The sequence below is a fragment of the Sceloporus undulatus genome, chromosome 5 (assembly GCF_019175285.1).
Source record: "Sceloporus undulatus isolate JIND9_A2432 ecotype Alabama chromosome 5, SceUnd_v1.1, whole genome shotgun sequence".
In the NCBI taxonomy this organism is placed as follows: domain Eukaryota; kingdom Metazoa; phylum Chordata; class Lepidosauria; order Squamata; family Phrynosomatidae; genus Sceloporus; species Sceloporus undulatus.
The window spans coordinates 48,979,105-49,234,789 of NC_056526.1; the positions used below are offsets into that span (position 1 = coordinate 48,979,105).

At 38.8% G+C, this 255,685-nt stretch overlaps 3 protein-coding genes across 8 annotated transcripts in view; 1 reads left to right on the forward strand and 2 right to left on the reverse strand.

Moving 5' to 3' along the window:
- Positions 1 to 17,408, reverse strand: part of ALX1 (ALX homeobox 1) — a 39,308-nt gene extending 21,900 nt beyond the window's left edge. For both annotated transcript variants that reach the window (XM_042470678.1, XM_042470677.1), the window contains exons 1-2: positions 17,143 to 17,408; positions 8,450 to 8,754 (exon numbers count right to left, since the gene is read on the reverse strand). In XM_042470678.1, coding sequence (XP_042326612.1) covers positions 8,450 to 8,754; positions 17,143 to 17,386 — 549 coding nt within the window. In that variant the 5' untranslated portion in view covers positions 17,387 to 17,408. The remainder of the gene's footprint in view (positions 1 to 8,449; positions 8,755 to 17,142) is intronic.
- Positions 17,409 to 40,798: 23,390 nt separating this feature from the next.
- LRRIQ1 (leucine rich repeats and IQ motif containing 1) lies at positions 40,799 to 171,868 on the reverse strand. 5 transcript variants are annotated; one of them, XR_006104252.1, is made up of 29 exons: positions 171,818 to 171,868; positions 170,059 to 170,186; positions 169,723 to 169,863; positions 166,726 to 166,837; positions 164,330 to 164,424; positions 162,315 to 162,435; positions 159,288 to 159,517; positions 157,682 to 157,756; positions 152,096 to 153,460; positions 150,933 to 151,085; positions 148,700 to 148,850; positions 138,948 to 139,141; positions 137,140 to 137,267; positions 130,399 to 130,472; positions 128,981 to 129,074; positions 122,569 to 122,751; positions 115,476 to 115,949; positions 112,242 to 112,440; positions 107,911 to 108,030; positions 97,004 to 97,093; positions 94,900 to 95,021; positions 94,262 to 94,357; positions 93,270 to 93,355; positions 81,730 to 81,831; positions 61,885 to 62,011; positions 58,248 to 58,308; positions 52,666 to 52,786; positions 45,137 to 45,238; positions 41,853 to 41,945 (listed from the first exon to the last, which is right to left on the reverse strand). XR_006104252.1 is itself a non-coding variant. In XM_042470285.1 (28 exons), exons 3-28 carry the CDS (start codon positions 169,858 to 169,860, stop codon positions 41,812 to 41,814), a joined length of 4,845 nt encoding a protein of 1,614 aa, XP_042326219.1. In that variant the 5' UTR covers positions 169,861 to 169,863; positions 170,059 to 170,186; positions 171,818 to 171,868; the 3' UTR covers positions 40,799 to 41,811. The 5 variants fall into 5 exon arrangements, 4 of the variants coding, with proteins under 4 accessions (XP_042326219.1, XP_042326220.1, XP_042326222.1 ...); XM_042470285.1 differs by lacking the exon at positions 45,137 to 45,238 and having other exon boundaries at positions 40,799 to 41,945; XM_042470286.1 differs by lacking the exons at positions 45,137 to 45,238; positions 171,818 to 171,868 and adding an exon at positions 171,445 to 171,573 and having other exon boundaries at positions 40,799 to 41,945.
- Positions 171,869 to 218,480: 46,612 nt separating this feature from the next.
- Positions 218,481 to 255,685, forward strand: part of SLC6A15 (solute carrier family 6 member 15) — a 53,432-nt gene continuing 16,227 nt past the window's right edge. Inside the window, exons 1-6 of the mRNA XM_042470601.1 lie at positions 218,481 to 218,611; positions 244,736 to 245,211; positions 247,586 to 247,743; positions 248,606 to 248,732; positions 249,925 to 250,106; positions 253,214 to 253,324. Coding sequence (XP_042326535.1) covers positions 244,923 to 245,211; positions 247,586 to 247,743; positions 248,606 to 248,732; positions 249,925 to 250,106; positions 253,214 to 253,324 — 867 coding nt within the window. The 5' untranslated portion in view covers positions 218,481 to 218,611; positions 244,736 to 244,922. The remainder of the gene's footprint in view (positions 218,612 to 244,735; positions 245,212 to 247,585; positions 247,744 to 248,605; positions 248,733 to 249,924; positions 250,107 to 253,213; positions 253,325 to 255,685) is intronic.

Here is a 255,685-nt window from a genome sequence, read left to right on the forward strand (position 1 = left end):
GTTTTCAGGAAGGTAATTTGAACCCAGTTACTCTTAAAAAAGAAATACACATTTAACAGCTGTCGATTTAATAGAAAGGTGTGTGTGTGTGTGTGTGTGTGTGTGTGTGTGTGTGTGTGTGTGTGTGTGTCATAGCTTTCAACATTTCACGGATGACAACTGGGATGCATGTGGCCAAGCAATATCTAAACGTACTTAAGATGGCAAAAGTTATTACTGAGGAGGAACAAACCAGCTGGAGATGCTGTAGCAGTTTGTATTTGCCTGAGTCTACAGGGAAAGGCAAGTTTTCATTCCTCTAGTTCTTTCTCTCAGCTGAGTTAATTGAGTATAAACTATGTTTGCACTTTAAACTCAGTTTACCCCAATAGAAATAAGCATGGATAAGGAGGAGAGAGAAGCTGGGACATTTTAAAAGCAGCTGAAAAAGTGGGACAACAGAACATTAATTGGTACTGCCCCTGCCAAATCAGAAGGTATGCCATATCTTTCTTTATGTATATTGCATTAATTCATATATCCAGTAAGTCTACTTATTAGTCTGTCTGCTCTTATTTTGGTTTCTCAACATAAGCCAATGTAGTACAATAAGAGCACCTAGAAAACATACGATTAAACATCAGATATGAAGGAAATGCACTGGATAGCTAGCATCCCATGTGTGTGTGTGTGGTGTGTATCTTCCAGGCATTTCTGATTTATGGTAACCCTAAAGCTAAAAGGTTTTCTTGGCAAGGTTTGTTCAGGGGGTTGCCATTGTCGTCTTCTGAGGCTGAGAGGGTGTGACATGCCCAAGGCCACCTAGTGGGCTTTCATGGCCGAATGGGAATCTGCCTTTACCTTGTAGAACACTGTAAGAGGAAGAGGTACAGAAAGAGAAAGAAGGGGCAGAAAGGGATGGATAGAGGGAGAGAGCCCCTTCTCATTCCACATACAGAAGCAAACTTGATTGACAGTTTTACTTAAGCAATGGAATGGGACAGTATTCTCTACTGGACTCAAAGGCAGCAGGCTAGTTTACAGTAGGCAGAAAGTCATATGTGGTACATACAGTCCTGTCCTCCAACAGAATGATCAAGAGCTCAGGAGATAGAGTAGGGGAGTGCTACTGTTGCCCCACAGCATCTGCCACTACGGTGGTTGCCTCACTCTGTCTAATAGTAGGGTTGGTCCTGCACAGCAGAACTCCTAAAAGCAAAGGTGCATTTGTTGCACTACATCATGAACATGGGGTTAGTAAGAGAGCCCTGGTTATTTCAGTGGACCTTATAGGGGAATTCTGATGTTAGGTTATTGGGTGTGGGGGAAGCAACAGATGTCCACCAGATGTGCTTAGTGGATTGCATCCTTCTACGTATTACTTATGTGTTTGTTTATTAAATTTATCTTCTTCTGGGACAGGAAGCAGCTTCCAATATATTTTTAAAACCACCACCTATAACAATACATATTAAAATACAAATCAAATGGGTTGCAGTATTAAAACACAACTTTCAAATGGTTTCAAACTTCTCACTGAAAACAAATACAATTAAAATATTAATAAGACCATCCCATCATTGAAAACCTCTGCCTGTTTCAATGTCAGAGAGAGTTACCAAAAGCCTGAAAGCATATAATGGTCTTTGTATACCAGCAGAAGGAAAAGGGAAAGGGTCCAGCCTACCTTTCCCTGGAAGGGAGCTGTTGAACTTCCTTCCAGATGAAGTTAGGCTGGACTGTTTCTCTTTTCCTTCTAGTGGTATACAAAGACCATTTTATGCTTTCAGGCTTTTGGTAATTTTCTGACAGTCTCAGAGGAGCCACCAAGAAGGTCTTTGCTCATGGTTGGAAGGCCTGGAGTTGGGGAGAAGAGCCTCTCCAATAGGTCTCAAATTCCAAGTAGGTATGTATGCTAGAATATGTTTTTTCAGATGGTCTGTATGTACCCCAAGTGGTATCTCGGCATCTTGTAACTTTTTATTTTTAATTCCAGTGTTTTTAGATATTGTTTGACTACAACACCCATCATCATCAATGTAGTCCACTTCAAAACATGGATTTTTAAATTAAAGACTGCCTTGTTTAATTCCCATAACATGTTCTCTGTGGACAGAGTAGGAAAAAAAGAGATGGGGGATTGCGTGGTTGAGGCTAAATAAAGTACATACACTAGGCAGGATTTTCTTCTCTTCAGTCTCATTTGTGATAATCTCTGTGCAGATTTTTTTTAAAAAAAATCATTTGTATGTCACCTTTCTCCCAGAGTGATGGCTTGCATCTCCTTGCATTTCATGGGTTACATGGAGAAGGGTGTCAACTGCATTTGATTTCTAAGATACCCTAATCCTAAACAGTGGAAATCTTTAAAAGTCAAAACCACCATTTTGAACTAGAACTGAATTAAACTATTTAGTAATGGACATAGTATAAGTACAGGAGACACCCCCTCTTTACACCATACTGGGAGACAAAACAGAGCTGCTATGAAACTAGAGAGAGCTAAATACATACTTTGGACAATCCAAATTCCAAAGAGATTTGTTTTGTTTTTAACTTCCAGGAGGGGTTTTAAAAATAGCCCAGTGAGGACTGAGGATACTTAGCAGTTGTAGAAGTAAAGAAACTATTGGAAAAAAATAAAATATATACTGGGATGAAATATCCTACTTGTATGGAATGGCTGGTGGAGATATGATCTAGCACACCATTTTGTTACAGAGCCCACTTATATGGTGCAGTACGTAGAGCCTAATTAATAATTAATTAGCCAATATATCATTGAATCAATCCAAGTGACTTCAAAGAGTGGGTCTATACTGGCCAAAATATTCCAGACTACTACAAAGTATTCTGGACCCAAAGGTGCCCAACTTTCCCTGCTACCTGCATGTTCTGGAGCAACAATGGTTGGCTGTGCTGCCCACCACTGCCAGTATGAATTGGTCCTTCTGAGGCCAGAAATGAGGTATCCAGCATCATGTGCTAGTGGTAGAAGTCAACACTGTGGGGTGCTATGTAAACAGCATCACTGTAGAGTGCTCTGGACTTTCTGGAACAATTCGGTGCAAAGGGTAGGATTGTTTGTTCCAGGTTAAGACAGGGATGGCCCAGATTCACTACAGGACTGCCCTTCACAACTATAGACAATTCACAGTCATGTCAGGCCATTATTATTATTATTATTATTATTATTATTATTATTTATTTCTAAAGCGCTGTAAATGTACACAGCGCTGTACATACAAATGAACAAATCAATAAAAATAAAAATAAAACCTGCCAATGGCATACAATCTACAAAATACGTAAAAAACAATCGGTAATAATATAAAATAGAATTGGTTAAAATAAGGAAGCAACAATTAATAACGTCAACATAAACTATCCAATCAAAAATCAGATAGATAATCACATAGTGCCTGGGAACACCTTTGGCTCTGCATTGACTGGACAAGGTGACATGTGGGAGGAGGGAAATCACTGCATATGGCCCATGTAGACATGTCCAAAGGCAACCCTCTGCAGAATATGTTACAGCAGTCTAGAGTAATCATCTCACACTCCTGATCTTATAATATGACCTTTTTCACTTCAGTGGAAAGGAAGTTCTACACAGAGAGGCCATACATGAGTCTGGGCCCTACACTGCACTGAATGAGGCAGCAGTTGGTGTCAGTGAAGCCTGAGATCTTGCAGTCATATCACTACAATGTGACAGATGGGTTTGGGAATGGGTACTCAGCCAAAGCAATCACCACATTGTTCTGTAAACTGTTTTTCAGGAGTTTATTCAGGACGGTTATATATTGTCACCTACTTCGGTTGCTCAAGCTAGTCTTTCACTTAATTATCTTATGAATATGTGGCTCCTGATTTTTTAAAAATAAATAAATAAATAAATAGGTTAGTTCAAGTCATCTTGGGGTCCATATTGGGAGAAAGGTGGGATATAACTCAGATAAGTTATATTCATAGTGTACATACAGATATGTATAAAACAAATGTCAAACTATACCACAATGATGACAAACGACTAGAGATTAGTTCTAACTGCCACATCATTAAAAATGAATTTATACAGCATTAAATCCAATGCAAAAATAATGTTCTCCACAAGCTGAGATTTAAAGGCTAACAAATGAGGAAATAGCTAAAGTCTCTAAAGCTTTTCAAATCTAATATCAGAGCAGGAACCTAATAAAAAAAAGTGTCTGAAACCGATTTGGGTGTTAATCATTTGTGGAGGTTATTACTTTCATCCTTTCTTACTCAACCACATGCGTATTCTAAAATTGCCTGAAGCAGTGGGGATAGATTTTAATTTCCAAAGAACTGCTGCACATTTAATATGACAGTTTTGAAAAATGTGCCCTAAACTATCAAAGCACTGTCACATAGTTGTCCAGCATATTTTTAAACACTTGCCCCTCCCTAATCATGCCTAGATCCCACTGAAGTCAATGAGACTTAACCAAACCATAATGGATTGCAATACTGCACTCTTCATTGGCAAATTCATATTATCTATTGTGCCAAAAGCTAAAAGAAACCATTTTCCCCTCCTGCAGTCTCCACAGGAGGTGCAGAGAACACAGTTATGGGAATTTAGTAATGAGGTCCTTTCATTGAAAAAGGTCCTTGACAACCTCCATAAGCTGGGTGCCAATTACTCCACTGACATGAGGCAGGAAAAGAGAACAACTCCGATAAATTAGGTTCAGGCCAGTTCTCTCTCGGCATGTATGAAGGACGAAAAATTGGATCTTGATGAAATGTGGGGAAAGATGTGTGGGGCGTATCCAGCCAACCACTGCACTAAAATAAGTCAAACAAATTGCTTGAATTTAAAAGAACTGATGAGGAAGAAAACCCACATTTTTTTAATACTGACACTTCACCCCTTCCCTTTAAAAAATGATGTTTACATCAATTTACTTAAAACCAACTCTTGGAAAAGATAAAGTAACCATTTGCCTATACAAAAAGAGGGGGGTAGAGGTAACAATCTGTGGCTTGTTATCCTTGCCTAGCCAGATGCCGGTCTCTAATGATGTCAGGCCTTTGAAAATTGCTTAATACAGTGATGGAATCCTGTTGCCACTCAGCAGAAGAATGAGCCCCGTTTTTTTCATGCCTTGGCTTTTCTCAGTGAACTGATCAGAAATTTAAAAATCCAAGACATTTTGTTCAACGAGCGCGGAAATCGCTGTGTACATAAAATGCATAAAATAAACATGCTCAAGGGAGAGAGGGAAAATGAAACCAGCAATTTGGTTCCAAGGAGCGTACATAACATACACAAATTGAATGCTTCTCCCCCCCCCCCCCTCCACCTTATTGTGCATCCCACAAATTGGATTGATTATACCACCTTTACCTATCCTGAGCCATAATGCCACTCCAAGTAGTATAGAAGAGGCCCCAAAGCAACATCAGTCTGGAAGATCCAATGGCAGCAGCCTCTATTATGGTTGGGCTTTGTTCTTCTTTGCAGGCAGTGCAAAATGGAGTTTGCATGGGTGGGTGGATCATTAATATCAGTGTCAAAGAACAAATGCAAAGACAAAACAAACAAAAAAAATCCTAACCATGAAAATTTGAAATTCATACTCAGTGAACTAGATGAGATATTTTTAAGTAACACCTTGTTCAGAGCTTACTTTTTTTTTGGGGGGGGGGGTCCCAGAATAGCCCAGTCAGTGTGAGACCCACAGTCCAAAAATTAACTTTTCTGAGCTCTGGTTTTAATGTTTAGACTGTTGCTTTTCCAAAAAATAATCTAAGTGTAAAAAAGTTAACAGATATTCTACATTTGATAAACTGGATTTAGCTTTCTTAGAGTAGTCAAACTTGATGTTTGTTTGCTATGTACAAATCAGTGTAAGAAAGATCCTATCATGTAAATTTAAATTTAGAGAAGAGTCATTAACTGATGCCTCAGTTCAATGCCTGGTGTCCGGATATCTGTTTCCAGTTACACTTTTATTTTTTAAAAGACCATTGCTTTACTGGACTTCAAAAACCTACCTGTCAGTAATGAAGGGGCATTTAATTGTAATTTATGATTTGTGAATGAAAATCATCACCATTATAATCTGTGACATTTCTTATTGTACTTTATCACTTTTAACTTCTCTGATTCAGAAAACTATTTCAGCTCAGCAACCTGAATTTCCCCCCCCCCCACACACACACACACACACACACAACATGGCATTTGTCCAGTTTAGTCCCAGAAAGCTTCACTGTGTTATACATATACATTTAGAAGTAAACCCACTAAGTTCAATAAGATTTACTCACAGGTAAGTAGATATAAGAGGGCAGCCTCAGATTTGGTTAAAGCTTGGAAAAGTTTGGATGGCAACTCCCAGTATCTCCCAATGTCTGCTAACTCTGATGCTGATGCTTAAGATGTAAACTTGGAAATGAATCATGTATATATTTATTTAAGTTTCACTGCAATTAAAGGTCTTGGTTTGTAAGGAAAACCATTTTAGCCTTGGCATATAAAGTCTAGTCCATTTGTTTATTCATTTCAAAAACAGTGTTCCATGGAGTCTCTTCTCTTTCACTAATGCATCCCACACTTGTTGCAAAGGTTTATTGTGCATAGGTATTAAAGAAAACTTCTGCCTTGAATAGCTATTTAATACACTAGCAATGCCCATTGGTGGCTTTCATGTCACTAGGGCACTAAATCCTCTCTGGGCTTTAATCTGAACTTTAAAGGAAATATGAAAGGTGTTGAATACCTGGTCTTCAAAATGGGTTCAGTATGCCAAACAGCTCCTTTAACATTTGGACTACAACCCAGCTTCCATTGTGTGATAGTATCCAAATTGTATTCTGTTTTTTGTTGTAGATGTGTCCCGTTTAAGTAATGCCATCAAGACATTTGAAATTTTCAAGTGGCATAAACATAAGCATGCCTCCTTTGATTTCAGTGGCACTTCTTTCCAAGAAAAAGTGCTGAGGACAGTTGGCAGCCCAGGGCCTGTTAAACGCAATATGCCACATTTTACCATTTGTATACACTGTGCAGTTGCAAACCTAGGAAGGTATACTTGGCAGGCTTCAGACTGCCAATGTATGATTCATGGTCCCTCAGCAAAAGCTTGTCCCATCTACTGCTCATAATTTATACATCTGTATATTTAAAATTTCATGGATCAGTACACTTTTTTAAAAGGATAGGGTGTAAAACAGCTCTAAATGGTCACTGATGCTTGCAGTCAAAGAAGTGCAAAGATATGGAACCCAATTGTTTACATGGCTTTGTTCACTAGCCGTTTAGGATCAATAATTACCCAAAACAAAATGCAAATTTACTCCTTTATATCACTGGGGAGGACTCTCCAAATATGGTTGATCTACAGTGCCCACCACTCCTGACCATTGTCCATGAAGCCAGACAGTGATAGGTGTCCACTGAGTCATGGTTTTGATGCTGTTCTACAGAGAATTTTTGCTTGCCAGTTCTTAATCATAACCACATTCTTTCACATCCTTGATATCTTTATCAGTCTTGTCATTTCAAGAATCCATGTTCTGAATATATTACATAGCAACCCAATTAGCAACTCCTTTTAAAAAAAAATTATTCCATTCTGCTCTTTGTCCCTCATGAACAATATTCATATTAGAAATGCAAATAAAAGCCATGTTTGCTGACAAATGTAAAACACAGAGGCTGTGAAACAGAAATAGTCCCGATTCATATTTGGTTAGTCCAACAATCCTTACCTCAGAATCCATGAACTGATCTTAAACGTCCTTCGCCAAGCCACTTTTCCTCATGTAGGGATAATAAATTTATCAGACCTACCGTAAGAACCTAGGAAGACCCATGCAATACCAGACCTACTGAGTTTAACATTATTTTCATACAGTGGCCAATCAGAAGCCTACCAGCAGGACATGAACATGACTATCCTTTCCAGATCGCTGTTCCCAACAAATGATATACACAAGCAAACCCTATCAGAGATGACACATAGCTATCCTGACTAGCAGCACTGGCAGCCCTCTCTTCCATGCAGTTGTCTAATCTCCTTTTAAAGCCATCCACATTGACAGCCTTCACTAGCTAAGAGTTTGTCCATCCTGAATCAGCTATCTCCCGCCATCCAGCTTCAGTGGATCATCCTCTGTTCTAGTTTTATGAGAAATCATTTATACTTTACAGGACTACAGTGAGAATCACTGAACCCCTAGATGTGAAATCTTTGAAAATGATCACAATGTCTGCTCAGTACTAGAAGACCTGACATGCCTTGGCTGCTGGACCACTAGCATAGCTACCAAAATAAATAATATGAGAGCTGGCCAAGTTGCAAGCATAAACATGACATTGACCTCTCTCTTCTTGGACAGATAATTCATGGATACTTCTGCAGCACCCCTCTGCTCATGAGTTTTCTAGAAAACAAGTAACTTTTTTTGGCAATGAAACTGAGGCTCCTACCTGAACCCTGGCTTCTGTGAGTTCTGTTCTCAGAGCCAGCTGCTCCCTTACATAAACATCAGGGTAATGGGTTTTCTGGAACACTTTTTCCAATTCTTCCAGCTGCAAACTGGTAAAAGTGGTCCTGTGTCTCCTCTTCTTGCTGCTGGAAACGTTGCTGTCGCATTTATCTCCAAGTTCATCCAGCTCTCCTTTCTCCTGCATCCCTTTCACAGGAGATAGGCGAAGGCTGCTGCAGTTGTCCAAGGGCCTGCCCAGCTCTGTGTGAAGCGCCTGACCTTCGACTTTCGTAATCCCGTAAGTCACTGTGCAGCACAGGAAAAAAAGATTGGTTACAGCTTACATTTGGAAACAAAGTGTGTGTGTGTCTCTGTGCATGTGTGCGCATGTGTATGCATTCACAGAGCTTAGAAAAATTACTTTTATAGACCACAACTCCCAGAATGCCCTGTCAAAATACTATTGTTGTTGCTGATGATGATGATGTTGCCAGAAGGAAAAGAAGAAGAAGGGAAAGGAAAATTGCATATCATTGGAGCTTTGTTGTTGCAATATCCCTTCAAGTCATTCCAGACTTACGGCAATCTTAAAGTGAGCTTGAGAGCAGTGGCATCACTAGGGTTAGTGTCATCCCCCATTGACCTCATCTCATACCACACCATACAGAATCCTTAGTAATGTTTTTTATACTCATGTTATTCATAAATCACTGAGTAATCCAATTTTATCACTGAAGGTAACGGTTGTGACACAACTAGCAAATAGTTGTGACATTAACAACTAGCAAAATTAAAATTATACTGCTAAATTACAATATTACTTGCACAACCTAAATGCATTTACATGCACATAGTTTCATGTGGTTAAATCTGGTAAGACGTGATGTTTTAAAAGAAATTTTTAAAAGAATTTTTTTAAAAAAAAATCACTAGGTGACCATGGACAAGTCACATTCTCTCAGCCTCAAAGGATGGAAATGGCAACCATCTCCTGAAGAGACTTGCCAAGAGAATCCCCTGAATGGTTTGCCCTAGGGTTGCCATAAGTCAAAAATAACTTGAAGGCACGCAGCAGCAGCAACAACAAACAATAACAACAACAAGAATAGCTCAGAGGGGGCTGCTTTTGCCTCTCTCTGAAGCTGAGAAAGAATGACTTGCCCAAGGTCCCCCTATAGATTCCCATGGCTAAGCAGGCATTCTGACTCTGGTTTCCTGAACTGTAGTCCAAACCACTAACATACAATTAAATCAGTAAATTATTTAATTTTTTAAACAAGAAAGACAATCAACAAAGACAAGAAAGGACTGTGGCCTAAGAAATGTTATTTGCATATATTTTACAGATTCACTTTTACTTGAAAAGAAATCTTATTCCGGTAGCATTGGCTTGAACATAAATCTAATTATGATCCCTGTTATACATTTTGTTTCTGCAAGCCAAATGAAGAACAGTATTGAAAATCAGGTCAAAATAATATTGTAAAATATATAGTGCAAAGCTATACCTGTATATTCAGAAGAAATTCCAACATATTCAATAGATAGTCCCCAGAAAGTCTATTTAGCATTGCAGACTCAATGCAATCCCACTTAAGTTTACCCAGAAACAAGTGCAAATGTGTTTTCTTCCAGATAAAAGTAATTACCTGGAAACTATTAAAAAGTAATTCCTAGTGAGTTCAGTGAGGCACATTTCCAAGTGTATGTGTTTAGTATTGGAGATGTATTCCTTTCAGCTACAATTCTATTCACATTTCTGGGTTTTTATGATGGGGGGAGGGTTGGGATATACAGTACTATTCCTTTTTAATCATGATTGTAATTTTAACTGTTTGATGTTTTAATACCTGTTGTAATCCGCCTTGATTCCCCATCGGGAAAAGGGAGAATAGAAATTATTATTATTATTATTATTATTATTATTATTATCCCGCCCTTCTCCCAAGACTGGGACTCAGGGCAGCTTACAACATTTTTTAAAAAACCATCATACAGTTAAAAACATACACAAACAATATGTTAAAATAGGATTAAATTACTACAATAATTAAAACAAATTCAATGCCAAAATATCAAATACTTTAAAAAGATAAAAATGTTTAAAACACATTAAAACAATATTGTACCCCAGGCCATTCTTTAAAAGCATTCTGTTTTGAATGCCTGTCTGAAGAGGGAGGTTTTCGTCTGTTGGTGGAAGGCCATCAAAGAAAAGGCCTTTCTGGTCTCCCTGGGAAGAGAGTTCCAGAGTCTAGGGGCAGCCACCGAGAAGGCCTTCTCTCATGTCCCCACCAACTGTGTTTGTGATGGTGTTGGGATGGAAAGAAGAGCTTCTTCAGAGGATCTCAGAGCCCGGGCTGGCTCATATAGGGAGATACGATCTGCCAAATAGCCTGGACCTAAGCCATATAGGGCTTTATAGGTCATCACCAGCACTTTGAATTGTCCTGGAAACAAACTGGCACTCAGTGGTGCTGTTTCAACAGAGGTGTTATGTGCTCTCTATAACTCACCCCTGTTAGTAGCCTGGCTGCAGCTCTTTGCACCAGGGAGCAGGAGTCGTTGGACACACTACCGGCCTAAATTCAGTTATTAATTTCAAGCAAAGTAAGCCTATGAATTACTAGGAACTTGGTAAATCAGTATTTATGTGAGGTCAATCTACTTAGTGGGTCTATGCTTGCCAGTAGCTGAGATCAGCTGAAGTACATGCTATTGAAATGGAGCATTAAGACTGCAGTACCATAAACACTTTCCTAGGAGTGAGTTTCATCTAATTAAATGGTAAATGATCTGAATAGACATGCATATGACTGTGCTGTTGGAAACTCCAAATTATTCCAAATTACTTCATTTTGATACTCATAAGGTATCCCAATTAAAATAATTGGACAAAATCATGTTACAAAGATACATATAAAAGGATATAATTGTCTTAGATTAAAAAGAGTACCATGAAAGAAAATCAAAATGGCCCAAAATCCTCCCCCCCACCAAAAAAAAAAAAGTATTGGTTTTGTAAAGTGGCTTCCTTTCCAGTTGGGTTTCTTGTTATTCTAAACTACAGAAGTTTGCTTCAAAATCTCAGACAAACAGATTATTTTCTATATTTGGTTACAAAGAATAATTTGTCCTTGAGAAAATATATGGTATCCAAGATAAGGATTAAAGCGTGTTTGTCCTTTGACAGGGCCGTAGCTGCAGATAGGTGAGCAAAATAAGGACATTGCCTCTCCATATAAAATTTCATCCCTGAAGTGAAATTTTCTTTCAGTCCTCAAAATTCTAAAGTTGCAATAGGTTAAAACCTCAGTTGTGCATTTATTTACCCACCTTGGGTGCCTTTTGGGAGAAAGGCGGGGCATAGAAATAAAATAAAATGACAAATAAATAAATAATAAAATGAAAATATGATCTAGGTATCAAAAAAACCTAGCCTAAGGGATGCAAACGCAGCAAATATAAGAGTCTGAGATGTGAACAATTTTCAGGATCTCATTCTCTGCAATGCTAGAAATTTGGGGAAATTTTCGTGGGTGGACAGAATTCATTTGAAAGGTTCTGTCCTTTCAGCTTCTTGCTTTTCTTAAAATATTTCACATCTCTGGGAAGACCTGCGCAACACCTTACAAGCCTGGAAAGCCTCTTCACCTTCAGGTCTTTTTCTCCTTTTGGACAGGTGTGGGCAGGGAGAGATCCCAGCCTTCCAGGGGTTGTAAAACTTTACAAAGGATGGCACCCAAGCTGCCCTTTCCAGCTTGTTTTAACAACTCTCTATCAATCCCGGTAATTTCATTACACTGCTCTCTTCATTTGGTATAATTTTAACCAGACCCAGACTGCAGGCCAGAGGAGCACACACTTTTCTTGAGGCAAATGCCTTACTGAAAGGCATTGAGGTTGGCTTCCAAATAGGCTTTGCAAGCCCACTGCTACTGGGAAGCAAGTCCTATTGACTTCAGTAAATATCTTTTGGTTGGGGGCTGTAAATTAGGATAGGAGTTGGTTAACTTTTCTCAGCAGGATGGTTAAAGAAAACAGATGGGAGGTGCATAATGTAAGCCAGCTAACTGGCAAGTTTTAAGCTCCGGAGAACAATGTTATTTTCATCTAACTGGGGGTTTACTGTTACTAAACAACCTCTAGTGTCCTATAGTATTTTCCTACCTAAAGTGAATAGAATACCAAGCATAGAAACATTACAACAAACCCTTACACTTACTGTACATAATGTTGGATATATTACATTCTGGGATGTAGCAATAAAGCATTGCCCCCTGAAATACAAGTTCTATTCCCTAAATTACTTTTTCCCCTTCAAATCTCTAACACTGCAGTGACTTAAAACTTCACTTGCGCATTCAGAAATGTAGTTTCTCCTACAAGGGGCAGATGAAGTTCCCAAATTAATGTCAACTAAGCAAATATCCAAATTCTAGGTACAAACTATTTTTTAATGCTTCACTCTTTGTGAAGCTAGAAATTTAGAGGGTGAAGGAAAAATTCATCTGATAGGGCGGGTTTCTTTATGGAGGAAGGATACCCCAATTTTGCATATTTGGTAGATACCTATTAGATTCCTAGCTCTTCTTTCACTTTTTCTGGACTTGAATCTTCCAGGAGATTTGTTCACTTCCAATCTACTCTCTTGGAAAAGGAATACCTTTTGGGTCCATGAAAAACTTTACCACCAAGCTATAAGTAAGACTACTTTTTGAGTGATTCTACTGTTTAAGAATCAGATAGATGAACTGTGCGATGCCACAACTGATCTACTCAAAATAAAAATCAATTAAATCTAATGAGACTTATTTCCCATCGAATCTACATGACATTTCTGCCTAAGGCTGCCATCTTAAGAAGGCTTATGTTGAAGATAAAACCCACTGAACATACATTTCTGATGCTTAGAATTGGAGTACATGGGCATTGCACATAATTCACGCATTACCGTTTTTTGAAGGATTATTATTCTAGACCTTTTCTTAAGAGTCTTTGAAAAATTTAGAATCAATGTAGTCATAAACCTTTGAGGGGAAACACACACATTTCTAAGACATTTCTGCTTATGCATGAAATAAGAGGAAGTCCATTTAGTATATATGCTGAAATTGTAGGCAAAAATTGAACTACAGAATTTGATTTTTAAAATTAGATTTTAAATTAAAATATTACAATCGTTGTAAACAACCAGCAGCTGTTGAATCCAAAGTTAAATATGGACAAGAATCCATTTATGCTAAGAGATCTGATTCTAAATAAATAAAAGAAATCTCTAGCATTGAAACAGTTGGAAGTAAAAAATAGAAATCCAACTTTCAAAGACATAAGCATTAAAAGATTCCAGGGTTGTTGTTGTTGTTGTTGTTGTTGTTGTTTTGGGGGGGCATTTTAGTAGATTTTTAGGTCCACTTTTTTGGAGAGGAGAAAAAAAATCTGCATGCTTTAGTATTCGCTGAACAATCTGAAAGATCTGCAACCTCGTTAAACTAAACGACGTCGCCATAAACATTTCACATTTCATTGCTTTGTCGGCTTTAAAAGGTAGCCCAGCCTAAAGGGTTTGCGGTGGAAGGAGATGGAGAATATACCCTGCTGTTTTTACATGGACGTTTTGCTAGGTTAAAAAAAGGGTTTGTCAAAGGATTTGAAAGAGAGGTGGTTTTTTGAAAGAGAGTTTTGTTGCTGGTCTATATTTTAGGTCATTTGTACCTGTCACAGATTCTAGGTACAACCAGTACAGACCTTTTCCAGCCCGATTTCAATCTTGGCTCGACTGGAGGTAAACTGGGCTGGGAATGAATGGTTTTATTTGGAGATCGTTTTATTTGGAGATATATAGGTCAGGAAGGTGCAAGGACACAAATATTGTTCAAAGAGAAAAAGAATAAATGGCCATAAATAGAAATAGCACCTATTATATAATATGCTCTGGTGCCCTACCAAACTGCCATTCCCAGAATCCCATAGCATTGAGTCGTGGCAGTTAAAGCGTTCTCAAACCGGATTATTTCTCCGGTGCGGATGCCGCCAAAGTCCATGCAACCTAGTAAGACGTTATTTCCGAATAAACGCATGATATTGCACTAAAGTGGATGTTTCCTCGTGGAATTATAATTTTAATGTAAGAGAGTAGAAAGAGACTTGCATCTTGCAAGTCCATAAAAAAGAGAATAACTTTAACAACGTGAAAAACTGGCAGGGTTTTTTAAAAGCCATTGGCTCTTATCGCTGGGCATAGGATTGTGCGTTTTCTAGTGTATTTCACATCTGGGTTAAGAGGGGATGTCTTCCATCACGATGGAAGTAGGCTCAGGTCTAGGAAAGCTCGTGCTACCAGTTTCTTTCTTTCCAGTCTCAAAGGTCCCTTTGGAAACTTGATTTTCCCAGACCAACACGGCTAAAGTCTTTGATTTCTGCTTCTGGTTAGTGTATAAAGTTAAGCCTAAAAGTGGGCAATTCCAGATGGGATTGTAGCCCTTCCCTTGTTTTTTTAGTTTATCTCAAGGTAAAGGAAACAGCAATGGAAAAATACGACTAGACAGTTTGGAATCAGATTGTATTTAAAGCGATTGACATTATACTGAGATGCATCGGCTTCGCTGGGCTCTGCGCTTTTGACAGGAAGATGGTTTTCTAGGATGCTTAAGCAAAAAGAATCCGAAAAACAGAATCAGATAAACAGCTCAGCGTTGAAATGCGAGATAAATAAAGCGTAATAATAATAATAATAATAATAACAACAACAACAACAACAACAACAACAACGATGGTGCAATCCGTCGATCAGGAAAAAGAAATTGACTTAAGGATTGGCTAACGAGTCCGGCTTCTCCTTCAGAAATAATATTAAAGGTATAAAATGCCCATTGCATGGAAGAATAGACCTTCTGGGCACATAAATTTGCTCTGTCCTATACATTTTAGTTGACCCTAATTGAAGGTATCACTGTTGTTCCTGAGCTTATTTTTAATGGACGAAAAGGATGAACCGGATCGTTTCCTCTTGTTTCTTTCAGTTCCGTAAATAGCATCGCCTGTTCTCCTGCCCTTTAAAAACATCACACACGCGTTTTATTTCTCCAGGAATGTTATATATTTTATATTCAATCAACTCAATCTCATATGATACAGACATCCTTTTAGTCCATTAAAAAATAAACTCAGAAACAACCGGAAATAAATAAATAATAAACAGGAATGCCTCCGATTAGGGCCGACTAAAATGTATAGGACAGAGCAAACATCCTCAGGGGATACCAAAAGATACATAGTATTGGTATAATATTGAATTTAGCTACCATTCAAAGCAATGGGACAGATTCAGGATGATTTAAAAAAATCCTATTTGGACTTTGAAGGGACTCTTTGGATTTTTAAAGGAGGGGGGATTCATCCAGCCCTGGATCTAAGCCATGATGCACACTCTCCAGTGGATTTTTCGACGTCTTTATTATTATTATTATTATTATTATTATTATTATTATTGGACAGATGAACTCAGAAGATGACATTGTTACCTAGCTATACGTGAGAATGCAGGCTCCCCTACACGTGTCAGCTTGTGAATGATCTCTGCTTCGTGTCCTGTTGCCTCCCCTCCCTTAAGAAAAAAAAAGAGTCCAGCATTCCTAAAATAGTTTCCCCAGACTCTTGGCTATAAATCCCCCCAATGAGTCCCTCTCCCTATAAATCCTTGTATTCCCTTTCCTTCAGGGGTTGACTTTCTCGCTCTTCTGCTGGGCTTTCTTTCTTCGGCCTTCTTTCAGGTCCGAAATCACACTGCAGAGATACTCCGCCGTGAGACCGCTTGAACTGCCCTGACTGGACGCGAGGGAATCCTAGGGACTCTCCTTTTGTGAGCCATTTCGCCTCCTCTGTCAGAGAGAGAGCTCTGGTGCCACAACAAACTACACTTCCCAAGATTCCCTAGCACTGAGCCAGGGCATTTAAAGCGGTCTCAAACTGGATTCTTTCTGCAGTGTGTTTTGGACCTTTTTCCCCTTTGAAAAGGCCAGAGCGTGGAGCAAAACAACTCCTGGACTGCATCCGAACTGCGGGAAGAACGCGCTGGAACAGAGCCGCCCGCGGCGGTTCAAGCAGGGAATTCAACCCGGATCCTTTCCTTTAGTGCGGATGCAGTCTGTGAGAGAGATCTTGCAGCACCTTTGAGACTCACGGAAAGAAAGCAATGGGCAGCATGAGCTTTCCTAAGCTTCAGTCTACTTCCTCAGATGCTTTTGGTGTTGTTGTTGTTGTTGTTGTTGTTGTTAAATATTATTTAGAGAGAGCTTGTAGCACTTTTGAGACTCACCGACAGAAAAGAAACAAGCAGCATGAGCTTCTTTAGCCTTCAGTCTCTTTCCTCAGATGCATTTGGTGGAATGGAAACCAGGCACAGACATATATATCGTGGAGGACGGGCCCCGAGCAAGAAAGAAGGGAAACCCTCCCATGGAAATACCAAGCCTGGCTTGGAGCGCTGGGCTCTGGGTTCGAATCCCTGCTTAGAGTGACACTCTCTCAGCCTGCAAGCCATCTTGCAGAGAAAATACCCCCGGAATAGGGGTGTTTTTTTTTGGGGGGGGGGTATCGGAAACAAGTGAAGGCACACAACAAGTAAACAAACAAACAAAAGAAGGCATCTCAAGGCATGCCTCTTTGAGGGAAGGGCCTGGGGCCGGGACTCACCGGCGCCCTCTCTGCCCGGGGAGGCCCTCTCGAGTCGGGGGTGAGGCGGGTATCCCCCGGGCCCCACGCATTTGCCGCCTGCTTTGCCTCCTCCATAGAAGGCCTCTCCGCCTCCGCCACCGCCGTCCAGGGCCTCCATGACGTGCTCCAAAGGGCCCCCGGAGCCCAGGTAGAAGTCCCCCGCTTTGCCCGGCGTCCCCGTCGGGGGGCTCTTCAAGGCGAACTTGTCCCCGAGGAACTCCATCCTCCTCCGGCGGCTGCGGCGGATCAGGAGCCCCGACGGCGGAAAGGGAGCGAGGAGGCCCTCTTTATAGCGGGTGGGCCTCCCTTTGGCTCCTCCCAGGAGCCCCCCCTTCTCCGATCCCCCTCCCTTGCCTTCCCAGCCCCACAGAAAGGCAGCCTCCCCCGGCTCCCTCCGACAAGGACCCCAAAGGACGGCCCCGGCTGCCTCCCTGTCCTCCTCCTCTTGCCTCCTCCTCCTTCCCCCCCAGAGACAGTCCGAGGGGGGGGGGCTTGTTTGGAGGGGGGCTTTGGGCTGGAAAGGGACTTTTTCCACCTCCCCCTCCCTCACGCTGCCCCCCAGTCCTGAAATCTGGCCACTTCCAAGCCCACGCCGTTTGTGGATCGCAGGCGTGGTTTGGTTTGTTTTTCACGCTCACGCAGCCCGAGTGGTTGGAGCGAAATAGAAGACGTTTCCTTCCGAGGAAGTGGCTGGAGAGAAAGGGAAGATGGTTTTCCCCACCTTTGGCCGACCCAGCAAAATAGCTGCCTGAGGAAAGGATGCCCAGAAAGAGCCTGGTGCCACGAGCTGGACTTGGAAGGAAAGAAGTGGCATGGATGGGGTGGCCCAACTTGTCTGGGGCCATGGTTTCCCTCTGGCCCAGAAGGCTTCCCTTGCGTCCTCTGCGATCCGGGGTGTCTTCTTCGGAAGGCTGAGGAACTCTTGGAAAGACGCTTTTTAAAATCGGGTAAGTCTGGAAGAGCCTGGAGAGCCGGGTTCGAATCCTGCCTCGGCCATGGAAACCCACCCTCTCAGAGGATGCCATGGCAAACCCTCTCTTGAACAAACCTCGCCCCAGGATAGGTTTGCCTGAGGGCCGCCATCAGTCAGAATTGAAATGACTTCAAGGCACACAACAACAACAACAACAACAACAACAACATCTGGCTGAGAGATCTTGTAGCAGCTTTCAGACTCACTGAAAGAACGAAGCTGGAAGCATGAACTTTCCTAGGCTTCAGTCTCCTTCCTCAAATGCTTTAGGTATTAATATTATTATTGTTGTCATTATTATTATTATTATTATTATTATTATTATTATTATTATTATTATTTAGAGAGATCTTGTAGCAGCTTTCAGACTCACTGAAAGAAAGAAATTGGCAGCATGAGCTTTCCTAGACTTCGGTCTCCTTCCTCAGATGCAAAGTCTGGCTGAGGAATCCTTGGGTTTTGCTTCCGAGAAAAGGTGCTTAGGCTGCGATCCCTCAACCTGTTTCCCCAGCAGTCGGATCCCATTGAGCTCAAGGGAGCTTCCTTCTGAAGAGACTGCTGCAAAGTCTCGTCGAACCGTTTCTTTCAGGTCGCGATGTGTCAAAGTAAACAAGAATTTATTTACTTATTTATTGTATTAAAGTTTGCCTGGGGTCGTTGGGAGACCAAAGAGGAGCGGGGCCCTTAAAGGCTTTATTGCTAACCTGGCAACGTTTTCTTCTTCAGTAACCTCTCACAGATGTGTCTAAAACGCCCCTGTCTGTCACAGGGTTTTCTGGGGCTGAGAGTGTGCCACTCAGTGGGTTTCCATGGCCGAGTGGGAATTCGAACCCCGAACCCCACAGTCCCATGCGGTTAAAAGCGGTCTCAAAGTGGATCATTTCTGCAGTGTGCTTTGGACCTACTGGGTTGGATTTCTACTTTGGCCATGAAACTTTCTGGATGACCTTGGGCGAGTCACACTCTCTCAGCCTCAGGGGAAGGCCATGGCAAGCCTCCTCGGGACAAATCGTGCCAAGGAAAGCCCAGGATAGGATCTGCTTTATAGGGCCGCCCTAAGTCGGAAACAACTTGAAGGCACACAGCAACAACATGTAAGAAAACCCGACCTCTTGGCTGTCTTCACCCGCATCCCAAATGCCCCCAAATTGGGCATTGCCTTGGTACCGTATGGACATTAACTATACATTCTTTCTAAGAATTAGGGATCCGTTAAAACGTCTTCTCTGCTATTAAGGACTGTGGGGTTTTTTTTCCAGAAGGGGATCGTTGGAGACCTTTCGCCCCTTCCATCCAATCTTGGTTGGGATGAGAGGTCGGTTGGAGAGATTCCGTTGTCAGTAATCCTTCCCCGCGATCTGGTCAAGACTGAGCAAAGAGAGTCATCTCTCCTGGCCTCCTTCATCGCCTCTATCCAACCATCTTGTGGTTTCTCCTCTCTTTCTCCTCCCTTCTATCTTTCCTGTCATCGTTGTCTTTTCTAAGGACCCATGCTTTCTCAGGATGAAGCCAAAGTACCACAGACAAACTCGGTTTGATCATCCTGGTTCCAGAGAGGGCTCAGGCTTGACTGTTCAAGGACCCCTTTTCTTGGCCTTTTTGACTGCCCCTGGCATCCCCAGCCCTCTTCTCCAGAGCAGCACCGCAGCTCCGTGGAGCTGGTCTCCTTTCTGTCGGCTTTCTTCCCTGCCCAGCCATTAGCATCCCTTCCTGGCGATGGGGAAGACGACGGCTTGGACCAGGCTCCTTTGGGGCTGGCTGGCTTCGGAGGCAGAGAATGCCTGCCTCCTCCCTCCTGGTGGCTCGCTGGCTGCCCTTTCGGAGGGGAAAGAATGTGCGGGAGAGACGCGGGGCAACAGCTGCCGTGCGGATGCTTCCAGGGGACAGGGAGGAAATACGGGGCCCAGGCCCAAATATAGATATGTGTGTGTGTGTGTGTGTGTGTGTGTATGCACAGCCCTCTATATCTAGCTATCTAGCTATCTAGCTATATCCTATACAGTATATGTATATGTGTGCGTATGTATAGTATGTATATAAGTGTGTGTGTGTATCAGTATATGTATGTATGTATAGTATATATGTGCGCGCGTGTGTGTGTGTGTATATATATATATATATATATATAAAATATGGATACGTGTATATGTCTGTGTGTGTGTGATTATAGTATGGGTATGTGTATGTATGCATGTGTGTGTGTAATTATAGTATGGATATGTATGTGGGTGTGTACATATATATGCATGTATATATGTATATCTATAATTATAGTATGCATATATATGTGTGTGTGTAAATATATATGTGTATATGTGTGTAAGTGCGTATATATATATATATATATATAATGGATATATATGTGTATGCATATATGATTATAATACGGATATATATGTGGGTGTGTACATATATGTGTATATATATATATTATGTGTATATATAATTATAGTATGGATATATGTGTGTATATGTGTGTGTGTATGCATATACTGTATATATATATGTCTGTGTATGTATGCATATATCATTATAGTGTGGATATATGTGTGTGTGTATGTTGCCGCCAACGCCCTTCTTCCTGGTTCTACTCAGAAGTAAATGCCATAGCGTTCAAAAGGGGACCCTCGCCTTGGCTGCAGTCCTTTGCCCTCCAGAGGGTCCAGCTCCTGAATGGGAGGCCTCCAGAGTGGTCCAATGTCTTGTAAATCCGGGGTCCTGGCTTCGCCTCCTTCTGCCTCTGGGTCTTTTCTTCCTGCCTTCCGCCAGTCCGAGCCTTAGCCTCTTTCCTCCTAGATCAGACTCCGGTGCAGAGAGGAAGGCAGCGAGCCTCCTTTTGCAAGCGTTGGCAACCCGTGTGACCCACCGTTTCCAAAGTTGCCAGCTTCCTAGGACTTTCCTTTAGGAGTTGACCTCAGAAATGGATGGAGTCTTGGACAAAAGAAAAGGGGTTCTTGTTGTGATGGTTCCTTGGACTGAGATATATCCCTAAGCAATAAGGTGAGACTCAATACAGGTTTGGCAGAAATCTCTATTGGGAGAAATCCTACATTTCCCCCACTTTTGTAGGATGGGCACAAGCCCTATACATCTTGCTCGCCCCTCTTCTAGTCCAATCACTCGGGGTCTTTCGAGGGAGCAAAAAGCCTAAACAGTCCCATGATTTAGAACACACTGTCAATCGATATGGGTTGGGGTATGTCTGGCCCCGAGATATTGACTTATTCTATGCACTTTTCAATGAAGTTGAGTGCTGTTTTTAGAAAGGAAAGATCAATAAAAGTTAAAGAGGAGAGATATTGGACTGCAGCTCCCCTAATCCCTTACCAACGGCTAGGGCTGATGGGAGTTACAGTTCAAAGCCTTCTGGAGGGGTCGATCCAGGGCTCAAGGCTGTGGGATTCTGGGAATGGTAGTCTGTTGTGGCAGCAGCCCCTTTAAGGGTGGTATGTTTTAGTGCCAGCTGAGAGTCTTGAGAAATAGGTTGGGAATCCACGAAAGCCTCTGCTAACAGAAATCTGTGTGAGCCGCCTTGGGTCCCTTTCTGGGAGAAAGGCGGCATAGAAATTAAATTATATTATTTATTATTATTATTATTATTATTATTATTATTATTATTATTAGAGATTTAAGGGGCTGCTATATTATTGTTGTTAGAGATATAGGGGATGCTATATTATTATCATTATTGTTATTGTTGTTAGAGATTTAGAGGGATGCTATAGTATTATTATTGTTGTTAGAGATTTAGGGGGTGCTAAATTATTATCATAATTGTTATTGTTAGAGATTTAGGGGTTGCTATAATATTGTTATTGTTAGAGATTTAGTGGGTACTATATTAGTACTATACTTTCCAAACCTTTTCCCACCTTGGGGTGCATCCGCATTGCAGAAATATCCCGGTTTGACACCACTTCAAACTGCCATGGCTCAGTGCTGTGGAATCCTGGGGATCGTAGTTCGTCGTGGCACCAAATTTTCCTTCATCCTCCCAATTTCTGGCATTACAGAGTGCGGGCCACTGAAAATCCTCCCAACCTAGCCCTCTTCCATTTGCTCCGCTCAGGGCCCCACAACAAACTCCAACTCCCAGAATTCCACAGCCTTCAGCCAGGGCAGTTAAAGCGGTGCCAAACCGGGTTATTTCTCCAGTGTGGGTGCAGCCTGACATCCTTGCCCCCCTCCCCGTCCTTTCCCCGATGAAGAAGCCAGTGCTTGGTGGCTTTTGGGTGTTATTGTACTTTCCTAGAGCCAGCAGCGTGGATCCCATTTATGGAAGAAAGGCCAGATCTAAATCCTTGAAATAATAATAATAATAATAATAATAATAATAATAATAATAATAATTTGTTTTATTTATATACCGCTATTCCAAAGATCATAGCGGTGAACAGCAAGTAAGCTAATTAGCAAGTAAGCTAATTTGCCCCCAACAGTCTGGGTACTCATTTTAGCGACCTCTGAAGGATGCAAGCCTGAGTCGAGCTTGGGCCCTTTTGCTGCTGGTCTTGAACTCGCAGCCTTGTGGTTTTGAGTGAATGGCTGCAGTACAGGCATTTAACCACTGCGCCACCAGGGCTCCATCATCATCACCACCACCACCACCACCACCACCACCACCACCATCATCATCATCATCATCATCATCATCATCATCATCATCATCATCATCATCTCTATTCATAGAGAGCTGAACAGTTTGCACAGCGCTTTACATCGTAGGAAATGAAATGCAATGAACCAAGTGACTATGATTCTATGATTCTATGAGTGTGGTTTGAGCTACGTGTCTCTGGAGACCGGGATTCGAGTCCTGGTTCGGCCAGGAAACCCATCGGGTGACTTTGGTCGAGTCACACTCTCTCAGCCTCGGGGGAAAGCAAAGACCAAACCTCCTCCGAACAGATCCTGCCAAGAAAAGAAGCCCAGGACAGCGTTGCCACAAACTGGCAACGACACACACACACACCTCAATGCTCAGGTTTGCAGCTACTCCAATGCTAGAAATTTTTCCCCAGCTGCTCCAGTGCTAGAAACTTTTCAGTTACTCCTATCCTACAAAGTTTCGAGCTACTCCAATGCTAGACAGTTTGCAACTACGCCAGTCCTCGAAAGTGTTCAGCTACTCCGATGTTAGAAATTTTTGAGCTACTCCAGTGCTACTTTGCAACTACGCCAGTCCTCCAAGTTTTCAGCTACTCCGTTGCTAGCAAATTTTCAGCTACTCCGGTGCTAGAAAGTGTCCAGCCAATGCCAGTCCAATGCTAGCAATGCTATAGAAATTCGGAAAGTGGAGGCAAATTACACTGGGAAGCAAAAGTCTCACTAGTCTGTGTTGGTGTGTAGAGGGGGGCTTTCCTCCATCTGTCCCACTGCTGACCCCTTCCTGCCTCCGAATTGCTTTGGCCCTGGCGATCCAAACCCCTTCCCTCGCATCTCTTCCAGGTTTGTGAGGTCCTCAAAGTCCAGAGGAGAAAGATCTGGTCAAGAAGCCCTGCTTTCCTTACCTGAAGCCTTCCAAGCTGAGACCCGAGAGAGAAGACTCTCCGACGGCTTTGCTTTCGTTTCTGGAAGGGAACCTTGGAAGGGGAAGGAAGGATCGGCTCTGGAAAAGCAGGGCCCTGCGGGAGGGATGCCTTCCCTGCCTCCCTTCCTCCAAGAGCTGAAGGCTTTAGCAGCCAGGGAGGCGCAGATGTGTGGCTGTGTTGCCAGAGAAGGAGCTCCTTTCCCACCGGCTGCCGGAGAGTGTTGCTGCGATTGCAAAGACGGGTCTCAGCCCGGGGGGGAGATGGAGGGGGACCGAGGATGGAGGAGGGAGAGAAAGTTTCAGAGCTATGGGAGAGATTAGGTCTGAAAAGGAACCCTGGCTCTCTCTTTGCCATCTCCTAGATTGCGTCCGCACCGTCGAAATAATGCGGTTTGGGCCCGCTTTAGCTGCCAGGGCTCAATGTTATGGAATTCTGGGAATGGTCGTTATGTCAGGTTGCTAAGGCTGATGGGAAATGCAAACCAGCAGCGTCTGGAGAGGGCCACAGGATTGCAGATATTCTCACAGAAACGAGCCTAGCAGTGAGTCCCATTGCATTCAGTAGGACTTCCTTCTGATCGCATGCTTCAGGCGTGGCTTATTACCTGTGAAGCAGGGGAGCCCCAAGAAACAAAAGGAGAACCGGGCCCAGGATTTAATCTCTCTCTCTGTCCAAAGGAGGTGAGTTGGAAAGGGACTGGCCTCGGGAAGGAAAGAAAGAGCACCGCTTGGGGAGGTTGGACTACAACTCCCAGCGTCCCCCCTCCTCCTCTGCCAGAGTGCGGGATTCTGGGATCAGTAACATTCCCAGGTCCTAGGAAGAAGGGATGATGGAAAGAGGATAGACAAGGGAAGGTGGGGCTGCCTTTAGAGGCTTGTATGCCCACCAAAAAGGTAAAAATCCTGTATTTGGGCCTCTTTGGCCAAATTGAGATTTCTTCCCAGGATGGGTTTGGGAATTTGTCCTCTAAAGGCTTCTCTTCTGGAACCACAAATGCATGCAGTTGTTGTTGGTGGTGATAATGATGATGATGATTTTGCACGATCCGTGCTCTCACATGCAACCTAAATAAAAGTCCTACAACACCTGTATGTATTTTTTCTTCTTATTTTCTTTCAGATAGTATCCAAAAGCCGCTTTGAGTCCCTATACTGGGAGGAAGGCGGGATATAAATAAACAGAATAATAATAATAATAAATCCAATAACACCCAAAATGATACCTTTATGAGGCCAACCAAAAGGCACAATAACATCTTGCAAGCTTTCAAAGTCACACTGACTTCTTCATCAGGCAAACCGGAGAAAGAAATTGAAGATGTTAGTCCTAGTCCTGCATTTTCTGTTTCTGGTCTTAGCACAGAAACAGAAATTAATAATAATAATAACGATAATGATAATAATGGTAGTATTATTCTACGGGGGTCTAAAGGCATCAGATTTCGTCTAATCTTGTTTTTTTTTTTTTTAAAGAGTATATCTGCACTGTAGAAATAATGCAGTTTGACGCCACTTCAACTGCCGTGCCTCCATCCCACGGAATCCTGATCCTGGGATCCGTAGTTTTGTAAAGGCCCAGCAGGATTTGGCAGAGAAGGCTAAAGCCCTTGTGAAACTACAGGTCCCAGGATTCCTTAGGCTGGAGCTACAGAGCTTAAAGTGGTGTCAAGGTGTATTATTTCTACAACCCTAAGTAGGGTCAGCCCTAGTTAGGACTTGAATGGGAGATCACTGAGGAATCCCAAGGGCTGTAGGCGATATTTCAGAAGAAGGAACTGACAAAACTACTTTCCTTGCGTAAGAAAACCTTATGCGATTCATAAGGGTCGCCGTAAGTCAACAGGCGACTTGGAGGCGCATACAAACTGAAGTTTAATTTTTAAAAATTAATTTTAATTATTCTGCTCTCTCCAGGGCTTTCTCCCCTTAAATGACGCCAGGTCAGGTTAGACAAATTTGGTTGTTTCCAAGCACTTGGCGAAATCTCCATTGGGCGGTTTTAAAAGCATCAAGATGAGGAAAGTGATCAGTTTATAATTTGTGGAGAGTTGTGTCCTTCTGTTATTAGGAGATTATTATATATATATAGAGAGTAGATAGAGAGAGAGAGGGGGGGCTTTGGAGGGGACCCAAGGCGGATTATATCTGAAAAGCCCTGTGAGATAGATAGATAGATAGATAGATAGATAGATAGATAGATAGATAGATAGATATGTCCCTTTGATTCAGTGTATCTACTCTGGTTGGCCTAGCACCTGGATTTAAACCAAACACCATTTTTAACTCTTGTATATTTTTGGCAAGAGAAACCTACAGCTCTTTTCTAGGAAAAGGGCTCCAATAAACAGACCAATAAATACGATGACTATTCCTAAAAGTTTATTTTGTTTGACTAGAGCAAGATCAAAGGGACGCGACGCTATTTGGGGATCAGCCCCCTTTCCAAGGTGACCCGATGTCCTCACCGCAAAGGAGGACGAGAAATGTAGGACATTCATGAAAATGGAGGACGTTTCCAAAGGGAAGCTAGAAACACTCCCATAAATATCAGCCTGTGCTTCTTAGTCCTGCGCCAAATGGAGGGCATTGTGGAATGCCTCCTGGACAGGAAGCTGAGATGGAGGAGGACATGTCCTGGAAAAGGAGGACGCCTGGTCACTCTGCCCAATAAGACTCCACCTCGATTGCCTGCCTCTTTCCTTTCTCTTTCTCTCTCTCCTCTTCCATGGAATATTAAATTCCAACTTAATATTTCTTAATTTACACACTTTGAGAGAGTTGGGTGGGAAATTCCTTCAGGGTTTGCACATGCCCCCCCGCCTTTCCTGGTCCTTTGCATGGACTTTTCTCTCCCTGTTGTTGTTGTTGTTGTTGTTGTTGTTGTTGTTGTTGTTACTGTGTGCCTTCAAGTCATTTCTAACTTAAGGCCGTCCTATCACGGGCTTTTCTTGGCAAGATTTGTTCAGAGGAGGATGTCTGAGAGGCTGAGAGCGTGTGACTTCCCCCAAAGTCACTCAATGGGTTTCATGGCCAACCCTGCTTTTGACTCACTAGCAAAGGACTGAGGGGAACCAGGGCATGCATATATATATGGGCTGTTTTAAACATGTTTGTTTTTCCACGGAGGCGGACGAAAAAGATGCTGAGCAAAACAGATCCCATTTGTTATCGAGCTGGAGGGAATGGTCTAAAATCCAAGGCAAATTGTCAGCAGACTCTGATGTTTTGTGTGCGGGGGGGGGGGGGATGTCTCCAAATCCAGGTAGTTTCTGGTCCAAAACTGCAGAAATAATCCAGTTTGGGACCGTTTTAAACTGCCCTGCCTCAATGCGAGGAAATTTTCGGAACCGTCCTTTTGTGAGACATTTGGCCTTCTCTGTCAGAGAGAGCTCCGGTGCCAAAATAAACTACAATTCCTGGCTTTCCCTAACACTGAGCAGTTAAAGCGGTCTCAAACTGGATTATTTCTGCAGTGTGTTTTGGACCTCTACCCTTCAAAATGCCTTCTTCAAATCCCGATGGATTTATTTTCATTTTAATTTTTTATTTTTTAAAAAAACCCTTCTTTGAATGTTAAACGAGGGAGGTGAACATAAAGGAATGAAGGCGCATCCTTGAGACATAAGGGCGATTATTATTATTATTATTATTATTATTATTGTTGTTGTTGTTGTTGTTGTTGTGTGTGTGTGTGTATGTATGTGTATGTGTATGTATGGGATCTCCTGCGGTGAATGTGTAAAAGCCGCAAGAAGAAGAGAAGGAAACATCGGAGATTATACAGACAGGAGAATTTTAAGGAAACAGACTGATAAAGATTTTCATAGGAGCTGGGTGCCATTGAACTCAATGGGATGCAGCTCTGAGGAAAGGTGTTGCATTATGAGAAAGGGACCCTTCCTAAGACTGCCAGGTTTAAGATATTACATTTTATAGTCGGCATTAAATATGCCTATATTTTAGGAAAGCGGTGAAAAGAGGTAGCAGTCCAAGTTGGATCCATCTCCTTTATAGCCAGCTGTCCGATTGCGACAATATTCGCCTCCTAAACTGCTCCGGGGGAAAAATAAGATGTTTGACACTTTGGGTGGAGAAGGCGAAAAGGAGATGGATCACACACAAACACACACACACAAACACACACGCTCGTCCAGAAAGCAGTCCAGCCCATCTATAAGAAGACTTTTTTTTTTAAAGCAAATTCTTGGGACGATCTGCTCCTAAATAGTTTTATTTGAGCGCTTGCTTCCAAGTCCTTGAATCTGGCATCCCTTCACATTTTTAAAAGTGTTTCAGAGTGACACCCGAAAAAAGCCGAAGTGGAAATGAAGGGGAAAGGAGTGCCAGCGAAAATAATTCCTTGGAAGGCGCCTTAGTTGTGCGGTTGGCTTTGCTTTAAAAATTATTATCTGGGATCCCACTCACAGAGCTAAATCCTAAATTAAATTAAATAAAAAGAAAAACACACACACACACAATAACACCGGTTCCAAAGTCAGGGGTTTATTTTGCATTAATCTGTAAGGATCGGTATCCTTCGGAAATTAAAAAAAACACCGACTTGCGCCGCACCCGCACCACAGAAATAATCCGGTTTGACACCAGTTTAATTGCTCTGGCTCAATGCTATGGGATTCTGGGAATTGTAGTTTGTTGTGGCCCCAGAGCGGAGCTGAAAAAAGGTCCCCCTTCCTCTCTCTTTCTATTCCCTACTTAAGGTTAAGGGAGCTCTGGGGCCACAACGAACTACAATTCCATACCATTGAGCCAGGGCAGTTAAAGCGGTTTTAAACTGGATTGTTTCTGCAGTGTGGCTGTAGCCTCTGAAAAGAAAGGCTCTGGAAATCCACCTGGGGGCTCCTTCAGTTGTGTAGAAACAACTTGTGTAGTTGTGATGAAAAAAAGGAAGGCTATGGAAATTTACCTGGGGGCCAGTTGTGCAAAGTGGTATCAACCTGGATTATTTCTGCAGTGTGGATGCAGCCTAAGAAACTGATATGATGATGATGAGGAGGATGATGATGATGATGGTGGTGGTGGTGGTGGTTTATAGTTCGCTATAGCTGGCCTACCTATATCTCTTAGAAAACGAATGGGCAACTTTTTTGAAGATATATATATATATATATATATATATATATATATATATATATATAAGCTTCTGGTAAACAGAGGAGACGTTTGTAAAGTAAAAATAACATTTATTTCATTGTTAGAGAGAATTCATCTAGGATCTAGGAAGGTAAGCAATCAGCGGAGAAAACTATACTATGGCAGAGGGATCCCTATAGCTTGACCCCTATAGATGCAAATAATAATAAGAAACATCCTTAGAGGGACAGCCATCTTGGAAGGAAGATCAAGGCAGAGAGGAGGAGGAGGAGGAGGAGGAGGAGGAGACCCAGAGCAAAGATTGTCAACGTCTTAACCTGCAGCAGAGAATGGGAGGAGATAGGAAGGGACCTCTTCATAGCCCCACTGACCAAGTGACTATTGAGATAATAAATTCAGTTATGAGGAAAGCACCCCTAACTCCCAGTTCTATAGACACAAACATTGATGCTCTGCTCCAACAAACACCTCCTTGAATCAGCCCCACAGGTCCATCTAGTCAGGACTATTTATTCAGAATGAGCCCAACCAGTTTACATGGGACTTACTTCCAGGAAAGGGTGCCTCTGACTAGAGCTCTCAGTCCACATTCTGCTCCCAAGAACAGCCTTCTCCACCAGATTCCCCCATAAAGTCATAGGCAAAAAGGCATGGTGAACTGTCCTCCCCATTCCTCCATCCCTAAGTTTCTAGGATCTGATCTACAAGACACTGAGATTTAATGGGACATGTTTGTGTGTATGTGCTTCCAAGTTACCTGTTGACTTAGAATGACCCCCATGAATTTCCATCCCATGAGTTTTGTAGGGCCTTCATCCTCAGAGGCGATTTGCTATTGCAATTCTCTGAAATATAGCCTATATTGTCTAGTATTTCTCCTCCTCCTTCTCCTCTTCCTCCTCCTTCTGTATTAATCGCATGCATGTTTGACTATCTTTCCAACAAATACATCAAACTGTACATTGCCTCCTACTGAGCATTACCACAGTGCTAAACTTTCATTATTTACTAATGAGATATGCCAGCTAATACTATACTGGTTGTTTGTTGCATAGAATACACGAAAATATATAGGGTCTTTTTCTAATATATACCTCTGATACCTATTCTATTTCTTCTTAGTTCTTTTATCTTATGTGCCTTGTCACATCTTTGTGTTCTCAGGCTTATCCTTCCTTTTCTCCCCACCTCCCAGTCTTTTATCCTTCTCTTACCTTTCCTATCCCTCTTCTCATCCTTCCTTTAACCTTCTACTCTACATCTCCTTCTCCCTCCCCCACCTCTTAGTATCTAGTATTCCTTGATGGAATCCCATCCATGTATTAACCAGACCTGACAGTGCTTAACTTCTTGGATCAGAAAAGATCTGGTTCCTTCAAGGCATTTAGGCTGTTTGCTTAGCCAGCTTTTTAAAAAGGCATTGCTGAAGTGAAATCTTGGGATAGGCCAAGGATTTGTTGTTGTCATCTTCAAGTCAGAGCAACAAATCTACTCCATATTCAGTGGCACTTACCTTCTGCCAAGTGAGCACAAAATGGCAGCAGAAATTTTATCCAGTAAGTAAATTGACAGAGAAGTAAATTCATTTAAGTCAATGAGGCCTACTCCCAGGTAAACCTTACACTGCGGCAGGGAGGCATTTCCAAGCTCCTTCTCTCCAGCCCATATGCTCTCCATAGGACAAGCTTTATCTCTATGGAAGCTCCCCAGCATAGTTCAAATGAGTTTCCAGATGTTGCTGGACTGCACCTCCCAGCACTCTTCAACATTGACTTTGCTAGCTAGGATTATTGGTGGGCTTCACTAACCTGGCCTAAATCCAAATGGTCCTCCTTACTGGAATAGACCCCCTGAATAAATGGTTGAATGGTTGCATAGGTAAAATTCCATTGATTCTAACAGTAGAAACCCATAGCAATATCTCCAAAGATTTAGGGCATGTTGCATAGCCCAAATTATGCAATACGTAGCCTGACTGAGTCCCCTGGACTGGAATTCAAACCTCTTGCATATTGCATCATATAGGGCCCAAAACACACTGCATTAATAATCCAATTTGAGACTGCTTTAACTGCCCTGGCTCAGGGTTAGGGAATCCTGGGAATTGTAGTTTATTGTGGCACCAGAGCTCTCTGACAGAGGAGGCTAAATGTCTAACAAAAACGACAGTTCCCAGAATTCTCTAGCATCGAGATAGGGCAGTTAAAGCGGTCTCAAACTGGATTATTTCTGTGGTGTGTTTTGGAAGGTAGATGTTTTCCCCACCATGGATTTACAAGGGACGGCAGAGGTAATCTTTTCATTAGAATCACTGTTTTTATGGCACTTTGTTTTAACTTGCGCTGTGAGGGAAAGGTCGGATAAAAATAAAATCGATCAAATCGATCAATAAATTTTAATTTTTTATTTTTAAAAAATTGATCCGTAAAGTTAAAAACGATCAATCAAGAATTATCCTATACTCTCCTCTATCTCCCCGTATCCCATCCCTTCTCCAAGGAGGAAAAATCCAGCTCATACTCAGGACTGGGATGTAGCTGCGGGAGCATTTTAGTTCGTCTAGTAGGAGTAGAAGGGATAGTAGTGTCTTCAGGTCCTTTCCGACTAATGTCGGCCCTTGTTGTTGTTGTTGTGTGAGCCTTCAAGTCTTTTCCGACCTCTGGTAACCCTATGGCTAGGTTTTCTTGGCAAGTTTCTTCAAAGCAGCCATCCACTGAGGCTGAGAGAGTGTGACTTCTTCAAAGTCACTCCATGGGTTTCAATGACCGAACCAGGATTTTCTTGGCAAACTTTGTTCCGAAGAAGGGATTTTTTTTTTTTTTTTTTTTTTTTTTTTTTTTTGCCTTTGCTCGGCCGGCTGGGTAATTTTGGGAGTTGTAGTCCCCCAAAAGAAACTTCCCCAAGTTCTCTCTCTCTCTCTCTCTCTCTCTTTTTTGTTAGGGCTAAAGGCGAGCTTCTCAGCAATAGGCCCAGACTTGTGTTAAAGACTTGTGTTAAAAAACACAAAATCGGAGCGGCTCCTGACAAGTGGCTTATTCTGAAGCGATTCCTTTTTCCAAGGAAAAAAATAAAATAAATAAATGTAAAAAGTCCTCTTTATTATTTATTTATTTTAATTTAATTTTTATCCCGCCTTTCTCCCAAAGTGGGACCCAAGGCGGCTAACAATAGATTTAAAACACAACAATTAAAAATGTGCAATTAAAACTCCAAAGGGAGTTTCTTCCAAAACCCTCTGCAGTCTCTTATGTAGAAGAGAGAGACCCGTTTTCCTTAGAGTTTCTCTCCCTACCTTTCCTTGCTCTGCTATTTTCCTTCCATCCTTCCCCAGAAAAAAGAAGGAAAGGAAAAAAAGGGCACAAAAGAGAGACGAAAGAGACCTCAAAGGCTTTTGCGGTTTCTTTTTCTGTAAGGATCTGAGAGGTCGCTTTGACCAAACCACCTTGGAAAAAGAAGGAAAGAGAGATTTGAAATAATATTTTGTCTTCTTATAGGAGACCTCTGCATCTTCTCTTGATGCAACCGTCAAGAAAGAACAGAGGGAAATGCCTTTAGAGCAAATGCTCCAAGGAAGAGAGGTTGCTTTTTTGCAGGGAGGACTACAATACCCAGTTCGCTGGCGATGAATGATGGGAATTGTCGTCCCAAAACCTAAGGGGTGCCCAAGGTCTGCTTCTAAGGAACAGCAAAGAAAGACCCATTCCTCCTCTCCAGATGTGTGCCCTCCAAGAGATTCTCATACCGTTAAATACTATAGCTCCATTATTCCACTTTTACTGCCATCCTGGGATTAGCCCTTAGAATCCTCAGCCAAGAGAGTCCTGAGGGCTCGCTAAACTACAAATCCCAGAATTCCACAGCCACATAGTAGTTAAAGTAAAATAATAGCATTCTAACTGTGCAGTGTGATATTGGCTGAAAAGCCATTCTGGCAGCCTTTTTAGTTTTGGGCTTCAGACTCCATGTTCTAAAACACCCTGCCAAAAAAATCATCCAGTTGGAGACTACTTGAACTGCCCTGGCTCAGTGCTAGAGGACCCTGGGAGTTGTAGTTTGTTGTGGCACCCAAAGACAGAGAAGGCTAGATGCCTGACAAAACTACTGTTGCCAGACTCCCCTCGCATTGAGCCAGGGCAGTTCAAGCGGTCTCATGTCTGCAGTGTGTTAGGCCAGTCCCTTGCCAAAAACCTTGGCACAAGACACCCCGAAAAGAGAGAAGACAGGCTCCCCAGTTGACCCTGGGATAGCCGAGGGTAAAACCCAAAGTTTGGGGAGTGCCACCACAAACTACACTTCCCGGGATTCCAGAGCATTTAGCCAGGGCAGTGAAAGCGGTGCCAAACCGGATTAGTTCTCCAGTGTGGATGCAGCCCAAGTGAAGGCCGTTACATCGGGATTTCCAAAATAGTCACTTCATTACTCCTATCATCGTGATTATTCACTTGATTTGTTGTTGCTGTGTTGTGTGTCTTCAAGCCGTTTCCGATTTATGGGGACCCTACTCCAGGGTTTTCAGAGGAGGTTTGCCATTGCCTTTTCCCCCTGAGGCTGAGAGAGTGTGACTTGCCCAAAGTCACCCAGTTACATGGCTTCCATGGCCACTTTATTTACAGTCGCCTTCTCTCTCTCTCCCCCCCCCCCCCAATTTTTTTGAATCAAGGCGGCTTACAATCTAAAACAAGTGCAATCTACCTAAGGGCATACAAAGATCAACATTAAAAAAATAGAAGTCAACTGTTCACAATATGAAACCAGTTTAAAACCTACACTAAAAAAAGGCTTAAGAGCAGTTTAAACAGAAATCAGCGAAAAATAGTACAACACTTTCTTAAAAGCCCATTTCTTTAGCTCTTAAAAGCCTATCAGAATAAAGTCTTTGCTTCCCCAGTCGTAAGGAGGGAAATATGTGGGCCTTCCAGGGATGGGAATTTCAGTTCTTAGGGGCAGGGCCAATCTATACTGCATAAATAATCCAGTTTGAGACAGCTTTAACTGCCCTGGCTCAATGCTAGGGAATCATGAGAATTATAGTTCATTGTGGCCCTGGAGCTCTCTCTGACAGAGAAGGCTAAATGTCTCACAAAACTACAGCTCCCAGAATTACCTAGCACTGAGTCAGGGCAGTTAAAGTGGTATCAAACTGGATTATTTCTGCAGTGTGGATGCACCCATGGCCAAAGAATCTGGTGTTCAGATAGGGGGATACTAAACGCTTTCAAACACATATTGTAGACTGCTCCCCTTCCTGGTGAGCAGGGTGACCAGAGGTCCTCCATTTCCAGGGCCTGTCCTCCATAGCAACCTTCTGCCCAGGAGGAATTCCAAAAGTTCCTCCATTTGGAGCACTGACTAAGAGAAGATTGGAGTATTTTTAGCTTTTTTCTTTATTCCTCTTTGTTCAAGAAAAGATGGACTTTTGAGGCTTCTTCCAAATATTTCAACAGGCCTCCTGCCCTTGGCTTCCGACCTCAAACTCCTGGGAAAACAAGATTTCCACCTAAAGCCTGGTGTCTTTATGTCTTTAGATCCGACTATCTTCTTTCTCATATATCCAGCAATGCTACCCCACTTACTGGCTACTACTGTTTCTTCCTGGAAAGCTTCTGAGACCCTCCAGTTGGTGGACCACCACTTTGAGTAGCAAAGGGTTTCCCCTCTTACTTGAGAGACAGGACCATCAGAGTCAATAGGACTTTATGTAAAGATTGCCTTTTTATGCCATTTCTGAACAAGGTGGTTTTTGGGTCAAGGCAAATGAATGCGACCCACCCTGGAAATCTCTTATGCCTAGATCCTGAACCCTTTGAGATCAATGGTGAGACTTCTCACTCCATACATATGGGTCAGATCTGTCTTCATGAGTGTGTGCAACTAGCAGTCCCACCATTATTTGTATTTCGATCCAATACAGGAAGAGGCGGGATACAAATAAATATTATTATTGTTATTATTTATGAATAGAAGTGGGCACACATTGACACACACTACTCTGGTCTTTTGCATAAAATCAGTTGCTGCCAACTTTGAAATTTGTTGTTGTATACCTTCAAGTCATTTGGACATAGGGCAACCCTAAGGCATAACAACAGCCGATGTTAACTGGGTTCTTGATGGTGAAAAGGTCAGATTATTATTATTATTATTATTATTATTATGTCATCTGCTTCTATTCATTTCTTTCATTGTGGGTGGCCTTCCAGTAGCTTCATAGTATCTTATGCTGGTTGCCTAGGGGAGAAAAAATAACAAGATCTACAGCCTATATTTCTTCTGGTGTTCAGTAACCCCTGCATCTGGTGTGGTCCTTGTTGACCTGTGTGATGATCAGTTCTGTTTGGGATTTGTTTTGGTTTCTGCCTCCTATTTATTGGGCACATTTAGCCTTGCAAAAATGTAGCAAAAATTCTGCATGACTTGGGAAGTAGCAATACCATCAGCACAACCTCTTGCCTCACAGGAGTGCAGGATCTCACTGCCACAGAAAGGTGGTGCCAATGGAGGTCATTGGCTGGTGTTGTGATGAGAGGCTGATGATATCTCATGGATTCCTAGGTTCTTGGATAGAATCCAAACCACTGATGGTCAGAGTGTGTGTTGTAGTGGTTACGGTGTTGGACTGAGACTCAAGAGATATCTTGGTCATGTTCCCTACTCAGCCACAAAGCTCACTAGGCGACTTCAAGCTCACTGACACCTTGGTTGCTGTTTGGTTGGGCCAATAAAGGTGTCCCTGTTGTATGGATTTGGGATGATATTGTAGGTAGCCTCAACTAAAGTAGACCCATTGAACTGGTGGGATTTGCCAAGCATTTGCTTTCCATTTGCTCTGTTTTCTGCCTGTTCCAAGGTAGCAGGCTATCCTTCATTCAGAAGTGTAGTTGTCAGATGAAATAGAAGACAGGGCTCCTTTTTATTGAAATTACTATGTGAAAAGGGATGAAGCAACACCTACTAAATTTTCTCTCTCTCTCTCACTCACACACACACACATATTTGTCCCTCCATAGTTGCTAGGGTTAGGGGCACAAGACCCCCGTGAATATGGAAAAACCACAAATAACAAAAACACCATATTTTAACCTGAGAGAACACCTCTCTCGTAACCTCTAGGTCCTCCAGTGCAACTTTGTGCTCAACGCCCGACAGACACTGACCATAGAACTCCACTGGAGGAGCTACAAATACCTAGTAGAATATTCTCTCTAGGGATCTTTAGGTCTTTCAGTGCAACTTTTAGTTAAAGTTCACCATAGAGTCGCACTGGAGGACCTAGATATTACTAGAGAGAACATATTAATCAAATTAGTGAATAATCAAATCCACAAATATCAAAGCCGCAAATACGGAGGTGTATGTGTGTATTGGCAACCATTAAAGGAAGAATAGCCTTGCCAGATAAAGCGGTATGTACCCTCTGTAAATAAGACCCATAGGGGACTTCTACAGACTCTGCACTTAATCTGCTTACAGCAGGTGGATATCGCTTTAGCTGTCAGGGCTCCATGAGTGGCTTAGGAGACCAGGAAAATAAAATGAGATTGTCAGCTGGGCAGAAGACTCAGAAAGTGCCAAGAGTCACATCAGAAAATGAAGATACCTCCCACCCAATAAGAAGACTGTTTTATTTGCAAGCGGCTGCCCAACCATTGGGTTGGTGAAAGTTGTCACACAATGGCCCCAGATTTTTATTAGAATTCAAAGATATAGCTGTGTTAGTCTTTAGAAGAAGTTGGCAGCATGAGCTCATGCTGCCAACTTCTGTCTTTCAGTTAGTCTCAAAGGTGCTGTGAGATCTCTATACCCAGACTTTTATGTATTTAACATATGGATCCAAAATTGTATATACCTTTCCTGAAGCCTGGTGCTACCTTGAGATGAGAAAAAGGCAGTGGATCCTCATCCAAAAAGAGCAACTTCTGAGTTGTTGTATATTTGCTGATCTTGTGTTTTAAGCCCCAGGGATGGGGAAGGGTACTGGAGGGATTTTCTGCCTCAGGTGTTAATACCCTGGTCGGCTTGGAGTACTATGATTTGGATCCCTGAGAGCACCCTTGGGTGCCCTGCTCCAGGTGATGAAGTGTCTTGGGGCACCTATGGATCTTGCCCTTCCTTTACAATGCTGGGGGGGGGGGCTTACCTCCGCCATACAAAGGAGGCCATTGCTCCCTTTTCCATCTCCTTCCTGCAACAGTCAGGCAACCTACAGCAGCTAGTCAGTATGATGTTTCAGCCCCCAGGGGAATTTCCCCTCTCCCCAAAACAGTGTTTTTTTAGGAGAGGTACAAATGCATGGGTTAAGATTCTTCCAACATCATACTCAACTTGCAGAGGGTGCAGTTTGGACTAGAGCAGCAGTGCATCTATAGACAGATGCTGCTGCTACATTGCAGAAATAAACTGCAGTTTAACACCACTTTAACTTTCCCTGGCTCCATGCAATGGAATTGTGAGATTTGTAGTTTGGCGAAGCACCAGATCTCTCTGACAGGAAAGGCTAAATAGCTCACAAAACTACAGATCGAGGAATTCCATCACACTGAGCCATGGCAGTTAAAAGTTATTACTCAATTAACTGCATCAAGATTGATGCCTCTTCCCCAATAGCTTAGTGCAGTGTTTGCTCTTCATGCACATGGATCCAGATTTGCTCCCTGGCTTCGCCAGTCTGAAAGGCAGGAGAACACCTGCCAGACAGTGGGCACAACGCTGAGCTAAAATGGTCTTACTTGGTAAAGCAGCTTTTCTGTCCAAATGGTTATGATTGAAGGGCCATCTTTTCTCTTGTCAGTCTCCACCTCAGTAGTACCTTTTGAACACCAACAGCCTGGTAACACACATCTGTAAATCTCAACTTCTCCTCATATCCCAGGGGAGTATTTGTTCTCATGGATTAAAAACTGATCTGCAGCATTAATCAGTGAAGGATTCAGCATGCGGATCTTCTGATATGGCCTAACAAAGCTCATAGTTCTACCTAGTATAGATATATTGGAACAGGTTGCTTATACTTTTAAGATATTTAACAGAGAAGAAGCCTGGTTTGGCATCCTTGGTGCAACCTGCTTAAAGCCTTTGACACTGTGGGGCCATTCACACTGCACCATTATAGTGCTATTATTCCACTTTAACTACCATGGTTCCATCCTATAGGAATCCTGGGGTTTCTAATTTGAAGAGGTACTGGAGTGCCCTGGCAGAGAATTCTAAATGCTCCTCCCTAATCTGTAAATCCCTGGATCCCATAGGATGCAGCCATGGCAGTTAAGGCGGAATCATAGCACTATAATGGTGCAGTGTGAAAGGGAAGGGGTTGATTTTGAGATTCCACTGTTCACTTCAAATTTCTTTGTGGGGGAAGGATGACATGCAAATGACTATATCCTTCATTGAAATCCACCATCTTGGAAAGTTACTTTCTAGAAGAATGTCTGAAAGCACATGCTGAAGCCACCCTTAAATTGGGACTCAAAGTATCATCTGACCAAAATACCCCAAATAATGGAAGACTGGATTCACCATGAGATCTGCAAGCAAATGGTCACCTGGATCTAAGGCCCATGACATCCCACTGATTTCAGGGGGCTGGAGAGAAACCAGAGAGATTCTCATCAGCTAACGAATCCCAAGGCTTCCAGCACTTTACTTTCTGTATTATTAGGCAGTGCCTTCTGCCTCACAGTACCAACAGTAGAGCTGATGTACTAAATTTAATCTTGCAAGCAAGGTGTCAGTTCGATGACAAGGGTGGGAAGAGCCTTTTGTATCCCGTGGGCATTAAATGATTTGTGGATTTTTGTGTTTTACATATAGGCTGCTGAAATCAATGTTGTCTTTCCTATGCTGTGATTTTCAGGACCCACTTCTTCATCATTATAGCAAATCACTGGTATGCACCAGTCAACTTGGTTGAGAGATTGCATGAGAGTAACAGGCAACTTCCTTGGAACCTCATTTCTTTACTCCCCAATTTAAATGATAGTTTAATGGTGTTCTGTCATCAGCCTAACTGCTTAAGGACCAAATACATAAATAAATGTTTAAAGTCAAGATTATTGAAGAGTCATCTCATTTACCAATAGCAAAAGCATTACAAAACAGGATAAATGGTTGACAACTTATTTTCCTAAATACATATAGCAAGGATGGCAGCCATGGCGTTTTCTTATTAATTCCTGCACATGCAATCTGGGTTATTAAAAAAAATATGGCAGCGAAACAGCATGATTCAGTTGTTTACTTTAGGTCAGTTCTGCAAAGTCCTTCCTAACAGAACATTACCATTAGTTTATTAGGAGTTATTTACTTTTTATAATGCTTCCTTATAATTTTCAGTTACAAGCTACCAAATAAGGATTATCCCCTTTTGGAGACAAGGTCTAGTGAAGGGGGGGGGGAATGCAAAGTAACTATTTCTCCACTTTCATCAGCAAACCTACTTTCTGGTTTGGTTCTCATTTCTGTAATACACAGTTTCAATATGCATTAAGGATTTTGCTTATGAAGACTAGAAACTTAAATAGGGGCTGAAATTCTTGATTCTTAACCATGGTCTTCAACATACATTCCTATTGTAGCCACTGACAAGAAAGAGACATTTACATATGGATACAGAAGTGATTCAAACTGTGATTCCTGACTCCTCACCCCTTTTACAATTTTAATTAAATATCTGGTTTGGACTGCACTCAATTAAATCTGGAGATCAATGCCATTCCATATATCTATAATGCACAGGCACTACATTAACTAATCAGATTTAAAACATGTATACTGAGTCACACTTAACATTCAAAAGCCAGCTTCCACGGTTGACAAATACCTTTACTTTCAAGCAAAACCCCAGGCATAGATAGATAAGACTCAGTTTTAAAATAAAAATGATTAAGCTTCTAGCCTAAATTTAACAGAGAGATTTGATAGCCAACCTCTCCTTCATGCACCCACCATTTCTACTATTTCTTCTTGCTCGATTATGCTGAATATAGAAGCCTATGATTTTTTTTAATCCAAGGAGTTCAAGGCAGCAAAGGCAGTTCTTACTTTTATCCTCACATGAACCTTGTGAAATAGATTGGACTAGATAGCTCAGTGTCATCCAGCAAGATTAGTGGCTGAGTGGAAATCTAAACCTAGCCTTTACAATTAAAGTCTAACATAGTAACTCCAGGTTAAGTATCCCTTATCTGGAATTGCAAAATGTTCCAAGTACTGTATTTGTGAGGCTGGAGGGAGACACGAGAATTTATGAAATGGCAGATGTGAATTCATGCCAATTGCTATGATTGGATTCTTGTCATTGCACAGACCTTGTCTCTCTCTCCAGCATCAGTTTGTGCAAATACAAGTATTCCAAAGTAGGAAAAATACTGGTGCCAAGCCCTTCAGATAAGGGATACTCAATCTGTACTATATTACATTGGAAGTTGGAAGTTTCTTGGAGTAGAACTGGTGCTCATCCAGCAGATACTGTACATAGTTCATATATCAGAATGTATCCTAGAAAGTCTAGTTCTGGAACTTATCAAAACAGGAGTACTTGACTATCAACTCAGGTCTTTTCCAAGAATGATTATCAATTGAAATTATTTCTAGGGGAACATGGAAAGATATTGATGTTCAGATTCTTAAATTTAAGGATTATCTAAATAGATGTTAAAGCTGAGACCATCTGTTTAACTGCATTTTCATTTTTAAAAAATGAATCATGGCATGAGACATTAAAATGCAAATTGCAATACAACATCTGCATCTCTATGCATCGTGATCAGATAACAGGACAATGATGTAGTTTTCTATACATCACAAATTCAGTCATAAAATTCCTCAGTATCTGTACTGTTATGACCTTCTCTACAGTTTGCTTGGAAGAAGGAAAACATTTTCAATGTATATTAATATGACATTAATGAATGTAGACAACATGATGGGTACTTTACTCTGTTAGGAAATGTATAACATGCTCCAAGCACAACCACAACATATAAATAGATAAAAACTTTATTTACCAACATTTTTGGGTTCTCTTAGGTTTTACATCTCAAGTTCAATAGTAGGTTGAGATTACAGTGGTTTATTATTTTAAACCAAATAACCGTTTCCCCAGATCCCATCAGCAATTTGTACCATGCTTAACAAAACACTACTTCAAGAATGGTGGCATGTATGCACTGATGTATTTCAAATAACCATTAATGCCAGTGGCACAGATGTGGTAAGCCTAACACGCGGCAGCAAATAGTAGGTTCTTATTGACACAGAGAAGCAACAGGTGAGAACAAAATTACTCCATAATGTTTAACATTCATCCTTTAATTCTGAAAAAGAGGGGAGCAGACTGTAAGGAGACTGTCACAGGATTACAAAGTGATAAACATAATTTACCATTATGAAACACATCTTAATATCACATTACAGAATTTGATGTGCTATGGACATGCACTCATTGAAGCCCATCTGGCTATGCAACTAATTCAGTAGAATTCCAAGCATTTTTACACAAAACCTATTTACATTATCAATATATTTGGAGAAAGGTGAACATTCCACATTGTATTTTTTTAAACAGAGATACATTCCAATCTATGCTAACCAAAATATCCAGGAGAATTTAATTTTGATCCTTCCCCCTCTTGTGATCAAGATTTGTACTGAGCAGTAACTGAGTTTAGTGAAAGTATCTCAGGTCAGCTATGGATTAGGCCGTCTCATCCACAGACCAGTATGAAATTAAAAATGATTATTGTATGTACACATCCAGATTTGTTCTTTTGGTTAATAATCACAGACGTACTATTGAATCTTAAATCATATTGCACAAATAAATTACAGGTACAAATAATGTTATTACTCTGACATTTATAAAACTTCTTTGCCAAGAAATGAAAAGGCAGGAAAAAAAATAGGCAGAGTAAAATACATCATATATAATTGCTTAGGAACTTTGCATTTGTGGTATCCAAAAATGAGGGCAACTCACAGGCCTCCTGAAAAGAAACAGATCTCCATATTTTTTTAAATGCTGCAAGTCCAACTACTATTTCAAAGGTTTTCCTTTCTTTTTGCCACTTCCCCATCCACCGCTGAGCTGAACCGGATGATCTCGAAATGATATCCGCTCCTTATGTGAGGGTCCCAAAAGTGATCTCTCAGGTGCAGGTGCATCCTTTTCTACACAAGCAGAAATTAATACCAGTTTCAAAATCAAAGTGCCACTCCTCAAGACTAGTCAATTGATTTTGCATTTAACAGGAATGCAGTAGCATCTCAGCATGGTCTACTTTCATTACTTAAATCCTCATTGATAAGGTTTTAGAAGAATATAAAAAATACATGGAAGCCATTAACTGATTAAGATGCTTTCATCTCTGTGATAATTTATGGAAATCTCTCTCACACACACATTCTTTTGTCTAAATGCAAACAATGCTGACTTAAAAAGTCATTGGCTGGAAAATCATATTGAACACATTTTTTTGAAAGAAGAAATCTCAAGGCTGATAAAAATTGCATGATGAGAACTGCAAGCTCTTTGACTACTTTTATTTACCAGAATATCTCCAATTAAAATATACACTTTTAGCACATCACTAAGGATTTCCATAAATTGCACCTATTATTTGTTAACATTTACATTAATTAATTAATTAATTTGTTTTATTTATATACCGCTATTCCAAAGATCATAGCGGTGAACAGCAAGTAAGCTAATTAGCAAGTAAGCTAATTTGCCCCCAACAGTCTGGGTACTCATTTTAGCAACCTCGGAAGGATGCAAGCCTGAGTCGAGCTTGGGCCCTTTTGCTGGTCTTGAACTCGCAACCTTGTGGTCTTGAGTAAATGGCTGCAGTACAGGCATTTAACCACTGCGCCACCAGGGCTACATGCTATCATTCAAGGAGAAAAGAGAAAAGGAATTTCAATGGAACCTAATTCCAAGAAAGAGTGCTCAGCATCAGTGATTGTGAGAAAGCTGGGAAAAGTATGTGTCTATACATATGGGCATGGACACATATACAACACACTTAAGTTATCACTGTTTCCTGATGTATCCAATTATTTCTTTGCAATCTGCAGAACAATACATTTCATGCATGTACATTTAAAATAATTTTAAACAAATGACACAGAAAGACATTTTCATTGGTTCTGACATCTTTTAACCACATGAAGAAAATCACAGATGAGTTATAGATCCAACTGGTTACTATTTTAACTGCTCAGCCCAACATGCGCTAGTCAGACATCCACCCAGTGAAATGCCTCTCTTTAGCTGTCATTTAATTCAATGAATAAGAAATAGGAAAAGTAAACCTAGATACAGAAATCTGTAATTTTATTCAAATGTTCAGTCTTCAAAGGTAACTATAAATATTTAGTTGTCAACAGTAGTTTATAGAAGTACCTGAGGACTGCAGACCTCTATGTATGCCTTAAAAACCTGATCCACACAAAACAGCCACTGTATGAAAGCCACTGAAAATTCCCTAGTCTGTAAGCCATTCTACACAAACAGCTTGTTTATATGGGGAGTGCTGCCAAGGAGAACAATTTAAAATAGTCTCTTTTTGAAAACTGCTTTCTCCATCTAGTACTGGAGTACTGCATGTAAACAGTTAACATACCATTTTGCACACAACTTGCCATAATGCATCTAGCAATTCAAATGCAAACATTCCATCATACTTCCACCAAGTTAAATTCAATGCTGCCTGAATGGAACTATACAGATTTCCCCACCCTTCCTTTCATTAGCCAGACAACCATTACTGTAAAATCTGGGGTGAATGATTTGTGCCTGTTGGCTGCTCCTTATTCATAGCCTCCAAAGCCAGAAGGATCCTATCCATTTTCTCCTGCAGCCTAGCTGGTCCATAGGAGAAGGCAGTTCCTTGGCTTTCAGAATCACTGGGAGATGGGAGAGGTGAAATCCTTTCCCATTCTCAGTGACCCTGCTCCCAAGATAACTGTTTTCCTGAAGCTACTAGGAACACATGTAGGTCTCCAGTCAGCATCTGATGTAATTAAAAGCTGAAATGTTGTGCATCTCTCCTCTAAATGCCCCTGAGCTAGGAAGAAGGTTCTCTCTGATAGTCTTTATCAGAAAAACAGCATCTGCTTGTTACACATTCACTGAAAGAGGGAGCACTAAAAATACCTGAGCATTTGCTTGGAAATAGATGGCATCTCTGAGACTTTGCAGGAGCCAGCATGGCAGAGTGCTTTGAACAGTGGATTCTTGACTCTAGAGGCCAGAGTTTGAATCCCTGCTCGGCCATGGAAACCCACTGGGTGACCTTGGACAAATCACACACTCTCAGCCTCAGGTTCACCTTAGACTTGTCATAAATAAGAAACAACTTGAATGTGCACAACTACAACATGGACTTTGCAACAAAATGTTGAAGTGTATTCTCTATCCTTTAAATGTTATGATCCCAGTCGGATTTCAGCCAGCCTGGGAAAACAGCCTGATAGCAATGTTTGGGGTCTGCATAGGACTATGCCTGTTTTTAGATTTTTTAGAAACAGTATTTGAATATGTTTTAAAATAACACACACTCACACACACACGCCATATGCCCTTCCTCTCTTTTCCATGGAATTCCTATTCCATGTTATATAAAGTTAATGATTTCAGGATCAAGGCTAGTAGCTAGTGCTTTGTTTTTTAACCTTGAGGCATGTGTTCCATCCAACTATAATACCCATCTCTCAATTATAATACCATAAGCTCTCAGCAGGCTTAATTTCTTCGCCCCTGCTTCCTACCCTACCAGAACCCATCAAAATCCCATGGGTCAACTGCCCTCAACCTCAGACTTGATTGCTAGGTTTACACTGTCCACCCAATGTCTGGCTCCTTTATACCTTTCCTCCCCAACGTACATGAGCATGAGAGCTATACACAGAAAACACTGCAGAAATGCAGAGTATTAATGTAGCTGGGACTGACCACCTACCCAAAATTAATAGCATAGATAGATGTTTTTTCTGTCTCTCTCTATCATTTTTATTTATTTCATTTCTATGCTGCCTTTCTCTCAGAAAGGGACTCAAGGTGGCTCACAGATAAAATGGTTTAAAAAGTTTTACAATAAAAAATTAAAAACAATTAAAATCAACTACCGTAGCTAAAAATGGTTGACATAAAAACATACAAAAGGTTTTTTTTACAACATCTAAAGCATCCCCCCCCCCCAAGCTTTATTTAGTTGTCTGCCTGAACACATGAGGAGAAAAAAAATGTACAGAGGCAAGCTTGTACCTGGAAACGCAATCCCAGTATGCCTACATGGAACATGCAATGGTCTGAAGAGCAACTCACATGGGTATTTGCAGGGTGGATGTTTTGTACATACCTCTGCCTCACTATTCACTTTTGGTTCTGGCAGCTTTAGGCAAACACTTAGATAGGGTTCCTATCTTTCATGTTTAATGTGAACCAGGCCATTCTATGTGTGCTACAAAAAAAATGAATTACTTTACATCAGTGGAGGGGGACATTTAGTCAATTGAGCACCACATTCCCTCAGGATTTGGTGTTGTATGATTGTAGGCTTCATACAAGAGATAGGCAGAGGCAAAGCTGAGGAAAAGCAGAAGTGAGCAGGATATTCCTCCCTGCCACTTCAGTTTCTTTCTCTCCTTCCCCTCCTCCTTCTCCTCCTCCACCACTTCATCTATCCATTATTTCTCTCACTCACACATTCATCCACCCCCCCCCCATTACACTCAAGCACAGATATCACCTATCCCGCATCCTGTCTTCTGTCTTTCTCTCACTCCTAATTTGTCAGTCCATCCACTTTTGTATCATTTTATCATTCCCTTATTAGTGCTCATCCATCGATTTTCTCCACCTGGGCACCATATCCTTTCATACATTTCTGTGCACATTCATTTTTTTCTAGAAGACAGACATGACCAGGAAGGAAGGATTGGGGGGATAAAGGACGACAGAGAGATGTGGCTACATCAAGCAAAACAAGGGGAAAAAAGGAGACATTCGGGTGCATGGATTAACTTAGAGGCCTGGCCATAGAATGCAGTAGTTAGCAACACTCAAGCTTCTGCATGTACCTGCCTGCCTCAAACTAGTTTTTGTTGTCCAAGTCAATAGTGGTTTCTCTTGTTCTCTTTCTGCACTTCACAGTCACCATCCTACCTGCTCAGGAAAGAGAATTCTAGCATCTTGTTTGCTCTGGCAGAGGAGAGATAGCAAGAGAGACAGGGGAGGAGCTGGGCTGGATGAAATGACGTGTGTGTATGTGTGTGTGCGCATATCTTAAAGTTGCCTGTTGATTTATGGTGATCCCATGAATTTCATAGGGTTTTTCGTAGGCAAGGAATACTCAGAGATGGTTTTGCCAGTTCGTCAGTGTGATATATGATTCAGAAGTCAGTATTTCCCATGTATGCTCTAGAACGTTGTTTTCTCTATGCAATCTTCATTCTTTGGGCTGTGGATTCACTAAGGGCTGCAAAATGCATAGGAGTTTTCTTAATTTTAAAACCTGCATATATATTCTGCATACCTAGGGAGTCCTCCAAATATATCAAAACAAATACATCTTCTTTTGAGCAGTCCCATTTTAGTGTATGTGTGTGTGTGCATGTGCGGGTGGAAGAGTAAAACGTTTCCCCCCTACATGCTATGGTCCCAAATTAAAATGAGATTAACACTGTGAACATGTAATTAACTCAATGGTCAATTTATGGCCTTCCAGTGGTGGATATGCTGGTTAGGACTGATGGGAGTTGTGGTCCTGCAACATCTTGATGGCCACACCTTCCTCAACCCTGAGATAAACTATATTTATGTCTGTAAAGTATATAAGCTATTTCCCTAACTTTGTTGTTTTTGTTGTTGCTTTCCTTCAAGTCATTTCCAACTTATGGTGACCCTAAGGTGAATCCATCATGGGGTTTACTTGGCAAGTTTCTTCAGAGGGAGTTTGCCTCTGCAATCCTCTGAGTCTGAGTCACTCTGATTTGCCCAAGGTCACCCAGTGGGTTTATATAACTGAGCTGGGATTTGAACCCTGGTCTCCAGAGTCGCAGTCCAACACTCAAGCCATTTAGAGAAATCTAATTTCTAAACTCATTACATGAAGTTGTGATTAAGATTACAACCATAATCTCAAGGAAAGAAACAAATCCATGTGCCCATCTGAGGATTCGTATTGCTACCTTTTGGGCAAACTCAGCATTAATGGGAAAATATTCAGATTACTTTAGATTACTGAATGTTTTTTTTAGTTAGGTAGCACAAAGTTATGCTGTTTGGTTAATCGGAAATAATTCTGTACTTACAGTGAACTCCTTTCATTGAAATCATAAGAACCAGATAACAAACTCCATCTAAGAGCAACACTGTTGCTAATTCAGTTATGTCTTTGGTGAGGTTTCTAATTAAGCCAAGTGAGAAAACAACATTATTGAGTTTGTCTGTTTCCTTAACTAAAGGAATAGCTTTAAGGCTGGAAAACGTTGTTAAAGAAAAAAGAAGCAACAAAAAAAGGAAGGAGGAACAGCTTAGGGTTGTTGAAGCTGCTGTTTTTGTGTGGAAGATTCAATCCTTCTTTTGTGTTTAGGCTAAAAAAAGAGCTCCAGGCTATTGTTTCTGTATGACATCCTTGATCCAATATTTATCATTACAGGTTGCTGCTATTCTAAATGTTGTAAGGGCATGAATTGTTTCTTTGTCTCTCTTTATGAAGTCCATTTTCTTTTCTTTCTTGCTTCCTACTCACTATTTCTGCCTCTGGAAATATTTAGAGTTGTTTTGATTTATCAAAAAGTATTATTCTAAAGTGGCTTGGCAGATCTGCTTTGGAAGATTCAATGTAACATGCAACAAGATAACCACTTAAACCTGAGCCACATATTGCAACCCATCTCAAGCATCTCATTGGGAAAAATGTAACTGAAAGGAATGGGAGATGAGAAAGAGCACCACTGTGCTCCCAAATCTCACTCTTTCTAATATGGTTTGCAGAGAAGAAAATCCAGCTGGGTTACATCCAGGGCTTTGTTTAGGACTGAAAGAGAATCTGAGCAGAAAACAGGATATGGAGTTACTTTTCAAAATGCAACCTTTCTTTGGTTAAAACAGTATCAAAACATTTATTTCTGTTTACTAGCACTATGAATATAGTGTGTGTGTGTGTGTGTGTGTGTGTGTATGCCAGGCACTCATGAGCTAGCCTTTTAACTTCACAAGCTTTACTTGCAACAAAGAAGCTTCTGTTATTAAAATTTACATCAAGAGCTTGTAGCTCCAAAGCTCTAGAAAGAACTGTGTTAGTCAAGCATATACAGTATTGCCTTTTCATACCTCAACAATGTTATTTAGGTTGTTGGAAATTCTCATTGTGTTATACTTTTAGAAGTTTCTACTTGATGATAAAGAGAATGGATCAGTAGTTACTACTTCCTGGAATCTTTACCTTATTCTTACTGCCAGTTAGAAGAGTCTATTAGGCACCCCAAATGTAAAATGGTTGCCAGTAGAAAAATGACTTCTAGTAATCCTTGTCCTTTCTCTGATGTACCATTGGAATAGGAAATGGAAAGACTCTGGGAAGAATCAACCCGGGAGGGCCATGGAAGCTCAATGAAAAGTACAGGAATTTTGCCAGGACAGAGCCCTATTTTTGAATATCCCCTATCCATTTTAGAAGGTTTGCAGCACCAAAGTTCTGGGCCAAAATCTGCCTACAATCTTCACATCCCTATGTTTTGCTGAAAATTGTTCATGCAAGACCTCCAGCTGCAATGAATTTGTTAGGAGGAGACAAAGGGAAGCAGAAGAGAGCAGAGTTCTCCCTTTCTTCTTTTTACCAATGGGCTAACATTCCTTTGCAAAGTTGCTAAAGCCCCATGTCTTATACGGCTTTACCAAGCACCATTCTTTTCAGACTCATGTCTTGTCATATTAGCCACAAATTATACAAAGAAACCATTTTTCTTTATATATTAAATCAGTAACACTACGATGAAAAGAAAACCTCTTAATAAAAACAATGATGAAATAAAAGAAATAGAGAACTGCTTCTTCCAAGTTAGGCCCCAAACAGACAGGCCAAAATAAAGCTGTTTCGGGTCACTTTGGAGGTATGCTGTTTAAATGATGCATGTGTCCTAAGAGGCTGGAAGCTGCGCCAAAGCCACGCTCCAGTCCTAAAGACTGGAGCACAGCTTTGGTGCAGCTTCTGGTCTCTTAAGATGCGTGTGTCATTTAAACAGCATACCTCCAAAGTGACCTGAAGCAGCTTCATTTTGGCCTGTCTGTTCGGGCCCTTAGTCTCATTCTGCCTCATTCTGTGTGCAATTCACTTCTGCCATAATTTCTAGAACTGAAGCAGAATGTACTCAGTTCATTCTAGAAATAGTAAATATGGATAGTAAATATGGCCCCTCATGGTGAGCCTCTCTGGCAGTGATTTGAAGGGATCAGTGACCCCACTAACTTCTCACTGCAACTGAGGTTTCTGGGCCTCTTATGGAGGATCTAGTGAAGTATCAGGATAACCTTGTAGAATCTTGATAGTTCAGTAGCAATGTTCCTTGATTGATATATCAAAGGCCTGAACCATAGAAGGTAGGTGGCTTCATGTTCTCATGCTGCTCTAGGTCTGCACTATATGCTACTTCCTGAGCTCTTGTACAATATTCTATTTCTGTTTCTAGAAATCCTTCCAAACAGACCAAGCTTCTAGATTTCATTTGGCCTGGAATTCTTCCAGATCTTAGCAATTTCTAACACTCTGGCAATCTGTATGAATGTTGAGTCACACTGGAATTAGAAGGATTAACTTCCAGCTTGTGTGCTTAATACTGGAGTATAAAATTGTACTGGAATATAATACTAGGATATTAAACTGTGTGAAGCCTACTGAAAAAGGCTTTTGCAAGTCATTCAACTAACTGTAGGTTGCTTTTCTTTCCAGTTATACAAAATGTTATAAATATTCTTTCAGGTGCTTGCATACACAAAACAATTACTGAATTCACCATCTGCTGAAACGACTTCTTAAAACTGGAAATGAATGCTCATTTTTCCAAGCAGTAAATTCTTTGCTTTTAAATCTGTTTTCTTTGTTAATCATTTGTTCTGGTCTCTCGCTGCCTTTTGACTAAATCTCCTGTTCCTTAACAGATGTCAAAGTTGACATATATTCTGTTTTTATAAGTAATGCCACATAGGAAATACCTGGAAATTTTTTAACAAAGAGAGAGACCAAGAGGTGGGGTGGGGGAGAGAAGACTTTGCAAATCAGTTAGTTGGACATGCAAGAAGTTTGCTAAGGCGTCATAGACTTTTCATGAGCATATAAAGCACTGCATGACTTAATTTATTATTTATATCAAAGCTCTTAGCATATTGTATTACCCAATAGCACAGACAGGGGGAAAAGCAATGTTATAAACAAAGAGTAACCAGAATAAATCCCTCTCAGCAAAATTGTTTATATCCATTTGAAATTTTATGAAATAAAATGAGTTGACTATTTTTGGACTGAAGTAATTGTTACAGCTATTTCCCCCAAATATCATTTATTTACTCCCTACTGAAATTCTTTATCCTGTATGTTGTATACACAAGTTTTAATAATTTAAACACATATATATAGTGTGATACATCTGAAATAAACTGAGTTTACTAGGCTTGGGATGAAGTAGCTGTTAAAGCTATTTTATCCCCAAATATTGTTTCTTCATTCCTTACTGAAATTCTTTATTCTAAAAGTTCTATGTAAAGTTTTAACAATTTAAACAAAATATAATAATAATTGTAAGCTGCCCTGAGAGCCATTAGGGCTGAAGGGCGGGGTATAAATAACATAAATAAATAACTAAAATAAATAAATAATGGATATAGTGATAAAGTTATTGAAAGTTTTGCCAAAGTTTCCTCAAAGCAAAGCTATGATCAACATCTGAAAATGTATTAATGCACATATACAAAATTTGGAGCAGATACTTTTCACTAGTGAGGCAGGAGGTGAAAGAGTATTTTGGTTAGAGGGAATCAACTACTTAATATTCTCTATTTACCATTAAAATAAGAAAATAAATAAATAAATAAATAAATAAAAGAATTGGAACTCAAGGGATTTCTATGTATATATTCTAATTTAATGGGTATATATGGATGATATTTGCAATCAGAGTAATTTAGCACTGCAATTATTTCATATTTGAAATTATTAAAAGTATTTATAGGAAACTATTAACATCATCATAGCAACTGTTGATATGGGGGAAAAGTGTTCTGGAAAATGACTTTTTTATGCTAAAATATCCTAGGTAGGTTTACTCAGAAATAAGTCTGTTTAATGGAGTTTTTCCAGGCAGTATGCACATGACTACAGTCTCAATCATCTCAAGCCTTTGCCAATAGCCTGGATCCAGAAAAGGAAAGGAAAGGACAGGAAAAGAGAAATTTGACATTGCTTTTTTGCACAACTCCCAATGGTACATAGCAAAACTCTTTTGAAATGGAGTTTAATTAAAGGAGTAAAATTTGGTCCAAAGTAAAAGTTAACAGAGTTGACTGGTGGCACTAAGCTCTTTGGTGCATGGAAAATAGCTATTTGGAACACAGATGATAAACCAATTGCTAAAATTATAACAGAACAGAAAAACTCCTACTAAAATTAGGCAGAAAAAAATAGAAATGAACATAGTAATATAAACAATATATTTAGCTGTAATTATTATTCAAACTATTATTAAGTAACACCTTTTTTCCTTCTAGTTGTTATTAATTCTGTAATTCCTTTTTCTAGTAAACTATTTATTTTCAGCTTTGTTCTTCCCAAACATTTTCCCCCTTAAAAGGAAACCTTCTGAATAAAGGTTCCTTGGTTTTTATATTCAACATACACCTTGATTTTAAACGTTTGTGTTGATATATTTTTCCACCAATAACATTTCTATGGTCTAAATCTACCAGGAGTCTCAATTAGAATAGGTCTACTGAATCAACTGTTGAATGGTGAGTCAAGAGTTACATATATCCATGTGATTTAATGAGTGTACTCTGGTTGGGATTTGAAACAGGATTCAGTCCTATGAAAGCAGAACTTACATTCTTTGCCATCACTTAGGTATTGCCACAGCAGGTCTTAGTATTAGAACATAAACATATGGATTAACCATGTATAACTAACTGTTCACAATTAGATTCAATCACCCCAACCCCCAAGAAGTTCAGGTCATTATTGATTAATATTTATGGGCTAACCAAGCAAATTCAGAAAGTTCTCACTTTGAAGTCTTAGTACCTAGACTACTAACAAACAAACAAAAACCCTGATCCCTTTCTGTTAATTTCAGTGAAAGCTATCAATGAGCGAGCTGTTTTAGCAGTGGAGCCTAAAAACTGGACAAATACTTCTCTTTAGAATATGAAATCTCTAAGGATTCAGTATGGCTACAGCAATGAATAATTAAATTAGCTGTTTTAATTAAACAAAATGTGGATAGCTTCACTTTTGCACCTGACAGAGTGTATAATACAAAAATGCCCTCCTCTGAACACACACAGATATGTGAATGCAGAAAGAGAATGAGTGAGCAAGAGACAGACAAACAGATACACAGACAGACAGATGGACGGAGGGACATAGATACACATTTTATGTCTTTTCCCATCATATGTGTGTGTGCATGTGGGCATGTGTGCACACGCTTGCACACACACAGTTTTATAAATCTCTACACACAATTCATATTCAAGGAAAATAACCTCTCAAGTAAGAGAAGAACCTAAGTAGAAGCTTAGCCATTAATGTCCTAGTAAGAATGTACTGTGATATTGAAACCAATCAGGTGATTTGAGATTTATTTAACTGATTATTAAAAGGAAAGCACAACTTACTTGAAGATCCTGCAGAGTGTCTGTGTGGCTGATTATTTTTTTCTCTGTTCTGAGTAAAAGTACTTGTGCTGGTCACGGAAACAAGCTCTAAATCTGTGTCTTCTCTCTTTACAGGACTTGTCTGGAAGCAGTGAGAGAGAATGTACACAATCAAGAAACAAAATATGACATTTTCTGAATGCGGCTCACATTACTCTCAAACAAACAAGCCGGCTCTGTCAAACAATCTTCTTCAGAATGATCCCACAATCCTTTATTGCTGCCCAGTCTGAACAAATGCACTATGTCAAAGCATTTTTGTAAATAGGAGTCGATCTTAAAATTGTGGTTTGTGATCAGAATCAGTGCAGCAATAAAAGACAACATTTTAGTACAGTAATTTTGAAGAAAATAAATCTTGCAGACAACTGATGAAACCTTAAACAGCTTAAGATCATTTACTGAGCAGTCTATAATTTAAAGTCAGAGATGGATGCCAGAAATGCTATATTTGATTATTTCTTGCCCTATTTGTCCTTAACCCAGAGCAAGTATCAATTCTATCCAACAATCATCCACTAAGTAATTTCATCTTTGCTACCTAACCAACCCTCCTGATAGTCTGCATAAGATAATTATATTAAAATACAACATTGATGAATTTCAAAGAACATAATACAGAAAATTTTCTTTCATGTATGAATTTATATTTAAAAGAGAGAACCAATAAATATTGAAACTAATTCATTGGCTTCATAAAATGCACATATCTAAGGAAAAATCTTAACATATTCTCTTACTCTGAATATATTGCAAATGCTCATATCTTAAATGTACACAATTTACGTTTAAGTAAGAAAAAGTAAGATTATTTCTTATGTTCAAATTTATTTGCAGGAAATGATCACAGGCTTGGAGACTGGCATGCACCTTCCAGTTTGCTTTTGCTGAGGTTGAAAGTGTTGTTTGTGAATGCAATGCTCATAACATGTAAAAATTATACATTAAATAATAATTTGAATGTGTACTACTATTTACAGTGTTGTTATCTATATTAATATTCTGAGTGCAATCAGTTGGTGCAATGGAAAGAAAGTTAAACACATTTAGATCACACTGCTGGAAACCAGACCTGGACACAAGTTAAATAGATATTTCTCAATTATTTAATCAGACTTCAGATCACTATTGTGTCTAATGTGACAGTTGTGACCATTAAGGCAACCATTAGATGTTATTGTTAACTTATCCAAGTCATCTTCTATAGAGGCTTTCTTTTTTTGTGGAAAGGGATCTTGCTGTTGGCTTGATTATGGAGTGTGCTCTGTGTGGGCTTCTCACATATTCAAAAGTTTCAATCAAAGAAGAAAAGTTACATTTAAAAAGTAATTTGTTTTTCTTACTCATTACAGTGCTTGAAGAGTAAACTGTTTCTGTTACAATGCCAGGAAACGTAATTTATGTTGCTTACTTCAATATTTTGCACTATTTTTCTTGACAAGTAAACTCTTAGAATGGATAATAGCATAGAATCTGAACAATCCCTGTCAGTAGGCCTCTAAAAATGCCCTCAAATAGTTAAAATTTGAAAATAACTAGAAAGTATTACTTCTTACATATATAAAACAACTTTCCTTCTACTTGTTTCATGACTTCATGAAGTCTTCATTCCCCAGAAATAAATAGTAACAAGCAATTATGTAATTTCTAACATTACTTCAAAGCTTTTGCCTTAAAAATCATATAGGAAGTTGCTGTCCATCTCTTAGAAAAGGTGTACATTTGGAAACATGTTTTGTAGGAAAGGGCTCTGTTTGCCAACCAGCATCTGAAACCAACTGGAAGGACTTGTTCTTACTTCAAAAGGCTTTCACAAAATAGAAGCCATACATTTCAGAGATCACTTTTAGCTATGAACCCTCATTTGTTTTGTCCTGATGCTACCAAATATACTTCTAGTTCATGTACAACGTTGATCTGGTCTTGTGACCACTTGGAGAGGGTATAAAAACCTACTTCTTCCACACATTCTATGGCTGCTGAGAGGTCATTTGAACAGATTCTATTATTCTGATTTTTTTAAAAATTGCAGTTTATACTGTAGTTTCATTCTGTTGGAAGCCATCTGGACCAGTGCTACTTGAAGTTTCTGGACCAGTGCTGGTTTCCAAGCCATCAGTTGCAGGTATGCTGTGAATTTCTAGGAAAGACCCCCCCCCCCGGTGTATCAATCATGATACACAAAAAAATTGCTGATCCCCCACATCAAATACCCTGAGAAGCACTGATCTGAAGTTTTGAAGAAATCAGGCCTAAATTTATAAAATACAATATATATATGGTGGACATGCTTGGCTGTGTGAAATAGGCCCTTAAGAAATGTCTTGGAGCAATTTTGTAGGTGTGCACAAGAAAATCATTTGGATTTCTAGTCATTCTAGCCATGGATCTCTATTGGTCTGTTATCTTCTTCTTCAATGTGGGCTATAGCAATAACAATTGGTACATCTGAGTACTGTACAGCCAGATTGCTTATTCATTATAGCAATAATTTCGCAAACAAACATCAGTGTGGTCAGGTGAGTACATGTACCTATTTGTGTCTTAAATACCATTTAATGATTTCTGGGCAGTTATTAAAACATTCATAATGGCAGATACTAGAGAAAGGGCCTTTCTATTAGTGGCTCATAAGTTGTAAAACATCCCATGCGATGTACGATTGGCCCTATCATTTTTAGCTTTTAAAAGAGCTAAGAAGACTTGTCTGTTTCAAAGTACTTTTAATGGAGATAATTTGTTGACTGGATTTTAAAACTTTTTTTTGTGTTGGCATGAACTCAGGGTGCAGTGGATTGGGTTTTGAAATATCTGACAGTTTAAAATTGTGTTTTAAATCATATTGCTGAAATTGTAATGTTATAATTTTAAATGGTTGTAAGCCACCTTTGGAGTACCTGCTCTGAAGGGAAACCTAGATTTTATTTAGGACATGCATACACACTCACTTGTATGCATGCACATGAATGTGCACATACATACATACATACATACAGAGAGACAGCTGGGTTCATCATCTATCCTACCAAACTGGGATAAGTAGAGTGTATGGTAACAATGCTGCCATTTTCTACACTGAGATAGCTTCTGTGAGTGAAAGATCCTAATACTCTTGAAGCTCCTGCACACCATAAAAAAAACATCAAAAATCTGCTCCAGGGATCTGGAAAAGTCTTTGGGACATGTTTTCAACCCCAGAAGAAGGCCACAAAGCTGAAAATCTCAATGCTACTTCTGGTATTATGTTGGATTTAGGCCTATGAGTTTAAATGATGAATTTAGAAATCCAGTGCTTAACATTCACATTATGGAACACGGACAATTCAGGTGCAAGGAAGCAAAGTCAAGTTTTAAAGGGCAGATGCTTGTATTGCAGTACGTATCATTCTATTTTCTTTCCCACTCAGAAAGCCTATTGCTGGCAGATTTGGTAAAATATGTAAATTCTTTGAAATCTGCTGATCAATCAGGGAGGGGTACCTTATTAATGAATTAGAATGTTTTAATCGATCAATTCCTCTGGTATTGCATGTTGAAGCATTATGTTATTTATTAACTGAATTTTAGAGGATTTATACAGTATACTGCTGTTTAGGCATCAAAATATACCAGAGACGTAAAATTAAAATGTTAATACAGAAGAACAATGATGACAGCAACATCAACAATCAATCAATACCAATCAATCAGTCAATTAACCATCAATTTTTAAATGCCCCAAAAGTAATTATTTTATATATTCTCTTGGTTTCCTTTAAATAAACATTTTGGCACAAGGAAAATAAAATATTTTTGCCTGATAATCAGCAAAGTGATAATACCAATAACCTTTATATAGTGATATCTCCTTTTAGCTTAATTTTTCTCTAAAGCTATAACATTATGTGGAATGAAAGGAGTTTCTCTAGCTAGCATAAACAGTAGTGTTTTGAATATATCCGAGGGACAAAAGGATGGAGGGGACTTTTAAAGTATCAAACGGCACTTCAGACAAGTATGTTCTGGATCCTAAAAGGATACTGTTAATCACTTAAGCATATGTATTTATTAGACTGACTAACAAAATATAATTAATGTTGTTCCAGCTTCCAGCTTCTTCAGCTGCTCTGAATATACAAGACTGGAGAAAGTAACACTGCAGGGAGAAAAATATTTTAGAATGCTAATATTTTGGAACTGCCAGAAGTTTTACATCTGCAATTTCTCCCCTACCAAAACCATAACACATTGTGAATGAATAATGTATCCTCTCTCTTTATTAAACCGAATGACATGCAGTGAGCTCCAGATGGCAACCTTAAAGTCATATTTTGTTGTTCCACTGCAGTTCTGCTGACCACTTGATAGGACATAGAAATAGGCAAGAAGGCATCTATAAACAGGACAAAGGAATTGACTGTCCAGGGAACTGACTATCCAAGAACCTAGTGGGAAGTGTAGAGCACCTCTTTAAATCTCCCTCCCTCCCTCCCTCCCTCCCTCTCTCTCTTTCTCAACTTTTGTGTGTACAGCCACTGCATAAAATCTAGAATTATAAAGGAAGTGATTTGTTTGTTCTCTATAGCCTTATGTCTCCACTTATAACAATTGGGATAAGCATTACTCCCCACCCCCGATCCTTGCCTTGCATTCATCATCTTAGATTTGCCACCTCTTGGGTTTTTGCAATGATTGCTTTTCCATTTTGGGGGTCCATATGGTTCATACTAAAACAAGGGGTCAAATACTACTACGAAAGAAAAAGACCTCAAACAAAAAAGATGCACAGAGTAGCAGTTCTCAATATGGGATTTGGGTTGGATGCCAGTGCTTTTTTGTTCTCTTTTTGGGAAGCTGCTGCATGAAATATTTCTGAAGGTTTTTTCTTTTTGCTATGATAGATGAGCACAAGAAAACTTCTCTGATTCATTAAGTTTTTTTAAAACACACACAGACACACACTAGAAACAACCATTGTCCTGCTGTCTTTTTGTTTTGGATCTGTACATTTCTCCCATTAGCCATATAACCAACATGGCTATTAATGGAAACAGGAGTGTTCATACACACCAAACTGAAGTAGAAAGTTACACAAGTAGAGGAATGAGAGCCAGTGTATTGTAGTGGTTTGAACTATCGGCTCTGGAATTCAGGGTTCAATTTCCAAACCCACTGGGTAACCTTGGTTAAGTCCCACTCTCTCAGCCCCAGAAAATCTCATGACAGGTTCACTTTAGGGTTGCCATATATCAGAAATGACTTGAAGGCATACAATTACAAGCAGAATAAGCCACAATTTAGGACAATACATTCCAGTAGCCTGTGTCTTATGAATGTACAGAGATTTGTTTTTATGCAGTTGTAAAGATATGGAATTTAAAAATCCACACAACTATCCCATATGGGGTTCAAAACTATGTATAGTGAGATCTTCATATATATTTACTCAGGCATTCATCATACTTTGTTCAGTGAAGCATATTCCTGCTTAACATTTAAAGAATTGTAGTGTTAATAATTCATTCAAGATTTTTTTAAAAAAAGTTGTAAGAAAAACATCTTACCACAAACTGAACTCTCCCTCCTTTGAGAACTTCTGGGTCTATCTCAGGTAAGAAGTGCTTGCTATACATTGATTAGAAAACAGCAAATATGTCAACATAATAAAGGGCACCAGAAAGGATTAAAGATGGAATCTAAATAATCACTTCAATTACTCCAAAGGCTTGAGCTTTCTAGTTGAGATGTTGGCTGTATCTTCAAGCAGCAGACCTAAACCACATCATACAGACATATGGCTTGCCCAAGTTTTCCCTGTTTTCCAAGAGAGGTGTTGCTATGCATGGTGAAAGGGTGGGGAAAAGCTGCTGTTTAAGAAACCAAAGCTTGTCTGAGCAGATATAGATAGTCTTGGACCCTGGCCTAAGACTACAAGCTCAAATGTATTTAATGGTTGTTAAGTTTAGCTTAAATCAGCGGGACTAACTTCCTGATAAACTTGTCTCCTACTTCCTGGAAACTACTGGTTATCAAATGTTTAGCTAAATATCATTAAGATTTTTGGTTCTCATTTACAGTGGATTTAAGGAACATTATTTTTAACAATTTGGTCAGAACAGATAAGGTAATCAGTTACTGCCAAGACGTTTAAGATAAAATTATCAAAATGCAAATTCTTTAATAACTAAAAATTTATCAAATTTGCCAGTTTATTGAAAGAGTATAAATTACACACATCATTATCTGATCTTGCTCAAACAGTTGACTATAGAGCAATAAACTTGGTTTATGTTAGATAAGTCTATCAGCTGTTTGACCACCAGTGTTCATACTTTTTTTCTTTCTGATGTTTTGCCATCAAGTTCAGGATAAGTAGAATTGGGCATATTATCTGAATGATCTTAACACATGCTGTTACAGTTATTAATGTTCCATACCCATCTAGAAAATTAACTCAATAAGATTTATGAACAATTAAATTACATATGTTCTTCCTTTTGAAAAACTAGTATTTTGTTTTTAAATGAAATCCTATGCATGCTTACTTAGAGGTCCCAGACCAAATGGGATTTAATTTCAGATAGGATTATAGCCCAGATTTAAAAAAACACACAAACCATAAAAAAACAAGAAACAAAACAAAACAAAACACAAAAAACACACTGATGACACAATTACAGATAAACTCCCGCAGCAATACTCAATTTATTGTTTTAATATTTTAATTAAATGTCTGATGCAGAGAAGTATGTATCATTTAAAGCATCAAAATGTTCACATGCATGCTATAAAGTCTAAAAGGGGTACCGAAAATAATTCTACTTTGAAAGGTTAATTTGCAAAAATTTACACTGTAGTGATTTTTTAAAATTATTATTTTGTATAAAGGCTCTTTGTTAAAATACAATAAACTGGGATGGATATATTTTAATTAAGTATTATTTAATACTTTAATAGTATATTGCCTAAGTATTTGTATTTTTTTCTACCTTTTCAATGACCACAGCCTTGATGATCATAGCCTTAATATATAATAGAACTGTATCTTATTTTAATGAGAGTCATACAAAGAGTTGAGAACTTCAGACTTATAAATATTTACTTGGAAGCAATGATCTTACTTCAAATAAATGTCTTTAGGGTAGTAGCCTTTGTTACTGCGTCCTACTTGAAATGGTTACTGCAAGCAGATGTTCACAATAAATATATGTGTAGGTAAACTATAATTAGATAACTTTAAAAGTGAGGAACATTATTTTGTAATTACTTCAAAAGAAATGTTTCTGCTTTAGAACCCTCCTAATTATAACAAAAACATTTTACATATCTATCTTGTTATCACTGTCCATTAATACATCAATAAAAAGTAGAAATAGACCTGTATAGATTCAATGCAATCTCACATGAATAGGGCACAGACGAGTCATAACACTGGTAACCAGAGGGAATGCTAGATTGCCATACTGTGTGCGCAGCAAGTTGTATAGTTGTACTGTATGGTATTATACTAAAATATATTGCTTTCTGGGGTGTGTGCATGTATGTGCCTTCAAGTCATCTGTTGACTTATGGTGACCCCATGAATTTCATAGGGTTTCCTAAGGCACCTCCTCAGAGATGGTTTTGCCAATTCCTTCCTCTGAAATAAAGCTTTTAACACCTGGTATTCATTGGTGGTCCCACATCCAAGTACTAACTACAGCTGATCCTACTTAGCTTCCAAGATAAAATAGGATCTGGTGACTTCTGGATATTTCATTTGTGTATATTATTAATTGCTTCAAATATTAAGTACCAGCTTTTCTGTTGTTCCATCGGTCATGGCAATGGTTGTGGGGCTTGGACCATGCAAAATGTACCTTTGAAGCTTAGCTAGTTGATGTCCATTAAAAAAACCCATCCAACAGTAAGCTGTCATGAAACCTTCTTCACAACATGGGACTGGATCTTCATGCCTTTTTAGCAGAGTTCCATTCAAGGGACACACCATCTGGCAGAAAGATTTGTGTGTGATTTTAAAAATTATTATCCTGCACTCTCTTATTCTGCTTCTGTTCCAGAGGGATGGAGAACACTGGTGAGCAACACAGGAGATGATGATGAGGAAAACAAAAGAACTTGGAAAAAAACCTGCTTCTTATTTTCCTTCTCCTCCAAAATGAGTTCCATCTAGCTAAAAGACCAAACTGTGATGATAAGGAGCCCTTATATTCAAAGATGGACAATTTAGGATACAACCTCTGGAATGGTGGTGGGGAAAATTGCCCCCAATCCCTTTTTGGTCTGCTGGGAAAACAAAACTACCACATTTGCAGTGTTTTTGATGGTTGGTAGTTATTTTTGAATGCAAAATAAACTCAAGCCCAAATTCACATTTTTTTTTAAAAAGTTTATTTTGCATTCAAAAATAACTATCAACCATCAAAAACACAATAAATGTGGTAGTTTTGTTTTCCCAGCAGGCCAAAAAATAAATGAAAAAAAAAAAAAGAAACTGGAAATGACACTACTGTACATCACTTCGGGTTTCTGTTTGGAATGCTCACCCCTACAATAACCTCATATTAATTCCTTAAGGAAAGCATTTCTTTGGCTTGTTAAAATATATCTGTACATTTATCTAGTGAGAATGCCACCAGCTAAAAAAGGGAAACAAAAAACTGAACGATTACCTGAAATTTCACTGATTTTTTTTTTAAATAAAAGCTTTGTAACATTTGATCCCACTCCTCTCTCTCATTTTCTTTTAAAATGTATGATAGATGTTATCTTTTTCTGCTTGTGTTCTTTCCCTAACTCATTCCTAGTTCAAATCTGCTATACCTTAGTTTTTCAAGGTATTATTAATTCTATCTGGTTAGCTATTGAATAACGATAACTTGAATGTACTGTCTAAGTTAAGAAATATGGGGGGGGGGAGGGTTGTGCATTTCTCATAAATAAAGCCATTTGGATTTCTGACAGAAAACAATGTTCATGGATATTATGAAGAGATATTGCATGCTGGCATGTCATAGCAATTCACTAGGGTTTGTGGCAGAATAAGATGTCAAATTTATTAAATTAATTCTCAACTGGACTATGTTTGAAACTTGGCAATGTGGCCCTTGGCAAAAAAGGCACATTTGTTTTAAGATGGGTTTCATGTTACATGATGTATTACAGCAATCCAAAAATCTAATTTAAAGACAATGATCTCACCATGTTTCATTTCTAGGGCTAGCTCCTTCATAATCCCAAACCTGTGTATGAAGCCATTGATGTGTACGTTCTTTGTTTCTATCCATCTTCTCTGATGACACATCAGTGCGAGAAGATTCTTCTTTACCTGTGGATGAGATACATTTTTTGGATTCCAGCCTTTTTGTAAAAACTATAAGAAACACACACACAAAACACAGTATCGATTTTCAATGCAATTAATGTGATCACAATTAATGTATCATCTAAACCTGGTTCAGTGGGACTTAGTACTTAGGAAATGTGCATAGGATTAGGTTGATAAATGATAAAGACAAAAGAGGATGTGCTTGAGCTTGTAATTTCCTTCTTACTTCCCTTCACCATATTTTGTACCATACTATGTAGTTGTGAAATGGGCCTCCATACACATTTCAAAAGATACATCTGATTGCAGATGGGGTGGGATTTTTTTTTTTGGGGGGGGGGGGGACGGACAGATTCAGTTTTCTGTTTCATCTGAGAAAGACACAGCTAAGTGAATAAACAAGTGTTTCCAAACACTAAATAGGGTTCTATAATAGCTTTTTTTAAAAAAAATTATAGAGGCACAAGCTTTCTACCAAATCAGTTTTAAGGACAGATCATCTCCAAAAAGTAGCACTGAATAATCAGGGATTAACCTGGTGTTCTCTCCTTCATGCAAGGGCAGGTTCCAGGTTTTAGCAGTCAGGTTTATGTTGGCAGTTTTAATTGTTCTCAAAGCATAATCAGAATTTCCAGCTGGCTTTTGGACTCTCTCTCTCTTTCACCCAACACCTATCTTGCTATATTTCTACTTGCTGCTTCCTCTTCTGTTCTTACTGGGCCTTAATCTATTTAGTTTCTCCCATTGTGTGTATTATGATTATACCACTCTAACTTTTGGCCAGACTCGACTGGTGCATTTCTGTTCTCACCCCACTACCTCTGCCAGAATTAGTGACTCCTCCATTCTCTATCCCAGAGAAATGGAAAACAGCATGCTGATGTTGTTTTGGCACCACAGATGGCTGAAACAGGAGGGGAAGAAAAATATCAAATCCATTGCTACTGGATACCAAAGAACTCTAGTGAATCTTGGCCTTTACTGTGTTCCTGGATCATGGTCAATTCAGGCAGGCTTTGCAGTGAGAGAGAGTTGGGGTACAGGAGGCAGATAATGAGTAACTGCTATGACAGTCATTTAAAAACAGCTGCAATTGCAGTTTTATTCAGTGATGCTGAAAAAAAAAATAAGGGGGAGGAAGGTGGTGAGGACTTAGGATCTCTGAAATCAAATCCTAGCCAAACTCAGTACATGTACACAACAGGATGAATCTGCAATACAGAAGGACTAGAAGAAACAGATCATCACATGTGAACATGTGTGAACCAAATACATCACCAGACAGAAGTGAGGTAATCTCCTGTACAGACATTGCTTCAGAAATGCAGGAGACACTCAAAATGTTACTTTACCAACTCACACCAGCTGGTAAGAGTCAAATGAGAATGAAGAAATTCACATTGGAATATGTGATATTATATGCTAAATATGTGTACATAAGGGACAAGTCTTTTATTTTTTTGTCCCCCAGGTCCAGAAGAGCTTGAATACTCTAGCTGATTCTGTTATGTGTAAAAACACTTAGTGTAAGGTGTTGGAATGAACTTCCAAATTCATTCCTGATTTTTTATACTGTGATCTTGGATTACTGTATATAATCAAGCACTATCTCCAGCACCTGCTTCCTAAAATCTATGTATTATCCTATAATCTATGTATTATCTATGGAAGCACTTAATCTTTGGAGCCAATTCTGTGGCATGGGAAAATACCCTTTCCTACAATGTTCATTCTCAACAGCAACAACCAATAAACCTTTTTGTACTCCCAGTTTCTCTTAATTGTCTTCTCTTGCCATCTGTACCAGCACATGTTTGTAACAAAAGTTGCTTCTTTTCTATCAAGCAGCTCTGGGAACACTGCTAGTTATTCTGTTAACAGAACAAGAAAGTACACGGACAACTAAGGATGCAGTCCCATGCATACTTACTTGGGATGAAGTCTTTCTGAACTTAGTGAGACTTACTTTTGGGCAAACATGCACAGGAGCAAGCAAATAATTAAAATAAAAGGAATGAAGAAACTTAAATATTACTCAAACAGATGTGCTAATTGTGTTCCACCAAGTGGTAGGAACTTTCAATGACATTTTGACTTGGATTCCTTTGGATGAATGAGCCCCTGGAGAGTTATGGTGTCTTTGTGAGAACTTGTTTTATGTTCAAGTTATAAGTACTGTAGATTAAAATGGAACAATTGTAGGAAACAGCAAATTTGTTAATGTACAGATCACTGAGGGCAGGGGGAGGTGGTAGCTTGCAGATGAATTCAGTCTTCAGATGAGTTCAGAAAACTTACAGTACTTTCTATTTCTACTTCTATTCCAACCTGCGATTTTTATACTTACACCTTATCCACTCACCATGCCCACATTATCTGGAATAGTTCCTATTCCTCAGCAGTATGATGGTTTCCTTGCTGAACTACAGAGATATTCTCAACTATATCTTAACCATTATCTCCTACCATCTGACCATACTGAGCAATTCAGCCTAATTAAAAAATAATCAGCTCTAACAAAACATTTTTTACAAAATATTATTTAACAATATAGTCTTTCTTCATGTTACACAGTTGTGAATAAATGCATCTAAATAACCAAATATCTTCTGATATACTTAATTTATTACAGTATTTTAAGATCTGTCCAAATTGAATAATATCACATCTAGCCCTTGAACTAAACCACAGTGACTTTGTTTTATATCTAAAAACTAAATATCAACATCAGCCTTCTTCTGGAAAACACAATATAGCAACAGGAATTGAGTATCTGGATAGAAATATAGTTAATTGGTACACTAAATTGATAATACTTTAACCACAGTCTTATGCAAGTCTACTAGAAGTTTCCATGGTGTTAAGTGGAATTTATGATTGCTTTATTTAAGACTGAAGGATAAAGCTACTTCTAATGCCAAAACTGTATCAAACAGATCGCAGTACAGTCCTTTAAAGATATTAAAAAAAAAAAATGAAACAAGAAAAATACAAAGATTGTTATGTGTATTCAAGTCATTTCCAATATATGGTGACCACATCATGGGATTTTCTGCATAAGATTTGTTCAGAGTGGGTTTGCGATTGTTTTCTTTGAAGGCTGAGAGTGTGACTTGCCCAAGGTCACCCAGTGGTTTTCCATGGCTGAGAGGGATTTGACTCATAGGCACTGTGCAGACCGGCAGTTTGGGCCGGCTTGTGGGCACGGTTGCGGTGTAGCATCTATACGATGCATGCCCCTGCTCTACCCCCAGGGTGGTGTTATACTGCGTGCTGCACCACACAACGTCACAGTGCTCCTTCGGGGCTGCGTCCACATGATTTATAATCTAAGAACAGACATGAAGGTGAGCATAAATATTATGGAAAGAGATTATGTCCTCACCAAAGTTCAGTAACATTCGATGGGGGCTGCTAAAATACTCTCTTTCCACAGGCAGCAAAATTTAGAGTTGAGACATTAATGATTTTAAAAGTTTTCTGGTGGTCACTTGTCATACTGTATGTCACACAAGTATGACCATATTATTGCCATGTTATATTCATCTGGAGACTGAATTGAATAACAAAAATTATCATACTGGAAAATTAGATGTGTCCTGTTTTAAATTAATTTAAAATAGAATAATAAATTACTATATTCCCATAAACAAAAAATTCTGCCAGCAAATCTGAATTATTCATGCATGATGTTGGCCTGCATACCTCATAGATTTTTTCCTCAATCAGTATGAGAAGTAACCACCAAAAACTTTAAAAATTATTCTAATCATAAAAAGAACCATTATGCTTGGCGGCATGAAGCAAAAGTCCTGGCTGTACATATGGACTGAAGCCTTTGGGAATAAACCACTAGGTAACATTTGCAGAAGTAGCCATTCTGTTACTAATTTAGGCAGAATCAGTTTCATTTTTTCTTTTTACAGCATATTGGTGGTGGTGGTTGTTTTTGTGTGCCTTAAACATGTTCTCAACCTATGGCAATCCTTTCATGAAGTTATCTTGGCAAGGTTTATTCAGATGAGATTTGCCTTTGCCTTCCACTGAGGCTGAGAGAGTGTGACATGCCTAAGGTCACCCAGTGAGTTTTCATGGCTGAGCAGGGATTCTCCAGAGCAGTAATACAGTGTTCAAACCACTACACCACACTGTCCCTCAGCATATAGGCAGGCCACTGGTATTTTTTGATGTTGTAATCAACACAGTTAAACGTGAACCAATGGGAGTAACTATCTTCTGGTTAACTGGTTAACAACATGATCAAATAATCTCAATGAGAGGCAGATGGCAGCTGAGTAAAAATTGAAATGCACAAAAAGCACATAAATTCCAAGATTTATGCCATTGTGTGAATTTTCCAATTTATAAATAATTTGCCTCCCACATAAAACACCAGTGCTACTGCTGCCAGAGTAAGATAAGGAAAGTAGTGATTCAGTTTGTTTCCTGGATGAATTTCAAAGCTTCGTAACACACTGCCAGCATTCAGTTCTAATGTTTATTTAATATGGGGGGGGGGGGAGAATCCTGGCTTAATGTTGCAGTTCAAAAAAAGGAAGTCAGGTGTCATAGTGGTATCAAAGTTTGTAAGCAATGCACAGAAATAAGAGACTTTTCACTTCTATGAGTAAATGTCTTATACTTTGATCATAATGATTTGTACCAGACTTCAGTCTCTGCAAACAATATTTAGATTTAGAACAACATTTAGATTTTACAAAAAAGGGAATAGGAAAATCAAAGGTACTCAATCTATTTCTTCTGTTGTACCTTTATTTTCTAAACCATTTTTTTCAATGCCAAAATTACAAATCAGGACAAAGAGAAAGAAGTTACCGATATACCTGAAAACCATCTATTTTTTATAAGAAGCGCTACTTATATCAGACTAGAATATGTTAGCACATGACTAAAGCAATAATTATTATTGCAAATACCAATCACTTGATGCAATACGTTTGCACAAGTGCAAGGTTCTGCACTTTTAGGCATCATGTATATGAACAGACTAGAACAAAGCTATTTCTCACAGAGGTCTTCTAGGGAGAGATCTTTTAAAAAAAGTTTCAGAAATCATGGATCTCAGGACAGCTGCTTCTTTTCATGTGATGGTATATTTTCTTGTTGCTTTGGCATTAGACAAAGCACAACAGTACTACTAAAAGATATTCCTAAGACTGATGAAGAATTTGGACTATTAGTGATAAACTACACCATGAATTAAGAGCCCCATGACTGAGCATCCACACTGTTATCACTAGTGACTTATTTAGAACATAATTTTAGCTATGGTGTAGGACCAGCGGAAGGGGATCAATAGCAGCACTAGGACATATGTGGCTTGTGTCCACATATAAACAGAAGCCTAGAAAACCAATACAGAAGACAATTGGGCAAAAAAGAAGCACTTTCTGATTCAAAGTTTAATGAGTGGATGCCAAAAAATATAATCTCATTTATTGTTCTGGCAGTCTGGTCAGCTGCCGTGTACTCCAGCTTTTAAATGGATGATTAACAAGGAAATTTGCCTGGCACCAGAGGGGAAGAAAAGTTGTAAAGAAGTTTGTGCTCAATGTCATTTGAGCTACATAGAAGAGTCAGGTCTTTAAGAGGTTTGCAATCTATACAGTTTTGAAAGAGAAGAAATTTAAAAAATGCCATCAAGAGAGTACATAATAAATACAAGCCTAATGGGAATGTTAGCTTGTATGTTTCATGACTGTATGACATTTTTCTACTGAAAGAGCACACTGAAGTCACAGAGCACCATGACAGCTCAAGTAAATTTTAGTGTATCTAGCTTAAACTACTGGGAAAGCCTGACAAAAATCTAAGAAAGCAGACCTGGCTAACAATCAGGAGTCATGCTTATTATATAGAAGTCCCAGGGGTAGCTTTCAATCAGAGGTCACAATCGAGGCAACAGAAGCAGTGTCACAATATCAGAGAAAGGGCCAATTCAGACCTGCTCCCTGACAGTCAGTAAGGTCAGGGCATGTGGCAAATCATTGTATTACAAGGGAATATTCCCTGTACACTTTTAGAGCTGTCATCTGAACAAACAAAGCTAGGTCATCAGTAGGTTAAATCAGAAACCTTTGCTGACAGTATACACTATATTCTCTGTAATTTTTAAAATAAATTTCTTACCTACAGGATACATTCTTATAAGCATTCTTTGTTTTCACTTAGCACAACTTGTTGATTTAAAATAATCTTGTGATATATGAATTCATTTACTTCACTAGGAAACACTCCCCCCCCATAATGGACAGCTTACCACTCTGCACCATAGGAATCTAATTAATAAACAGAGAGCTTTATTTTTGCAATTAGGTGGAATGAACAATTAAGTAGCGAATGTCATCTTTCTTCTGTAATGGGTACAATGAACAGTTGGCCTCATCAGGCATGAACAACTGAGAACCAGAAGCTCAGCTTTGTACAGAGATCTAGGTTCTTGCGATTTGGGTACCCCCACAGTACTTGCAAAAAATGTTGGAAAACAAAACAAAACCATGCACCCTGCCTTCAGCACTTATACAAATATAACAGACGATCTATATTGGGTCAGACCCATGCATCCCATAATAGGTGGGTGATATTCTTAGATGCTGATAATAGTTAACACAAGGTTTTTGGGAGTGAGGGGCAGGTGCACCCAACAGAGATCTTTTTGACTTCTCCCACCTTTGAACATTTGGCTGACAGTGTCAAAACTGAATTTACATGTTATGTTCTTTCATAAAGTACATATAAATACTTGAGGTCCAAATTTGCTCAGCTACAGAATGAGCATTATCTTTTGCCATGATTAACTAGAGATGTTTTCAAAATTCATAGGCTAGTAGTTTCAAATGTGGGAACCCTAACTGGAAACCAGTTTTAACATAACACATACCTTAACCTTTATTAGAAAAATGTCAAGGAGGTTAGGGAGCTATACAGTCCCATTATTAAACATCTTAATAATTTCAGCCATACCTACCTTTTCCCATATGTATTTCTAAATCTAGTGTACTTACCTTCTATTTGTGAAGATTATGTGGAAAATGTAAAAGCTGTATGTCTTTGTTCCTTTCATTTAAGAACACATTTTCAATATCAATTCAATTTTCAAATCTGTTCAGAATGTTTTGTTTAAAGTAATAGTTCACATCATCAAAAGAAGGCACAATATATAGCTGATCCACAACTTTATTAGTGATGAAAAGGTGTGCCGGTGGGGACATAAATATATATTCAATATTAGACACCTCATCACAATGACACATATTTTTAATACTGTGCATCTCTGATCTCATTAGAACAATTAAACCTACAGAACACTTGAGTTATCATCTGAAGTACAAAAAATAAAATAAAATTACAGAACAGTATTCATGAAAAGTTCAAGTTAATTACCTAATTATCAACAAATGTTGTTGTAAACCACTTCCATGTAGGAATCCACCCAGCTAACTATTTCAGTTGGTAAGATAAGCATTTAGAAGGCAATTAGAATCTTTCTAAGACGTATATGTATTTCAGGATATTTTTCATGTGGATCAAAAGCACAATTACCCCACCTTTGCAAATAGATATATAAAAATAATCAAAATTAGATTCTGACACACAAGACAGAAGGTAAAACATGAAATCCTGTACTCAGGGCTATACTTAACATAATGCACACAGGACTGGGTCCTGACACATATTTTCAAACTTACTGTCATGACTGAGACCTCTTCAGGCATTGTAAGATGGAGTACTTTAACATGAAAGAAGTTGGGGGGGGGGGAACTAGCCCTACTCCCTGTCATCACCTCTACAACATATAGGGGGCAACTTTCTAAAGAAGGTGGTATCTTCTATTCAAGATAGATCACCGTACACTGTGGAAAGGAAAGCCTCTATAGGCAGAGAAGATTCTGATCATTAAAAGCAGAGATGAAAGTGATGCTAAAGGAGAGTAGGTTGGTATGTTTTCCACCTTGGTGATCAGTCTAGTCCAGTTCACAGAGTTGAAGAGTGCTTTGTCCATCTGATGATCTGATATAATATGTGTTCATAGAGTAGACTCAACCTCTTTACCCTTGCTGAAGATTCCTTTCCTGCCCATGCTTAGTCACTATCAAGATATAGCAGTCCTGGCAAACGTCAATGCAAATTGAAATGCCCATTCTACACATTCGTACTTCATGCAAAGCTGATTAAAACTAGCACACATGAAAAGAGTAGCTTTAGCTTGTAACTACTTTTTAGCTTGCTACTTTCCTGGTGACAAAATAGTTAATTTGCACTGTAGGGTAACTCATCTCTGTTAACTGATCTAGAAGTTTTTTTTATGACATTATGGAAGATATATCTTTTTCTAATATACAGGGCCAAACTAGGTGTGATAACATTCAAATGATTAGCAACTGTGTGAATGGCTTCTAACAAATAAATGGCAGATGTGCTTCCATTTAAATGCAGATGTGCTGCATTTAACCGTTTCTTCCCACTTTGTCCCCGATCCAGATTGTGCTCACTATTAGAACTGGAAGAAAAACTTCCACTGGCATGAATGGAAACTTTTCTTCAGTGCACAAAAACACGTGATTCCAAGCTGGATTGAGACCACAGCAGGGCAAAGGGCTAAAGCCACCTTCCTCCCTCCCTAGACCAGGGTCATGATCTAGACTGGAGGGGGGGGGGAGAGATGGCATTCCTGCTATTTACTTTTAAAAAGCTATTTACACAGTTGCTAATTGCATGAATTACATCTTGTCTATCCTGACCCTTACTTTTTAGGTGGAATTTCCACAATTGCCCTGCATGTGTAAAAACGTTTACTAGAAATATATAAACAAGCATTTTACTTGGCTCATAATGACTATGTAGCCAGTAGAAATTGAGACAGTTAGGGAACCAAGGAAAAATAAAATGTGGCTTTGTGGCATTTCTATTGGTTTCCAGGAACAGTAATTAAGTTATATACTTACTACCCTGTCCCTCCTTATCTATCCCTCTAACTTCTTCTCTTGGCCAAACCTATTTGAATTTAAGTTGTTACTAAAATTATCTGCCGTTTGCACCCTAGGTCACAACCTTATTTGAGGGCAGGAAATAGTCAGCAGGTCACTGACTGGTCAGATAAAAAGAATTTGAAATGCTTCAGCATTCAGGGCTTCATTTCTCCAAATGACTGCCTGATGCAGTATAATATATGCTAAGATTCCTCTTTATCTTTCATCTATACTTTGTGTGTGGGATGTATATGTCTGTAATGTATAGATATAGATACATGTGTGTATATTTTACAGAGCCTCAAATCATGAGGACTGCAGGGAGGGGGAGAAGAATAGTCAAAATACTGACAATTAAATATTTTGTATTTCTTGATTTATGTTGTCTGACAAAAGTCTTTAAGTTACTCTCTGTAAGCATCTGGGGAAAATATCATTCTTGCAGATGAAGAAAAAATTGCTTACTGAAAAGTAAAAGACATTGCTCATTTTTAAAAAAATCCAAGCTTCAATTTAAGTTGTAGAATGGCTGCCATCTTAAGCATAATGGTAAAAATACATAGAAAGAGGTTCATATCCAGGTCTGCAGTTAAACTGGACCAAAACATAGAACTCAACATTTCATGGGCTGTCAATGCTAAAGGAAATCAACAACTTGTCCCCACTCAGGTTTTTTTTAAAAAACCCTTCTTGATGCAAGAAAATAATTACTTTTTCTCCTTTTTGCTAGGAAGATGAGTAGAGGTGAAAGCTATTCATAGGGTCTATCCAAGCAAGGCATCCTTGGGACTATGCATAGTAGTGAAGGGACTATTAGAAGAGTTGCAGGAGGGAAGTAGGGCAGAGCTATATGGATGCACCTCACTCTTTATAGGAGTCTGCTGTAGTTGTTGCAAATGTTTTTGTCCCTGGCAGGGTGACTATAGTGGAAGAAAATATCATGCTCCCTGTGACAGATACTCTTGGGTGTGAAATCTAAGTTTTCTTTAAAAACAAATAGAAATGTTGCATATTTTAATTCAGTGGTGGGTGGTAAAAAAGTTTAGAAGCAATTGCCAACAAAGGTAGGCAATCTTTTAATTTAAAACAGTCATTTATGAGAACTTATCACACAAATTATTTATTGCCACCAATGCCAGCTAATCAAGTATAAGACTTACATTCTGTTCTTATCTACATGTATGTAATTGTAAACTGGTCACATTGAATGCAATGGGTATCAGTTCCTTCATTAGTACACACCAGATTACAACCTTCCTCTTAATGTGAATAAGGAAGGGATAGTTAATATCCCTAGTAATATGCTAACATAATGAAGCTAAACTTAAGGTAAACTTAAGTAGTTTTCTAAATCTTGCCACCCATCTGGTACAATAAGTGGGACCAGTTTTCTTTGCTTGTCTCATATATCTAAAAACAATTCCCACATTCTGAATTAAAGGATATGAGAATGTTTTTTAAATAAAAAGTCTGAAAATGCAACGCAAGAAGAGACGTGCAAGCAATACTTTTAGCTTTCCTGATATAATCTGTAGGGTGAAATTCTATACTTGTTTAAGTAGGAGTAAGACCTAATGAGGTGGTACTCACATATCTTTACTTTTGTATACAAAATATGTGAACACATAGTTTCAAAGATATATGTATTTTTCTGCCATTAAGGTGCAACATATGAAAAATCAATACACATTAAATATAGTCCGGTGCTGAATTTAAAAGCCCAATGTCATAATACTAAAAACTAATTAATTCATCTTCCAGTTAACATCATATTTCTGCACAGCAGAGTGAATGGAAAAAATGACTTTTGTTCAGAACAGAAAGATGCAAGAAGCAGAAAGGAGAGCTAAGAAACGGGGTGTATAACAAAATATTAGTATTAGCCTTCATTAGAAAGCTAATTTAAATAATTTTACTGCAATAGCAATATAGTATTATATTATCAGCTCTAATGTTTCATCAAAACCTTTCCCAAGTTGGCTTTCAACCTGGTGCCAAAGCTACATTACAAATTTATTTTCTATCAACCTTTTTACCTTTCCAATGTCTCTACGTTTGGTTAGTCTGGGCAGATAAGAAAATCAGGCACTGTTTTATTTAAAACTTTTATTTTAAACAAGGAGAAAATGGACATTTTCAACTATGTAACTGAACCTCCAAAGTGTGTACCATAAGGACCCTGTCATTTTACAACTTTTCAGAGCACTGCTATTGTGAACTGGGTTTGCACTCTGCCAGCAAAGCAGCTCTGACCCATGGAGAGCACTCCTTCAGATCAACACTGCCTCAGGCTTTGCTGAGTTCTCCAAGTAGTCTTACATTTCAGGCATCAAGTTGAATTTCTTCTGGAGATGATTAACCCAAACCCATGACAGATTTTTTCCAAGATATCTAACTCCTTATGTTTATTTTATCCTGGCTCTTTTTGGATGTACTGGACACAAGTAACCTACTCATTTTACATGTTAAAGGACTGGTAGAGAGCCATTAATTCCTTAAAATGAGAAAATATTTCAATGTGCAGAGCTTCTCTGTGTGAGCTCACACTAGATAATAAGAAACAAAGCTACAGGATTGTGATACAGGACCAAAAGATTCCTTTCTGTCTTGAAAGTTTTTTTCTTTTCTTTTTTTGTTTTAAAAACCATTTCATTACATTTTGAAACAGAGATCCTAGGCTTTATAGAAATGCATGGTACTGTCACATTGATAAATGCATCATTATGTGGTCCAGTTACATGTAGCTTGGTCTAATGGCTTGGTGTTAAGAAAGAATGCATTTCTTGCATTTTTCAGTAGCTAATTTTGGTTTATAGGTTTAGTGAACCCTTTCTAAGTAAAACTGGTTTTTCAATATACATGGGCAAGCTGTTTTCAGAGGAAACTATAAATTTGATGGTATTATAGCTTAGGAAGTCCAGTTATTAAAGTTCACTTATGAGTAGTCATAATATCTTTATTTGCCTTTCCCATATAAATAGTCTAATATGAATAATACTCTATTTCAAAACACATGAAAATATGTTAGTGGGACCATCTCAAATATTCTCCAAAAACTTTGACTACTTTGGTCCAACAAAAATATAACAAAAAAAGAACAATAATACAACTAGTAAAACTTTCTGTCATTACACTGTGTAGAATCAACCATGACATTCTTTCATTGTTAGTAAAAATAATAATAATAATAATTAACATATTTTGTATCTATTTGCAACCCAAAATGGAACCAAAATAAACTATGCCAATGTCCATAGATTAAGATGTTAATCATATTTATTTGAATGTTTAATTTGAATGTTCTAATTCAATGGAACAAACTTAAAAATGGGACTACTTAAGTTCTTAATATGAGCCACTGTTATTACAGAAAAAGAATACAGACAGTGGCTCTAAATACAAAAATAATTCAACTGATTTCTATATGATTTTCAAAAATGAAAGGATGAATCTCCCTAATGAGATATGTGAAGACAGGTCATACTCTTTCAGTGATCACAGAAAAGCAGTATGAGCATGCTGAAGTGTATTTCCACTATTACAGTTAGTTTACAGGTTGCACAGAACTAAAAAGCCCCAGAAAGCCTTGATTCACATATAGATTTTCTGGTAAATACAGAAAACATAGAACTTTGGGTCAGGAGATGAAGACCCAAGCAGAGTAACAAGTACATAGACCATCAGTCACAGCAAGAATGGTTTACCACATTTTGTAGAGAGTGAAATAATATAGATTACCATCTAACAGATATTGTGGTTTTAGAGGATATAAGAACACACTATAGTTAGTCTAAAATTATCTAACTCTATCACAAGTAATGACGATCTAGCTCAATTGTAATTAAGTAAAAATGAGGAACCATATTTTAACAACATGAAATTTTGTAAATTCCTTCCTTTGACATAAAGATCCAAAAATAAGAGACCAGACTCTTGCAAATTTTAATAGTCTACATTTAAAAAATGGCACCATATAGGCACTAATAAATTGAACATGCAGATATTCCTGCTCTGTTTACCATACAAGGGTAAAATCTGGTGATTTCTGATAATCACAAGGATGATATTAACTCCTAGGGCTTTATCACATGGGGAAAATTGCATTTTGCATGGGATAATCAGCTGTTTAAACTCCAATTGTGCCCTATTTCCCTCATATGACAAAGTCCCTAGTCCTGGAGAAAGCCATTAGATGTCTTGTCAAAAATCACAGGACTAGATCTTAATCTCAGATCAAATATTCTATTTCAAGTTTTGGATACCCATTAAACCTAAGATCAGTGGGAAGCTGATGAACTAGTTCCATATTTTTATATTTTGGCAAATTCTTGTCATTATCAGTATGCACTGTGGATGGTGCTTTGATCTAAGGAAATAAATTCTTGCCTACCAGCAAAGGAAGATCTGGTTACATAAGAGTGGCCCTTGTTTAGTAATATAGTGATAATATTGACATTTTTAAATCCTCAGTATGAACCTAAACAGTATGAGTATGAATTCTGAGTATGAAATGAAATCACAGGAAAGCCAGCAAGCAAAATATTACACAGCAAAACCTGAAAGCAGTAAAGATCAAAATATCTGTCTAATTGATATGACACTGAAGAAATAATCATCTTAAATCAGAATACATGATTTTTCACCATATTTAATCATCCCACAGCCCTGTAAATAGGCAAAGGTTGACAGATACTGCTAAATGGTAGTAGCATTACAACAGGGCAAGCATGGTATAGTGGTTTGAGCATTGGACTACGACTATGATTCTGTTTGGCCATGGAAGCCCACTGGGCAAGTCACACATCTCAGCTCCAGAAAAATCCTGTGAGAGGGTTGCCCTAAATTGGAAACAACTTGTACACAACAACAACAACAAGTAGCACTACATTCAAGGGCATACATGAGTCACAGGCTCCTTTCCTACTTAAAGTTGCCAAAAGAAGATATTCAAAACATATTTTAAACTACAGTATCTACAAATTCACCACTATGTCTGAATTTATGGACCTCTTTACTAAAGTAGAGTTAGCAAGCAAGTCAATAAATGATGTTGTTTTTGCTTGTTTGAACTAAGCATAGTTAACCAGAGCTTCCTTGAGTTTGGAAATAATGGAACTCAGCTTAAAAGCCAAAATACAAGCCAGAGCAATGGAGGATTGAGAAAGTGTGAGAACCTATGGCTTGTGCAGCTAATACTAAATCATAATTTAGTGGGGTGGGGTTCTGCAAAGGCTTGTTGAGAGACATATGTCCCAAAATTTGTTCTGTGGCTTAAATGGGTTTAAATTAGAAACACATGATGTCACTTTATTTACTACACTGCCCTGCATTTTTGCCATTTAAATTTTAAATGTGTGTGAGGGCACATCAGATACCCACTTGGTGTAGGGAGACCAGCCTGTGTTGTGGTAAAGTGCAACATGCAGTTCTGTACCAGGTATATATACAAACTGAACAATCTACATCTCTGCAATATAAACAGACCATGTGGACCCTGCGCTGAAAATATATGGAAATAAAATACCAGATGGGCAGCAAAAGTAAAAGGGCGAACTGTGACATTTCATCATACGAAATCACTGTGCTCCCTATATTGTGTGAATGTCTGGCAAAAGCATGGTATTTCTATAATTAATATGATCTGCACAACATTTTCCACTATACCCCATATAGCAGTTTCACTAGCATATACACTGAAACAGCTTCGGCAGAATCAATGTCAGCTCAAGACTGTGGAATATGACTTGACATCTCTTTCTTTAGCTGTTACTGAGCCATAGGTACACTCTTTCAAGTTCAGCCTGTGCTCTTAGAAAAGTCTGCTGAGATTATATGAAAAGGTCTTTGCTGAGATCTTCAGAGATTTTTTAAAAAAAATATGATGGTTTTAATGTATTGTTTCATCTCCTCCTCCTCTTCCATCAGTCTAACATATGTAAAAAGCTGCACTACATGGCATATACACTGGCATCAATTTTCCATTATGTATACAGTGGAAACACATACGTAAGAGTTAAACAATTGTATCTCATATAGCATTATATACTGAATTTTTTTTTTGGGGGGGGGACTTATCTCATGTTGTTGGGATACCAACTGACCTAAATGACTATCAAAAAAATGCAAAATGTTTCCCCTTAAACTGTGACTCTTCATATTAAGGTATTCTAATCGGGGAGTCTGGGCATTTGAGAGCCACAAAAATAGCTGGGTGGGAGCGGTGGCTCCAGGATTGCACTTTGTCTAGTCCAATCTAAACAGTAGAGTTTCAGTCTCACCGCCTTGAAAGAGTTTACTTTTTATTAATTCGATGTTTTAAATATTATAGTGTGTGTTTAGTATGAAGTTCCCAGCAACATTGTAACATTAAAAAAAGTTAAGCAACATAATAGAAATGAATTTAAAAATCACAGTGAGTTATTTGGCAACTTAATGGCTTCAAGCCGTCCCTGTGAAAGCTGGGTTGGGACTGTGGCAATCTCATGCTGTCGCCCCAATATGGCTTTGCCAGCCCAAAAAGAAGCACATATCGTGGCTCTTTTTTGAGCTGGCAAAAAAACTGGCTTTCTGCACACTATGGCTTTTAGAGTACTCCTGCAGCACTGCCAGAGTGCTGTGAAACTGGCTCACATCTCAGCGGGTGAGTGGCATGACACCAGCTTCGGGAGGCTCAGACTATGCCACATCAAAACACTGCACTCTAAACTGTCCAGAAGCCGGGGTAAAGGAGCGGTCTGTTTCACCCCCTTAATTATACTTCGAGAAGAGCCACTGAAATCAATGGGGCTTAATTAGGCATTATTTCAGTGAGTCTACTCAAATATCTATTTTTGAATCCACCCCAGGAAAAAACAAAGCAGTAACACATTTTAACCATCCCCAAATAGATATGTGTTTTAGAATTCTTCATCTTTCCACCTGGCACCAAAGGAGATTAAGGATGATACCAGGCAATCCTTTCAGGAAAAAATTCTACAATCATAATGCCACAAACTTGACAATGTTCAACAAAAGTAATAATTTCAAATATCTAACTTGATTTTCCATTTTTTATAAGGGACACCATTTTGCTATGTCATATATTTAATGGGACTTGAGCACACTAGATTTGTTATATAACGGGGGATCCTGGAACCAAACCCAGCAATAACAAGGGTCCACTGTACAGTGCTGAGAGATGTAAACAATGGCCTGTTTACAGACTGCCAAAATAAAGCTGCTTTGGTCTCTTTGGAAGGTATGCCTGTTTAAATGATGCTGGGTCCTAAGAGCCAGAGCTGCAACCAAAGCTGCGCTCAGATGCTTAGGAATGGAGTGTGGCTTTGCGTGACCGTCCTGACTCTTAGGACCCATGCATCATTTAAACAGCATACCTCCAAAGAGACCAAATCAGCTTTATTTTGGCAGTCTGTAACAGGCCAATGATGAATATAATAGGTCAAAGATCTGATGGGCCTTAGCTAGGAAGAGAAACTTTTCGGATTTATCTTTTATTAGTTGGTTGTTGTTAACTGCCCTTGAGTCAACCACAACTCATGGTGACCCTGAGATGAGACCTGCAATATCCCTGTCCTCTACCTGCTCTGCAAACTCAGGCCTGTGGCCTTTCGATTGAGTCTAGCCATCTGTGTGTGTTTCCTCCGTCTCTTTCTGCTGGCCATCTAACTTTTCTAGCATTATTGTCTTTTCTAATGATTCATACTTTCTCACATGTGGCCATTGAAATACAATGGGATTCCCCAAATAGGTAAATGGTGATAACAAGCAACTGTTAAAGGAGAGGACTTAAGGAAGTCAAAATCGACAACACAGGATGAACACAGTAATTCAACAAGATGATAAGATGTTGTTTTGTTGACAAGCAATATAGGTCAGTGTTAACCATACACTTAAAAAATAATAATTTGTCACTGTAGAAACTTTAAGCTGAGTTGACTATGAGTATCAGTTCATTGTCAGACCTTGTGGAATTTAAAATTGGTTGTCATACACATGCCATATATTATCCTGTATAGCTGTATTTTTCTTCCAATTTCAATTGCTTAAATTTAGTGGAGAAAAAGACTACAATCTACTATTCCTTTTTTGTAAAAGGACAAAACTGGGATTGATTCAACAACTAATTACTAACTTTTTAAAAAAGATTATCATCATCATCATCATCATCATCATCATCATCATCATCATCATATATTATTTATATCCTCCTTCTACTGGTATAGGGACTTAAGGCAGCAAATGATTACTATGCTATGTTGAAGTATCTCATCAATAATTTTAGAAGTTTATGATATCTCTGCAAAATTAAACAGGAGATATTTTGTAGCAAACAAAATAAGTGGAATTGTATGAAAAATAGGAGTATATAATTGATTCACACGATGTGGTATAGTGGTTTGTATGATGACTAGTACTCAAGAAACCAGCATTCAAACCTCCACTTGGCCACTGAAACACCTTGTCCAATTGACATTTTCTAAGATGAGCCCCCCTGATGAAATCTTGCAAGAAAATCTGCATGATAGGTTTTCCTAGGATTGTCTATTAAGTTTGGAAATGATTTAAAGGGACACACCAATAACACAGCAGCAATGTGACTAGCATAACACTTGTCTTCAGTAAAAAACAAAAAACAAAATTATCAACAAAAACCCATCCTATATTGCATGCACTCTGAACAATTTTTAAAGGGCTGAATGAGCTATTTATATAGAACACAACTTTCAACTGTACCTAGAAAAATAGTGGATGTCATATAACAAAAATGAAAAATATTTTTCTGTCCTCTTTCTTTTTAAAATTAAAAAAGATTTTCTAAACAATTAGAGAATCAAGTCTGATCCTCAAAAAGCATGTAAAGACAATGCATTTAACTTATACCATGCTTGCTTAATATGAACAGTTTTTAAGATGGATAAACCACATAAAATGTGCCAAAAATGAGTGAAAAAATGTTCACCAGAAAAAAGATATTAAAATTTTTTATCACATAGAATATTATGTTCATATTGCAGCATTAACTTCTATTCTAATTTTATAAATTCACAATCTTAATTTGCTTATGAACCATGTGGAATTTACTCTCCTGCATTTTTTGTGTTTGTCCTACTATTACAAGAAAAATAGGTATGAAAATATACCACCATATCGTGCTTTTTGAAGATTCTCTGATAAGATGTGTGTAAATTTTATGGCCACAGTTAAGACCCTTTACATTTACCTGCTTAAATTAAAGAATACTTAGACAAACATATGCCACTATATAGATAAAGTCATTTTATTTTATTCTGTTAAGTACAAACATGAACATACACAAACCTGAACCCATACAAAAACAGGATAATAATACAAACATGTGGAAATTATCATGATTATTTATCATTAAGTCTGAGAAGACTATAGTTTTTTGTGGGTTTTTTTGGGGGGGGGGATATGTGGCCATGTTCTAGAAGAGTTTATTCCGATGTTCGCCAGCATCGGTGGCTGGCATCATTGATGCCAGCCACAGATGCTTGCGAACATCAGGAATAAACTCTTCTAGAACATAGCCACATAGCCAGAAAAACCCACAAAAAACTGTGGATGCCAGCCATGAAAGCCTTCACATCTGAGAAGACTTTTAGGCAATAATGTTTCTATTATTACATTGAAAACTTATTTGACCTGAAAGGAAATAGTGTAGCATTTATGGAAGGCAAATATATACAAACCATATTTAAACTCTGTCGAGATTAATCGGCTTGGCAGCCTATCTTTGTTCTCTTATTGTACTTTGATTTATCATCCTGCAAATTTTGAACTACTGAAAATCAAAAGAGGCCTAGAACTTGATGTCAGTTCAGGGTAGTTATTTTGAGACATTTTAAATTTCAGTTTAACATTAATTTACTTGCATCCATTCAAAGGTCTTTTCACAGTACAATACATGCACAATTTTATTTCTTCCATCTACATTATTATGTAAGTTACTAGAAGCAGACTATTTGAACCCTGAAAATCCTGAAATACAAACAGTATGTAAGATGAAAATACCTTTAACCAAACTAGTTAGTCACGTATGATTATCAATATAGCATTATAAAGTCTTGCATATATGGCTGCCAGATATCATTTTGCACATACTGTATCTTTTATACCTTTTCTAGCTTGTGCCAGAATTAATTTTAACATGGATAATTCTTTATCAGTCAAAATGTCAAAAAGCAGTCAAGAAACTTCAATGTCTTATTCCTTTTTTAACTACCTCAATACAGTCCAGTTTAACAAAAACTAAAAAACAAAACAAAAAAACCCTTCTAATTGTTTCTCTTCATAGGGCATCCCCTTTCAAAACTAGCAACCCTTTTAACAGATAACATATGTGTGCTTTCTTGCTATTGATGTTAAATTCCACCCTCACAATTCCCAACTTTCAAGAAGTAAGGGAAATATATCTTGAATTAAGATATAACTTTGGTAGGTTTTCAGAGACACTGGAGTTTAAAAGTTCCACCTGAGTGCTGAGAGTGAGCAAGCAGAGAAGAGAGAGAGAGAGAGAGAGAGAGAGAATGAGAATGAATATGAATGAATCTATCACTAGCAGATTTGGATCATCTGGATTAAAGTTTTTGTGTGACTATTAACCCAAAGCAAAGTAGTTTAAGGAAACTGATCCACACATCAGAGATCTGCAGAGTTTTGGAAGATCAGAACAAAAAGATAAGCATAAAATAAAACTCCTGTGCATACCTTCAAAGTAACCAGTTTTTGTAGTCTGTGCCTTCTTTGGTGGTTTCACAGGGGGATGTTTATTTTCATTGTTTTTGAACAACGCCAGGCGCACAGCTGGGTCTAGACGACAAGAACAAGTTAAAATCAAAAGGTCAGATCTTGCTCATTCATTCCCTAAAAGAAGCATTCGCCTTTTAGCCATTTATTAAAAGAAACAGAATATCTTCTGTAGGTTTTACATTAGGAAGGAAAAATATACTGTTTCCAACATGAAAGAGTTAAAAGGGGTTTTTTATTTAAAAAAAGCACTTTGATTTATGTGATGTATTTCAAACAATTATTCCGTAGTTCAATTATTCTATGAACTAGTTAGCAGCATAAAGCAAAATGCCCATTACAATCTGTATATTTGATTTAACATTTGAGTCTTTTACTTGGCAACTGCATTTCTTATGGAGAAAAGAAGAGGCAGACTATAAATGCTGTAACTGAACCAACAGATAAGGAATATAGAGGATGTTGAAAAAAAGGTATATTTCAAAACTGAACATTGAAGGTATTAAAGCTTGCTTTTGCCCTAACATGCTGGAATTAAAGCTAATGAAGAATTCTAAGGGATTAAATCCTTTTAAAATAATATATGCTGTACAAAGCAGATTATTTGCTCAGTCAAGCAAAGCACAAAAACAAGCAGGGCATCATTCTACATTGGGGTTTTCCCCCCTATATAAAAGGATGACAATCAATATCCCCTTGGAAAAAGAACAACTCCATTTCACGAAGTACCTGGGCTGTGAGACATACTGAATGTATGTCAGTGCTATAAGCTCCTTGTGTCATCTATAAAGAAAGGTGATCAGTGATACCAAACAAATCAGCATCAACTATATGTCTGAAAATGGGACATCCTCAAATGGCAGCACTGTACATATAGTTGACTTAGGGGTTTCACATATGGGTGAAAAGGCATGTGTTCCCCCTGGCCTGGCATCGTCCTGTCCAGACAATGCAGGCCAATACTGCTGGGCCAAGATCATGCAGGCTGGACACAGATCTGGCCCAATCACAGCCCCAAATGCCCTTAATCTGGCCTTAAAAGACTGGCTGTTTGCAGCTGAGTTTCTCTGAAACTGCCTGTGACATCAGAAGGAGATATTTGGCCATGTGGATGTAGCCAAGCACCCTGTTTCCTCCCTTACGGGCTGCAGTTGGACCTCCAAAGAGGATGTGATGGCAGTGGCAGAAAAGGGGCAAGTGATGGTGATGGCAGTGACTCCATCGTGTGGCAGGAGGCATTTGAACACCTATCTGTTTTCTCACTGGCCAAGGGACTGACCTGGCTATAAACCATGGGTAGGATACCAGGGGGTTGGCTATGATATCCTGCCTATCTGTTTAGGCCCTTAGCTTACTGTTATACAGCAAATCACTGGTATGTCTTCATGTAAGCTTATTAAGGCCCCTTTGCACATACAAAACCAGTGGCACAAAAATAGTTTCCTCATGGCTCAGTCCCACATATTTGTAAGTAAATATACAGGCGGTGCCAACTGTACCAGGTCTTTCTTACTTCATTAGTCCTCCCTGCCAACAACCCTGGTATTTAGATTAATTGAAATCAGTATAAATACCATAAATAAATAAAATAAAGTAGATTGACCTATGATATATCTACATCTCTCTTGCTGTTGCTTAGTTCTTAGTTTCATACTGCCCCGATAAGTGTGTTAAAGGTAAAATCATTTTGCTCCTGCATAGCATTAGGGTTATAAAGCCCCAACCTTAGTCAGTAGTTGAACTCATCCCATCTCTCTTCCAACAGTGAAGGGAAGCTGGGAGAGAAAGGCTCTATCAGCTTTTCATTGGCATTGGGTGTCTCTGACTTTGTTACCTAAGCAGCAGCTGTAATACTAGCCACATGATGTTTTTAGCTGAAAAGGTTGGCAGAGGAAGGGTGGGAGTCTTTGCTGTTGGCATTTGCCTTCAATTAATAGGGGACTACCTATCAACTGCAGTTTTTTTTGAGATTACATACATGTTTTATTTTATTTTGTGCTGGAAATAGAAAGATAACCAACCATATTTTACATAGACTATAATATTGAATAAGTTATTTATGCTACTGAGATCTATAGAACAGGTTTTTTTGGGGGGAGGGGTTAAATGTTGAAGATTGCCAAGTAAAGTTCGTCGAATGCTCTTGGGGCAGAGTGGACTATGAATCCTTAAAAAGAAATCACAGTAATGCTGTATCAATAACATTCATGAACATATTATTCAATAAAATAATGTCAATCTTTTGACCTCATTAGTGAATAATTTGTCTGTCTATTCATTGCAAAAGTGTCTGATGTGCATTCTATACTTGTTAAGAAACATCAAAACTTGGTAACCCAAATAATCAGGAAAGGTTATAAAGTTTGGGATTTTTCACTTTTTAAAAAGAGTTACGGGTAACATAACAGAGTTGTATAAAATTACCATGATGTGGAAAAAGCAATGGAAGATTCAGTATAGATCAAAAGAACACAGTTAAGCTTTGGAATTTGCCACTACAAGATGTGACGATGGCCAACAACTTAGATGGCTTTACAGTTATGGAGGATAATACCACCAATAGCTCAGTTGATGGGCTGATAGAGTAGTCTGTGTGTGCTGGTCTTTCTGGGATGTTGACAGAGCTGCTCTACCAGCTGAGAGAATATAAGTGGGAAACAAAATGTCTGTGCTGTACGTTTGCCTTAGTTTCCACAAGATAGCAAACGTAGAAAAGAGTTTAGGATTGCTTTACTGTAGTCCTTGGGATTTAGAAATAAAAATCAAATCATGTCTACTTAAAAATGAGAAAGTAAACTGAAGCATACATTTCCTATCTGCCAATTGTAGGTGTTTAAAACCAAAGAGACATGTTATGGACAGCTGTTTAATTAGAGTTTGGCATTCTTTATACTTGAAAATATTTTGACATTTTGCCAGTTCTCTTTGGCTGCAAAATGTTCTAGTATCATGCTCACACTTTTTTTATTATCTCCTATTAGGGCAAAGTACTTGGTGTGGACACAGCAGATGAATAAATCACAGCACAGATTTGGTATGGTTAAACTGTGGCCACAACTGCTTGAACAAACATTCATGACTGTAATGGATTAAAGCAGAACAGCCCTCTGAGCCATTACCTGACAGCACTGGTCTAGCAAGTACTCAGACAGTGGTTGTCTACAGCACGTACATGTCTGCAGCACATATGGAAAGCTAACCTGAACCCTTCTTTTTGATAAAGGCAACAGGATTTGGGCACTTGCCAAAATCTAATTTCCTCTCATGCAAACTTTCAGACCCTGTCAAAAACCAACTTGATAAAACCATGCAGCCATACAAATAATCTGGGTCACCCTTTTCCCACTTTGAGATCAGGCTTACAGTTAGTTTACTTGTATGGTCTGAACAATATTCTACTGTACCATGAAGGAACGTCTGCTTTGAAATGAAGAGGTTTTCCATGACATACTAGCCAAAGAAAAAGCTTATAGATGCCAAGCAAGCAATGAGAAATTATTCAAAAGTAATATGGTTGGATTCAGTCCAAATTCTAGCCTGATCTTTAAAATGGCTAGAACCTCCTAGTCTCTTCACACCCAACATTCTAGCTCTTTCTCAGCTTGTACCATGGATGGGTAACACCACTTCTGTTACCCTTGAGCCCACCCTCAAATAGAGGAACAACATTAATTTTATGCCTTCAAGTACCCAATAGCAGCCCAAGGCTGCCAAATGTGGCAGAATAGCCAATAGCAGCTCTCAGAGACTTGGGGATTCTATTGGCCATTTCTGGAGAGAAATATGGGTAGAGAAAAGAGGATGGGAATATAGCGATTCTTGAGAGAGAATCTGAGAGAGCTGGGTATCAAAACCACCCTGTAGGCAGAAGCTTCTATGATCAGTGGACATTATGAATGGCTTCAGAAACCCTCACCATTCTGTTCTTAAGCATGTAAGCAGAGCTTGGGTAGATCACATCAAAGGTGATCTATCACCATGACCAAACATACGATTCTAGAAAGCCACTAAGCAAGACGTGAGCATAACAGACATTTCCTGCTGTTGTTTCTCTTCTCTCTAATTGTGCTATCCTGAGAGTTGCCACTACACTTATAGTACACGTTGTCAAAAACATCAGTCAAGGTCTTAGTTGCCTGTGGCTCTGAACATTAGCAGATAATTATGAAAGGGAGGCACAGGGGAAGTCAATATGATGTTTGGTACAGAGCAACAGAGTGGTTCCATTTCTTCACCATTCCCATTACTTTAATTATGCTCCATCCATCGTGATCACGATTCCCACCCTTTTGGTATATGGACTATTTGTTATATGACAAGTTATACAAAAATACAGCAGTTATATTAAAATCAACATAACTATCATAAGTGGCAACATTAAAACTAATACAAAAATAGAAACCAGATTTTCGACAACTTCCTCCAAACTCCTATGCAAAGTAAAATAGGCAGTTATTCACTATCTAAAAGGGAAGTCAGGTAAAGCCCTCTAGATGTGACTATCAACTAGGTCCTTTTTCTGTAACTGTGCACTGTACCACAGAGAAGAAAAATGTAACATACCGTATCTACTCGACTATAAGTCGACTCATCTATAAGTCAAGGACAGATTTTGGGGCCCAAATTATGGATTTTGATATGACTCATGGATAAGTCAAAGGTAAAATTTAGGGGCATGCAACAAAGGACCTAAAGGATGAAGTAAAAGGAAAACAATGATTTACAAAAGAATATACAAAATTCAAGGCATAACAATTGGTGCTCACCCTAATGGCTGGCTGGATGAGAGAGTGGGGGGCGGTCAGTGCTTCCAGGACAGATTGTACTCTTGCCCCTTATCAGGGGATGGTTCCTTTTTTCATAAGTGTTAAAGTACAGCACTTACATTGACCCGTGGATGTTGACTCTGTTTTTTGAGGTCAATTTTTTTGACTAAAAAAGACTTATACATGAGTATATAGAGTAGATTTCTACATAAAGAAACTGCATACATTGTATTGTATACCACCAAAATTACTGTGACCTGTGTCTAGCTTTCTGTGTATGCATTCCTTAGAATATAGAATCATAGAATTGGAAGAGACTGCAAGGGCCATCCAGTCCAACCCCCTGCCATGCAGGAAATCTAAATCAAAGCATCCCCGACAGATGGTCATCCAGCCTCTGTTTAAAGACCCCTAAGGAAGGAGACTCCACTACACTCCATGTTCCACGATCAAATAGCCCTTACTGTCAGGAAGTTCCTCCTAATGTTGAGGTGGAATCTCTTTTCCTGTAGCTTGCATCCATTGCTCTGAGTCCTAGTCTCTGGAGCAGGAGAAAACAAGCTTGGTACCTCCTCAATATGACATCCCTTCAAGTATTTAAATAGGGCTAACATATCACCCCTTAACATTCTCTTCTTCAGGCTAAACATCCCCAGCTCCGTAAGTCATTCCTCATAGGACATGGTTTCCAGACCCTTCACCATTTTGGTCACCCTCCTTTGGACCCACTCCAGTTTCTCAACATCCTTTGTAAATTGTGGTGCCTGGAACTAGACACAATATTCCAGGTGGGGCCTGACCAGAGCAGAATAGAGTGGCACTCTTACTTCTCTTGATCTAGACACTATACTTCTATTGATGCAGCTTAAAATCACATTGGCCTTGTTAGCTGCTGCATCACACTGTTGACTCATGTTCAATTTTTGGTCTATTTGGACTCCTAGATCCTTTTCACATGTAGTCTCGTTCAGCCAGGTGTCACCCATCCTATATTTCTTCATTTCATTTTTCTGCCCTAGGTGCAGTACCTTACATTTCTTCATGTTGAAATTCATTTTGTTAGCTTTGGCCCAGCTTTCTAATCTATTAAGGTCATTCTGAATTTTGATTCTGTCCTCAGGGGTATTAGCTACTCCTCCTAATTTGGTGTTATCTGCAAATTTGATAAGTATACCTCTAATTCTGTCATCCAAGACATTGATAAAGATGTTGAACAGCACTGGGCCCAGGACAGAACCCTGTGGGACCTCACTGGTCACTTCTCTCCAGGATGAAAAGGAGTAATTGTTGAGCACCCTTTGGGTTTGGCCGGTCAACCAATTACAAATCCATGTAACAGTTATGTTACATTCCTTGAGGACTAGCTACCAAGTAGGAAGTCCTGGGATATGAACATGTAAACTAGATCCATTTGTGCTCTCAACAGTTGATAGCAAACATACAGAATTTATGTCGTTTCCTATACACAAATGATCATCTGTGCTGGGAAATGCTTTTGTGTAATGTGGCTCAGCTACAGGGATCTAGTCCTGAGAAATTTATTGGTGCTAAAATCTAAGGAAAATTAATGGGGCTGGATTTCAGTACATACTATGTATAGGTCAACCTCACATATATGTTGAGGGCAGGTTTTGGGACCAAAATGATTGATTTTGATATGACCTATGGATAAATTGAGGATAAAACATAGGGGCATGTAACAAAGGATATACAGAACAAAACAAATTAAAACAATGCCAAAGAATTTACACATTCTGGCAGGCACAGCTGTTTATGCTCACTCTAAAGACTGGATGGATGAGGAGGATACTATGGTAGATGACGGCTGTGCAACGTATGGGGGAAATGACCAGGCTTGAGCAGGACTAAGAAAATGCACACATGCCAAAAAGAATGTAAAGGCAAAGCAAAGAAAATGGCAATTACGTTATCAGTGATTATAGCGTTTAACCTCAGTGTGATAATTTTGCCTGCTTTTAACCCAGAAAAGCTAACAAATAAACACAAATATCTTACTTAAATTGTTCAAAGCCTGATTTCTCATTGATGGGATAACATTATTGGAATCCTCTTCTCTGAACAGAGTGACAAAGGACACTCTGAGTCCTTTCTGGCAGAACCTAAAAGAAGCACTTACTCCCTCTACTTTCTTAGAGATCCATTGAGGGGAAGTGCCAAAAAGCTGCTGCCACCATTTTCCTACCCAGGCAGTAAAAAAGGGCAGATGTGGCACTGTGAAGGAGAGAACAGACAGTGTTGGTGCTTCTTTTACGTTCTTCTGGAATGGACTAAGCTAGTAGTCCCCAAACTATTTTGGGCTACCACCCCTTTTCCTCTTTGGTGACAACCCGAGCATCCTTCCATATCTCTTGATATTATGCCTTTTTTTCTACTACAAATTCAAAACAACCAGTCTTGGTTGCTGCTCCCTTTGCCACCTGGTTACTCTGGGAGCAGCAACTGAGCAACTGGCTGTGTTCATGCTGGCCCTGTAACAAAGGCCAATGTGGGTAAGAGGCCCCTCTGCTGCTGTTCAGCCATCTGCTCAGTTGCTGCTCCCAAGGTGACCAAATGCAAAGGGAGACACTTCTTCTCAATGAGGAAAGACTCTCCATCCTTTGTTGGGATGGAGAGGGGTGCAGCCAGGACATAGGGGGTTTACAGAAGCCACATGCTCTGAACTTGAGACTGGCATGGATGAGGAAAGGGAGAGATTTTAGTTACAGGAGCCAGTCCAAGGCAAAGGACTTTCCCTAAGAATTGGCCCCAGATATTCCTCGCCCTCCTTCCCCAGAGCTGTACCTTCCCCACACAGCTTCATGTCCCCCCCCCATTGTTTCTTCGGCTATCTCTTCTCATCCTGTCTGATGAAAGAAGGCAGGAGCAACAGCGCAGCTCCAGCCTACCAGCCAAGTCCTGGCAAAGCTCATAAAGTTGAATCAGGGTCCCAAATTTGAAAGCTCTTTTTTGCCACTACTTCTTCCTCACTACTATGTACTCTTAACTTCTTGCTCCAGTCTGTCAGTCTGTCCCAAAATAACAATAACAATTGCTCATAACAACAGAAGCAATGCCCTGCAGCCAGGCCTCATGAGAATTTCCCAGCCATCACTACTAGTGAAAGACATAACTAGGAGATTAAGCTTGCATGGGGAGGTGAAGAGTAGGAGACACCACAACACAAGTGATCAGCAAGGCTGTGATATTAAGAGACCCTGAAAAGATGTTTCATACAACCCTCATCTTCATCATGGCCCTTAAGGCTGCTGATTTCCCTTGTCTTTCTTGTGGACCAATCTTTTGACTGAAGCCCCCCCCCCCCCGCCATCCCCTTTACCTGCTGCCATCCCCTTTCCTCTCAATGCCCCCTTGGATCTATCCATTGGCCTCTGGGAGGGTGAGACACACATTTTGGGAATCATTTGACTATGCTCTTGCCTTTCACCACTCTATACAGAGGAGGAGATGGTTCCTTTTTTTGATAAGAGGTAAGGTACGGTACTTACATTGATCCATGGATAAGTTGACCCAATGTTTTTGGGTCAATTTTTAAACTAAAATGTCTCAACTTATATACAAGTATATATGGTTGTTACCAATTCAAATCTATTTGATTTTAATGGGAAAAGCCTAAATGAACATATCAAAAAGTAATAAGTAACCTGTAGCATTCCAGATGTTGGACTATGGCTTCCATTGTCCTATACCAGTGGCCATGCTAGATAAGCCTGATGGGAGTTGGAGTCCCACAGTATCTTCAGGGCCAATGGGTTCCAATTCCTGGACTAAAAATAATGATGAGGATGAGAAAGTTTGATTTTTAAATCAAACAAAAAAAACCTATACTAATTCCAATAATTTCTTTATGGGTGTGTTTAAGATGTACTATATTTTAGTCACTTTCAGTAGCCAGGAATTTGGGGAGCATGCATATGTCTCCACCAGTATGGCAAAGTTTTTTTAAATAAAAAAATCAGTAATGTATAAAATAGTACTCTTAAATGTTCAAAGCATTTTATCTCACATTGTCCCAGTAATCTATCCAAACACCCCCTCATGACCAATATTGTTATTATCATAAGATGGTTGAGATTCCCAGTTTCTTGAAATTAGGGCTGAATTGAAATTTGAACCAGTGACTTGCAGCTCACAGCAGACATTCTTAACTATAAGAATTCTCTGATTATATACTGATTGTATTCTCATCCCGTTATGAAATTAGCACAGAAGAGAAATGTGAAAACACAGAAGAAAAGGTAGACCCAATCTTTTTAAAATTAGAGCATCCAGAAGTCCTTTACAGAAATAAAAACAGAATAGCTGACTTTGATATATTTTAAGAAATAATTGTCTAGTATTGGATTAATCACTAGTAACATAAAACAGTCCACATATGGATAAAAGATGATAAACTCCAATGAGTCTCATTAATTGCAAATGATATATGGGCCACCAACTTGTACACATGTGAAAGATTCAGCTGGATGCCAGATATATCCTCTTCTCAAAACAGTGTGATAGAACAGGGTGGGAGGCCATGAGAATCACTGAACTTGTATGCACTCCTTTGGGGTACCCTCTATTTTCTTTTTGTTTGTCACATTGACAAGATTTTAAATTGCATTTTTAAAAGGCACACATGATTTAGCCACAATAAATGTGTGGTGCATTTTAAATCTCACATCACTCCTCCCACAAAACCCAATTAAACCTCTCCTCTTGAACTAATTACTGTATATAGAAGACATAATGCATTAATAGTAAAGTACAAAAAGGGTCAAAAAGTGCACTATTGTCCTTCCAGTACTTAAGTTTCAAATAATATGCAAAATATCAAACTGGTGGCAGGTTGAATCCAGACTTAATTAATCTTAGAGTACCCACATTAAAATCAGGGGCAGTTGATTCCAAGGTATATGTGATAAGCATGAATACATCTGGCTCTAACTCATTGTAAATACCTGACATTAGAAGTTTATGTTATGGACACATTAACCTTTTCCAATTTAAAAATGGTAACAACCAGAAATAATGCTCTTATATATCTTCATTTTACACTAAAACTATAATGCCTAGATTAGAACAAATAGTCAATATATTTCTTCAGATTCCTTCATATAAATTAGGCTGCATCTGCACTGCAGAAATAATCTGGTTTGACCCCACTTTAGCTGCCATGGCTATGGAATTCTGGGAATTGTAGTTTGGTGGGACACTAGAACTTTGCTTTGCTCTGGTGCCACAGCCAAGTACAATTCCCAGAATTCCATAGCATGTGCCATGGCAATTAAAGTGGGGTCAAACCAGATTATTTCTGGCTGCAGCCTCCTTCTACATTATTAGTGAAACACCCTTTCCTAAATCTATAGAAAACATATGGCTTGTACATATGAAGGTCTTAGGCATCTTTTTGGTTGAAAGGCAGTGCATAAATAAGGGAACATGATTCTCTGGCACAGAACTATTCTATTCATCTCTTCTAGTAACACCGGTCTGCAGAAATATCAGATTTGTAATATATTTTAAATATCTAAGCATAAGTATTGATAAACCTTGATGACTTCTCCATGGCCATGAAACAACAAAACATCAATATTTATTTTATTTATCTTACATGGCATTTCTTAAATCAGGACAGCATATACATACCATTAACAAAATAGCTGTTTCTATGACAAAGATATATTCTGAGCAGATTTTGTTTTCCAGCAAGCAATTTTTGCTAGCATGCCAACATATTAAACACCACACTTCCTAAGAGGTATTCTAAGAAAAGCCTATGACTGGACTAAAAGAATATTTTATTTGCACTGTCTGCACTTTGGAAAGCCTGCCTTTATAAAAAATAATTAATTATTAAATAAATAAATACATTTTTAAAATTAAGAAAAATGTTTTAGGAAAATACATTTGCTTTGCATTGAAATTATGCAATCGAAAAGTTAATCCAACAGTACACAGCCACTGGCCACCTAATTAAAATAGTAACAACTGACTGCAGTGATGTATGTGGGGCTCCCTGTGTCACTGTATATAGAGATCTCTCAGAGCAACTTTGTGGACTGTGGAAGCTTTGTGATTTTTCCTTTTTTAGCTCTGTCTACATTTCTAATAGCAGCATAATCACAGATCCCATAATTTCATTTATTTATTTCACACATAGCCCACTTTTTTTCAGGACTGACTGAGAACAATTTAAAAGGCACAAAGAGGGAGGAGAAAAGAATTGCAGACCTCAAATTAAAAGAATTAAAATCCCCTTCTTCAACAACCTGTAAGTTGTCAAAATGTGCCTGCTGGTGAAAGAAGGACAACATGGAGCCCTGGTGGTGCAGTGGTTAAATGCCTGTACTGCAGTCATTCACTCAAAACCACAAGGTTGTGAGTTCAAGACCAGCAAAAGGGCCCAAGCTCGACTCAGGCTTGCATCCTTCCGAGGTCGCTAAAATGAGTACCCAGACTGTTGGGGGCAAATTAGCTTACTTGCTAATTAGCTTACTGGCTGTTCACCACTATGATCTTTGGAATAGCGGTATATAAATAAAAAAAATTATTATTAAATTAACATGTAGCCAGAATGATTAATATTGATCAACTAATGATGTGTCAATTATTTTATGAGAACTAAAGGAGAGGAGGCTTTATTTTTTGGGGGGAAAAACATAAATGTCAAGATACTGTGTCAGTTTTTGAGATTAATTTATAGCACATAATTTAACAGTACTATTTGCTCACCAGTTTTTTTAGTATTAGTTTTCTTTGCTTTCATTTTATGAGCTCTTCTCAGCATTAGCTGTGCAGTAGAAATATCTTTAAAACCCCTAAAAAAAAGAAGAGGTTTAAGTTAGTGAGTATGTGTTAAAAAAGCAACTTATGCCCACAGGACCTTTTTGTACACCTAAAGTCTTCTATTCACATATGTAAAAGCTGTTGATTTCTCTTCCAGTTATACCATTATGCCACACTGGAAATTGCTCTGGTGAGTGTTTTGTTTTTGGAGGTGACTTAGTTTCCTTGCAAACGAAAGGACAAGTGAAAAGATGAGGCTTGAAAACCTCAGATGCCAATGAAGAACCCACGTGTAACTCTTTGGAATGTATATACATGTTTGGCTACAACACTATAGATTAAGTACTGTATATATAGTGAACCTTTCCCATCTGTGGGGTTTTCGGTTCCATGTTTACCACAGATGTAAAAAGCCATAGATGGTCATGCCTGATATTATTCAATGGTGGCAACATGGATGTGACAGCTTGTCCACATTCACAAACTACCCTTGAATAATATGGGAAATGTTGATCTGTAGGTGGACAAATCTGCAGATCATCAGCTCACTGATGCTGAGGGTTCACTCTATGCAGATGCTATGTCATAGGCCACAATCCTTGATAATGTTCAACTGATATTTTCAAACTCAAATTAAGAAAGGTGTACTGTATTTCAAAAATATGCATACAGATCAATGAATCTCAAATGACTTATTACTACTGTAGCAACTGTCCTTTTGCCTTCACTATGAAGTTATGTTTAGTTATGTTGTTGCAGTCTCAGAAAACATACCATAATGCTTTCTCTAACACACTACAAGGATATCACACAGTATTACAGGGAACAGCACAAATATAGGCTAAGATGTCAACAATCAATACTACTTTTATGTAAACTTTCAACTCTGGGCAAATAAAATCATCATTAAAAATGTAACCATGAAAAGCCAAACATACCATTCTTCTGAAATTTTTTCTTCTTTTTCTGTTCTTAACGATGACTTTTCAGGTGGTTTCATGTCGCAGAGCTGTGACAGTGTTCTCTTCTCTGACCTGAGGAGAACACAGAAAAGAAGTTGAAAGCTAGCCTAGTAACAGAAGTATCTGCAGCCCATGACTTCTAAATCTCAGAAATAAAATCTATTTTAATGCTCCAGGAAGACTTTATCTTGGAGAATAATAAAAGTCAGACATATACATGAAATGTTTACACTTCAATTACTCAAAGCACATTTCAGGATTTTTCTACAAATGAATATAAAACTGTAAGAATCCCTTCTCTTATCTGTCTTAGATATCTGCATTTTAAGGCCTACTTAATTTTAAAAAAAAAACATTAGAGCTTGAGTATTTAGTACTTTTATGGGCTTTTAAAAAATAATGAGTAAACATTGGCTCATTGAAGAGCTACCATTCTGCTTTTGATTTGTACCACTTTAGTTACGATCACATGCACTTAAAACTTAATGAATCACATGAATTAAAAATAGCAAAGCAACAAGAAGTTCTAATTACTCTTCCTATGCATTTTCTGGTTCTTGTCAGTGTGCAGTTAGTGTCAGACAGAAACATTCAAAGCAGTTCATTTGACTTACCTGTTACTAATCTGGTTGTTTTCCAACAAGAATGATTCTGGTCTTTCCCTAACCTGCCAGTTTTTATGTGAAGGCCACTCTAAATGATGTGACTTGTCTTCACATCTTGCAGTTTCATTATACTTGTAAACAGAAGAAGAAAAATGTTTAATCAAATAGTTCTCTTCTGCTAGAACATGAGCACAAGTAAAAGCCAACTTGCAAGTTACTTTCATTTATTTGAAATATGTATAAACTATTTATCTTAGGTTCAGGGCAGTCTATGGGTGACTTAATAAATACTTTAACAGAATTTTTAAAAACCCACAGCAAAATGCAGTAGAAAATATTTAACCACCTTTCACAATTTGACCAGCACAATTCATAAAATGCTCACTCAGTCAAAACAGGAATCCCAATGCAGTTTCAGGGGCAACCAAAGAACTGAAACAATGCAGCTCTGGAGAAAGCCTTGCCACAATCACTGTAAAGCAGGGGCCTTCAGATATTGTTGGACCGCAACTCCCCAAATTTCTCACCACTGGCTATGTTGGCTTTGACAGATGGAAGTGGCAGTCCAACATCTAGTAGGCCTGAATTTCTAGCAACCAAACTTTCTCCTGCACTGATGGGATACAAAACTGGAACAGATTTGAGGAATATAACCAGTAAAGTGATTAATTCAGGGAAGCTTGGTCTTAATGAGACTGGAATCTCAAGTATGACAGGCTTTAAAGATTAAACCAAAATCTTTCATTCGGCCTGTAAAAACATTGGTGGCTATCACGGATGATATAACATATATGGAGGCAGTTAATTGCATTTTTTTCACTAGTTAAAAATTCCAGATTGTGTTTAAGGCAATCCCATGTTACAAGCTATTGCCATGGCAAACTTCCTTCATGACAAGCTACTTTCTTCCTCCTCTCACAACAATTTGTGTAGTTTGATATGTAGACCTTGGCAATCACAAAGCAAGCTTTTTTGGTTAAGGGATGATTCTTTCAAGAATACCTAGCACTGGTGAAGAACTTCTGCAGTTGAGCTGGTAGAACTATGTGACAAGCAACACTTGAAATTTATGGTGGGAGACAGTGTAAGACAGCAAACAAAAGCAATATGCAATTAGAGAAAGTTAATGTGTAGGTTACAGAATCTGATGACACAAGACAGCTATAAGTACACATTGGAAAGAACCCTGTGAGGTTAAAGATTGTTTCAGGTAACATGTTTTGAAGAGGAAAAAAAAACTGCCCTGTGTTATATTATAAGAAGCCTACGTAGAAATGTCAAAGAAACATGAAGCTATCTGTGCAGTTTTCCCCCACAGACATATTCCATTTTACTGGATCGTAGCAAGAATCATTTTACAATAATCTGGAATGCACTTAACCAACTCCATGTACGTAAAATGTGAACAGGTGATGATCTGGAGCAGTACAAAATTCAAAGTAAAGCTACAGTTGCAAAATCACAGGCTGGGCACCCCAATCTTAACACATATACTTGAAATCGATGAATTCATGTCGAAGGAAAACTGCTTAAGATAAGAGTGTAAGGCTTGCATTTAATTACTCCCATGAGAGAGAGAGAAAAAATAACGTACATTAAGCACTACAGTCCTCAGTTTATGACCATTCCCTATTTTACTGCTAGCACAAATATTGTTAAGGAACACATTACGTAACATAAAGAAAGCCAAAACTTCAAAGTTTCTCAAATAGCTAACAGACAGTACAGTTCAATGATCTTTAGTTGTTCTGAAAATTCTCAGCTGTTGCCATATAATGCAGGCTTCAATATTTTTAATGCACTGTGTCAACTAGCAATTTTTAATCCACTGCCAAATGTGCAGCTGAGGTACATCTTTTTTTCTTTTTTCGCTACTGTGAAGTAAAGTGTTGAAAGAAAGCCAAAATAAGGGGGTGGGGTGGGGTTGAATGAAGTTAATGAAACAAAAGCTACATGAAAAATTACATCTGGGGATGAAGAGGAAGTCCGAGGCTTCTAAAAGTAATTATGTTTTTTCAGTCAATAAATTGCTATATTAATCACACCAAGTATAGCAAGATCCTTAAAGAATGAACAAAGGCCAAAGATGAAGAAAGTTTCTTTGACATGTTACCTTTGGCAAGGGCAAATGGTTTGAGGATAGTGGTGTTTGTGAAAGGAAGTGGGTGGAATCCAAAGCTGGCCATTCTTTCTCTATGACAGCCTGAAATAAAAAAAGAAGAAGAAAGAAATGAAGTCAATAGTGCAGGAATAATATCAATTTCATTTTGCTAACTTTTGTAAGGTATGACATTTAAATGCTGTTTTCAGTGTTTCAGGACCACATGTTAAAAATGTGACTTGCAGCAATGACACTTTCAAGGAAAATATAAAGAAAATTTTGAAGTAATTGATATACTTTAATTCCCTCTAATTTACAGTAACTCCAGTAGGAGGAATCTGGATTCTAAATTACTTTTAACTGCTCTTTAGTCACTGAGATAAAGCAAGGACTGAATCCAGAGATTCAACAACTGATGAGCATGTGTAATTTCACTCTGGATTATATATTTATTTAGTGGTTTATCAAAATGTAGAACAACAGAGCTAGGAGCCAAATTCAAAGCATAGTTGTAAAGGGCTGTGATTTCACAAGCATCAGTACTACTGTAAGATATAGAGAATCCTTTTCTTACATAGTAACAAAAGCAAAAGGTCCATCTGATTGGGTTAAACTGCATAGAGAGGAGGCTTATCATTAAATGACTGAGAGAATGTCCCAAGATGACTTTGCTCCAACTTCCTTTTCCTTGGATGTTGCTTCATTCATATCTCTTCATCAATCTTTTGTTGTTTCATAGTCCTATTTCTGAGCATGCTGCTGTCTTCACACCACTTTTTTTTGGGGGGGGGGGTACTAACAGATCCAGCCCATCTCCCTTTCCTTTATATTTCCCTCTCTCCCTCCTTGAGCTCTCTATTTTCTCCTTTCTCCGCTGTCTAGCCTCTATCCACTGTTTCTTCTACCCATTCATCACATGGCCTCTGTATTTTCCCTTTTTCTTTTTCACCTGAAGTCCATCCTGTTGCCCACTATAAAGGTAAATTATCAGAAAGGATGGGTGAATGTTAGCCTCAGCTTTTCAGCAATTCAAAATCACCCTGTTCAACTCTAGAGATCATTTTATATTGTGTGATCACATTTCTCCTTTTGAAATTAGGTTTTCCTTCTCCTTCAGTCTTGACCCCATGCCCTTAAGATCTCCTTGGGAAGGCCTCCACCTTGCCAATGAAGATGGGTTGTTGGGAGGGGGGAAGATTAGAAAGGTAACATTGGCTGACAAACCCAGCTAGATACAATTCCTATTTCCCTTTCTGTCAATTATTCTGTATTAGTTTCTGAAACTCAATCTATAGGGTTGTCTACAAAAGTGGAAATAAAGACAAATTACAGCAGCTTTCATATTTCACATTTGTTCCCCTTCTTCCACCTTCTCTTTTGTCTCCTCTTGTTTGTACTGTCAAGATATTTCTTTTCCTCGCAAGTCTCTTTTACTTATCAGATAAACCAACTCCACCAACTGTTCGACATCACCTTGGACCAAACTGGGAAAGGAAGGCAATGGGAGGCTAAGGTACTACATAATCATGCTGAAGACATAGCTGAATTGAGTCGTGTCATCCAAGCAATACCTCCTGTTTCTTTTTCTGAAAGTCCTTTTAGAACCTAGGTGAGAGAATCCCAGTGCTATTAGTCAAACAACTTTGTGGAGTATTCCCCCATCTTTTTCTTATAAACTGACGCTTTTGTAAGGGGAAAAAAGTCATCAGTACAACAAAGGAGAGTTATATGTGGAACATACTGCTTTCTTTATCCCACTATACAATTAAATGAATGAGAGATCGAAGTCCCTTTCCAGAAAGAACAAACAGAATTGGCATGTAAGAATAAATATGTTTTTGTCTTCAGTTTGACTATCCTGTGCCTTAGTTGTTAGGGATTTGATTTCATCATAGAATCATAGAATAATAGAGTTGGAAGAGACTGCAAGGGCCATCCAGTCCAACCCACTGCCATGCAGGAAATCTAAATCAAAGCGTCCACGACAGATGGCCATTCAGCTTCTGTTTAAAAACCTCTAATGAAGGAGACTCCACTACACTCAGAGGGAGTTTGTTCCACTGTCAAATAGCCCTTACTGTCAGGAAGTTCCTCCTAATGTTGAGGTGGAATCTCTTTTCCTGTAGCTTGCATCCATTGCTTGGGGTCCTAGTCTCTGGAGCAGGAGAAAACAAGTATTTAAACAAGGCTATCATATCTAGGAGTCCAAGTAGACCACAAGTTGAACATGAGTGAACAGTGTGATGCGGCAGCTAAAAAGGCCAATGCAATTTTAGGCTGCATCAATAAAAGTATAGTGTCTAGATCAAGAGAAGTAATAGTGCCACTCTATTCTGCCCTGGTCAGGCCCCACCTGGGATATTGTGTCCAGTTCTGGGCGCCACAATTCAGAAAGGACATTGAGAAACTGGAGCGTGTCCAAAGGAGGGCGACAAAAATGGTGAAGGGTCTGGAAACCATGCCCTATGAGGAACGACTTAGGGAGCTGGGGATGTTTAGCCTGGAGAAAAGAAGGTTAAGAGGTGATATGATCGCCCTGTTTAAATATTTGAAGGGATTTCATATTGAAGAGGGAGCAAGCTTGTTTTCTGCTGCTCCAGAGAACAGGACCCGGAACAATGGATGCAAGCTACAGGAAAAGAGATTCCACCTCAACATTAGAAGGAACTGACAGTAAGGGCTGTTGGACAGTGGAATGCACTCCCTCAGAGGGTGATAGAGTCTCCTTCCTTGGAGGTCTTTAAACAGAGGCTGGATGGCCATCTGTCAGGGATGCTTTGATTTGGATTTCCTGCATGGCAGGGGGTTGGACTGGATGGCCCTAGTGGTCTCTTCCAACTCTACGATTCTATGATATCACCTCTTAACCTACTCTTCTCCAGGCTAAACATACCCAGCTCCCTAAGTCGTTCCTCATAGGACATGGTTTCCAGACCCTTCACCATTTTGGTCACCCTCCTATGAACATGCTCCAGGTTCTCAATGTCCTTTTTGAATTGTGGTGCCCAGAACTGGACACAATATTCCAGGTGGGGCCTGACCAGAGCAGAATAGAGTGGTACTATTACTTTCCTTGATCTAGACACTATACTCTTATTGATGCAGCCTAAAATTGCATTGGCACTGTTGACTCATGTTCAATTTGTGGTCTACTTGGACTCCCAGATCCCTTTCACATGTAGTCTTGTTCAGCCAGGTGTCCCCCATCTTATATCTGTTCATTTTATTTTTCCGCCCTAAATGCAGTACCTTACATTTCTCCGTGTTGAATTTCATTTTGTTAGCTTTGGCCTAGCTTTCTAGTCTATTCAGGTCATTTTGAATTTTGATCCTGTCCTCTGGGGTATTGGCTACTCCTCCTAATTTGGGGTCATCTGCAAATTTGGTAAGTATACCCCCAATTCTGTCATCCAAGTCATTGATAAAGATGCTGAACAACACTGGGCCCATGGCAGAACCCTGAGGGAGCCCACTGGTCACTTCTTTCCAGGATGAAAAGGAGCCATTGAGCAGCCTTTGGGTTCGGCCGATCAACCAATTACAAATCCATGTAACAGTTATGTTGTCTAACGCACATTTCACTAGCTTGTTTGCAAGAATGTCATGGAGAACCCTGTCAAAAGCCTTACTGAAATCAAGATATACTATATCCACAGCATTCCCTTCATTTAACAAGTTGGTAATTTTATCAAATTTTATCAGAATGTCTTCTATACTTTTTGTGAACAGTAGCCTTGCTAATCAACTACAATCTAAATCTAATGAAGAATCTAGTAGCACCTTAAAGACAAAAAAGGATTTATTGGCATAACCTTTCATTAATTGCATCCCACTACATAATGTTTATAAAGTGCTGCCTCACCTATGTCAGCATAGCAGGATGGTAGGTATGGAACAGAAATACATAATGTGAAAATGCATTATCTTAACAGTGATCATTAACAAAAAGTAGTAGAGTTGTAAAACAGACATCCTAGCATAGACAGGAAGATTTACAAAAGAATTGTAATGAAAAACTTTTTTCCTAGTAAATCTACAAGAGGCTTTGCTGCTTTGTACATAATGGAGTGGGCTTTAGTTTAAATAAAAATTGACACTTTTTGTTTTTGCTGTCAGACTACTATGATTACTCCTTTGGAAATCTAAATCTAAAAACACATGAAAGAAAAAAGAGGAAAAGAGAAGGAAAAGAAACAGTATAGAAGGTTTGGAGCAGCTTTGTTCCTTAAATATTTCACAGAACATCTATTATTTTTTCATCCTACTTTTACCAGAGGGTTTTCTCAAGTACACGCATAAGAAATATCACACTGCTGACCTATTTTCTCTCTCTCTTTTTTGTAGTCACACATATGGAATGTGTAGATTTAGAATGAGATGGCATCTAAAATGCCATATCAGGGTTACTTTCACCATTAAACCTAAGTTATTTTTTTTAAAAAGAGGTCTCCTTCACTTTTTGTACTTGCTGCAGGAATGGCCAGTGCACCCACATAACATGTGTATGCTCCATAAATTGTAGTGCTCTAAGCTAGCCCCTGTTTTAGTAAAATGTTGGTGTTTCATTTTAACTCCTTTTTTTACCCATATTTAAAATTCCTCAATGTGGCTACAACATCTTTCTCCCATTTGTGTAATATTGCTAGGTTGTATTTATTTCTTTGAGATGGTAATTCTAGCTTTTGGTTACCATAAGTAAGGACTATGGAAATTCTATATTGTTTGAATTAAGAACAACTTGTGTTGGTGATTTTCATTATTTACCCTTTAATGAAAAGTAGGACAAGGTTGTATTTCACCTGTTTTGAAAGAGATTTGTTTTGAAAGGGTGGATGCAGCTCAAACATTAAAGTGTTATTTAAAACTTCTTTTTACTTTAATAAAGGTTACAACATTTTGGGACAGTGCCCTTATCCACCCTAATTACTCTGAACTTTCATTTTTGGAAGTAGAATTTATTATTTAGCTTTCTTCTCAGATATTTGCAATTATGAACTATCACAATGGTTGCTTATGGAAAGTACACCATTGATTTTTACACTATGCTGTTGCCTATATTTTTCCATTAGCAAACATTTTCAACAATTTGTCCACCTCAAAGAAAGTCTCCCTGGGTTAATCACATACATACAGAGATATTTATACACTGGCATCCTCTTAACATGGATGACTTTTCCATTTGGTACATCTGAAAACTAAGTCTGAGAGTTTCCAAAAGTCAAGCACAGGCAGTACAAGTGCCAGGTTCAGTGCTCTGTCTAGCAAGCAGAAACTCACAGATTCTAAACCTGAAAGAAAATATTGTTCATATTACAGTATCTTGGCTAAAGATATTAGATATAAGGATGTGTGAGTCCAAACCCTACTCATTGATGAAGTTCAGTCTAAGACCACTTCAGATAATATGTATGTTCTTTTGAAGACTGGTAGAATTCTTGTGAATACTTTGCGATAAATACATTAAATAAAACAGTAAGATACTTGTACTGCCCTGCTGCACTTCATTTTCTTCACACTGAAAGATGTTTTTAGTCTGGTTCATAAAATCTCCTGATTGCCTCCTTACCACATTATTTTTGACCTCATGTTACCCATTTCTTTCTTTCATTTAGTCAGAGGTGCTACAAGATCTCTTTGCATACTATTTTTGATGTAGGTATACTCCTGGACTCAGTTTTGAACTTAGAGGCCCAGGTTTTTGTTGTAACCAGGAGTGCTTTTGCATATTTAAAGCATGTGTGCAAACTCTGTCCATTTCTTGAGACACCATCCTGTCTTGCTATTGCCTTTCTTTTTTAAAGTCTTGGAACGTGCTGTTGACATATGCTGTCTTGAGTTTCTCTCTAATAATCCCATTATGAACCCTTTTCAATCTGGATTTTGCCCTCTGCACTCTATGGAGACAGCTCTCACAAAAATTACAAAGATCTGTGTCAGGTCAAGTCAAAAGGCTTATACTCAGTTCTCATTCTGCTTGATATCTCTGCATATTTTGACACAGTCGACATAGTCTTTTGTTAGATTTGCTTCAGAACCTAGGATTTATTGGTTCAGACCATATCTTTCAAATTGGTCATTTGCTGTGGTAGCCAGAGGTCAGGTATCCTCTCCTTTTCCTCTGTCAGTTGGGGTTCCACAGGACTCTATTTTGTGCCCGTTGTTATTTTCATTATACACCTTATCTCTTGGTAATCTTATCAGTTCCTATGGTTTTCAATATTATCAGTATGCCGATGATACGCAGTTATATTTTTCTATTCCAGAACTTTCTTCAGATATTTAATATGTTACAACATGTCTCGCACCTATCTCATCATGGATGTTTCATCGGAGTCTAAAACGTAACACAGCTAAGACAGAAGTACTCATCTTTCCTCTAAAACCTACTTTACAATAAATTTTCTATCATGGTCAATAATGTTTCCATTCATCCTGTAAAGGAAGCACATAGCTTGGGCTTTATTTTTTATTCTTCTTTGTCCTTCGTTCCTCAGATTCAGACTGTAGCAAGGTCATGCTGATTTTTTCTTTATAATATTGCTAAAATTAGAACCTTTCTATCAGCTTCTTCTGCTAAGACTTTAGTTCAAAGCTCTAGTTATCTCCTGCCTTGACTACTGCAATTTTCTTTTGATGGGGCTCCCACTGTTCTACTTTAATCCCCTCATTGCTTTGATCATGTCACCCCACTTCTAGCATCTCTTCACTGGCTACCCATTCCTTTTAGCATTCGGTACAAGCTTCTTCTCTTAATGTTTAAAGCTTTACACAACCTAGCTCCCCTTTTGTGTCAGTCCTTATTTAACCTCACCGTCCTGTGAGATTTGGAGTCCAGGAGCTCAAAACTTCTTACCCTGCCAAAGGTTTCTTCTTCCTTGGTTCAGCTTTGTCCTTTTTCACTTGCTGCACCATACTCCTGGAATTGCCTCCTTGAACATCTGCGGACTATCTCTTCTCTTGCTAGTTTTAAATCCTAATTAAAAACTTTCTTGTTCTTTAGAGCATTTGGAACTGTACTTAATATTGTTTTATAATTTTGTATTTGATTATATGTTTTTACAGTTTGCATTTTAACTGCATAACTTGCTTAATTTTGTATAGTTTATATTTTATTATTTTTAGATTGTACACCATGGGCAGGTTATATGCTGTTTTGATGATGCCTGTAAAGTGCCATGGAAATTTATAGCGCTATATAAATAAACACTGATAATAATAATAATAATAATAATAATAACAACAACAACAACAACAACAACAACAACAGATCTGGCCAACATGGCACATGCCTTAATTACATCTGTTTTGGACTACTATAACGCGTGCTACATGGCGTTGCTTTTGAAGAGTGTTTAGAAACTTCAGTTAATAAAAAGAGCTAAAGCTAGAGTGTTAACTGGGGCAGGTTGCAGGGATCATACAACTCCTTTGTTACACTATCTCCACTGGCTGTGTGACTCATGTTATACTGACTCATCACTAGCAGTTTGTTTTTGGATACAATCCAAAGTGTTGGTTATGACTTATAAAGCTCTATACTGTATGGATCATGTTTAGGCCATATTTCACTGCATGAACTTGCCCAGTCCCTGACATCATCTGAAGATACTCTTCACTCAGTCTTACCACTGTCACTAGCATGGTTGGTGGGGATGGACTCTTGATATGGAGATGGAATTTAAATTTCCTGGACTTTGTTAAACAGAAGGAAGAGGAGCCAGCCTGCAAAAGTTACCTTCATCATACTATCTTAACTAAGGACAGAAACAACAAAATACAGGCCTCTTACTGACATCTCCAATTTTTTCTCCTGTTTGGTTTGTAACATCTTGCCTGATGAAGAAACCAGTGGAGCTTCACAAGCTTGCAACCAGTATATTCTGCATTTTGGTTGGCCAATAAAGGTATCACTGTTTGGTGGATTTTTGTCTGAATTTGCAAAATGGACAACACAACTACCCCTGCATATTTTCAAATATATACGGTATATTGATTTATTTAGCAAATGCATCAGTGATCTAATTGGGACTATTCAACTAAGCACTTATCTAACCACTATTCATCAATTCTACATGTTGACTCATCATGTATTAATTGATTCAATAAGTCTGCCTTATTTTGGACTAGCCAATTGTGTTGAGGCCAATATTTTCCTACAATTCCTACCTGCATGCCCATACCAAATAGGCCTTGTTTCTCCTTCCACATTGCTGTCCAAACAAGAATCTCACAAAGATTTGATGTTATGTTCAAAGACATAGCTTTGTTTATCTGTATCAGCATAGAAAAGAATTTTATAGTATCCTTGAGATTAACTAGGAGAAAGATGTTTGTAGTATAAGCTTTTGTAGACAACGTCTATTTCTGCATCTGATGAAATAGACTGTATGTATGAAAGCTTATGCTAGATATTTCTTTCTCCCAGTTGGTTTCAAAGATGCTACAATACAAGATTCCTTTGTATGCTGATGCTATACTGTTTGGAGGAAACAATGAGCACTTGCACTGTTATCTTTGTACCATCCCAACATCTAGAAGCACTGTTTTTCACTAATGTGAGATCTGTATTTATACATTTTCATGACAAAACTGGTTACATTTAAGTAACAGAAAAAGTGATAGAATGCACCCTTGCCTGGCCCCTTTGCCAAGTGTGAATCATTCCTTTTTCTCCATATTCTGTTCTGACCAGAACTTCTTGTCCTAAGTACAAATGTCTCACCAGGACTGTCAAATGTAGTGGCACTCCCTTGTCTTTATCTTTTTGTGATCTATGCACTACAAGGCTTTCCTGTAGTCAATAAAGCACATGCTTATTTTCTTCTGGAATTCCTTAGTGTACTCAATTATTCATCATATTATCACAGTGTGGCCACTACTGCCTTTCCTATGAGGATTGGCTTAGGGAGCTGGGTATGTTTAGCCTGGAGAAGAGAAGGTTTACAGGTGATATGACAGCCTTGTTTAAATATTTAAAGGGATGTTATACTGAAGATGGAGCAAACATGTCTTCTGCTGCTCCAGAGAACAGTACTTTGGAGCAATTAATTCAAACTAGAGGAAAAGAGATTCCACCTCAACATTAGGAAGAAATTCCTGACAGTAAGAGCTGTTTGACAATGGAACACACTCCCTCAGAGTGTGGTGGAGTCTCCTTCTTTGGATGTTTTTAAACAGAGGCTGAATGATCATCTGTTCATTGTGTATTTCTGCATGGCAAGGAGTTGGACTTAATGGCCCTTGAGGACTCTTCCAATTCTTTGAATCTATGATCTCTCTCTCCATATTTGATCAGAGTCTGTGCTGCAGAATTTTGAGCATAGTTTTGTTTCTGAGAGAATTTAATACTATAGTCCCATAGTTGTTGCAGTCATTAGTGTCTCCTTTTTCTATGTATAGAATGTACATTATTTCCTGTCTGTTGGATACCATTTTGTTTTCAATATTCTTTGGCATATATTAGTTGAAACTAGAGTTTATTCTGTTTATTCAGTTTTTCCCCACAAAAAAGTTTCTATGATCTTTGATCTAAGGTATCAAAGCTCATTATCATGTGGTTAAGTTAACTGCAAAGTTTTTTGTCATTCCATTACTGCCCTGATCTTGATGATATTAAAAAAAATGTACAGTAAGGACATACTGATTCAATATTACAACAATGTTATAGAATAAAACCATGGAATACCACCTCTCATGCTGTTGTACTATTGCCTAAAGGGGTGTTTTGATGAATGGAAAGGCCCCAAGAGATATGAACATAACCAGTGATCTTGCAACAAAACAGGCAGAGAACGCTCCCAGGTCTTGCAAATAAAATTAGTAGAATAGGTGTATAAGGACAGATTTAAATTTCAGCGACCAACATAGAAAGAACTATGGCAGAAATCAAATTGCTAGCCCAGCTAGATTATGCAAACTGAATCAACAAGAATTTAAAAAGCCAGTATTATTAATGATATAAGTTCTAATAATTCAATGCATCTACTGTAGACAGGACCAAAAACTGGATTTAGGTTCAAGTGCCCTAATACATCCAAGATCTTTCTTTTATCCTGTAGCATGATAAGGAAGGCATTTTACTTAAAAAAATGGTTACCATCTTTTTAAAAATCTAATGGAATAAGGAACATTAATGGAACACTTAAACTTGAACTTTTGATATGAACACAACTGTAATTTTGGTTGCATAAATACTCTATTTATATTAATATCTCTATTGGTATTAATATACTAACTGTATTGCTTTAACAAGCAATTCTCCTAAGAGTTTTCTTCCTTTTAAAAAAAATTAAAGATGGTTCATTTATCTTTTGCCAATTATATATAAAAAAGTTTAAAGCAATCTTACTCTGTTTTATCTAACTTTCTCAGATTACTATTGCTGTAACCACATTTTTCAATATTCAGTTACTTTTTCATTTTATGCTCTTAAGTATAATTCATTAATTTTATCATTCTTCTTTGTGAAAATCTCAGACTACTACTCCATCATAGTAAAATATATTCTTTACTAAAAGCAAATTAAATGATAAGGAATAGTATCACACTGAATAGTAACTACAATGGAGTATATTAGAGCTACCCAGCAAGAGAAATACATTTCCCCCCAAATATTGTAGTCCTGCAATATATATTTTTTAAACATACTGAATGTATAGACATAAAATGGAATAATTAACATTATGCAAATTTAGCCATTGCCAAAATAGCAGGTTTCTGAATGTACTTATTTATGGATATGACTAAGATAACATTGCACTGCTTAAAGTTGCACAAAAGGATTAAAAATGTTAGCATGAAAAAAAATGAAGCTTGAATGAAATACATGAAATACTGCTTTTTCTACTTGAAATTTGTTTTAACACCTGTACTAATTAAAGAACTTACTATTATAAATTAATATGCAGTACCCCACTTACTTCATCAAACATGAAGTCATTCATATTTACTTCTTTATACTCATCCTCAGTTTCATCTGGTTTAACTGCTGCCAGAGCAATGGCCAGTTTCTTTCGCAAATGGAAACCTCTCCAGAGTGCCTAAACAAAAATGTAAAGCATGTTATATGAGGCCATAGATCAAATCCAAATCCAGATTCTCTATGTTATCCCATTAGAAAGATAAAACAGTGTAGGCCTGGTTGTTTTTTTTTTTGTAATAGCTCAATGATCTGTTTTTTGAACTTTATGTGACATTTAAAAATACAAGACAAATTAAATATCAGCACATGTCTGCAAATCAGAATACTCTGGAGGCTTGGCTCAAGTAAGCAGAATGGAATCCTAAAACTCCCTCAACTACAAACCAAGGTCAACTAATTAATTATTTGACAATTCCTTCAGGACCTACTATAAGCTTAGGAGAAGAAGATATAAGAAAAAGAATTAAGTGTTAACCTCCACATGACTAGGAACAAAAATAAAAACACACTAAAATGAAAAATTTCACTGATAACACCTGACAACACATGCAGATATATTATCAATTAACTTATGCTAATCATTTTCACCTTTACTATCAAAAAATAAACTAAACTTTTAAAAGACAGAATTTATTTTATGGGAGAGGGTGCCAGTAACCCTCTCAATATCCTCCAAAACTTTAAATTCTATTGGAGCAAAAAAGGCATCGGAACTAAATAAATGTATTTTAAAAAAACTGTGACAATGTTTGGATTTGCAATAAAGATTACATAAATGTTGACTGATTTTATATAAGGATGCCTATTGCTAGCAGACATTATAAACTGAGTAACAGAGTAAGCTTCTTTTTCTCCAACACTCCATTTTTTAAAATTGTGCAGGTTTATTGATCTTTAATAAAATAGTTAATAATCAACCTAAGGATTTGCTTTCTGGTACAAATGGTTATTTTTTTTGCACAATATTTGTCTATTATATTATATTATATTAACAATAGAATGATAAAAGTGAGACTCTGTGCTACCTGTTGGTAACATGAGTTCCATAAGTTTGAGGATGATACATTTCAGCTGGAGCATTCTGAAACTCAGACAGCCAGCATGGTGTAGTGGTCTAAGAGTTGAACAGAATCATAGAGTTGGAAGAGACCGCAAGGGCCATCCAGTCCAACCCCCTGCCATGCAGGAAATCCAGATCAAAGCATAGCTGACAGATGGCCATCCAGCCTCCATTTGAAGACCTCCAAGGAGGGAGCCTCCACTACACTTCGAGGGAGTGTGTTCCACTGTCGAACAGCCCTTACTGTCAGGAAATTCCTCCTAATGTTGAGGTGGAATCTCTTTTCCTGCAGCTTGCATACATTGCTCCGGGTCCTAGTCTCTGGAGCAGCAGAAAACAAGCTTGCTCCCTCCTCAATATGACATCCCTTCAAGTATTTAAATAGGGCTATCATATCACCTCTTAACCTTCTCTTCTCCAGGCTAAACATCCCCAGCTCCCTGAGTCATTCCTCATAGGGCAAGGTTTCCAGACCATTCACCATTTTAGTCACCCTCCTTTGGACACGCTCCAGTTTCTCAATGTCCTTTTTGAATTGTGGTGCCCAGAACTGGACACAATATTCCAGGTGGGGCCTGACCAGAGCAGAATATAGTGGCACTATTACTTCTCTGGATCTAGATACGATACTTCTATTGATGCAGCCTAAAATCGCATTGGCCTTGTTAGCTGCCGCATCGCACTGTTGACTCATGTTCAACTTGTGGTCTACTTGGACTCTTAGATCCCTTTCACATGTTGTCTCCTTAAGCCAGGTGTCCCCCATCCTATGTCTGTGCATTTCATTTTTTCGCCCTAAGTGCAGTACCTTACATTTCTCCCTGTTGAAGTTCATTTTGTTAGCTGTGGCCCAGCTTTCTAGTCTATTCAGGTCATTTTGAATTTTGATCCTGTCCTCTGGAGTATTAGCTATTCCTCCTAATTTGGTGTCATCTGCAAATGTGATAAGTATTCCCCCAATTTTTTCCTCCAAGTCATTGATAAAGATCTTGAACAGTACTGGGCCAAGGACAGAGCCCTGTGGAACACCACTGGTTACTTCTCTCCAGGATGAAAAGGTGCCATTGTTGAGCACCCTTTGGGTTCAGCCGGTCAACCAATTACAAATCCACTTAACAGTTGCCTTGTCCATCCCACATTTTACAAGCTTGTTTGCGAGAATGTCATGGGGAACCCTGTCAAAGGCCTTACTGAAATCAAGATATACTGTACTAGCATTCCCTTCATCTACCTCTGGATACCAGGGTTCATATCCCCATTTGGCCATGGAATCTCACTAGGTGACCTTGGACAAACCACACTCTCTCAGCCTCAGAGGAAGGAGATACCAAATTTCTTCTGAAGAAATCTTGCTAAGGAAATCTTGTGATTGGTTCACCTTTGGGTTGCTATAAGTTGGAAAAAACATGAAGGGACACAACAACAAATTCTCAAAGTCAATCATAACTTTCTCAATGAGAAAATGTTTTTTCCTTCCCTCTTGTCTTGCTCTTGTAATGAACTTGAATAATAATAACCCATTTTCTGCCCATTCTCAAAAAGGATCTGAAATTATTAGAATTCAATTATTCTATTCCAGTCAATTAATGGTTTTGATCCTATGGATCTCTTTACCAAAATAAGATGAGGGCTTATTGTATTTTACCCCTGCAATCCATCTGGATGATCTTCCATACTCATCTGGAGAGTCACCCCCCCCATAGAATATATTTCCAGGATGCACAGGGGGCTATGAAAGCTAGCGTAGTGTAGTGGTTTGAGTGTTGGACTTTGACTCTAGATACAAGGATTCAAATCCCCACTCAGCCATACAAACCCACTGGGTAACTGTGGGCAAGTCACACTCTCTCAGCCTCAGAGGATAGCAATGGGAAATCTCCTTTAAAGAAACTTGCCAAGATGTTTGCCCGGGATAGGGCTGCTTTAGGGTCACCACATAGTTGGAAATGGCTTGAAGGCACAAAACACAAACAACAGGGGACTATAGTGAGGTAGAGAATAAGCAAACATTACCACCATTTCTTTCATCAGTGGAGGCACTGGCCAGATCAACAGTCAGTTTGTAAGTTGAATATTACTATTTGTTTCCACGCAAAGACTTTAAAAATTAATGTAGAAAACATTTTAGTTTACTTAGGAAGTTGGCAAGGCAAAGACAGGATGGTATTTCAGTTAGTTCATAAGGTACTAATTCACAAAAGTAGAACCCTATTTAAATCCTGCTGAAGTTCAATGGAACTACATCAGTGGAAGTTGCCCATTTTAATCATATACAGCCTGTAAACAGATACAGGTTTTCAAAGGGCCACAATACACATAACTGGATTTCCAATTACTAGTTTCCAGCAAGAAACATTATTCAGTTAGGGACTAATAGTCTCTAACTGAAGTGCAGTTGGCCCTCCATATCCATGAATTCTGAACTCACAGAATCAACCATGAATGGTTTGAAAATATTTTAAAATAATTTCAAAAAGCAAACCTTGATTTTGCCATTTAATGTAACGGAACCCATTTTACTATCCGCCGGGGGTCCCAGAATCAAACCTCAGCAGATACCGCTATATTTGGGACCTGGATACATAATTAGTGTCTGTTAAAAGACAGGATGTCTTATGTTTCCATTTGTTAACTCGGGCACCACCACCAAACAAACACTATACTATGTGTGGTAGTCCTATGGCCACACCTTTCTGAGGAACAAAAGTCCTGCTTTTCCAAATGTTCTTAAATCTGAGTGGACCAGCAGTAATTCAGGCAGTACGAAGCCATTTAGGGCTTCATACACCAGTCCTTGGGCCCAGTTATTCAAAGACAGTCAATTAACCAATTAAGTCTTTAAGGGGCCACAAGACTCTTCCTTATTTTTTTTCTGTGTTTGCACATGAGTGATGTTTGGTCTTTGGGTCTGGTTGGTTCCCATGAAGGCTTAACAGGAGGCTTTCCAAAGAGACTATGACACTGCTGGTCCACTTTTTGAGCCACTGGTGGGTTGCAGGAGATAACCCTACAAGAAACAAGGTGTATGGGCACATTACAAATGAAATTTAATTTTTCAGTTTCAAGAAGCAATCAATGTTTCCTAGGAAACAGCTGTGAATCTGTCTGTTATACCTGTTTCTGTCAAGTCAATCCAGTAACCTTACAATTTCCTCAGGTTATTTAGGGTAATCTAAGGAAACAGTGACTATGAGGACAAGCATAATCAAGTCATGCATACTGACCATTAGTTGTGAGAAGGCATGCATGAGTATAGTTTGTACACTGACCTGAAGTATAGTAGCAGCTTTATGTTTGTCCATAAAATGAAGATGTTCTTGGTTGCAACCTAAAGTCTTTTTTCTGACACAGTAGCTCCTCCAAAAAGACTGGATAACAGTTGCTGAGACATGTAGCCTTGTATAGAAACTGATTTCTTTACGAGTTCTATAGCCTCGCCAGTATGATTGGATAACTGTGGCTGCCAAGCTATATGTATATATAAGAAAAATAACATTCTTCACTTGCTGTAATATTTTTACATACTATAAACAATAGAATAGCATAAATCTAATGTTAGTCCTGCCTAGGGGAGAATTATTGAAATCACTGATACAATTATACTTGTAACTATTTTATTCCAATAAGCATTAAGATTATATTTAACCTCACATATAGTACATATAGTATACAGTGTATGCTATACTTTAGCCATATCATGAGAAGATGTGACTCACTAGAAAGGAATAATGCTTGGTAAAGTAAGAAGGCTGTAGGAAAAGAGAAAGACCACATTCCAGATAGATATACTCAATCACCTGGCAGGAACGTAGCCAAGGGGGGGGGGTTCTTGGGGTCCGCCCCCCTTCTATTAGAAAAATGAATGGTGTGTGCTGCTGCGCCACCGCACCCAAGCCCATTATAATGGTGGCACTTAGTCTGGACCCCCCCCCCTTCCCCAAAATCCTGGCTATGTCCCTGCACCTGGAGGTCTCCTATTCATGGGGTTGCCATAAACTGAAGTCAACTTGATGGCAGTTAGCAAACAACTTAGTAAACAAACCCTCTCCCTAGAAAGAGATACTTGTTAAAAAAGAATGGAGTTTCACGTTCAAACATGTATAATCACAAGTATACACATATACATATATATGTGCTGAACTACTTATACAGTATTTAGGGAAGGGCAAGGGTATGAGGAATAAATGAAAAATATTTTCTTACATTTGGAGGTTAAGGTTTTCCAAGATTATTTCATTTGACATTGTTATACTATTTGAGCAAGTGAGACCTGAACTACTATTTTTTCTCCTGTGGATGTATTACATTCAAAACAGTGTCAAGCAAGAAGGTAAAAAGAACAATATCTATTTGTCTGAAAACATCACTTTCTCAAGCAGCACTAACTCCTATACTTTTGTATAAGAAAACATGTGGAGTATATGAATATAGTTTGACCACAAAGCTCACCATAATGGTACAAGACATTACCAGAAACATAACAAAGAAGGCAGTCATAAAGACAAGCAAAGCCCTTTAGATTGTGGAGTAAGAGAATGACTAACAGCAGCACACTACAGTACTCTTATTATGTTATACTATTCAGATCTGCTCAGAAAAACTCCTTTTTCTAAAAACTGATGGGATTTGTGGTATCAGCACAGGTTTACCATATACAGCTTTCCCTTATTTATTATATACAATAATCTAAGATTTATTATATTTTTGTTAAAAATGCTTTGTATCAAATACACTAAATGCAAAATATTGTGTGTGTATGGTATTTTGTACTTTTGTATTTTCCCCCACTCCAATGGTGACAGAGTAGTAAAATTTCTCGAAACTACTTAAGCACAAATATCATGCCATGGTTGCATCGACTAGAAAGCAATGGGCATCTCTAACTTTTATGAACTTTTGACACCGAGCTCATCTGGACATATCCCTTGTAATGCAGAACAGGGCCAAATGGAAAAATTCAACACAGAATTGCTTTTCTCAGCAGAAACCGAAGGGGGCAGTTCCCTCCCTCTTTCCACATCAAAACCAGTTCTGAGTGTTGTAAAGATGTTTGGAGTTAATTCCCCCAAGAGGGAAAGGGACTCTACTATAATGGCAGGCAAGCATTATGGTGATGGATGCTGGCTGTTAAACAATAGTCTTTTGCTCAGAAATACTTAAAACTGTCATGTTTGCTTTAAACCTTTGTGTTTGGCAGATCCTATAATATAGTTTGTCATCTGTCTCTAGCATCCAGCCACAGGGTTACCAATGCATTCCCTTGCAACCTAAGGTGTGGTAATGCACTGCTCATCATGTGGTAGAGGCAGAAAGCAGAGACTCTCTAGTGTTAGTCACAAAATCTGAAGTTGAAAAGCAGCCACAACTTTAATTTTATGTTTTATATTTTTACAGTATATATTTTATGTTATATTTTAATTTTCTTGAAAATGTTGCCAGTCCTGACAGCAATATGCAATTTAACTAGCATTCGACAACTATAAAACTAACGTTGTGAAAGAACTGGAAAGAGGTTGCTTTCATGGAAATTATAAAAAAAATATGAAATAGCATATATGGAATAGCATACATGGAATAGCACAAACATATAGTTAATCATAATTCCTATTCAAAGTTTCAAAGTTTAGACTTCTGATTTATAGATAGACAGATACTATGTATATCTGTTTGCTACTATATGACACAGAAAACTACATTTAAAAGCTATGGAGATGCTTTGGTTTATCTTCGCATTTTTCTGAGATAAAGGTTAAACAACTTGGTATCATATCTCAGGTATACTGTGTGTCTATGTATAACTAGCTCTACAGTTTCTGGAAGTCCTTACAACAGCACTTGGTTGATGAGCCATCCATATAACTATCATACTCAAAGCTGGCCTTTGAAACACCATTGTGTAATGTCAATTACACAGGATACAGGATAAATAGCTGTTTCCACAGAGGAGTGAGAATGCAGAAAGGCTGACCTATTTTAAGTTCATTGTGTGTAAATCACAAAGTTGAGCTTGAAACAGGTATATGTGACATCACTTGTGCCCTGACTGCATTAAGACTCCACAGTGTTTCATAATATACCGTATATATTCATCTATAAGTCTAAAAAATTATGCCCAAAAATTGGCCCCAAAATCCCAGGTTGACTTATTTACATGCCACTATGGAAACGTGACAGCAGCTCTTTCAGATTTCCCCATGCCGTGCAGTGAGGAGTTTAGCAAGAAAGAGCCAAGCAGAAACAGTCCTGGGTGATTGATTGATCTTGCTGTTTATTTAAGAGTCCCCCTCCCGCCTGTGCATCTGGCTGAAATGAAAGCTGAAAAGATGAAGAAAAGCCTCAGTGGGAATAGCTCTTGCCATAAGCACACATACACACACTGAAAGAGCCTCCAAGTTTTACTCTCGACCTAATCATGGGTCATGACAAAACCCATAATTTTGGCCCCAAATCCTGACCTTGACTTAGAGGTTGACTTATAGTTGAGTATATACTCTGGAGCTTACTTTTGTGAGTTGCCAAAATGCTGAGGATAATTTTCTTGATTACTTGCTGTGATTTGCTTGTTGAATTTGTTTTTCTTCGGACTGATTAATGCACTCTTATCTTTGTTTTTCCCACTGTGGTTAAGGAAGTATTGAGCATTTTTATTCTTTTGCTGGTATCCTTGATTCTTTCTCATCTCAGGCAGAGTTATGAAGGAGTTAACAGATGCAGCTTGAGTGTGTCCAGACGTAATCCATCTTTCAAGAGTATCCAACGAATCCAGCTTATTTTCTTTTACACCATTGATAAAATTATTTTTTTCTATGATGTCAACAGCTTCTCGGTTCAAGTGACCTGTCTGTTCTTCTGTTTCCACTGCTTTAGTTGTGTTTAGAACTCCATACTCATGTGCAAATCGGTGTTCACTACTAAGCTTCATCAGCTTCTCAGAATACCAACACTGGAGTTGTACAGCGTCTGCAGAGAATCCTTCTCTATAGGATAATTGAGGAGGGGAGGACAATCAGTCTTAAAACAATGAGTCAAATTTTAAAAAATAATATAAGAAAAGAAATGTGTTCAGATAATAAATTTGTTAATATAACAAATATATAAAATAAGTTTCTGTTATACATCCTGTGTATATATTGCACACACATGCACACACAAACATTGTTGCATCATAAGCTACAGCGATAGGCCCATCTGCAAACTCACCTCTGTTTCTAGCTCATGGTGACTTTTAGCCATGTTGCCACAAGATGAGGCAGCAATGTGAAAGATTAGAAGTATACAAAAGAGCTGTACTGGAGCAGGCTTTGATACTTGATTACACAAAAAGCTGCAGTTACAATTCAAGATAAACTGGTCACACACCAACTAAATCATTTTTCTAACAGGATCATGTGACACATTTTTCTTTTAGTCAGAGATTACCGTTATAACCAGAAACACTAAACCTAAACCTGATAAACTTCACTGATTTGAGTTTTCTAAAGGAAATATACCGAACACTCTCTCTAATACAAATCACAGTATTGATTCTATAATACTGGTAGATAAAAGTTAATGTACTTGGATTTTCACTATGTATAAGGACTATTTTACCAAAATGATTGGAACACTGTCTCTTTCTTTCTTTTAAAAAAAAATCATGTCTAAATTTGGTTGTTTGGGGATTATCTTTTGTTCTTTGCACCCTTGGCTGGCCTTAATGATACAGTCTTACCATCTCTGTTTGCACCTCCACCATACATCTACTTCTTATTACATTGTGACTTATTTAATTTAGTATTTTTCAATTTAGAAAGAATCTTTGATGTGAACTAGATTGTTTTAAATTAAGTATTGTAATGGAGTAATGTGAACAATTTTAAATTTATGGTAAATAGAGTTGTCCCTTCCCTTCTGCGGGGGATCCAGTTTGGACCCCCTGTGTAAGGGGAAAAACGCGGATGCTCAAGCCCCATTTAAATGAATGGGGCTCGTGTCTGTGGCAGTGTGGTGGCGGCGCGCGAAGTGCACGCCACAGGAGCGCGCACCATTGTTTTCTTCCAGCAGGCGTCTCCCTTCCTTCTGGCATGGCTCCCAGCATATGCTGGAATCTGCATAAAACATGCCCACGTATAATGCGGGTGCACTGTACTATTTGCTATATTGTGTTTTTTGACTTCCAACATGTCACATGAATAGTTTTCTGAAGTAATGTTACACAGATGATAACATTTTAGAATAGCTTCTTTAAAAGTTAATATTATACCAAGAAAGGTAAAGACTGTGACAAATAAATATTATAGAAGTATTTGTAATTCTATATAAATTGATATGTGTCACAGTAGCATTGTTGCGTCACTCTTGTTTGGAAAAGGCCTTTAAACACCATAAAGAGTTTTAATGTTTATACTTCTTCAGTTATATTTCCTTTTATAAGCTTTTATGTCATTTTCATCTGTTTAAACTATGACTGTTTAAAAGGGTTTCAACATCCATTAGTGTCTTCTATTTCCAGGCATCTGTACAAGACCCTGTTGAAAGCGAAAACATTGAAACGGAAGTGCATTTTAGTGTAGCTACTTACAACTAAGTGTCAAAAGATTAACTGACAGACATTTATTAGAACTGAGTAATTAATTTTTTAAAAGCACATAATTCTTAAACATAAGTAGACACAGTGAATTTGAAAGCAAAAACAACAGACAATTTCACTGAGCAGCTCCGGTGTATGAAACATGGATTAGAAAGCCTAGCAATGATTACCTCTGGCAGCTTACATTTGAGGTCATACCTACAGGGCCTCATAATTTAGCGAGATGTCAAACAGACTAGAGGTTGACTTAGTTTTGCACTGTTCTTTAGGGATGTTAAAATTAAGATTGCAATCCTATGAGACCAAATCCCACTTTATATTGTGAGGGCTTATTCTGAGTAAATATAAAGAGAACCATTTTGTATGCCATTTCATTTGCAGACTACATGTAGAGGTTTGTGTATGACATTTAGAGAATATTCAGTGGTAGAGTTCATGCTTTGCATGTAAGATAGGAGTGTGAAACACTGTACCCTAAGACCACTGAAGCGCCAATGACTGTAAATGATACTAACTTGAATAATTTTCTGTCAAGACAGTTTTCTATATTCTTCTATGTTCATCCTAATTGAGGATTAAACCCAATGTTATGCTAGTATTGCAGCACCAATGCCATTGAACATCCTTTTTTTTCCTTCCACCCTGTGGCTACTGAAGCTACCCGTAAACTGTCTCTGTAAACTAGAATGACTCTCTGCCATATGAAGCAGTGTTTTGGGGATGCAGACAGAGAGCCAGGCTGAAGGGGAGCATTCATGTCAGATTCTGCTCTTGTGCCTGTGGCATCCTATGCTGGACTTTGCCTTAATTGTGTAGCAGAGGGCAGCTCTTAGTCTTCCTTCTTTTCTTTTTAAACTGACTATATATACTCAACTATATATATAAGTCAAAGACAGGTTTTGGGGTCAAAATTATGGATTTTGCCATGACCTAATTGAGGCTTTTTGCTTCAGCATTTCAGCCTTTGTTTCAGCATTCACTTCCCAGACAGCAGCAGTAGGGCAGGAGAAGAGTTCTGAGCCAGTACAGATGGCCCTTTAAGATGCCCTCGTCATGTCCTAGGGTTGCCTCGGGGTGGCACTTCCAGATGCCCCTCAACCCTAACACGTGATGAGGGCGTCAAAATGGCGGCGCCCGGTACACATGGGTGCCGTCATTGTAACACAAGTGCCGTGCGGCGCTTGCGTAACGAGCATGCCAGTGGCACACTTGTTACGCTGCAGCTGCGGAATAAGAAAAACCCACTTTGCATGGGTTCTTTTTACTCTGCAGGGAAGCCGCACGGTTTGGCGGACGCAGCCTCCCTGCAGAGAGAAAACAGGCCCCGGTGGGGCACCATTTTTAGGCGCTATGTACCATGCCTCTGTTTGTTTAACAGCAATCAGTCACCCAGGACTCTTTCTGCTTGGCTCAAGAGAAAAAAACTGCTGTCCCCATGGCAAGGGGGAATCTGACAGAGCTGCTATCATATTACCATACAGACCTGTAAATACGTCAACATGGAATCTGGGAGTCAATTTTGGGGGATAAATTTTTTGACTTATACATGAGTATATATGTTATATTGAAAGTAACAAAATTTTACAAAATGCAACAGAACAAAAAGCATTTAAAACCTCACAGCATTCCTTACCAAAATATGTAATACTGTTGGTTTTCTTTATTGTGAATAATGTGAAATCAGATACATATTTACTCAGAAGCAAGTCCTACTGGGGCTTTTCTCCACAAAAATGGATATAGGATTGCAGCACCAATTTTTCATAGTTAGCTTCATTGATATCTTTTCAGAAGCAATTTAGATACATAGGGCCTGTACAGACCGGCCCGAAAGGCCGGCGTGTGGGCAGAGTCATGGCATTGTGTCCGTATGCTTGATGCCATGACCCATGGTGCCATTTTGGCGTGCACCCATTTACACGGTGCGCACCATGAGGATGCCACTGTGAGGCAGCACCCAAACAGTGCAGCGCGGATGACGCATCATAACGCCATACCGCGGCACTTATGACGCTCCAGAGAGATGCTTGGGACAGCTTTTTTTTGCTCCCTCCAGGGAGCGGATTGGTGCTGCTGAGTGTGGTTGCTGAAGCACCGATCCAGGGCAAAAAGGGGCGGCTGCATGCCGCCCATCTGTATAGCCCCATAGTAAAAACAAAATACAAATAAAATTAGCTTGGTCAAATATCTGTAGCAATTACAAAAATGCACATTTCTCCCCATTTCTGAGATTAAAATACTTCTCTACATTTTCACAATGAAATTTAGTTGAATAAATGTTTGCATTCCCTTAAAAAACAGATACAAGTAAAATAGTTTATCTAGCAGTGGTTAGTGACATTAAACACATTTGGGATCACAAGAACACCTCTGTCCTAGAACTGCACAGCTATTTTCAAATTACCTGACTGCCATTTGAGACAACACCTTCCTTTCTAAAATACTGATTCTTCCCTTTACAAGAAAGATGGACAGGTTTGATGGATCCATCTTTCACTGCTGTAAATTTGTGTGAATTTTCTTTAGAAAACAGTTATGTGCATATTCAGTCTCCACTTGCAAAATGCCAGTTTTAAATCCTGGATGTTGCTGTAAGTTGCTTTTTCCTTAGTGGTGTATTGATGGTGGTGGCAGTGGTGGGGCAAATGAAGGCACACCACCTAAATCATAATTCTGCCCCCTTCATGAATATACCTTCTGTTAAAGTTCTAGTAATGATCCAATTGTTCTGCCCCCATTTTACTTTACCCCACCCCATTAAAAAATGCTAGCTACACTCTGAGTGTCCTCCTTCTACCTCCTATGATGCCAATAAGAAATAGATTCTATTCATTTCGAATTGGGGAAAAAAGCATGCTTTCCTACTGAAACAAGATCCAAATGCATTTTACACCTTGTTGTACATGACAACTCTTGCTTTCACAGGCTTCTGGACCTGGCATAAACTTCCACAGGCATAAAAATGTTTTATTTTTATATTGCTGCTAGGTTGTTGCACTACTGAAATTCAGCACCATACCACTGAAACTGAAGGTAGATGCTCAAAGTGTGTGTGCATACAAAAACTGTGTGTTATTCACCTCTTCTTTATAATAATACAGTGGGCCCTTGGTATATGCGGGGGATCCGCATATGCCAAAATCCACGTATGCTCAAGTCTCATTTGTCCCTCCCCTCCCCTCCCTCCCTCCCCTTCCCGCTTACCTGCTCCATCACTGCGCCGCCACCTCCCGCATCCTCGTCACATCCGTGGTTTAAGGGCCGGGGGCAGCTTGGAGGCCCAGAGGCCTCCAGGCTGCCCCCAGCCCTTCTTCCGCAGCAGCGGGGAGGAGGATGGGGTCAAGGCCCAGAGGCCTCCAGGCTGCAGCGGGCCCTTTTTCTGTGGCGGTGGTGAGGAAAACGGGGCTTAGCTTCATCCTCCCCCTCTACCGCCGCGGTTCAAGGGCCGGGGGAAGCTTGGAGGTCAAGAGGCCTCCAGGCTGCCTCCGGCCCTTGAACCGCAGTGGCAGAGGAGGAGGCGGAAGCATGGCGACGGAGCAGGTAAGCAGGGAGGGAGGGAGGGAGGGAGGGAGGGAGGGAAAGAGGAGGGGAGGAGAGGGACTTTTGTCCCCAATGGCAGTGCGCGTGTACGCACGCCGCCATTGGGGACAATTTCCCCGGATTTTCCATGCGCGTATGATCAGATCCGTGCATGGCAAATCCACGTATAAGGAGGGCCGACTGTACTTTAGAATAAAAAGGGAGCACTATTATAAAAAATGGCGAAATAATTTAAGCAATAGTTTAGATAAATACTGTAGTGCTTATTTTATGTTTTATAACACAGTGCATCTGCATCATACGTGGGTGCACCATATGCAGCTTTCAGCATATTCTGAAAGTTGTGCACCAGAAGGGGCAATATCTTCAATAGGGCTCAAGCATATACGGTATTTCAATGGGGCTCGAGAATACGTGGTATTTTCCTTACGCAGTTGGAGTCTGGAATGGATCCCCCATGTAAGGGAAGGGCGCACTGTACATATCTTTGCAGATATTACTGATATATGTGTTGGTGGGAGCAGATGGAAGGGGATTTAATAATGCAGTTTCACACTGCTTTAATCGCCATGCTCAATGTTATGGAATTCTGAGATTTATAGTTTTGTTAGATATTTAGCCTTCTCTGTCAAAGAGGTCTGGCACCACAACAAACTACAAATCCCAGGATTCCATAGGATGGAACCATGGCAGTTAGTGCAGTGTCAAACAGCATTATTTCTGCAATGCAGATGAGGCCTTCGCATTGCTTAGCCAAAATCCCATCTGCATTTGATGATTCTCACCTCTCTTGAGCTGACTGGGGACATGTGGGAAGGCTGCAAGGGTGATGGGGAAGTCAACTGCACCAGAATATTTATTTCTGCTGATGCATATGAAAGGATTCATACTATAAACACTTCACACTTACCGAGGACCACAAATACGTGAAAACCATTGATAAGAAGTATTTTCATATACACACATCCCTGCAAGACTGGACAATATCCTTGCAGTGTAAAGTAATTACAAGGATCACAGTGTTTCATCAAAACCAACAATTATTACAGTTATTTCCTTTTAGAAATGTGTGATGCATAATATAAATTAATCTTCTATAATAATGATTCATAATACTGGTGTATGTTGAGTGAAAAAGTAAAAAAGACAGTAGATGGGGAAAAAAGAAAATTTGGACAGAGAAAACAAATTATGTTACATATATGTTTTTATTCCTTCAGTGCAGAAAGAAAAGATTGAATTCATGAAATGTTGACAAAGAACAGCATCCATTGGTAAATTTTGAGATTCCATAAGGCTTTTGAAAGTGTCACAAGGCATGAATTAACGAAATCAAAGGGGGGAAAAATAATGTGGCTAGTTAAAGACTTTTTCATTTATGAACATCACACTATATTAGAGTAGTATGTAGTCTCAGAACACAGAGAAGAAATCACATATAATAAATAGGAAAAATGAATTCTTGGAAACATATTAAAGATACTTACATCAACCTAGTGGTGGCCTTTTTGTTAACTATCTCAATTTCTTGAATTTGAGCCTGACAAAATGCTGCAAAGCTTCCTAGCTGTGTTCTTTGTTTAGTTCTTTCATCTGGGATTTCTGCATCAGGATTTACATTTTCATCATTAAGTATTTTCAAATGAGGGAGAAATCTGAGCAAGGAACACCTTTTTAAAAAGATAAAAGACGTTATATTCCTGTGAATGAATATATATATATATATATATATATATATATATAGAGAGAGAGAGAGAGAGAGAGGAGTTTGGAGAGCCTTGTTGATCTGGGAAGAAACAATACATACATTACTTTTCCAAGCATATGCTTCTCAGAAGGCTGAAACCCACCAGATTTGACCCACATGTGTAAAGGTATTCCTCCCTTTCTTGGCTATGCAAAATAAAGGAATTCCATGTGTTCACAAAGATTGCTTTTCTGCTGCCAGGCCAGCAAGGATATCCTATACATCACTACTCTTCTGAATTACTCTCTACTATTTTTGTTTTTTCTTATATTTGTTAGAAATATATCATATTATTAAGAAAGATAAATTATCTTTCAGTTGTATTCAACTATTTAAAAATGTGCAAGACAAAAGTGAGCTTTATTTGATTACTGGATCCTTTGAAACAACCGGGGAAACTGAACAGGGGACTGAAGAAGAAGGAAGAATCATGAATATTGTCACAGAGTTATGCTGGAATTCTAATGTAATTCCACTGATGAGAAAAAGCCCTGGATCTAATTTTAAAAAATATATTAAAATAAATTTATTTGTCTGTAGGAAGCAGTTCTCTTTTCACACTGGGTCCCATGTACTATATGACTCCTTAAATATAAATAGAAGTTGTAGGTCTTCAAGCCAATTTCCATGGCAAATTAAAATTTCATTAGATTTAAGCACAATTTGGCCACAGATAAGTACTTTCAAGTTGCATTGATTTAAATGAAAAGACACACTGAACTCTTCCCAATGGAAAACAATGGACTTAGGTACACTTGATTTTGGCTGGATAGTCTTTGCTTCAGTAAGTATCAACAAAACTCTAGTTACATAATTATAATAGGTGGGAACAATTAAACATAGCTGTACTACCGCATTACAAGTACAAAAATGTGAAATGGAGGTACTAACTGAATAGTCCTGAAACAGCAGTGTAGAGTTCTTACAGACAATGCTGAACAATGATATAATGAAAAGGTGCCATATCAAGTTGATTAATGTTGGAAAGTATGGTTTTTTTAGAGCCATGGGATCTTAACACTAGTTTTTCCAGCTGGGTTTCTCCTGGTGACGGCTGAGTCAATATTTCATTTAGTGAAAACTTCCTGGTGAACATTCTGTCACTTAAGAGGTCCTATTAATCATTACTGCAATGAAACACATTCCCCCTAGGAGTGCTCAAACTGATCCAAGGGTTTAATTTCTAAAAAGTGATTTCTTAGTACTTCAGCTTCTTCAGTGTTATCACTGGCTGGACATGAAAGTAGGAAACCGATTAAGAAATTTTACAACTAATTCCTTTGTTGGTATCAAGGGGTTATACAAAGTTCATTGAAGCATATTGCCTGAAGTTATAGTCAATGCTGAATTCAACAAATCAACAAATCTAAACTTTATAATATTAAACATGAAAGCTCAATTGGTCAAACAGCACTTTTGTGGCTTAAGAATGACAAGGATGATAATGGGACTTAGGGTTACAATATAATGCAAATTGCATTCATGTGAGAAAGTATTCTACAGCCCTGTATAGACTGGCCTTTAAGCACATCCTGGTGACGTGCTAGGGTTGCCTTGGAGCGCCTCTTACAGACACCCCTTAACCCTAGCACGTCATCAGGACGCCTCAGCGGCACGCTCAGCTATGACATCGCAGCTGTGCTGCGTCCAAATGGCACAGCACAGCTATGATGTCATCATGCTGCTGCCAGCACTTTCTGGCATCTCAGGTACGCTGTAAAAAGGAACCACTTCTGCATTCTTCTTTCTTGCTGCGCAGCAGCGTAGCACAATTTGGTTGCTGCAGCGCTGCTGTGGAGCAAGAAGAGGCACCTCCCCGGCGCCTCTTTTTGCCGCTCTGTACCGCGCCTACATCACTGTGCCAGTCACCTGAAAAACCTGTTGGAATCAATTGTTCACATAAACTAACCAAGATCAGTACAGAAGAAAGCAACTACTGGGGCAAACCAGCAATGGAAGTTTTAAATCCCACAACAGAAATGTGCATTTCCCACATAGGTCAGAAACAGATAGGCCAAAAGGTGTGGTTGGTGGCTTTGGGGGTGTGGCATGCAGATGACACATGCCCCCAATGCAGCCAGAAGCCACTCTGAGGCTACCTAAGATGGCCCAAGGCTGCCAGCAAAAGGAGTGGGAAACATCTGCTCCTTGCCAGTGGCCCGTTTGGGACCATGCTAATGGCCAGCTTTTATAGTGGGCTGTGCAGTTGCCACAGTCCCCAGCTGATTGTGGGCTGGTTGTGGCCAGAGGCTGCTCCAAGCTGCCAGTCTGCTTCGACCCTGAGATTGCCTTCATGCCTCATACTACTTCAGATTACACCAACTTTCAGCATAAAATAAAGATTAAAAATCAAAGAAAGAAAAGGCATTGCTATTACCAAAAAATATAAAAAACCCAACAATAGTGTTGTTGTTGTTTATTTATACAGCACTGTAAGCTTTGATACAAACTTTTGATAGTGTTTTGATAGAAAAAAGGCAAATAGAATAAATGGGAGGCCACTTAGTTGAGGAGACATGCTAACAGAAAATAAAGTGAAGGCTACACGACCTAATGACTATGCTGTTTCCGTAATTTGAAAGATAATGTGAATAGCCACCAATACAAAGAAAGAGAGTAAAAGTATGAACCACATATTAGGAGATAATCGTGTGGTATATTACAACAAAGATATGACATCAGACTGAATAAGTTCAGGTTTAGTCAGATAATAAATAAAGGAAAATACTTGTGTGTCTGTAGAAGTCATAACTCATTGAGACATCATGTTACATCATGTTAGATGTATCAAATAGTGATCTAGTATTTTTGGTTGTTGTCCAAGTTGCACTGGCCAGTCTGAAGTTAACATTCCAAAGGGGTCTTCCTTGAGGAATAAATGGGGATCTGCCACAATTCATCAAGACACTGGGGTAGATGTTTTAGTGTCTGTCACCATGTTTTACTAACAACCCACATGTAGTGGCCAGTTTCAAGTTAAAATTCCAAACAAAGGGGTTTCTAGGAGCTGTAATTAACAGGAATTTTTTTTAAAATGCTAGAAAACAGGAGGTCTCTCCCTCTGCCCTCCCTGCTTCTCTAAAACAACAGTTCCCAAGACTCCTGAACCAGGGCAAAAGGCATGGAAATAGGAAAATATTAAGGTCCTACTACTAGATTTCTTACAGGTTTTTTTTAAAGGTTAAGAAAATAGGAGATGACTCTAGATTAGTACTGCTGATAAGACTCTTGAGGTTAAAAGTGTGTGGTTGAGGAAGGAGTGGGAAAGCAGGATGCTGCATGGACCCCTTTGGGGGAATTAGTTATGGCAGCATGGGGTACTTTTCAGGTAGTTTGTCCTAAAAATCCTCAAAAACCTAACTGACTTACATGAGAACTAATAAAAAATGGTGGATTCATAGACTACAGCAGAAGAGGTAAAAAATTATGTCAACATCACAGAGAGAAGTGAAAGTATAATTGATCAACTCCTCCACTAATGAAAATAAATGAAAATAAATAATGTTTTTAAACTAGGGGAAAGTAGATACAGGTTAAACAAACACACACACTCTAACTATGAAGATAGTTCAACAATCGAACAAGCAGCTTAGAAAAATTGTGAAATCTTAGAAAGTTGCTACACAGTAAACTTGCAGAATGATGCTTGCTTACATATAAAGGACAATCCAATACATATCCTGAAAGTACCTGACTAAGTGACAGGGGAACTGTGAGCTTTACAGTGAAGCAGTGGATAAAACTATTCAAAAAGTGGGGAGAGGGGAGGTATCAACAACTTCCAGATGATGTAAAGACAAAAAGATTAGGGGAAAAATACAAACAGCTAAGCCATTCTTTGGTAAATGTGAAGTCATAGGGACGACTTAGAGGAGTCAGGACTGAATTTGCCAAAGCTGAAAAGCAGAAATAAAACATGAACAACGTTTTAACAAAAACATGATGAGACATTTACTTTCAAGAAGAAGAACATCCAAATCTATAACAAATGAAGGGGAGACTTACAAATGAAGTGAGAAGGTACTCATAAAATGAAATATATTAGTGTAAGATGAAGATACCGAAGAAGAAGAGGGGAAAAACTTTTGGAAGAAGTTATTACAGTCTGACTATGTATGAACACATACATGTCACTGACAGGAAGCCAGGAAATATTTTTCAAAGAGAGCAAGCATACTTATTTCCACAATCCACTAACCCCTTGACCTTCTCCCATGTATGAAACAGCAACTAGTGAGAAAAATGAACACCTTCCTTTTATATGGACATTTTACTTGTGTGTCAACATTTTGCAAATCTGTCAATAATGTCATACTACATTAATGGTCAGAATCATCCAGAAATATTTTTTACTGGTATTGTATCAGCTTTGAACAATAACTCTGGCCTGTTTTATGCAAACACTGAATATCTTTCATAAATATAAATAGACACTTGTTTCCCAAAAAGCCAAAAATATTGGGAAAGTTCAAAACTGAACAACACATATTATAGCAACGTGGAATGTAAGAAGCATGAATCGAAAGCTAAACACAGTAAAATAAGAATTGGAATGTATAAACATTGAAAATGTGGAATGAGTGAACTAAAGTGGACAGGAATGGGACATTTTTGAGAGATCATTACACAGTGCTTTACTTGGGAAATGAAAATCTAAGAAGAAACCAGGTGGCATTAAGAGCAAGGAGATACACAACAAAAACGGTCAAAGGATATAATGCAAAGTCTGACTGAATGATGTAAGTAAGATTTCAGGAAAAACTCATCAGTATAATCATAATCCAAGTTTATGCTCCAACTACAGAAACATAATAAGAAGAAATCGAAAGATTCTATGTTGGAGTCCAGGAGTAAATTGATCAAACACTGAGATGGGGTATGTTGACAATCATATGCAATTGAAATGCAAAGCTAGGAAACAGAACGGAATCAGATTGTAGGAAAACTTGCCCTAGGATGTAGAAATGAAACAGAAGAGAAATTGAAAAATACTAGCATCCTTTACCAGCATCTTTGGTAGACTGGAATCACTTTGTTACTTCAGAAACATAAAATGTATTTTATACATAATATGAACTTTATCATGTTAGATGTTTAAAACTATGGTTCAGTTAGATAATAGTTACAAAATGAATTTCCTTTTTAATATCTTTACTTTTTCTTACAAATGGAGCTTACTAGGTTTAAACTGTGAGGGGCCTTCTTCAGTTTTGCTAAACCATTAGCAAAAGAAAGAAGAAACCATTAACATTAGTAAAACAGGGAAAGTTTTCTTGCTCCTCTAATTTTACACAGTGTTAAGCATACACAACATATTCACTTCCAGAAAAAGAGCTGAGAAAAATGATATCAAGATGAGGAATTGCGATTAGCAAATACAGTACATTGTTTTACATAGACAACTTTCTATTACAGTTTTTAGGAATAATTTTGAGGTAGTAAATATATGAACACCTGGTTTTGTAAAAAAAAAAAAATCATTCATTCACCAAGAAAGAAAATATTCTATAATCCATTTTTTCCAATGTTCAATTTTTCTAAGAGAAAAGGGCTTTGGAAAATAACAGTGTTTCCCTCATTTTTTCCTAATTTTTCACAGGCCCTCACATAAAAAACATAAAGAATCCACCTGACTTCTTTTCTGTGAATATCACTGCTGTAACCAAGCACAGAATTGCAGAACCAAGTGGGAAAGGAGGGAGGACCTTCCTTGCACTGCACCCCCTGTGTACTCAAAACTGTCTCTTCGGGACTGAAAAGTGTTTTGAATTTGACTTTTTAGTGGTACAGAGGGCTGTGATGTAAGTAAACAAAATTCAAGAGGTTCTGCCAACAGAGTTTTACATTTAGAGTACAGCCTTCTGAGAAAAGATTTACTACAAGAGAATATTGTGGTTTCACCCTCAAATTCCCCTCTCAAATTCCTTTTTTTAGAGCCATAACCACTTGGATAGATTATTGAAAGAGAAGAGAGAAAAGGATGAGGATAGTGAAATAGTTCTGCTAAGTAATTTCCAATATTATTCGTTTCAGTTAAAAATATAGCTGCCCATCCTGTCACTGTGAGTTTAGGAAGATGAACTTGATCTCAGCCACACAGTATCATATAACTCAGCCAAAGTGATTAAGTCTCTTTTTCTTTATCTGCTTACCTCCAGTTCTCTTCTTGAAGAAGTGGGTTTCCAAATATGGATAATTCTCTTAAACTATCGCAACCATTAAGCCAATGAAAAATGCTCTTAAGATCTACATTTTTAGGGAAAAGATAAAATAAATGGAAACACTTATATTATTTCAACTATGATCACAAAAGAATGCATTCAAGTAGTTGTCAGATTAGTAAAAATTAACTAAGTCAAAATTTCTCTCTTTATCCATATTTTAAAGTGTATCTAAGGCACTATGAACTGAACACACAAACATCAATTCATTCCAACCTCTCCTAATCATTTCAGCATTATGTTTCCCAAATGTTGGGTGGTGCTAAATACTAATTTTGATAACATTTATACACACATTATATCATACCATGCAACTTTTCCCTCTCTTTTCTTTTGATCTGCCTGAATTCCACTTTTGCATGAATGGTAAAGGATAAGCCATTTTTCTTTAACAGATACTAACAGATGTTTGATTAGTCTTTTTTCTTGACTGAGGAAAACTGCCATTCATCAAGCCCTAACATTTCATGGCTTACTACACGAAGCCCTGGTACTGCACTAATAGACAACTTCAAATATATAACTACAGTTAGCATTATTATGGCACAAAACAATTTGGGGGCATATTGACTTATTAACAGAATGTAATATTTAGAACAATTTGCTTTAGAAAGACACAAAGGAGTAAATGTTATTAAATATGCAATGGTGTCCCAAGATGAACTATTAGTTATGACAAACTACACAATATTAACTGCCCTTGACCCATGATTAAAGGATTAGGAAAAGCAATGGTGTAGCTACTAGTCTTGGTAAAATGAAAGCATTACTCCCAAATTTTTCCCAGGATGTTGAAAAGTTGGAATGTGTCCAAATGGAGGGCAACTAAAATGGTGAAGGGTCTAGAAACCATGCCCTATGAGGAGCAACTTAGGGAGCTGGGTATATTTAGCCAGGAGAAGAGAAGGTTAAGAAGTATATGATAGCCCTATTTAAACATTTGAATGGATGTCATACTGAGGATACAGCAAGTTTGTTTTCTGCTGCATGCTTACGCCTCACCCCCATGCCACCCACAAAGTGGCTTTTAGTGCTGGTCTGTACTGGACCTTAATTAAAAATAGGATTTACTGTTCAAACCAACTTCAAATGTGGTATCATATCCAGTTTAACAATGAACTTGGATTAAAATAGACTAACATTGATGTAAAACCCAACCTTGATTAAGGCTAGTAGGGACTTACAACAACAACAAAACCCCTAAATGTTTTAACCTTCCTTTTGTATATGTGCTAACAATATTCGTTTAACAAAATTGCATTTTACATATATTTACATTTTGCAACACAGCTTTAAAAACTCATGAGAATTCAAAACTACTACCACACCCATTTGCCTTTTAAACTTACCTAACAAGCAGTTGTTGCTGATATCTAGCTTTTCCAAAGACACACACGAAAAAAGAGGGGCAACCTCAGTCAAACTAGAAGAAAAACAACCAATATTTTATATGTGTCAAAAGAATCTTATTACTGAAAGCACAAGCATAAAAGAAGCCACTTGTCATTTGATAGCAAACAGACTGTCTGTTAGCTATCCAAGGTGCTAGAAGAAAGCTGTGATTGTTTTTATTTTATTAAGCAGGTGTTTACGGCTCTTTGTGTGATACTGTAAGAATAATGAGGCAAACATTATTACAAGAAGTTTGGCCTCTTCATTATTCCTTCCAGTCTCTGTGTTACTCTTGGGGTAGGAAGAACAATGCCAACGATTTCCTACCCATTTAGCGGGCTAGAGCCCTCTTATCTGGGTTGCAGGAACAAACAAGACAAACTATGATTATGTGGAACCTAGATGCATTCTATGCTGCTTTCATTTGCCCCATGACCCTGATTTCTTCAAAAGATGTATGCCCTTCTGACAAAAAGACAAAAAGAAGAACATTTAGCTCTCTTTTAACCTAGTGACATTGTGAGTCTCCTCAAGACATACTGAATTGCCATCAGAAAAGTTTAGCAGAGGGTTCCTCTGCCTTTTCCTGCCTTGCTCTTTCAGTGGTTGCAAATTACAGAAAGATCCCATTAATTTGACAGCAGTTCCACTCTTTTATTAGTTCTTCTTGCTTATGAGGCTTGCTTGAGACCACACACTTATGTATGTATATAGTATGTTAATCTAGCTTTTGCACATATAAAATCTGAGTTCTACTTTTCAACCAATTCCACTTTCTGATAGTCCTCTGGTCCCTATCTAGTCAGATAAGCAGGAGATTCCTGTATTAGTAAACAAAAAACAAAACAAAACCCTCAAAACAGAATCCTACCCAGAGAACTATGAAACTGTAGATATGTGAGTCCTTGTGCCATCCTGTTTTTTTTTTAAAAAAAAAAACCTATATTTAACTCAAGTAGCACCAGAAGGAGTCAGAAAGAGATTTCTACATTACATATGCTTAAACACATAACAACATAGCCTTTTGGCCTTTCTGTTTTCAAAATGTCAATTATATTCAAATATTCAGTTTGTCAGCTGCTACTGTATGAGTGAATGGCTTTCTTGATTTTACTATTATCTTCCAGGAAGATCCTTGTTTGTTCTTATGAAGCAGGGCTCTAGGAAGTAGTTTTATGAACAAGTAAAGTTCATTTTATGAACTAAGATTCATTTAAAGATAATGCATGATTAGCTAATGAAACTATAATTTCAAATATAGGAAGCCTGGAAGCTGCTTAATAGCAACTCAGACTTGTATTCATCTAGCCAACTCTAACTGGTCATGCCTTTCCTAATATCTCATTGTTTTAAATGAAAAATGCCAGGGACTGTACCTGGTATGCTGCACATACAGTGCATCTATTATCTTGATTTTCCAGGAATTACATCAACCTGAGTGCTGGTTTCCTTTTGAGCACTTCATTTTTTACACTTTAGAATGTTTAATTAAATGATCAGAAACATAGCTGTGTTAGTCTGGAATATCAGTATGCAAAGGAATCTTTAAGTGGGCATGGGGCAGAGTCGGGGTGTAGCGTCCTCATGATGCACGCCCGACTCCACACCCCAGGGCATCCTGACACAGTGTGTGACGCAACATGGTGCACAGTGTCATGGTGCCATATAGCTGTGGCAACACAGCTATGGCACCCTTGAAAGGCCGGACTCAGGCCGTAGTGTGAGGTTGCCGCGGCCTCAATCTGTCTAGGAAAGGGGCGGAGTCGCACCGCCCCTTATGGGCTGTATATACAGTACAGCCCCTAACAGTGCAAAAAAGTTGTGTCAGAAGTTTTCATAGACTTCATCTAAATCATAACTTGGTTACATTTGAGGAAGCAGACCAAGTCTATGAAAGTTTATGCTACATATTTGTTAAATATGGTCATATGTAACTGTGAACCTCTTTAAGTACATACAGTAAATAGATCTTTGGCATATGAGGGAAGCAGCACCAAATTGTTCAGTTCATAGCTTCACAAATGTTCTATATTTCCTTACAAACAAATGAAGAAACAAATTCATTGTTATCCTGCACCCTTCTAGAGATGGCAAGATACAAATGTAGAGGTGGAGGATGATAATGTTTTTTAAATGGCAGCAATCTGCCTATGACTGGCCTACAATGATCAAATTAAGCTCTATTCCCACATGCATATTCAGGGTTCAGGATTTCAGGCCTGTAGCTTTGCAATTTTAGGAAGAAGTGTTAGCAGCAATCGTTTCCAACAAATTGTTAAACATGTTCAAGAAGAAATAGGTAGCAGCAAATAAATATTACCAAATACTCTCATTATGAAAAGTTGGAATTTCTACCATCCTATATTACAGGTGTTAGTTTATTTAGAAAACTTTGGCACTAGATATGTTGGACTATGGTTTTAGGAAATGTTTTGGATGAAAAAAAATGTTTTGACAACTGCACTGTTAATTTCTTGAAATCTCTAAAACAATGAGTATGGTCTGCAAAGTAAAACCATGGGCACAAACAACAGAAAAGTAACTTTTGTCAAACAGTTTTCCACTCTATAATTCATCATATGTTGCTTGTTACTTTTGGCATTTGGGGTACTGTATTCCAGACAATGGGATGCCTTACTTAGTTTTCAGATCTAAAATTCTCTCTATACTCTACTGCTGAAAATCACATTTGAGTCTGTCATTCTATATCTTCCTTTTCACTGGCGGTCTTTGTCTTTTTTTTATTCGTTTTTCTTTTTTTCAGAAAATTCAAACCAGAAAGACAAAGGACATTACAGAAAACTTAATACCACTTGACCTTGTCCCACTAGCCCTGGGCATTAAAAGGATATAAATTACAAAGACGACACAAAAAGCAAAAGACATTTTTTCCAAGTTCCAATAGCTTCTCTTTTCTGGTATCATTTAAAGGCAAAAGAGTCAGAAAAGCACAATAGACACAGTCCTCAATAAGTATATTAAGAAAATAAAATGGAAACAAACTAGAAGTGAAAGGTATGCAGAACAGGAAAACAACAGTCCAGTCAGTACACTAAAATAAAGACACTAAATATACACTGTAGGACAAATCCAACATTACCTAGCATAGACACAATGAAACCAAGTGGACTTAAGTTAGGTGTGACTCAGGTGCAAAACACATGGCAGAAATAACCCACTTTGAGACTGCTTTAAGGCCCCAGTCTTAATGGTAGGGAATTCTGGGAACTATAGTTTTGTGAGACATTTAGCCTTCTCTATCAGGGAACTGTGGTGCCACAATAAACTACAGTTCCCAGGATTCACTAACACTGAGTCAGGGCAGTTAAAGTGGTCTCAAACCGGATTACTTATGCAGTTTGTTTTGGATGTCTCTCAATCATTTTAATAGATTGGATTAATAGATTTAGTCCTTTTCCCCTTAAATAGTTATTGCTTTTCTGTTTGATACAGATATAGATGCTAACAGGGTTTTTTTCACCTGCAGACCAGCAAAAAACAAAACAAAAACAAAACCCTAATATTATGCTGTTCATTATTCACAATGGACTTGAAAGGCAAATATTTTTATAGCCTTAATTTAGAGCTGGAACAAACCAGCGACTAGGGGGTAACATTTATACGCCGCATGGCCACAAGACCTCTTGAAGCCAGCCGGCTGTCCACATGGCAGCTGGTTGCAAGATGCTCCTGAGCCAGAGTATACACTGCATGCCACCAGAGCGCCTTAAAAGCCAGCTTCCAGCCACGGCTTGGGTGGAAAGCTGGCTTTTAGCCACTCCTTTTTCAGGAGGTTTGAAGGCAGCTTGGAGCTGTGGCATGTAGTTGCTGCTGCCCCAATCTGCCTTCAGAAGGGGCAGCTCCAAGCTGTCCCTTCCGGGGAGTCAGTTCCACCCCTTAGTTAACCTATTCAGGTGAGTAAATGCAAAAGGCATTTTCAAGTCTCCTGACCCTGCACATATTACACATGACCACTTTTTTCCAAATAAGAAATAAAATTCTGATCACTTGGAAGAGGAGAAGATTGTTGGATGCCCCCTGAAACAGCATCTGAATACAACCCCTCCTCAGAGATGTTTTCTATTTTTATATATATATAAAGTCATTTTAGCCAAGTTTTTTTAACTTGTATCCTTTGGGGTCCAGTGGGGCCTGAGAACTTCCATCTTTATAAAGGCAATGTAGCAGCTATGTATATTACCTAAGCACAGATGAGCAACTGCTCAAGGCTTGTCATGATTCAAGCAATGGAGCCATTGGTGACAAGAGGCAAAACTACAGTTGTGCTTATTCAGAGAGAAAGAAACAAAGAGAAAATGTGATACAGATCCCAGGAAATCTTGCCAACTAATACACCAAGCCCAGGGAATTCAGAGGCAAGGAGCTAAGCTAGCCTCTTTGGATAGCACTAGCAATGAAACAAGCAAGATGCTGAACCAGGAATTACACCCTTCATATTTACTGTCTTTACAGTATTAGAATCCAGGAACAATTCTGATGACTTCCATTTTTGTGTCTCAGGGTTTTTGCCAAATAGGTAGTCAAACCATACAGACAAATATTTTACCTCCTGTAAGTCACTTCTCTTGGTCCTTGAGGTATTACTTTGTGAGAGGGCTGGAGTCTCAAAAATTCTGAATCTAGGACATGAGGGATTCTAGTTCTGAATACAATGAGACATATTTGTCCCCTGTGGCAGTTTCTGGTGTTAAAAAATAAGAAATAATCTTTTGCCTACAGATGCCCTACTCTTCCCTCTTCAAAGCCTTCATCTTGCAGTGTCACAGATTCTAATGAAGCACTGCATTGACCCTTCAGTTGTTTCAAGAGACAACTGTCCCTACCCTTCATGTTTCTAATTCCTCTCCCTTCCATTTTGTGCTCATACGTACTTCTATGCCTTTTTTTCAAATTACTTTCTTCCTTTTTCAGTACCCACTATAGTTAATTAGCTTTAAACAAGATTTTTAAACCATGATTAGAAATGGGGTTCATACGCTTGTCTGAAAGCTGCTAATAGTTTGTGTTCAACTCTGAGCATACATACAGTAACACTAAACAGGGTTAGAGCTAAAAAAAATTACAAAACCCAAATGACTCACAAGAGAGAAGAGGGGAAGGAAACTGAAAATATGCAAGCTGAAGGGAATGTGAAATTCTAGATAATGACATTTTAAAAATACTGATGATGAATTCCTAAAAAAGAAAACAGACTGCATATTATAAATATATGATACATACAGAAATCTGAAAAATGTATCTGTTTGGATAGAAATATTATATATATATATATATATATATATATTTTCTATCCAAACAGATACATTTAGAAATGAACCCCATTTCTAATCATGGTTTCATTCATTCCTCCTTTTTTTTTCATTCCTCCCTTTTTTTAACAATAGCAGTGAGCCAGAAGGACAAGTTGTTGAGATTTTTGCATTTAACACACATTCATGTCTGAATTGCTTAGAAAAACAGAAGGTGCCCATCCGTAGTTTGCAACTAAAATCTTTACAAGTCATTCATGTTTACCTTTAAAATTAATTGGTCCTATTACAAACTAAAGATGAAGACCTGTTAGCATTTATCACTTGCAAACTAGGTTTTCCTACTTGAACATTTACTCTTAAGGAATATATTGATTCACAATCCTAACATTCATAGGGGCTTCCTGCAAATCAACAAAAGGGAAATGACACTCAGTGCACACTCTCATGAAGAAATCACACAACTGCATCAATGTGAGGATAAAAGCAAAGGAACAACTTTTCTTTCAACAGCTTACTTCATTACATGCAATCCTTCTGTATAGAACAACCAATTACTTATGCCACAGCAAAGGCATATGGAGTTGCTTAGAACATGGCCATATTGGTAAAGAAACTATAAATACCAACTGCTGAAGTACTACATTTTTACTGCTTTAATCATCTATTCTGCTGATACTGTCAGCCACTCTAGCTATATTTACAGTCACACCTATCCACTTGGTCCTCATCCTCACTTCTGCTCAAGTGATTTATGTTAAAGATGCTGACACATAGAGCAGAGGTGCAGGAAACTTTTGCTACTAGAAATGTCAGCCAGATATCTACTCAGCTATTACAACAGTGTTTCCTTCCACACAACAGGAAGAATTTCACCAGCTGTTAAATGCAATACACAGTCATGGGAGCAGGGAAAGAAACACAGCAGGGACAAACCTATATGAACAGACTCCCATCAGTGGAAGAGCAAATGCTCTGTATGTAGAAGTTTCCAGGCTCAGTTCCTTGTACTTGCCATTTAAAACAGTTTGGAAAAGATATTTGCAAGAGAGCTATTTCCAGACAGAGTAGACCAAACTCTGTTAGATGAATCAATGGTATGATTTAATTAGGCACTATGTTGTGAAGTTGAAAAAAATCAGGAGAAAGTAGATAGAACAAATAAGAAAATCTCAAGAAAGGGAGGGGGAAAAGAAATTTGAGATAAAATGAATACTATTAACCTGAAGCCATCATTTTTGATAAATTTTCAGTGACACAGACTGCAGTCAAACATACAAGATTGATTATGCTGACTCACATTGCTGGGAATTGCAGTTCAACAATATCTGCAAGTCTGTATGGTTCTCATCTTGGATTAAGATCATAATTTTTTTCACTACTTTTAATCCCCCCACCCTACACAAACATTAAAACATTTAGTTTTACCTGTTTTGTGAGACAGAGAGAATCTGTAGCAAAGGCAACCAATACAATGGAACTTTTTCCAGTGATGAAATACTATTGTCTTCCAAGTGTAATTCTCTTAGCAAAACATGATTTTCCAGGCTGGGAAACTAAGTATAAATTAATATCATATTAACACTATAGTACAGTAGACAGAAGGACAGACTAAAATTATTAAGGCTATAATCCCACATACAGTTATTAAGGAATTATTCCTGTTGAACTAAAAAGAAACTACTTATGTGCAAACATCTTTAGACTGTGCTGTGATGTTAATAGATGTTTCATTATAGTACAATCCTGTTTACTGTATATCCTCATGTAAAGATCTAGAAATTTTAGTCAAAAAATTGACCCAAAAAAATCTGAGCTGATTTATCCACAGATCAATGTAATTAGTGTACTTGTTGACTTATAGTTGAGTGTATACGTTACATCCCATTCCAAAAAGTAATAGCCAAATTGCTTTGGTGCAATAAAAACAAAATACTGTATAGTTTTAAGACTTGTTAATGATAAACACAGTGACTGTGGAATAACCTTTTGTAGACTAAAATCCACTTCATCATATTCACAATGTTAACCACAATTGACAATTATGGATATAAATACAAGTACAAATACTTGTAGAGAAGGAAAAGGGGAGGGAAGAAATCAAAAAGAGGTACTCTCTGTGATTTTTTTAATGAAAAAATTGGAACAGATACTGTGTGGTTATCTGGTAACACCCTGTCCACCTGCTCTAGTTTCTAAGGGTTGCATGAAGTAGAGAAATGCTGGTCTATCAAAGTCTGGATTAAAATTTTGTCTGATTACAGAACAAAAAGTGTCATTATGCTAAGTGGCTTCATGTCACATTGACTTTCGTATGTATTTACCAATTTTACTAAAACATTCGAATGTATTTGTAAGATGAGCAAAGTGACCATTCTCATCAGCACTATACTGGTCATATGTATGCTTATATTTTATACTTACTGAAAGTTCTTTCCATCCACTTGCTGGTTACATTATTACTAAACCAAAATAATATATATATGGCATATATTCCCCCCCCCATTCTTCTTCATTAACAGAGCACCTGTAATTGGTCATGGTCAGTGCAGAACTGGGAGTGACATATTCCTTCAGTAATAACATTCCATTTGAAGCAGATGAGTGGTAAAACTACATACTTATCTTCCAAGGAGAACAAACAAACCCCACGTACTAATGTGAAAGGGAGACAACCTGTATCCCAAAGGTCATCTAAGGAGAGACATTTTCTCTTGCCACTTAAGCAAAAAGGCACTGTCTTAAACAAGCCTGAGCAACTCTGGTGAGGGCCCTCTATGGCCTCACAGGCCACACCTGTTTGGATGAAAACTGGTTGAAATCAATCCCAGACATTATTGGAAGTCTATTTCTAATTTTGCATTTCCCCTAGTCAGTTTTGATGGGGTGGGTGTATTTTTGGTGATTTCATTTTTCCAAATATTTGGGCATTTGGGGGCATTTTTGACTGGGGGAAAAAAAAAACATTTGAAAGGAGATCTGGGGGCTTTGTATAGCCACAAAAAGGCTTGGGACAACATGTACCTTGAAGATCCCATTTTTTTAACCCAAATATAAAATTATGTGTTCTATGGTATATACATACATCTTCCCAAAACAAAGAAACAAAGAAACTCTGATAACCTGATTTTACTCATATGTAAATTTACTCAATCAATCAAAGCTCATTTGAGTGATCAAATTTCACTTATTAGGCAACATGCTAAAGATCACCTATATAAAATTAAGGTCTTTACCTCATTGAGATTGTTCCCCTGTAGCTTCAGAATCTGAAGAAGACCACAATCTTCAATACCTTCAACTTGAGTAAGATGATTAAAGGAACAGTCTATATATACTAGAGTAGGAGCATCAGAAAGTCCTTTTATGCTGATCAGTTGATTGTGATTAATAACCAGTCGCTGGAGTTTTTTTAATGACTCCAGTCCTCCTAAAAATTAAAGGGTAATATTTTATTTTAAAAATATTAGAAAAGATTAGGTCTGATGTATCTATTCAGGAATACAATAGACATATATTTATACCTTCCCCCCTTTAAAGGTATCCCTGTTCTGTGTCTCTTTCACACCACACAGTTATAGCAGTTAGATACCATTTTAACTGCCATGGCTCCATCTTACAAAATCATGGGATTTGTAATTCTTGCAGTATTTAGAATCCTCTGCCACAAAGGTCTAGTGCCCCATGAAATTACAAATTCCATACGATACAGCTATGGCAGTTAAACTGGTATGAGAGTGCTATAACTGTGTATGCTGAAAAAGATGGCAGTGTATCATTTTTTAAAAAACAAAATACTTAGCTTATTTTTGTATAATTATACATTATTTTTGTATAATTACAAAATATCAGAAAGCATCAGTTGTTGTTGCTGTTGTGTGTCTTCAAGTTGTTTCTGACTTAGAGCAACCCTAAGGTGAATCTATCATGGGGTTTTCTTGTTGAGGGGAGTTTGCCTTTGCCTTCCTCTGAGGCTGAGTGTTATCAATGGGTTTCCATGGCTGAATAGGGATTTGAACTCTGATTTCCAGAGCTTTTGCCCAATGCTCAAACCACTACAGATGCTGCCCAAAGCAGCTACAGCTACCTTATTTAAAACAAACATTATCAACCTCCTAGTTATTTTGAAACCAATTCACAAATAATAGCTCCACATCAGCACATTCTATATTTCACTTTTTCTTTTTTAAAAATGTAATCTATCACTCAATTCATACTCTTCTTTCTGAAAGCTCCCATATTGAACACATAATAATACATTAATGATAAAATATTAATATGTTAATAAACATAAATATATTAACAATACATTAACAATAAAATATATTATTTTATGAACACCTGACAGATTTTTTAAAAACACCTATGTTGAAGCTAGATTATGATAAATGACTAATAAAATAAACAGTCTTTCTTTGGTGCTAGAATAACTAGATGCCAGATGAGCCATTATGGGAAGAGAGTTCGAAAGACTGGGCTCCAACAACCCAAACAGCTTAAATATGTTCTGCACTACGTTTGGTAAGCATGGTTGAAGAATGAAAATCTTAACATCTAGGTCCTACTGTATGCCTGATAACAGCAAAAGCAGCTGTTGTAGTTATTGTTATTAGCTGCCCTCCTGTCAACTTCAACTCATTGCAGTTCTGTGGATGAGACATCTCCAAGCCTCCCTATCCTCAATGCTCTGCTTAGGTCTTGTAGATTTAGGCCTGTGACTGCCCTCAGTTAGTCTAGTCGTCTTCCTCTCTTTCTACTGCCTTCCACCTTTCTAGCATTATTGTCTTTTCTGATGATTCATGCCTTTTCAGGATGTGGCCAAAGTATGACATCCTCAATTTAATCATCCTGGTTTGCAGGGCGAGTTCAAGCTTGATCTGTTCAGGGACCTATTTGTTTGTCTTTTGGGCTGTCTACAGTATCCTCAGCACCCTTCTCCAGTTTGTTGTTGTTGTTAACTGCCCTCAGCCCATGGCAACTGTGTGGATGAGACATCTCCAACACTCCCTGTCCTCCACTGCTCTCCTTAATTTCTGCAAATTCATACCTGTGACCTCATCTCAAATGAGCTGGTGTTCTTTCTGTCTGCTTTCTTCACTGTCCAGCTCTTACATCTGTACATGGTGACAGGGAATATAATGGCTTCAACGATTCTAACTTTAGTGCTCAGTTGTATATCTTTACACTTTAGGATCTTGTCAAGTTCTTTCATAGTTGCCCTTCCAATTCCTAGTCTTCTTCTTATTTCTTAACGACAATCACCATTCTGATTAATGTTTGACCCAGGGTATGAGAATTCTTGTAACTACTGTATTTCATTTTCCTCATTGTTTAGGTATAAAGCTAGGTTATGATAAATGACTAGTAAAATACAGTCTTTCTTTGGTGCTAGAATGACTAGATGCCAGATGTGCCATTATTGGAAGAGAGTCCAAAGACTTAAATATCTGCTGCACTACATTTGGTGAGCATGTTTGAAGAATGAAGATCTTAACAACCAGCTTCCACTGCATGCCTAATCCCAGTTGAAGCGGCTGTGCTTCTTTAGTAATTCAGTGTTGATACTGTGAAAGGGAAATGGTGTGTTGCAAAGTGTTAGCTGAATTTTGTTTGCATAAGCTGTCAAGGCAGGTGCATCCGAAGCACATCAAGAATGGATGGTAAATCTTTGTTATGTTCTTGCATGCAGATGCACCCTCACTCAAAATGAGATACTTTCTGTTTTATTTTCAGCTACTCATTTTTGTAGCATTATGCTATCAATGAAAAGAGATATCTTACAGTTTGGATGTCACTGTATATTATACATGCACTATATGAGAGCACTTTCAGAATAAATCCTAAAAATTACAGTATCTCAAACAATGCTTCTATGCTATCCTGAACTGAACAGTTACCCTGTAGCAGGTTGTATAGTGTAAAAAAGTAGCAGTACAATGTCCCTATAAATAATCATTACAGAGTGTTGGTGGAAATTCTTCTTCTTCTGACTATGTATCATTTACAGCAGGGGTAGGCAACCTTTTTGAGCCAGGGGCCGGGTTGCTGTCCCTCAGACAACAGGGGGGCCGAAACCAAAAAATAAATAATTAAATAATTTTTAAAAAATTTAAATAAATAAATAAACTGGGACAAATGTAGGACAACATTTTCAAATGGTGGACACTTTTTTAAAAAAAGTGGAGGACATGCAAAAAAAATTGCTGATTTTTTTAAAAAAAATGTTAATATAAATGCATGTTTCTGAGGCGTCTATAGACAATTGCCCCCCTTGCCCCTGTGCGCGAGAGGCCAAAGGCCCCGGCGGCAATCGGCGGCAGGACCAGGCTGGGGCCGGTCCCAAGGCCTCGCCGGGCCGCATCCGGCCCGCGGGCCGCAGGTTGCCTACCCCTGATTTACAGAAATACAAGAAACTACTACAAACTACTGGTTAATATGTCCATTACTTATGTAACTGAATATCCACTGTAAAATACAGTGTTTCTCCCCCCCCCCATTATTGTGTGTGTTTTCACTCCTCTGCTGCAGAACAAAAACAACAACAATTTATAACCAATATGCATCTTAGCAAGTTGCTTTTTTTTTCTGATGAGCAATGACTGCTGGGGGAAAGGAAGAATGAAGAAAAGCCAATACTCTAACCTTTCTATTACTTCAGGTATTTCATTGACTGCAAAATCTACAGTGAACACATCCTGCACACTCTAGTGTAAATTCTGCAACATACAACTCTACTGCAATAGGAAATGATCTGTTCTTTGAATTGATATTTTTTTTTGAACTGTGTTTGTGATCTGAAGAAGAAATTTGCATATGCAGGAAAGAACTATCTATATAATGGAGATTTGCTTTTGCAATTGAATCCCTAACCTCAAAGGGACAAAATGTATTTAAAATGTACAGTATATGCAAATGTCTTCTACACTAGAAAGTGCAATGGAAGCTTTTGGCCTATACTTCAATCTAAACTAAACTGAAACCATGATTAGAATCTCAGTATATAATACCCACAAGCCAGACATGTGGTAAGACATAGGCCCACATGTGGAAAGCTTTTCCTAATATTAATTTAGCAAACAGCTATCCTGCCTTCTAACCTAAATACGTTTCATACCTAAGAGGTCAATTCCACTGAACTCATGGGCTTACTCATAGATATGCAGAGGATTGCTCTATAAAAGCTAGAGGTTCTGTGTTCTAAACTATGAGTGTGTGTGTGTGGATAAACAAAACTCTCATTTCTTACAAACTAAGAACTAAAATACCAATTTAAATATGTGGTCTAGTACAACAAATTGGGTCATGAGTCCTCAACAACTGAGAAATAATTTCAAATACACTTCTAACTTTATGCATAATATTGCAAATTGCTTGTTTGGATTTTGCTTAAAGTGAAATTCCACTCAAAAGCTAGCCAGCACCATCTAGTGGACTCATGAATTGCAATGTATGGCTGGAGTCTATGTTGGAGAACTTTGAGCATAATTTTGTTTGCATTTGAGATTAATGTTATTGGCCTATAGTTGCTGCAATCTTTTGTGTCTCCTTTTCTGTGAATGGGATGTAATAGAAACTTGTTACATCCATGGAAAACTCTGGGTGCATACAATGATAGAGCTGGAAGAGACCTCAAGGGCCATCAAGTCCAGCCTCCTGTTATGCAGGAAAGCACAAGCAAAGCACCTTAAATAGATGGCCATCCACCCTCTGTTTCCTCTGTTTAAAAAGAGAAAGAGAATCCACCATGCTCTGAGGCAGCAAATTCCACTATCAAATAGCTTCTACCCCTCTCTGAGCAAGACACCTGTTTGCCCTGAAAATACAGACTACTCCGCCCTGCTTTGTCTTCTAGTATATTTAATTTTATTTATTGCAGTTTATTTGATCGTAATTTTCTAATTTTATGTATCTTTTTATAATTGGGTTGGGGGGTAGGGTAGGGTAACTTGTTTTAATGGTAATTGATATTTTATTGTATTATATTGTATGGTTTTCAGGATGTTGTAACCCACCTTGATTCCTTGTTGAAAGGCGGGCTATAAATAATCATATTATTATTATTATTATTATTATTATTATTTACTGTCAGAAAGTTCTTCCTAATGTTTAGGTGGAATCCATTGCTCTGGGTCCTATTCTATAGAGCTGCAAAAAACAAACTTGCTCATCTTCAGTATGACATCCTTTCAAATGTTTAAACAGGGCTATCATGCACAGGGTCGCCATGGGTTGAGATCCACTCGAGGGCGATTAACAACAACAACAAATCATATCACCTCTTAACCTCCTCTTCTTCAGGCTAAACATAATCAGCCCCCTAAACCTCTCTTCATAGGGCATAGTGTCCGAACCTTTCACTGTTTTAGTCCAGCTTCTCAACATCCTTGAAATCTGAACAAAGCAGAATAGAGTGGTGCTTTTATTTTCCTTGACACTATACTTCTCTTGATGCAACCTAGAATCACATTGGCTTTTAAAGCTGCTGCATCATGCTGTTGACTCATGTTCAACATGTGGTCTACTAGGACTCTTAGATCCCTTTACATATACTGTTGTCAAGCCAGGTGTTCCCATCCTATATCTATAGTACCTTACATTTCTCCCTGATGAAATTCATTTTGTTAGTTTTGGCCCAGCTTTCTAATCTATTAAGATCATATCGAATTTTCATCCTGTCTTCTCCCCTCCTAATTTGGTACCATCTGCAGATTTCATAAGCATGCCCTCTATTCCATCATCCTAGTCACTGATAAATATGTTGAATAGCACTGGGCCCAGGATAGAACTCTCCATGGATCACTTTTCTCTAGGATGAAAAGGAGCCATTAGTAAGCACCCTCTGGATTTGGTTGGTCAACCACTTACAAATCCCCCTAACAGTAGCATTGTCTATCCCACATTTTCCTAGCATGTTTGCAAGAATATCATAGGGGACCTTTTTGAAGGCCTTACTGAAACCAAGAAATACTACATGCACAGCATTCCCTTCATCTACCAAGTTGGGGATTTTATATATAAAAAAAGAGATTAGATTAGTTTGTTGTGACTTATTCTCTGAAAAACTCATGTTGCCTTTTAGTGATTATGGCATTCTTTTGAAAATATTTACAGACTGTCTATTTACTAGGGGTATCCCCAATAACAGGTGGATCTGGAATAGCATGTATCAGCTTCCACATTCTCCTGCAAGGGGTTCAGATCCAGCACAGTTGACTTCTCCCATTGTTTTCAAAGAAGAGGCATTCCAATTACCAAAAAGATAAAGAAAAGAACTGAAGCATAGAGATAAAAAAACAAGGCAAAGGCTTCTCTGCCACTTCTTCCATACAAGCTGATTGGCCTTTGGAAGTGATGCATGATCTCCATGTTACTCCCCTCTCCAAGTCCTATTGAGGATTCCTGTTCCTTCTGAAAGAATACAGTCACGAGTTGTTAATAAGTATGCCTAAATCCTCTCATGAGTTGGCAGCAGTCATAGTACAGGAACTGAGTTTTCCATATTCTACTTTCTACATTCAGTTTTGCATTATGTAAAAAAAAAGAAAAAAAAGAAACAATAACAGTTAACGAGTCACTAAAATATTACAAAGCCTCATTTTATAGGAGCAACCACAAAGCAATTTTACACTGAATGTAATATGTGTCAGTGCAAAGAGGAGGGTGCTCCACTCCACTGCAACTGTCAAATCTCCCTATGGAAACTGTACAGAATTTAGAGATGGAAGAGGAGGGAGCAAAACTTTACAAACACAGGTCTATCTTTGTGTAATTCCATAAGGGTTTTTTTTAAAGCCTCTATCAATATGTTATTGTGTATGCTATGTAACCTACTAACCAGACCTCCCCAAAGCAGCTGACAAGGACAGAAAATGAGGCTCCAAGTGGTTTTTTTGAACATCTACTTTCTCATTCAAACCCATCTCACTTACGTGTAACATACAGTACTTTCATTGTATATACAGACAGGATAGGAGACTTTTACCCCATTGGCTCTGGAGTCCTCATAGCCAAGACTCATCAATTCATATTATGTCACTTTCACATTAATCTTTCAGATACTCCACCTAAGGAAATCCATCTGAAACAAGTAATCCCTTACAGTATTACTGGCACTGAAGACAGATTGAACGCAGATCCCAGCATTTCTGCTACCAATCAGTCCACCTTGTTGGTTTACTTTGGATTACTGATATTTGAAATTTAATGAACACCAACATTCACTATTCACTATAAATAAGCTTGTGCCTAAACTATGTCACTTTTACATGGTTAATTTCACAGTCCAAAACATAGTCAGTGGGATTGCCTGCATGGTCTTTATATATATTCAGACTGAAAAGCCCTATTTCTTAAGTTCTGATTTACTTGACAATAATCAAATGGCTTCTTTTACTTTTTCAATTTTGTAATTCGGGTGGTACAGAAACATTTCTCTTTATTCAACAGAAGTGTTCATTCAGTTATCTTGATACCATTTTGGATACTTGGAGAGCAATTGAGACTTTTTTGAATCCAAAAAGTGACATTGCAATATGCTCTGCAATGTAGACCCCAATTTGTATATTATATGGGGACCTCTAAAATGTTTAGTTTCTTGGTTGCATTCTATATTACCATTTCACAACATTTCCCTCAATCTGGTTACACAGAGCCTTTTTTAAATTCTTTAGATGAATTTATGTTTTCTAAAAACTATTTAAAGCCAGTATGCTGTAGTGGTTTTACTGTTAGACTAGGATACTGGAAACCAGGGATCAAATCCCTGCTTGACCAGGGAAATCCACTAGGTGGATTCTGGAAAGTCACATTCTCTCGATTCAGAGGAAGGTACTGGCAAAACCCACTCTTAACAATCTTGCCAAGAAAACCCTGTGATAAGTTTGCTTTAGGGTCATCATAAATTATAAACATCTTGAAAGTACACAGCAGCAGCAGCAACAACTATTTTTCTAATAATATATATGTACATCATTTGCAACTATATAAATGCAAAACACATTATTTTACAAAGCAGTCATGTACATTCAATCCTTTTCCTGAATTCTATTTTTTGACTGAGGAGATACATCCAGACAGTGTGATCAGCAGCATAAAGGAGGAAAACAGGTACCTTTCAATTGTATCCCCTAATCCAGGGGTAGGCAACCTTTTTGAGCCGGGGGCCGGGTTGCTGTCCCTCAGACAACTGGGGGGCCGAAGCCAAAAAATAAATAATTAATTTTTTAAAAAAAAATTTAAATAAATAAATAAACTGGGACAAATGTAGGACAACATTTTCAAACGGTGGACACTTTTTTTTAAAAAAGTGGAGGACATGCAAAAAAAATTGCTGATTTTTTAAAAAATGTTAATATAAATGCATGTTTCTGAGGCGTCTATAGAAAATTGCCCCCCTTGCCCCTGCATGTGAGAGGCCAAAGGCCCCGGCGGTAATCAGCAGCAGGCCCAGGCTGGGGCTGGTCCCAAGGCCTCGCTGGGCCGCATCCGGCCCGCGGGCCACAGGTTGCCTACCCCTGCCCTAATCGCTGCCGACTTTCTTACATTCCCTTGGAGTAAGTAAACTAGTAAGACTGACTGTGTGTGTACAAAATCTCTTTCTAGCAGGGCACCTATTGACTCTTCACTGTAAAGGGAAACCATTTACTTGTACTAGCATAAATCTGGTAGCCACAGAAGTATCTACCTCTAATCTCCAGTGGTTGACTGATAGCATGGGGAAATGACAACTGCCAGGGCTGCAAGCCAGCCAGCCAGCCAGTAAGTCTCTTTGTGAATGAGAAGAATGGGAAGGCACAGAATGTCACAATGAAGAGTGGAAGCCAAAGAAAAATGCAGAGGATAAAGAGAGGGACATGCCTAATCATCTAATGAAGTGACACTTAGATGTTCATCCATTTCTGGATTTCTTGGTTCATCCTAGATCATGAATGGACAAACTGCAGTCCACCAGATGAAGTTGGATTATCAACTCCCATGGGCCCAATCAGCACAGTTAGTGATGAAGAATGCTGAGAGCTATAATCCAACATCTGAAGGGCTGCTTGATTCACAAGGAAGAAATAGTAGTAGTAAGCAAAGTTGGTTTCAAAAAAGTAGTAAGTAAAGCACTCCCAGAAAGCTTTAGGGAACACAGATCCCTCCCTCCCAATCCTGAAATGGGTCAGGGGACGGAACAAAGGCCTCTTAGTAAGGCTTCCAGGGCTTTTAGAAGCACAGGTTTATTACACTTGTTCCACCTCTCACTCTGTTCCTGAGGAGCAATGGAATAATCTCAGTCCCAGATAAAGCCAAGTAGGAAAGTTCCACCTAGAAGTGTCAATTTTCCTGATTTTTTTAAAGTGGGAGTAGGAACAATCCTGGCACCTTTTCTGAAATTTTAAAATGATTTTTTGGGGGGGGGGGGGGCAGAAATTTTCAGAAAGACTGAAAAAATGTGCTATTAGTATCCTTTACAGATACAGATTGTCACATCTGGGACATATATCATGATACAATTATGCCAATATAAGCATAATATGAAACAATTACTCTTCTTTGTTCGATATAACTTTATCATGTTTTGTATATGGAAATTTTTATTCCCTCCTCCCTTTTGTTACAAATGAAGCTGCAAGGTCTTGAACTGTAAAAATCTCTTTGGTTTTGCTACTCTATTAGGAGGCAAAAACAACTATACAAAAAGAACAATCAAAAGTAGTAAAATAGAAAATTATTTTGTCTCTTTTAGGGTTCCATAGACATAAAGCATTCATTCCCACAAAATGAATCAAGAAAATAATATCAAGACCAGGAATTGCAATGATCAGATACTGTACATTGTCCTACATAAAAGTCTTTCTGTTACATAGATTTGGAAATAATTTTAGGAGAACAACTGATCTTAAAAGCCTTTTTGTAAATGGTTTATCCATCATTCTAAAATAAAATATTCCAAAACCCAATTGTTTTCATTTTTTGGAATTTGAAATAGTCACTGTAAGTGCCTTACCAATTCGAGTTACTTTATTGTAGGAAAGTTCAAGATCCAAGAGATTACTGCAGCCATATAAACCATGAAGTGATGATATATTATTTTTATTCAGAATTAGAATGCATAGATTTTCTAAATTCTCACAACTGATCAACTGAATATTGTTCTCCTGCAATAAATAAATAAATAAGAATAAGCAAAAATAGAAAAAGAGAGACAGGCCTTATTTTTCCATATTTGGAACAATTAAAAATACTATAAATGTCTAGTCAGAACTGGGCTGCTGCCACACAACAGAATTAAGCCTTCCCGGAACAAATGCTCGGCCACAAATAAGACTTCCCATCCAGTGAACTCTGCCCATGATGATTTTTATTTAGCTTAGTCGGTTTTAATATGTAGTTTTTAATCTTACATTGTTTAATCTTGTTTTAAGGGGGGGCATTATGTATATATGGCTGTATTTTAACCTGTTGTAAGCCGCTTTGATTGCCTGGCAAAAAGCGGGATAGAAATAAAAATTTTATTTATTATTATTATTTATTTAAGGTTGTTTGACATTGCTTTAACTGCCCTAGTTTAATGCTATGGAAATCTGGGATTTGTAGTTTGTTGTGGCACCCGGCTCTCTGACAGTGAAGGCTAAATGTCTCACAGTATTACAAATCTCGGAATTCCATTGCACTGAGCTGTGGTAGGTAAAGTGGAGACAAACTGGATTATTTCTGCAGTGCAGATGCAGCCTTAGTATTTCCTTATGGATAATTTGGTTTAGCATGGCAGCTCAAGCTTCTGATATTCTCATTTAAAGGGGAACAAACATCTGCTAGTATTAAGCTTATGGAAAATATTATGTAGACTGGGGAAGGGAACTGTATAGCTCACATACCTGGCTGTGTCAAAAGGCAAATGGCAAATATAGACCAGGGTGCAGTCCAATATGGACCTTGGGAATGCTACTGATTCCCCCAGGTGCCTGGAACCCCTTGAATTTTTTTCCATCTGAACTTTTTAAAAAAATTGCCCAGACTCCCACACCACCACTTTAATATGCGTTTAAAAGGCTGCTTTGAGAAGGGCCTAATTGTTAACAGTTAGGAGCCGAATGCATTATTTTTGTGAAGCAATGTAACAATCTGCTATACTGTCATTTTTTGAAAGTGTAACAAATAATATTTATTTATAACGTAAACATTTGAGAAGCTATCTCAAGGGACGATAAGGGACCATTTTTGTTATTTTCAAAGTAAATGTTCATGAAAAATGAAAAATGCTTACAATAAGTGTAACATATAATAGATTACTTTCTTTTAAAAAAAGAAGCAACAGATACAATGCTGTGTACACACACACACACACACACACACACACACACACCCTCTAAAAGAAAGAGGTTATAGTTTTTACTGTTTCCTAGCTGGCATAGGGCCAGATGGCCTGGTCAAGCTGGCTTCATGCTAGGTGGGGGTGTGGTATTTAGACACACCATGCCTCCAGGCTGGACAAAACTGCACTGGCAATTACACACTGGCTAGCTTCTATCCAGCTTGAGGGTGTGGCATTTAGATGCCACTTGCCCCGGAACCAGAGAAAAACTGGCTCTAGAGGTAAAGGGGCAGCTCCAATCCAGCCCAAAAGGGGTGGCTCCAAGCTGCCCTTTTTTGGCTGTCTGTTTCAGCCCTAAGTTGCTACACATTAACATCACAGACAGCAGGAAGAATTTACTGACCAGAGGTAGGTCAATTTTGAACGAATTCTTTCCTTCTTGTATACACCAAGACATTCAGTTAGAGTTTGGCATTAGAAGATACAAATGTGCGTTATGAAAGTAAGTTTGAAGAACATTGCCTGTATTGTTTTAAACAGAATTAGCATGACAATTACACATAACACTGCTCTTGATGAGAAAATGGGGTGGGAAATCCCATAAGCAATTTCCAACTTCTACAGCTTGTGTCAGTATTATTTCAGAACTGAACTATTGTATCCCTTACTTTCAGTTCAAATACCAGAAGTCAGAGAATCAACAAAATTTCAAACTGCACAGCCAGAATTATCATAGCTTTTTATGTTATATAAAAACATGTATTTAAAAACATAAACTCAAGAAAGGTGTGGTACTGCATGTGTGGTACTGCACATAAAATCCACATACCTATGTCAGGCTTCTAGCTATAAACTCTGTATTTGGAACAGCATATGTTATCTTTTAAAACAGTTTCTACTTCAGCACAAATAAAGTATGCGGTACCTCTACATCTATATACTTTAGATCTTTGCAATTGCTGAGTCCTTCCAAAGTAAGCAATCCACAGCGTCGAAGACTCAAGAATTGAAGCTTTGAACACTGTGACAAAGTGGAGAGGCTGCAGCCAGGCAAATCTTGAAAGGTAACTGTGGTGACCTATATATATTTAATAAGATATCTCAATAAGATTTTTATAAAATACTCTCTCAGATATATTATAGTTATAATTAATAGTAAACGCATTCTAATTTCATTTTAAAAATCCATTAAAAAATACCCTGGCTCCTAACACAGAAAATCACATAGTCTATAGAGAGCCACAAAATGTATGAAGCTGCTTTATAATAAGACAGACAATCACTCCAGCTAGCTAAATAGTGTCTACAGTGGTCTTTAATCTTTTCAGTTCTGATGCCCAAGTTTATGCCAAAATATGCCTTAGGGGAATGAACTGTTGATTTTTACCTCATATGTTACACCACCCAATATTGGACTGGATTGGACCTGGGCTGCTAAGGGATGGACAAAATACCAAATGTAGCCAAAGTCAAAAATGGTGTGCACTGCTGGTTACACTTACTGTAGCAGCTCTTAATGTTTCAGACAGGAATCTTGCCGAGCCTTACCTGGAGATGCTGCTGATTACACATGCAAAACATCCGTCCTATTACAAAGGCATGGTTCCTCCTTCAACAGCTGAAGACTTTGAATACCAGTGAGGTACAATTTGTTCTATGCTTGAGTAATTCTCATCCTGCCAACTTAGGCAACATGCCACTTAGGCAAGCAGTGTAAAGTCTCTTGGAAGCCCAGGACCAGGCATGTTTCTTACTATTTGCTTAACTGCAATACATCTGCAAATGAGCCACTCAGTAGAACTAAAGAATCAAGTTCCTACAAAAATTATATATATTCTCCAGAATATTATGTAGTTCTAGCTATGTATGGACAAAGCCTAGTTAATGGCAATAAAGAACACTGGTGAAGCTTTTCTATAACATTCAGTAAAACATTTAACTCTTTTTGCCTTGAGGTTTGTGGCTTATTTCTTTCCTTCTCCAAATGGAGAAATGTTAAGATGGTGCCCTTACATAGCATTCACAGATATGGACAATAATCTCAAGGCAACACTTTATCACAGTTTTGAAATTTTACTCTTTACTTGCCTGTTGTAGAGCATCCCAAGGGCCAGCCTGGATTATCAGTGCAGCACTCAGTGGAGGCATCAGGCCAGCTGAACATTTCCGTGGTTTGCTTCTTTCAACCAACTTCTTGTTCTGATGTTCCCTATAAATTCTAGACCATGATTTACATGTTTTCATCCATGCTAATCTCTTTTCTTCAATCAAATCAGAAAGTGTAAGTGGTTGCTCCAAAAAACTGTCCAAATTCTCACCTTTAGTCCAATGATCAGTGACTTCCACATGAACATCTTTTACAATGTGCTCTGTTTTAATATTTTCAGAGGCATAAGATCTGTCTACCTGTACAGTGTCTCCAGAATCTAGATACATATCCATAGAACTGTTATGTATACTGCTTCCCTGATTAATTACTGCAATAGTTTCAAAACTGGGATCATTCGTTTTACTGTTTTGCTGCAATTCGAAAACTGTTGAACAGTGGTCTTTTACTTTGTTTTCTAATAATTTCTCATTATTTATCTCAAAATCTTTCTTTCTGGATTTCAGTTTTCCCTCTTCACTGCTTTTATCAGCATTTTCTTTCTCTTTCTCAGAACTTCTTTCCTGTTCCTCTTTACTCTGTTCTTTATCCACCATTAATTCTTCTTTTTCATCTTTGCCTTCCTCTTGTTCTTTTTCATTTTTAATTTCTTCTTCAATATTTGCTTTTCCTAAAGCATTATCTGTATTTTGAGGAGCCACTTCCATTTGTTTTTTGGGATTTCCCCCCTCCTTTTGTATTTTCTTTGTTATTTCTACATCTTTATCTATACAATCAACCTCCTTTTCCCCCTTTTCAGTTATAGTTTCTTCTTCTTGTGCATTTTCTGCTTTGTGTTGCTTCTTGAACAGTTGTGCTTCTTTATCTATATTTTCAGATTCCATTTCTTTTTCTACCACAAATTTTAGTTTGCATTTTTCTTCTCTTTTCAGTTTTTCCAACATTAGTTGTTCTCTCTGAAGCCTTATAATCTCTTTCTTCCTTTCATATATCTCATGCCGCTTTATCTTTTCTGCATTTTCCTTGCTCTCTTTTTCTACTCGTGTCTTTCTCTCCTTCTCCTCTTGTTCTTTCTTCTCTAAAGCCCTCCTCTTCCATCTTTCCTGCTTTTGTTTCAGTTCCTTTTCCATTGCTTCTTGTAATTCTCTTTTCCTTTTTAGTTCTGCTCTCCATTCTTTCAAGACAGGAGCATGTTTTTTGTATACCATGAATGCTCTGAATGCAGACTGGATTTTTACAGCTGCTGTATTTTGCTGTTCTGCCAATACTAGTCTTTCTATTGCTTGCTGTTCTTCGAAGACCCTTTTTTCTTCTTCTATTTGTATGTGTAAGTTGTTAATGAATTCCTAAACTCAAATAAAAAATGAACTACTGTAAGAAATATAAGATGTTTAACTTTAAGATACACCATATAATTTAACATTAATAGTTGCACATTAACCTATTCCAAGATAAGCAGAGAAAGAGGTAGTGAAGGCAAGGAGAAACAACTCCCTGGCAAACCTACTTATATGTAAACATCCAATTTTTTGACATCAGAAAGCCAAGTGAATTGGTCAAGGTTTTATGAAATACAAACACATAACTAGATTTCCCCTCTGTTTATTGCTCAATATATTTTGAATTATATTGTTATTCTACCATTTTTGTTTGTTTTTCTGGTTGCTGCTTTAATATCCTTCTAGAAATAAAACTAAAAAAAAGGAAAAAGTGAAGATCGGAGGAGAAAACACAGACGACACTTTACTATTAGATGAAAAGAACAATGACCTGTAATAATTACTAAAGTAAGTCAAAGAAGAAAGTGCTAAGGCAGGCTTAATGGTCACTGTCTTGACCTGGTTCTTGCTGCAAACTGCGCCATTTCTGACTACCTGGCACTTGACTTTCCACTATCTGACCATCATTTAATCTCCTTTGTTCTCACTTATACTCCTCCTCCTCGCCATACTATTCAACGTCTTTTTCGTGATCTTCAATCTGTCGACTCTAACCATCTTGGTCTAACCCTGGATTCATCTCTCTCTTCCCTAAATCTCGGGGATTCTGCTGATTCAGCCATGTCTTTATTTAACTCCACTCTTTCCTCGACTCTTGACCTTCTTGCCCCTGTCTCTGTACGCACTTCTTCCTCCAAGACTAGACCTCAGCCCTGGCTTACCCCCAACATTAAGTTTCTCCGGTCCTGCTCTAGAGCGGCTGAGCGTCTTTGGAGAAAATCCAAAGAGTGGGCTGATTTTATCCATTTCAAATTTGTTCTTTCTTCCTTCTCACGGGCCCTCTCTATGGCAAAACAGAATTATTACAAATCATTGATCTCTTCCAATGAGAGGTGCCCGCAGCGTTTGTTCTCCACCTTCAACACTTTGCTTAAACCTCCCTCTCCTCCTGTCTCTTCATCTTTCTCTCCTAATGACTTTGCTAACTATTTCATCTCTAAGATTACCACCATTCGCTCTGAGATAGTCCCTCCTGATTCTTCTTCTGCTCTTAATCTTCTATCGCCTTCGCCTAACAAACTTTCTGTCTTTCCTCCTGCCTCTTTGGATGAACTCTCTACACTTCTGAACTCTTCCAAACCTGTTACCTGTCCTCTTGATCCTATTCCTACTCATCTTCTAATCTCTATAGCTCCCTCCTTTCTGCCCTCGCTTCTCCATATCTTCAATCTCTCTCTCTCTCTACAGGCTCCTTCCCGTCGGACTTCAAACATGCTCTCATTTCCCCAATTCTGAAAAAACCTTCTCTTTGTCTAGCTATCGTCCGATTTCTCTTCTCCCCTTTCTTTCTAAGGTTTTGGAACGGGTTGTTTATTCGCGCTGTCTTAAGTTTCTTGAAACCAACTCCATCCTTGATCCCTTTCAGTCTGGTTTCCGCCCAAGGCATTCCACAGAGACAGCCCTCATTAAGATCTCGAATGGCCTTTTACAGGCCAAAGCTAATGGCCTTTACTCTGTTCTCATTCTTCTCGATTTGTCTGCAGCCTTTGACACCGTTGATCACTGTCTTCTAGTTGATATACTCTCTGACCTTGGGTTCTCAGACTCTGTTCTCGACTGGTTTAGATCTTACTTGTCTGGCAGATCTTTTGCAGTAGTTGCAGGGGGTCTGACTTCTTCTCCTGTTCCCTTATCTGTTGGAGTTCCCTAGGGCTCTGTTCTGGGTCCCCTTCTGTTTTCTCTCTACACACTGTCCTTAGGAAAACTCATCAGCTCTTTTGGTTTTTCCTACCATCTGTATGCCAATGACACCCAGCTGTATCTTTCTGCCCCTGACCTTTCTCCAAGGCTTGAACAGCAAGTTTCATCTTGCCTCACAGCTCTCTCACAGTGGATGCGCCATTGGCATTTGAAGCTCAACATGTCCAAGACGGAGCTTCTTGTCTTTCCTCCTAAGCCCAACCTTCAACACTCCTTTTCTGTCTCTGTGGACAACATTTCCATTCAACCAGTCCAGCAAACCCGCAGTCTTGGCTTTATCTTTGACTCTTCTCTGTCGTGTATCCCTCAGATCTAGACCACAGCCAAGGCTTGTAGATTCTTTTTGTACAATATTGCCAAAATCCGACCATATCTCTCCGCCTCTACTGCCAAGATCCTGGTCCATGCCCTAGTGATCTCACGACTTGATTACTGTAATGTCCTCCTGGCTGTGCTTCCTCTTTCTCACCTCCGTCCTTTAATCTCTGTCCAGCATTCAGCTGCACGCATTATCACTTCCACCCACCGCTCTGACCACATCTCTCCTGTGTTGGCATCCCTTCACTGGCTCCCTCTCCCTTTCCGCATTCAGTATAAGCTCCTGCTGTCGACATTCAAAGCCCTCCATGGACTGGCCCCTCCTTACTTATCAGACCTTCTTTCTCCTCACCTTCCCACCAGGGCCCTCCGTTCTGGTAGTCAAGGGTTCCTGTCCCAGCCCAGGATTTCCTCTGCCCCAGCCCGGATTCGCCCCTTTTCACTTGCTGCCCCTCACTCCTGGAACCTTCTTCCTCCACAAGCAAGAGCCATCACTTCTTTAACCAGCTTCAAAACGGAGTTGAAAACCGTCCTGTTCCGAGAAGCCTTCCCAGGCATCGCATAATTGTCGCTTACTATCTGATGCTCTTTTGTTGCCTGTTTATCGATCCATTTCCTGTATTGCTATGTACTGTATATGTATTATCCTACTTGTGAGTATGTATTTTCCCTGGATAATGATTAACCTTCCATTTTGAAGCCAAGCCCTCCCTTCAGTCCATCTGCCTTGGTCCAGGCCTCGAAGGTTGAGAGGAACTGCTGGACCTCTTACCCTTTCCCGTCACCACTCCCTTCTCCTTCTGTGTCATGTCTTTTTAGATTGTAAGCCTGAGGGCAGGGAACCGTCTAACTAAAAAGATTGCATGTACAGCGCTGTGTAAATTTACAGCGCTTCATAAATAAAGGTTAATAATAATAATAATAATAATAATAAGAAAAAAGTAATAGTGACCATGGAAAAACTAGATGAATTATTGCTAGATAATGATAAAATAGAAATGGTCAAAGAATTCCCATACCCGGGATCAAAAACTGATCAGAATCAAGAAATCAGAAGATCAGGACTGGAAAGGGCAGCTATGAAAGAACTAGACAAGATCTTAAAGTGCGAAGACATAACACTGAATACTAAGTTTAAGAGCATCGAAGCCATTGTATTCCCCATCACCATATATGGATGTGAGAGCTGGACAGTAAAGAAAGCAAACAGAAAGAAAATGAAATCATTTGGGATGTGGTGCTAAAGAAGAGTGCTGAGGACAGCCATGGATAGACAAAAAGATAAACAAATGGGTCCAAGAACAGGTAAAGCCCAAAGTCTTTCTGGAAGCCAGGATAACTAAACTGAGGTTGTCATACTTTAGACACACCATGAAAAAGAAAGATTTAGTAGGAAAGGCAATGATGCTATATGACAAGTGGAAGGCAGCAGAAAGAGAAGAAGACAACAAGCCAGGACCTGAGCAGGATAAAGGATAGGAAGTCTTGGAGATGTCTCATCTGGAGGTCCGACATGAGTTGAAAATGACTCAAGGGCAGCTAACAACAACAACAACAACAACAACAACAACAACAGGAAGTCATATTAATTTTACATAGATGTTCCCTCTTCCCCTCAAATTGTCTAATGTAGTCTGTGGACTTTATTGCAGTATAGCTTCTCATCATTTCCATACTAGGTGAACTGGTTCAGCCAAACTATTATTTGCCAGCAAGCCAAAACTGAAAGCCTTGGCCTGGAAAAGGTTTCAAATTCTGATCAGTTAGCAACTCATGGTTCGTGCAAATCTCAGATTCATTTGTTCTGATCTAATTGAAAACTACCACATCTGGAAAACAGAAAGTAAAGGAGAGAGCTGGAGGCTGTGATGGGAGAAAGGGGCTTCATAAGCTCAGGGCCCAAACCCAATATCCACGTGACTATAACACGTGAATGGAATTATCATGAAGAATGCAGCATAACTTTTCTACACATGAAAGACAATGTGTTAAAAAACATCACATTAAAACCTACATATCTGTTAGCATTTGTGTATATATATATATTACCGTGTGCTGTCTTAGCTGTTCTTTCCAAGCTTCCTCCTCTTTCAGCAGTTCTGCTTCCATCATAGTCTTTTGTTGCTGTACAAAACACAGACCTTCACTGTTGTCACTTTAATGTTCTTTAATAATATCAGGACAAAAAATTAATTCTAATAGCTTGATTCTCAGTTATTTCAATGGGAGAGTTAAGCTCATCTTTTAAAATATACCATCTCCCTTTCTCCCAAAAATCAATTTGCTGGATTATGTTCAGTGCATAGAACAAAATGTATCTTCATTTTCCCCAAGGCTGTTTTGGAAGATTCAAATAGCGTTTCATTTCATTTTATAATATAAAATTTGCTTCCCTGGTGTAAACTGAAAAACAATCAAAATCACTGAGTAGGAGGGTTATCACTCATTTCAGTGAAGGGATTCCATTCTTGAACTCAGAAGGAAAAACAATGTGGACAGAATCAAGTCACTAAATGAATTAAATAAGTTTTACAGGAAGAGCAAGTCTGTGTGGGATCAGAGCTTTAGGGCCCCAAACAGAAAGCAAACTAACCTTAGGGCACATGCCTTTCTAGGGGTCAGATTATGATATAAGAATCACTATTCTCTTGAGATTTTGTTCAAACAAGTTCAAGGCATACAATATATTGATACTCTCTCTGGAGCAATTGCAGTTTATAGAATGTCTAGCTCTTCGCCCTTAAGATCATATCATTTTAGCATGTTCAGAGGATGAGTATGTCTCAGAGAGAAGGAACATGTGTAAGTGCAACAAAGTTTTTAAAAATTGAAAGAAAATGAAGTGTTTACAAAGCTTTGAGTGTCCCTCAGTAGAATCATTCTGGTATTTTAGTTGTTAGTATATCAGTTATTAAAATAAAAATTACCAGTATAAAAATATTTGTGAATAAATATAATTATTTATGTAATTGTTATTTTTAAATGCCTTCAAGTCATTTCCGATTTATGGTGACTGACTAAGGCAAACCTTATGCAGGGTTTTCTTGGCAAGATTTGTTCCATGGAGGTATGCTTTTGTTTTCTTCTGAGGCTGAGAAAATGTGATTTGCCCAAGGTTTCCATGGCTAAGAGGGGATTTAAACCCTAGTCTCCTGAGTTGTAGTCTAATACTCAAACCACTACACTACTGGGTCTCTATGTAGTACCAAAGATAAATAGGGTGCCTTTTGTACTCTAAAAAGGTAATAACTGCTTTGCAGTATCAAAATTTAAATACAAGATATACTCTTTAGCAGTAGCCTGGTTTCTCCACACTCTAGCTTTATATCACCAGGAGTTAGGGAATACTTTTCCCTGACTTGGTAGCTGGCAGATGTTATACCACTATGTCGTATAGAGAGAAATTAGAGTCTGCAGGGGAAATCCAAAACAAAAACAATTTTTAATAAAAAAAAATTCATTGAAGAACCTTTCAAAACAGCTCACTGAATGTAGAGACAGAAAACTGGATAAGAAGACGAACTGAATAGAGTATCCTCCATAGGAGGAATGTATATCACAATATTTAGTCGCATTAATTACTTATTGTGCCATAATGGACATAATTTGTCACACAAAGATTAAAAAATTATCCTTATTAACACTAAAATATTACCGCATGATACATTTCTAACTTTATTCGTTCATCCTCTAGCTCTTCCTGGCGCAGTTGTCTTCTTTTCTCCTCTTCCTCATTTTCTGTTTCTTCTACAATTCTCTTAGCTTTCAGCTGCTTTATTTTTTCACTTTCAAGTTCCTTTTGCTGTTCAACCCAAATCTCAAATTCTTGCTTGCATTTTTCTTCAACTTCTTGGAAAGTAAAGCTCATGATAGTGTCACTATCATCTAGAAGAATGAACACATATAAAGTCAGCAGCAGGGAAAAAGACTGCACTAAAACAGGTTGTTTCACCTCCAAAACCAGCAAGAGTATAGTTCATTTAAAACACAGTGTAGCATACCACAAATGTGTGTGTGTGTGTTGTCTATTGTCAACTGCATTCACGTCAACTTTCACATATGGCAACCCTATGAATTAAAGACTTCCAAGTTACTCTCTCCTCAACCACCCTACTCAGCTCTTGCAGATTCATGGCCATGGCTTCTCTGATTGAATCTATCCATTTGGAATACAGTCTTCCTCTTTTCCTACTGCACTCCATTTTGCCAAGCATTATAGTCTCTTCTAGTGAGTCCTTTCTTCTCATAATATGGCCAAAATACAACAATCTGTCATCTTTGTTTCTGGAAGAGTTTAAGCCTAATCGGCTCTTTGGGCCTGATCTGTTCTAGGACTCATCTACTTGACTTTTCAGCAATCCACAGCATTCTCAGACCTCTTCTCCAGCACCACATCTCAAATGAGTTGATTTTTTTCCTATCAGCTTTCCTCACTGTCCAGCTTTCACAACCATACATAGAAATGGACAATTCTAACATTAGTACTTTACACTTTAGGATCTTGTCTAGTTCCTTCATAACTGCCCTCCAACTCCAAATCTTCTTCTGATTTCTTAACTGCAACCTCCTCTCAGGGCCCAAGAAAGCAAAATGATAGGGCCAAGTATGCAAAATTTTGAACTATTTCAATCTCTTCATTGTCTACCTTAACATTATGTATATTGGTTGTTTTCATATTTTTTGTTTTCTAAATGTCTATTGATGTATTGTATATACTCATGTATAGGTCTAGAAATTTAGGTCAAAAAATTGACTCAAAAAACCTGAGTCAACTTATCCATGGGTCAATGTAGGTACTGTACTTTAAGTCTCATTTTAAAAAGGAACCATCCCCTGGCGAAAGGCAAGAGTATGGTCTGCCCTGGAATCATTGAATCCCCACTATTTTCTCATCCATCCAGCCTTTAGCATGAGCACAAACAATTATGCCTGCTTGCATTTTGTAAGTTCTTTGCATTGTTTTCCTTTGCTTCATCCTTTGTTAGATGCCCCTGAGTTTTACCCTCAACTTATCCATGTGTCATATCAAAATCCATAATTTGGGTCCCAGAACCTGCCCTCAACTTATACATGAGGTCAACTTATATTCGAGTATATACGGGTACATATACAAATAGACATAATTGAAGTTCTAGACTGAAAAACAGTGACATGGACTCAAGCCTCACATGTCAGACACATAGTGGTTGGGTGTAAATTGTTGCTGTGAAGATTTCACCATAATACAGTGGAGCCTTGCCTTACGTGGGGATCCGTTCTGGACCCCCCCCCCCGCATAAGGCAAATACCGCGTAAACTCAAGCCCCATTCAATAACAACAACAATTTTTATTGATTAGTCAGCTGACCATATCAATAGAAGACAAAGTACAAAATACATAATACAAAATCTAAATGTTAGAATGTCCAAATAGATACAAGGATAAAAAATTGATCAAGCCTAAAAACTCCTATAAAATTAACTAAAAAGTTAAAACAAATACAAGTAAACGTAAAATAAAAACAAATTATGTAAAACAAACTACAGTCTACAACAATCTAAAACAGAGTGGAGAGGAGGGAAGGGATCATTGGAAATGTTTAAATGAACTCATCACCGTGACATGAAACCCTGTTTTGCATGATAGATTGATCTCTCATTTGAGCAGCTTTTACAATAAATTTTGCTACACAGCACACTAGATATAAGGAAATAGGACAATTTGACAGTAGGATCTCAATAGGTCAATCTAACAAAAAATGGTTGTAAAAGGTGGGCTCTCTCGTTATCATAAAAGCAACAGTCAAACAGGATGTGTGTAATGGGGTCTCATGCTCGCGGCAGTGCGGTGCGCACACGCCATTCAATGAATAGCAGCGTAAACCAGAAGCTGCATGTGGTGCGCCCGCGTATGGAGTGGGCATGCTGTAATAATATCCTTCTTGGGATAAATACATAGGAATTTTTAATCAATCTGCTGTGCTTTTGTAGGCATCAGTCAAGAAATATCAAAGCACACCATGCTAGAGATCCTTATAGGATTATGTCTGTTTCATTTTGTTTCTGTTACAATATGCATAGATTACACTGTACTCCACAGCTCTTTCTGCAAATGGCGAATAATATGTGCTCCCATTCTCTCTAGTCTTAGCTCCCAAAGTCTGTATCTATTTGTTGTTGTTTGTTTGTTATTAACTGCCTTTGAATTGACCTCATCTCATGGAGATGAGACATCTCCAAGCCCCTCTGTCCTCTACTGCTCAGTTTATGTCCTGCAAAGTCAAGCCTGTGACCTCTCTGGTTTCATCTGGCATGTGGTCCTCCTTTCTTTCTACTATCTTCTACTTTTCCTAGCATTATTGTCTTTTCTAATGAGTCATGTCTTCTCATGATGAGGCCAAAGTATGGCAGTCTCAGTTTGATCATCCTGGCTTTCAGGGAAATTTCAGGATTGACCTGTTAAAGCACTCACCTGTTTGTCTTTTTGGCTGTCCACAGTATCCTTACCACTCTTCTCCAGCACCTCCATGGATACAAAGGTCCAACTGTATATGTATTCTGAATGTTTCATGTTTTCTATTAAACAATTCTTATATAGACACCCACATTTTCCAGTATTTGCAAAAGTACTCATTTTGATTTAACACTAATTAGGACTACAGTGCTCACTTCTGAGTGGAACAAAGGCTGCATGTTTGTTTACCTGTCAAAGAGCATCCATCAGCAATTTCATTGGAAGGAACATCTCCAGTGTTATTGGGCTCAATGGCATTGGCAAGAGTCTCATTCATTTGTTGCTCTTCATCATCTATTTGAGATAAAATCTGAACAAATATTTTCATGATAATGTATCTGAGCTTGGAAGTATTATGGTTGGATTACAACAACTTGTGCATAGAAGCAGTTTTGTTCTATGCGAGCCATGGCTCATGAGTAGGATTTATGATACCAAACATACAGTTAATGAACAGATGTTACTTCCTATGGAAACAAAACCTTGAGACAGCTGTATTAGGCACAATCCAACTTTCTGTGCATGGAATCATTTTTGAAAAGTAGCAGTTTTACTATTCAAAGAGGAAAGCTCAGTTTGTTTTCTCTCCTCCCATTCCTAACTTCTCATCAGCAGCAGTGATACCACTAATTTTTAAACAGATCTTTGTCTGCAATCACAGCAGCTGGCCTGAGGAAAGAAAATATGCATGCAAGACAGCATTTATGATTCCTCATCCACAGCCTCATGATCCCACATACAAATTGCCACTAACTGGATAGGGGCCAAAGCCAACAAATGTTTGTATTTTTATGACAACTTGTGTTTTAAGATAGAGAGATTACAACTATAATATTAAAAGACAGTTAGGGCAACCACCAAGTTTTATAAACTATTCGTTATGTCATTAAATGTATAGTGGGACCACCATTTGTGGGCTTGCCATCTGCGAATTTGAACATCCATGGATAGTAATCCCCATTGTCGCCAATGTTGATGCATAATGTAGCTGTGCACATGTCATGTTGCCATTAGAAACAATGGGACTTGAGGTCCCACTTTTTTCATATCTGCAGATCCCCCATGGATACGAAGGCCCAACTGTATATGTATTCTGAATGTCTCGTGTTTTTTATTAAACAATTCTTATATACCATTCCAAAAAATAAATAACAAGATCCTTATACTTTTTTTCTACTTAATTAATACTTAATTTTGTTTGTGTCATAATGCCATTTAAGGACAGTGGGCTTTGGTATCTATAATAGGGTTTGGTTCCAGGACCCTCCCCTCCAGATACCAAAATATGTGGATGTTCAAATCCCATTATATGCAATGGAGTAGTATAATAGTGTCCCTTACATAAAATGGGAAAATCACGGTTTGCTTTTCGGTTTTATTTATTTATTCTGGAAAATTTTCAAGCCATGGACGGTTGAATCCACAGATGCAGAACCCGTGGATACAGGGGGCTGACTCTACATATATGAAACTGCTCTGTTTCTAAAAAGGAATATCACTGAAAACAGTCTCCTAAGAAACACATTTGTTTCCAAACATGTACCAATGAAATAGTGAAGGGGAGACAAGAACAAAGAAGTGATGTATAGATATAAAGCACAAACTCTTTTAACTAGCTGAATATAATTATACAGTCGCCCCTTGGAACCCGTGAGGGATCCGTTCCGGACCCACCCCCCATGAGTTTCAAATCTCATGCATATTCAAGTCCCATAGGTTTGAATGGGGCACATGTATGCGGGACACGTGCCGCGGGCACGTGCCCCATTAAGGTTAATGGCAGTCACCCCTTCACGGATTTTCAAGTGGAGGGGTGGCTGTAGTTTCATTTCTCAATGAACATGTACAAATTTGGATAGAATTCTGATAAAATATTTTGATTTCTCAAGAAAACACATCAATACAAGTTTAAAAACATTATAATTTAAGGATTATGGGAATTTAAAGCACCACTTCAGTAATTCAAAGATTTAGATGCTTGCTTTATGCTCTGTTGCAAGAAACAGCCACAATTTTTTTAACTTTCTGAAATGCAACTGAACTGAACAGCAATTCTACCAACACGCTAAATGAATTGCCTCTACAAAATGATTGGTTTTATTGAACTTCTCTCAATACCTCCAGCTAAGCACTATAAAAATTGATTATGATTGCCATTCGACAAGTATCTATCAAAACAAACATATGGAGCTTCTAAAATTTACTCTTTTCTTGAATTCTTCTGGATCTTCATTATATTCAGAAGCCAACTCAGCCAAGCATTCTGAAGCATTTTTAGGAATAACTCTGTAGATATCACCTGAAAAAAGAGGGAAAAAATCATACTCCAGAAAAAGTTATTGCACTATGCTTCAAAGCACTATTTCAGTAATATATTCACCAGTGATTTATAAGTAAGGCCTTATAAATCTACATCATATCAGTGACTGTAATTCTGAAAGACTAATATTGTACATAGAGCCCAAATGTGACCTCCAGTTAGAGGCTTGCTTCCTTCTCTCAAATGAATGTTAAATGTCCAGTTAAAGGATGAGATCCAACCAAACTGGAATAAAGGTCAGCTACAAACTTTTCCTTGACAGCAATAATTTAGTCATAGTATCCTAAATTCCCCAAAGGCACTGTTTAAAAATGCAAATGCTATCCAAAGCACCAACACACACACTATAGGAACATGGAATGTAAGACATGAGCCAGAAAAAAATAGACATAGTAAATAAAGAAAAAGAACATATGAAAAATGGACAGGAATGGGTTCTACTCGGGAAATGAAATGACACAAGGAAATGGTGTGGCCTTCATACTTAGGAGAGATGTGGCAAAAGCACTCCATGGTTATAATGCAAAATCAAACCGAATAATTTTAATAAGGCTTAATGGAAAATCTATAAATATCACCATAATACAAGTATATGCACCAACCACAGAGACAAAAGATGAAGAAATCAAAAGATTCTATGAAGGACTACAGTAAGAAACTTACAACACACCAACACAAGACATCAAGCTGATAACAGGAGATTTGAATGCCAAAGTAGGAAGAAATGAAGGATCAAAAACAGCAGGCAGTTTCGGACTAGGCAAAAAGAATGAGGCAGATGAACGTCTGATAGATTTTTGTGAGGACAATAACCTATTCATTGCAAACATCTTCTTCATACAACCAAAAAGAAGGCTACACACATGGACATCACCCAGATGGCAAACAAAAAAACCAAATAGCAGAGACAGCTTTTGACTACTGGTCTTACTTTAGCCATTTTAACATTGATGGAATTACAGTCTCTTATAAAGAGCTGTTGGACATGCTTTCCGCTCATGCAACGAAGTCTAACATAGCTTCTTTAATCAGCCAATAAGGATAAAACCCACAGAGAATTGATCTCACATTATCAAGGATTTTGTCTCTCCCAACCTTTATGTAGGACATGCCAGGTCAGCCTGCTAATTCAGAACAGATTGTGATTTTTTATACACGGATTCAAGCATCTAAGGTTTGAAAATGGTCAAAAAAGTATAAATTTCAAATATGAAACCTTGATTTTCCATTTTTTATAAGGGACACCATTTTGCTATGTTGTTATATTTAATGGGACTTGAGCATCCATGGATTTTGTTATCCATGGGGGATCTTGGAACCAAACACCAGCATTTAACAAGCGTCCACTGTAATACCTGTCCTCATGATTTCTCCCTCAACCTTTATCCTCTTAATGTTTGCATGAACCTTCCTCACTTTACAGGACATTAATCAACATCTCTCCAATACTACAAAATCATGTCTCTCTCTCATATATATATATATATATATATATATATATATATATATATATATATATAGTGTGTGTGTGTGTGTGTGAGAGAGAGAGAGAGAAAGAGAGAGAGTGCAATACAGCTACAGCGAGAAAAAGAGAGAGAGAATTCTAGAATCTTCTAATGTAGGAGTGGGCACCTCCAGGCCATTGAAGCCTCTTCTGGAAAACCTGTAAACAGGAAAGTCAGTTTAAAAAACAACCCTGAAAGTACATTCTTGAAACAATGTGCAGAGGAGTACACCTTGCTTCCAAGGAGAATTTGCTTTCTGCCATTATTATCCCATTTTTTGTGTAAAAACTGACAGGCAATGTCACAAAAATACTTCTGAAGACCCATGTGGCCCACCAACAAGGGACCCCGAACAGACGGGCTGAAAAAGCCTGTTTCCATGAGGCTTGGGGGCATGGCCATTAGCCACACAGAAGTTGTGCGGAAGCTGCTTCCAGACAGCCCAAACCTGGCCCAAAAAGGATTGGTCTTTTCTGATCCTATTTTGGCTGGCAGAGGAGGGTGGTCTTTGGACCACGGTGTGTGCTTGCCGCAGTCCTGCAGCATTGTGGGAAAGGACAGATTCAAACCACCCCTTCATGGCTGTGTTTCAGCCCAAGGTGAGTAAAATTTCCATTCTAACCACAAGCAATTACAACATAAAAATGATATAACATTTACATAAATGCATTTAGCTTTAATTAAGTAAGAATGCTAACACAGGTGAGTCTTACCTGTAGAGAGGTTATATACTGACAACCAAACATCAAAGATACTTTACTAAATGACTACTTACTTAACATTTCTTCATTTTCCAAATCTTGCAACATGAGGCTTTCTGCATTTTGACTTCTGCTTCGCACAAAATTTAGATAATGGACAACTGATTCTGGCAATTCATCTGAAATCTGAATATATATTTAAAATAAAATTCTACATTCTCACATTTCTGCATTAATTATTTAAAATTAGATTTATCATCAGCTAAGTTACAGACACAGAGCCCATACAGACAGGCCAAAATAAAACTACCATATTTTCTGGAGTATAAGACAACTTTTGAACCCTTTTAAATCTTGTCAAAAGTTGGGGGTTGTCTTATACGCCACGTAAGCCCAACTTCCTCAGGCCAGAAGAGAGCCCTGTGGCCCGGCATGCGCACCTGGCCTCCTCCTGCCCTCCAGCCCTTCGGAGGCCTGCTGGAGCTGGTGCATGCCTGGCCTGCTCCTTCTTTCAAGGCCTTCGAGGAGGCCGGAAGGTAGCCCCGCAGCCCGGCACGTGCCCACCCTGCGCCTGCCTTCCAGCCCTTTGGAGGCCCGCTGGAGCTGGTGCGCGCTCAGCCTGCTCCTTCATTCCCAGGCCTTCGAGGAAGCCCAGGCCTCCACAGAGGCCGGAAGAGAGCAGCGCAATCCGGCACGTGCACCTGGCCTGCTCCGTGGCCTGGCGTGATTGCCACCGGCTTCCTCCCACCTTCCAGGGGTAGTCTTGTACGGTGAGTATATAGCAGTCTATATTTTTATTTGAAAAGTTGGGGGGTCGTCTTATACGCCCCATCGCCTTATATACTGGAAAATACGGCACTTTGGATCGCTTTGGAGGTATGCTGTTTAAATGATGAATGCATCCTAAGAGGCCAGAAGCTGCACCAAAGCCACACTCCAGTCCTAAGAACTGGAGCGCAGCTTTGGCACAGCTTCTGGCCTCTTAAGATGTGTGTGTCATTTAAACAGCATACCTCCAAAGTGACTTGAAGCAGCTTTATTTTGGCCTGAACTGATGGGACACACCTACTGTAACTTTAAATTCAAATTTGTGTTTAAAAAACCAACAACTTCATTTGTATTTCCCGCCTCTCCCAATGGACTGAGGTGGGACTGCAACCATAATACAGTAATACATCTAAAATGTTTACAATAAAACAGTAACACCATTTAAAAATACAATTCAGGCAATAAAATCATCATCTAAAATACACAGTTACAACCAGAAGTGGGAGTTTTTATTTGTTCTTTATAAAAGATCAGGTGGGTAGGCCTGCCAGAAGAGATTCGTCTTCAATGCTTTCTTAAAGGCATCTAAGGTGGTGATGAGACGGATCTCTTCCAGCAATTTGTTCCATAACTTAGGGGCTATGGCTGTGTACGCTCTGTGGGAAGTTGTTATTAACCTGGTCTTAGTATGTTCTAATAAATTCTTCCCAGTTGTTCTGAGAGCGTGAGGTGGATTGTGTAGGGAGACGTGTTCCCTCAAGTAACTTGGGCCTGAGCCATTTAGGGGTTTAAAGGTAATGACCAACACTTTGTATTGCGCCCAGAAGCTGATTGGCAGCCAAAGTTAGTAGCAAGGGCCCAGCGACTGTGCAACAGCTGTGCAAAAGGTACATTCCATATTGTGGATCATTACAAAAGAGATTAAAAAAAGAATTCCATAGCTGGAGAGGAGAAGATTGAGAATAAACAAACTACTAAAAAAGAAGGCATTATCAAAATATTTATTTATTTATTTATTTATTAACATCCAGAAAGGAGAGAATGGAGTTAATGTTTCCATGGTATTTCTTTAAAGCTCCACTTTTTCTTTTTCTTGCAAGAGAAATAGTGTAACATATCACCTAGGTTGCAAACTAGTTTATTAAAGTGACACTGTGCTCTTATGACCAAGAGAAATTGAGCAACTAAAGGGTTTTTTTTTCCAACAAGATCAGTTTTCCTGCCTGAGGTAAAGGAGAAGATTGTACCATTTCCCCATCCCATATAAAGAATTAAACAAGTCCAGGGCTTGAATCTTTTTTCAGTACTGACACCAGTACTAGACTGTCCCTCTGTCTGAGGGTAGCAGGTCCCATGACAAACAAAACTGGATCTAACAACACTATACTGCCTCTTTCTGTCTTTCAACACCAAGTGTCTGAGATGGTTCCTTCATTCTGGTTGCATTTACCCTACAGAATTAATGCAGTTTGGCACTGCTTTAACTGCGATGGCTCAGAGCTATGCCATTGTAGGGTTTGTAGTTTTGTGAGACATTTAACCTTCCCTGTCTGGTGTCTCAACAAAGTACTAATCCCAGGATTCCATCCGATGGAGCCATGACAGTAGTTAACGCTCTGTCAAACTGCTTTAATTCTGCGGTGTGGCAATTGAACTTGTCTAATGGTAAGGCCAACCCTGTTTCCAGCTATGTTTATGGGAAGGACACCACCTGCTGAAATTCTGGTTGTTTACTTGTAACAGATACATGAAATCTGTCAGCAACAAAAGGCTCTTCATCAACCAATAGTATAGATCACTACATAGGCAAAACAAAAACAACCATTTTGCTTCTTGTTAAATCATGTTGCTTTTTACCATACAATACTTAAGAAAGCCCCTTTCCACCAGTATTCATTATAGCTTGCTATGTTACATGCTTGCAGTTCCATGTCTTCACAATCATTTCCTTGGGAAGTAAGAAAATCAATTATATTAAATTACTTCTTTAATATTACTACATTTGTGAAATGATTAAGATAAATTTATAAGGGGATCTGTACAAAAGAACTAGAGCTATATTTTCATACAACTAAATTTATATGAATTACTTACATTTTACAGAAGTTCCCCATGGGCCTGGGATAATAGGAAAGAGGTCATTCGTCAAGTATCACCTGTGACTTTCACTGTAAATTTTCTATGCTATATGCATACCCATTTGCATCAGTCAGCCTGATGAAGATATCAGTGTATATAACACTGAACATACCTTTGTCAAACAAAAAGACAATCTTTCCCTCCTAGTCCTGTGAAATACTTACCGCCTCACTATCACTTGAATCTTTGTCCAGTGACACATCAGTGTCAGGATCATCTGTGTCTGAAGAAGAGAAGCCGATTTTGCTTAACTCAAGTTCTATTTCTTCTTCAATTTTTGCATCATCATAATCATCTTCCATCACCTTCATTGAAACATGGGAAAGGCAAAGGAGGCATGCATTACTGGACTCTGAGCATACTGTAAGCATTATGTTATTAAGACTGCACTAAAATTTAAAGTCATGCCATTTCTTAAATGATGGAGAAAATAAACAAGTGACAATACAGTCAGCGAAGGAGTTGGCAGGGCACTAATATTTGAGTGAACCACTACCTACCTGGCCAAATGCTAGCAATGCCTTGAATGATATCACAGCTTACTAGTTCACTGCATTGTCTCCAAAGAGTATAAAGAGCTACTAGTCCACCAATGTCCGCCTGCCGTAGTTATGTTTCGTCTGTTGATCTACAGTGTTATAAATAACATGTTGAAAGACATGTTGCACCAACAGAAAAGGAGAAATGATGTACAGTGGACCCTTGTTATACCCTGGGGTTTGGTTCCAAGATCCCCTGTGGATAACAAAATGTGTGGATGCTCAAGTCTCATTAAATATAATGACATAGCAAAATGGTGTCCCTTATTAAAAAAAAATGGAAAATCAAGGTTTGATATTTGAAACTTATACTTTTTTTGAACATTTTCAAACCGTGGATGCTTGAATCCGTGTATAAAAATATCAGTGTATAAGAAGGGCCGACTGTAGTTTGGAATTTGGGGGAAGATTTCAAGAAACAGAGAGACAAATTACAGGTAAAAGTCAGCTCACAACCAGCCATAAAGGGGTCCTTAGTGCAGGCCTGCTTATCATTAATGAGAGTTACATGTTGTTTATTGAGGGAGTACTAATAACCACAGGCAGAGTAATATAAGAAAAGTTAGAAGGCAGTAAAAAAAAAAAGGGGGGGACACAAAAACCTCAATCAAGGAAGCAGGATGGTTGATGATGGGGTGACTTTTGGGGAGCATCTGCACTGTACAAACAATGCAGTTTGATCCCATTTTAACTGCCAAATCTCCTTCCTACACAGTCCTGGGATTTATGGTTTTGTGAAACCCCAACCACTCCAACCGTAAAACTACAAATCCCACGATTCCCTAGGCTATTTCTTTGAATAGTAAAACAGCGTCACTTATATAAAAATGGCAAAATCAAGGTTTGCGTATCTTAAAAAATATTTTCAAGGCATGGCTGCTGGAAACCACGAATAAAAAAATCCGCGACTGTTACGCATCTCTTCCCAGGGTTGTGTCGATCAGAATAAGATGTTATCTTATAAATGGTTTTCCTGAACGCTAGCTACCAAGAAAACAACGCTTGGCACAGAAACCATTATTATTATTATTAGATAACATTGATTCTCACTGATATACATATTACAGTATGGTACGTTGGTCCGTGTCACTTGGGAAAATAAGAAGGCTTGCCGTTGTTTAAAATTAAATTAAAATTATATATATATATATATATATATATATATATATATATATATATAAAATAAATTTAAAAATATAAAGAAATAAACTAAAGGGAAGTGAGAATTTGAGTTGAACCAATCTTGCTTGCTCTATTATAGGGTTTTCTTGGCAATTCTGCAAATGCAAAGAAAGGCTATCCAATCCAATACAATCCCATCCTCTGAGGCTGAGAGAGTGTGACTACCCAAGGTCAGCCAATGGGTTTCCATGGCGGAACCGGGACTCGAACCCTAGATCTCCAGAGCCAGAGTCCAACCTTCAAACCACTACGCCACAGTGAGTCTCCCCTTGCTTCCTTTACCCTGCCCTTAACTCTCCCTAAAGTTCAACGACACAAGGGACTACAATTCCCGGGATGCATCGCGGCAATGAAAACCCGAGGACACTTCAAGCGCCGCCCTGCAGCGCGCTGGGAGTTGTAGTTCTGCGCCCCGCCCCTCCGTTTTCGCCATTAAACAAAAGAGATTCTGCCGCCTCAACCCAATCTACGGAGGTCAGATTTATATCCCTGCGAAGAAAACGCTTTGGGTCCGCCCCCGTCCCTGCTAAACCCTAACCTGGTGCAGCGTCCGAGTCTCCGCCGCAGAGAGCTTCAGTGTTGCCGGAAGTGTAACTATAGTAACCATGAATGAACCGCTGAAAGAGGCTCCTACGGAAGCCGTTATGGTCCAAAATAATTCATTTTGAATTTCTGTAAACAAAAGGGAGGGAGTACAGTATTTAAAAAACTGCTCAGCCAATGTGGCGTAACGATTTGAGCATTGGACTGTTAATTAATCCCGACGGATACAGGGTTCAAATCCGACTTCAGCCATATAAATGTAGTGTGTGACTTTAGGCACGTCACACTCTCTCAGCCTCAGAAAATGGCTGTCCTCCTTTTTGCAAATCTGAACCCAAAACATAAGATTCTTGCCTCCTTCTCAATTGTTCATTTTTTTAAAAAAATTAATTTTTATTACATTCATCCATCCACATTCATTCCACAAATTACACATTTTTACATTCAATTAGCTTTATTTTTGTATTGCTTTCTTTTTTTAAATTAAATTAAAGCTGTCTTCCCAAAACAATATTTTTGTGTGTTTGTTGTACAGAACCTATTATTATTATTATTATTATTATTACAATGCCATATTTTGTATATATCAATCTGCTTTTCTCTCTCTCTCTCTCTCTATATATATATATATATTTAAAATATCAATATGAAAATAAAACCCTAAACCTAGAACTCCTCTAAATTCCCCATTTCTTATTATTTTAAACTTTCTTTTCCCCCTTCGATTTCCCTCTTCTTAATTTTTTTGTAACACTATCTTCTTTTTTGCTGTTGTTATTGTTTTGTTATTATTTTTGTTGTTGCTATTTAATGTTATCCCTTTTTATTAGCTTTATTAGCTTATTAGTTCATTTAACTTTCCTCTATTACTTTTATTGCTCTTTCCTCCATTTGTCCATATCTTTTTTGTTTAATATTGAACTATCCATTTCTTTAAATGACACATTCTGTAGCATCAGTCAAATATGAACCTCTGTCCCTATTACTTTCAGTGTTAACTCTTTAGGCTTGGGATGGACTTTGGATTTCTCTTGACCAAAATGTGTTGTTGTTGTTGTTGTTGGCATAAATATGTGCACCTCTCCATATATTTTCTGTTCAAGTGCTGGGAGCGTATATGTACCCCTGAACACAAAACATTAAGATACTGGTTCCCCGCATGGTGGCAGCATTGCCTTACAGTGGCTCCTTCACAAAGGCCATGTGAGTTGAAGTACCAATCTTGTTGTCATTTTATGATGCTGAGATGCTCTTCATCCTACAAACATGCTTTCCAAAACCAATTAAAGAAAGTGGACTGCTTTCACAATTTGCACTGAACCCTAATCAGATTTCCTTGGTCGGTCTCGTGGTTTTCTTCTAATACTCTCTTAGAGGGCAGTTTTACTTAGTTATCAGTGTTTTTCAGCTTTTTTAAAATGTCTGATTTGCCATAGCAATGTACTATAGCTTCCAATAACCTCTCATTAGCTGATTTCAAGTAATTTATTTCTCTTATTAGCTGCCTGTTGTTGTCACAGTGGTTGCCACACAGTAGAGTCTGGAAATGTTGTTGTTTCGGAGTGCACCTGCCAGGATCTGTCTTGGCTGGGGGATTCTGGGAGTTGTAGTCCAAATAGTAACTTTGCTAAGGTCCTGAATAATAAGAATAAGAATTTATATCCATCTTTCTCCTGGTAGACTGGGACTCAAGGCTTAAGAAAGACCCTGAAACAATCCAAGCTCTCATTTGTTCAAACCTCTAAGAAATATATCAGGTCCCTGGAGTTCACTAGTCCTGGTAAGATTGCACACTCTTGATTTATTTTTCTTCCTCCCAGAATTCATATTCGGGTAAATAAATCTTCATCAGTGGCAATTTAAATAGATTCCAGGAACCTCCTGCAGTGATCAACATTTCAAAAATGCCTGTTTTTCAAAACCAGAAGTGGACCTCTGGCCACTTCTGGTTTTGTTTCTTAGCATTTTGGTACCTCCATAGTAAATCCCAAGAGGACTTGCAGCAGATTTTGGACTCCAGGCCAGCCTCAGTTGCCCACCTGTGACACAGGTGAAAATATATTTTCTCATAGATTAGCAGCCCTGGGCAGAATTCAATCAGATATCCTATATATCAGACCAGGAAATCCTTGCATAGATGAATATACAATAAGCATTTTTTTTTCTTTTACAAAATCACATATTCTTTATGTTCACTAAAGATATAAACAGGCTGTCACATCACACACACACACACACACACACATACATTTTTAGAGAAGTCACATATTTAGAAGGTAAAAATATAAATCCATGTTCTTTTAGTATTCACACAAAGCATTCCTTGATAACTTCTGTTTCTCATATGCTGCTTTCAGTTCCATCCAGTTCCATGTTTTTACTGGGCTCCTGGGATACTTAAGAATCCTTTGAAGAATCTGATGTTTAATAGTTGTGGTAAGTAGAATTTATGAGTATCCTTAGCATAGACCCTAAGAACGTCTCATAATAATCAGTTCAAAGTGTATTTTAACTCTTATTAAAATCCCATGGATAAAAAGTGGTGCTAGAATGCCTCTTTATTCACATGACAATCACAATGTCATGTGGAAATCTTCTCATTATTGCACAGTTTTGATGGGAGCATCCCACTATGCTCCTGTCTTTTTTGCTCGTGATAAGTCCATAGAAGTGGAAGAGACCACAAAGACTATCCACAAGGACAACCCCCTGCCATGAAGGAATATGCAATCAAAGCACTCCCAACAGATGGCCATCCAGCCTATGTTTAAAAACCTCCAAAGAAAAAGATTCCACCACTTTTTTCTGTTGCTTGAACCCATTGCTCCATGTCCTAGTTTCTGTAGCAGCAGATAACAAGCTTGCTCCATCCTCAAAATTACATCTCTTCATATATTTAAACATTGCTATCATGCAGCCAAAACTAGACCAGGTGCTGACTTAGGGACAGACCATGAACTACGTACATCAGAGATTAGAGTAAAGCTGAAGAACACAAAATTAGTAATCATACTGAAATACGATCTGACAAACATCTCAACAGACTTTCTAATCAATATGAGAAACAGATTTGCTTTATCAAGCATAATCAACAAGGAACCAGAAGAACTATGGTCAGAAGCCAGAGATATAATCAAGGAAGAATGCAGAAAGACTGTGGCCAAAAAGAAAGAGAAGCATTGGATAACAGAAGAAACACTTCAATCAGTAACGGACATCGAGAAGAAAAGGAAAAAGGAGATAGGAACAGAATGAAAATCATGACTGCAACTGTTCAATGATTAATGCACAATGATGAAGAGTATTACTGTAACAATCAATGTAGAGAAATAGAAGACAACAACGAATAAGGAAGAACAAGGGACCTCTTCCACACGATCCTTGAACACAAAGGGAAATTCATACCAAAGATGGAGTGCTCTACAATCAGAAAAAGAACATACTACATGAACAAGACAAAACAAACAAACAAAAGATGGAAGCAATACACAGAAGAGCTGTATAAAAGATATGAAAAAATGAAAGACACGTGGAATAAAAATTATACAAAGATGAATCTCAAATTTTAGAAAGCAAGGTGGAAATTGCATTCAGAAAAACTGGGAAGAATAAATTATCAAGAACAAACAGTATTGCAGTTGAACTGCTACAGTCCACACAGACAGAAGCTCTAGTGTTAATTACTGGATATGCGATGGTAATTCGACCTCATGTATTTTAGATTTTGATATGACCCATGAATAAGTCAAGGATAAAACTTTGTGACATGTAACAAAGAATCTAAAAGATGAAGGAAAGGAAAACAATGCCAAAGAACATACAAAATTCTAGCAGGCATAATTGTGTTTAACCTAAAAGTTGGCTGGATGAAAGAACACAAGAGGGTTAATACAGTCTGCCCTCCATAGAAAGGAAAAGGAAGAGCTGTGGGAGGGGCAACAGGAGGGGAGAAGAGGAGAAGGAGGCAGAGAAGAGGAGGAGAAAAGATCCCTCGCATCTGCTGCGGTGAGAGCGGCAAGGCTGGCTTTAGGGGAGCTATTGTGCGTTTGGGTATGCCACCACTGAGTACTATGGGCCTTGAGCATCCACGGATTTTGGTATCTGCAGGGGGATACAAGAATAGATCTTTTGTTTCTCCAGGGGATGGTATCTTTTTAAAAAAACAAGAGTTAAAATACAGTACTTACATTTACCCATGGATAAGATGACTCCGGTTTTTAGGGGCAATTTTTTGACTAAAATTTGTAGACTTTTACTTAAATATATACAGAAAAATATACCAACAAATACAGGAACCAAAACATTGGCCAACAGATTGGAAATGATCAATATACATCCCAATCCATAAACAAGGAAATACAAAAGACTCTAGCAACTACAGGACCATAGCATTCATTTCCCATGCAAGAAAATGCTCAAAATTCTGCAACTAGGGCCCGTTCCAGACGGGCGTATAGTATGTCCCCAGGATGTACTAGGGTTAGGAAGGGGCATCACTTCCTGATGCCCCTAACCCTAGTACATACTGGGTACATACAAAATGGCAGTGCCCGTCCACACGGGGGCTGCCATTTTGACGTCGTGGACGCATAGCGTCCGGACGTTGCACAGCGCTAATGATGTCGCGAGTGCGCCATTGGCACCTCACAACATCATTAGCGCACCGCGAAAAGAAGTGCCATTTTGGGGCTTATTTTTGCAGCACACAGGAGCCGCACGGTTTGGATGCTGGGGCTCCTCCGCACTGCAAATGACAGCGGTGGCAGACCGCCGCTTTTAGGCGGTCTGTAACACGCCATAGATTCTGACTAATAGAAACTGACTAATTTAGAGGGAGAGCCTGAATATTATTCTTGCTGACTTCAGCAATAGGTTGCACTGAATACCCCAACCAAAGTCTGAAGACTTAACACAAGGGAGAGCAGGAAAACTGCTAAGAGCTTCTTGGACATGGGGGCTCATAATCGTTTTGTTCTGGGGAAATATTATTTGTGAATTGAGCCAGGCTTTCATGGGATTTATATTCCTGATGAGGGGACTTTATTGGAACTGATGTTTAGAGAAATAAAACACGTTTTCAGGTGAACAACCAAGTCAGTGAGGGAACTGGAACAAAGACAGTTTGTAGCAAATGAAGTGATGTACACATTGTAACAACAAGATCTGAGAACCGACTGTAAAAAGATACTAACTTAAGTTCTGTTTGTAAATAAATGTTAGACTTCTTGTTTACAAAGGAGTGGCTTGAAGTAATTTATAAGTAAGAACATCAAAAGAACTCTCCCAAAAATATTGAAACATGTAATGGATACCCATCTCCGGGTCACTTATTAACTGAGAGCCGAAACCGTGACTTCTCATCAGTGATTTCATTTATAGGATTTATTCAATGGGCTCATTTGTTGCACTGTTATACTATCAACTTACCAGAATTCTCTGAGTGGTGTACAGTCTGTTAATAGTTAAATATATACATCAGTAATCATATAAATAAAACATATAATTCGGTGACTTTAAACACCACCTTGGTTCTCATCTCAGGAAAAAGGCAGGGTATAAATCCAATGAACAAGCAAACAAGCCAGAGTAAAGACAGTAACACTACAACAGCCACCTGTTGTGTAGATCTGCTGCAGGCAAAAAGCTGGGGGGAGAATTCCCCAGGTCTGAGAGCCAACTTTAACATAAAAAAGAGGTAGTGGTGGAGTGTATTGCTAGTGTTTCAGTAACTAGAAAATCAAGAAGACATGCATGAAATTAGATTTGAAAAATTAAATCATCATAGGCAAATTCAACAAGACTTTTTTTAAAAAAACACGCACAAAGCAGTTCTGTTAATCAAATTGATCATGATGACATTTTTGGGGAAAAAACCCCTGTTTCCCCATAAGATCGTGCTGTAATGCCGAAACGGATTAATTCTATACCTGTACTGTATGAGGTGGGTTGGTGTTGGTCACACAAGCGCATGGAGGGACAGGTGTATTTCCTGGGAGCTGTGGGTAATGAGGGGAGCAACATATCAATGCTGAAGCTGTGTGTCAGAACTGTACATGGTTCTGTCATGATAATGTAATGATATGATGGCATACTGACATAACGTGATAATACTGTTATACCCTGGTGAAATATTGGGAGGATGGACATGGGGAATAACGAAAGGCAGTGTATATTAATCAAGTGGGCACTCTGGGTCTGAGAACAAACACATGGGGCAATTGGAAACAGGGTGAAAGTTTATGGTTTTATGACTGTGCCTTTCCTGCCAGAGGATCTGGTTCTAAAGGAGGGGCAGTTCCCTCCCTTTTGCAAGAGCAACTGAACAATAAATACAGGAGGGGGAAAGGGGGACTTGAATGGTTGCTTTGATCAGGATCAAAGGCTGGGGACCACAGCCAGGCGGGGTGGGTGCATGATATGAACTTTTACACTATGATTTTTGGAATGGATCTTTAGTTCTGACAAAAACCTTGGATGGGTAACTTCTGTCTCAATACCTGAAATAAAACTCTTGTTTTCTACCACATTAAGATTTATTTTATTTTTTTATTTTATTTTTTTGGTTACTGGGAATTGATTTCACCAACCCTGACACTGTGTTTGTATCTTGATGGCTGACCCCACCACCACAAGCAAAATCCATGATATCATTCCCTATGAGAGCAGCAGGCAAGGCTCGTCTCTGAGAGTGCAGGGCACGTATCTTGGAAGGAATCAGCAAATGCATTAGGCATGAACCCTGTGCTCTGGGACTGAGTCTTGCCTGCTGCTCCTAAGAAAAGCTTTAGAAGGATCCTGCCCTTTCAAGCCCATGGCCTAATGTATGCATTTGCTATTCCCTTTGGCTTCCCATTCCATAACACCTCTGAATAAATGTGCTATGTTATTAAACCAAGGCCAGCAAGTCAGTCGCTAAAAACATGAAAGTCATGAGTTCAACATGTCCAAGACAGAGCTTCTTGTCTAAGCTCACCCTTCAACTCTCCTTTTCTGTCTCTGTGGACAACATTTCTATTCAACCAGTCCAGCAAACCCGCAGTCTTGGCTTTATCTTTGACTCTTCTCTGTCGTGTATCCCTCAGATCCAGACCACAGCCAAGGCTTGTAGATTCTTTTTGTACAATATTGCCAAACTCCAACCATATCTCTCTGCCTCTACTGCCAAGATCCTGGTCCATGCCCTAGTGGTCTCACGACTTGATTACTGTAACGTCCTCCTGGCTGGGCTTCCTCTTTCTCACCTCCGTCCTTTAATCTCTGTTCAGCACTCAGCTGCACGCATTATCACATCCGCCCACCGCTCTGACCACATCTCTCCTGTGTTGGCATCCCTTCACTGGCTCCCCCTCCCTTTCCGCATTCAGTATAAGCTCCTGCTGTCGACATTTAAAGCCCTCCATGGACTGGCCTCTCCTTACTTATCAGACCTTCTTTCTCCTCACCTTCCCACCAGGGCCCTCCGTTCTGGTAGTCAAGGTCTGCTGTCTCAGCCCAGGATTTCCTCTGCCCCATCTCGGATTCGCCCCTTTTCACTCGCTGCCCCTCACTCTTGGAACCTTCTTCCCCCACAAGCAAGAGCCATCACTTCTTTAACCAGCTTCAAAACCATCCTGTTCAGAGAAGCCTTCCCAGGCATTACATAATTTTCGCTTGCTATTTGATGCTCTTTTGGTGCCTGTTTATCAAACTATTTCCTGTATTGCTATGTACTGTATATGCATTATCCTACTTGAGAGTATGTATTTTCCCTGGAAAATGTTTAACCATCCATTATGAAGCCAAGCCCTCCCTCCAGTCCATCTGCCTTGGTCCAGGCCTCGGAGGTAGAGAGGAACTGCTGGACCTCTTACCCTTTCCCTCCACCACTCCCTTCTCCTTCTGTGTCATGTCTTTTTAGATTGTAAGCCCGAGGGCAGGGATCCGTCTAACTAAAAAGATTGCATGTACAGCGCTGTGTAAATATACAGCGCTTCATAAATAAAGGTTAATAATAATAATAATAATAATAATAATAATAATGAGTTGAGTTCATTATTTATTAAGGAGTCAAGTCAGTGTTGAGTAATTAGAGTCCGAGCCAATCAAATCAAGTCTACATCACCATATTTTTCAGTACATGGGTCTGCTTGCCCTTGCCCTTATTTCCCAAATCATATTACTTATGCTGCTGTTTATGGGGGGGGGGGGTAAAAGGTAATCAGATATGTATTTATTCTTTACTTTAAAAAACCTCAAAAGTGCAGTGCCAATTTATCCCCATGTTTCTTGCTCTGGCACATCACATTTCATGATATGTGTACGCCACCTGGGGGCAGTGTTCCTTCTGCATCTTGGGATAATAAAGTGTGAAAGGAATGGACATGAAAGTGTTTATCTTTGGCTTGATTTTGTTCATGGTTTGTGAATGTCCATGGAGGACTGAGAGTTAGACAGATGCATGCAACAGATAGAACTAACTCTTCAGGAACATACATATTTATAGCATATACAAATTGAATGGCGAGGGAGGAAAATGTTGTCATCTGTTTTGTTTTGTTTTTCCAAGAGGCATTTTACTAACTTGAAAGATTCAACTTTTCACCATGCAGGTCACATGCATCTTGTTGTTCTTACTTTGTAATAGTTCCTTTAATAACTGAAAAGCTTTTATTTCCTTTCTCATTTTTTGGATTCTACTTCTTGGTAATTCCTGTGGCTGCAGCTGTTTAGCTAATAGGCAGGAAGTCAGACTTCACCCTTCACAGCGTTCCCTTGGGGGAAGTAAATTAGTGATTAAAAGAGAGAGGTGGAACAATAAATGTTGCTAAGAAGGGGAAGGGAAAGATCGTACTGAAACTTCTAGAGCCCCTCTCCTAAAACAATTAAATTTTGTTTTCCTAGAAATCTAAAAGATGTGTAAACAACACCAGCAGTACAGCTTTTCTTTTTGGGGAATAGAGAGATTATCTGTGGGCAATTCTTTGTCTAGTTAAGTCGTGGCTGCTTAACATAGGGGTTTGTCTCCAGTCTCTGACTAGCCAGTCACTACACAGGATTAACCTCTTTCTCCAAATCTGTGGAGATGATCACTGTGGGATTTGTATTTGCAGTGGAGTGTCTAAAGAAGTTGTCAGCAGACCTACTGCTGCAGGGAAAGTGAATCCACTCTGCATTCTATTGTTGCACCTCGTACATTTGCTCTGATTTGAACAGGACCTCTGCTAGTCCAGCACTAGCAAAACTGTTCAACTCAGAGCAATTGTGGGAGAAATAGTGGCAATCCCCAGAGTGCATTCAGTGCCACCCTAGTGACTGATTTGGGTATCTAGTCAAACATAACACCCTTTCTTTTAGAGGGAGAATGGGGTCTGATTCCTTGTCACCATGAAGAGACCATCTATGCAAATGTTCACACTTTAACAAGCCAGTTCTAAAAATGAGAAGATAGACATCCTGTAGAGAAGGAAAGGGATGAGTCAAAGGGAGTGGCAGAATTTGGTTCCCAGATGAGGCTGCACTGAAAAATATGTTTGAAGGTGAAAGGATAGATACATTTGCTGTTTTCTCACCACTTCTAAAGCAGAAGATAAGACATTCAAAAGATTATTCTGGGAATGTTACATGTGTAACTCTTGTGAATGCAACTCTGTACTTTTCAACAGCACATGAAGACCTAAAGGAGCAACTGCTGAAGCTTGAAGAAAACTTTAATGCATACACATTTGTGATGCCTTAAACTGATAGAAATATTCTACTATTTAACATTCACAAATCAGAAAGGATAACTTCCACGGTTTTATCACTGTTGCAGAGGAAACGAATATTTCGGTGCAACTCTTGCCCAGTATTTGCATATATCAAAGAGTTCTGGGAAATTATTCTGCACAGAAATTATTTTCCATCCAGCTGATTTCAACTTTTGGTGACCTTTGAATAAGAGACCTCCAAGAGCTCCAGTCATCAACAGTCTTGCTTCAGTTCTTGCAAACTCAGGACTGTGGCTCTCTTGACTGAATCAATCCATCTGTAATGTTATCTTCCTTCTGCTTTCCAATTTACCCATCATTATCCTCTTTTCCAATAAAGTCATGATGTGTCCAAAGATAGCCTCATTTTTAGTCATTTTAGTTTCTAGTGAGAATTCAAGCTTGATTTGCTGTAGGAACCATTTATTGGTCTGTGGAGTAGTTTATGGTCTTCATGAGGGCCAGTGTGATAGCACTGGACTATGGCCCCATTCACTAACACTTTTGTTCTGGATTGATGCAAGCAGATTCGTTCATCTAATACCAAATCTGTTCCAAATAGAAGTTCACACTATCTTTACCCCGATCGAATCTCTCCAGTGCAATTTAACTCAGTTGATGTTCACACTGACAAAAGTAATGATTTAAGATGCAGTCTCCTTATTGATCACACTCAGTCATTCTCGGGGGGGGGGGGGGGTTTTTCTGCCCATCAAGTGATGCTCATATACATAGATCAACTTCCGTTGTCATTGATGGTGACACTGCAATAAAATATAAACACATGCCTCCCAGAAGACTACCTATTATCAAGGTTTGGCCATGACTGAACATATGGGGATGTGGAACTTCCCAACAAAAGGGAAAGAAAACAGCAGAGTGAAATTAAAACTGTGTAGGGTGGGGAAAATGTGAACCATAGATCAACGATAGCACAAATATTCACATACTATTTTAAAAGGATTAAAAATCCTACCGCTGGCCCTGGCAAAGTCTGAGCATCTGGTTATGGAAGCATTGTAAAAGCAGGGATTGTCGTAAAAGTAGCAGGAAAACAGCTGAGGGCTAGTTTAAAGGTTACAGTGCAAGCACTAGGGGAAAATAACCTCCTGAATCCATGGTAGCGTGAACGTTCACATATTACATCAAGAAAAAACTATTTTAAAAAAGATTTTTAAAATCCTCTGCCAGCTCCAGCAATGTCCATTTTGTGGGATAATCAGAAAAAGTAGCAGGAAAACAGCAGAGGGGTTACATAAAAGTTCCCAGGAGCTGTTCAACAGTGCAACACACTCCCTTGGAGAGTGGTGAAGTCTCCTTTTTTGGAGGTCTTTGAGCAAAGGTTGGGTGGCCATCTGTCAAGGGTGCTTTGATTGTGAGTTCCTGCATGGCAGGGGGTTGGACTGGGTGGCCCTTGTGGTCTCTTCCAACTCTATGATTCTATGAAAACAAAGAAAAGCCAAGGAACACACCATTGCTCAAGAAGATCTAGTTGCTCAAGACATCCCAGCAACAACAAGAATTCTCTTATATTCTTTGCCCGCATGGATGGGTAGAGTCCATCTAGAGCCTGAATGTAATTCAGGGAGAAGTTTACACCTGCAGTACAGAGGCTTACTACACACAACAGGTATCCACAGATCCTAGCGACTCTCCCCCAATGTGGTTTTTGTATTTTCTTCATTTCTGATTCACTTATTCCCTTCCTGGCTCACCTCTGACAGTGGCTTATGGTTCAACTTCAATACTCTTTAGGTCAGTGTGAAAAGCTCCTGAAACCTATCTCTAACGGTGGGGGCTTCTGAGTACAATATATTGGCAACAGACTTGCATGGAATAACTGACCTCCAAACCATCAATATTTGTCAGAGAAGTAAAACAAAGCAGAAAACATTTTTAGGTACAAGCTCAGCTTCTCAATAGATTTAGCAGCATTGGAGTACAGTAGCCTAGTAAACACTTGATTTAGCAGCCCAGGAAGTTGTAATATCCAACCTATAGATATTGAAGAAATCTGTGTGCCACAGCTCAAGAGATGAAACCGACTGTCAGCTCTTGATTTTTTCCCCCTTTAGCAAGTGCATCTGTTTGTTTGTTTTTTTCAGCGAGTGGGCTAAGAATTTATAGAAGTCTGCATGTCTTACAACAAATTGTATATTCTGCTTATATCCATAATGCATTACAGTATATATTGTGTGGAACTCATATGTGGTTGGTTTCTGTTGTTTCATATTTATGAGTGCATGTTTGAAGGTTGCATACTTTTTAACTACTGTGATTTGGTTTATTATGCAGTTTACTAATTACCACTGCAGTTCTTTGCCTTCAAATATACACAGTTCTACTAACTGTAACAGGTCAAAAACCTAGTATTCCCTTTCCTTCAGTGTCATCTAGTATTCCTATATAAAAGAAGGGGGGCATCCATCAAAAAAGATAATTAAAATTAATCATGTTTGCATAAAGTGAAACATGAGAGACATGGAGGATGAGAGAATCAGCAGGGATTCAAAATAATACAGAACAGTCAAAGTTGGTTTTAACAAAGAAGGTTTTTTTTTAAGCACCAAAAAATCTCCCTTTTGGTTTATTGACATTTACATAACATTCACCCAATACAAATTTTGTAATCCAATACTAAAGAGAATGTTTATTTATTTATGACTGATTGTCATCTATAATGTTTCATTTTTAAGGCCATGGCTCTGATAAATAGCTTTGGACATTAGTCTCAGCTGACATCAGCTCACTGCAAGAGCCTGAAAGCCAGTAGGGCTGCTGAAATAGCAGGTAAATTGGCCCCAAAGTGTCCAAACTAATTGTGTAGATAAGCAAAGAAACTGTGCTGATGAGGCAGGCTGTCTCAAAGCGATTAGCCATTTCCCTTGTTTGCCACTAGACGGCAAAGACCACCATTTCTTCAGACAAGGATCAGTTCTTGTCTGATCAGAATATAATGACAAAATCTGCATACTTGGAATGTATTACACATTCTTCTTGCCCCAAATCCATCTGTTCAGCTTTTAAAGTTTTAAATAAATTGCTTTTTGCTTTCTTCTTGTTTTACATTTCAATGGTGTGTTCCAGCTGTATGGTCATACTTTTTAAAGTTAAATAATAGCACAGAGATCACTTGGTCCAATTACCTTCATTTGAAAAATGTCTTCTTTAGCTAAAGGGCTCTGTGTAATAGCCTTTACTCACTAGTTCATGTGATTGGAAATTATAATCAGTGAACAACCACATTAAAGCATGCCAAGTGAGCACAGAACAAATGAGTATTTTCTAGTGATAAACACCATCAGAAGCACAAAGAATGGCTATAAATCTTAAGAGTCTAGCAGAGTGTCAGGACTGGATTCCTTGGCCTAATCTGTTTACTATTCCTAACTAGAGTAAGTCCATAGAACCACTGGGATTTACAGGAATATTAATTTAGCATTTATCAGTTGATTCAATAGATCTTCTGCTCTAATTGGGATTAGCATCTGGATTTAGGCTCTTTATTGCCATGAGGGAATATCATAGTTATGAAATTTGGTATCCCTATGGGCCTGTACAGACAGGCCAAAATAAAGCTGCTTCGGGTCACTTTGGAGTTTTGCTGTTTAAATGACTCATGCATCTTAAGAGGCCAGAAGCTACGCCAAAACTGTGCTCCAATCCTTAGGACCAGAGCATGGCTTTGGCATGGCTTCTGGCCTCTTAAGACGCATGCATCATTTAAACAGCAAACTTCCAAAGTGACCTGAAGCAGCTTTATTTTGGCCTGTCTGTATGGGCTCTATGTGATTTTTCCACCTGGGCAGTGCTGACTGTGTTAACCTACTTGTAGATAAAAGACTTGAAGAAGTCTTATCAAACAGCACTGTAGTACACAAATGAGCAAATTTCAGGGTTGAGCTGGAAGTTATTACCATTCTTCAGTGGCAACAACTTCATGCTACTGGTAATGCTTTTTTCCTGATAGAGTTGATTTCTTCACAAATATGCAAGATGGTTTGTACTGCTATGCCACATACAGTTATATTTCCCCATTCTTAATTGCATTAAAAGGAAGAAATATTACATTACTAGGGTGAGAAAAATTGTGGGATGAGGTCTATGAAATGTACAGGTAGGGCACTCTTCACAAAAGTTTCCAATAACCATCAACAAATGATTAATAAAGTGCGACAGCTATTACAGAGCCAACAGTCATGTTGGTATTTTTATGTCATCACAATGTTGCCATATATTCATGTACTCAGCAACCTCTGATGGTTACTGGTGAGTTAGAGGTTGTGGAACTCCTTCCCAAGGGAAGTCAGATTGACTCCTTTCTTCCTAAGCTTTCAGCTGGTAGCCAAGGCCATACTGTTTTGTATGATTATGGGACAGAAACAGATTTGGTCATCTTGGTGGATGACCTATGTAGGGAACTGGGCAGAGGGAGTGTGTCCCTGTTGGTCTGCTGGACCTCTTAGCAGTTTTGATATCATCAGTCATGGTATCCTCCTGAGTCACCTCCCTGGGATGGGGTTTGGATGTACTGTTCTATAGTGGCTTTCTTGGAGGGGTGCCCTCAGAGGGTGGTGCTGGGGGATTACTGTTCAACTCATTGGCCATTGGCCTGTGGGTTCCCTGAGAGTTCATTGTTGTTGTCTATATTATTTCACATATGCATGAAACTGATGGGAGAGGTTGTCTGGTGTTTTGGAGTAAAGTGTCACTAATATGTTGATGATATTCAGCTCTTTCACTCCTTTCTGCCTAATTCCAAGGAAGTTGTTCCTGTCCTAAACTGGTGCCTGGCAACTGTGGTGGGCTGGATGAAAGTGAACAAACTGAAGTCTTATAATAATGGTGCTCTGGTCAATCAAAAGACAGATCTGGGAATAGGGATTCTGCTTGTGTTGGATGGGCTTACACGTCCCCTGAAAACACAGGTTTGCAGTTTGGGGGTACTCCTGGCTTCAGCTCTGAGCTTGGAGGTCCAGGTTTCAGTAGTGACCCGGAGTGCTTTTGCACAGTTAAAGCTAGTGCACCAACTGCGCCTGTTCCTGTTCTGGCCGCAGTTGTACATGCCTTGGTTATATCCCATTTGGATTACTGTAATGCATTCTATGTGAGGCTGCCTTTGAAAAGTGTTCAGAAACCTCAGTTGGTCCAAAGAGCTGCAGCAAGATTGTTACCTGAAGCTGGCTGTAGGGAGTACACAACTCTCATGTTGCTTTTTTGGCTGCTGGGCTATTTCTGGACACAATTCAAAGTGCTGGTTTTGACATAGAAAGACCTACATGGCTTGAGTCCAAGCTATTTCAAGGATCATATCTCCCTTTACAAGTCTATGAGAGCACCAGTATAATCAGAAGAGGCCCTTCTCAACCTTGTTTGGTGGGAACAAAGGAGAGGGCCTTCTCAGTGGCTGCTCCCAGGGTCTGAAACTTCCTTCCCAGAAAGACCAGGATGGCATCACCCTGCTCTCCTTTTAGCAGTAGGTAAAAGTATTCCTCTGCCCTCAGGCTTTTTTAAATGACAACAGCTAGGTTTTTAAATGCTATGTAATTCAGATGTTAAGATTTGTATAGAGTTTTTAACAAATTTTAATTTTTAATGTGTAATGTTTTTCTCTTGTTAAAATTGTTTAATTGTTTTTAAACTTTGTATCTAGATTTTAATGCCTTTGTAACATTTTAAATTTATACTATTCTAAATTTATTGTTAGCCACCTTGAGTCCTTGTATCGGGAGAAAGGCGGGATACAGATAAATAAAATAAATAAGAATAAGAAAAAAATATGGTCTTTGGTTCCTATAATCATGGTTGACATCTGGGATTCCTTTAATTGTTAAGTTGCTTGGTCTGTTTTTAAAGACTGATTTTTACATGTTTTTATCTTTGTTTATTTGCTGTGCATTGCCCTGAGAGTCCTGATGAGCTGAGAGGTGATCAACAACTACTTAAATAGATAAATATTTTCAACAGGAGGTTTATATTTTGAGAAATAGGTATCAAATACTTATAAAATAATAGAGAGACCATATATTTATTTATGAACTGCTATCCCACAAAACTACAAATCCCAGAATTCAATAGCATTGAGCCATGGCAGTTAAAGCAGTATCAAACTGCATTAATTCTACAGTGCAGGTTAGATCTAAATGAGGTTGTGAAAATGCAGTGGAGGAAGATGCAAAATGTTTAAAGGCAGAAATAATATCCATTTGTACAATATATACAAAAATAACAACAAAGCAATCACATGAAGACAGTGAATGGATTTTGGGAATTGAAGATTATGACAAGGCTTCATTAATAACTCATCTGCCCTGGCGTAACCCAACAAGCACGTGAAAACAAGATCCAGTTGTAACTGGGAAAGCTGGTCACTGTGTTCATGTCATCTCAGAATCACATTCAAAGTGATGAACCAGCATTACGCCAAGAAGGAGTTCATTTCCAATGCAGACATGACTCCATGGTCTAGCCCAATGCTTTGATCACAAATGTTATGGAATTGATCTCTCATGACAATAAGATGATTAGAAAAGTCTGTGTAGTAAGTTGATATTTGAAGGATAAAACCTGTAGGCTTGATTTCCCACCACTCATTTTGGCTCAGAATAAATACATGTTTATATCTCTATTTTCCTTTAATGTTGCTGGAATTTCACATTTTGAAAGGCAAGCTTACAAAGGGATCAAAGCTTTTGCTCTGGGGGAGCTGGCAGAGAAAAATTATCTGATACCAGCATCTCTAAGGCACATGGGGAGACAATGTTTCACTTATAGATTACATAATTGGAAAGCTGAAGTGGACTTCAAGAAAAATGCAAGACGCTCTTCTTGTTAGCTGTGTGTATCTTTAACAAAAGGGAGCATGAATGAATTTCTTTGTTGGGTGTAAACATTACACACTCTCTCTCTCTCTCACATACACACACACACACACTTCTACACCTCTCTGTCGGTATTTATCTTCTGCTTTTCCATTCGTATGATCCCTATTCCATTAACACTATCATTTCTGCAGAACAGCAGGAGTAATTTCCCCCTTATTGTTTCTTTAACACTATCTCTGATCCAACAGTGGTAGCCTGATAACCATACAAGCACAATTGTGTTTTTTTCCTCACTTGGAGGTAAAGGCTCCACTCTAATTCTTATTTACTATCACGAAATAACTAGACCAAACTGAAGTGTATTCATTTTTACTTTATCTCACTCCAGCAAAGCAAGAAAATCCTCCGTGTTGGCCGAATCATTGATTTTGAGAGCAAAGCAAGATCAGGGATGATTAGGCTTTGGCCAAGATGACAGTAGGAAATATCAGGAATCACCAAGGAGAGCCAGGAAATTATTTTGGAGAATGTTGCTGCCAGTCAGTGTTGATAATACTGGCCTATACGCTTCAATAGCTTGGCTCGATGAAGGGTAGCTTCCTATATTTTGAAGTAACCTGAATTGAAAATAGATTTTTAAAATAAAAGGAAGGGTTGAGATATTAGTTGCTTCTTGGAAGCAGGTAAACCTGTTTATTTATTTCCCTTTTAAAGTGCCATGTACAGAATCTATATTATTTATTGAAATATTTATATTCCATCCCATATAACTGGATTTCAAGGCAGTAATTTAAGCAGTTTAAAATGATTTACAATTTCAAACAACAGAATTTAAATAGATTAAAAGTATACTCAATAATGAAAGGGGTTAAAACATTCATGAGTGTTTTTCAATAAATTTGCTAGGCTCCAAAGGTTTTTGAGAAAAAGCTGTGTTTTTGTTTGTTTGTTTGGTGCCAGACTGAGAGTGGTACCAATTAGGTCTCCAAGGGGGGCATTCCACAACCAAGATGCCACAGCTCCAATTGGTGGAGCAGTGTTTTCTCCAATTGGTAGAGCAGAAAGGAGACTGCCTGAGAAGACCTCAGAACTCAGGCAGACAAATATGGGGATGTGCTACTTCAAGAATCAAGAATCACCCTCTCTCAGCCTTACACAAAGCTAATGTCAAATCTCCCCTGAATAAGTAATGCCAAGAAAAATCTAGAATAAGGTCTCTATAAACTGATGTGAACTTTAAGGCGAACAACAACGAAACTGGGAGTCCACTTATATGGGCATATGAATCACCAGTTCTCAGACTCTCCATCTTATTGTTATGCACCTTCAGTTTACTCAATCTGAATCCAGCCCATTACAGCATCCAGGCTCTGGTCCAACTCCTGCACAACCTCAACTGACTCCAATGACAAGGAAAAATAAAGGAGGGTGCCATCAGCATACTGATGGCTCCCCAACTACAAACTTCAGTGACCTCATCCAGGAACTTCATGGCATTTAATATCATGACAGATATTAAATGGCATGGTGAATAAGAGGGGACTCTTTGCCACCCCACAGTTTAATAGCCATACAGCTGAACAGAATTCCATAATGTTACTTACTGAAATGTGTCATGCAGATAAGCATAGAGATGCTGTAACATGTTGCCTTTTTCTCCCATCCCACACAGCCAATTCAGTATGATAGCTTGACTGATGGTATCAAAAGAAACTGAGAGATTCAGGAAGATTAACAACGTAGCATTCTGTGTATCTGTCCCCTGGAATAGACAACTGTCTAGAGTGACAAAGGCCATTTTGGTTACATGTTCTGGTTTGAAACCAGATTGAAATGGGTACCAATAAACTGTTTTCTCCTAGAATGCCTGAAACTGTCCAGCCACCATACAATTGCATACCCCCATGTCTGGGGAGGTCCTCTTCATTACAGGGCACATTACAAACTCCTTAATGAGAGCAAACACTTCCCACTAGCAGAGCAAGGCACCCTGGACTCACCCAATCAATCCCACTTTAGTAGATCGTATCAACCCAAGATGACTGAGGGGCAAGCTTGCATGTGGTGGAATTGACTGATCTGAGTATCTAGCCGACATCATCAGGCTGCAACAAATGAAAGTGAACCCCAAAATCCTGACCAGATTTTGCATTGAATACTTTCCCAGACTGTGTAATACCCATGGTGTCATGTTTTCAGTGGGTATGAGCATCCTGCTGTTTGCAGTGCCTGACAACTTTTTTTTTTGCAGGTGGCCTAATGTTCTATTCTGGGTATGCCTGGGCCTGATCCCAACAGGATCCTTACCACTTGGAAGCACTCTATGGAGCAGCAAGTTGAGGATATTTATTATGCCACCTATGAACATGGTATTTTACAACAAGCAGGTAGGAAACCATTCTGTACCCTCAAGGTCTTAAAATAGGATAAATGGAGGAAAGGAGAAAAGAAAACTGGTTAAGTGGGGCAGGAATATTTGATTACTTCAATTTCATACACTTTGAATTAATTACAATAAAAAAGGGAGTGCAGGGGATTGTCCAAGACTTCATCTATGAAAATATTTTAAGCACATATTTATAAACAGCATTTGACCATGAAAAACAAAAAAGACAATAGTGGACCTTGGATAAGACAGAAGCCAGTCCCATACTCACCTGTCCACCAGGTATAGAAGGAAAAAGAAACAAGCTAAATCTTGTTTGTAAAACGTATAAAAAGAGTTTTATTTGCAGTACTTGTGCATAATCTCACACATGGTTTAATGGAAGAGGAGGAAGAGTAATCTGTTGTTCAGAGTGATGCAGGAACAAATTAAGTATGGTAAAAGAAGGAAAAAGGAAGACACCATAAATATTTGCTGTGCCCAAATCTCTATAAACTAATAAATTAGTAAGTACAGAAATGCAAAGGCTGCTAACTTTTGGGAGTTGCAGTCCAGCAATATCTGAAGGGCTACACTTTTAATATTCCTGGTCTCTATAGTATTGCCACCTGTGATAAAAGCCACAGATTGGACCACTGCCATATTTTCTGAACAATTGACTAATTTTCCAAGAAATTACAGTGTATTTTTAATGGCAATATATAATATAATTAAAAGGTATTTTGTAGGGATAAAGTATAAATATATGTCAGAAGGAAAGGTTCACATCTGTTGTTTAGTGGTTGCATTGTTGGACTGGTACGTATATTACCCAGTTCTGTATTGTGCTTTCTTGCCCCCTTTTAAAAATTGGAATTGCACTACCAAAGAAGCCTTGTTTCCTGAAACTTTCTTGTTTTTATGTATTTATTTTTAATCTCATTCATTCCCTTTTACTGTGTGGGTGAATGAGAAAAGGAGTTTTCAAAACAATAAAACAAACGATAACAAAATCATGAAACTGTAAAATCATGGATTAACATTTTAGTTTTTGTTCCAGTAAGTTTTGTAATGTACTAATGTAATATTAGTACATAATATTTAATCCAGTCACTAAATGCACTTAAAAGGCAACCCATGTCTACAAAATTGAAAAATTTAGAGGTTCCATTCACTGCTAAAATCTCAAACAGATTAAAACTCAGTCATTTACATTTTTCTTTCATCCTGCATAATTGATCCAAATTTATTCTAAATAGATCTCTAAAAATAAAATCTGGACCTTTTGAACACCATCAAATATCAAAACTGAGCATGTAACTGAAATGAAAAGAAATAAATTTTACAGACAAATAAGTAAATCTTACAAACAGAAAAGAGACAGGAAGGTTAGTATGAAAGTGTCAATATGTTACATCTACACTAAAAATCTAACAAACAAGTTTACATCACAAAGGGGAACTTCACTATATTTATGTTAACTCTAAATTGGTGTTTAAATTTATGATAAATTGATATCTGGTAAAATTTTCTATAATTTTCCCTGCCCATTTATCCTGACATTAGAAGCCTGCTTTTCTCAGACAGTTAATAACTGATGTTTACTCTTTAACAATACAACACTAAAGACATCCTGAGAGAAAATACCTTGGTAATGTACACAGAGATGCTATCCAAACTTGGGTCTTTCTAAACTGGATTTACTATTGAGGCTCTAATCTTTGTGTAGATCTGCTGGCTGAAGCTGTCTGGCTTTTGTCTGGATATATGCTGTTTCAACAAAAGATCCACACACAAACTCCTTTCTCTATGGTGGAAGGCAGAAGCAATGGCTAGTGCTAATTGGAGTGGACATCACATGCTGATGGTTGGATTTTAAGCAGTTACACTTGAATTACATTTGAGCAGGGGTATAACCACAATAGTGAGATGTGAACTGTCACACTTAACTGTCTAAACAGCAAACTGTTATAAGTTTATATCACTTACCCTCATAGAATCATAAAATAGAATCACAGGGCCTGAACAGACATGCCAAAATAAAGCTGCTTCAGGTCACTTTGGAGGGATGCTGTTTAAATGATGCATGCGTCCTAAGAGGCCGGAAGCTGTGCTAAAGCCACGCTCCAGTCCTAAGGTGCAGCTTCTGGCAGCGCAAAAATAACCTATTTTTTTCCGGGTTCTTTTTACTCCAGAGTGACGGCATTCAGTTTGGGGGCTGTGCCATCCCTCCGGAGTAAAAACAGGTGCCTGCAGACCGCCATTTCTCGGTGGTTGGTATTTCCCCATAGAGAACAACATTAGTAAAAATAACATCTGATAGACAAATGCACTAAAATGAAAGCTGAATTTTTGTCTTAGAGTCATGGAATCTCCTCTCCTGGACACTCTTGAAGCATCTAGACTGCAGGAATAATCCAGTTTGAAACTGCTTTAATAATAATAATAATTTGTTTTATTTATATACTGCTATTCCAAAGATCATAGCGGTGAACAGCAAGTAAGCTAATTAGCAAGTAAGCTAATTTGCCCCCAACAGTCTGGGTACTCATTTTAGCGACCTCGGAAGGATGCAAGCCTGTGTCGAGCTTAGGCCCTTTTGCTGGTCTTGAACTCGCAACCTTGTGGTTTTGAGTGAATGGCTGCAGTACAGGCATTTAACCACTGCGCCACCAGGGCTTTAACTGCTGTAGCTCAATGTTACGGAGTTCTGGAAACAATAGTTTTGTGAGACATATAGCCTTCTCTGTCAGAAAGCTCTGTTGTCATAACAAACTACAGTTTCCAGAATTCTGTAACTCTGAGTCATGGTAGTAAAAGTGGTGTCAAATTGGGTTATTTCTGCAGTACAGATGCAGCCTTTGAAGAGAACTAGGTGGTGACCCAATCAACTAATAAAGGACAGCTAAGATTACTGTGTTCTGAAATAGGTGTCGACTTGGATGGGAGAGCACTGGGATGGACAGCCGTATGTTAAAAGCAACTGAAATGTAAATCTTAGAAATTTTGCAGATCCCAAGTAATCCTTGACATGTGCATCTATGACAAAAAGAGAATTACTTGCAGATGAAGTTATATAACAAGGCTTACTTTCTTATTCTGTAAGCTATGGGCTAAGCTAATGTGGTTCATTAAATTTTCACCTGGCAAGTGATCATCAGTGAGGAATATGATTTCGTTAATCCTGAACACTTTGTTAGTCCATTTTTAAAAAATATATAATTGGCAGAGTTGGGATCCAAAGGCACATGGTTGTATGAAGCTTTATGACCCAATTAAGAGTTATTAAAATTTAAATCCACAAAAGGTCCAACCACTGCTTTCTAAGAACATGCCTGGTTTGCCAACTACTTTGAATTTTTAGTAGGATTATGTTTGATATCATTTCAGTTTTGAAAACTAGATGAGCCTTACAAAATTGTCTCTATTATGTGGATTGCATTTACTAAATTACCTTTCTCTATTAACTAATTTGACAATCTAACTGATTTATTATGCTGCCATTATTTTTTTTTAAAAAAACAACAAATGACTGAAGGTGATCTAAAGTTTATGGTAGAAGACTATGCGGGTCATTATAGCCTGCAAATGGATTGCACTGGCCCAACCATTAGACCCATGTTTAGCTCCTTTAGATATTCAGTAGTATTTTCAAAGCATTGCTCCAATATCACTCAACATCAAAAAGTCAATGCATTTTAACTGTTGATTAGGAATAAATAATCACATGCACATTCCCTATTAAAAAATTTCCCAAGAGAGCAAAAGTCTCCAGAATGTATGTTTTTAACTGGTCAGAATATACTTAGAAAAAAACACATCTCTTAGGCTAAGCCTTTACACCCTTCATACCCAATCATTTGTATGAGATCCATCTATACATCTCTTTGGGTGACTATGAATGTTGCAAACATTCATCTATGGAACTATTTGTACGTTTTTGTCCAATGGGTAACATCTGCATTTGTTCCAAGGCTGTGAGAGTGGAAGTGTACATATGGTGCCATTCCATATGCTGATGTCCGTCTTGGCTGAGATGTATCCATCTGAAGTTATGCAACATTGCTATTGAACATAAGGATCAAGTAGGGGCCTTTTCACATCACACAATTATAGCACTATGATTTCACTTTAACTACCATGGCTGTATCTTAATGAGGCACTAGACCTCTGACTGAGAATTTTAAGTATCTTTTATTAAACTGCAAATGCTAGGATTTTACAGGATAAAATAACTGCAGTTAGTAGAACCATAGTGCTGTAACTGTATAGTGTGTATGGGACCTTACACTATACAACCTGATGTAGAAACTCAGCCCATCCAGCCTACTTTACAAAGGACAGTTCTCTATTTGAATGAACCCTCTATTTGCTAAGATAAGTAAAATAAGTGAGCTCTGAGAGAAAGAGAGAAGAAAGAATTCTCCGTGCAAAGAAGAATCATACGTGTGTGTGTGTGTGTGTGTGTGTATATATGGGGGGAGAATCTTATATACAATTATATACATTCATATATTTATTAATTTATTGATATCAATTAAGAGATAAGAAAGAGAAATGTAAGTACTGAGAATACACGTGATACTAAAGGAAAATTGTCTAACTGTACTAATTCCGTGTAAAATTTACTAATAATATAAAACATTAAAAGGAAATGCTGTTTCAATTACAGAAGATGAAGTTATGTTAAACAATATTAATGTGCTATAATATGTAGTATTATATTATATTATACTGTTCTATAATGCCAAATTTGTTTTTCAAGATTTATAAGAATTTCACATTGTACAAATATAAGAAGTATCAATAAATGTTTTATAATATAAAAAAAGAGAAAGAGAGAGAATCTTTCAAGAGTAGTACATTTCTCTTTAGACTATGTATAGCCAACTTTGGAAGTCCAAGGGGTCATTTTCTTCCTGGACCAAGCATGGACTGTGGACCAGCCCCTCCCAGAACAACTAGTGACAAAAGCATTTTAAAAAAGAACTGGCTTCTTTTATTTCTTTTACTAAAACAAGCTTTAGATAGAAAAGAATTGCACCTCCTGAAGGCTTCCAAGAGTGCAAGTCTCTTTTGGTTGCAAAAAGGGGAGATGCGAAGGGCACATGCACCCTGTGGGCTGGATATTGCCAGCTTCTGCCTTAGGCTATTCAGCTCTGTCTGTCTCATAAGGACATGCTTGCTATACTATGGTCTGCAATCAGTAAGTGTCTTTTTCCCCTCAGTGATCATTTTCCATAATTAGGTATCATTTTTGTTGTTGCTGCTGGTATTTTGTAGACTCTCTCCCCACAATGAAATAAAATTAAATGGGGGGAAAAAGAGAAAGAGAGCAAGAGACAATCATCAGGTTTATAAAGTTCTATCTGTGTTAAAATTAGTATCTGATGTTAACTATGTGATCATGAGTACATCTGTAAATCATAACTTGCAGCTACGTTCCTGTTGAGAGCCATAGGATTTGGAGAAAACCAAGATGTCTAGTTTGTTTTGGAAAATAGAGCTATGTCTGGATGGCATTCCAGGAGTCTCCACAGACTGTCTTGCAAGAGAGAATGCTTGAATGAGGAGGTCTCAGAAATCTCCCCATGAAAGCCAATAGACGGTCCAGCCACTGCCTAGCTGAACTGACAAGATATGCAGGTGGCTATCCCCAACATAATTCCAACCAAGATGCCCCAATAAATGTGTTAAGTTCAAAAGGTCAAGTTTTCAGTTTCCACATGTCTAACAGCCAGATTATCTCTTCTAATCCCAAAACTGGCATGAAGCCCAGGTACTCTAAAACTCTCATCCTTTTAGGTACCTGGGTGAATATCTCAGTGTCTAAGTGTCAGGTGTAACTTCCTTGTAAAGTTCTGTTTGTATTAAAACTGGTATATGATATTAAGTATGTGATCATGAGTATATCTTTAAATCATAACCTACAGCATAAAGTAAAGATTTTTAAAAAGAACAAAATGATGCCTAGCATGATGAGCATGAATTTTCCCCAGGGACATACATTGCTTCCATGCAAGTTATATGGGTGGGCAAGGACTTTAGTTTTAGTTCAGTTTAGCTCAGTTTTAAAATTAGTTTAGACTAGGGGTCAGTAACATGTTATCTGTGAGCTCTATGTGGAAGATTTTGAGCTCCAGTTTTGCAACAACTTATTTAACTTGTACAAAAAAGAGCATGCATGTCTTTTGTACTTCTTTTCTTACAACGTTGAAAAGGCCTAAGACGTTTCTTTTAAATATAAACAACTCTTGCAGTATTCCTATGTTTATAGATAACCCAAATAATCAGGTTTTAAATCTGCAGTCTGTCTTCTAATATTCTATGTTTTAAAAGGATACTTTGTGAGTAATCCATTTTAATGTGATTTTTTCTTCCAAAGGGCAAAAACTCACTCTGAAACTTAGGTAGACGCTTTCTTTGGCAATTAGTGATTGTTATCATTCCAGGGATTATTTTCCATTTTTGCTACAGTAGCACTGCTAATTGAAATCTGTGGGATTCCTTGCAAACTGAAGTGTCACTTGCTGGGAGTTAAGACAACATATTTTGGCTCCACAGGAAAAGTAACACGTAGTGTTCTCCAGCACTTTATTGTGAAAGTTTCAAGCTTGTGCTTTTTTGTTGCTTAGATTTTACAAGAGGAAGAGCATGACATACCCTGCTCAGATTTTTGCAGTCAAGTAGAGACCATTTCCACTAAAGAAAACCAAATTATTTGAAACTATGTGAGACACCCTTTTCAAACATTTTGAAGGACCTTAAAGAAGTAATATATTTTGTGAAGACATTTGATTGTGAGATAAGATTTTTTATTTGGCACTGCTGGCAAATGACAAGATATCAACATATAGGAAGCACAGCCTGTGGTAGATGCAGATGCCAACCACTGTATGTCCCCGTGGTAACTCTAACACGAGCAACATGACTATGGAATCTCATAATGATATCCACAGCATCAGGAATTCATGCACACATTCATTTTACATTGAAAAAGTGCCTGAATTTGCCAGCAATGCCCTATTGCATTCTACCTAGGATAAACTGGCCAATCTCTTATGTGAAAGATAAATAGATCCAGGACACTCTGTCAATGATCTTAAGGCAGCCATTCATGAACAAAGGAGGTCTGAAGACTGGTCACAATATGAAATCACTGAACAAGAACTCAATAGTTCATAATCTTTCTCTTGGAACTACTTCAATGGTCAACCTGAAGTGACTGTTTCCCATTTCAAGGTGAGGCCCCCTTCAGTCCACAGTAAGTCCTAGTTCTTTTTGCAACAGCTTACCCTCCACATTTATTGTATAAAGTAGTTAGAAAGCAGTCACAGCATGACTTTTAAAATTGTACCTGGGCTGGGAACATAATTTACAAGCTAGAATTTACTGCATCATGGTATCTCTTTTAAACCTATATTTTCTAAGCCCCCCTCCCTTCTGGTGCCCAGAAGCCTTTGGCAGGGATATGTTATTAAACATAATAATAATTTTATAGGTATAATTATTATAATCTTTATCCAAACTTGCAGTTTGCCCACACAAAGAAAAATACTTTTGGACTGAATTTTTTTGGCCAGAAGGTTGGATTCCTATGTTATGAGAAGCCCAAACAGATTTGATTTTTTGTTAGGGCATGCTGAGCTAACAGTAGGCCTTTTCATTGGAGATTATTGTTTCTCAACAATGCAAGTCAACTATCAGGACTTTTAATAATAACTTGGTCCCACAGTAGAAGTTTAGTAATGTAGAAGCTGTCTTATTCTGACTTTGGTATTGGAAATTCTGACTGGTAGTGGCTCTCCAAGGTTTTAGGAATGATTCTTTCCTAGCCCTTTTTGGAGATCCCTGGTATTTTCTGTTAGCCTCTCATTCAAGTATTAACAAGACTTGATCAAATATAATTTCATGTTTTCAAGATAGAATTGTGGTAGAAATTTTCAGTTATCTTCATTTACTCTGATTCTGTACCTAGCTATGTGATTCAAAAAGTGATTAAAAAGAATAGTACAAAACACAATAATAACATCTTTACTTGCACCATTCTTTCTGATTCACCCAGTATTATCCTATCACTAAAAGCACAGAAAACTGTCATATATAATTCATTATATAAATCATATATTTTCACACACCTGGAAATTTAGTATAATTATATCAGTTTCAAAATCTACCAAATTTTGATCTGTCAATGATGTGGATTCTGTCCAAGAATCTGGGGATCACTGAAGTGCTGTTGAATAAAGTACCATGTTCCAAGCGGTGTCACTTTTTGTAATTGTGTTGTGGTGGTGGTGGTGATTCTCCTTCTTCTTCCTTTTCCTTGCTTCCTCCCACCTCAAATTGTGACTTACATTCTGTGTGTTTTCTTTTTGTATATGTACACACATACAGCCAGACTGAAACAGGTATGGATCCACATTCCTATATCTTTGTCATTTGTCAGCTAATCTATATTCTGCCTGTGATCCCTTTAACATCTTCTGGTTGCCTAGGCATCCTACATGTGATGGTGGTAAAAACTAACAAGCAGAGTTAACATCAACACTCCATTTTGTCACCTTAAATATTATAATCTCAGGATATTTATAGGGGAGAATGAGCATGCCCTCTGATAATCTTGTAGGATATTTATTATAGGGAATAACAGATATAGAAACATATATACTCCCCCTACAGAAAACACAGACATGTTAATGTGTGGTCACATTGCTTTCATCACATTACATTACACTGCACATAAGGCATCATGCATTCATAACAACCCAGTGTATGGCACATATGATGTCACACTTTTATAAGAATCTTTATCTCTGCATCTCACTAGCAGGTGTCTCTACAGTCAATATATAGAAGTATATTATCATATTGAATAATATAGGTCTTCCATTTATCCATTAAGAAATTTTATTCTTCTGTTGAAAAACTATGCATCTCTAAACAAGCATCTGTGAACACAAAGGCTTCCAAGCATTAATATAGTTGGCATTACTACATGCAGTAGCCTCTGTTATACAGCTATAAACATTCATAATGGACATATTACAATCACAATGGGATTTTTTTCTATTTAGCATATCCTAGTTGTTTCTCTTACCAGCAGTGTATATCAGTATGTCTGGGTAATTTATTAGTTTGGAACAGTGCAGCTGTTAAACAACCTTCTTCATATGGTGAATACTGGCAAGGCAGTCTGATTTATATCTCTTCTCAGGTTATTTTACACACTGCTTAGCCTATTATCTGTCCTATCTGGTCCAATGAGATAAGAGATCTTTGGTGAACCCCATTTATGTCAACACTCAGTCTCCTCCCCTGAAGGTGACATAACATTGTTTTTCCTCCAATCAGCTTCTGGAAGATAACATAAATACATTGGGTAGTGCTAGATCTTGGCTTTTGGCTGTCTTCAGTCAGCTGATGCTACAAATTTATTATTGGTCAAGTCTGTTCATATCTTTGTTTACAACTGGACAGGCATTTGGCCTGGTGCTAGGCTATTGCAAGGTTCTCAGTAAAAGACACACATTCTCTAATATACGGTATAAACCAGTGATTATGTTTTCAGGGTTTAAATTTAGCAACTTTTAACCCAAATCAGTGTTCAGCCTGTATCAAGACCACTATCATCCAGGAATCCTCCCAGTCTTCATATCAATGTCATATGCTCCCACCAGCAAGTGATATAGGAACCAGGTGGTTGGATTGTAAGAGCTGTCAATGAGCTAATTCAGTTCAGGTCAGTCAAAGGGTATTTATTCAGCAGGATGAAGGGAGAAGCAATAGAGTGGTTGTATGCTTTCACTCACTACTTCATTTAATTAATTTACAGTCTTTCGCTCCATTTCTAAAGGACATGGACTCATTAAATAGAATAGTTGATAGACTAGACAAGACTAGGATATCATCAAATCATAAAGTTGGAAGATATTAAAATGGTAAAATAGTCCAGTCCCCTGCCATGCAGAAAGACTCCAACAGATGGCCATCCAGCCTCTGTATAAAAATCTCCAATGAAGGAGACTCCACCACCCTCCAAGGCCATGCATTCCACTATCAAACAGCTCTTACCACCAAGATGTTTGGTGGCGTCTCTTTTCCTGAAGTTTGAATCCATTGTTCTGGGTCCTTGTCTATAGAGCAATAGAAAGCAAGCTTGCTCCTTCTTCAATATGGCTATCATGGCACCTCTTGACCTTCTCTTCTCCAAGCTAAGCAGCTCCCTAAGCCTCTCCTCATAGGGCATGGCTTCCATACATTCACAATTTTGGTCACCCTACTCTGGACACATTGCATCTTGTCAATATTCCCCTTTAACTGCAGTGTCCAGAACTGAACACAATATTCCAGATGAGGTCTGATCAAAACAGAATAGAGTGGTACTCTTACTTTCCTTAATCTAGACACTATACTTTTATTGATGCAGCCTAGAACAAAAGTGACTTCTTCTTCTTCTTCTTTTGCTGCTGCTGCTGCATCATACTACTGATTCCTGTTCAGTTTGTGGTTTACTAAGTAGATTATCACACAGTAGTATCTAAGACTTAGATTCCAATTTGGTCTGCTTCATAAGGGCCCTGCTTTGCAATGGGTGTCTCTTAAATTTCTCTCAAGCAGCCTGATTCAGAATAGAAATCAGTTGAATCTGAAATATGTGTGTGATTTTTGTAAGTTAACTGACTGTAACATTTTTGGAAATATAATATACAAATATTTTAAGTTAGACAGTAAAAATATCAAGTTTTCATCAAGTGGATTTAGGTATGGGTCAAACTAATCAAGCTGTTTGAGCCTATAGAGAGTTGTAAATTTGACCAGAGCAGTAGCAGTGCTGTGTCTGAGCATAATTTTTTCTTGCAGATGTTTTTCCCTATTACAGTTTTCTCTCATCTGCCAATTCATCACAGCAGAAGAAATATTCTGTATCTCAGAGGCACCACCTTCAAACAATTTAGAATCAAAGCATATTAATTATTTCAGATGATCTCTCAGTTTGCAAGGCCACCTTCATGTGGATTTCCCCTTCCTTTGAATTATGCAGCTTGTTTCATTCTTGCAATGCATTGTCATCCATATTTCCCAAATGTTACAAAGCCCGAGTACACACTACTGGGACCTGTCCTTTTATTTCCTTAAGACATTATCTGGAGCACAATCTATATTGATGGTGTAATCAATCCACTACCTCATCAACCAGCCATTGACTTTGCATCGTCTATTGTCTTTTGTCTCTTATCCTATCCCATCTTCTCCCATGGAGTTCATGAGTGTGCTTTGTGATATGGTATATTGAAATGCTGCCTCTCCTTTACTAGAATTCAATGATTCCTTGGGTCTTTCCTATTACTAAAATGGAATGTCTTGCCATGTCCTCTTCATTTAGTGAACAGATTTCATGACACTACTTTATCTTCAAACATGTACAAAAAATATGCTATGTAGCCATGGACCATTGACAGAAGGTGGCTGCCTAGTCTGTTATTTACATTTTTTTCTCCTTAGCTCCATAATTTCTAAATGCACAGGTTCACCTTTTATTGAGGGGGTGTCTTTTCTGTCTATGTCAGAATAGCAACAACAACAGCCCCCCTCCCATGTTACACTGGTAGTACAAGCACCTTATTTTTGTCTTTCCCACCCAGAATTAGGGTACAGAATTATCTGTGCAATGTGCTGGGAAATTCCAAGGACTCAGAGCAATATTCCTGTCTACTTCATTTTGCTTAAAGCTTTGTATTCTTGATCGCCAGGCTGCTATACCACCTAAGACCCATCACATGCCTTTCTGTTGCTAGGGGTAACCAAGAAAAGGCTGAGAACTGGCTGCTCTGAATCACATGGCATCCTGAAAAATATAATGCAATCAGACAGCTTGTCTTCAGATAGTTTAAGCCTTGTTGTGATCACATGATCACATCGCTTGAGCAATAAATGACTGCCAGCCAGTTAGAAATGAAGTGATTTACTCACTATCACTAAAACGGAAAGGACTGATGTTGCACTATAGCTGTGCCTGAATGCCCTTCTCTGTTCAATGGAATGGACATAAAGAAATGATTTGTTTCCAGAGTATCTAATCATAATAGAGTCTGTGTAGGTTTTGTTCTTTCATAAATTTCTTTTATATACAGGATACGTAAAAATGATCCAGTCCACTTATACCAAGGCTAGAATTTCAATAACTTAGCAAAGTTATAATCGCTACCCTTTTACCCACCTTTTTCAGACAGTGAGTGGAAGTGAAACTATGAGTTTGATTCCAGTTCCAGATGGATCTGAGCCCATATTGTGTGCTCCCCCCTCTCTTTCTCTATGTGTGTCTATGTCTCTGTGTCTGTCTGTATATGTCAGAGTTTGCTGAAAAGAGGCTTAGGGCTAATATAGCAGGGCCATTGCAGGTCAGGCTTGACAAGCATTGGCAGAAATTCAAGACCCAGTTGGCCTCACATGAACCTGTGGAATTCCGATTGAAGTAATGGGAACTGAAGATGTGCATTTAATTAATCTTTAGGAACACAGAAATGGCCATACTTGAGTATGTCCTTGGTTCTTCTAACCCAAAATGCAGTAGTTTGAAAAGTGCAAAAATCGAGAACTGGTTAGGAACATGCAGCACATCCTGCCACGGGAGTTGGCAAAACTGACTTATAACTATAGGGAAGCATGGGAGTGAAAAATCCAAAACAGATATGCATTCAAAACACTGGGTCAATAGGAAGCTACAGAGATGACATTGTGATATTTTGACCAATAAATTGAAATACTGGGATTCCAAACCTTGCCTTGGTTGACTTTCAATATGCTGAAGGCTAAACAGAGTCTGCTTCAAGGCAAAATCTGCTTTCTGATTAGGTGGGGCCCATTCACACTACACAATTATAGCAATTGTTTCACTTTAACTGCCTTAATTCCATTTTATGGGTTCCTGGGTTTGTGGTTTGGTGAGGCACTAGAGCTTTTTGGCTGAGAAATCTAAATGTATCTCCCAAAATTGCCAGTCCTAGGATTTCATAAGATGGGATCATGGCAATTACAGTGGGAAAATAGTACTATAATTCTGTAGTGTGAATGTGTATTGGTGTTCCTTGTGAACATTGCATGGTGGAATGGAAACTCGAGTGCATGTAGGTGCTTGTGCGCTAACAATATTAAACAAACATGCTTAATATCTATCCTAGAAGAAAGTATGCATTTTACTAGTTACCACAAAATTAATTTACTTCTAAATTTGTATTCTACTCTTTTATATTAACATTTGTAAAGTGATGGGGTGGAGAAGGTTAACACTATCACTCACTAATAAGCACACACAAAAAATAATGCACACGCAATAATAAAAATGGCAGAGGATTGTTTTTTTAAAAAATCAAGACACAAGCAGAAAAAGAATTGAAAGAATTTTGTTTGCAAATCATAAGCTTGGGAAAGTGAAATACATAATATTCTGCTTGTAAAAGATATCAGAGGGCATGCCATGGAAACCTCCCCGAGAAAGACATTTTTAATATGTGGGGAACCAATCTAAAAGGGTTCTTTTATCTCCAGTTACCATCAAGTTCTGTCAGAGTGTTGGGAATCATGCAGCCTCCAAACGTTGTTGGATTGCAACTCCCAGCATTGAGAATTCATTATTGTCTATGCTAGTTTAAGCTGATGGTATTTGTTTCTCAACAACATATGAAGGACTATGTGATTTAAACCCCTGAAAAGGTGGACTCTGAGAAGGCATTTCTGCATTGGTTTATATATTTATATCACAATTGTAAAGGAACTCTTACCTTAACTTAAATAAATAAATACAATAATTTAAAACAAAAACAAACATTTTTGTGGGATTTTCGGGCTATGTGGCCATGTTCTAGAAGAGTTGATTCCTGAACTCTTCTAGAACATGGCCACATAGCCTGAAAAACCCACAAAAAAACTATGGATGCTGGCCATGAAAGCCTTCAACTTCACATTAAAAACAAACATTCTGTAAATGACAACCAAAAACAAAAGAAAACAAAACCCTATAAAAGCAATCTGGCTGTAATTAGGAAAATCTAATTAGAAAAAAAATTCCTTTACTTTTTTTAAACAACAACAACCACAAAACCTTGGGATCCTAGCACAGCACTTTAATTGAAAGATAATTGAAATGCAGTATCAATATTTTCAACATAAATTTAAAAGATAAAAAGGAAAAGCAGATATATGTATTCCCTGTATTCTTTGTTCAGAACCACCTCTGAAAAAACAATGGCCTAAATCCAATCCCTAGTTTCAGCTAGAACAGATTCATTGAGCCAGTCAACTCCTCTGACAGAATAAGTCTAATCTAGTTGGGCCAGCTATAGGTAAGTCTTTGCTTCCAGATCCTGTGAACACTGGGAGTCCTGGGATTTGCAGTATGACACCTGAAGGGCTACAGCATTCTAACCCTACCCCTGCATAAACCCTGTTGGCACAACCCCCTCATTTTCAGATCCCACTATAACTAATGAGCTTATTGCTTGGCTATTAAAACCGGCGTATCTCTATCTGGTTTAAAGCTTAATTTGGGTGTCATCCTGATCTTATTAGAAGGTTTTTGCCATCAAATTTGCACAACCTGGGTCCATCCCAACTTCCAGGAGCACTCTGCCAGCCATTTTCTTAAGTCAGAAAACTCCTGGATCCAAAAAGAGCCATGTGGAGCACTCCTAAATCATGAGGTCATCCTAAATCAACAGGTGACTTGAAGGTTGATACATACACATATGCACATATAAACCCTGCAGTGGTTCCCTCACCCTAGCCACCACTGAGAGCTGATATATCAGCTGAATCTGGGAAAAGTTTCAGTGGTTCTCAGGTGACAGATCTTGATCTATGAAGACCTTCAGATTATGAAGCTGTAGCAATTTTTATTTGTTGCATCTATACCCCACCTTCTTCTAAGGAATTCAAGGTGCTACATATAACACTTCTTTCTATTCTACGCCTCATAACAAGTCTGTGAGGAAGGTTAATCTGAGAGATAGCAACTGGCCAGTGGCCAATGAACATCATGGCTACACGGGGCTAAGTAAGTCAGCTTCAAATTAGCTGGATCTTCCTCAAAGGATATATTGCACACACTGCCCCATAGAAAATTACCTTGAAGTGAGTCAAGCCTCTTTACAGTTGCATACGTTCTTTTGTTTTATGGTTAAAAACTACTCAGATATGTAGATAGGTTGCTCAGTGAGCCTGAAGTAGCAATTATACTGTTTCTAGTGTGAATAAATTAAAGAGGCAGCTTTGTTTAAGAGTGGCCCCAAGCATTTAACTGTGACTGTGGCACAGTCAAGTCTGCACTTCTAAAAATTTCACCTCGCCAGGCATCAGAGCATCTATAAAAATGGCTGATGAAGGCTGACATAATTATGGCACACACTCACTCAGGAGCCTGAGCTTATGAGCTCACAAGGCCATGAAATGTGTCCAAGGTCTACTTGGCAAGTTTGCCACAGCCAAGGGCAGGACTTTAGATCAAAGGAAAGATGCTGGGCTTTTAGTCTTTGGATCAAAGGTTCATGAAATGTGAGTGTACTGGCAGTTAATACTCAGATTAATTCTTCATTTTTGTCATGCTCCTTATGCCTATTGATGGTGGTGGTGGTGAAGATGATGATGATGATAATGAGGATGGGGGTTGGAGGAATAGCTAGGATAACAGAGATGTACCACAGATGTGGAGTGATGAGAAGTCAACCAAAATGCTGTCATATTACCAAAATCCATCCTGATAGTTGTATGCCAGCATGTTTTCCAGATTATGATCTGCAATTGCTACATGCTGCAGCTCTGATCTGGCCTTTCTGTAGTGCAAAAAGGAGCCACAAAAAGCAGCCCCTTTTTGCACCACGGAAAGGGCACCATAGCTGCTTGCAGCATGGCTTTTCGGCACTCCTTTGGCGCTGCGTCATTTGGATGCAGAGCCAGAGGAGCGCTGTGATGCCACCCACCACATGGTGGGGAGTACAGCGTCTCACTGGCATGGGTGCAGAGTGGGGGCATGCATTGTGCGGACACCACACCCCCACTCTGCCCCAATGCCACCCTTTATTGTCAGACTGTCAAGGCTGTTAGAGGGTTTCATCAGCTAATGCTCTACATTTGTAAAATGAACAGGGAAAGATGATTTTTTTGGACAACAATAGCAAACAAGATTAAATCATAATAGAAAATAATAAAGGGGCCTTCATTAGGTAAAATTTATTGGTAAATTGTACAATGATTGGGTGAATTCAACTGCAAAAATATGCAACATATTACCATTACCATATTTTCCATCAAATCTAAGAAAGCACTAGCTATCCTATTGTTAATACAGAATTATTTACATCAGTAAACTCATAAAAAGCTTTTGTTGCAAGGATGGGTAAGTTTGGAGTGGGGAAGTCTATTCCCTCCGCTCCCATGCACAATCACTCTTGGCATGACTACAAGTGATATTGCATCACTTCTGGTTTTGAGAATTGCCCTCAGTTCAGCTGAATTTTGCATTGTGGGCAGTTAGGATTGTGAAAGGTGGTGCTAGGTAAGGAGACCTGAACTGCTACATTTTTGTGCCAGTTTGGTTTTGCTGTTGTTGTTATTGGCCTTTAGGCTGAATTTTTTTTTAGAACATTTCAAAAATTTTGGGGACTTCAGAACTACAAAACATAGTCTTGGGGATTGACCCATAATTACATAATTACAGAGAACAAAACTTGACTACACTTCAAAGACTACACAGCTACTATGGAGTACGAAGTGTGGACTTTTTTTGCACTGGACAGTGCTATCCTACTGGAATACATAAATGGGAAAAATAAACCAGTAAATAAACAAAATGGTTTAATTTAGCAATAAAGTTTAGATTGGTGGATGGACTACAGCCTACCCTAACCTGATGTCTTTCATAAGTGTTGGACTACAACCACCCCATTTCCCAGATGAGGTGACCCCGTGGATTCAACTGGTTTTTACTGGTGCAAGTAAAAGGGCAGAGGAAGCCATCTGGGCAAGATCACAAAATTGACTGGAGGGGGATAGGCAGTGGCTTCATGTTGGGTAGTAAAATGGTTCATTTTTTTAAAAAAAATGTTGTGTGCCTTTTTGATTACAGCTTTGTACAGTTGTAAAAATTTACCTGGCAAGTAATCTTGTATTATAAGAAAAAGGAAATCCAACTGTGTTCTAGATTCCTAAGCTCAAGGCAAAATTTAATTAAAGTTCAAATGAACATGTAAGAAGTTGAAAATATGCAGCATAATAAAGAAAGTACATAAAGAAAATAGTGTTTTTCATTTCCCCCCTCATTAGTCCCTTCCTGGTTTCTCATTATATGATGTTCCTTCCTCCTATTGTAGGTGAAAATGCTCTCAGCAAGTCCCAATATGCTCCAGATCAATAAAATATAACATACAAAGTGATACTTAATTCATGTGCTTATGTCTTGATGCTCTTCTTTGCCTGTGACAATAATGTGAACTGATAAGAAAGTTAATTCAAAGGATACACCCATGTGTCTAAGAATGTATGTGCATCACAGTGTACTGTAGATATGCTTACTATAGCCTTCTAAGGAATTCTTAGACTACACAGATCTGAATTAAATCTGACTGGTTTGGAGATTTTTGCTGGTTTCTAGTTTTGTAAAGCCCTTTTTGATCACTGGTATGGAGAAATGACAGGTATGCTTGAAATTACTTGCGCCTGAGCCTTCTCTTCTAGAATAAAGCTCCCTGATTTTTAGTGGAATTCAGATAATGAAACTATGCTGGCCAGAGCAATGTTGGTAGAAAACTCAAAATAGGTCTAGCCAACACAGGCTAGAATAAATGATGTATTCAAGTCTTTTACTCCAAGTCTCAAGCAAAGTCTCAAGTCTCTACCTTCAAGCCTCAAGTTGAGTCTCAAATCCTTGCAAGATTCAAGACAAGTCTCAAGTAGAGTCTCAAGTCTGGGATCCAGCTTTTAACAGAAAAAAGAAGAAGAAGAGGCAGGGCACATTTCTCAAAGTGGAATAGCAAGTGGGGCTTCAGGTCTGTTTGACAGCCTGTCCCCTGCTGCACATCAGTGGAGCCTTCTAAAGGTTTTCAAAAGCTTTAGAAGGATCCTTCTGCCTCAAACCCATTGCCTAACACATTTGCTGTTCCCCTCTGAGAAACACAGCACACACTCCGGGGTTTGGTCTTGGCTGTTGCTCAAAGGGAAGAATGACAGGAAGTTGGTTAAGAATATACAAGTCGTTAGTTGAGCTGAGTCAGTGCATCATTTATTGCTGAGTCGAGTCCAAGTTGAGTCACTGAAGCAACTTGAGTCCGACATGGGTCTGAGTCAATCAATTTGAGTCTACATCACTGGCAGTAGTAATTGTATGGTAAAAGGTGGTGAAGAATTTCTTATTCTCTGCCATAATTGTCATCTGCACAAAGTAATCCAACAGAGATTTTTGGGGTGATGAAAAGCCTGTTAAATATGGATGGCTTGATAGTCTGTTTTGATTAATCTTTATGACACTTTCCAAATAAAGTTGGCACATATCCAGCTAATGTAACTTAGGTCTGTGCTTGTCAAGTTATAATGGATAATTTTCATTGTGAACAGCTTGAGGCTGGGGATAGGATCTTTGGAGACGTAAGGCTTAACAGTTCTTGACACTTGGTCACCTTGGTGTATAAAAGCAATTGTAGGGACACTGACCAGGTGAGTAAGGGTGGTGTTTCTTTGCAACAGGATATGATTGAATTATATTTAAGAGAAGTAATGTTAAGAACTGTCATATTATATTATATTATATTATATTATATATACTTTCCTGAACCCAATCGTACTGGATAATTTCTGTTCATCCTTCAATATTCCATTGTTGAGTAAAGTGCTATTGTGTATGTTAGCATTTTAGCTCCAAGGGTTTATGGAGGAGGAAGATTATATAGAATCATTTCCAGGTTTCATTCCTGATTATTGGATACTAACTATGGTGGTCACCTTGATGGATTACCTATTGATGCTGCTGTCATCATCATCATGTATACAGTACTATCTCTTTCCCCACAAAACTGGAATCAAGGCAGCTGAAGATACCAGGAGATTGACTGTATTGGTATATATTATATATACCATATATATATATATATATATATATATATATATATATATATATTAGCAGCAAAACAATACACATGCAAATCACTCCTGCCTTTCCAGGTCACACAGTATATATATATATATACCCAAGTCCTTTCCAGGCAAACATTCTCTGAAGTTGCCAGCCACAGATGCTGGTGAAACGTCAGGAAGAAACTCTTCTAGAACATGGCCACATAGCCTGAAAAACCCACAAAAAACTATGGATGCCAGCCATGAAAGCCTTCACATGACCCTATTGGTTTTGCTAGACTGCTCAAAGATGCTCAGTGGCATCACATATGATATTTTTCTAGATTGCCCAACTGGGATCTGAAGGTACAGCTTTTGGGTGGCTCCAGACATTCTTGGAGGGACAATTTTAAAGGGTATTGCTGGGTACTCCTGTTTGAGCATACTGCTGGATAAAGCTCTGGATCTAGATGACATTTCAGCTATGGCAATGAATGCATTTGTATATTTGTAGCAAATATACCAATTGAATCCATTTCTGGAGATGTTCTTAGACCCAACAAAACTGTTAAGAAACTTCTGATAGTCCAGAATATTGTTACCACATTATTCACTAGGGCAGGATACCAAGGTTCTAGGCAACTTTATGTGTCTGGAACCTGATCAGTTCAAAGTGCTGGTGATGGGCTGACTTGTATTAACTACTACATGACTTAGAATCAAGATATTTGACTGACTATATTCTTCTATAGAGTTTGCCCAGACCTTAAAATCCCCAAGAGAGGCCCCATTATCTGTCCTGCTACTGGAAGAGATATATTTGATGGGAATATATCAGATTACTTTCTCAGTAATTGCTCCCAGTTTCTGTTACTCCCTGACAAGAATGAAGAAATGCTGCACTTTTACCAGTTCATTTGAAATTATTTGAGTAAGCTTTGAATAAGTTATTATGAATGTGAGTTGGCCAGAAACCTAGCTTTGCTGATGTGTATTGGGCGTACAGTAGTGGCTGCTTTGGTTATGGTTGCCTGGGAAGGTAGGTTCAAGGTGAGTTTGAAAATGACTAGTGGTGGAACCTTTCTTTATTTGCACTGGTTGTAGGTCAGGATGATCAACAAATGTGATTGGCAGCATAAAGGTCTAGAAAGAAGATAACTGGTCAGAGATTCTGGCCAGGAAATTCAAAAAGTGTACACCTTTACAAAGGAGATAAGGTTTTATGATGGTCATTTACCATGTTCACATGGACTGTTGCATTCACCAGATAAGGCACCAGAAAATCAACAGATGTTCACACTAATTGAACTGCCTTCCTGCTGGTACTCTCAGCTGAATCCTGTACTAATTATCTCTTTATATATATTCTAAATGGGATCTATTCTTTGAATGTTAAATGGTTTCCTGAAGACAATAGGGATTTATAGCCTAGTGTCACCTGGTTTCCCATATTCTGCCTTACCATATGACAAACTGATTGGGTTGGAAAGTGACAGAAGGTCATCACTGCACATACCCTGTCAATACAGCAAACAGTCTATGTTCACAACAGTTTACCATGCACAAAGATACAGAAAACAACATCACAGTAAGGACACTTCATGACAGATTGAGATGCTCAAACGCCTCACCAAATGCATCTGTTCTCTGCAGAAGTAAGTCTAGATATGAGACAGTTATCTAATTGGTGACTCATTGATATATATTTTGTGTCTCATTAACAACACATTACTTTGGGTTTCATCACTATCTGCTGAATGTGTGAAGTACCTTTACTGAAAAAAAATTGTAGAGCAGGCTAGAAGGAAGTTGTTTTTTTTAAAGGTGTGTAATCTCTGATGACTGTCTCACCTATGTCTCACACATTGTTTTAGCCCCATTCAAGCATGTATTAAAGAAGTTGAAATCAACACAGCAGGAAGAACATACAAACAACCTTTTCTGATTGTGTTGCTCTCTTACAGTTGGCTCAGCAGGCAGAGATAACTGTTTAAAGACCTCCAAAGAAGGAGATTCCGGAGTCTGGTGGAGTCTCCTTCTTTGGAGGTCTTTAAACAGAGGCTGGATGGCCATCTGTCAGGGGTGCTTTAATTGTGAGTTCCTGCATGACAGAGGGTTGGACTGGATGGGTCCTGTGGTCTTTTCCAACTCTATGATTCTATTATTCTATGCCCCATGCCCACTGCTCTCAGTAGAGACCCAGCATAGTGTTTTGCACATTGAATTGTGACTCTGGAGATGAGGGTTCAATTCTTTGCTTGGCTATGGAAACCCACTGGTGACCTCAAGTGACTCACATACTCTCAGCCCCAGAAAACTTGAAGGCACACAATAACAACAACAACAGCAGCAGCTTTCATTGAGAAAGAGGGATTTATGTTGAAAAGATCTGATAGACTGAAAATTGTTTTCCCTCACTAGAGCAAGCTTTCAGGGCTTTGAAAATGGCAGTGGATCTACCACACTTCCTCCTCTCTTCCTAGTGCTCTGCCTCTGTCTTAGGATTCTTTTGCATGCAAAGTATTAATAAAATAAGTGAAAAATTAGACAAGTTTAACAATCCTTACTTCAAAAATCACTAGTAGCTTTCCTAATAGTCTTTTCCCCTCCCCCGCTTTAAATATGAAATTGCTAGAAGTTCCTGCTAATAGAAATTTATGATTGTGTAATGCAATGCTTTTCGGTAAGAGCAAGTGTCATAATCTCATAGACTAGAAACCTCAATCCCAAGATGCCTAAAATTGTGTCACAGTCCACATAAAAAGACAAGTCCAGTGAATAAAGGAGAGGGAGAAATCATATTCTCTCATCAGATGCTGAACTGTAATTCTCAGCATTCCATATGCTCTTTGTCGGGACCAGTGGCAGTTGCAGTCAGCATCATCCAGAGGGCTGAAAGATTCTGGAATTAGGGAAGCAGCAGAAAGTTATATACGGAAATGTTTTGATTAAACACACATATGCACACATATATGCTTGACGTTTTAATGGTTTCCTCCGCATTTATTTAATGTACTGTTTATACATTTTTCACAGCTCTTCTCTTGAATTAGTCTCCCTACTTTATCCACATATTTTATTCACATACACACACTTCTATATTTTTCAGTTTCTATTTAAAAATCCATAGGGGGAAAAAGATTTGGGAATTTACAGAACTCTGACATTTAGAACATAGATTCCACTTTTTCTACACTTAAGGAACAAAATACATTCAGATAGATTCTGAACGTATAGACAATATTTATTATTTTATTTATTTACGGTATTTATACCCCGCCCTTCAGCCCTAAAGACAAAAGTGAGGATCTAGTCTATCTCAGAAGGGAATTCCAGAGTCTAAAATGCCTTTCTCTCTCATGCACTCATATGTACCTCTCAAGTGGGCAGGACCAATATTTGTAAACAAATATTAGGGACATGTTTTCAGTGTTAATTTTAAAGGTAATCTGAAACAATTGAGATCTCCACTGATCTGAGCCTCCATTGATGATCTTAGATTTCAGACTGGCTCATATGGAAGGCCATCTTTCCGATTACATTTTGATTGAAATGGGAAAGATGGCCTCCTCCCGTATGAGCTTATCTGAACTGTAAGATCATCAATAGACACCTTGTTACATGTCTCATCATTCCACACAAGGCTGGTGTGTACATGACAGGACCTTCTGTGTAGCAGCACCTCAATGTGTGGAGCACCCTTCCAAAGGAGGTCAGATTGACTCCATTCCTTCTGAGTTTCTGGCAGTGAGTAAAAAGTGTGATACAGTAACTCATGGAAGTCACTCTCCTGGAGATCTGGTGAGTCTAGGACATGGCCCAATGGATTCAAACTACAGGAAAAGAAATTCCACCTCAACATTGAGAACTACTTCTGGTGCTAAGGGCTGTTTGATAGTGGAACACATTCCCTCAGAGTGTAGTGGAATCTCCTTTGGAGGTTTTTAAATAGAGGCTGGATGGCCATCTGTCAGTATTCCTGCACAGCAGGGGGTTGGATTGGATGGCCCTTGAGGTCTCTTCCAGCTCTATGATTCAGTCCAAAAGCTTAGGGGCTGTACAGATTAGAAGAAAGGGGCAGCCAGAGGCCATCCCTTTCTCTTCCAGATCATTGTCGCGGCAACCTCATGGCCAGGACAATGGTCTGCCCCAAAGAGGAGTTGCGAAATGCAGCTCCTGGCGAAGCTGCCAAGGTGCCATTAGCACCCTGAGGCATTGTGGTGATGTCATGCATGCGCTGTCCCATTTGGACATGGTGCACACATGCCATGTGGATGGTGCTGCATAAAGATGGTGCTACTGTGACATGCTAGGGTTTGGGAGCATGAGGTTGCTGCGTGCTCCCAAACCCTAGAATTGGTGCCAGCACGCCGCTTTCCGCCTGAGTCTACCAGGCCTTTGTTTGGATTGTACAGTAGACCCTCCACATTCACTGGGGCTAAAGGTACAGGACCTCTGTGAAAGTGGAAAAACTGCAAGTAAAAAACCCAACATCACTACTTGTTTAACCTAGAATACCTTTCTAGGAATCTCTAGGTCCTCCAGCAGAACTCCATCTCAACATGTTTCAGAATTTGACCATAGCATTATGCTGCAAAACCTACAAATGCCTAGAGAAGTGTTTTCTATGGCAGTCTCTAGGTCCTCCAGTACAACTCTATGGCCAACTTCCAGCAGCATTTCTCTGGAGGACCTAGCAATTTCTAGAAACAATATATTAAACAAATCCGCAAATAATCAAATCCACAAAAGTCAAAGTCACAAGTGTGGAGGGTCAACTGTACTCTGAAACTCAGAAATCTATTTGTTTACCTCAAAAAATCACACTGGCTCCTGAAATTGGAGCAGAGGCATGGAGTAGCAAGGCAGTTTGTATTAACAAAGCTGGAGTTTAAATTTAAATGTTGCACTAAGTACACTGAGGCCAAACTGTGAGTATATCTAGTGGTTACAGTTGGGAGAAGCCTCAGCACAGAGCAGCCCCTCTCCCAAAATGGAAAATCAATGGCTGATCTTTTTGTCTCCAGCTGAAGGACAGAGAATAGCCACTGACCACGCAACCTGGCAAACATCCCTAGGTGTAAACTGATACCATCACACATAATTATTTTCCTCTAGTCTGAAGTTTCCACCTTGATCATTCACACTACAGAATAACTCGGTGTGGAAACTGGGTTATTTCAGGGTCGTTTACACTGGCACAGAGCTGACTTGGTGCAGTTTGCGGGAGGGGGGCCGCACAAAAAACCAATTTAAATTGGTGTATTTGGCACTGGATCCCTTAGCAGTTCTTTTTTTAAAAAATTGCAGCGATCCGATAATGTGAATGTGCTATTGGATTGATTTGGATCGCACAGCTACTGTTTAGGAAATGGAGGTGCCTCCATTTTGATCTAGAATGGTGGTAATTGGGAACTTCAAATTGGATTTAAATGCCACAGAGAGATTCGCTGCCTTAAAAAAATTTTTTTTAATTTTTTTTATTAATATTTCCATAAACAAATATCTCCTACATTCTATTACATTTTAACAGATTATTTTGTATACCCCTCAGTGCTCCCCTTCCCCAGAGCCATTTCCATCCTTATATTCCATCCAAAATTTCAGTTCACCTTCTGGAGATAATCTTCCATCTTCTTTTCTCAGTACTTTCTCAATAAATTCTTTCCAAATCCCTTCAAAGTCATTTCTTTTCCATAGTCCTTTTTTACTTTCAGTTTACATGTCAACTTATCATTGATAGCTAATTTCCATACCTCTTTGTACCAATCCTCCACTTCTACATCTATTTTCGTTTTCCAACACCTTGCTATTATTAATCTCGCTGCTGTAAGCAAATTTGTTACCAAATCTTTTTTTCCTTTTTTCCATTTCTCTGAGTTATATAATGATAGCAAAACAATACTCAGTCTTCTATCTATTTTTTATACTCGTAACATCTTCTATTTCTAATAGCACTTTCCCCCCAAAATTTTGTACATATTTACATTGCCACCACATATGCATATATGACCCTACTTCTTGACAGCCTCTCCAACAATTTTTTGAGTTATTCTTATTAATGTTATGTAATCTCACTGGAGTCAGGTACCATTTCCAAGAGATTCACTGCCTTAAAACAAAGTGGGAATGGTTAATCACTTTTGAATCATTTCATAGATGCAAATCTTTCCCTGCAAAAAAAACCCCATAAGTGTGGTTCACGGCCACAGACAGCATCTGGCTAGATTTTCTGGACCTTTTGTCACTTCAGTCACTTTACTTGTAATCTGACCTTTTCCCACCTGTCAGTTTAAGTACCACCTACCCTGATGAAAATTTCTGGAGAACTTGAAAGCTTGTATACTTCTGTGATCTTTGTTTTTAATAAAGGTATTATTACCCAATTCTGATTTTTCTTTCTACACCTGAACCATAGTGGTACATCTGAGGGGTCATTTCATTTGCTATGGAATACACTTCATTAGCTGTTCACGGAGACACCATGGGGCCATTCACACTTATGTTTTTGTTCCAAGGAGGTCTGGATCTCCGCAGTGACACAATACTGAATTGATGTTTCCACTACGGTTTACATGCTGGAATCTCTCCATGGCATTTAAACCCTGATTGACATTCACATATGCACTGGATTGATTCAAAATGGAGGTGCCTCCATTAGTGGAAATGATACCAATTTGGTAGCATACACACACTACAAAATATTTGGATAGCTCTGGACCTTTACAAAAGACTTGGTATGGGACCCGGTGTTGAATACACTGGGTTAAGTGGGTTTATCCATGCTCCCCCCCAACAGCACTGGGTGCATTCAGGGCCAGTGTGAACACTGCAGAAATAACCTGGTTTCACACTGTGAATAGTGTGAATGGGGCCCTAACTTATCACCCAAGGGTGATGATTCCCCACTGCTGAAAAGGAACTGTATTGCACAAAGGGCTCCATCTTCTTCCAAACACTAGCCAGTTGTTTTTAACTGCTTTTGAGCTGATCCTGACTCTGTGAATAACCCTGTGAATAAGACGTTTCCAAGATCCTTTATCCTTTCCAGCTCTGCTCAGATCCTGCAAGCTCAAGCCTGTGGCCTCCCTCATTGAGTCCAGACAACTGGTATGCAATCTTCCTTTCTCCTACCTTTCCTAACTTCGTCTTTTCTAATGAGTCATGCCTCCTCATGATGTGGCGAAAATATGACAGCCTCAGTTTCCTTATCTTAGCTTTTAGGGAGAGTTTTGGCTTGATTTGTTCAAGGACCCATTTGTTGGTCTTCTTGGCTGTCCACTGTATCCTCAGCACTCCTCTCCAGTGCCACATTATTTTCTTCTTATCCGCTTTCTAGGCCAGCCTAAATGTTCAGTCCATTTCTCCTCACCTCTTTCTCTTTCCACTTTGCACACAGGGCTTCCTTGAAATCTTGTGACCTGCCTTCATGTTGCCAGTGACTTACAGAGACTCTTATCCTAGGGTTTCTCTTGGAAAAAGTGATTACAGTGGTGCCTCGGGTTACGAAAGTAATTCGTTCCGCGGCCGCTTTCGTAACCCGAAAAGCCTTCGTAAGCCGAATTGCCATAGGCGCTAATGGGGAAAAGCCGCGATTCCGTGCGAAAAAGCCGAAAAAAGCACCAAAAGTTTTTTCGTAACCCGAAAAAACATTCGTAACCCGGAACAATAATTCCCTATGGGATTTTTTCGTATCCCGAAAATTTCGTAACCTGGGTATTTCGTATCCCGAGGTACCACTGTATTCTGAAGTTTGCTCTTGCCCGCATGTGAGGCTGAGTTTAGCCTTGCTCAAGCTCTGTGGCCCAACAGGGATTGTAACCCTGGATTCCCAGAATTTGGGGTCAACGCTCAAACCACAACAGGATCGCTCTCTCCCTTGAAATGTATCTCCCTTTTTCTACCCTGCAGCCCATAATTTTGGCTGCCCAGGAATCCACCACTTCTTCTAGAGGTGTGACAGCAGGAAATATCCCCTCTTACTGTCCCCAGTCTCTCTGATGCAAAACCCAGGTAAAAGAATGAGCTTTAGGCTGCATCCACACTGCAGAACTAATCCAGTTTGACACCAATTGAACTGGCATGCCTCCATATGATGGAGGTGCCCCAACAAACTACCATTCCCAGAACTCCATTGCAGGGAGCCAGGGCAGTTCAAGTGGTGTCAAACTGGGTTAGTTTGGAGGTGCCTCAACAAACTCCCATTCCCAGAACTCCACCTAAGGGACCCATGGCAGTTCCAATGGTATCAAAATGGATTAGTTTGGAGGTGCCCAACAACAAACTCCCATTCCCAGAACTCCAGGGCAGTTTCTATGATGGCAAACTGGGTTAGTTTGGAGGTACCCCAACAAACCACCATCCCTTGGCAGGGAGCCATGGCAAAAACATTTTTGCTTTGTTCTCGCTGGAAAGCTAGTCTAGGGATGGGGGGGGGGGGGGGCCCCTCATTCTCCTTCCTTTTCTTGCGGGGGGGGGGGGGGGAGATAGATGATGGGAGTGCCCCCCCTTTTGCAGGCTGCTCTGCGTCAAGGGAGGGGCGGCTCCTCGGTCTCTCCCTCCCTCCCTCCCTCCCTCCCTGCTTGAACCGCCCCTGCGTAGGAAGAACCGAGCACATGTCCCTCTGCTGCTGCTGCCTCTCCCCATCCTCCTTCTCATCATCGCACACTGTCTTGCTGGCTCCTGCCCCTCGCCCAGCGCCCAGCACTGCGGTAGAGACAGAGAGAGACAGCGAGACAGACGCCCAAGCCACGCTGCTGGGCGCCCTTGGACAGAAGGTGAGCCCGGGTCGGGGCTGGGCTTTGTGGGGGCATAGGCAAGGGCCCCTGGACCCAGGGAGAGAGGGCATCCCTGGGTGGGTGGCCAAGGCAAGGGTCCCCGCTGCAAGGCAAGGCAAGCAGCATCCTTACTCATGATTCAGTAGAGTGGCTGGGAGAAAGGCAAGATAGAAGACATTGTTGTTATTACTACTACTATTGTTATTGTTATTATTATTAGGGTGGCTGGGAGAAAGGCAGGATCAAAGTTATTGTTACTGTTATTATTGTTAGGGTGGCTGGGAGAAAGGTGGGGCATAAGAAATGAAATTATTATTATTAGGGTGGCTGGAAGAAAGCCAGGATAGACATTATTATTCTTGTTATTATTCATAGAGTAGCTGGAAGAAAAAAGGGATATAATAAATAAAATTATTCTTCTTATTATTAGGATGGCTGGGAGAAAGACAGGCTAGAAGTTATTATTATTATTATTATTAGGGTGGTGGGGAGAAAGGTGGGATATAATAAATGAAATTGTTATTATTAGGGTGGCTGGAGGAAAGGCAGGATATAAATTATTATTCTTGTTATTATTCATATTGTAGTTGGGAGAAAAGCAGGATATAATAAATGAAATTATTATTATTATTATTATTATTACTAGGGTGGCTGGGAGAAAGGCAGGATAGAATTTATTGTTGTTATTATTCATAGGGTAGCTGGGAGAAAGGCAGAATAAATAAAATTATTATTATTAGGGTAGCTGGAATTATTATTATGATTGTTATTATTCATAGGGTAGTTGAGAGAAAGGTGGGATATAGCCATTATTATTATTATTATTATTATTATTATTATTATTATTATTGTTGTTGTTGTTAGGGAGACAGGGAGAAAGGCAGGATATGAGTAATTATTATTATATTATTAATGGGGTGGCTGGGAGAAAGGTGAGATGAAAGTAAATATTATTATTATTATTATTATTAGGGTGGCACATGGATTGTGCCCACCCCTGGTGTGACACAGCCAAGGTGTGGGGAATGGGAAGCCATTCTCCCCCCATCTCCCCCAGGAGACTATTCTCCACTCCACTCTGACATTGAGGTTTTTAAACAAATTCTTTCCTTGGCCAATGTGGTGGGAATGTGGGCAAGGAGGGTTTCTTTCCCAGCCAAGGAAAGGAGGATGGCTGGAATAGACCAGCGGATGGAGCATCTTCTGGGCATTTCATTGGGAACAAGGCCCGATGGTGGTGGTACCCAAGGCAGGGAGGTATAGGACTATTCTCTCAGTGGCAGAGGGATGGGGAAGAAGAAAAGCCTTGGTGATGATGATGATGAAGAAGAAGAAGGAGAAGATATGGGGGCTTCAGGGTGAGGGATGCTGGATCATCCTCATCATCTTCATCCTCCTCCTCATCATCATGAGGGCAGCACAGGGCCGTGGCCCACAGAACTGGGCCGCCTGAGGCCAGAGAGGATGCAGAGAGCATCCTTCCCATGGTGGAAGTTACCCTGATCAGGGTGGCCTGATTTCACCACAAAGAAGGACAGGGCACCCCCTCAAAATGGAGGACATTCCAGAAAAAAATAAGGGAGGACAGTCCCAAATAAAAGCTTAAAATACTCCCAGAAACAGAAATGCCTGCTTCTTAGCCCTGCTCCCAAGGGGAGACATTTTGAATTTCCTCCTGAGGACAGAAGGCTGAGATGGAGGACAGGTCCAGGGAAAGGAGGACACCTAGTCACCCTGATCCCCTGACACAGCAGGATGGAGGCAGGCATAGGTCAAGGAGGGAGAGACGTAAACAGGAGCAGGCCCCCCAATAGAAACATGTAGGTTAGTAGGATTTGGGGGCGATCCAGTCTGAGATGTTCTGTGCAGTCCAGCCAGTGGGTCCAGTGGGATCATGTTAATCCAGTGTTTTCCAAGAAAGTAAGATCTCTTCCTCAGCATCTAGAGTCCCTTGGGATCTTCTTCAGAATAGCTGAACTCCTGCTGCTCCTGTATTAGTATTAGTAGTTAGTATTATTATTGTCATAGCATGTGCTCTCATGTACAAGAAGAGGAAGAAATCCGGCATTTTACATCAGAACACATGGGCAGGCATTTTAGGTTCCTTGCATTGCATCAGATGGAAGCCTGGCATTTCAGCAGACCCAGGCCTGAATCCTGTTGGTTAGCTGCAACTCGAGCAAACCTTTAGAAACCAAAGGACAATAATAACACCCCCAATCCACAAACCAGGGATGCCTATCTTCAGCTGACCAAAATGCCCCAAATGCATGATGCTTGTATCATGTATTTGGGGGCCTTTTGGTCAGCCAAAGAAAGGCATCCTTGGTTTGTGGATTGGGGGTGTTATTACTGTCCTTTGGTTATATGGCCAACATGCCTACCCCAAAATAGGTTCCCTTATGGTAAGTGAACACATAGGTAAATCCCATCAAGTCAGTAGGTCTACTCTAGTTGGAACCTATAACACAATCCAAGTTTCTTTCCCTTTTCTTCCCCACACAGACCTGCATTGTGCTTGTTCTTGTTGCTTCTCCTTTTTGGGTGGAATTCACACACACACACATATCTTTGGGTGTCTGTGAGGCTTGTGAAAAGACCAAACTGATCTCTGTTCAGTAGATACTCCTGGGATAGATACTCTTGGAATAGATCAATAGATGAGAGATGGCATCCTGGATACTACACAAACTCTTTTCCTAGATGCAAAGGGATCTTCTTGTGATACACCCCGCTGAAAGTAAGAAACTAGTGGCATGAGCTTTCCTAGACTTGAGCTTACTTCTTCAGGGGCAAGTCCAAACTACCACTCCCACAATTCCACAGCATTGAGCCACAGCATTTAAAGCGTGGTCAAACCGGATTATTTCTGCAGTGTGGATGCAGCCCAAGTTGGAAGGGATCCAGTTGCTGGGCGTGGTCCGGCGCGAGCCTCCCACCCGTTGTGACGACACAATGTTTGGGTGGGTATGCAAATGAGGAGCTGAGCTTGGCGTCTGGGGGCTCCCTGCCCCCTCCCTTCCTGGCTTAGAGACCTCTCCCTTCCCTTATTGCCAAATAATAAAGGGAAGACCATTGCTTTTATTAGAGAATCCTCCTGGAGGCAGACCCTTCCTCCCCAGTCCCTTTCCCCTGGTGGAGGTGATTCCTTGCATGGGGCTGTTTCAAGCCAAACAAACCTGGCTTACCTTCCCTTTGTCTGGAAGGAATTCCATGTCCTAAAAGAGGCAGCATTTATTTGCTAATATGCTTTGTTTGTTAAGGAAACTTCTCTTTCAGGATCTAGTAGGTATTCATCCAAAATAAGTGTATGTGTGTGGATTGTGTGGGTATAAAATACAGCCGGCTCTCTGCATCCACGGATTGAAAATATTCAGAATGCACGCACACACACACACAAATATATATAAATCAAATCAAGGCTTCCTCTTTGAATATATATATATATATATTCAAAGAGGAAGCCTTGATTTTGCCATTTTTTGTAAGGGACATGATTTTACTACATTGTTGTACGTAATGGGACTTGAGCATCCATAGATTTTGGTACAGTAGGTCCTGGAATCAAGCCCCTCAGCAGATATCTAGGGCCCACTTTATATATATATATATATGTGTGTGTGTATATATATATATATGCATATACACACACACATATATAATAAAATAATAATATGGTTTATTTGTATTTCCCATCTCTCCCTACGGATCCAGGTGGGATTACAGCATAAAATTACAAACACAGTAAAATACAGCATAAATAAAATTAATACACACACACACACACACACACTTTATATGTACACACACACACACACACACACACATATGATAAAATGCAATTATATAGTGTACAGATACATAGGAGACTCCATCAGGCATTGTCCTTTCCCCCCATTTTCTTAACAATGCAGAAGATGTATGCATTAGGAGTTTAAGAATGTAGTGCATGTCTACTCAGAAGTAAATCTCATTGTCCTGAGCTGGACATATTCCTAGCAAGGATGTTTAATACTGTACTGAACACTGGAACATATTTGGGAGTGCATGGGATTGCATTGTTTTTATTTCATTCAAGCAAGGAGGGGGATAATGTCTTCCCTTCCCTCCATCTTCAGCTTTTCCTGTCAGATCCTTCATCATTTTCATAGGTTCCTAGACTTTCATGAGGGATGTGGAGGGAAAGGCCCTGAGACTTGAATGTAATATTCCATTTTATGCACAGAAGGGATATTAAAAGTGAGAAGATGCAAATAAATTCAGTTTCTGTTTTCTTCAGAAGATAGAATTTTATTTCTTACTGTTGCCTTCAAGGTCATAGCATGCTGGACACAAAAAGTGTTGGAAGCAGTGTTTAGCCTTGCTAAGTGCAAGGGAAGGGTATATGGCAAAGGAGACTGAAAGTCAGTAGGCAATTTGAATTTTCCTCCTCCTCTAGGGTGTTTAAATTCGAAAGCTGCTGTCATCTGAGCCAGCTATTTCATCAGTTCTTCTGCTATGACTGGGCACTCAGATTTGCTTGGGTTTTCCCCCTCCCATTTCCCTGTAATGATAAGAAATCTTAACCAGCCAGTTTGCTTCTATGTGAAAAGGCAGAAGTCAGCTATATTCTGCAAAAATAGCATCAAATTGCATCAGAACTTGACTGTCACCATCATATATACCTTCTGATGCATACCTATGCAAATTTGTCCATCAGCTTCATTGTATCAATAGTCTGAATGACAAAAGGAAACCTGATTACTGATTATTAAGTGTGGCCCTTCAAAATCCAGTCAGTTTTCTGTTCCCTTGTAATTATCTGCAATTCACATAATAGTGGTTAGGCGCTGCAATTATGTGGAATACCTGGAATGATTTTTGTACACACCCAGATTCTTTTGAGTCTGAATTTGGGCTGAACAGTTAGGAAATAACTCTAAATGATTTTATTCTAGGAGGCAAAATCGCAGATGAACCAGCAAGTATACATACCATTGAGCTGCTCAAGGAATTCCATGTTTCCTTTTGCAGATTATATCTAACTTCCTTCACACAGAGGCAACACTTTTTGTGCCAGATTTCCCCTATGTCCTCATTCCCTAAAAGTAAAAATACTAGGAAGGTTGACATTTCATGATACAAATCAGCACAAGTAGTGACTGGAATAGGGAAGCTCTACAAGATAATATTAGTCTGTAATGTTAATTTTCTTAGAACACGTTCACTAAATCATGCGTAAAATAAATAGAGGAAGACCTGTGAAGTCAATAGGACCCAAGGGGGTCTGCCTCAGGACCAGAACACTCAGAACTCTGTTATATCTAATATACAGAACTGCTTTTTCATAGACAGTATCACCTGTCCATACTCCTGTCCTCTTCAAATTCATTGATTATCATATACTCTCAGGTTTCAAGTATCTTTGCCAGAGGTAAACCTCTCGATCAGTGGTTCGCAGCCTTTAGTCTTCCAGATGTTTTGGACATCAATTCCCAGAGGTCCCAGCCAATGTGGTGAATATTCAGGAATTCTGCAAGCTAAGTTTCAAACATCTGAAGGATCAAAGGTTGAGAAACACTGTTCTAGATTCTAAAACGTAGGCATGGAAGTGCTTTACACTCTGCATAGATGTTGGCTACCAAGCTGCTCTCTTCCTGGTTACAAAGAAACTGATAAGTTCTGGGATGCTCCAGATGTATAAGGCTTTAACTCCCATCATCCTTGGCCATTGGCTATACTGACTTTAGTTGTTGGCAAGAACACCTAGAGTGGAGTTGCCAGGGCATCTGTCAATGCTGTTTATCCAGCTGTAGGAACATAGCTGAATGTTCCTCTGCTACCCTATGCTGCTCTCAATTGGCCAATAAGTGGCCTTTATCTCACTAGTGTGTTCACCAAATGTGGGTGTTTTCCAACCTTTATCCCAACAACAGTGGGCTTTACACTTGGGCAATCCTGCCAATGTCACCAGCGGTGAGGATTTCTCTCAGGCAAGCTCACCACTCTGACCAAATTGCGAGATTTATCTTTTCACTGAATCACAGAACGATATAGAAGAGACCCTATGGGCTATCCAGTCCAACCGCCGCCATGCAGGAATACATAATCAAAGCACTCTTGACAGATGGACATCCATCCTTTTTTTAAAAACCCCAAAGAAAGAGACTCCACCACACTCTGAGGCAGCATATTCCACTGTCAACAGCTCTGACCATCAGGAAGTTTAACCCACCAATTGCAACAACTTATAAGCTGCTGTCATCAGAGCCAGCTATTTCATCAGTTCTTCTGCTATAACTAAGAGTGAAGGCTCTCCCTAACCTCCATCTCTGTGACACCAAGTTTGGGGACTGTCTAACTACTCTCAAGGTACCTATGAGGATCTATGCAACTTCAGTCTTCAATGGATACTGTCCTATGCTGCAGTCAGTGAGTGACCCAGGAGTCACCAGAGGATAAGGCAAGAGCTGTCCAGTAGTTAATCCAGTCCAGGTCAGTCAGAGGTTATCCAGCAAGACTAAAAGAAATGCAAGATCACTTAGAGTGCTATAATTGTGTGTTCCTAACCCTTTTCAACACTTAAGATTCTGTGATTCCATTGCATCCTCTGACCCTGTTCCAAAAGCAGTTTTGTAACTACTTTTACTATTACTACAGCTCTTACTTTTATTTTACAGTGTGTCAATGACCTACCAACCTACTTACCTATATGAGGGCACTTAAGAAGAAGGATAAATCTTAGAAGCCTACTTTTTTCTTTCAGTGATGTTCTACCACAGAAGAATATTTTATTTCTTTCTCTCCTTTGTTTATTTGATCTAAGTGATATGACACACTTGGCAAAGTGGCTTCTGTACAGAGTTTGTCTCCAAACGGCAAAAATCCAGCTCTTCTTTTACTTTCATTTGTGCTGCTTTCTTGCACTGGCTGTGGATGTACATGTGGCTCTGACCTTGTCACACATAGATGTGATCAGGTCACATACTCTGTCACAATCCTTCCTAAGTATGAAGCAGTTTTGGCAGATGATTTTAGGAAAGTTATATGGAATGGAGAATGGAAAAGTCTGGTACTAAATTCTCAGGTACAGGTGTCTGAGGAAGCAGGAAAAAACCAGTTACATTAGTATCTTATTTTTAGTGTCCAATTGTTCTTCAACAAATGAATGCTGAAATGAGGAATCCTGTTCTGTCCCCAAAATAGAAAAATGGATATTGAATGAGCATGACTGCTCTTTCATCCCTGACAAATACTGTCCACGTTCTGTAAACAGCTGGAGCTGCTTCTAGCTGATTAGAGTTTTATACCCTAGTCCCAGATGACACAAGCTGCTGCCACATTGCAGAATTAATGCAGTTTGACACCACTTTAACTGTCATGGCGCCATCCTGTGAAATTCTGGGATTTGTAGTTTGTTGTGGCATCAAAGTTCTCTGACAGAAAAGGCTAAATCTCTCACAAAGCCACAAATCCCAGAATTTCATAGCAGTGAGCCCTGGCAGTTAAAGCAGTGTCAAACTGCATTAATCTTGCAGTGTAGATGCAGATTTAGAGTAGTGACAGGCAATTGGACAAGGGCAAAATTTTACCTCCGAAGCCCCTATGCAGTCTGCACCACTACAAGCAACATGACTGGACGTGATGTAATGTCATTTCTGAATTTTATTTTGGCTGTTTTTCAGATGTTTTTCTTTTTCTCTTAATTCCTTCCTTCCTTCCTTCTTTTGCTCTTTGGGGTATGTGGCAGGAGCCTGGGGATGGAGAGCAAAACAGAAGCATTTTATAGTAGTTTTGAGCTGTCTGGACTCCCTGGGCTCACTGCTATGAAATTTTTAAAAGGTAAATTGCATAATGCTATTTTAATACTTTTTGAGTTCTGGGCTTTGTGGGGGACTTTAGGGGATTTCAAGGCTTTGGAACTTTAAGCTTTATGTGCAGTTTTTAGCCTGCACTTTGTCCACTTCTGCCTTGGAGGGAAGGGTCATGGATAGATCTAGTGTGTTCCACTGTCACCATCCAAGATACAATTGTAACAATTAGGAAGGAATGAAGCCACAACCTACCTCACCCATTGCCTTTGGATGTTTGGAACTGAATCTATATTAGGCTAAGCAAAGGAGAACTAAGAAAAGTGGACTTTTGGGGACTGCATATCTCAGATTACCACAGTTAGCATGGCCATAGGCTATACATTCTAGAATGTGGGTGACTGTAGAAGCTGTAGTCCAAAACATTTCCAAACTCTAGTGGAAAGTCCTTCACTTAAACTTACAATGAGACAAGTTCTTTCATATAAGCAAACATTGGACTTTCTAAGGTAGAAGATGGAAGATTTTAAAGACATAGCTGTATTAGCCTGGATCAGCATGCAAAGGAATATTGTAGGACCTTTGTGACTAATTGAGAGAAAGACAGTTGCAGCATAAGCTTTTGTAGTCTCAGTCTCAGTGGTGCTACAGTATCAGAGCAGATCAGAGGATGAATAGTCCTTTGTAAAACGTGGGTGTGCATGTGTATGTGTACATGTGCACATGTACCCTGGAAGATTTTGTTTCTCTGATTAAAAAGTTTGCATATGTTTAATTTTCTATTGTGGATTATTGCAGAAATGTTTTTAAAGAAATAATGAGAGCTCTTGCAGTTAACTCCCTGGAGGTCTCTCATATGACCAAACCATTTCTGGTTTATTTATGTAGAATATTTAGTCTTCACTTACTTCATTTTCCATTTTAATCTCCTTTAAAGTAGAAGAGTATCTGATGTAATTTTTTTTTAAAAAAACTGGTTATTAAAATTTATGAATGCTACTAGGAATTTATATATGTATAAGATAATTTAGATGGCTCTCAACAGAAACATGGGTGGTACACTGGTAATGACAATCTAGTAATAATTTAATCAATTGACATTACAATATAACTGAACTTTTTACCCATCAAAAGTGTTACATACTTAATTAGATTTTGTAACATTGTAATAAACTAGTGCTATAAATGGAGAACAAAGGAAACTTTCTGATGAAGTGTATATCTGCTGCCCTATACACAGAAAATCAAATAATTAGAAGATTGAATTCACATCCAATTCAGATTCATCAGTACACCTTAATCTTTAGTCAGATGTTAGTTTTCAGTTGTGAGGGCTTGGGAATTAGTTAAATAACTATCAGTCAGTTTAGATAAGTTTCTTGAAGGCTGTTCAAGTGTTTCTTGAACACATGTATTATGTTCACAAAAACATACATGGCCAGATTTTTTCACATAACTTTTGCATGTATACAGATATACTGCTACATAACATTAAATACTGTAATAACAAGATTTATTAATCGGTAAAATAGATGAGACTTTCAACTATATTGTTTTCCACTATGATCTCTCCTCCCCCCCCCTTTTTTTTCTTTTCCCCTTAAACACTGAGAATGCTCATTTCCTTTCATTTAATTGTTTGAGGTTGTTGTTTTATTCCTCCTCTCAAAATGTTTGTGTTTCCCAGAAAATCTGTGAGACTCCCTCCCTCCCTGCCTGCCTGTCTATTTTTATTGATCTGTGTTTCTTTCAGTGATCACATTTTGACTATCCATACGTGTGATTGAAGTCTGAGTCTGCATCTGCGCTGCAGAAATAATTCGGTTTGACACCACTAACTCCCATGGCTCAATGCTATGGTATTCCGAGATTTGTAGTTTGTTTTGGTACCAGAGTTCTTTCATAGAAAAGGCTAAATGCCTCAGAAAACTGCAGTTCCCAGAATTCCATAGCACTGACCCATGTTGGTATATAGTGGTATCAAACTGGATTATTTCTGCTGTGTAGATATAGCCCTAATGATGTGCATAATCATTACTAGTATACAAAGTGATTAGTAAATAATACAACACAAACAATTAATACTATGAAGAATGAACGTCTAGACTAGAACAAGGATAAATGAAAATAGATTTAGTAGTTTTGAAGTTGTAATTGGTCTTTTCCTGATGACTGTTCTTAAGAAGTATTGTCTTACCCATCCATAAAAGGTATATAGGTAAACTGAACCAAAACTACACACCGTTCAAACATGCTAAATCTAGCCAAATATATTTAGGCTTTGAGCAAAGGTTTCCATGAAACTCATACTAAACGTGGAGTTGAAGTCTTTCATGGCTGGCATCCATATTTTTTTGTGGGGTTTTCAGGTTATGTGGCCATGTTCTAGAAGAGTTTTCTTCCTGATGTTTTGCCAGCATCTGTGGCTGGTGTCTTTTCCAGGCAAGCATTCTCTGAAGATGCCAGCCACAGATGCTGGCGAAACGTCAGGAAGAAAACCCTTCTAGAACATGGCCACATAACCCGAAAAACCCACAAAAAACTATCATAGTAAATGGATTGATGATTTCAATCCAAAATAATAAAAGCACAACTTTGATGTAAATTGCACTGCTCTATCTTTTTTTTTTTCATTTAAAAAAATATTTTACTTCAAAGTAAATCAGTGTAGGAGTTGGAGTAAGCAACATATATAACAAAAGTACTGTTTGATCTGGATCAGTTGGCATATTTCAGTAGTGAAAGTTCAGATTGCATGCAGTTTGACTTTTCATCTGTTTGTAACAGGTTGGGGGACAATTTGTTTTGGAGTGTAGCCCTGGAGACAGTATGATCCAAATGTACTAAATTTTCATAGCAGATTGTAAATAGTATTACAAGTGGAAATCATAATACAACGAAGAAAAAGTCTATACCATTCTGTGCATCAGGTAATTAAAATTGTAGACTAGCCCAAATTTAGAATGACTTTAGAATTGCAGGTGGTGAGTATCATTAAGAAAACTGAATGTTTGAAATTCCATGAATGAATAAATGAATAACAAGTTGCTTCCCTAACAGAGAGGAAAGGATTGCTTCTAAATCCACTCAAATTAGCCGAAAACAATGTTTGGTTACATTACCTGGCATAGCATTGTCTTTGCACGGATGGGAGACTATACCCCAATAGCAGTTATGCTCTCTGGACTCCACTATTGTAAGGGGCGTATTTGACAGGGGAATCCTATTCAGTTACATTGGAACTCTGTGCTCTATCGCCCAAATGAATGCTCAAGATTTAATTCCCAGCGGAGCCATAGAATCATAGAGTTGGAAGAGACCAGAAAGGCCAGCCAGTCCAATGAAGGAATACACAATCAAAGCACTCTGGAGTGATGACCATCTGGACAGATGACTTCTGAGAGATGACCATCCAACTTCTGTTTAAAGACCTCCAAAGGAGCAGATTTCCCCACCCTTTGAATCAGTCTATTCCCCTGTGAAACAGTTCTTACAGTGAAAAGGTTTTCCCGGATGTTTACATGAAACCTGTTTTCTTGTAATTTGAATCCATTGGTTTGTGTTCTGGTCTCTGGAGCAGCATAAAATAAGCTTGTTCCATCTTTTCTATGATATCCCTTCAGATATTTAAAGATGGCTATCATGTCACCTATCAACATTCTCTTGTTCAAGCTAAGCATGCCCAATTCCCTAAACTGTTCCACATAAGCTTGGTTTCCAGACCTTTGACCATCTTGGTTTCCTTTCTTTTGATGTGTTTTGGCTTGTCAATATCCTTTTTTGAATTGTGGTAGATTCTGTGTTGGAAATCGGATTGAGATTAACATTGCAGCCATTCTGTGCACACTACCAGGACAATATAAGACTCACTCAAGAAGCACTGATCTTATATACCAATATATGTGGAATGGATTTCTTCTTCTATGACTAGAGCACAAATGAGGGCTTTGTGGTGGGACACTTTGCAAAACAGCAGTTCATACAGCTCTGCTCCCCAGGACTTAAAAGCCCTGGAGGACTAAAATATGAAAAGCAGGTGAATAAGACTTTATATCAGAATCCATGCAAGTACTTTGGTTCAAGAAGCTAAAACTAAAAATGTACCATCAAGCACAAGCATGCTAAAGCTACAAATACAAAACATGATGTATAGGTAATCCATGGAGGAAAGAGAAGAAGAGCGTGACACAAATTCTATTGTGAATACTAACTGGTGTAGATCTATAACAGCAATGGAAATTACTTATGTGGTGTTGTTACTTTCAGCATTGCCAACTACATTTTGACTTTGTCCCAGTCTGGAACTCAAGACAGCTTATAAATTTAAAACAGATACAGCTTTAAAAAGTCAAATAAGTGTTGACTTACTAAGGTATTATTGATTCAGTGGTTTTACTCTCGTAGGGATTAATAGTAAGAATTAGGCCCGTGTTTCATGGGTCCAAAACACACTGCAAAAATGATCCAGTTTGAGATCCCTTTAACTGCCCTGGTTCAATACTAGGGAATACTGAGAACTGTAGTTTTGTGAGACATTTAGGCTTTTCTATTAGAGAGCTCTAGTGTCACAACAAAGTACATTTCCCAGGATTCCCTAGCACTGCATCAAAGCAGTCCCGAACTGCGTTATTTTTGTAGTGTGTTTTCGACCACACTTCTGTACCTTCTCCATCAGCAGGTCTTCTGTACCTTCTGTACCGTCTCCATTTGCAGGTCTCTATACACTATGAACAGTGCAGGAGCTACAAAATCCATGGCCATAGATTCTCCTATGTCAACTTTATGAGGAAATGGTCTCCTTTGCTGTTGAATATCAGATACTCCTGAAGACATCTATTAGTAAGGCTGGCCAAACACAATATTCCCCATAATATAAACACAAACAGCTTCATTTATATACCACTTCATTCTGAACTAACAGTGTCTAAGCGGTTTACAACTATAAGCTAATTGCCCCCAACAATCTGAATACTCATTTTAGCAACCTTGCAAGGATGCAAGCCTGAGTCGAACTTGAGCCCTTTTGTTGGTAATGAACTCACAACCTTATAGTTTAGAGTGAGTGGCTGCAGTACTGGCATTTAACCACTGCACTACCATGGCTCACAGCCAGAACATGTGAAGCAGAATAAAGAAGAAATAGAAAGCGTTCTAATACACTGTCCTACCCCAGAGGTATGGCGATATTATCAGTGGGAGAATGAGGAGCTGGACTAAAGTATAGACAATCTCCTTTACTTTTACTTAATAGGCTGTAATCGGCACCAAGTCTCTAGATCTGTGTGTTGCAACTGCCACCTATTACTCCCATACCCACATTTCTTTTGTCTCTCAACAAGAAACCAGGAAACAATTCAACAAGCATAGAAAAAGAATACAGTGGACCCCTTGTTATACACTGGGGTTTGGTTCCAAGATCCCCCATGCATAACAAAATCTGTGTGTGCTCGTCCCATTAAATATAATGACATAGCAAAATGGTGCCCCTTATAAAAAATGGAAAATCAAGGTTTCATATTTGAAATTTATACTTTTTCTGAACATTTTCAAACTGTGGCTGCTTGAATCTATGAATAAAAAATCTGTGTATAAGAAGGGCTAACTGTATTATCTTTATTATAGTAACATGCATATATATTCAGTGGGGCCCACAGTAGTGGGCAAGGAAATATCCTTAGCAATTTCACTAGGGCAAAAACAGCTTGAAGCTCAGTATCAACCAGTTCTTTGACTTCCATGAGCTTTTCCAGATATTCCATGTAGTATTTGTCGTTCTGCAAAATATGTGGCACCCTGTATGTTCTCAGTCACCCCTCAATCTGTCAGGCAATTGCGATCCTCATAGGAGACTTGCCCTAAGCTTCAAATAAGCAGAAATCAAGAGCTTCTACCTTTTCATTTTAGTAGGCTTTCTGTGTGTTTTGAAAATGTATGACATTTGTGAAACAGGAGCAGCTTTGTCTTGCACAGAGAAACTGTGATGAGGCCATCTGCACTTATGTCTGTTGTTTGGTTCCCTCTCACTGGGCCGTGCAAAATGAAAGATAAAGTTGCCATCAAAATTCACTCCAAAATAATCAATAAAAATGAGTGTCAGATTGATTGTTCTCATGGAGGTTGACAGTAGGGGACTCCTACTCCCTGCTGCCCATCTTAACTGTCCCAGCAGTGGAACATGAAGTGAACAGTTCAGAGTGCTACCTGTTGACTCTTCTTCTGTGTGGAATCATTGAACCTCCTTTTCTCTAGAGGCGATGAGTTTCCCTCAAAGCCAAAACAACAAAGTACTGCATTCTTGGGCAGAAAATTTAACAATGAGTTTGGTACCAGGAACAGAAATGACAATAAGAAGAGTAGTTTAACATATTTCAGCAAAATATTCAAAAATGACCAATATACATATGTTATCTGAAACAACCAGATCAGGTTAGGTCTTGTGTCGTCGTCGTCGTCGTCGTCGTCATCATCATCATCATCATCATCATCATCAATTTTATTTCTTACCTAACTCTCCTCAAGGCTCAAAGCACAGTACTACATAGTTTAAGACACATAAAACTATTTTAACACATAAAGGGGCTGTAACTACAGCCCCTTTATGTGGATTGTGGCCATGGCAATCTCACACCGCAGCCCCAATCTGGCCTTTCAAGGGTGCAAAAAGGAGCTGCAAACAGCGGCTTCTTTTTGCACCCTTGAAAGGGCACCATAGCTGCGTTGCCACAGCTATATGATACTCCTTTGGCGCTGCATTTTATAGAGTGGAGCGGTGTGCAGCATCAGGGCTTCCTGGGGGCTGGAATTGGACATGCATTGTGAGGACACTACGCCCCAACTCTGTCCCCATGCCGGACTTTCCTGTCAGTCTGCACAGCCCCTAAGTTAAAACACATAAACCGATTAAAACGATCCAATACAATATGAAAATATAACAATTTAAAATTCATAGTATAAAATAAACTAGGTAGGCTTGCTGGAAGAGGTAGGCCTTTAATACTGTTTTTAAATGAGACAGCATGTTTAGCTTCCAGATCTCTCCCAGCAGGTCATCCCAAAGTTTAGGGGCAGCTGATGAAAAGATCCTCTGGGTTACAGTTGTCAGTATAGTCCAGGCTGGTTAAAGTACAGTGTGCCTGCGTCATATGCTGAAAGCAGCGCTGGAAGAAGTGGTGCTATGCGCCGGAAGAAACAATGGCGTGTTTTCCGGTGGCGCGCGCACACCGCTACCACCCCGTGCTGCTGCGAGCATGAGCCCCATTACTTCTAATGGGGCTTTGAGCATACGTGCTATTTCTTTTATGCGGGGGTAGGGGTCTGGAATGGATTCCCCTCGTAAAAGAAAGGTGCACTGTAAATGTTCCCCAGAGGACATGAGTGTACTTAAGTAAAGAAAAGCGTTTTGAACCTTCTAGAGTTTACTTGCAGTCTTCTTCCTAAACACATTCTTTTCCTTTCAGGAGTTGTCACTTTTCTTATGATTTCCATTTTGGTGGTCACACTTTAAGATCTATGGCTTTTTAAAAACAACAGCACATGCTGGCAGTAGCTGGTGAAGCAGGCTTATCTGTTATCCCGTTTTCCTTCTGTTGATATTCATGTAAGGGAGCAGTAAAGGATTCTGGAGGTAGCTGAAGTTTACCTTGCTTGGCACTCGTAACAGCTATAGTAGATTCAACCAGAGTAAATTCCCACTCTTTCCTAGCTCAGGCTTTATTTATTGCGTTGTTTTGTTGTAGACACACTCTGACATAAAGTCTTTTCTGCAGTCTTTCTTCACTATCCTTCCAATGCTGAGGCTGGTTAAAAAAAAATCTAATTAGACACAGATCAAGAAGGAAAAGGGAAGGGGCTGGGCAGGCAGGCATAAAAACCCTTCAAAAAGGAAACTTCATTGTCATAGGCTTCATTAACTGAAGTATACCTGTATGCGGTAACTGATGTTTTTCTGCATGCTCATAGCATATTTCAAAGCTTTCCTTTACAAAGCTTCTGGGTACTCTCTTGGGGAGATATACAAAAAAGTTATTCTTGCAGTCCCTCATTGTAGAGGGGACTTTTGTATCTGTTAGGTTGGATGAAATCATGAGGTCATTTAGCCACCATTGTAATCTTTTTTCCTGCATGGCAGGACAGTTATCTATGCAAAATATCACTGTTTGTGAGTACTGGTAGAATTGCCAGGAATTTTGTTGTATGACAGTGTTGCTCCATTTGCCTTTATTTCTGCATCTGTTGTGTTGTTGGCTGTGCAACAGGGATTGTATAGAAACATGAATGTGTTACACTGGCATTAACTGTGGAGTAGCAGCCGCCAGCATAACAGGACCACAAGAGTAGCCTGTTTGTGTATGAAAGGCATTTGTGAGGTTGCTTTACACTCTGACACTTTAATTAATCAATATAAGACCACCCATGGAGTTTAGAATTATGCTACTTTAATTTCTGGATAACAGTTGAATAGGGCCCCAAAATTACCTCATGAAAGGACTGAATGAAATTGGGAATTGCTGTGTCAGGGGGAAAAATATATTATGGTATAGAGCAGCTCTGTAAGAACAATGATCATGAATTGTACAAGCCTCAAAAGATAGAATAATTTGTTAATAACTCATGGTCACAATCTACCATAGATTAGGCATGCTTAAACCCCATTGTTTTTTAATATAAAGACACTTAACTGACCAAAGTATTTAATAAGTAGCTCCTTTCTTTGAAATGGAAAAAAAATTCCCAAGGTTGTTGTTTGGCTTCACTGAAATACAGAAACAGAACTTGGGTAGGGATATATAGACAGGAGAAGGATTGAATCCTAGTGGGTGGAACCTCCACTTTAATGGAATTCCTAATTGTATCCTTTTAGTTTCTACAACATCTGTAGAATTGCTTCTATAGGGAAAAAGTTGACATATGTGACTTTTGGACTTGCACTTGAAGATTCTGCTGCTAAAGGCAAAATATTCCCTGAGTCCATGATCTACATTTAATATTTTAAAAATAAAAATAAAATAACATTATGTAGTATCACTTTCCAAAAGACACATATGTCAAAGTCACTTGAATTGGTTGTTATTGTGTGCTTTCAAGTCATTTCCGACTTCCGACCCAAAGGCCATCAGGGGGTTTTCTGGCAAAGGTTTATTCAGAGGTTTGTTTTTGCCATTGCCTTCCCTCTGAGGGTGAGAGCATGTGACTTGCCCAAGATCATCCATTGAGTTTCATGGCCAGTTGAATTTACTGTAGATTAATAAAATGAATGGGTGCTCCTTTAACTTTCTATCAGAGATACATACTTTAATGTTTCTGGGGCAGTTATTTTCAGTGGTCCTTTCTACTTGCATTATATATAAGAAATGAACATCAAGCAGCACCAAAATTATTCATTTCTGTTTGTTCTCCCAATTTGCCTTACTTAAATGTTAGTTTTTACAGCAATGCAATATCCTATACTTTTTTAAAAGTCAGCCATCAGTGGAAAAAGCCATACTCCCCTTTTACCCTCAGACTATTCATTCTTATTGATAGGAACAAGGGGAAGAACTAGATCTTTGTACAATATAAGGAGGTATATATAAGCACAGTGAACTGTTCCAGGCAAACATGCTTATACATTTGAACTACTAATAAATGTCTTGCACATACCATAAAGGTCCTTTATTTGAGACTATCCCAAGAGTTGCAAAGGTGCCTTATACCTTAGTACAGGGCTAGGCAATCTTTTTGAGCTGGGGGCCGGATTTGGAGAAACAAAGGTCTAATCTGCACTGCAGAAATAATGCAGTTTGACCCCACTTTAATTAAAATGTTTCAATGATATGTAATTCTGGGATTTGTAGTTTGTTGTGGCACCAGAGCTCTCTGACAGAGAAGGCTAAATATCTCATAAAACTACAAATCCCAGAATTACATAGCATTGAATCATGGCAATTAAACTGGGGTCAAACTGCATTATTTCTACAGTGCAAATTAGACCAAAGTTGGAGTGAAGTTCACGCTTTGCAAAATATTTTCTCAGAATTGTTCAATTTCATCTATTCTTGACTGAATCACTATTTCTCCACTCCCTAGTATTAGTACTAACCATAGTTTGCCATGGTGTCTGACCTCTGTAAACTATGATGACTGCTGAACAAAGTTTGTTTCAGACCAGAATCAGAAACCATTATGAACTGTGTTTCATGTCACCATGCCATGGAAGGAAATTAACGGCCCAGGACAGATGGGCCCTTTTGTGGCATGGCGGCGGTGCAACTAGGGTTAGGGACCATGCGGCAACTGCACAGTTCCTAACCCTAGCATGCACTGGCAGCGCTAAAATATCAGCATCCCATGTACACGTGTGCTACCATTATGACGTAATAGACGCATAGCATCTGCACGTCATGCCGTGCCATTGGCGCACTCGTGACATAACTATGACGGTGGAAAAAGAACCCTATTTTTCCAGATTCTCTTTCCTCCAGTTTGGCAGCTGCGGTTTTCCTCTGGAGAAAATTAGGCTGCCGCCAGCCTGGACTTACCAAGAGGTATGTACCAGGCCAGTGTTAGTAGTATGTCTACCATGGGTTAGAAAGTGGGAGGAAGATTGGGGGAACTCAGAGGAGGAAGGGAGTTATAATGCATTGCTTGAACCAAGTTGATGAGGCTTGAGCTCACCAAAACAGACAGCTTTACTCTCTATCCCTGAATGTTTTGCTCTAATACGGAGGTGGTAAAGATTAGTCCATGGCAATATGCGGTTCTTAAGGATGTTTTTGCACCCTGGGCCCTGAAAAAGTTACTTCCAATTATTCTTTTAAAAAGCCTGCAAAAATGGCCTATCACACATCTAGGAGACTTCTGGGGCACAGTTGGTCAATGTTGGCCAACCCATATGGGGTGTCTGGGAATTTTAAACAATAGGGTAGGCGGGGCACTCTTAGGTTTCAGAGAGGAGAGGATACACTCTCCTAGCTCCTGAAAATTGCCCACCCTTGCTCTGACATGTGACTATATGCAAAACTAAGGGGCTCTACTTTCCTTGCTGGATCAAGGCCAAGGCAACTTCACACCACAGTCCCAATCAGGCCTTTGGAGGGCGCCCCTTCAGCGCTGCATCATCTGGATGCAGCACCGGAGGCACATCATGATGCGTGCCATCTGTAGCGGCACACGGCATGGCACCCTGGCGGCAGAGTCAGGGAGTGCGTCATCAGGATGCTGCGGCCCAATGCCACCCACAGGCTGGGCTTTCGGACCGATCTGTATAGGGCCTAAGACAATTGTTTTAGTGATCACCTTTTCCTTGGCAAATTGTCAGATGTCTGTCAATGGCAGGCAGCAAATTCATATTGACAGCTTACAAGAAGACCTTTATTACTTTATAATTGTATTGTTTTGTTGACTATAATATGGACGTGTTCCATAATAAAATGTTTGTGCAACACTGAATCAGTGGGGAAGATAGTATTTTGTTGACACATTTTTTAAAAACAAAAAAGTTGGACAAATAGACAAATTAACCGTTAATATTATAAATTGCTCCTAGCTCGAGGCACATTAATTCTGTTCTGGCAACAGTGGGTAACTGCATTCTTCTGAAAGTGTAGGCAAGTAGGATTAGCATGCCTTTAATTTGACTTGCCTCTTTAAAAAGAAGTTGACATACAGTGGATCCTTGGTATCCATTGGGGTTTGGTTCCAGTACCCCCCATGGATACCAAAATCTGTGGATGCTCAAGTCCCATTAAACACAATAGGATAGTAAAATAGTGTCCCTTATCTAAAATGGCAAAATCAAGGTTTGCTTTTAGGAATTTATATATTTTTAAAATATGTTCAAGCCGTGGATACTTGAATCCATGGATAAAGAATCTATGGATATGGAGGGCTGACTGTGTGTCTAAATATTCATTAATAGTTATCCTCCTGCTGTTTCACTGCAGTGTTCTAAATTTTGAACTATTTGTATTTTTATATTTTTGTTGCCTATTGAAATATGTGTAATACATATTTCTCATCCCATGTAGAGATATACAGCCGGACCTTCTTACACATGGATTTTTTATACACGGATTCCAGCAGACATGGTTTAAAAATGTTCAAAAAAAGTACAAATTTCAAATATCAAACCTTGATTTTCCATTTTTTATAAGGGACACCATTTTGCTATGTCATTATATTTAATGGGACTTGAGCATACACGGATTTTCTTATACACGGGGGATCTTGGAACCAAACCCCAGCGTATAACAAGGGTCCACTGTACTTATTTTACATTATATTAATATCCATGTACCTATCCAGGTCATGGGACTTTCATGTCCTAAATGTTTACCTCAGATACCTAAGGATTGGGTTGCTTAAAATTCTAAAGGAAATTATGGAGATTACTGCACAGGAACACAGGTGTGGATAACATGGTTTTTTTATCAGTTTCTGATGGATCTTGCCACACTGTCCCATGTCCAGGCAGTAGGCAGCCTGTATGCAACCTAGTCTTCTCTGGCAACTTTTCAAGAATGGGAAATACCGTGCTGGCAGAAAGCAAAGAGAGAGGAAGAGAGAGAACAAAGAATCATAAAATTTTTAACCCCCAGAGAAAGAAAAGGGACCGGAAGTGACCTCTTTACAGCTACACTGACCAAAAGGACCATCATAATAATCAATGCATCTGTTTCTGGGAAAATCCAGGAAGCTTTTTGATGTCTCTTTTGATGCTTGCATATTACAGATGCTTGCATATCATTAATTTGATGAGGGGTCTTCTCTTTCACCATTTCTTCTTGCCTACGAGGATCACTTGGGATCACTCGCTTGCAGATGCCTGCACAGTTCCAAGCCTTAGCTTCTGAAAGAGTGGACCCTTTCTTGAATGAATGGAGCTTGTCTGTGTAATTTACAACTGTGGACAGAGCAGACTTGTGTCATTTCTTCCTATGGAGGCTTATTTTGGACTGATCATATGCACATGCATGCTTTGCTTGCAAAACAAGCTGAGAGGAGGAAAAAAACCCCACCACGCCTCTATAGTCATCGCGGCACCTATTCCAATTCTCAGCTCTCTTTGGAAGTAGTGGCTGCATGTGAGCAGTCCAAAGTGAGCATTGCTTCCCCCTTCCTGCATTCAGTTTGTGGTGCTTGTGAGATTGTGAACTATGCTATTTCAATCTGTATTCAGTAATTCATAATGCTTCTGATATTGCAGGTAGAATATCTCTTACAGTTTTAGTGCAGTACAATATTTGTGCTTATAATACAGTACCATTTCATAATAGCAACTAAGTGCAATGATGAAGCTAAAAGAGACCATAAGATTTTCAGTTTGCAAGAAAGGCTAGAACTAATCAAACTTAGCAAGGAAGGCATGTCCATGAGTGATATGAGTCATTCCCCACTCAACAGTTCGTACAATTGTTAGGAATAAACCCAAGGTATTAGATGAAATGAAAAATGCTACACCAGTGCATACTAAAGTTATTAATCTTATTTGAAGTTGAGAGAAGGACATTAAAAGTAAGCCCTTGTTCATTTTATTTCTCTTTGTGTATATATGTGTGTGTGTGTGTGTATAGTGTCATTTAGTTTTTGCATGCATTCAAAAGTGATATATAGTGTGTTATTTACATTTTTGGTGATCAAAATGCATTTGCAAGCTTTAAAACCCCCCACAGAGTTCCACATTTCAAATGATTCCATTTTTTGACAGTGTTCTGGGCTCTAACCTGTCAGATAAGTGAGGACTTCCTGTATGAACATTCGGTTTAGCCCAGTGCTGTAAGAAAAGTGCATCTGTCTTTCGGAGGCTCAGTAAATCCTTCAATTCTCCTCAGACATTTCCAAAATATGTCAGTGGCCAAGTGACAAAGTTGTCAAGGGAAATCAGTATTCTGCTGCAGACAACAATTGTCTAACATCAGAGTGTCAGACAAATGTGGAAGACCTGGTGATACTTTCTTAAAAGTTGAGAACCTTTGAAAGGAAGAAAGAAGCCTACGTCTGTCTGTGTGTGTATGTAGGAGTTAAATAAAGAAAATATTCATCATTGGATCTTCCATTGACCATTAAAAAACAAAGACAAAACCCAAAACATTTTGTTCCATACTCTGTTTCTGAGTTTGTTATTAAAATGACTTACTAGATGGAGGCAAACAAAATGGACTGAGTTTCTTTTACAGTTGGTCCTCCTTATCAGTGGGCTAGCCATCTACAGATTGGAGGATGCACAGATGGCCTCATCTCAGTGGTGGCACTTATACGCAGCCACACTGATGCAGTCACACACATGTCAGCATCCATTGATGAAAATGGGACTTGAGGTCCCTCAATTTTTGGTATCTGCAGGGGGAGGGGGATCCAAGACCAACCAACCCCCCCTCCCCATTGATATGGAAGGCTGACTGTATTTTCATTCTGGTCATCCTATCAGGACTGAAAAGGAAACTGGAAGAAAATTCATCTCTTTAGAAATCAAAAGAACTAATGTTCTTGGAGATTTTGTTTCTAGGTGATATCTCCCACAGTGGTGCAACTGGTGGATCCCAGGGCTGGAGCCTTCTGTAGAGTCAGTTGCCCATTATCAGTAGGCTACAATCCTTAAGAACCTCCACCTGGCCTCCTTGTACTAATATAGTTAGATTTCCAGCTAAGGTTTTTCTTTCTCAACAAGCATTTAATCTGGAATACATTACTTTTGTTATCTATTCTATTGCTAGCTTTTTAAAATATTGTTATTTCATGCCTTCCAACAGTCCCAATTCAACAGGGGCCATCCCAATCAGTTCTCTGTCCTTCCACTTTCTTCACCACACAGGTCCCAATTTTTATATGGGAAATGTTGGAAGGTATAATACTTTCAAATCTTAAATCTAAGATTTGTTAGCTTACTGTTTTAGTTGCTATTTTTTAGTAGTTTGGGATTTGTATGATTACAGACCTATTCGAGGCATTTGTCAGTTGGATAGTATGTGCATTTTGTAAATAAATAAAAATTCCAAGGCCGGATTTCTGTATTTCATCTCATCTCTGAATTATCCATCTGCATACAGTATTTATAACATATTTTATAATGAAAATCCCAAAGTAGTTTACAATAATGAATGTCAACAAGATACGATAAAGTTGAATAAAAATAATAAAATACTGGTCAAGCAGTAAACTATTTCATTACAATTACCACAGTAACTGGGAAAACTAGTTTGTAGCATTTGGGCTGTGTAAACAATGGTGTACTCAGTTGATACATTTGATAAAAAATTAAAATTTAAGGGAAAACCATTTCTAAAATACAGAAGGAGAAAGAACTGCCATAACTTTAGAATGTTTCTATACAAGGACATGATTCAATAAACCGGCAGTGCTTGCCTATTGTGGGAAACCTGACTACTCATAGCCATTATCTTGTCTAATACTCTTACACAAGATAGACTTGCCTTAGGGATTTCAAAGAGCCAGACTGACTTATCAGTAACCTCAAGATCAACTCACATGGCATGATTGACGTAGTCAGCATAGGAGCTGAGCTGAGTGAATAGAGGCAGTTTGTTCACGCATTTTGTAAGGCAACCCATATTCATTGGATTGTCACAAAGTTACCAGAAGTGGGTTAAACTGGATTGTGTTGCTATCAGCATTGCATGGTGTGAAGCAATACACAACTGTTCACCCAACTCAGATCTTGAGTCTGCTTAGCCTACCTGTACACAGAGCTAATTTGATTTGAGAGCAGGAGGAATGTATGCCTTAACATCTTATTTCTTCTCATAAAAGTCGATAAAAATGTTGTCAATCTGTGTCACACTGGGCTTTGATATTGCAAAATACAGTTGCGGTGGAAAAAAAGCAGTCTCCTATATGATATGATTCAGCCAGTAATAATTTCTTCCAATAGGTTGTATCTAAGAGTGGGAGGTAATAGATTTTGGTTGGCTGGAGAATTCTGTGAGATATAGCATTAAAAAAGTAGCATTTCTAAACTTTTCCTCTCCTGTCTGAGAAACAAACATTGCTTGCAGTTTGGAAATCATGGAGCAGTTTCCTGACTGACACTGAAACACTGAAGCACTTTATGCATTTCCCATAATGTAATGGAAATGGAGAGCCTAAGGACAGACTGAGAACAAAGGAAGAAAATGGGAGAGGGAGGAACTGTGACATTTTAAAAGCAGCTAAAAAAAAGTGAAGATTAAATGGGACTGTCCCTGGCAAATTGGGACAGTTGGAGGGCATGAGAGAGATTTTATTTATTTATTTATATGCCACTGTTGTCTTGGAGTGGGACCTAAGGTGGCTTACAGATAAAATTGATTAAAAACTTACCAATACTGTACAGTTTTAAAAATGTAATCATTCCATTTAAACAGTATCAAATTATGGTAAAAATATGAGTGCACTCCAATAGGAAGCCTGCCTGATAGCAATTACATATTACAAGCCTGCTTGAACAAAAATGTCTTTGCCTACTGGCAAAAGGAAAAGAGGGAAGGGACCAGACTAATCTCACCCAGAAAGGAATTTCAGAGGGTGGGAGCAGCTTTCTCTTATGTCCTAACCAAGCAACAAGGGCATCACTATGGGGAGGGGGGGGGGGGGGGTGCAAGATGCACCATGTGACACCGTAAGGAGGTGATACTACATCTGGTTTTTGGCAGAAACAGGTTTTGACATTCACCTCATCTTTTTGAAATGCTGGAACTGAGCAGAAGAGATGGTGTGACTCGGGCAAGATGCAGTGGGAAGAAAAAAATCTTAAGATTTTTATTTTTTTTAAAAAAAAATCTTACAAAAACACACCTTACCAAAATATCACTTTAACCACATGAAACTATGTACATGTAAGTACATTTGGGCTGTGTGTATGATATTGTATTTTAAAGATATAATTTTAATTTTCCGAGTTGCTTATGTCACAGCTATTGCCATTACATCCAGTGATATGTGAGAAGTACAATTTAGGAGCTACATTCATACATTTTTTTTTACAAAGGATTGTGTATAGTATGGTGTGAGAAGTGGTCAGTGGGTAGGTGACACCATGGGTTACTGCATGCGGTGACACCAACCCTAGTGCCAAACGAGTCTGCAGTGGTGATGGGACTGTTAAGAAAACATTCTCCTGATGATCTTAAACCTCTGGCAGGTTCATATGTGGAGATATGCTGTTTCAGATAGTCTGGACCCAAGCTATATTGAGCTTTATAGTTCATGACCAGCACTTTGAACTGTGCCCAGAAAAGAACTGATAGCTGGGGAAGCTGTTTTAACAAGGGAGCTATATCCTCCCTATAACGAGCCCCGGTCAGCAATCTGGCTGCAACGTTTTGAAGCAGCCCCATGTTACAGAAGTCAAATTTTAGAATGTCAAATGTTTTGATGTTTCCTAAACCCTCCCTGCCTTCCACCAACATGGGGGCATGAAAAAAGGAGCAGGCTCACTCAACCTTTCCCCTCAGATTTGTTGTGGGAAAAACCCCATTATCCTTCCATTGTGAGCAATGAGAGGGATACATTTAGAACGTTTACTGTATGCTGAGGACATAGTGGAGGGTGAAAAGGCTTTGGTTCTTGCATATGCAGGGACTTCCCCAATCAGTCCATGCTAAGCCTCCAATCTGCCCATTATGTTTTCTGATATCAGAGTTCCTGTGTTGGTGAGCTGTGGATGTTTCATCATAGTAGACAGAGGGAGCTAGGATTTTATATGTCCTGCAGCCACTCTGACACTATTTCAATTATCACTAGGTTGCAGTGTAACAAATAAAAATACTAACTTGTTAAAATTCCTGGGTTTTGATGATGATGAAAGCAATATATTTCCATAATTAAGCATGCTTCATTAGGATGTGCAGGATCTCTCTTTTACCTGTCTATCTGTCTATCTATCAATCAATCATCTTCCCATGGTTTTCTGTAAAACATTGTGTGATCACACCATAGAATTAGCTCATTTTCCTGTTAATTTGTCAGAAATATAATGGTTTAGTCTAAGCAGATACTTAAATTCTATTCTAAGGACATACCTGTTTCAACATCTTCTTAGAATAAAACATGATATTGTTGACAAATTTTAGAAAGAAATGATTTGATTCTATAGTCCAGTTACACAACTTTTAATACACGTCTCCAAAAAGACCACTGGTATATATTTTTAAAAGCAGATATCCAAAAGGTTTATACGGAATAATGTAGCTAAATAGCCGAATTTCTAGATAGTTACAATTAACTATTTAGATTTTATTTATATGAACAAGGATACCACAAACAAGTGCTATGCATTTTTGGTCATTCAATGAAATAAATAAATAAACTTCAACTAACCATTGACACATTTTTTTCTATACAATCATTCATTTGTTTGCAGGTATTTATGTTAACGGCAAGCCATTACGAACAGCAAGCCATTACAAACATCTTGATCACATTGCATAAAGGGACTCCGTTGACATTTTGTCAAACATTTTTGACTTGGCAAAAAACAGATACCGACTGAGGCTGGATAGCCTGTCTGAAGTGAGGCTGATCTGGCTTTTATCATTTCCCCATTGCAAATGCCTAAGAACAGCAAGGTGGTAAAAAGAGAAATAGATGATGATGTCATCGAGTCAGTTAAGGATCTCCTGTCAAATGAAGACTCTGTCGAAGATGCCTTCAAGAAAAGCGAGTTGTCTGTTAATGATTCAGAGGACAAAGAAGTAGATGTGGAAGAAGGATCGGATGTAGAAGATGAGAGACCAGCATGGAATAGCAAACTTCAGTATATTCTGGCCCAAGTTGGATTTTCTGTAGGTCTTGGGAATGTATGGCGATTCCCATACCTGTGTCAAAAAAATGGAGGAGGTACAGTTTCATATTTCCTTACTGACTTTGCTTGTGTACCAACTACACTCTTGGTTTCTATTGCTTTCATACTCCTTTCATAGTCCTGTGGTATTCAGAACTATCCCTGGGCCAAACTAGACATGATATTAAATGAAGACTGAACCCTTTATTTTAGGGCCAGAACAAAGTTGTAGATATGCTATATTTGAGGTTAAATCTGCACTTGCTTAATCCAATTGAGGATGAATAAGGAGGAGGTTGGGATGATTTCCAGCCTCACATCAGCTCACAGAACTGAGAGATAAAGAGCATGCAAACATTAGAACATTATTTGTCAAATCTAATTTTTTTAAATCCATGTACATTTTAAAGCCCTTATAAAGGTCTGGAAATAAACACACATGCACACATGGCTTTATATTTATTTGGCATTTCTTTTCCCTCCTTTGCCAAAATAATTTAAATGTTACCGTCCTCCTTTACTGCGAATTACTGGCAATTATTCTTCCTGGAGCTGCAAAACAGGCCCTCTATAGCTTCCTGTTGTTGTTCATAGTTAATGGATTTTTCATAATTACCAAAATGCCCTGCTATTTCTACAGATGGACATTTTTATAGATTATGTTGCTTGGCATGCATGCCCACATTCTCTCCAAGTATATTTAATATTAGAAAAGTTATCCTATAATGTTTTGATAGTTCTTATTCTATGGTGTCCATCATTTGTGTTGTCTTCCTGTTTGTTGTTGTTGTGTCCCTTCAAGTCATTTCCAACTTCTGGCAAGCCTAAGGTGAACTTATCAATGAGTTTTCTTGGCAAGATTTGTTCAGAGTAGGTTTTCCTTTGTCCTCCTGTGAGGTTGAGATAGTGTGACTTGTCCAAGGGCACCCTGTGGGTTTCCTGGCTGAATGGGCATTTGAACCCTGACTTCCAGAGGAGTTGTCCAAAGATCAAACCACTACACCACACTGGTGCTCTTCCCATATCATTGTGTAAATGGCTTGTCATATTTTCCCCCACAAGTGACCAGATAGCCCTTTCCTCTCCTTTCCCTATAGCACTGCATGGTTCCAAATATTCTCTTGATGGTTCTCCAGACCTTTTGGAACAGGACTGTGTGTGTGCAAATTCTGAAGGGGAAGGGGAATCAATAGTGCACCTTGGGTTGTTGGAGGCATATGGTTGGATACAATTGAATATCTTAGAGTGACTATTGGAAGATAAATCTTAGCTGCCCAACAAGAGGTGAGCAGTGATGAGACCATATGCATTTTAAACAAAAACAAACCCAGAATTCTACACAACCGTCCATAAGAAAAAGTCTGCATCCTGTACTCACCAAAGAGATTTTAGATGACCAGAGATCTAGAATACACTCTCAGGCTGCACCCATACTGCAGAAATAATCCAGTTTGACACCACTTTAACTGCCATGGCTCAATGCTATGGAAATCTGGGAACTGTATTTGTTGTGGCACCAGAGCTTCCCAGAATTCCATACTGAGCCATGGCGGTTAAAGTGCTGTCAAACCCAATTATTTCTGCAACGAGGATGCAGCCTCAGAAAAAGACATCAGAGTTGAGGTACTCCGTTAAGTAATTGCATCCCTTTAAGATCCCGAATATTCCCATTAAATGTTACATCTTCCTTTGGCAAGAGCTGAGTGAAGATTATGTGAACAGAAAACCAAGTGTTTCAAATGTCTGTGTTTGTGGTTTAATTTCACAATCTTTCAAAACTATGTGGGTGTTAATAAAAATGGATCTTGCCTTTGTGAGGAAAGAAAATCTTTTTGAGGAAAGGAAGAAATAATTAAAACCAGAAGTGGCAGGTTAGTTGCATATATACAGGTTAGAAAGGGGAAGCACTAATATACCTTTGAGTTGATTTAACATGTGTAATACTCACGAGGACTTTAAGGATAATGTCTCTTTCACAGACCTAGAGCGTAGCACTTACAGAAGATCAGAATCATGAGGAACTGATATCTTACTCTGCACTTGCCTGTAGAGAGGTAGTTAGTCCCTCAACCCTTTTTAGTAATTTGTTATTGCGACAAGGAAAGTCCTGATCATAGGTGAAACACAACAGTATTGCAGAACCCCTTCCTACATAATTTTATTAAATTACTTACTCATTTTATCTTTTGTACTCTTTTCTGGGCTTAATGCATCACCCCACTGAATTCTGAACCACAGCTAACTGGCCCCTGAAGTGAGCTCACATTTAGCAAAGCACAATAGGCTTTGCTGTTGTCACATCCACACATCTGCTTTTATTCCTATCTTTGCAATTCTCTATAAAAATCATGTTGAAACTGACACTGTAATGGGTACAGCTACCAATTATCATATTCTAATAGTTACACAACAACCAATTTGGTTCAACAGGTGCCTACCTTGTACCATATTTAATTCTGCTGCTGGTCATAGGGATCCCGCTTTTTTTTCTGGAGCTTTCAGTGGGTCAGAGAATCCGTCGTGGAAGTATTGGAGTATGGAATTATATCAGTCCCAAACTTGGTGGAATCGGATTTGCAAGCTGTATAGTAAGTCATTGAATTTCCTGCAAACCTTAATATATGGTAGGATTATCTCATCTTCTTTTATTTGAAAGTGCTAGTCTGTGGTAAGATTAATTTTATAATTTTGTGGAGTATTGTGGGCCCTTGGTATCCACTGAGGTTTGGTTCCAGGATGCTCCATGGATATCAAAATCTGTGGATGCTCAAGTCCCATTAAATACAATGGCATAGCAAAATGGAGTCCCTTGTATGAAATGACAAAATTAAGGATTGTTTTTTGGAATTGATCTGTTTTAAAGATACTTTTAAACCATGGATGCTTGAATCCATGGAGAAAAAAAAATCTTTGGATATGAAGGACTGACTCTACCTAGGCCACATACACTAAAACAAAGTGGTGTGGCTCATGTAAATGTCCCTCAAATTTGGAAAGCAGTCCATAAATACATACTCAATGTTTAGATAAAAGCTAAAGGGAGAATAACTAGAGCCTAACAAAAATAAATAAATGCAAAGAATAAATGCAAAAAAAGTGTTTAGTAAATGCTTCCAACTTTTTAAAAGTACATTACCAGATAATCTTATCCTTCTTTGGATTTTAAAACTATTTCAACTGTTGTAGGCTAAAATGGTTTGTGCTAAAGTGTAGAGTTTGAGAAAGTTCTTTTTACTACTTTATGGTTACTGATTGTGTTGGCTTGGGAATACTGGACATCATAGTATAAAAAAGTAATTTTCTCACTTTCTGGGTCCATCCTGTTTTTAGAAAGTAGTGTTTTTATTGTTAAATATTTACCTTTATATTTGCCGAAATATTTTCTGTTAAAATGCATCTCTGTATGCTTATTAATAAACTAACTTTTAGAATTGTTTTCTTGCATTGTAGGTGTGCTTTTTTGTGGCCCTCTACTACAATGTCATCATTGGATGGAGTTTGTTTTACTTTTCTCAGTCCTTTCAGCACCCACTGCCATGGGACCAATGTCCTTTGGTGAAAAATTCTTCTCATACCTGTAAGTTATGGCTATACTAAATCATTATCTTTCTTCTTCTCTGTTTCAAATTACATTTTAAGTATTTTTAAAATAAACTCTACACTGTTTAGGCTGTGATCCCTGGGAATAAGCCACAATGAATTCTGTGGGACTTAACTTCTGAATAAATATGCACTGGACTGAACTGTTAGTATTGCTAAATCCAGTTGCTGCTTCTAGTTAGCTTTACAATATTTTCCATTACAAAAACAAGTAACCTAGAATATTAATGCTCAATCTTTTAAAAAAAAATAGAAAGGAAAAAGTCAGTAATGTTTCTGTGTTTTGAGTTGATTTTATTTTATTTTTTAAAATTTTTAGCAACGTAGACTTTTGCATTTTTCTTTCTTTCTCGGGATGTAAATCCTTACTTGGAATGGAACAACAACAATGACAAAAAAAAAATCTCCACTGGGTGAGATTACCAACACTTATGTATACAGTGGACCTTGTTATCCACTGGGGTTTAGTTCCAGGATCCCCTGTGGCTAATAAAATCTGTGGATGCTCAGGTCCTATTAAATATAATGGCAGAAATACAAGTTACTGTAGGCTATATTTAAGAGGCTGCATCTGCATTGCAGAAAGAATCCAGTTTGACATGGCTTTAACTGCCATAGCTCCATTGTATGACTTCCTTGGACTTCACAAAACTACAGATCCCAGATTTCCATAGCATTAAGCCATGGCAGTTAAATCAGTGTCAAACTGCATTATTTCTGCAGTGCAGATGCAGTTGGGAAGGCAATGACAAACCACTTCTGAGGATTCCTTGCCTTAGGGATATCCTGTGAAATTTATGTGGCCACTATAGGTCATCAGGTTGCTTGAATGCACGCCCGCACACACACACACACACAGAGTAAAAATTCACAAATAAGGATGTCAAGTATTGACCCTGGCTCTGAGTTGAGGAGCAATGTTCTGGGCCCTTTCCCACATATATAAAGAGCCTTAGAATTTTTTAAAGCAATAAAGGATGGATATGTGTGCAGGATACTGAAACAGAATAACAGCAGCAACAACAAATGTTATTCTGTTCTGAAATGGGTATGACTGTATAAGTAAGTGTCTTAGGCTGCTTTGGAGAACTGTTCATGTTCTGCTTTTATGTTCTTTTTTAAATATCCAATTAAAGTTTTGCATTACTCCTGCCCCATTTCTTATTTAGTTGTGGAGCCAGAATGTGAAAAAAGCTCAGCTACAACCTATTACTGGTACAGAGAAGCACTCAATATTTCCAGCTCCATCTCGGAGAGTGGAGGTCTGAACTGGAAAATGACTGTGTGCTTGCTGGCTGCTTGGGTTATGGTGTGTCTAGCAATGATTAAAGGCATCCAGTCTTCAGGCAAAGTAAGTATTTCCTTCCCTAGTTTAGGTCTTCTTCACACATGCCATCCAAGCTCTTAATCTACCACACCTTTTTGCCTATCCTCCCATAAAGTCTGCATTGGCAGGCTAAAAGCTATGACTCACCATGCCTTTTTGTAATCTCAAGTGGGGAAATGTCCGTATATCCACTTTCAATTGTACTCTATTAAAAATAGAGAAGCTTTTCTTGGATAAAAGGTGGGAGTGTTGTGGTATGAGAACCTTCTTTGCTTTGGGTTTCCATAGATAATGTTTATAATTACATCTCAACATATAATTAAAAAAAGAAAACACAACAAAGAATAGGTTGGCCAGCTGGCTTTGTGAATATTATTGCCTCTTTCTTGATCTGCGCTAGATCCATGAAGCAATAACGTTGCAAGGAAGGGCAAGTGACAACACTTACTTGCATTCAGGATGTTAGTGATCAAGGAGACACTCAAACAAAGATAAAGCTTCATATGTAGGGCAGAACAGGGCAGGCCAAGCAACTATTTATAGAAGGTGTAAATACTGATAAACCTTGATTGCGGCATGTCCCACATTGCATAGCAGGTGTGTGCAGAGGAAATCAAACACACTTCCATGATTCTTCTGCCCATGTACAGTTACTCACATGGGAACTCTTACAATGATTTCCATTTCTTGGGGATGAAGATTGAGTCATGCTCTGGAAAAGGACATAAGAAGACAAATGGCAAAAAGAATGCTTTTTCATATGGCACTACCCTAAAGGCAACAAATCTTGTCTGATCTTGTCTGCTAAGCAGGGTAAGCCCTGGTTAGTACTTAGATTGGAGACCACCAAGGAATACCAGGTACTGTAGGCTATATTTCAAAGGAAGAAACTGGCAAAACCACTCCTGAGTATTCTTTGTCTAAAAAAACACTGAAATTCATAGGGTCGCCATAAGTTACTTGAAGGCACATACACACACACTTCAAATAACCACTAGCCCCTGTAAACTGCTTTCATGAGCTTAATTTTAATGTGACTGGATATTACCATTGATATGCAAGATTGTTAGCTGTGTAGTACATTCCTTACTTACAGTGTGGCCCTCTTACTCTCATGGGACAGTCTTGAATTTAATAATTAAATAACTCATGTATCGGATTACAGTTACCATCTTAAGACAGTGTACACAATTTCTAAAGATACAATAATTACTAAATGACCTTCACATTAAATCCACATTATATCAGATTGAAACTGAGCAATAATAATTAAGTTAGGGACATTAAATTAAAAACAGGAGTTAATTTTTAAAAAATCTTTTAAGGCAACCTGCCCCAATCTGGTGCCCTCAGCGGTCTCAAGCAGATGGGGCAAAAGGAGAAGCCATAGGCCACTCCTACCATGATTGCTGCAGGACCACAGCAGCCACATGTGCCTGGTCCTGATGTGGGCCACTGCTGCAATCTTGAACTGGGCCGCTGAAAAGGAGTGCTTTTTTCCCCACTGCTTTTTGGCCTGGCTTTTCTGGGCTGGGGCGAGCTCAGTGTAGCTTCCAGCCTGGGGCTTGCCATGCCCCCAATGTGGCCCAATGGTGGCCCTTTTGGCCCATCTGTGTTAAATTATGGCCATGTTGTGTTAAATTAAAACTCTCACTGCTGTCCATGCTGACTGGAAGTGATGGGAGCTGCAGTCCAAAACTTCAGGAAGGAAGCAATATGTGTGGCTAATATTAAGGTTATTTTAAAAGTTTCCACTGATGAAGCCACGTGTATTTTCTGACGGGAGGAATTCAGTAGGTGTTGGATCACCACTGAAAAAAACTTATAAGGTGCTTTCATAAGCACTGTTCATATATTCTGTAAAATTGTGTAGTAGGGCACACAAAGAGAGGTGTGTGAATGCCCACTCTTTCACCACTTCTATCACTCTCTTCACATGGATAACAAATTTATGAGTCCCATCACTGGAGGGCCTCAAGATACATAAGTATATCATTTCAGGAAGGTGTGCTCTACATGTGGAGGGCATGTTTCCCTGCCTTGTCTGTTTATTATACCCACTAACAAAACACCTGAGTAATATTTCATGGAAACATGTTCTGGCTTTCATCTTCCCAGATGTTTAGCTAGTATGAACTCATTGTGGGAGAGATATTAAAATCTTATTTCAACAATAGAATAATTAAAATATAGCCAATTTTGGTAAAGATTTTTTTAAAATCTAAACAAAGATAAGGATAAAAAGGAAGACTATCACTACTCTTTAATGTTAACCTTCAGCAGGTGTTTAAAAGTAATATTATGCAATATTCTGCCCCACAGATTCTTTTTTCTCAGAGTCAAAATATTATGCAATACTTTTTCACATAGTTCTTTTTGCACATAATTTTAAGGGCCTCAGACTCTTATACTTCTACTTGTGAGGCAAACAAAAGTTGTGGAGTGACAAAGAACAAAATTCTGTCCTTTAATACAAAAATTTGAATCCAATAATTCTTTTTTTTTTTAATGGAAAGCATCCTTCTATTAAAGCATGACTTCTTCCACAGAAAGAAGAAGATCATTGGCTTCTTCTAAGAGATTCCTGTCAGATTTGGCATGTGTACTCCTGCTTCCTGTCAGAATTTTTTTTCTCCCCTTTCCTTATGCCAGTGTTACAATTTAAATTTATGTGGATTTGCAATTTGAATTTATGTGGATATAAATCATATTAAAATGCAAATTTTGTTCTCTCCATAATCATTTGCAGTCCCACTTCAAATCATTATTAAAGTCCCTGAGGGAGTTATGGTTTGTGTTAGCCCTCATTTGCATTGAACCACAGTTAACTTTTGAGAGGGAAGGTAGATAGGAAGAGATGGGGAAATAATATAGTCCTGATGCTGACTCCCACTGTCAACCCATGGCTGCGATCCAGTTCAGTGCCGGTAGAGAACGATGTTCTATCAGAGTACTTGCAATTGTATGTCGTTTCAGATTGGTTTGAGATTTGTTTGAGTAGTGTCTGACCTTTTGGATTAGGATCTGATCTTAGGTTTCTGAGGAAATAGTAGAGTTAGGTAAATGCAGGACATGAAAGTCACTTATGTGTGTGTGTTTTTTAAAAAGTATTTCATTTCCCTATTTTTCAGATAATGTATTTTAGCTCTCTTTTCCCTTATGTGGTACTTATATGCTTTCTAATCCGAGGGCTGCTCTTAAATGGTTCATTGGATGGCATTCGTCATATGTTTACCCCTAAGGTATGTATTTAGTTTTTGCTGATTATGTTTGCTTGGCTTAGTTATTCTGCTTTATGCCTGAACAGTTTGAGTAAACTCTCATTTTGGAATCAGATTATATTGTAATCATTTGGAAAAAGTCTATTATTGTACTGTGTACCTGCTGTGATATGTAATTCCAGCTCATTCATATATCTATATCAATATTGATATTGATACTGATATTGATATGCTCACAGTTGTATATACTTTAAAATAACTCTTCAGCCATGGACATTTGTGATTTCCCCCCAAATGATCACATTACTCCTTGATTCACACTTGTCTCCCAGGCTTCATCTGCTCTGCAGAAATAATACAATTTTCTTTAACCACCATGGCTCAATACTATGGAATTCTGGAATTTGTAGTTTGTTGTGGCACCAGATTTCTCTGACAGAGGAAGCTAAATATCAAAAACTACAGATCCCAGAATTCCATTGCATTGAGCCATGGCAGTTAAATTGGTGCCAGACTGCATTATTTCTACAGTTCAGATGCAGCCCTAGTAGTGTAGAATCATAGTGTGGGGAGACAGTAACTACTATGTCTGTGTTTGTGAGAGGGCGAGGTAGAAGGAGACTGAAGGGAATCTACTATAAATACAAATCTAACCAGCCTTTGAGCATAACAGGATAGTTTAAGGGTTTGGAATAACTAAATCTACATTGCATAATCTCAAGTATGCATCTATAGATAGTTACTGAAGCTAGAACAGTTCCTTTATGTTTGGTGCCTACTATTCTCTGTACTAAGGTTTTAAGAAGTGCACATTAAAAGCATCAAGAGACATGTCATTATTTCTTCCTACATTCTTCTCAACTAGTTCTTCTCTTTCCCTATTCCTTGCCCTCTTAACAGGGCTGTGAAGTAGGCTGAGAGGCAGCAACTAACCTAATGAATATTATGGTTGATGGGTGAATTGAACTCTACACAACCTTGCCCAGCTGCATTCATGTTTTAGAACATAGAAATATGCTGGAGAACTCACAACACTGAGTCAGCATGCCAGCATTTACTGAAAGAATTACCTTTAGAAATGTAGCAAAGCAAACGAAGTTCAGCTTTGTTCCACCTCTACAATACCTATGCTCTAGAATACTTTATTTTACCAAATGTATTGACCCACTCAGGAGCTTCAGCTCAAGAATATAAAATTTATACATGTCTCTCAGACCAGTTTCCTGTGTGTGCCTACACAATCCCTGCACATAAATATCTTAAATAATCTTTGTCCCATTACAAGAAAATCAAAGTTATGTGAAAGCGTCAGGTAAATAAGAAGTCAATAGTAAAATGATGACCAGAGCCTAGTGAAAAACCATACTACATTATTAGAATTTGAAAAGAGCTGTTCAAAGGGATTGGTGTTATTATATTTTTCTCTGTGGAAAATTCCCAACTTCACACACAAGATCATTTGTACAAGATAGTAACAAATGTTTCTTTAAAAAAAAAAAACACTCCCTACCCTGAAGCCAAATACAGAATTAAAGACTGAAGATATTAGTCATATCTGAATTATTAAAAAATAAGCCAGCTCATGATTAAAAGATTTAGGAAAAGTCACACGGGAAGTGTCAATCAGCAGTTGGACTGAACTGAGATCTTGTTAATCCCTCTAAATATGGGCATTCATGACAGTTCAGGTATCTCTGCCAATCTTGGGATAGTTTTGCCATTAGTTGTGCATATGCTTATCACTGATAAGATACTTTGGACATAGTTACTTCATGGTCATTTAGGAGACTTGAGCTAATTTTAAAGAAGTAGTGTTAGTCTCTTGCACTAGGGGAAAGGGAGAGGGAGAAAAAAGAAATGTGTAACATCCTGTAGACTATTTTTTAATTGTAGCATGATCTTTTCTAGAAGCTCATTCTAAAAGAAAAAAAATCACTCTTAAAAATGCTGTTTCATTTCTTTTTTTCCTCCCCTCCCTTCCTCCTTTTTGTGAGCTGATCTCAAAATCTGATGCATACAATGCAGTAGTATCTTTTCCCATCACTGCATCTTGCCACCGTGCGGTATTTTATTTGTATTCCACTTCTGTCCCATATGAGACTCTCTTTCACAAACTATTATCCATTTGCATCTTACTTTTGGCATTATGTCTTAGATGCCAGAGATAAAGTACTAATCCCCTGGCTCTGCTGCAGTGGTGGAAGATCTTGTCCAGTGACTAGATGTTTCTCAGATAGCCAGAGCTTTAGGATGTACTCTTTTTCCAGAACTGTTTCTTAGAATAGACTGCATATAGAAGGTACATATACATTGGCTGTTTAGTCTGAGGCTACTATGCCCTAGTTTTGCCCTGGACCAACCATGATGGTGACCACATGCATC

Coding starts and splice junctions, on each gene's coding strand:
- LRRIQ1 (XM_042470285.1), bottom strand. CDS start 169,860: ATGGAAGATGATTATGATGATGCAAAAATTGAAGAAGAAATAGAACTT. Junction 129,075..130,398: donor CAGCAACAACTGCTTGTTAG/GTAAGTTTAAAA, acceptor CTAAAAATGTAG/ATCTTAAGAGCATTTTTCAT. Junction 58,309..61,884: donor AGCCCTAGAAATGAAACATG/GTGAGATCATTG, acceptor ATCAATGTATAG/CAAGCACTTCTTACCTGAGA.